This window comes from Platalea leucorodia (genome assembly GCF_965183815.1).
Source record: "Platalea leucorodia genome assembly, chromosome: 6".
NCBI classification, from domain to species: Eukaryota; Metazoa; Chordata; class Aves; order Pelecaniformes; family Threskiornithidae; genus Platalea; species Platalea leucorodia.
The window spans coordinates 61,336,577-61,618,373 of record NC_138828.1 but is presented as its reverse complement, the minus strand read 5'-3'; the positions used below and the strand labels follow the sequence as shown (position 1 = coordinate 61,618,373).

The 281,797-nt window shown below is 40.8% G+C and overlaps 3 protein-coding genes and 1 long non-coding RNA gene across 8 annotated transcripts; 2 read left to right on the top strand and 2 right to left on the bottom strand.

Annotated features, from left to right (window-relative positions):
• Positions 1-9,513: 9,513 nt before the first annotated feature.
• RELL1 (RELT like 1) lies at positions 9,514-33,619 on the bottom strand. 2 transcript variants are annotated; one of them, XR_014228508.1, is made up of 8 exons: positions 33,476-33,619; positions 22,642-22,884; positions 20,719-20,790; positions 19,347-19,404; positions 16,485-16,715; positions 15,643-15,830; positions 11,791-12,065; positions 9,514-11,230 (listed from the first exon to the last, which is right to left on the bottom strand). XR_014228508.1 is itself a non-coding variant. In XM_082315171.1 (7 exons), the coding sequence occupies exons 1-6, from the start codon at positions 33,561-33,563 to the stop codon at positions 15,650-15,652; spliced, it is 873 nt and encodes a 290-aa protein (XP_082171297.1). In that variant the 5' UTR covers positions 33,564-33,619; the 3' UTR covers positions 9,514-12,065; positions 15,643-15,649. The 2 variants fall into 2 exon arrangements, 1 of the variants encoding a protein (XP_082171297.1); XM_082315171.1 differs by having other exon boundaries at positions 9,514-12,065.
• Positions 33,620-61,017: 27,398 nt separating this feature from the next.
• PGM2 (phosphoglucomutase 2) lies at positions 61,018-81,247 on the top strand. 2 transcript variants are annotated; one of them, XM_082315166.1, is made up of 14 exons: positions 61,018-61,109; positions 65,905-66,072; positions 66,934-67,040; positions 67,388-67,472; positions 68,756-68,839; positions 70,275-70,468; positions 71,625-71,814; positions 72,534-72,631; positions 75,150-75,330; positions 75,444-75,537; positions 76,407-76,536; positions 79,107-79,296; positions 79,921-80,054; positions 80,857-81,247. In XM_082315166.1, the coding sequence occupies exons 1-14, from the start codon at positions 61,038-61,040 to the stop codon at positions 80,957-80,959; spliced, it is 1,830 nt and encodes a 609-aa protein (XP_082171292.1). In that variant the 5' UTR covers positions 61,018-61,037; the 3' UTR covers positions 80,960-81,247. The 2 variants fall into 2 exon arrangements, with proteins under 2 accessions (XP_082171292.1, XP_082171293.1); XM_082315167.1 differs by lacking the exon at positions 61,018-61,109 and adding an exon at positions 61,803-61,845.
• On the bottom strand, positions 71,707-92,288 carry LOC309592083. The gene is made up of 4 exons (XR_014228509.1): positions 92,079-92,288; positions 83,604-83,759; positions 82,053-82,185; positions 71,707-71,791 (listed from the first exon to the last, which is right to left on the bottom strand). It is a non-coding gene; the product is annotated as an uncharacterized lncRNA (long non-coding RNA).
• A 307-nt stretch (positions 92,289-92,595) lies between these two features.
• On the top strand, positions 92,596-210,237 carry TBC1D1 (TBC1 domain family member 1). Of its 3 annotated transcripts, XM_082315165.1 has the most exons (23): positions 92,596-92,754; positions 97,044-97,153; positions 100,376-100,891; positions 147,215-147,748; positions 150,823-150,912; positions 153,536-153,640; positions 154,274-154,406; positions 155,833-155,924; positions 158,178-158,288; positions 160,865-160,993; positions 163,121-163,207; positions 164,944-165,233; positions 166,925-167,083; positions 169,460-169,579; positions 170,753-170,892; positions 183,077-183,262; positions 187,782-187,943; positions 190,852-191,010; positions 197,850-198,094; positions 198,564-198,723; positions 202,943-203,112; positions 205,926-206,096; positions 208,192-210,237. In XM_082315165.1, exons 3-23 carry the CDS (start codon positions 100,475-100,477, stop codon positions 208,390-208,392), a joined length of 3,861 nt encoding a protein of 1,286 aa, XP_082171291.1. In that variant the 5' UTR covers positions 92,596-92,754; positions 97,044-97,153; positions 100,376-100,474; the 3' UTR covers positions 208,393-210,237. The 3 variants fall into 3 exon arrangements, with proteins under 3 accessions (XP_082171291.1, XP_082171289.1, XP_082171290.1); XM_082315163.1 differs by lacking the exons at positions 166,925-167,083; positions 169,460-169,579; XM_082315164.1 differs by lacking the exons at positions 92,596-92,754; positions 166,925-167,083; positions 169,460-169,579 and adding an exon at positions 93,423-93,523.
• Positions 210,238-281,797: the final 71,560 nt, after the last annotated feature.

Genomic DNA, 281,797 nt, shown 5'->3' with positions numbered 1-281,797 from the left:
TGCCAACAGTATATGCTGAATCCTGGTCTAACCATTAACACATAAGGATCAGAATATTAGGAGGTGGGTTTTAAGTAATGTGTAGATATTTAAATTATTTCTGTTTAAATGCAGATTCCCTCTTTTCCTCCAAATACTGCAAGCCCAAACCAAGATTTCAATTTCTCAAAACATTAATGATATCCTTAGAGGCAATTAAAAAAACCTAAAGTCTCAGCTTCAAGAGAACTATATTCAGCTACAGATGAAAGTCACCACATTGTATCTGTAAAATAAAAAAGCTTTATATGTTTTTAAAGTATTGTTGTACTGTTGATTACCACTTTTCTACTTTAATAGGCCCTTCTAAGCATTTTCATAAGTGCATACAAGTTTTATGTGCACGTTTGTGTATCAAAGATTACTATAAAACTGAATGACAGTGAAAGACTACTTGCACGTTGCCTATTACTAGTTATGGTTATGACAGGACATAGCATATGTCTGCTTTTATATTGTGAGGGCCCCGAGGGCATTGCCAGGCCTGACTGTCCCTGTCCACCCCCAGGGGCTCCCCCTGCCCTGTCCAGGGCCCACAACCCCATTTCAGCCCCTCAGGGCCATCAAACCCTGTCCCAGCTCCCCACTGCCCTGCTGCCCAGCCTGGCCATGGGCCCCACCAAGCTGGGCCTACCTGCAGGCTGACAGCCCAGCCCAGTCTCAGCCTGGCCCCAGGGAGGTGCCCGATGCCCAGAGCTGGGGTTGCCCCGGTGCCCCCCACCCTGCCCCACTCCCTGGCTGGGGTGGTAGGACAGGCCCTGGTGTCGAGGCCCAGCCCTGCTGTCCCCGGGGAGCCTCCGCTGCTCCCCACGTCCCAGCCTCAGGGAACCGCCAGCCCCGGCTGCACCATGACACGAACCATGAAAAATGATTCCACAGTTGTGGACCATTGGCTTTAAATCCTCTGCAAGAGACCAGCTGGGCCACAAACATCGCATTGCTTGTAGCCCAAGTTTTCATTGTCTTAAATGTAAGACAGGCAAAAACAGTGTAAAGCAAGTATGTTCACTGCATCAGAAATAACTGGTCAATGCTTCTCTTAACCAAAAAAAAAACCCAGTCAGGCATATGCATACCTCAAATCTGCAGGATATGGAAAGCTTCCATAAAATAAATGATGTATCACCAACACTCAGACTTCTCTTACCTGCCATCTAAAAGTGCCCTGTGCAGTTTTGGGTTTTTCTTGTTTGTTTGTTTGTTTTAAATACATATATATGGGTTTTATATTTATATACATGTTTATTTCCCTTCAGCTTTACCACGTCACAGCTGAGCATCAGGAATTCTTAACCATTTCTCAGACTGCAGTACACTTTTCACAATAAATGTGAAAGAGAATCAACAGCTTCAGAAATAATTTTTAAATACCAGACACAATTTCCTCCATAAAAATCAGCTTTTAAATAATTATGTGAGAACTAAATCTTATTCAGTTCCCTGAGATGTTGATGCAAAGAAACACAAACACTGCCAGCTTGAACAATCCATTTTGCTCAGACAATTGTGAGAGTAAAATTTAATATCTTGAGAAAACAGAGAAAGTCACAGGAAAAAATGTTACTGGAATCAAGAGTAAACTGCGTATTTTAAGCCTTCTCTCAAAAACTACACAGCTTTTAAGACACCTCTTCCTCTTTTCCCCAAACACCGTAACTTAGGTACCAATCAATTATGTTTCCTATATTCAGGCGGCTCACTTATGAAGTAGAGCTTAAATGCTCCCGTTTTCCTTTGATACAAAAGGAATTAATGAGGAGTTGGTTGGCCAATATCTATTGTCAATGTTTCTATATTTGATGTAATTCTATATAGGTGAGTGTGAAGACATATGTAGCAATAAAGAAGAGGCATCAGGATGGGAAACTATTACAAGAGCTAGTATTTCTATGAAAGATTTTGCATCTCGGAAGCTCATGTTTTACTCAGTATTCTCCAAAGCTAGCAACACAGCTTCAAGGGAAATTGTAATCTTTCCATACATAAGCAAAGAGACATTGAGTAAGCTTAGCACCTTCTCGTTTAGCAGTGGGCCACACTAGATGATGAAAAAGTTTTCAGATGACTGCAGAGATTCCAGATATGACAACAGGAGTGGAAGACAGCCCAGTCCACCCAACTCAAGGAAGTTAATGATTTCCTAGAGAAAACATTATGGGGGAAGTTAGTTTACAGAGCAACAGAAGAACCTGAAATTTGATACTGCAGAATTCTTCAGTTCAGCAAACAAAGCCCTAACAAGAAAGCAGGAACCTGGAAATAAATTCCACATGGATTTTTTTTTTTTTCTTTTAAAGAACAAAGGCAATCAGCTGGAAAATATTGCTATGGAGACTTCCCATTAAAAATTAAAATCCAGAAATAGAAAGCCTATTATTTCCTAAAAGAAACTTCAGATTTGATTGCTTTAAAGTAATCTAAAAAATTTTATCATCATTTAAATCATTAAACAGGAAACATTGACTTAAAAATAAAAAAATGAATCTTGACCTTACATTGTACTTGTACTTTCAATTTCCTAAATGTGATTTAATTTTCCAAAAGATTAATTCTTGCCAGTGTATCACATTTTGCTAAATGAGAATAGAATATCTCAACATTTATTAAGGCCTGTGTATATGGTATTTCATACATTTATTCAAATGCCTATATTACTACATTTTAATTACATTGAAACAATGAAGATTAATAGATTATTTATCTTGAGATACGTCTCCTTACATGTGGATGGAAATTGGAATCCATCTAAATTGTGCAAGAGCATCACTTCAAAATTAAACATATTAAAACTTCTTTAACATGATGAATACACAAGAAAGTAAATTTTTCAAAGTCATTCTACATTAAAAACTAATTTATTTTTAAAAGGAAGTTTTATCAACAGAATCATTTCAGACACTGTGTCCTTCCAGGTTTTAGAACACCTATATCATACAATGTTTCAGAGTAATTCTTAGAAGCAGATTAAGACTTTTTCATTGGTCTTTCCAACGCAAACTGCCCTTGGCAAAGACAATTTTTCTTACCATCATGAAATCAAAACAGAAACTCCTCACCTCCTTCCCTGACCAGGTTTGCCAAATTTCATGCATTCACATACACAGCTAGAGACCTCAGTCTCAGGACACCCTTCTCCATCAACTATTTCACTTGGCATCTCAGGGAGGTTTGTTTTTAAACTTTCCTTCATTTTGAACATTCACAATCATTTTCTAAACTTCAGATCAGGCAATCCTTGAACTGAACTAGTTGGATAAACAGAAAACAGGAAACACTGCCTGCACCTACAAACGATACTACTACTGACTGACCACTTCTGCAAACTCTGTCCCACCTGCTTTAGGAGTTTTTCCATTTCAAACAATGAGCTATTGAAATTTTGGAAGAAACTAACTGTGCATCCTGGATTCTATAAGAGATTGAAATAGATTATAACAATTTTATGCCTTAACAACGCAGTCATGACTTTTAAATTTTTATTGTTAAATGCAATTTTAATTTTTTTAACATGGTTTAATCCAACTTCACAACAGAACGTTATTAAACAGACTTACTCCCTCACTCCCCACCTCCTCCTCCTCTAGTCAGAGAAAACCAGTACTCCCTTGTACAACTTAATTCTGATAACAGGATTCTCTCAATGAAGCAGGAAAGACAACAGCTGTCTTGATTTTGTTTTTAATCCAATTGCTGAAGTACAGATCCCAAGCAGTCATCTCACAACCATCATGAACAAAACTATGGAGGTTACACCATTCCCTGCTCTGAATCTTGATGGAAATTATTATAGATTAAACAGGACTTAACAGGTTTTTGCTGTACTTCATAATTCAATTACTGTACATTACCAGTTGAAAAACATTTTCTTCTGTAGCAAAACAGAAAAAAACAAGTCTTTCAGGAAATACAGCATCCCAATATTATGTCAGGTTGCAGATGACTTAAGTACTAAATTGACCCCACAATAAAACCATGTCACATGAGGACTGCAATTTAATTTGTTTGCTCACTGAGCTCCCTTCTATTTACTCTGATCCAGAGAGCAGCCTGATTTTTATGAGGGTGCAGAAGCAGAAAGGAGCAAGGCAACACCCTCAGCTACTCACCTGAACCTCAAGCATGGCCAGATTTTCTATAATCTGTGATCACACATGCTATTCCTTGCTCTTAACACTTGGAACTGTACCAAGTGATAGCAAGTAACTTACCTAGACGTAGCCAAAAGGAAAGGAAGGTAAGTGACAAAGGCAAGATGACTACAGAACAAAATGAATGTATGAACAAAATTAAAATACTGTTTAAGTATTTTGAGGACAAACTTTAGGGATCTGGCCAAGAATGAATAAACTAGGTTGTTTCCATCTCATGTCTAAATGTTGGTATCTAAATAAAGCTTTACTTTCCTTTAGTTCCCATTTGAGAGCCTCTTCCAGAAGCAAGACGATACCAAATGAACTTAGGGACATTTCTCAGATTAGTTTTTTCATAGCATCTTCAGAAAAAAATAAGATCCATGCAAATTTTTGTATTTCCAATACAAGATGGGTTATATGAAGAGACTTTGCTGTGGCCAAAAGTGGTATGAGTTTCTCCACAACCTGTCTCCAGAACTGAGGAACTAATACAGATTTTCAACCCCACAAGTTTCAGTTTAGTAGATAAAAGCAACACAGGGGTTAATCTAACAAAAAGTATACAGCGTACCTTGTCAGAACAATGCCACTGTCTGATTTTGATTATTGTTAATTTTTAATGATTAATCTTCTGTTTAGGCAGACTTGCATACAAAACTCATCCAGTTAGCATCTGAAAAAAAAAAAAAACCTGTACTAAAGCTCCAACATTAATCAAAGTCAAGACAAATTATCAAAAGCCCTACAAAATAATACACATATTCCACCCTGACTGGGAATTACTTTTCCAGAGTCACGCATGAGCGTTAATTAGCAGCCGACGCACGCCGCTATTGTTTTGACATACGCCACACGGATGCTGTTCTTCCTCAGTGCTTTGATTAAAAATTTGGCTGAGGGAGAAGTTTACGTCGTTCCTGTTAACGACTGCACTGGGGCCTTCCAGGCCGCCGGCAGGGCGCGGGGCAGGGGCCCAGGGGCAGGGGCCCGGCCGCCGCGGCCTTGCCGCCGCCTTCCCGCCCACCTCACCCCCTCCTTCCCCGGGGCACGAGAGACCGGGACCCTCACCCCCGGGCCCCCAAAATGCTATTGCAGAGAAACATTGAGGCACCTCAGGCCAGAAGTTTTTTTGACTGCTCAATAAAAGCTTCAATAGCTCCCTCTGCTGCCAGCAAACATATATTTCAGCTGCTCTATGCAAAACTGCTCGCAGCTGACAGAAAACGGCACATCCCTGTTTCTCTTTCTCTTTGCATGTATGTATGTATGTGTATACACATACAGGTATGTAGAATCCTTGAAAAATAAGATTTGGGGAATACTGCGAGTATCTTAATTTAACACTCTCCCAAGACTGCTGCTTTTAAAGGATAATTATTTTTACTGTAAATCAAAATACTGAAGGCCAGTAGTTAAATACTCACTATTTTCATATGGTAATTTCAAAATACTATCTTATTCAATGCAAAAATCACACCATATTACCTGGGCATCTAGCTGGATATGTAGTGACACCCATGGAGCAATAGCTAGTTTTTTAGGACAGTAAGAGACATGAGTTTGTCTCAAACTGCTGCTGCTCTTACTACTATTTTTCAGTCTTCCCCCCCATCTTCCCAAGTGTTTCACGTTCCCGCTGCCGCCTCCTCTCTGTACCTGCCCCTCTGCCACCAGTGCCAGCAGGTATCAGCTAGGTTAGTTAGTTGTTCTGCTATTGCTGTTTTGCAACAGCAAAATGGCTGTTTTGCTGCCTGCTGACAGCTATGAACAGTTTACTGAAGCGACTGTGCTCTGCTCCCCATGACCACCCTTTCAAGGCCATCAGCACAACCGCGCAGTACAAGCACGAGTGCCTCCTGTCCACCACCGCTGCACACTTAACAACTCTGCAGTCCAGAAGAAACGAGACTGGAATGACTGACTGAAAATAGGCGAGGAAACAACAGCTAACAAGGGAAACGTGGAAAAAAAACCCAGAGGGTTCACGTATATAAAAGTGAGAAGTTACATTGATAGAAAAATACATTTGCCAATATATCCTCTTTTGTGGAAGACAGATAATGCTTTAGCTAAACTTGATGCCATTGCATCTCTACAACACTAGGGGTTGCACAGATAAAATTTAAGAGGAGCTATTTCAGTTAACATGTAATAGGCCTACTCTGCAAAGACTTCACACAGACCAAGACAAAGCAAGCCTGACTGCACGTCCAGAAACAAGATGGCCAAGCAGTACCCACCTACCAGGATCTGGACTAAGGCCCATCCATGTCACAGGTGACTTGATATCTCTTATCTAAACTTACTGGCAAAATATACCACCAACGCACTCATCCCCCCAGTCACAGATAATTCAGGGGTCACTTTAACAGCACGGACAGCTTTCACACCTTGCCAGTATGTCTCTTCACAGGCTTCCGCCATCTTCACGCTTCCAGCACTACAGGCCTGGCATCTCTCCTACCTTCTTTTCTCTGAGAGTCAGAGGAACAGACTCCTACTTTCTCAAACCACTCAGCTTCCTTTTCCCCATCTTGCTCCAGCCTTACATATCCTTTTACTAGTTTTGCCTCACCAGATGGTCTTAACCTACCAGGAACGCAGCTCCGGGGCTGACTGGCTTGCCTTGCAGCCCCGTGCAGCGGCAGGTCAGACATCAGCCAGCCCTGCCACGGGTGGTGCAGGGAGGAGAAGAAATGGTGCATCCAGAGCAAGAGATACAATCAAATTATGGCAAGAGTAAACAGAATAGTGGCACCTTAATGCACACTCCCTACAACTGGAGAGGAAAAAGACATTTAAAAAACTCAACATGGATAAAGAGAACAAGAAAAATGGAAATCGCATCCAGCGTCTGCCAGTACTTTGAGCCTAACTGCAAACTTTCCTCAAACAAAATTCCCTAATACAGGACTTCACCAAACACCAAGAAAAAAATTACATCTAAATCCATCTTTATCTGGCCAAGTCTTACATGTTGTTCATTAACATTAGATAGCCAAGGCTTAACCACTCTGCTTTCTTGTTTATCTATTAGCAGTAGTATTACACACTTAGGAAAAAGGAAAGAACAGGCCTGAAGTGCACAAAAATGCTAGTTTAATAGATACAAATTGATTTGCACTGCAAACTACATCCGGGGCACAGGTGGGAGTACTCAACATATATTAAACATCCAGGAAACTTAATTCCTTAGGAGAAAGTCTCATGTTCAGTAGGCACTTTCAGCATTACCAAACCAAAACAGACCATATGCCCTCCTCTCATCAGATGATCCCAGAAAAAGGCACTTTTTAGCCCACATCATTTTGTGTTAGTATGCAGTAAGTACAAGCTCAATTCATCTGTGGGGAAAAAAAAAAAACAAACAAAAAAACAAACCACAACCAAAAAACCAACCCAAACAAACTTACCTGACATCCTTTGCTCCTGTCTTTTCCTATCATGCTTTTAGTGCCCATCTCCCATCTGTGTCTTGCAGTTTGGCTCTGCTACCCAGCACCACAGCCAGCCCCATCTCTCCAGCAAGCTCAGGAGAGCCTCCGCTCCGAGCTGTACACACACACTTCAGGAATACTGGAGCCTGGGTTCATTTCTACAGAGAGTACATAGATGCAACATCTATCTACAGACTTGAAGTACACAGGAAAACACTTGTGCTTTAGCATTTTTGTTTTTAACAAGACCAGCTGGCTGAAATAACACTGTCTTTCCACAAGTGATACACAAAACACTTTTGAGTACAGGGATCACATAAGGTACCAATTTTGTCAAGGTTTCTGTACCTGTGAAAAACAGGGTGACAGTTCGGAAAGAAAATGGCACCGTACTTGGCAAACCAAGTACACTATGGCATGCTTTTCAACTGAGGTTGTTTATAAAAAGATTCAGAAATAAGAGACAATAAATGCTTTAATCCTTACCACATTTCAAAAATACACTGCATGTGTGCTCTGTGCACTTTACAAGTAAAATCAGACTTTATTAAAGATAGAAGTAGCTCCCTCATCTGTTTTGCTACAGTAGCATGAAGTAGGATCCTGAATTTTGGCATAATGCTCTACTAAAAAAAAATAAAGTGTCTGTATTGGGGAAAAATAACAGAATATTATCTATGTAAAAAAAAATTCCCTCTGGAAAAAATTCTTCACATTTCTTTTGAGGACTTCTCTATGTCAGTCCAGTTATAATAGAATCTCTCAAACTTTAATAGAGCAATCCTCTTGTATTTCAATATATGCACATATTATCTAATAAAAACTGTGTATTACACAAAATTATAATCTTCTATTCTTATCTTTTCTGGCATCAAAGTTTGATGATACAGTTACATTTGCATTTAGTCATAACTTCAATATAACCTGAAATTGTTACTGAAAGCATTTGAAAGTCAAGGAAAAAGGGGCAGGGGAGAAACATGCTAAGGGAACAAGTAGTAGTATAATATATTACTCTCACGTTATTTTGTTATGTAGAAGAAAAAAGGGACAAAAAAAATCCCTGAAAATGAGAATCAGAAAGTGTGTTCAATTTCCAGAATCTTCATGATCAGCAGTGTCTAGATTCTCTTTGAAAATTAAGGCCTAGAGGGGGTTTTGGTTTGTCTTTAATTCTTAATATAAACCACAGGTGTATATAAACCTCTAACATTCAAATACAGACCTCTAAACAGACCTTGTGTGATGCACCTAGGAACACTGAAATAAAGAGCAAAAAAACTGCAAACATGATAGTACACTGATAATTACATCTCAGCTACCCGCAACAACTTGCTTTGAGCCTCCATCACAGTACTCATACAGCAAAACTCATTTTTAATGCCATTTACAGATCATAGTCATCTGTGAGAATGCAATGTAACAAATTAAACATTGTAGTATCACAGAGGGACGCAGGCTGAGAGGAAGCAACTGCAAAGAGCTTCCTGTCATTTGTAATTTTTTGTTCCATACCTTATGAATACAATTGAGAATAAAGATAATGTGTATTTTTTTTTAAAAAAGCTCAAAGTAAAATACAATAAAAAGTTAAAAGTCTTGATACTTTAAAGGTAAAAGGTCTTTAATCAGATACCAGCTTGGGTTAAAGCATAGATTTTCTACTTCCCCATATAAAATATGGAACTAAAGTAATATTTGCAATTGTCCTTTCTCAAGAAAATAAAACTGCTCTGAAGCACATCACACAATAACCTAACCTTCTCACTCTCTCCATAAACAAAAGCTTAAGGTGTAAAGAGATTGCATTATACATTAAGACTGTGCAAGGGTTAAATTTCACACAATGGATGCAGGCTTAAGGAAGTCACAAGCAAGCTTAAGAATCAATATTTTTTATTTACTGCTTGGTAGTACAAAAGTTGTATATAAACTATTTTGTTAAAAATACATCTGATGCAAATTTAAGGAAGGCAGACTAATATGGTAATATCCATAACCCTACAAAATAGCAGAATGTAGTGTTAAATGCAATGAAACAGGCACAGTTTCTAAATCCTCATATTGAAGTAGCAATGCACAAATTAAATTCTTGCACATATCAGACCTTACAATACCTTACTTATGTAAGTATTTTATACAGTTAAACAATGTTTTATATATCCAACACGTTTTCATTTCTTTTATTCTACATATTTCCAATGGAATCAAAATAGAAACTACTTTTAAATTAAGTAAAAAAATACATATTTCCATTTAAACTTTCTTCCATCCTTTTGGCAAATTTACTTGCAGTACTAACCCATCATCATGTATCAAAACACAAAATTATCAAAATACACCCCCCCCCTTTTTTTTAAAAAAAAAAAAAAAAAAAAAGCTTTTGGAACAGTCTATAACTGTGTATCTCCTTTCTGAAAATTATTTGAAACTGCTTAGTTTTACCCAATACTCCCTTTTTCCAGTAACATTTTATACTCATAGCTCTCAGTTTCTTGGAAACTGAAAGCTAACTACAATAACCAATACTAATAAAATCCTTCTAGAAATATTAGCTCTTCATACAAATAATCAAGTGAAGCTTGAAGAAGAAAAAAAATTCAATAATATTAAATGTATGCCTGTAAGGTGAGCTTGGTGTTTATGTTACACTTAAATATCGAAAAGATTTCATAAGCCAGGTTTAAATTAATGGGAGCAGGGATGCTAAACACTCAAATTCCAGTCCTGGCCAAACAGTTATTTTGGGTTCTCAAGGATGGACAATTATCTCTAAAAATATCCATTTTAAAAGGAACAGTAAACCATTTATTCTTTTCAGAGCTTTGGTGAGAGGTGGGTTTTGGGTTTTTTTTTTTTGGGCAAATATAGCATCAGTGGAAAGTATATATTGATAGGTCCAGTCAGTATCACATGGATACAAGTAGAAGGAAGACCATCAGCAGCAGATACTTTCAGCAAGAGTGAAATAAACTTCATGACAAGATGTGGGGGTATCTAATACATAAGCAAGAAGATTAATTTTTATCTTTGCACACATTGATTGTTAACACTGCATCAACTGATGAACAAACCTGATTCTCAGATCTGAAGGAGAAACACAGTTTAGAGCACTTTGACTAAAAAGAATGAAAGTACTAATTTAAAACAAATCCATTTCAAAACAAACACTGATTTTCATTCAGTTCATAAAGCAGATTAAGTTACTTTATAGTTCTCAGAATATAGTGCAATCTCTACTAAAATGCGTTACGTTAGAGCTTATATTCTTAGGCACTCAGAACAAATGTTATTTTTCAGTTTCTATTACACGGCAAAGTTTGCTGAAGTATTGCAGAGATTTCCCTCCCAAAAACAAGTAACAGGACAAAGCAGAGATCATAAGCAGACAGAAAGAATTAACATCACAAAACCATCACTGGTATTTTTAGCAGTAAGTCACACTTAAAATATGAAGGGAGTGACACTGGCTTAAGATTTTGGTGCCAATGAAAACAGCTACCCTCAGTCCAGTAAAGCCACTCTGAAGGACTTTAGTATATACTCCATAAATTTTTAATGCCAAATATTCCATATCCTTATCTAATGGTTGAAATATGTTGCCTGAGCTTAATAAGGAACCTGTGGGTAAAAAACAAAAAAGAAAAGCAAAACTATTAGGCATTCTTCAAATACGAGTGAGTAGTTACAAGGAAATGGGAGAACAAGTGGCCTTGAGGAAAGTAACCTTCCCAAGAGCTCACCCAACTGCATAGAAAAAGATGCTCTTCAGCCTACGTTAAATAGTAAGGGGGAGGTAAGGGGGGAGAAGACAACAATTTAATTTAACATCTGCATATAGCTGAAGCACTCTGTACTGTGAAGTACCCTTCAGAGAGCCTGAGGGCTTATGTACTAAAGGCACACGTGCAGATTTTGGCTGACATAATTATTTCCTTGTATGTGTTGCTCGGCTACTAGCCATTAGATTAAAAGAATATTTTCATCTTCCAAAGGCTGGCTTTTACCTTCAGCAAACACCTATCAGTTCCGGAGGGGAAGAACAGAGGAGAAAAATCCAGATAGACCAGAGGGGTGAACACAGTTTATCCACAGGGTAATCATTTTACTCATAACATTGAGCTCATTAAAAATGCTTGTCTAAGTACAAAAAAATTAAGATTATTTGATAAGGCTTTTACCTTTCCTGTCCAAAAACTTAAAATGTATTTTTTCTTTCCAAGATGAAGCCCAACACTTGGTACGAGGTCCGCAAGTGCAACAGTATTTAAGTGTCGAAATCTTACTGATTTTACTCGTGAAAAACCATTAAGTGTTTAACCTTGCATGGATGCCACCACGGAACTTGTAAAATGCTACAGTGCCATAAATACATTTCCTTAAATAGTATGCATCTCTTGGGAGTTTTCAGTTTTCTCCAAAGTGCTAGTAGACAAGCTGCTTCTAAAAGTTCCACCTGCAAGAGAAAATAATTGTAAAATTAAGCCTAAATAGTGAAATTAGTTTTAGGAGAAACACACCAATTACAAAGTTAGCAGATGTTCTGAAATGGGAAAAAAAATGCCATAATCGCATGAAGTGTTTGCCGTGCATTGCAGGTTTAGCATGTGAAATCCTAAAGGAGAGGAACTAAAAAATTCAGCTGGTACTCATGAAAAGAATGGACAAACACATGGACAAACTGACAAACTGCATCCCAGTGCAAAGCACACACAACTTCAAAAAGGAGACTAGGAATGGAAGATGTTACATAGCTTCAGTGCACTAGAACCTTAAGTTTTTGTTTACCCAGTAGCTTACAATGGATGTGCAAGAGCTCAACTCAAAATTTTGACTTCAACTATCAGCTGTATATCTACTACTTTATGTGCCACTAAGCATACTTTAAATAAACTTAACTGATGAAATGAAGTCTGCTGAGAACATGGACCTTGGAGACCTGGAGAAGACATGCTGCAACTTCAAACGATGCAGCCAGCAAGACACTAGGACAAGCTGAAACACTGTAGAGGTCACTTCAAGAAAATACTAAGAACATGTTAGTTTAGGAGGGAAAAAAACCTCAAGAGTAGCAGTGAACACAAGCAACCAGCAATATTAGGTCGTTCAGGTACTGCCCAACTCAGGAATTCCATCTCATACAGGAACTCTCAGTAACAGCTGTTAAAGTCAGGCCACAAAGTACAAATCTACTGCCTCCAAATGCCAGAACAAACCTTTTCTGGCAGCAGTTAAACACACATTTGTGTCTGCCTTCTTCCTCTGCATCTGAAGATCTGAGCCAAATACTCCAAAACTGTATGCTTTTTATCCTAAATTTATTGGCTGGAGGCACAGCAGTCTTAAATGCTGCTTATCAGTTCAGTTTCAGTAGATTAAGCTGTAATAATTTATTACAAGTCTGAAATAAGTAATTGCAGTAAAGGTCTAACTACTACCTGTTTGTATGTCAACAGCTTTTAATGGCAGTGGACAAAACCTGAGCTAGAACCATGCTAGGGAACAGTATCATCATAGTCTTTCAAGCAAGATCTGTTTATTTTTTGTAGTGCACATCAAACAGGCCTGGCTAGTTTCCCAGATGATTTACAAAACAGTTCTGTTGGACTGGAAAGACCTTTACAAGAGATTCCACAGAGCCATTTCTCTGCTATTAGAACATTTGTTTTCAGAAAGGGCAATACTTTAATCCTGAGGGAGGTTCTACAATAAAAAGCTGCCGTAGATGGACACTTAATATTTTTATAGCTATACTATCATATCTCTCAAGAGAACCGCTTATTTTTAGATTAAAGTAGTAATGGTTTAAATTTACGGAACAACTTTTAGGTAACTATATGGAACAGCTTTCTTATTTTAGGAGAGGGAAGAACAAATTAGAAAGAAAACTGGACTAGAAAACATTTCTAGAGTGATTTCAAAATGTGAGTTTGTTTCTTTTTTCTTTTTTTTTTTTTTCCAAATCAAAGTGCACTGGAATTAACTTTATTTTCATATATGCCCTTTTTTTCCTATTTCTGATGTTTAAACAGAAGATAACTAGTCTGCCTTTAAGTCAAAAATTGTATTACAAACAGGCTGATCATGCTACCATTAGAGACATAGGAAAGAAAAAAAAAAGTCGCAGGAGTAACAAAACAATTAGCTGGGCATGAAAATGCCAATGCAGCCAGGGAAGGAAGAGGTTATCTCCTACTGCCATTAGCTAATATTGATTTTTGAGAAGGAAGAAAGGAAAAAGAAAATACATCAACAAAAAACCAAAACAAAACAAAAAAAAACCAAAACACAAAAAACAAACACGAGCACCAGGACATAGTTCTGAATCAGAAAATAAGAGTAAAGTTTGTCTCTCACTGACATCTGTAGATCCTTCACATATTTCAGAGCAGCAATGAGACAGCAGCCCAAATTTGCCACAGAACAAAAAGCAAAACAAAAAAAACCCCAACCATCCTTACAGTCTATCACCTACCTCCAAGGCAGGGCCAGCTGCACTGACACTGGCTTTGACAAGGATTTGTCCAGTCTGGTCTTACAAATGTCCAACAATAAAGATAAAACAGCTTATTCCAACTTCTTAACTTTTGAAACCTGAATTCCACCTCTTTGCAAATTAGCCTACTATTTACCTTCTTACCCACTGAGCAAAAAGAACTGTTTACTTCACTACTCTCCACGGCTTTTTAAACATTTGGAAGCATATGATATCTCCAAGTCTTTCTTCCTCTATGGCAATGGTTCAAAAAAATTGAGTATAATTTAATGATGAGACACAGAGTCCAAACAAATACACTCTCCTTAGTTCCACAGTCCTACCTGTGCTGCCACTAAAGGCTGGGAGGAAGTATCCCATTGCATACCAGCTCTCTACTTTGTCTTCCTTTCTAAACTGATGCAATTACAGAATGTTTTCTTAACGAATAAACAACAGATACGAAGAAAAGGCCACATCTTGTACATTGGCCTTTCAGAATTTAACCTCAAGACACTCAAGGGGTTTTGGGTCTTGTTACATTTTTAAACATACCTAATTTCCACTTGTGCATTTCCCTCTCACATTTGAAGTTACTGAGAGTTTGAAACTGGACTGAGCTGACACAACATGACTTTATCCTCACTCTCAGCATACAGAGAGTTTGGCACTGTGCACTTTGTTCACTTTCTTCAAATCCAGTGCCTTTATTTTGTCACCTAGAACCTCCTTCCTCCCCAAGGGTCAAGTTCTGTATTTTGAATCACATTTGTGTAAAATCACCTCTCCCCTTCAGATTATCAACCAGTGTGTTATCAGTTAGAAGCAAACCATATTAACTTACAGGGTTTTTTTTCCCAGCATTCTTAACTGTTAAAAAAAAAAAAGTAGTCAGGGGTACATTCCAAAACCATGCCGGACATGTTTTTGACATCCTTAATGGGGTACCTCAAGCAGTTCACTGAAGTTTTATGACAAGAAAACTCCAGCCTCCTGGCTTAGTAACCTACCATAGATCCCTGAGATACGAGCACTGTCATGTGTCTCCATTCTTATTAGCCAAAGCTCCACTGATCTATCAGAGAAGTATCTAGTAAGCAGTTACCTTATACAAGCACACAATACAGGGCAGCAAGCGTAAGGAAGAAGCACTGTCGTTACTCCAGTGATGGAGCTGCCAGCAGCATTTGTTTCTTTTGGGCAACAAGCACATTGCCACTAAATCTGAACCATCATTTATTGCCAAAAAATAATATGCAGATGCTTTGTGTCTTGCCGTGATGCCACCTCCACAAAGTAGTTTTTATTTCAACATCTACTCTAATTACAAAGTCTAAATTAACAATTCGGTAAGAATTGGTGGCTAATTTAGCCTCTACTGATTTATCATTAATTGAGTGATCAAATATAACTTTTGGAGACTTCTCTAGAAACTTTTGCATTGAAAGATGAGTTTTCACACAGAACTGATACATTTTCAACTTCATTTCTCTTTACTGATTACCGTCACTTATTTCACAAAAAACCACTTTCAATACGAGTTCCCAATATTTGATACCTGCAGTCTACTCTGAGCCTCTCCTCTCTGGCACGTCCTGTTTCACGGGCGCGGCAGGTGCTTCGCTGGCGTCCTGTTTCACCGGCGTGGCAGGCATATCACCATTGATACTCTCCACACCACTAACAGACATCAAGCTTTTCCGTTCTTTGGAATTTGATTTGTGCTCCACTTTTGTGACTCTAAATCTGAGGTAAGCACAAGAAAGATTCAGTTGTATTTCCCCAGAGATTGGTTAGATCACCCTCAGTACCCAGTGTATGGACAGGAACACGTTTTCAGGTCCCAAGACCCAGACCTAAGAGCAGACACCCACACAGACCCAGCTTCACTTCACAGCAATTGTCCTTCCTGTTACCTACATGTACTTTTAATACTCACTACTGCTGAATCACACTTTCTCAGGGAATTGTGCTTTCAAGCAGGATCCACAGATTGTGTAGTACTTCTTAGAACAGTAATTTTCTAAGACAACTACAACATAAGCTGGGAATTAAAAAGAACAAAGCAGAATGGAGTGGTTTCTATAGCTCACACTTGAGAAATATCAAATTCAGAAACAGAGGAATTTATTAGTGTAAAAATCTTGTTTCTTTTTAGCCAGTATCAATAGAGCAATAGCTTTGGATTTATACCCACAGTAAATCCCCATCTACTTGCAAAGTTTAAAAAAAAAACCCACATTTACTTCTTCCAGAAATAACTTCAGTCTAATAGAAACAGGGTTACAAAAAACCCATCACTGATGCTATAAACAGAGTAGAATCAACGGATATCTGATCCAACATGGTCCAGTGTAGCATCCCTAAGAAAAGTATACAATAAAATGACCTAAGTCTTACCTTCCCACAGAAAGGACTGTAACTTCTCCAAGACGGCTTCTTCTGTGCTCTTTAGATTTGTGAGCTGGCTTTATAAAGTGCCAACGTTTGTGGCTACAACGAGTACAAACATCCTTTTCTGCTACTCCTCCAACAGTATGGAAGTGATGGCCTTTGCAGCTGTGTTTAAACGGAACAGCACCAGGTGACAAAGGAGACCCTGGACTCGTTGGAGAGGTAGGAGATAAAGGGCTGTAGGAAAAAGTATAAAGGAAATTTAATGTTTACTATAAAATCCTGTTTCTTAAAAAGGAAAAAAAAGGATAAAATATAACCTTCAGTTATGTCTAGTGAATAGCTAGTTTTTCCAGGGACCGGTTATTTGTGAGGATGTCTGGTTTAAAGTTCCCGCCGATATCATATTTTTGCAGTTAAAATCACTTCATAAATTAGTTCAGCTGCAGTCATGTGGTTAAGATAACTAACACAAAGGGCAAGGAAATGGAAAAAAAAATCAGGCTAAAATAGAAGAGAACAGGTTACATGAACTTATACTGATGAAGACATCTGATTAGCTGATTAAATTCACACTTGAAGAACTACGGAAAATATTTCAGAATTGTTACAGTATCTCTAAGGACTCACAGAAGAAGAGCATAGTCCCAGAATATTGCAAAGAGGCAAAACTGTCTATCGTGAAGGGAAGAGAAATCAACAGATCATTCAGCTTAAGCTCTAGAAAAACATTTTTTAAAGTACCTCGAAAGAAAAAAAAAAAAAAAAAAAGGCAATACAACCACCAAAATGCATTTATTGAGAATATCTAATCAAATCAAATCTAATTTTCTTCTAAAACAGAAAAGCAGAAAGCATAGATAGAAACCAGATGATGTACTTTTTTGGACTTCAGCATCAATTTTGACACTATCTTGCAACACATTCTCCTAAAGCAAGCTAGAGCTCAGTGCATTAAAGGTGAAATTACTGTAGCGAAAGGGAGCACACCTTGTTTAAAAAAAAAAAAAATACCAGAAGGTTATATATCAGTAGCTTACTATGAAACTGGAAAGATATACTAAATGTGGTTATTCTGGTCCTGATGATATTCAGTGTTTTAAGTAGTTCCCTGGGTAATGGAATAGAAGAATAGATAAAGTACCCATACACTTTGGGTCACCCATAGTAACCATAGAGGACAAGATGAGAAGTTAAGATAATCAGAGAAGAGCATGTGCGTGAAAGACAGTCACACATACATAAATCTTATTAAAAATACTGGATGTACTGCAGTAAGGACAACACAAATTTCTGTGCTTTAGCAGAAAAACTTTACAAACCCAGATAAAAAAGCAACTAGCCAGATAATCTTTCTTCAAAAAAAGAAGGTGAAGATCACAAGCTGAACATGAATCATTATGATGTTGCTGCTTAAAAAGGACAAATTTTGCAGTGGAAATAACAGCAGTATAACCTGTGAACCTAAAGTTACATTACTCAGCATTAATCATGCCTCAGCTGATCATTCCATCCAGTTTTAGAAATGTTAGTATTTTTCTTGAAATAACAAACTGAGGATACTCCAAAACAGAACAGGAAGAACAAATTAAAGAAATAAAACCCACCATAAAAGACTGAAGTTACTTGAATGCTTATTTTCAAAACAGAAATATTGACAGGAGACTTTTAATGGTTTTCAAATAAATAAGAGAATGCTATTAACAGAAATAAAATGTGTTCAACATCCAAAGCAAAGAGAGGAAGTAATGGCTTTAAGTGGCAGAAGTGCAGATTTTACTTAGCCATTACTATTCCTATCATTAGGAAGCGTTTCATAGTGCACCGAACTTAAAGAAATACAGTTGATTTGCACTTGAGTTACTAAAGCTTTAGGACTATCTGTTGGAAATTATCTAAGAGCAAACAATCATTTTTCCCTTCCCCTTACTTTTTGTATTTTAATTCATCGCTGAAAGAATAGTCTAAAACTCCCAAAATAACATCACACATGCCTACACAAAACGATTGAGTTAAAATTCAAACAGATATTTCTGCTGCACCATAAAAGTTTTAAAATAATTTCTATACTTGAGGAGACCTCCCTTCATAAATTCAATTTTTTTTTCTTCAATAATCCAGCCTCTCACCACTAAAACAGGTGATAAACAGTTGCATACTCAACTCTGTTTTGCTAAAGCTATGCACTCCCACTTCTTTTATCAGTGACACAGTACTACTTGAACCTTCATCTTCTCTGCCTTGAATATGAACACAGGGCTACATATGAAGAGTATTTAGAGTAATACAGATACAGTCTAAAGGTACTTATGTACAGATATAAGTACTTTTACAAAAATGATGCATCTGCAACTCAAGGGCTGAACTACTTTCTCTACCTAACTCTATAAATAGGTGTGTAGTGAAAAAAAATTAGGAGGTAGGTCAACCAATGTATATTACCAGAATTATAAAGAAAAAAGTAAACCAGGAGGAGACATAGAAAAAGATGTCTATTTTAGGTTAGCATGCATACAAATTAAATGAGTACTGCTTCGGTTCTTTCAAGTCAGACTAGCTCTGGACTAAGCCAACTTGTAAGTAACTTCACCCTAAAGTAAACAAGTATTTGCAGCCTCTGTAAATCTTTAGCACAAAAACCAATAAATCCGTATCACACGCCTAGAACACATAACCAGAAAAGCCAGTTACTAACCCAGGGCATACATTAAAATTTAGTGACTCAGAGATACCACAAGGAAATCAAAGTATTATCCTCTTAGGTGGTAACTCAAGAATGTCTTAGTCTTAAAAATGCTCAGGAAATCCTTTGGAAGGGTACATTTTTAGTTGCCTCAGGAAACATGCATTAAAAAGATGAGTAGTTACCTTTCAGGTTCAACGACACTGCTATCTGCTACCATGGCCGTTAAAACATCAGCATTTGCTGCAATGAGAATAAATAGTACTCTTCAAAAGTGTATGGCTCTAACTTTAGAAAAAACAAACAGCAAAATTAAAGGTCCTCAAAGAAATTTCATCTAAAAGAAAGATGACTGCATTATGTATATCTCCAAAAAGGCATGAGGAAAATTATGCAAACAATGTTAATACAATTCTATGCAACTTTCTTAACATGACATTACAGTTCATATTGCACTCAAAGCTCTGCCCCAATACAAGCCATATAACGTAACCATCTGCACAAAACCCCCAAACAAGATCTCTGAAAATTTTAAAACATCCATTTGACCACAGGAGTATCATCACCTCACATGTATAAAGCAACTTCGATTAAAAACACTGGTTTAAGTGAGCCCTACAAAATGTAAATTAATTATCAACCAAGAACTACCAATTGCTCACACAGTCTAAAAAACACATGGGGTGCCTAATTCCAACCTTGAGGAAAAATACACAAGCTCAAAGGCCTAACAGTTATTAACCAAAAAAAAAAAAAAAAAAACCCAAAACATAAAAAAAACCCACCACACAAAAAACAACCACCCCCCCAAAAAACCACAAACCCAAAAATACAACTTTTCCAGGGGACTAGTCTTCATTCAGAAGTAACTCAAAGCCAGTTCAATGCTTAGGAGAACTTCGATTTATACAAATGTAAAATTAAAAGGCTAAAGGTTCTTGTACTGTAAAAACACGCACTCTCCTAAGTGTTTCTTCTACTGGGCAAATACATTCTGAACTAACCAAGCATTCCATGGACTGCTTAACTGTGATTTTATTTTTTCAGTCACATCATCTTCTTTATCCTTTACTTCACACACAGCACATGAAGATACCTGTCCAAAATTCAACGTTAGTGCTGGTCTACCCTATTGCCTCAGTTATGCACAAACCTTTCATCAGGCAGAGCTGCCAGAATCGTTTCAAGACAAAAAGTTTAATGTGGTCAAAACATAAGACTTCCACATGCTTTCAACACTGCCATTAAGAAAGCAACCTTGAGCTTTTACTTCACAAACAAAAGGATGAACCAAAAATGAAACACCCAAATAGTTAAAATACCAAGAAATGCATGAACCAAACTTATCGTACAAAATCATTTTCAGGTAAGCAAAAGACTTCCCTATTTTCTTTGAAGTTACTGCCTTCTGAAGGCAATCTCAAAGAGTTAAGCATGTACAAAATGGTTATTAAATGAAAACACATGAACATACCATCCTTCAGAATATCTGAAAAAACATACTTGTTATAGAACACCATCCCAAAGGCTCACAACTTCAATATCACAATACTATACCTTCATTTTTCATAATGTAGTTAACAATTTGTCCCACAGTGTCGCTATTCTCGTGCATAGTTTCATTCATTTCTGTGCAAGGAAATAAATATGTTGTCAATATCTTGGCCTTCTGAATCAAGAATTGAGTTATTTTAAAACAAAAGTAAAAACAAAAAAAAAAACCAAGCCAAACCAAAAACAAACACACACCAAAGAAGTTACATTAAAAAAAGACAAGATCTATTGTCACTGTGGAGGGAAAGCTTACATAAGGCTTTTTAGTCCTTATTCAGGAAAAAATACAAACACAAGTTTATGGAATTTACACATCAGCTCTAATACATTCATCTAAGACTTGAATAAACTCAGTATTTTCATAAGCATACGTCAAAATTCCTTCTCTAGCTAGTGAGGAGACAAACAAGAGAGCAGTATTTCTAATCCTAACAACAGGGAAGGAAAAAAAAACCCCAAGAAAAACATTAAACTGTCTCAAGTCACTATTTTAAAATAGTTATTATCAGCTTCTAGTTTAAGAGGGATTCAATTTAAGCTTTTCACCACATCTACAAGGACATAACATTTGATTTTTCTAATTTAAAAAAAATCTCACATAATTACAGGAGCAGGGGATTTAAGAAAGAAATCTCATGACCATACTTAATACTTTTGGAATCAATTGCACCCATTAACAATACTGGAAGCTTCTCCAGAATAACCTCAGAAGGCAGAGAAAGACTGGGGAGAGAAACAGAACAATGAAGAGGCACAGCTCTGCCCTTCCCTAACAATTGTTATGACTAGCTTTATTAAAAAAAGAAAGAAAAAAATCACACAATTGAGGCAAGTTTGATAGGCGAGACCCTAAATTTGTCTCTGAGTAGTAAATTACGGGCTTCCCCATCTCTGTAGCCATGCTTCATCTTCATCCTAATACTTGCAACTCTGCAATGCAACTGAGACACAGCTACTTCCCCAAACTAAGACCTAAAAGTTGCCCCCCTTTCGTTACCTTTCACCTTACTGTTACCACTCAGATGAACTAACAGACCAGACAGTCCCACTCAGTGCATACATGCCCCAGGCAGTAACTGCTTAAGAACATACTGACACATCATTGCTGCACCACACAGCTCTACCCTTACCAGAGAGCCGCTGTAATTTGCACTTATTATGCTTACTATGAACCTACTGACAATAATTAATTGGGAGAAGCGAAGAGGCCCGAAGTATTTACAAGTCACTTGGCCCTTGTATTTACTTAGTCAAATGCTATACTGGGTTACTATAGCCCTTCCCAAGTGATAACACTCTTTCTTGTTTTTTTTCAAGTAAGAGTAGATGAGCATAAGGAACCATAAAAACAAGAGCACAAACAAACAAACATTAGAACAAAAACAAAGGTATCTTTAAGAAAAAGTTATAAGCAGCACACATTACATAAAACAGAATGTAGACAGTCAGTCCAAAGGCTCAGTTTTATAATGAGAGGGGAGACGAGAATGACAGCACAACAGGAACAAATTAAGATTGCTAAACATAAAACTAAGATTTCAAGCTTTGAACAGCAGCTTTTTGTCACTCCTGAGATAGAATTATGTATAATACTACTTTGTTGCTAACAGCATGTAAAATGCAGAAACGCAATCTGGTAACTCCAGTTGTAGTGTATAGTTGCAAACAAATGTATACCGGATACTTTGATTCCTCTGTAAGCTCTTAATTAATGTCAGAGGACTTGCACGGGAAATTGGAACACTCCTCGTTTTGACTGGCAAAGACCAGAACCCAACAGACATACAATGGTAATAAAAATATTTTTCTTAATATTGTTTTCATGTCAAATATAGACAGAAAAATGACAGAAGTCTCACAATAAATTATTCCATAGTAGTTGCAATGTACAGAAATAGGAAGTTGTTTACTAGACTTGTTGATTACCTATTTTTTCATCAAGTTTTTCTTCTTCTACTTGTTCAGCCTCTGTTGTACAACGATACCCTTTTTTCTTAAGGACATGACAGATGAGGATCCCCAAGAGACCCATGATGAAGAACACAGGAACCAATGCAAAGGCAATATACTCTAGGTGTTCAGCCTTGCCATCATTGCCATCAGTTTTAGTTGCCAAAGTAGTTGTCTGTAAGCCATAGCTTGATAAAGCCTTGAGAAACTCTCCATTACCTACGTAAACGAATAAACACAGTTATTACTATACACTGTAAATCACTTCAAAGCATTTAGAAAACTACAAGCATGACCAAATCCCCACAGCGTCAGTGTGATGTACCTTCTGTCATGACTTGAACAGGCAACACATACTCTACTGCCGGAGAACTCACACCCGTAACAGTAGATATTCCCTCTTCATAAAACGATTACAAAATATCTAACACACAAAGAACCGCATGACATTTCTTCAATATAACAGTGAAGAACATACAATATTCTAGCCCGATAGGCTTGTAATCTCAACAAGAGGGCTCGCGTATTTCACAGAAGAATACCACCACCATTGCTCCTTGTTCCCATCAGTGAGGAAAATGCCATACCATCCCACCAGTCCTAAGTTCGTGCAAAACTGCTAACAAACCACGGATCCTTCCCTAATATGAGAGTAATTACAGGATTTAGTATTGGCCCTTGCAAAGAAAAAGTATCAGGTGTGAGAGAAATAACCTTTATTTTTTTCTTAACAGTGAAATTTCACAGCATGAAACAAAGAACATTTACCCTCTACTCATCAGCATAAGGTGGGCTCATTCTTCACTTGTTTAAGATTTGGAAACCATTTTGTATTTAAACTTGAAACAGAATGGGAAAGATGCTTTTCTTTTTGTTTGCAAAGAATTTAAGTTGCAGCATAAACACACATTAACTATACCCACAATTAGGCATTTTTGTTTCAATTAAGCTCTGAATGTAACAGATAGTATATATAACAGTATAGAATATTTACATTAGAACAGACCTCTAAAGTTCATTAGTCCAAACGCTGCTAAAAGCGGCTCTGGTTAGATCAGGTTGCTCAGATGCGCTCCATCTGAAGGATGGACATTCCACAGTATTTCTGGGCAACCTGTTCCAATATTTGCCCACTTTTATGGCCAACATACACAGATAAATTAAAATCTCAGTACCTTCTCATATATCAAATACAAAAGCATACAAGTTCAACTGTTCAGCTAAATCCAAAAATACACGTTTGTATACTCAAAATTCCTTCTGACCCTCTAGAGTTTATACACACTCCCCACCCCATATAATAAAGATTTAAATATTACTCTTCCAATGTGCAAGACTATTCCTGCATTCCTACCCTCTATTCTTCTCCTCTGCTTGTGCTGAAAACAATTTTTTGGAGTAGGAAAGAATGACAACAAAGAAGACCAAAAAGAAAAACATCTAGTACTATTTCAAGGTATTTTCCATCTACTTGTATTAAAATGGACAAGGCAATTCAGAATCATTCCATTAATCAAACTGGTTGACGGAGTGAAGACTCATCAGAAAAACCTTTACATGACAGTGACACTTTCACAACAGACATGTCTAGAACAATCAAATCCCTATCTTTAAAAAAAAAAATACTGGAAGCCTCCAGAAAATTGCCAAAAGACCGTTATTCCACAAACAACTCTACTACATTGGCTGTATAACTAAGTTGTATTTGAAAAATACCAGTAAGGTGACAGATAGCTAAGAAAAGATTTTTAAAACTCTAGTTAGGTATTTACCTTAGTCTCCTTTATATCAGAACACTAAACCTTTTATTTTTAAAGTACTTCTGAATTTTTCAGGACAGTTTTGAATTGTCAGTTCAGTAGTAAGTAATACACAAGACTTGCTCAAAGCAAAAAAACACTGGAACTTCTTTGAAATAATGATTGATAAAACACCAATTAGCAAAAAGAAAAAAGATGTTAAGCATTTCTCTAAACCGATTTTCTGGACAATAGTAGCAATGCAGAAAAACAGAAAGAAATGGAAAGAAATGGAAACAAACAACTGAATAGATCATGAGGCTAAATGTTAAAACAAAATCTCAGGATGTTTGCTTTGGACAAAGCCGGATGGTCTAGCTTGCTCCCAAAACCAAAAGAGAAAGCTATTCATTTTTAAGAGAGGCCAGCAATCCTATGGATAATCATATGCAGAATTTACTAGATAAGTAACCTTTAGAAGTTTTAACTTATGCCTGAGTAGGACAATTTAACAATGTATACAATTTAACACTTTAAGGCTACAATTTACACTACGAGGAAACAAAAGACGGGAAAGGGTAATGGACATAATCATATAACTGAGAATGTTGATCTTACATACAGTTTATTTGCTTTCTAAGAATTTACAATTGATGTTTTAATATACCAAAATAATTTTTTTTTGCTAACTCACCAGGTAGCAACAGCTACAAAGTCCCCCACTTAATCACACAAAGTAGCTCAATTTACTTCCCAGGCAGGAGAAAAGCCATCACACCAGGGAAGTATTATTTTGATGACAACATCATCTCAGAATCTAAGAAATGCAACTTAAACAGTATACATCACAAGCTCAGAAGGGTACTAATAAATAAGCACCCTTCACGTTCAAATATAAGACAAAAATAGGCAGATGCTTTGGATTTTGCTGCACATTATCCACTTCAAGAAGGAATGAGAAGGACCTACTACACTATTTCTAAGACATCAACAGCCACTTACTAGTCAAGCTAACAGGTAGAAGGGCCACAAAATGTATCTGACTCGACTTTTTTGGTTTTCTACCTCTCTTTGTGGCCAGAGTGGCATGCATTGCCCAAACAAATAACATCCCTTAATATTTTCTCCACAACTGTGGTAGGTAATTCCCACTTCAAACCTAGAGAGCAAGTGGGTCTTATTGCATGGCTAGAGGCCCAGGCTTCAGACTCTCCAAGTTGTGGTTCATTACCATTTCTCCAGATGCAAAGTGGCTTTAAGAGGTCCCTTCCCCTTCAGTCCTCTGCTACCCCACTGGCTGTGCTCCTGACAGACTGTGGCCCTGAAAACAGTTTTAAACTAAATTACCAAAATGACCAGTGTTTAAGAAAAAAATGCCTCAAGAAGTCTCAGTTTTTAAGCAGTCATTTTACTGAATCAGTGTAACCTCTGGTTTGGCAAACTGCTCTATCAAGACAATCAAGAGGCTGAGTAAGCTGAATTGCGGGAATAACCAAGGATAGATGAATACATCCAGAACAAGCTTTCCTAAAGTAATTGTAGTAACATGGAGGCATAGTCTCAGAGTATGCTCCAAAAATAAGGGCAGGGGGATTAATTACATGTAAAAAGTATATCATCCTACATAATTATTTTTAAATCATCAACTTGAAACCCCATCAGCTTGACACAGCCACTGAAAACATACATACAATTTAAAATACAAAGCTGATTCACAAAGCTGCATACTAAAGACAGGTATCTAAAGGTATCTAAAGACAACTGAAGAAAATTCTCCCATTAAAATTCAACAAGATATAAACAACTTTCCAAGGTATTTTGCTTATTACTAGTAAAACATTAAATCAATAATATTTCTATATAAATACATAATTTACACAAAGTCTATAAACTGCTTGATGCTATTCATTTTATGTTCAGAGATGTAGAAGTTCACCAAAAGCAAACCAAAAATATCTCAGAAAAAATTAATTAGCTGGATCAGATACTTGGTGCTGTGTAACCTTATAAGCGGAGCGAAGCACTCAGCTTTCATTATCCCTACGCATATCAAGATGTCTCCCCTCAAAAATCTCAGCAGTTACGACATAATGCAAAAACAAGGCTTGCCTAGCTAAGAAGCAATATATTTAATGTCCCAAGTCATAGCTACATCATTCATTGTACTAGTCCTCTTCCCCAGAGGCGTATTATGCTTATTAACAGACTGTTGATATTCTACTTCATTCTCATGATGTGTCATGTTGCTTCACAACGGCTTTTAATGACAAGTTCAGGCCACAGCAATCTTCCTTGGCTCAAGCCAATTCATACAGAAATTCATTTGCTTCAGTGTTTTGCTGTCCTGGCATTTTTATATACCTGTCATTGTATACCAGTCTATATATCAAAATTACTTGAAGATGTAAGCTAAATAAAAAGATTTATGAGCAATATTCAGCATGTTTAGTGATGCTTAAGTTGTAGATCACAGACTGCATTCATGCTACTAATTCACATCGCATGTATTCTCATTTGCTTAAAAATGAATATATGTTAGGTATTGAACTTGAATTGGCTGCCCTTACTTAATCCTTACCTAAAAAGTAAAATTTAAGGACAGTAAACCTCAAACAAGTCTGTTACACTGGTTCTAATCATTACTAGTCTGACACAAAGATAGTGTTCTTCCATCTTGCAATGGCTCAAGAAAATTTTATAGCCCCTTTAAGAAACAGAATATAGGAGGAAAAAAGTTAACATGTTAATGAAAAAAATATTTCATCCTTCATTAAATTGCAATTTTTACATGACCTAGACATATCTATTAACATTCTAGTTAAACACTGTATTCCCTCCATATTAATAAAATAATGTTTGACCACAAAAGTATTCCAAGACTACAATGTCTTGAAGGCTGTGATAAGAATGAAGCTGGAGCAGACCACATAAGCAAAGGTATTCCTCTGTAACAAACTTTATTTCCCCTTAAGGTTTTATAAACTCACAGAAAAGACAGATAGGATCACCTTAGAGAGGTCATCCCACTTCATCCCACTGTCAAAAAGCAGGATTAACTGTAGCTAAACAACTATCTGTGAAGCACGGCTAAAGATCCTGCAAAGGTAATAGCTTGCCCTCCACACCTATTTTCTTTCTCACTGCAAACGGGGGGGTCAGAACAATTCTTCCTTTAGTATCTACTACCACAATTTCAGATTCTGCTTGCACTGAGTTACAGAATTACTCTTTCCTTGGTTTTAGCTGCAGGTACTTGAAAAGACTTCATACTTGGCATGATCACTAGGACCTCTCAATATGAGGCCCAGTTATTTCAAAGCTTTGCCTTTAGTATTGATCTAAATAAACAATTCTCAAACTTTTCATAAAGCACATGAGAAATCTCTAGAAATATTTAATATTGCTTAAAGAACAACTCAGATTCTTGAAAAATAAATCCTTTTTGTAACAAAGACCAAACCTGTTTAGCTGTTATATAAGCAATATAAAACTCATCACTAAAATAATGCATTATATTTATTTTTCTAAATCTCCTATACTAAACTTGAACATAATCTACATCTAGCTTCAAGCACACTCCAGTTGTTTTTGTATTGTTTAATTTACAGAAAGTAGCCCATAAACAATGATGTAATCTTCTCTCTGCTCTAAAGAATCCTATTTGGTTACTCTGGATTTTCCCCATTACGCCCATGCCATTTATTTCTTATGGCATGCCTTTTAAAGAACTTTGTTTACATGTTATGAATTTGATTGTTCTACCTGCTAAAAATAAGTACATACATATTCACTCTCCTTCTCCATGAAGTTCAAGGAGTTACACAATCGTATTTCCTGCTTTCAGGCATAAAAATGAAATGTAGCTATCAATCTCACAGTATACAGAAACCAACTATTGTTGGCCTTAATGTTAATTAATATTTAAAGAAATAAAATACGATCAATGTACAACCTACTTAAGTACAAGACAAATGAAATATTCCGATATGGCATATGATTTGCTCAAACATCTCAGCTAAGCATAGCTGGAAAACATGTCTCAGAAGCAACATCAGCTTATGCATTTCTCCCCCTCCTCACCATTAATGTGCCAGTTCATCCATCTGTGGAAAAAGAGCAATCACTTAAGGTTCAAAATAATTTACACAGAATATGGTTTGCTTGGGCGGCTTTTTGGTTCTTTTTTGGTTGTGGGTTTTTGTTTTGTTTTTTAATTTTTCTTTCTTTCATACCTAGATCACTTCCAGTTCAATTCACCATGTGGGCCTACACCCTGTTTAAAGGGCATAATCAAAGGACTGCTTAAGCTGGCAATGCCACAAGGAGGAATGGCCAGGCAGATGCGACCTCAGTTCACCCTGCAAGGAGAAGGCACCTGATGATCACACCTAGTGCTTCAGCCTCTCCTGGCTCTAGGTGAGGTATACTTCCAACTGCATTAAACTGTAACAACGCTTCCTACCTCCAGGCCGGACATTTAAGGTGGACGGATGTGCGCCTTGATTAAAAGCACTCATTTTAAATACCATTTAAAGTAAAACTTTTTTTGATTTTAAATTACACACTTTTAAATTCAGGCATAAAAACAAAACAAAAAAAAAACCGCTTGTTAACTCAATTTCCTAAATACATGCTAAATACCTCACTCTTAAGAATTTAAGAAAACTAACTTTATTTTTAAAAACTTATTAAAGTAATGGAGTTTTAGTGAAATTAATTAAATACTAAAAATGGCCAGCTTATGTCCCTTGGCATTTCAGAAGTGGTGGATATTTTCTTAAAATAAAGGAGTTCTAAATCAGCTATTTACTTTCATTCAGTACATTCAACTTATTTAGATATAAAGCATTCTACTAGAGCTAAAGCAGAGGTTTCTTTTGTCGAAGTCTAATTGCATTTTTTAGATTCTTAATTCAAGTGCTTAGCAGTGAATTTGTTGAGAACTCTGACAGTAATTATGTACTGATTTAATACAGAGTTTTAGTTATTTTAATGATATAGTAAATTTAGCCAGAACAGTTTGCTGCGACTTCAAATTAAATATACTTCTTAAAAGTTATCTGATTTAAATAGTATTTACCTATTCTGGACTCTACAGTCAAATAGCCTTTGCATAACTAAGCAGATGAAATAACAAGCAATTTCAATCACAAGTCAAAATATATCACTGCCCAAAACAGACACACACAAAGATATTTAGGAAATGTTTGGGCTTCTCTGCCTTACTAGTAAGGTGGTAGCTACAGAAGAGACCAAGCAAACTAGAAAAGGCAGCAAAGAACAAGTTAAAAAAAAAAAGTTTATTTTCTGGAGGAAAAATCTCTTAAGTGAAGAAAACCTATTGCCTACTATTTGCTTGGTCTATTGTTCAAGGAAATTGTACTTTAGGGAATATGCATAAACTGAATAGCAAAGGAAAAACACCTATCATCGAAGAGGAACATTCAACGAGTTTGTGAATTCCGCTGAACTTCTAGCTTCCTTGTAGTAATCGGAACCTACAACCAGAAGTGAAATACGCAGGAAGTCTGATGAGAAAAAGGAAGCCACATGATGAAAGAACATACTGACAACTAGTAACAGTACTGCCAATTGCCTTAGAGGTTAAGCAAGGTTGTTCAAGGTTTGCTGTTAAGAACAGACCTCAAAACCTTCATTAGATTTGTCAAGAGCAGTATCTCAAAAAAGTGAGCCGAAGGATCAACCATGTTTCTTTAAAGCTCATTCTAACTGCGCCTACTTTGAGAACACTAACAGTAAGACACATGCAGCAAGTCTTGGGGATGACCTACCCGAACATAATACCTAACAGCATCCTTACTACCCAACACTGTATTCAAAACCATAAAACTGCAAGTCTTTCACAGTACCTCAAGCTGGCACCTGTAAGAATCCTTAAAGTAGAGACGGAGTCTTTGGCTCACTGAAGTCACTGCAAAAATCATGACTGTGGGCAAGTTTTGCAACAGGTCTGGAAAGATAGCTTTCCACTCTGAACTCCGAGCGGTAAGTCTCTGCCCTGATGAGTTATTTCCTAATCCCTATTTATTTCCGAATTGCATGCCCTATCAACACTTTCAGTAAGTTGTCTGCAAAAAGTTTTAGGCAGGCTTCCCTGAAAGCCTGGGCATGGCATGGTGATTCAGAGAGCAGGTACCTCCTATGTAAGGATACGTCCTATTAACAGCAAACAAACTATAGCTAAAAGCATTACTATATAATGCACGTAACCCTCAACAATTTTCAACCATTGCAATTTCTACACTCCCAAATAGAGCTTGTTAGGAACCAAAAAGGAAAACCAAACCTAATAAATCACCTTGTCAGTCACCCAGTCAGTCCAAACAATCACACCATGAAGGCATCTGACATTATTAAGAATTCAATGAGAAAAAACAATGAAGAGTATCTACAGCAGTTTTGTCCTGTTGAGAAAGGGAAAAATTGCAATATGAAGGGCAGTAACAGAGACTCAGTCCATTCCTTGTGTGTGACACAATATGCGGTTGATAATGCTGCAGAAACTATATATAGAGAGACAAAAAGCTCATGTTTCGCTGTTTACCAGTGTTAAAATTGCAGTGCTTATGGTCCAATTGCTTTGGTAACTACTTGAGCAGCACATAGCTCCTACCACAAAAAAACATACAAACAATGCTTTGCATTTGCATTTCTGTTGGAAAATTTTTCCTCAAATTTCAGTTTTCAAATAAAATATGCACTGCATGCAGCTACTACACACATTTAATAAAGTACACTTCATCAGTTTGGCTGTTTAAAAAAAAAAAAAATAAAGTCCTTCCTGGACACATCAGATATTTAAAAGTATTCCATATCACAGGTAAATTTACAAGTGCAAGCAGCATCTAGTGAGCAGCATTAAATCAACGCTACCAAACACATCATATCAATGCATTTATGCAAACTAACATCCACAGAAGTTTAGATGAGTCAACAATCAATTTCAACCAAAACCACTGTATCTCCTGTGTGAAGATACAGCAGATAAACTGGCAGAAAACATTTGGCAAACTCAGAGGAAGTAAAAAATGCTCTCATAGCTTTTGCATTTCCCGCTAGGCTTCCCAACTTCCAGCTTTTTTAAGTACAATCCTATTCATCTAGATATACCAGACTAAATTACTGCTATCATTATTAAATCCTACCAATGCCCATGGCATACTGACAGTCCTCCAGCATAACTGCCTTCAAGCTCAATAAAGCAATCCTGAGTATAAACACTTGTAAAAAGTCAGTACAAGCCTATGTATACACATCCTTTGCTTTACTAAAATACCTGTTTACACTCTCTTCAAGATACCAGTAGTAGGTAAACTGTATAGTAATCTTGCCATGTAGAAACATGCAGTAATATGCCAAAGTAACAACTATCAAAGAGCAAATTAATTTTTTATGTGTTAAAAAATATTTTACACTGAAGCAACTGGGGGGGGGGGGGGGGAAGAGATGGTCATGATCACAATGACAAAAAAAATCCACAATTCCTCTCCTCCTCTGACCTCTGCATACAAAACCTGAAAAAAATAAGAATTAGAGTCTTGGAGAGCACTACCTACTAGTCAACACAAATTTGAAATTCCAAATGCTTAAACTCTTTCAGTGAGCTCAATTAGCTGGGGAAAAAAGGTCTGATAATGCTAGTATCTTTAGCACCATTTTACTGGCTCCATTTGTGCCTGGTGGTACTTATTTCTTTCCGCTCTCCTGAAGGGAAGGATGGACTGGACAACAAGCCTCCCATTCCTCTTGCTTTCGGAAAACAAATAACACATGGTAGATATCTCAATCCTCTCCAACCCCGCTGGCCTGTGCTAAGTAATAATTACAGACGTACAAAAGTAAGTACAGAAAGACTAGAAGCATTTACTAATTTTATGCTAATAAGTATGCCCATGTTAACCATTTCCACTAAGTTTAAAGGTTACTCTCAAACAAGTTGGTACACTCTTACCAATGTCATACCACCCAATGGTAATCAAGCTGATCAAGCTGAAAATCACACCAGGTAAAAATGAGCATCAGCTTAAACACAAATGTTTGAGAAGCACAGACAACACACAAAAAAGCACTTCAGACTACACAGGCAATAAAATCAGTTTCACTTTGAGATTATTAGTACCATAACATTTGGGGCTAGATATAAACAAAGAGAATGTTATTTAAAACTAACTTCCTCCGGCCCGTACGCGCGCGAGTGTTCTTCAGAGACCTCAAGGGTTACAGTCAATTGCGCTTCCAAAGCCTGAACGCTAAGCCAAGTTCAATCTCACGACAAACAGATGGTGAAGTAGAAGAAATTCTTTGATGCATTTCTACCTTGTGAGACATCCGATTCCAGCTGAAAGTGAAATCAGCTACGGAGGACTTGCCAGACTCGAGTTTGTAGCGTTCAGCAGTGATTTTTATTTCTTTTTTTCCGCAAGACTAAATTAACAGTCCGGGGCGGGGGCTGTCGCGACATGAAGAACCGTTTTACCGCTGCAAGCACTGGCACGGGGAACACGGGCGGCCGCGCCTCCCCCAGCCCGCCGGAGCGGGACCCCGCACCCGGCACCCAGGAGCCCCCGCTCCCGCCCGGGCGCCCCCTCAGCGCCGCCGCCGCCGCGCTCGACCGGAACGGCCCGGCTGTCAGGCGGGACAGGCTTCGGCCCCTGCGACCGCCGAGCCTCCACCTCCTCCCTGCTCGCTCCCCCGCTCGCCCCGGGCTGCCCAGGGGCCACCTGGGAGGGGAGGTGGCCCCTCCCGCTGCTCCCCTGCGGGCCGCGGCGCGGGGACCAAACGCCAGGTACGCCCGAGTTACCCGCTTCGGCCCCGCGGCCGTGGGGGGCGGCTCCGGCGGGAGAAGCAGCGGGGTCAGCCGAGGCACTCGAGTGGCCGGAGAGGCCGGCGGGGCCCTGCGGCTCGCACCCCCCGCCGAGGTCACAGGCGGCGGCGGGAGCCCGCGCAGAGGCCCAGGGGCCGCCGCCGGGGAGCGAGGGGGTCCCGGCTTGGAAGTTCCCCTCCGACGGAGCCACCACCCGCAGAGAAGGACCGAGGCCGCAGCGACCCACCGAGAGCGGAGCGGTTGCTCAGCCAGGCAGCGGTCGGGCCCAGCGAGGGAGCAGTCGGCGGGATCCCGCCCGTCGCTGGCGGAGCCATACCCGGCGCCTCACCCGCGCTGCCTCCGCGTTGGCAGCCGCGCTGCCGCCGCCCGGCCCGGCCCGGCCCGGCCCAGCCCAGCCCACGGGCGGCGGGGCGCGCCCTGCCCGCACGGCGCCTGCGCGGAGCCGCCGGCCCGGGGCGGTGCCGCGCGGGGAGCCCCGCCCTCCGTGAGGCGGGCGGCGTCGGCCGTTGTCGGGGCCGCGGCACGGGAAAAGCGAGGCTGCGCCGCGGGGCACAGCTGCACGCAGGGCGCCGCGGCCGGGCTTTGAAGAAGGGGAAGGCCTTTCTGGCGTACCCCGTGAGGACTGCTCCGAGGCTGTCCTCCACCCTCAGAAGCAAGGTTACTATTGCAGCTCCTAGACATGGTTTTCTGAACCCCGCCAGCCCCCAGCCCCCTCAGCCCGGGAAGCGCAGCCCTGGGGTGCAGCAGGGACGCAAGATGGAGATGGGGCATTGTGTCCTAAAGGACCCGGGGCAGGCTGAGGTGACCCCTCGCCCTGCTTGCTTAGCGCTTGTGTGGCTCAGTGGCTCCTGAGCACCTGGGGTGCTGTGCCACCCTCTTGGGGTTGCCCGGGGCCTCTCACCCAGGCAGGTTTAGGTGTGCCTCCCTTGAGACCAATGGGTTTCAGCTGTGGCCAGAGAAGGCTCATCTGCCACTGCCACCCCGGTGGCCATGGTCACCATGCCAGGAGCATCCTTGCTGCCAGGGCACAGCATGGCGCAAGGGCCGAGGAGGTACGGCGGGGACAGTTGCTCTGCGCCAGGGGCTTCCCCCCACACCTGAGGGGAGCCTGTTTGTTATCAGAGCCGCATGGAAGCTACTTCGTGCAAGGGCAGGGCAGTGTGCTTCCCCCGAGGGGCCGCAGGGCCTTGTGGAAGTTGCCACCACTACTGCAGCATCTGCACCAGACCTCGCAAGTGTTCAGAAACTAAGTATGACCCTGCATTAGCTGTCCCTTAGCGCGTGGGGACATTGCTCACACTCGCCCTATTACCTCTTCCCGTCCACAAGGCCTCCAATTCATGCTTTATTCCTTAATTCTTCACAGCTAAACTCCAGCTTAGATTTACACTCTGGTAAACTAACGCCTGTGCTTAGACCTTGGCCCACCTTGTATTTCAGCATCTGCAACTGGACTTTTTTACTGACATGGCATGAAACTAAGTCATGGTCTTGTATCAAGGCAGAGGCAATTATAGCTTCCCTGTAGTCCCAAATATATTACTCTAAATTATTCTAATCTAAATAATTTATTTACTTGCTTTTACTCATTTTAAATACCCAAGCAAAAATCACCACTCATTTAAGAAACAATATTGCAATAATTAAAAAGGCAGATACATTCTTGAATGATTTTTTCATCTAGTACCAATGATGTGTGCAGAAATACCCTCATCAGCCACTGACTAGAGCTATCTGCAGCTAGATTCAGTACACCAGACTGCCAACTTCTTCTTTGGGACAATCAGCCCATCTGATATCTCCTCCCCCTGCCCCCCCCCATCTTCTCTTCTGGTAAAGAAAATATGCAGAAAATTATGTCTTCAAAAATAGTACGTCAATACCATTTGTGCACTTGAAAAAGATAAAGCACTCTGAAAACTGCAGCTCTGGAAATAACCAAAGTTTTAACTCTTTTCCTCTGTGCTTGACTGTCAGTGGTACAAACTGTAGCCACAATTTTTTATAAATTTTTTTTTCAGAGATACATGTATGAAACGATCGGGATGATTTAGTATCTGAGATAAACATGTTGACAAGCAAAAAGTAAAAAACCTGTCTTTTATCCTTTTGGGCACAAGGGAAAAGGCCTTTCCAGAGAATAAGCATTTTCCAAGTCTAGTGACAGAGCACTATTGATTGTTTAGATACTTGTTTACATTTCCATTTTTAGCATCTATTAGTACCATGATTTTACAATTCCTTTCACAATTCAAAGTCGAGTCCTGATAGAAGCAAATTCTGAACCACTTTAGCTGAGTTTGACTGCTATTTGCTCAGCAGCAGCATCCAAATAGAAAAGGCAGTACAGCAGTCCTGAGAATAGATGATGTAAGCTATCAGAAACAGTTACGACATAGATAATAAAAACAAAATGTTAAAGCCCAATTAAAAAAAAAACAAACCTAAAGCTGCAGAAGAGAGTACATAAGCAGAATAAGTAGGGATTGCTGATTTGGGGTTTTGGCCCATTTAACTTGTGTATCAAATCAAACGCTCAGCCTGAAGGAGTTCAGGAATTTAATGAATACAATGTTTATAATTGGAAATGCCTCTTCGCACTCAAGTAGATAACCAAGAGCATGAAATCTCAGATTTCGTCTTATTTGAAGAATTGGTGGGAGACTTACGTATCTATTAACAAAGAAAACTAACAAGGAATGAGCAGAACTGTCCTTTTCAACAGAAGAGGAAGTCAAGCAGCAGGAGACAGGGCTCTTTGCACTTATAAAAACAAGTCTTTCTTCCTCTCAGGTCTCCTACAGAAAGTACTGCTGCTTACCTGAGCTGCCTCTGCTCTGTCTCTTAAATTTTGATTTATTCTTTTTTTGAGGGTGTGGTTCTGTGTCAACTGCACTCAGTGTCACAAAGGAGACAGACTCAGGGAGACGAGGAATCCTCCTTTTCCCTTTGGTTAAGTGGAGCACTGTGGTCCCTGACTCACAGGCAACTGCAAAATTCAGCAGGATTTCTGAACCAAATCTGACTCCATGAAACAAGCTTTCCAGAGGTAGGCTTTATCTCAGAGTCTCCCTCTGACTTCATAAAGATTGTACTTTTTTTTTAAAAAAAAAAAAAAAAGAACAATTAGAGAACTAATTTGGGTTTACAACACAGCCCACAAGCCATGAATCGGCACAATTTCTTCCTGTCCTTCTTCACCAACTGGAACAAACACCCTTGAGCACAGGGGAACTCTTAACTCAGCTTTGCCACTAGAAGATCTGTGAAACCACCTGCCAGCTTTTACAGAGAATAATAAACCTCACCCAAAACACTATGAACTCTATAGTTTCCGTAACAGACTCAAAACTAAGTTGCAATAGGGTTTAATTGACCCAATCTATGTCAGTTTTTTTCTCAAGATTTCTAAAATGTATCTTCAGTTTGTTCCTATTACTAGAGAATGCAATGACTTAGGAAACATGTAAGCAGTTTTTCTAATGCAAACCAGTCAAGGAATTTTCTTCTTTAAGTAGTCTTTGGCTTTACCCACTACTAATTCTTGACACGTCATCTCAAAACCAAATTTAATTATCTTATTTTGTACTTAGTTTGTGCGTGCTCTTTGAAGAGTTTAGGGTTTGCCTCTTTTCATATGTATTACTACGGATTTCTGCATTTCCCTTGGAAGTCTTCACTACTGTTACTGGAAATCTGGAAAATATATATGCCTTATCTTGACCTTTATAACTAACAGGCCAGTAGGTTTTGCTTGGTATCTCTCTGTTATTTTATTTTGAATCACATACTAACTTACATATTATTCAGAGGATGTCCTATTAATTCATTTACCTAATTTTTCCTTTGTTGTTTCAACGATGACTTTCTTTACTGGAAGACTTTTTCTGGATTTAGTTTTTATTGGTAGGAATGCTTGAACAGGCCAGACAACCCATTGCTTTCACATCTGAAGCAACATGGTCTTACACTTCAAAACAAAGTGACACTGGAAATGTCACATCATCAAGCCCTTTTATATGACTTAACGAGATACTTTATTCTGAACTTGAAAAGCATTGAGCAGGACGCTAATTCTACAATTATATATATATGTATATATATATTAAAAAGTATGTATTAAAAAAATTCTATTACATGTATGCACAAATACCTCAGTGTAAAGCTGACCAGCGCTAGTGCTAGTAAAGATGAAACACATGAAATTCCCTTTGAAATTCAAATGGTACGTATTCCCACATCATTTAATTGCTCAGTTTTATTTATTACTGGAATCACAGCTAAGACACGGGCTTCTTTGTCTTCTAAGGGTTCTTTCTAAAAGCGTTCTTTGTATGTATTATCTATACATTCAAGGCAAGAACACTTCCAAAACATTTTAAAGCTGCTTCCAAATACCAGCAGTATTTAAAACACATATACATCAAAGAAGCACTCTTTGGTAGCAGAAACTCACCTGAGAGTGGTTTACTTTACAGATCAGAATGACCAAAATAACAACATAGAAGTGTTAAAAAGTATTAACTTCAGGAGCTGGGATGATGAGGAAGAAGCAAAATAATTTGATGAGTAAGACATTAGATACTTATAAAACTCAAGTTTAATTATTGGTTTTCTGACAGACTTTTTTTAATGTATTCATAAGCTCAATTCCTCATTCATAAAACAGCTATTACAAATCTCTATAGGGCTGAGACCACTTCTTAGTATGTGTGTCTACAATCTGAAGAGTAGGAAATCTTGTGTATTTGTTTATGGAAAATTATATATTAAAAAATAAAATTAAATACATGACCCAGACAGTATAACCTACCTTGGTGTACTGGTTTTTGCTGTCTGGTACTTAGCTGCCTACTGGCGTTAAATCACGACACTTGGAAACAATACCTCTAACTCAAAGCAGCTATATTCATCAAACCTTTAGTCAAGAAAAAGTTGTAAGGAACACTCCCAGCAAACTATTTAAGAGCTAAACACCTAATTATTACTTTCCACTTTGCCCAGTATGCAGCTGTTTCTGGTGATGAAAGTAAATGTATTTCTGAAAGGTATTGCCTTACACGGAAAAATAAATCTCTAAAGCCTAACAAAGCTGTAAAGAAAACACAGTTCTGCTCTAAAATTCTAAATTTTATACCTGAAAAATTGCACATTTTTACAATATTTTAGCTTGTCAGGTTGAGAAATTATCAGTAAAGAGACTAAGCTATAAGGGTAGTGTTTTTGTAGAAGCAATCTCTCTCTCCTGCTCCCTCTCTTTCTCTCCCCATCTCTTTCATGATACTGTCCCTCTAATGCAATTCTCAGTTAGGTGACAGGGCTTTCTTTGTAAGCAGGAATTCCGTTTCAGTTTTATTTGTACCTATCTAAGGTCAGGGTTGTGGCTGCCACCTTTCAAGGAAATAGTTTAACCACTAGATTTTTGGTTTGGTCAGGACTGTCTCCCCTTTGTTTGTGATGGGTCCCACTGAGAAGGATAAAATCTATTTCTTTGGACCAGAGAGAATAAAAAAAACGGGACTTGATTCTGGAGCCAAGTAGTTACGCTACTTGCCTGAGAAGAGAGTAAGATTATAGACGCTGTCCCAAGGGCAGGGCCAATACTTTACAATCATCTGCATGAGGATTGAAAAAAAACTATTGAAAACAAGAACTGGAGCCTAGCACATCCCTCCAGGATGCCAACCCTTAGCATTATAGCAATCGTGGTAGGGAATAAAGAGGGAAGTGGTGCAATTAGCTTTAATTCTTAAAACTGTTGTGGTTGCCATTACATCTTCTGAGACACCAGATCCTGTTGATACTTGGTAGGTGTTCCCTGAGAATGCCTGCTAGATCGAGCTCTCCTCAGGGAACTGAAGGAGAGGAATGTTGATGTTCTGGATTCTGATCGGGTTTAGGCGTGATTTGGTATTAGCTAGGTCCTAAGCATCAAAACAGATGTGCCTTCAATGCCCGGGAAACTTTAAAGGCTATGCTATGGCTCTGAGGAAGATCAGGTGCCTCCTAAGTTAATCAACAACTTGGGGCTTCAGTGGAATATAAGGACTTGCATGTTATTAGATCAGCTTCTTGGAAGATAGGGAAAAGAGAGGATCTTGACCAAGTACCAAAGCAGCTTCTGAGCCTGACAAGAGGACTGCAGGAAAACAACAAAGTCCATCCTACGCTGAAAGGAGTTGTGAAAGAAGACTCATGGTTTTGAATGTTGTGGAGAACCATATCATGAATATACAATGTATAGCCTGGCTTGCTTGGTGTGTGGTAGAGGCAGAAACTAAAGTAGCACAAAGCAGACCAACCACATCCCTATAGATGACAGCTTTTTCCTGGGTTTTGTGCTGGCACAGTTGTCAAGGAATTTTTCACAGAATAGTTAGTAAAAATCAGCATGTAAATACTATATTAAGGTTTTATATTGTAATGATTATTTTAAGTAAATTAAAAGTGAAGCAAAGGTCTACAGTAATGAAACCAAAATCCACTGATTTCCATTCCCCATTCATACATTATTATTAATTAATCTGATGGAGTTTTAATTTGTCACAGCTGGGCAAGTACTCATTGGGGAATTCAGCGATAGTACTGGTGGGTGGAAAACGAAGAAAGCCCGGTAGTATTGTGTGAAGTCACTAAGCATGAAAGAACTGGCTTCATTAATGGCCTTATCACAAACAGCACATTCACAACTCTGCATGTCTAAAGCTATATATCTACATACAAAAGGCAATTCAGAAGTATAAATATCCTATTAATATTTTGATTCATCTCTCATCCTTTTGGCAGCATCCATAAATGAAAGTAGCAAAGTAACTGAGGAAGGTCACTTTTGCATTTCAGCAGCCAGGGAAGCAGGCAGGGTGCACAGAGACACGTGCGGGGAGACCTGGAACCGCTGCTTGGTTCTGGCTGCGTTAAGGGGGGCAGAAAGTACTGCTGAGCAGAGTCCCTCCCCACCTGCTGCCTGGGGCAGACTTGCAGTATGTGTTGCATCGCAGATGTTCTCCAATTCCCAGAGCTAGTAAGAAGATCGGGGGTCGGTCTCTTCTCCCTAGTAAGAAGTGATAGAACGAGAGGAAACGGCCTCAAGCTGCGCCAGGGGAGGTTTAGGTTGGATATTAGGAAAAACTTCTGCACTGAGAGGGTGGTCAAGCATTGGAACAGGCTGCCCAGGGAAGTGGTTGAGTCTCCATCCCTGGAGGTATTTAAAGAACGGATAGATGTGGAGCTCGAGGACATGGTATAGATGGGCTTGGCAGTGTTAGGTTAACGGTTGGACTCGATGATCTTAAGGGTCTTTTCCAACCTTGACGATTCTATGATTCTATGATTCTATGATTCTATGATTCTAAGATCAGTGCAAATTGAAAAGCCTGGATTTTCTAATTAACCGAATTCTATTGATTTATTTTATCCAGCCAGTTCAAGGATATTTGTTATCCTCATCTTCTCTATTCCTGTTCCTATTAGGAAAACAGAATAACCGAAAGCTGGATTTCTTTCAAGTTAAATGATTTTTAATGTTCAAAACTTCAGATAAGATTTGAAGTAAGTCTCCCTAGCTTCTGAGATTTGATCATCAGAAACAAACTGCCTGTCCTGTAATATGATAGTACTAAATTTATTTGAAAAGGAGAGTAACCAAGTATTTTGTAAAGTATAAATATTAATCAAGTTTCCATATAATAGATAATTCAGGAGTGACTTTGCCCAAATACGACAGAGATTTGTTCTTCAGTAGAAATGGACTCCTTGGCTCTCCCCATTTTCTGTCTTTTTTATAGACCAATCCTGCTAAAGCAGTCCTCTGTCTCCAGAGCTGTTCCAATGAGAGACAGCAGTTCAGTCCCTATAAGAAATGATTAGTAATGGCAAATATGCTACCATGGACTCTTCAAAAAGTACCTTTGTAATGCATTTGCTCCCTTATGATTTCATAAAGTTTTTCTTTCTTTTTGTAAAATGTATAAAGAGCTAATGTGCAGTTTGGGGTTTTTTTTTCATACTGGTCTGACGTAACAGTAAAAAAAGTAGCCAAGTAGCAGTAATTTGTACAGATTATGCCACATATGGCTTTATTGTGGAACACACACAAAGAATAACCTGCTGAAGATTGTATTACTAACAAAAACCAGGCTATGAGAATACAATGCCCATAAATTAGTAAGGAGATACAGCATAAATAAATCTGTTTGGCATTCACGTCTCGAGATTTATGGTCCTGGCCTGTCAGCAACATTTATGCTTAGCTGTATGCTGCCTAGCTACTTTTGAGGATTTCTCAGTCCTCAGCTCAGAAGCTGCTTTCTCAGTTCTTAATCACTCATAAGTAATATTTTCCAGAGAATTTAGAATCTAATTCTAGGAATTATGAACTTAGTTTCCTGGAAGAAAAAAGGATGTAGACCTCCAAGAGACCTCTAGCAAAGGACTTAAGTGCTTCAGTTATTAGCTTAGAGGCTGACTTCCTCATAAAAAGCCCTGCTTTAATTTAAGCATGCTGGCTGTGCAGGTGGAATAGCACATTCCTTCAAAATAACACTGAGGCTGGAACTATTAAAGAAAAATGTAAGTCATGCTACTGTGGTAACAGTTCCTCATACATTTTCATAGGATGAAAATCTGGGAAGTGATCCGTTAGCCTGATGTGGTTAGACTTCCCATGTTAGTTGACCAAACTATTAGCTACCACATTTAATCTCCTTAAGCATGAATATATAATGTGGGTAAAAGCCCAGAGCCAAGTAAGTAGTAAAGTCTTAGTATGTAGAGGACAGCCTTTATTTCCTCCAAGATTTCAGAAGCACATTCTGCTTTATGCAAATACGACTCGCCAAGTATGCATGCAAAGAGTTCGGTTTAAAACTCAGTCAAGAACAGATCTGTTGAGATTAACTTCAAATCTTGTTAGACCTGTTTATTTCCACTGCTTTTTATATGAAACTCTTCAGATAAGAAGCCACACGCAGGCTGAAAAGCTGTAGGGAGAGGGAAGAGATTTGATCTGATTTGAATTCCAGTCGACTGTACTCACAACAGTATTTCTATTTACATGTATAATGCCTGGTAGGTGACCAATCATTTAGAGCCAGAGAACACTTAAAAGCAGTTGTACAGGAATGAAGTTAGTGAAATATAAAAGCTGGAATGCAGTAAGATAGACAGTAGACATGATTGTATGGATGCTTATTAAATGTAACATGCTAGGTATTATTTTGGTTCTTTTCTGGCAGAAAATGTTTGGGATTTTCTAAGTATGAGTATTGGGAATTTCTGCAGCTCCTTATCTTGCCTTCTCTAAGCCCAGCTGTGCAGTATTCTTCAGACCAAGGCAGCATCTTGCAGTAACTCTTTTTCTCAGGTAGAAGCAGAATAGTGTATTGCCAAGGACTGAAATGAGAAGGGCTAGTGAAATCCTAGCTGATTTCTGATGCACAAAATTTTCATTGTACTGACAAGACCTTGTTGGATCAACTAGCTGGGAACATGGATCTGAAGCACAGTTGATTCAGGAGTTGATTCAGTTTTGAAGACTAAGAGGGAATCAAGGGATGGATGGGGATAGAAGAGGCAGGTGGCTGAGAGTCTGGGGAAAGCTCAATGGAAGGAGCAGCTTCCTAGAGCTGGTCAGAAAATAATGTCCCCTGTCTGTGAGGACTTACGAGGTTTTGACAGATTTTTCTCTTTCATATCAGGACAAAGCTGAGATCTGAAGCGTGATTAAGTCAGAATATTTTTCGGTTTAACAGCTCATGAACAGTCAGTGTTTGTGACAGCTTTAAAAAGGTAAAATATGTAATTCTGAGAAGTCCAATTTTTTTCCCCAGAAATGTATTATATTTATAGACTAATCTTCTATTTCGATTGCTTTAAATTAATTAGAATTTCACTGGGGATAGAAAAAAGTGTAATCAGAAAACTAGTGCCAAAGGCCATCAGGAGTGCTGAGAGTCACTCTGGGGAGAAGGAGAAGGCTCAGCAAGCAAAATGGACTCTGGTGCTATGTTTTTTGCAGAGGATCTTGTGGCCCTAGGAGAGATCCTGATGCCTTTCAGTGAATGTCACAAACCTGGGTCTGCCCTGCTTAAACTAAGACCACTGTAGAGCTCACCTATCTTTAGTGCCATACTTTCAAAAAACGGAGTCGTTAACTTCAATACAAATTCTGCTTAAACAATAATTTTGTTATCAGAAGGCAGCGTGCTTTTTTTTAAAAGAAACAAGTAGGTTGTGTTCTCAAACAGCAGTAGATAAAGGAGCTGCTCATCTTCCATGTTTTCTGCAGAGCACGTGGTCTTGTTAATTGTCCTGGTTACTCTGCTGTGTCACCTACCCTTGCCACAGGATTTGAGATAAATATCTTTTACAGGATTTTAATAGGTGTGTGATAATTAAATTAATATGAAAATCATCTTGTAGCTGAATAGGTTTTTTGGTTAGGACATGCCCATTCATATCAAGTCTTAGCACGTTAAGTTTCTTTTGGCTAGAGTGATGGGGGGGAGGGCAGGGGTGAAGAGTAAGTTCATTAAAATACATGATTTCAGGTATTCCCAAACTGTTTATTAAATGCAGTCAAACTTGTTGAAGTATGATGACAGAGAAAACGTGCTACAAAAGGCGGGATCAGGTTCACATGTTTGCAGAGGGAGGAGACACTTTTTAATCAAAAAGCCCAGTGTGTCAGCCTTCCTTCCGGAGGTGGACAAGTTGTTTGATTTCCTTCTGCATCTGAAATGACTTAAATCCATAGGTCCTGCTTTGTTAATCAGAGCCTTAATCAAAGGGTTGTGGAAGCTGAGGTTGGCTGCTCCTTTTCTCAATTGTGGATGCTCTTCTCCTTCGTAGAACCAGCCAAATCTTCAGAGCAGCAGAAACTAGACAGCAGTATTTTGTGTCCAAGGATATAGAGTAATCGCCTTTTTTCCCTGTTACCTCAATGATTATTTGAAGATTTTTTTATACTTAAAATAGTGTCTAAGTCTCAAAACATTGCATAGTTTGATGATTTAACACACTGCTAGAATACATGGTTTCAGTATTCTGGGAGAATATAGCAAATGCAGGACTACTGGGAAAGAAGAAAAGAAACTCCTCCGTAGTTTATTATTCATTTTTCCTTACTAATAGTTTCAATGAAATGTTTAACTTTATGTTAAGTCAAATATTTCTTATAAAGAGTTTTTGCTTTTTATTTTCAGGAAAACCCCAGCTTTGGTATAAAGCAAACCAGTTTCTTCCTGCCAGAGTATTTTCTAATGGAAAGGGGGAGGCGGGAACTAAAGTGTACAAGCAAAATTGCTTTATAGCCAGCCTAGACTTGCAACGGCTAGAAGGCGCGTCCCCTAGGTGGTGGATAGGGGATCCCTCTCCGGAGGGTGCACCGGATAAAATTGAAGAAGGTGCCGCGAACCAACGCAGCCTAAGGGAAGGCCACCCTGACAGAAAAACCACTGGCCCTCCAAGTCATGGGGCCTGGGCAGGAGGCCAACTACCTCCTCCCAGAAAAAAAAAAAAAAAAGTTGCAGAAACGACGAGCATCAGAAATGGCGGGGATGGAGAAAATCGGTAACGAAGTGAGGAGGAGGAGATGGAGCTGGATCGGTCGTGTCCTGAGGGGGAAACTGACGGAAGACGGCGCTGTGGCCCTTGACTCCAGAGCACGCAGCAGTGGACCGATCGAAGTGGAAGAACGATGTTCGCACCTTGTGTGCCTTCTGGCACTGAGAGAATTCAGATCAGATCAGACTTGCAAAGCATTATCTCAGAATAGTGCAAATAATACTAGTCCATTACGAAGAGAACAGACTTATAAAGCATATTTTTTGTATGAATCACTATGCACACTAAACACTGATCTGCAATAATCATATCCTTAATTGTCATTATTGCAGGCACAATACTTAGAATCATAGAATCACAGAATCGTTAAGGTTGGAAAAGACCCTTAAGATCATCGAGTCCAACCGTTAACCTAACACTGCCAAGGCCACCACGAAACCATGTCCTCAAGCACCACGTCTACCCGTCCTTTAAATACCTCCAGGGATGGAGACTCAACCACTTCCCTGGGCAGCCTGTTCCAATGCCTGACTACCCTTTCAGTGAAGAAGTTTTTCCTAATATCCAACCTAAACTTCCCCCGGCGCAGCTTGAGGCCGTTTCCTCTCGTACTTAACCCAACCTTCCTCAGGAAAGTCATTGCCTAGAGTCATAGTACTGCCTAGATAGATATAATTATATATTATATCTCTCTATAATATCTGTATGATATATATCTCTCTCTATCAATCATATGTATAACATATATTATAGAGAAATATTATTGCCTAGAATTACATTAGGTAAAAATCCTAGATTCTTAAATCACTTCACAGGGAACATATAAGTAGTATATGGTACTAGAGATTTTTTTCTAAGGATTCATTTGACCTTTATTCAACCTCCTAAAGTAAACACCTAAATTATTCCATAGCATCCCTTAAGAGTGTTAAGTCAACAAAAGACCTCGTATCTCCAAATATTTGCTTCTGGTGATAGCACACTACAAAGAGTATCCATAATCAGGATTTCCACCTGATGTTTATAAAATGTAATCTTGTCTCAGCTACTGAGGTCCTATGGTAAAGGTAATAAGGTCCTGCTGAATATTTTCGCATTCCTTCAGTTCAAAATATTTTGACTGAAAAAAAGCAAAGGAATTTTTTTCCAATGGTGTTTGTCTATACAGCACACTAATAACAGAGTGCAAGCCAAATCAAAACAGTGCTGCTGTTTAAGGTCAGATCTTTCACTTAATTCTCCACGGCAAGAAACTCTGACAAGAGGAATTCTTTTTCCCCTTCAAAATATGAAATACCCTTTTTCAAAACAAAAATCAAACTCAAATAGTGGTGTAAGTTCTGCTGAGAGAAAATACCATCAGAGAGTAACAGTCTGTAAACTTGGTGTTAGTACTTTATGCTGCTTCCCTCTCAGCTCTTCCTCCGGCCTTTCTGCCAGACTGGTTGTCGCGGGTTGCAGGAGGGCTTGGATGCGGGAGGAGGACTTGGGCAGCTCAGAGTAACTGGAGCATCAGTCAGAGTCTAAGAGGTGCTAGTGAAGTTGGCGTTTGCCATAGATTCACATTTATGGTTAAAAGCAACACAGCTATTTACTCTGCCTCTCATGCAATTTGTAATTGAAAAGCAGCAGACATCTAGCAGAAGAGTAAACAATAGTTTGAATTGCATTTTGCTGTTAGGAGACAAATTATACAGATAAATTTTGCTGATTCTTGTGGGGCTACTGATACTATCAGAGCTGGAAAAAAAATAGATGTGATCAGAGTAACAGGAAGGGGAGCAAGAGCTGATTAATCAGCACACAGTCAGTGGTCATCATTGCTCAAGCTGATGTGGAAACAACACTACGGTGTTTGAGAGAACCCATGAGAATGGATGAGAGCAAAACTTGGGAGCGATCGAGTGAAATCAGGAGTTTTCTGAAGCAGGACATTCTGCTTCAGCAAAGGAGGGGAGATGCTGACTGCATGTTTGTCTCTTCATAAAACCGCTAACCAGTTTCGGCTGGGACTTTTGAAGGAGCCCAACAAAGCTCTGCCTCTTGCAGAGGCCATCTGACTGATGCACTTTCTAGTCACAGAGTCCACGGCTGCTTCCCAAGGTAGGCAGCACATAAATAAGTCTGGGTATCAAGATCAGTTCAGCTGAGCATTGCAGAGCAAGGAGCTCTGCACCTTAAAATAGGCACACAGATCTATTTTAGCAGCCGCAAATGTTACCAGCAGCAATATAGCCATGCCAAGAGCTTGTGGTTTAATCAGCTGAGGAAACGTTGGCACGGGATCCTTGCCTGTCACGCAGATAGCTGCTTGCTATTTCAAGTAGGGGATAGTAGTGTTTTCAGGTTAACTTAGAGCGGTGAATATAGTGGGGAGAGGGATTCCTTTTGCTCCTTTGTGCATTCTTGGGTTTTTCCCCCGCTGTTGTACAGATAAGTAAAGCTATATTGCTGACTGCTTCTGTGTTCAAAGGGCTGTAATACTTCCAGTGGATGAATAACAGAAACCCCTTCTATAGTAAATAATTCTGTGGAGAACTGCCCTATTGACACCTGGGATCTTGTTTCATTCAGTCCTTCTCTCTTTCTTCCAACCCTTTTTTCTATTTTCTGACTTTTGCAGATTTATATTAGTCTGTCTGGTCAGATGGCTATACCTGTAAATATTCTAAATAATATTCGGAAGAGGGATTTTTGTTTGCTTGCTTGTGCTATGGTCAATGCATCTTCCTTTCTTTGACAATTAACACTTCTCCATGTGTTTAACAGCGATGTTGATGTGGTATTTGGTGCCTCAGTGCTGGCTGACCTGCCGGCGACCTCCAAGCCATCACAGCAAGCCAGAAGGATCCTAAATAGCTCGTAAGTCTTACAGTAAACGTGAAATGGAAATCATGGCTCATTGTTTCTCTGGGGAACTTCTGTCAGCTAAAAATAACTCACTTCATTAGAATTCAGCTGGTAAGCTTTAGTTTTCTGGAAGTCTAGGCGACATAAGGCAAAATTTAGTCTCAAGTCACTTCTGAGTCCAGGGAGGAAAGAAGGCATTTTAAATTTTAAAGCCTCTCTTTTATCCACTGCCACCCTGCAAACTTAGTTAATTTTCATTGTAATTCTCACAGCACTTCAAATACATGTGCTTTGCTGTCTTCAATATTGGCATCAGGTTCACATCAGAATAAGCTTCTAAGCCACAAGAATCAGAGGTGCCGCATTAAATTAGCTTGTCTAGAGCCCCGATTAAAATTTTACTGTAATGAGTAAGCAACAAATGAAGATATTTCAGGTATGTTCAGAAGTGTGATGGCTGTCAGCTAACGTAAGATTGAATTCTGTCTTCAGTGTAAATTGTTGCCTTACTTAGAAGAGGGACCAATCAGAAAAATCTCCACCTTTATGTCAGAAAAATGTGATCCAAAAATGTTACACTGGTCCTTTTTTTCAGTATACAAAAGCATTAATGGGAGATGTGGGACAACTGATATTCTTCACATTATTCCATTATTTTTTATATAAGATGGTTTTTTGCTTTTGAGAATGGAGAGAGACAGGGTTTTTTCAGTGGTACAGAAAGTTAATCTGAGTAACTGCATTGGTTTTAAATTGTTTTAATTGTCAGTGGTTGCTAGCCTATTCTCTACAGCTATAAGATTAAAAAAAATGCTATTTTTTCATTAAATAGGTAGTAGTTTAAGGAACTCTCTTAAGTCCATGATAGAGTAGCACTTCCATAACCAAGTGCTCAGAATTAGATGAACATGTTTTCTGAAATATGGGGGGGAGGAGGCTTTACGATTTAAAAAAAGTTTTAGTAACTTCTGCCATTTTTTCCTAAAGATTGGCTCCCACAGACAAATGCCGCTTGTCCTATTTATATGTCTTCAGTGATGTTACTGACATTAAGACTGGTTATGGAAGGCTTTTTTAATAGCTGTGATGTTACAAGTTTTATGACATGAGAAATATGATAACCTGCAATATTGCACTAAAATTTAAAATTGCTCAGAAGTCCTGGATGTCAAAACTCTAATTACGACCTGGAGTACTGTAGATGAAACTTGTACGTAGTGATGACTCTTTATAATCTATCTGTCCAGGTTATTACAAAATTTTAGCTGTGCTGCACACTTACTATGCTGCTTTATGCTCCTTGTCTGTCCTGTCCTACAGGACCTTATGAAAAAGCACTACACCTTTGTACTCAGCCCTGGTTTACGCGATTATTTTTTACCTCCTCAGTACCATTATTGTCCTGTCTATAACCTGATGGTGTGTTATCTTTATTATTGGTAACAAGGTAGCACCTTCATATTACCACTGTACCAAAATGTCTTACTTGGGAAAGGGGAGAGGCAGGGTGCAGTCTGCTTTTTAAAATAAAATAACATTAAAAATGGAAAGAACTGAGGAAGCAATAATACAAGTAATTACAAGATGGTTTTGCTAAAACTGTGCCCTGAAGAATGCGCAGGTGTAAACATCTGCTTCTCGCTGAGTAGAACAGAGAAAGACGTCAGTGAAAAAGCCTCCTGAGATGCAATGAACAGAAATACATACATCAGATCCGCCAATATTTATGAGGGAGAGCTTTACCTCAGAATCAGGATCTGCTTTGAAGTGCTATATTTCACAGAGTAATTATTTTTTAAATGTATTCACTTTAAGAGGTAACAGGTAGCAAAATACATCAGAGGATATAGATCTGGCAAGAAAAGCGATGGGCTAGTCATGCTGTAGTTAGAACAGCTGCTGCTATCCAGCATGTAATTATGTTATTTTGTGAGGGGGGGAAGCTTTGCTTCTATGTGAATAAACAACATTTTCCCTTAAATACATTTCTACCCACAAGACGATTCCCAGCTGAGGCCCATAGGTGTTTAGCCAGACTGGATAGACTACGGGCCAAGGCTGCTCCAGCTGACTGTCTGCACAGCCTCAAGCAATCTGCACCTTGCACCCATGGTTAGAAGTGATGCCTACACATTCAGTAGCCCTTGCTGAATTTCTGTTCCTTAAGCTTCTAATTTTCCTGTGAAGCATGCAGATTTCTAGCATCCTTAGCAGGGAATTCCACAAATTTACATCTCACATGAAGAACCTTCATTGCCTACTTTTCATTTCATTCATTTCTACTTCATTGTCTACTTCATTGTCTGCTGCTGTCTGTTTAACGCGTCCTAGCTCTTGCACTGGAAAAGAGCATGGTGGAGGGGGACTGGGGCTCCGTGCGCAAGATCTCAGGGTGCGAGGTGGCAGCACCAGGAGCAGGGACAGGAATAAGCTTCTCTCCCACTTACAAGGTCTCCTCCTCTCCTGCTTGCCAAGCGGTGAAATCCATCTAAAAGTTTGGGTTTTTTTTTTTAATAAAAAGCGTCTTTCCCCATGACTTCGGGTGTTTTCTCAGCCCTTCAGAGCACTAGATCAGCTCATGGGATGGGTGGAAACCTTCAGCTCTGCACCTGGTGGCCAGACATCCTGCTGGCTTCCTGGGCAGCTTGCAGAGCGGGTCAGACACCGGGCAGAGGTGGGAGATGGAGGTGGGGGGACCCATGAGCACCCCGGGCTTGGGAGCACCCCCTTAACCCAGACAGAGAACACCCATATTCTAGAAGCATAGAAAGAAACATATTTTATTTCCTTGCAGTTTTTATTTCCCACTTTTGCCACAAATATTTATCAGATTTCCTGTTAAGACACCAAAGCTGACTCCTTTCTTTTGAATACTTAAATCGGAAAAAAACCATGTTTCATAAAATTGCAATATTTAACAAGAAAGCTGAGAAAATACTTTGAAGACAGATGTGTCTCGTTTAAAAGATTGCCAACCTAGTTTTGAAAGATATTGAAATACTCAAACTTTTACTGTTAGATTCCTGTGTATAAAACTTGTAGCACTGTTTAAATTTGCTGCAACGTATGCTAACAGTAGTAGAAGTTTCTCACACAATATAGGAAGGGGGGAAAAGGAAAACACCCGAAATTTGTGCCACGCATTTTGGGATGCGCTAAGAAAACTGCAGCTACTGCATGATTCAAAATTTGTAGCATGGGGAACTGAGTGACTTGTGTCTGTGTGTGTATTTCTCTGCTTTGTTTTTAGAGCATGAGCTGAATGCTGTGTTTAATCATTTCAACTAAGAATTTAGACTAGAGTATCCATTAAGTCTTCTTGCTGACAGTTTATCTGGTATGTGACTGAGCTCACAAGCTGCTGCTTCATGAAAAGAAAGATGTGAATGATTGTGCCAGCATGGCAAGCTTGCCTGCACTGATGATAGGAGTAGGTATGTATTTGCTGTATAGGGGACTTATTCTTCCAGTTTGCTTCATACTTACTAGTCTTTTCTCCTATAAGACAGATTATTGCCTTAAAGCAAGTCTTTAAATAGAAAAACATTATCTCATCTTATTGACACTGAATTGCTTGAGAGTTCTTTAATGGTGTTTTTGTCAGGAAGACTTTGTTCCAGCAAATATTTACATCTATAGAGGAAATTGTACAGCTTCCTCTACAATAACACTGTATTAAAATACACCAGCAGTTCGTACAATAAAGTAACAGTAGAATGCTGTAATAAAGGACAGGTTTCTGAACGTAGTGTTAAAACTTCATCATTCAATATAGTCCTTTCATCAGCTGGCACCCACAGAAACTTTGTTCTCTCTCTTCATCATCAGTGCAGAATAGCGATTCACCAAAGAGGGTTTGAATGGCAGTTGTAGCCTGTCTACATGGTCTCCAGATTTGGGGTCTTCCATGTCGACAGAGTGAACGTGCTGTAGAGCCACCAAGCCATCCTGGCATCTTTGCTGACCATAGACGTGGCAATAAATGCCTCCTCGAGTAGAGCTGTCTTGGGTTTTCTGGGGCTTGTTTATGGACAAATGGAAGCTTTAAGTTTGTGCCCGTAACTGTAAACTATATATTACTTAACTTGGTTTTTTATGTTACTTAATACTGTGATTCTATCTCTTCCCAACTAACAAACAGCCTTCTCACTTTAATAAAACTTTTCCCTTTTTTCAGAGTGGTACATCTGCTAAATGGAAAGTTAATGCTGCTTCAGACCAAGGCAGATATTCTAAGGATAAATCTGATGATTTTAACAGAACTAGGAGTGGAAAGATAGTCCTTCGGAATCGATAATAACGCCCCCTTTGCAGAGCTTGTACCGAAGGGTTTCTGCAGGGCTGGTTTTGTACCATATCATATTTTCCTAAGAAGTTTCAAACAAACTTCAGGCTTCCCAAGCAGCGTGACTCAGGCTGCTTCTTTTCCTGTTACCCATGTCTAGCTGCAAGTACGTCTTTTGTGTAAGGACTGCTTCCCTCCCTCAAGAGTAAAGCTTTTGTAAACGGCTTTTTTTTTTTTTTTTTGCCAGTCTTTTTAAGTTTTAGTTACAATATGATCCAAAGCACTACGCTATGAAGTATCAATTCCTAACATAGATCTAATTATATTTCAAACTCTGAATGGTGGTCACACATCCCTGAACAAGGCAGAAATGTCTCTTACTGGTATCAGACAATTGTGCTGGCGGAGGCAAATATTATGAATCACTTATAGCATATTTGCAAAGAGTTAATTACTGTTTGTGATCTTATGAAGCTGTTCTTGTTATATAAGAAAGAAACTAGAGTTTAAATCAGACATGTTCAAACCTTTTCAGTGCATTCCCATTCTAGGACATGGGGCAGAACTGCCAGACATTATGCTACTGCTTCTTTTGATCATGTGTCATTGCAATCTTTCCATGAAAAACAAGCAGACTATGTCTAGCCTATTGCCTGCAAAATAGGAACGAGCAGGAAGTAGCTTTGAGTCTGACTATTTGGCAAGTAAACCGAGAATAAAAATGAGCATAATTATGCTAATCAGAAGGCCAATCTCCAGACAATTTCTAAAGCAGCGAAGGCATCGAGCCAAATACCTAGTGAGATATTTGCATTTACCGAGCAAGCACATGACCCCACAAAAAATTATTAATACAGGAATGGTTACAGAAGCAAATTGTTCTCAGAGGTGGTGACATTAATTCCTTTCAACAGTTTGGTCACGGAAGGCAGAAAGCAAAACAAACCCCCTAGGCCCATAGTGAAGTTTCAGAGTCTTTCCTAAAGCGTATTGCTGTGATAATTTACTTAAGTTTTCTATATATTAACAATAGGACTTCAGAAAGTAGAATTTAGCGGAATACAACTTTAAGTTGAAGTTTTATGCAAAATGAGATAAGGGAAAGATGGTCGTTTTCCAAATGCATGGAGCTCTTGTTACGTTCTCACTATTTCTTTTCATCCCTTGGTAATGGAACATCACGGAAACAGGAATATCGTAGCAGCATGAGGAACAGTGCAGATATTTTTTATTCACTGACATTTGTTTTCTGCTGCACAATTCTAAAGGCAAGCAGAGGAAACTCCTGCCCCCAAATTCCAGGAAGACTAGCACTAAATTACCAAACAATTGCTATCTGGCAGAAACGTGGGGATTTTTGACAAGGCAGGACCCTGGGAGTGCCGTTCTGTCTCAGCCATTATAGCAATAGATCGTCTCTGTAATTATTTCTGCTATGACCGAGAGAGGGCATCCTTTTCCTATCAAATCATGGCATGAATACTGAAATAATAAAAGCTTTTGAAGAACCTAGATAGTTTTTTTAATTATTCTGTTACATTTTAACTAAAACTTTTTGAAATTTAAAAATGCAACTGTTCAAAAAGCAGACTGTAGTTCAGTCTCCAAGTTGTTTGATTTTAAGGCCATTTTAAGACCCGTTATACAAATTTCTCAGTATAGCCTTTCATTTAGCGCTTGTATGGTTTCAGTAAGATATGCTTTATCTCCTCTACCAAGAGTAAATAATCTGCATTAGTAAGTTTGCCTCTTTTAAATCAGTTACTTAATCGGAGATTTTTTTATTTAGAAAAAGCAAGGTAGGGCATTTAGTGTAACCTTCTTCTTAGAGCAGCTTTCTAGCATAAATGTGAAGCTACCAACTTTCCATATTTTAGATACTATTTCCTCCGTCAGTGGGACATCCGATAAATCTTGTGCATGTGAGCTCAGTTTTGCTGGCCGTGAAACAAATATTTCAACTTTGGTGGTGTGGAGCGTAGCTGTATATTATAAAAGAATACCGTGCCAGTTTTTTAAAAGCAACTGTCTTTCCCCTTTGCTATTGCCATCGTGCCTCTCAGTCAGGCATTTACAAGCCTGAGCATTCAATGGGAACTGCTGCAGGTTCAGCACTTCTGAGAAACAGCTTACTTAGAAGTCTAAAGTTGGATTTAGAAGCTTAACATTTTTGGGAAACTTGTCTATAATCCTCACAACTTATTGTTGTTAAGGCAAATATCCGTCCAGTATATTTATGCTGTGACCACTTTAGATTTTCTTACTTCTACTTTGGGTAACTAATACTGGTTAAGGAAACCTTTCCGTAACAGGGCGAGAGAACTGCCAGAATCACTCTCAACCCCATTTCTGTAACAGACAGCACTGTGTTGTCCAGATCAAGTTGTAGGCTTAGTAAGTCCACCTAGGTATCCAAAAATTTACCTAACGAGGGAAGAAAGTCTAATTACAGTTACAACAGAACTGAAGAACATACATAAAAATAGTGTGCCCCTCTCACTTCTTTCATAAAGGAATTGGGCCAAAATGATCTGTGCATATTACTCTCTAATTATGTGAAAACAAAACATTAAATACTTCATTTTTGTCACAGCACAATTTGAATCATTTGCATAAGGGGTGAGTTCAAGATCATGTATTTATTAGCCAGACTAATTTTATTTTTCACTTAAACTTGCATTTTTGGGCTTCAAAGGTGAAGCAACATCTGAGAGAAGGGCAGCAATCCAAAATATACTTGAAAAGAACTGGCATTAGCTCTAACTTTGTCCTTTCTGTTGAACAAACGTAAGTTAATTCATCCTTGAACCTGGAAACTGGGTGCTGTCTAGAACAAGACAGAAAAAGCACGTTTTAGTAGTTCAGCTGCCACAGGACCCGAGATCTGCCTGCCTGCCAGAGGTCAGGAGTTTATGCCAAATGGTGGAAATTCAACAAGACTTTCAGTTGTGAACAAGAGGCTTACAACAAACAATGGCGAAAAAATTTCCAAGAGGAAACATAAAATAACTGACACATCCTCGGGGTAGCTGGTAGGCCGCAGAAGTGGAGAACAAATACTAAAGTCCAAGCCAGGAATACAGTCCCCGCTACATCCTTCCTTCTCTTCCCCTGCTTCCCCCTGCCCTCTCATCGGGTTACAAGAACGGTCCTTTATTTAAGACAACATCCTCCTGTCAGTGCTATATGTGCTTTTTGAAATGTGCGACGTGCGCCACAGTTCGCCAGTCAATCTGTACCACGGAATCAAAGCTTTCTTCTCTTCTGCCTCCCACTGGTATTTCAAGCTAGTGATGAAGGTGAAAACTAATAAAAGACCTTGAAATTTTCAGACTGCACAAAGTAGTAGAGCTAAGACTTTTCTGCACTTTAAGCTCTGAGAACCTGCAGCTAACTTTAACTTGTCAGCAGTAATATCTTATAGTTAGTCCTCTTCTTTATTTCTGTAGGTGCCACAAATATCACGTGCTATGTCCCAGTTGGCAGTAAATGGAGAATGGTTATGCACTGAAAGCACACTGAAAATGGGGGAACTGGGTAAAAGACTTGAAATGTAACATCTGCATATGTAACAGGAAAACAGCACTGACTGTGATACTCACTTTCTCTTAGCATTTCACAGATTTTCTGCACAGCTGTATCACAGTAATGCAGAAGTCAGCAATGAAAAATTTCGGTTCCTTGCCAGAACATACATCCCACCTATCACAGAATCCCGGAATGGCTGAGGTTGGAAGGGGCCTCTGAAGGTCATCTGGTCCAACCCCCCTGCTCAAGCAGGGCCACCTACAGCCGGTTGCCCAAAATGGTGTCCAGACGGCTTTTGAATATCTCCGAGGAGGGAGACTCCACAACCTCCCTGGGCAACCTGTGCCAGTGCCCCGTCACCCTCACAGTGAGAAAGTGTTTCCTGACGTTCAGAGGGAACCTCCCGTGTTTCAGTTTGTGCCCATTGCCTCGGGTCCTGTCACTGGGCACCGCTGAAAAGAGCCTGGCTCCAGCCCCTTTGCACTTTCCCTTCAGGTATTTATACACTTTGATAAAATCCCCCTGTACAACCTGTAGTTGTAGATAACTGGATTTTTTGAAAATCCTTATTGATAACAGTTAACTGGTAATCTCTGCTGTTGTTCCAGCATGTGCCAAATACTCTGCTGTATCGAAAGTTTCCCTAGGAAATGTCTTTTTATGATGCCTATGAAATTTCTAATAGCACAGTTAAGGAATGGCCAGGTAGCCCATGACTTAAAGCTTCAGATTTTTGTTAGCTTTTTGGCAGATCTCATCAGCTTACACCAGCTTCCTTAATAAATGTGCCTTTTATTCTGTGACATGGCAAACTCATCTACTACTTGAAGAACCACGAGTAATATTTAATTACTTGTGCTAACAATTAGTGCTAAACTTATGTGATGCATTGGAAATACAAGACATTGCTGGCACTAATTTCCCATTGTTATCTGTATTTCAGGTGTTAACTGAAACATTGGATCCAAGAAATTGGTGTGTGGGCACTGACAAAAAGGGAGAAAATATGTCTGCATCTAACCATTAACCGCTTGTCTCATCTCTTAGGTTTGTGATACCCTTATTCCTGTGGCTGGCTGCGTGGGACAGCAAGGGCAAAGCCCTGCTCACACCTTGCTAAGCACCCACCAGAAGAAGACAAGACAACTGTCTCCTAGTGTCCCATGCTTGTTTCTCTTTTCTTCCTTATACCTTCTTCCCTATATTTTTTTCCTTGGATTTCCTTCCAGTGATGGCATGCTCTTCAGTGTGAAAGCTGGGCCGAAGAAACGCCTTACAAAGTGCAACAAATAGCCTTCCTTGCATCTTACAGCCAAATGACAACCAAAAAATATGTAACAGATATGTCAGATAAACCTCGTTCATCAGCCAGAAAAAATAGCATCTAATATATCATTTATCAAAGTCCCATGTTTATTGACAATTACAGAAATCACATGCTGTTTTGACTGGCGAATGATCTGGTTTGTGACCTTAGACGGAGCTGAAATTTAAACTTCTTTAAATTTCCTTCAGGATTTCTCTTTTGTTGTAGTTATATTGCTCTTAGAGAGCAAGCTGTAGTAGTAACATCTGCTGCACCAGCAAAAGACCTGTGGGCTTAAAAATTCTCCAAAAGGTAGGAAACTCATTCCTCGTCTTCTGACAGACAGATAAGACTGACTCTACAGACTACTTTGCTAAAAGAGAAAGCACTGTACCCAACACAGCAGTCGCTCCGTGAAGTACAGTTTGGATAGTATGGCATGATCCAAAGATGTCCTGTGTTGTGGCTGACTTGGGGCCAGGAGTGATTTTGGACTTTTACAGTCATTTTGTTGTTGTTTTTTTTTTTTCATTTCAGAGAGCAGGCGTGTTCACAGACTGCCGTGCTGTGAGAAGAAATGATACGTTATTTAATGACCACGCACATGGATTGGTTCTCTCAAAGGTGGACCAAGTCCTTAATAAAAACACCACAACATAAATTTCAAAACTTGCTAGAAAATATTGATCAGCACCATTGTGATCATGTTATTCATTTTTCTTCCTATCTACAGGTTAAATAAAGCAGTTTACTGCTGTGGCGTTACGGCTAAAGAAATAACACAGTTAACAAGCACATGCCCTTTGGTTCATATGTGGTGTGAAAAGCCTGCGCAGCTGCAACCACACCGAGCCTGAGTTACAACATTCGTTACTCATTTGAAGCTTTTGGCTCCGGTAAGTGTAAGTGAAGAGGGATGCTTTAAGTACCCTACAAAGTACCCCACTCTGAAATTCCAGCATTAATTTCAATTTAGTAAAGTTTCCACGTTTTGAAGAAGATTCAAGTAAAATCAAGTGCAGCATTTGAAGTTCCCAGAAAGAGTTCCCAGAAAGTCAGCAAATTTACTTGTTTTATTGGTCTTTTGGTTTTTGTTTTGCTAACTTCAGTTGGTTTAGGTAACAGCTGGAGAACAGAAAGGAAAAAGACTCCATCCTTCATGACTCAGTTTTATCTCGTTTTTGATCTGTGGTCAAAGATAACTTTTCTCCAACCCAGTATCTAGGGCTTCCCATGAAATACTGTTGGCTTTCTAATTCTTTCTTGGAAATTCACTTTCTGGAAGAGTCACTAGGAAGGATCTAATTGTTAGAGTATCTGGTATTTTGAAATTATTTCAATGTATTGATTGCATGAAGATGATGTTAATCACAGGAGCAACCGCAGGCAGCAGTTGGCTGGTCTTCCTTTTTCGGCCTCTTTTAGTCCCATTAGATCATGAAGTTTTTAGGACTGCAGCACTTTGCAAGTTGCGTGGTTCTGGCCACTCTGTTCAGAGCAGTCCCAAAAGGTAAGAGACTAGGGCTTTCGCACAGGTTTTCAGTGACGCAGCTCAGCCTATGCTATGTGATAGATCCTGATGACCATTTTCCTCCAGCTTGAAGAAAATCTCTTTGATTTATAGTCAACCTGAGGCACTCTGGAGAAAGAGGAGATGCTTCACGGACCTGTTCCTGTCTGCCACCGCTCCTTCAGCTGAGTCAGCGGTGATACTTTGTCAGAGTGCTTTGCAAAGTCAACGGCTTGGTGGCTGTATCGTTCTTCACTTACGCAAATACTGTTTTTTTTCTGTGGTCTCTTTTCTCCTGCCTTTGAGAAGCATGGCAGAAGTTCAGTGACATTTCCACAAGGGCGGCCCCTTCCTCGTTTGCCTCATCCTTTAAACATGGGACAAAGGGGGTGCTCAGATTGTTCCCACTGAAACACTGCTGGAAAGTGTCCGGGTAGCGGTATCCCTCACAGGAGTTCAGGTTCAGGACTTGGCAGCACTGGCAAGTTACTCTGCCTGCTCCAGGGTGTCTGCTCCTCCTCCTGTACACCACCTTGGCACTGACCTGGCATTGCTCAGCAGCCCCAGTACGCCCGCGATGCGTGCTCTGCGCGTACACCAGACCCAGGGAGTCTCCCCTGCCTTGGCCTGTACTGCAGAGTTGCGCAGGGAAATCCCAGCCATTCCCTGCAGCTCCCTCTGCAGTTCTGCGGCAGCTGGTCTGGCTCCGATTCAGACGGAGGCTGACGAAACGTAGGGAAAAGCTCCTGAGCAGCGAGTGCCTCGTCCCTGAAACTCCAGAGCGACCAGACCGCTGTTTCCCTTCGTACTCTGGGAGGCTGTTGCCGGGTATCTTGTCACGCAAGAAAGAGTTCGATGTTCTCCGGACTGTAACTCTGCCCAAAAAGTTGGAAGAAATCAAACTGGCCAAAGGGGCTTAACATGGCATCTTCAGGGGATTCCAGCCAAAACCCAGCTAAGTTATAGGAACTGTTTAGATGGAGCAACAGCTTGGCAACTCAGGCTTCTCTTGAAGACACTATGCTACAAGCTATAATAATTGTTCAATCAGTGCAGTAGTAACTAGTCTTTAATTCTGGCAAGAGGAACACAATCAATTTTCCTGAGTGAAATTCAGTTACCAATTTTTTTTTTAATTTATTTTGCAGCAGAGGGCAGATCTGCGTCCAGCCAGAGAGATGCAGGGGCCAGAGGAGCTCCGCTGAACGGTTGTTACCGAAGCACTGGAGGAGACAGATGATCCCAAAAGCAGCCAAACAACGTGGTTTTGTTTGCTTTCCTTGCTCTTTGGTTCATCTCAGAGTGTTTCCAAAAGAGTATCATCTTAGCTGTTGTATTTACTGATCAGTAGCGCAGGATATTCAGTAACATCTTTGCAAGGGATATATAGCATTTTTGTTGTTCACATGCATTCTGGTAACACACTAACGAGCTTTGAAAGGTTTCCAAATATCTGTACGAGTCATTATTTCTGTGAAAATTTACCCAATTAGTACTTATCATTCTAATCAGTCATACATGCCATTAATATGCGGTTTAGTGTATAAATGATAACACGTAGAAATAATAAGTTAGAGCTGGTAACAATGAGCAGCTCCAACTTGAAAGGGTGTAATATATAGAAAATTTATTCACAAATAAACAAAAAGCATTCGTCAACATGAATAACATTCACGATACTGAAGAAGCTCTTTTTAGGAACAGGATTTTTACCCCCCAATAGTGGGAGTGGAGTTAGCCAGCTTCTCGCAGCACTGACTGGGACGGATGCGGGTTCGCCTGGGTGATCCCCCGGACGGGGCTGTGCTGCGCCGCCCGGCGGCTGCCCGCTCGCTCTCCGTGAGCAGCAGCAGGGCGCCGTGACCGTCACTCCGTGAAGAACCTCCCGCGGTTGGCGGGTGGGCAATTAAAAGAGAAACAGAAGTCACACGGAGTTCTGAAGTTTGAGACTGAACGCTAAAAAAAACCAGTTACAGGTCAATTCACTGAAATAGCCCCCCTCGCCAGCCGCTTGGCTTGTGCGGAACTCCAGCTTGTTCTGGAGCATACAGGATGCAGCAAGGGAGGAGGAATTTTTCCAGGCTGTTTCCCTGTTTTCCTCCAGGTGAATGCAACTTGTTCCCGTTTTTATTACGGGCAGGACTGGCTGCACTGTTGTTAGGATGCCCAAGACTGGACACGGACGGAGACTTTCCTCGCCTCGCTGCCGGCGCCGCCCGCGGTGCTGCCCGCCGCCCTCCTGCCGCGGGAGCGCGCTCCTCCGCCGCCCCCGCACCCCCCGCGCGGGGCCGCGCCCGGCGCTCCCCCCGTGCCGAGCCCTCGCGTTCGCCCCGGGGGGGCCCCGCCGGACCCCCGGCACCACCAGGGCGCCGGCGGCCGCAGCCCCGCGCCGCCTCAGGGCGCGCAGGGCACGGGTAACGTTCAGCGCGCCGCAGGGCGACGCAGGCAGGCGGCCCATAAAATCGTTACGAACCCCGCTCTTCCCGAGACCCCCCCGCCGCTCCCAGGCCGCGGCCCCGGCGGGCGGGGCGGAGGTGGGGCGGCCCCGGCACGGCCCTGGCCCTGGCCCTGACCCCGGCCCCGACCCCGGCCCCGACCCCGGGCTGGGCCTGGGCAGGCGGGCGGGGCGGAGGCGGGGCGGAGGCGGGGCGGCCCGGCACGGCCCCGGCGGGCGGAGCGGAGCGGAGCGGCCGCGCTCCGGAAGGGGGAAGGAGCGGGACGGCGGCGGCGGCGGCGGCGGCGGCGGCATGTCAGGGCGGAGCTCCCCCGGGGACGCCGCGCTGCGCCGCGCGGCCGATCAGTGGCTGCTCTGGGATAAGGTGAGGGGCGGCGGGGGCGGCGGTCAGCGGGGCCCTGCGGGACTCTGCGGGGCGCCGGGGTCCTCCCTGCCCCGCGGGGGCTGCGGTGCCGGGCGGAAGGGGCCTCCGGGGCAGGCAGGGCCGCGGGCAGGGCCGCGGGCAGGGCCGCGGTGCGGGCGCGGGCTTGCGAGGCGCCAGGGCGGCGCGGGGCCGGTCCTGGCTGTTGCACCGCGGCGGCGCCCGGTGCCGTAACGGCGCTGGTCGGGTCCCTCCTCTCCCGAAGCCCCCCGAGCAAGCGGTGCCCGCCCGCCCCGCCGCAGGGGGGCTGCGCTTCCAGCCGCTGCGGCCCCCCCGCCCCGGGGCCGCCGGCAGCGGTGCTCCCTCACCCCGGCGGCGGTGCCCTGTCACAGCAGCCCCCTCCCTCCTTCAGAAACCTGCCGAGCTGGCCTCTGAGGATCTTCTCTTCTCAGCAATACTGAACTTCTCTTTTGAAAGGGCCTGGACTGCTCCTAACCTCTTCTGCTTGTAGGGGCAGATGATAGACTTAAATTATTAAAGGCAAGAATACGTTGCTGTGTTGCCTCTCAGTGTTATAAACCGCCAGGTACCTCCATATTTTTGTTTACTAAAATATTGTTCCCAAAAGACGTGCGCTTACTTCAAAACCCCTGGGAACTGCAGACTCCGTCCTCTTTTCCTGACGGTGCCGCCCAGCGCTTGGTGACCCTCACTGAAGAACATACCTCCCGAGTCTCCGGTACTCTCTGGGCTCGTGGCTTTTCCCCCTTTTCCTGCCAGTGCTTAGGAACGCTTTAGCATGCGTTATTTCCCTTCCTCTTAAGGTGCTTAAACATCTCAAGACTTATCCTTGGGTCTTCAGTTTTGGTCTTGACAGCACTATACGCAGAAGTAAACTCTTCTGTGTATTTCTGTGTTCCACGTGTCTAAAGAAATGTCCTGCCATAGTGGTGGTCTGGAAATGCTCGTGTAGTTGCTTGCTGCTGCAGTTCCCACTGAGATGCAGGCCCAGATTCGGTACATGTGGTTTGCATTTTTTTTGTCCCCATATGCGAAATTTGCTCATTTGGCTGTATTGGAACACGCTGGCCATGGCCCCCCTTCGGTCACTTTAATGACAGCCCTGGGCTCAGCATCATGCAATGCTCTCTAGGTTTTGTGCAATCTACATATTTTTTTGGTAAGGGGTCTTCTGCTTATTTAAAGATGATCAAAGAAAACATAGAATAATTCTTTTTTTAGTATTATTTCCAGGTTCTGAAGGACATCATTAGAAGTACCTCAAGTTTGTTGCGATTCTTCATTAAAGATCATTCGACTGGTTAACTGATCAGTTAGCCAGCTCTGGTTTTATTAATGATAATGCCGTGCCAAACCAGCCCTTCTTTCAGAAACGCTAGTGTATCACGTCAGATGACAATAAGCTTTTGTGTCGGGTTCCCCCCTCCCCCAGTTCAATTGATTTTGAGAAAACAGTCTGGTTTTAAAGGGCCTCTTATTTCCAGGACTTCCTTGACTAACGTTCGTTGTATTCCTATCTTCTGTGTAACCATTTAATTTTCAACTGGTTATTCCGATTATTTTGTGAGACCCTCTTGAAATCTAATGCAGCATCCCTGATAGCGACTTTACTTCTGAAAGGTTAGCGCTCTGTTAACAATTGCGTCTTTGACTCAGGAGTAATTGACCGGCGTGCAATGCCCATTGCCGATTGCTCAAAAACGATGAAGTATTTTCATTTCTCAGGGAGCTCTTACATGTTGGTATTGAGTAACAGAAGAATCCGATATAACCCTTGTCCATTTAGTCTGATATTAAAAAAAAAGAAAAGGTTCCTTTTTGATGTGTTGAGATGGGTTAATATTTAATGATGATAAGCTGCACTTGTCTTACAAAATACAAGTTTGCAAGAGCAAGCCCTTAGGGCTGAAGATGGTCCTGCCGACTTAACAGGAAGTTTTTACCTAGATGACAATTACTGAGCTCGTTACCAGACTATTTTCATCACCGTATTCATTACAGTAGTATCATGTTTTTCATTCTTTCTATTATCAGTCATAAAATTATGGATAGAAGGTAGCTTCTGGTTTTGTTAAAAATAAAACCTGTTTAGTCAGTAGCTGTCCCTCTGCTCTAAAACCCTGGGGGGACTCCTGCACTGATGAAACCTCTTTGGGGCCGTCCTGCAGCGTAGATTCAGGTAAGAAACTCAAGTGTTACCAGGGGATATTTAAGCAAATTGCACTACTGGATATTAACTCTGCATTGAAACCTCTCCCGCTGTATTCACAGAAATCAGTATTCTCATATTCACACCCAGTTTGATTTGAGAGTAGAAAAAGTGGAACCTGAGAGAACCAACGAGGAAGGAAAAAACCAGCACTTCACCCTTCAGATAGAATTAGGTCCTTCTTTAGTAGAGATGCTGCGAGGGTTTGGTTTTGGCTTTTTCTTCTGCTTAAAAAAAAAGTTTAGTTTTTTTCCTTAGCTGTATACAATGTCATCATAACATTCCTAAAATTGAAAGAAAATGGGAACAGTCATCTGTACAGTAAAAAAAAAAAATGCAGATTCTTAGGAGAATATAGCCATAAACAATTATAGCAGTAATTCTGGAAAAAATCCTTCTGCTGTATTAAACAGACTGAGGCCTGGCTTCTACCATTACTTTTTAGACTATGTGTTGGGGGGAGTGGGGCAGGGGGAAACAACCCAACCAACTGCACTCATGCAATCCAGTTTTCTCTAGCAAAAGACATCGACTGAAACTGCGAGACTCAGGCAGCCGCCTGGATAAGTACGATCACTTAGCCAGCCCTGAAAACTGGAGGATCCCTGTAGTTTCACAGTAGATACCAAACCTGGGAAATTCCTTTAATACACCACCAACAAACAAAAATCTCCTTGGGTGTGAGAGCTACGGTATGATCCTAGTGTGAAGCTGCCCTTGCGTATTGGCATTACAGCTTCTCCCCGGCATCTCTACAGGTGTGTGCAGCACCTGCCTGAAGAGACGCCCGTTTCAGTGGTACGAGACAACTCCTGTGCACAAAGCTCACGCAGGGGGAAACCAAGGTGACGGGGCACTGTACAAAGCCTGACGCAAAAGGCGGTGTTCAGGCTTCACCTACGAGACGTAGGTCTGACACTGCAGCAAAAAGTTCAGGTCAACTTTTAAACAGCCTGAACTCAGAATAGTTATGCTGACCTATATTATTCTGTAATAACATAGAATTATATTTTATAATTATAAGAACAAATATAATTACTCTATAGTAATACAGAATTATGTTGAGCCTCCTACAAGGAAATGTCAGTTACAACGTTCTTGGACTGGTAAACTGGTAATTCTTAAACTGGAAATCAGTAATTCAGGGGTACCTAATTGCTTACTGCACCCAGGAAACCTGATTTTTTTTTCTTTAATGAGTCCAGCTTATTCTGCATTATGTAGTTTACCCATTAGCACCAAAAGCTCTGCAGCTTTTTGGGTGTTGATTTAAACTGTGGTGTTTGGCCTGCAGCAGCAGGTGCACAGATCAATGCATTAGGGTATCCAGACCCCGGTCTCAGTTTGGTTTCAGAACGCTTACACCTTTGTATGCAAGCTCACTCACATGCCTACTACTGTGCCTGTGCTGCAGCGTTTTCTGGGGCTGCAGAAAACTTTTTTTTTTTTTTTTTTTTTTTTTTTGTCTAGGATGATATGCCTTCCCTTGCTGTAAGCGTACCTAGGTCATCCAAGAAATAGTCAAGTCTGTGAGTTTTATGAGGTCATATGGTTGACCAGAAATCAAAGCTGATGTCTATTTGGAAATTATAATCTTTGTACTCCAGTGCAAAGTGTGTGTAATCAGGCGGAGCCTGCCGCCTCTCCACGGAACCCTGTTGCCTGGTGGCTGGAGTGTGCCATCTGTCCTGTTGGCTCATCAGTTTTCAAGAAATCAAATATTAAACTTCACAAATCCCATGTTATTAAGATTGAGATGTTGGGGCATACAGGACTTCACTAGTTCCTGAGTTTGGAAACGAAGAGAGTGGATAACAAGGAAGAGTCAGTATAAGTAATACACCAAGAAAGGCAGTGAGACTTGGAAACCCCTCACTGTTGACAAGCAGTCTGACGTGGCCTTTCCGTCGCCACTCTGCACAGCCATTTTATTTAAGAATTCAGCTGTAGTTACTAAGCTTTCATCCTGAGGGTTGTGCTTATTTTTATAAGCATTACCTGCAAATATATTGCAAATTGTCATCTTCTGACCAGTCAGCTTAGTTTTGCTGCTGCCTCTGGTGTTAGCCAGTTTTGGGACAAGGTTACGATTTTATTTTTTTTTAAACTCTACTTATAGCACTATGGAAGTAACAAATATTTCTTAATCATCAGCTTAACTTACTTTCTTTTATGTTTAGAGTAGTTCTTGGGTTGTGATGACAAAAATTCTCTGAACTGTAAAGGTGCATTTTTCCTTTGGTTTTGTTTTGTTTTTAAACCAAAAAATACTGAAATAGACATCATGAAAATGTTTTCACTTCCCAAAATGTGATATATACACTGCTGTCAAGGCAGCATGTTCACTTAAGGAGATATATCTAAAATAAGTAATACTTGAGATTGTGCTGACTTGAAATTAGGAAGATGCAGCAGGAGTTCTGGTGTTCTTAAAGTGGTGTGCGATGTTTTGATACTGAAATAACCCAGTACAGAGAGAGGGAAAGAAAGTCAGTTCTGCTAAGAAGCTTAAGCTTAAAAACAAACAAACAAAACTTTTTCTAGAATATCTGAATTTTGTATCTACAGAATCCAAAAACTTCTGCAATAGTGAAGCAACTGGTTGCTGAAGGAAATGCCGGAGAACTGCAGAAATACTTTGGCTCGCGGATGGAGTTTGGCACAGCAGGGCTCAGAGCTGCCATGGGAGCAGGCATTTCCCACATGAATGACTTGACTATTATCCAGACAACCCAGGTACTGTCTTCAGCACTTGATCTCGCTTAACTGGTTGTATATAGGAACGTAAGAGCCTCATTTATGACAAGCGAATGGGTGTTCTATGGACGTACAAGTTTTTTACTATTCCTCCAGTTTTCAGGAGTCATTTAAACGATAATAATTAGCTGAGTGCTGATGTCTGAAAACAAGCAGAGAGACGCTATTAAGCCATTAAAATAAGTTATTTTCTATATTTGATTTGCAACTGCATTTATACCCAGCTACAGTTAAGCTCGAGTGGATCAGTTAGTCCTCATGTAACAACTACAAAAAACCCCAAAGGTAGCCAGCATTTGGCTAAGCTTTGTGTATGTTGGACATAAATTTACATAAATGCAGTGAAGCTATATATACATATATAGGTCCTAAAGTACATCTGTTTGGAGAGAGCTTAAAAAACCCCAAGACCTTAAATTACTGCAGCCTGAAGTGGTGGTGTATCACGTCCTAAACAGGTGTCATTATGAAGGGTGAGATTTCAGTTAAAAAACTGAAATATTGGCCAGTTGTTCTCCTCCTCATCTGAGACCTAACACAGCTAAATCATTTCTCAAAATCTGCCATTCAGACGAATCGTGTTAACTGTTTCTTTCTGGAGTGGGTTCTGATTTTTGGAAAAGTACTTAAATGCTGTCCAGCTTCACTCTCTTGATTTTGAAGGTTTCTGATATTTCTTGGTGTTTATTGGTCCTGGACAAACTGAATCCCAGTCCAGTTCAGTGAGATGTTAGGTGCACTCACCTTTGTAAGATGTCATCATCTTAGCAATCATCTTAATGCAATGATAAATGAAATACTAAGATTGGGTTAATGAGGTGGATTTGTTGTTGTCTTCAGGGATTTTGCAGATACCTTGAGAAGAATTTCAGTGACCTGAAAAAGAGAGGAGTTGTGATTGGTTTTGATGCTCGTGCCCATCTTTCCAGCGGAGGTAGTAGCAAAAGGTACTTCTCAGGTTTTAAGTATTTTGTAGATGTCTTGTGTGATCCATTATGGTTTTGTATCTGCTTCAACAGTATTTTCTCTTTCTGTAGAGTGAATTAAGGTGAGGGATTTATAGTATTTTTATATTCTGTTAATGTCAAAGCAGTTCTTAAGAGTTGTGCTTTGTCTGTTGGGAATAGGGGGGGAACACATTTAAATTGGGTCTGTATAATAACTTGAGGTTTATTTATGTGGGGTTTTGTTTGGTGTTTTTAAATTGGAGTATGAGGGGAGAAGCTGTGAATTCTAGGAAACTAATTGGTGGGAAAATGAATGTATTGCCTAGGCATCTTTTCTTCCTGTTTAGGTTTGCAAGACTTGCTGCTAATACCTTCATCAGTCAAGGAGTTCCAGTTTATCTGTTCTCCGATATAACACCGACTCCTTTTGTGGTAGGTTTCTCTATCATATCTTTTTATATACACACAAATTCTGTCAGATATCTTGCATTACTTACATTAAGGAAAACTAGACAAACCACTTTTAACTTTTTAAGTTCTACCTGCAGTTAGTCTTATGCTTATTTAGCCATATTTAGTTTACAACATCCACAGCAAGAGAAGGAAGAAGCTTAGTGGAATATCAGTGACAGTGGGATGTGTTTATTCGTTCCTGCTTTCAGGCAGATTTCTTGTAGAAGAAATCTCATCGTTTCTAGGTTGCTGTGGAGTCTGAAGTCTGAAACATACACACACGTTCAGTTTTGTGATTTTTTGGTTGGTTTGGTTGGTTGGTTTTTTAATTTTGTTTTCTTTTGGGGGTATTGAATCCAAAGTAGCCTGTTTAAATAGCAGGTTGTTGGAGTGCAGCAGTGTTATGCCAGGAGGGTTGTTGAATGTGTCCACATTTGGGACTTTGGATCACTAGGTGTCAGTGCTCTAGAACAATAAAGAAAAGCCCTACCTTTCCACTAAAAGCAAGTTTCTCCTGATGCCAGTTGCTCCAGTGAGTGCTGCAAACAGAACATAGTGGGATGAAGACTTTCTATGTAGCATTCTTGTACTGATACAAATTTTGGTAGATTTAGGGACAAATTCTTCATAGTGCAGCTAAAAGCAGTGTCGCAAGAACTGCAGTTGATTGCATTCACTATTAAATAAAAAGCCAGGAGTAAACTCGAGCTGGATCTGTGGTCACAAATAATGCTTTATTTTTAATTCACTCCATCTGTTTTGGACTCATTTATAAGAGCTCTCTCCAAAACAATTCTTTTCTGAACAACAATGGATTAGTTGCTCCACGGACTGCTCTCAAAAGATAGTAGGGATGAGACTGCTCCAGTTGTAATTCTCTACCCTACGCAGACTTCTGTCATTACCCTAACAGACTTTGCACCCCTAAAGACCTCGGGTATCTCAAGTCGTTCTACAGTAGGCAACACATGCATTCAGTTTCCTTCTATAAAAACACTACTCTAGAGATCCACAAAGCGTCTGAAGCAACACTGAGAATATATAAATGGGAAAATGCACAAGAAAAAGCGAGGGCTAAAGTTGTGCCACGTGGGGTCTAGTGGAGCAAGTACTACTTCGCTTCTGCTTTAAAGAGTCAGTCTGTAGGAATTGCATCCTGGCTTTCTTTTCGTTCAGCAGTATGGAAGTATTGCATATGCATGAGAGTAAATAATATATAATATTTTGCATATTCCACTTCAGATAACTTTCTGTTGTTACAGCCATACACAGTAACTCACCTGAAGCTTTGTGCTGGAATTATGGTTACGGCTTCCCACAATCCAAAACAAGATAATGGTTACAAGGTATTCCTATACAATCTATTTTCTGGCTTTTTTCAAACATTTTCTTCCATGTAGAGACACTTATACTATTGTGTATAGCTCCTATCATGTTATAGACCAAATTAATTGATAGTGTGATCTCTTCTAGACGTATGTATTTAAAGCTAGTAGCATGTTAGGCTAATAACATAAGATTTTAATCTTGGCTCTAAAAAGCAGGAGGATAAGTAATACCATTGCATACTTTGAAACACTTTAAAATATTAACTGACCTCTTTTCAAAAGCATTAATCATTTCTCCAATTCAGGATTTAAAAAGATCTCTTTAGTTTTACAAACCCAGAGAATTAAAAATATGTGAAACTTAATGAGTTGTTTGTACAAACGTTTTGAATAACTTCCATTAATTTCTTGTAGTATATTTTTCTTTTGCTAAAAGTGACACAGTGTATCAGTGTGACTTTTTTCTATGACAGAAATCTGCTTTCCACTGAAAAAAAACACAGCTGACCTGCCTGTCTGCCAGTCATCCCATAGCTGGACTAGTCATATACAGACTGTTTCCAAAATACAAAAAGGGAAGTTGGGAGATCTTTTTTGTCATCTTAATAGAAAAACAAGGCATTAGCAGGGATGATTTCTTGCTGTCTCTCCCTCCAGAACGTCATGTCTGTTTAAAATTGCTTTTTTAATATTTAATGTATTGATCTTGATAGCTTGTTTGGATGTTTTATCAATTACTTTTTAAATCAACTTCATCTTTTCTTAATATTTTGTTATTTGGGCTACATATGTATGTGGCCCAGATGCCGTTAGGTGTCTTTCCTTAAACTTGTGGTCTGTAAACCATTAGTAGAAGGAAGTGTGCAAAGAACTGTCAAAAAGTAAAACATAGTAAGTATACCTCTTCCTGGATGTGTAAACAGTCAACAAAAAGGAGAAGGCTACAAGTAGTGAACGTCTTGAAGCTTAGTTGAATTTGAGCTTGCTGTTGTGGCAACACTGCTGCTGTAGGAAGCTGCAAAGTTTTTGTGCCTTTCTCCTTAATTTTCTTGTGGTAAATGTGTTTTGCACACTTTTTTCCTCTTAACAATTCTTCTATATATAATAATTATACCTAAAAATCTGGAAGAAAGTATATGAAATAGCATGGGCAAGTTATCAATCCCAAGGCTGGCAGACAGGCTGATACTAGAATCTTCTCAATAAATGAACTGGGTCTTGTTTTGTGTTTCATTATGGATTTTGGTATCTTCTGATAAAATTAAACAGCTTTTTTACAGAACAAAAATGGGATGTGACAGGAAACACTGAGAATATGAACAGGGGAATATTCTGGATATACTTAAGCCTAATTTACTGTAATACTCTACCAAATGTAGTGCACTTTAGCCAACAAAAAAATGACAAAGCAATATTAATGACCAAATACTCACTTAGCTTATTTATTATTTAGGTTTACTGGGAAAACGGTGCTCAGATTATTTCCCCTCATGACAAAGGAATTTCTCAGGCTATTGAGGAGAACCAAGAGCCGTGGCCTCAGGCTTGGGATGACAAACTGATTGACAGCAGCCTGCTACTTCATGATCCATATGCCATGGTCAATAAGGAGTATTTCAAAGACATACAGAAACAGTGCTTCCACAGGTAACTGGTGTTAACTTCATTAAGAATATGTGATTTTCCATCTAGTACATCATTGGGGCAGTTGAAATTGATGGAAGTCAGGGCGGCCATGATCCTGCCATGATCCAGCTCTGTCTGTGCCTTCTTGTCATCTTTTGTGGTAGCACTGGCAGCTGTGTGGTGACGTAGTAAGCCAGTTCATAAAGCTGGTCTGGCAGAAGTCTAAGCCAGTAAAGTGAGCGATTAGTTTCGATTATGTCATCTCCCTGTATTCACGTGACCGCGCATCAGCCAAATGCCACAGCAAGACTGGGGCTATCTTGTGCAGCTGGGGTGAGCCGACACTGATGGTCCAACAGTCTTAAAATGGGCTTCTAAGAGAGGAGTTTAACCAGGCTGTTAAGCCAGGAAGAAGGAGGTCTTGCTCTGTCATTTTAGCCTTGCATGTGCTCCTGGTGGCCTTGGGCGCCTTGCATGGGCCTAATCCTGTCACTTGCTCAGTAAGAACTTTACTCAACAAAATCAAGTGGATGTTTCTCTTTGTGATTAACAAGTAGAATCGGTTTATGGATTAGATGAGCAGCAACCTGTTAGGTCTGCTTATTTACATCAAAATTTTAACCACCAGTAACCACGTTCTTACTCTCGCTAAAAACAAAGTCAGAATTACTAGAAAGTTGGGGTTATGTGAGAAATTATGCTGCTTTTTCAAAATAGGAGAGATGTCTCCTTAGGAGTTTGCATGCCTTCAGGTGCGTTCTACACTTTCAGTAATGTACTTCATAAAAATGAGTGTGCCCAAATGAGGCATGCTGCTGTCAGTTCACTGTGTTCACAGTCTTTGGACCTGGTTTAAATGCCACAGTTGGGGATGAAGAGTCTTATTAGTTAGTTGTATTTCTTTTCCACTCACCTCCTTTGGGGTGCATAGAGTGTACTATCTTTCTTATTCCAGTGATTTGCACGTACCAGGACATTGGATATCAAGAGTGACTCATATTGCTGAAAAATGAAGCTAAGCCAATTTTCAAGCCATTGCCTTTAAAATCCGACCTCCTTTAATTTATAACTTTAACAGTAATATAGAATACTGACACATATCTGTTTCCGAATGTAGTCAATTTTGTGCAGAATATTCTTCCATACCCAAGTTTACTGTTAATTTGTTTTATTTCAGGAATATAAACAAGGAAACAAACCTGAAATTTGTCCATACTTCTGTGCATGGTGTAGGTCATAAATTTGTGCAGCTGGCCTTCAAGGCATTTGACCTTAGCCCTCCTTTTGCTGTTCCGGAGCAGAAGGATCCTGATCCAGAATTTCCCACAGTGAAGTATCCAAATCCTGAAGAAGGCAAAGGTGTTCTGGTAAATAGATTTTTTTTTTTTTTTTTTTTTTAATAGTTGCAATGTCTTTCAAACAGTGTTTCCTTTCTGCCAGTAGTCATGGCTATAAATATTGACTGAAGGTCTATTTTGTTTCTATTTTCATAGCCTTACATTTAGAGAAGAGTAAGCTAGTATCCTTTCACTGAAATTTATAAGTCTTTTTGAACCAATCCAGTAATAACTAGCTTAAACTTTAAATTACTTTGTTCTGCGCTCTAACAGAATGGGCAGCATCTGCACATAGAACAAAGTGATACAGTTCCTTTTAAAAAATAAAATAATAATAAAATAATAATAAAAAGATCTTCAGTTGGTTTTGGAAAGTTTCTACAATTTACATCTGAAATACAAGGACTAAATTCTTCTGATACAACACAGGGAGGGGACAGGGGAAGCCTTGAGAGGTGGTTAGAATTTCTGCTACAAGTATTTCTGCTACACTTTGTTATTGAAGGATCCTGCTGCATCCAAGTAGCTTTCGACTCAGGCTGCAGAAGTGGAATGATGTAGGTGAAGTTAAATATCTCACCTGGGCTCTACTGCTGCCAGGCTTGAAGTTTATTTTTTGTAGAGACACATCATGATTTTGTGTGTTTGAGATTAAATAAATTGGGAAAATTATTTAAAACCCATAAAGAAAGTGAAAATATTGTTTGGGAGTATTAACACTCATCTGGTCTTGCTTACCACTTTTCCAGACATTGTCTTTTGCTTTGGCTGAAAAAGATGGGGCTAAAATCATTTTAGCAAATGATCCTGATGCTGATCGACTTGCAGTGGCAGAGAAACAAGAGAGGTACGGTAATAAAGAAATGCAAACCATTCACATTTTTCACTTAAAGGCTAGGCTCGTTTGGGGGATTCTTGCAACCTGTGTTGCAGAGGAAGATAGAATAGTCACAGTAGTTGTCTTTGGACTGAAACCACCTAGAAATGTGAGAGGACTGTATGAAGCAGACCACAGTGGGGGCAGTAAATAAAATAATGATTAATATTAGACACTGTACAGAAGCTTGAATAAATACTTGACACTTGCTGTACTTCAGGCACGCACAGAAGCGTGTGAATTGTTGTGACTGTGCTAGAGCTTTTTAAAGGTAGGTTTTCAGTTAGAAATTTTTCACAGAAGACTGATAAACATTCTTTCATACTGTATTTATTAAATAATAACTTGAATATTCAGGAGAACCTTTATAGTTCCCGGATAATCGCAGGAATAGGGAACACCCCTGTTCTTTCTTTCTTTCTTAAATACTGTTAGACCAGACATTTTACTAATTATTAGATGACTTGGGCCTCTATCGCTCAGTTCCCCAGTTCTATGCATAATGTTATGTACCTGCAGTTCACCTTAAGCTATGTCAGTGTTTGGTACTTCTCAGTACAGTCATTTGTACTCTCTCCTTTAAGGACCAGCTATGCATGCATTATTTATCTATGTATATCCTGTCAAAGAATGAGATCGCAAAAGGTAAACTTGCTCAAACAGGGGATTCTCATAGAGTTTTCATTTGTATGGAATGTGTAACCTATGGTTCTGACCCAATATTGTCATCCCCTTATTTCATGCCCCCTGATATCCTGTACTTCTACAATTGTTTGCATTCTGTATTGTGGTTATATCTGATTTATGAAAATAAGCTGAAGTACTGCACTTGGTACCATATCTATAAATAGTGGTGTTTCTCTTTTATCTGCTTTGATAAAGCAGAAACTAATCTGAGCAGTTAGAAACCATAAATCTTTAATAAAAGTAAACTTCAAGGTTTTCAGCTCAGAGAGGAGCAGAAGAAAAATCTGCTGCTGTGCCAGGAGCAAAAATAGTGTAAATGCATTCCCTGTGCGTGAGAGCCAGAAGAGGGATATAAAACCATGGCAACAGTCCTTGGTACCCAAGGGATGAGACGGGCACCTGCTAGAGGTCCTCAGGGATTGTGGATGACACAAGTATTTGAACCTAAATCAGTTATGCAAATTTCAAAAACCCAGTAAAAGGAGACAGTGCAAATATCCATTTTGCTTACCAGATAACCTCTTTTGATCTTATAGCAGCTTCAAAGGTGGTAGTGTTTTATTTGGGTTTTTTTTTTTTTTTTTAACTTGTTATCCTCACAGGCTGAACTAAGGAGGCTTCTCTGCCTTTAGAAGAAGAATGGGCTAATTGGCACTCTCTGCTGTATCTTTGACAGTGTTAGCTGCAATATCTTTATTTTAATGTTTCTGGCCTGTGCCAGCCTCAGTTGGCAATTCAGCATTGAGGAAAAAGCACAAAAAGTTTTAGTTTGTGCTAGTTACAATGGGTTAAAACAAGAATGCAAAATCACTCATGTTTTTTGTCTAAAAGAGCTATCAGAGACTTGAAGAGAGGGTGTTAGTTTATTGTATTCATCACCACTGAGAGCATGGTGCTCTCATTCTGCTACCTCTTTGCTAATTGTTTAGCCAGTCTCAGTTGTCTCCTAACTTTCAGTCCTGTGTCCTCCTCTCAGACTTCTGCTGTTCATACACTAATCGAATATTAATATAGGCTTCTACAGTATCTGTACTTCTTCTTTGACAGAAACTCCTGCTAGAGCACACTCTCTCAGCGCTCTTACACTAAGTTGTCGCTGTGCATTGCTTTGTGCCTGTTGGCATCAATAAATGCAGGAGACTGAGTCTGCTTCTCTTTCACAACAGGTACTGTTTCTGTAGGTCTTGGGTTTCATCCGTTTGGCAGTGTCTTTGTCCCCTTTTGTGACTGGGAATTTTTGGGCAATTTTGACATCTGTCTTTCCCTTTTTCCTTCACTTTTTCTTGTGCTAGCAACACATCAATGTTAATCTTTTTTTACCTGTTTGAGATTTTTTCCAATCTTCCTGAATGACCAATTGGTGTATTTGTGATTAAATAAAAGGTATTTGTCACTGAGTCAACTAAAGATACTGATCACTTGAGAACTGTATTTTATGTCTCTGTGCTTGTCTTAATCATTGATTTTATAGTTTGTCTCCTGAATGTTTTTGGTTTTGGTTTTTTTTTTTTTACTTAAAATATGCTGGTAATATCACTGTTTCATTTTTGGATAAACTCAAAAGCTGGTACGTATGGTGGAGGAGGAAGGTAACCACTTCAGAATTCTTTGGGGGAGGAACTTTTTTGTTTGTTCTTAATGAAGACATGGTATCTTGTTACTGTTACTTGGAACTCAGATGCAGTGGTTTTATTTGCTAGTATTCATGTATGGAAGAACCAGTAGATTTTTTTTTTTTCCCAGTATCCTTTGAATTCATAGACTTTCTTTTTTTTTTTTTTTTTTTTTCTTCCCCATCCAGTGGTGAATGGAAGGTGTTTTCTGGAAATGAGTTGGGAGCTCTTTTAGGCTGGTGGATTTTCACTTGCTGGAAAAATCACAATAGGGATACTTGTGCCATTAAAGATGTCTACATGTTATCCAGTACTGTTTCTTCCAAAATCCTGAGAGCGATTGCACTAAAGGAAGGTTTTCACTTTGAGGTAAACTGTCACCTGTTATTCCATGTTCTTTTATTTGCTTACCTACATAGCGTCATATCTTTGTAAAACATTGCTTTTATTTTTAATGCCTTTTTTTCTCCTCACTGCTGTAGGAAACACTGACAGGTTTCAAGTGGATGGGCAACCGTGCCAAACAGCTCATGGACCAGGGAAAAGCTGTTCTTTTTGCATTTGAGGAGGCTATAGGTAAGAAACAGAATATTATGTTCTAGTATCCTGTAAAATAGTGAAAGTAGGACTGTTGCAAAAAATGGCAATGTAAAGGTGCCCTGAACACAATGGGCAATCCAGTGAGTTACTGGCATCATCGATTTGGATGATTGATATTACTAGTTTTAATCCTTTGTATCTCTGCTTAGCACAGAGTATGATGATGTAAGCTAGGTGTATGTAACTTCAGCAGCATGGCTATGTAGACTTGGACTGCAAATTCTGCACAAGCTATTTAAAAAAAACCAAACACACACTTTTTTTCAGACTTCAAGTTGAGTATGTTTAGTTGACAGTTTTAAATGTGCTAAGTTTAAATGTGAATAAAATAAAGTAAAATCTCTCCCAAATTATACTTGTAAACTGGAAAGCCATGAATAAAAGCTATTAATTTGTGAAAAAGAAATTGTAAAGCTATAATGCTATTTCTTGATTATCTCAGTACCTGAAAACCTGAGAAAACGTGAGTAATTTCACTGATAATTATCAGTGTTACCATATGCTACCATGTAAGGGTAAACACATTTGAGACAAAGTGCTGTACTTGCATTGTTCCTGCAGTGTGGCATTTCTCTTTCATGAGACCTCCGAAAGTATTTGGGAGCATCTGGTACTGATATGACACAAATCTGTCTCTGTCTTAAAATTCCATTAAATACCTTGCTTATTAAAATTACTACTGGTTAGAAGATAAAATTTTCCACTTTTGGTTTAACTCTAAAACGTCTGTACTGTGGTAATGTGCATTTCTGCTTTAAAAGATGTTGGTTTGATTAACTCCCCCCCCCCCCCCATCTTATTTCCTCATTAAAATCTATCAAATACATATCATTTTCTTTGTTTAGGGTATATGTGCTGTCCTGCTGTTCTGGACAAAGATGGTGTCAGTGCCGCTGTTATAACTGCGGAGATGGCTAGCTTTTTGGCAACCAGGAATTTGTCTTTGTCTCAGCAGCTGAAAGCTGTCTATGATGAGTGAGTTAAGTTATAATTGTTTAATTTTCAATTTTTCTCCATTCCACATACCAGGGTTAATAGGGACTCAATAGCAACCTATAGTATATGAAGAAATAAAAATTGGGTTATTGTACTATTAACAATTCTGTGTTAATAGTAATCTTCTAGAAAGTGCTCCTGCCTCATGGGCATGAATATATTTATGACTTCGTTTTGTGTCGTTTTAAGGTATTTTAAAAATAATAATATTACCTTACTTACTACCTATTAGTTAATGAGATTTTTGAGGTATTTTTGTTTGCTTGTCTGAAAGGTTTCTCCTTTTGGGAAGTTCTACTCTTCAGTCCTTTTACAGAAGATTGGCCTGGTTTTTGGCCAGCAGCATTGCTGTGTTGTAGAGATCGTGGTGCCTCTTGCTGCTTAAATGTGCCAGGCGCACAAAAATGTTGATGGCAGAATGGGTCTAAGTAGCTCTGGCATATTTATGCTACTCACAGAAGCCAGCTTGCTTCTGTCCTGCTTGCAGGGCTACTTGTGATTAAACTAATTCTAGTTGGCTCTAAAGTTAGGCTTTTTATTATATTATTCTGTCTTTTTTTGATGGATAGTATATATTGGTTGTTCTTTCACCTCCTGAATACTGAGATTTGAGCTGATTATGCAGAAGTGCTGTGACTGTTTGACCATAACTATTGGCTGAGTATCCCTCTGAGTGCTTTTAATATGAGGCACTACTTTTCTTTTGTTCTTGTTTAATGTGTTCAAAGACCTACAGAAATCAATAGCAAAAATTACTATTGGATTTCATGGGGCAGGGAGTGTTTTTTGTGGGGGTTTTGGGTTGTTTGTTTTAAAGGAGGGAGCAGGACAGGCTGGCAGATAGTCTCCACCTCTTCATGTCTCATGGACACTAATAAAGGAGTGGTGGTACCTGCAAAGATGCTCATGGAAAACTCCAGCCTTGGTGCTTCTTGTTTTCCAATCCTCAGATCTCTCGTTTGCATGCAGCACTAGCCACGCTTGTTTCATCCATTGTTTAAGAATGAATCAAGTGGAAAGGACTTGCTAACACACTGCATAAATAAATTGTGGAATTTATCAGCTATTGTACATGGCAGAAGTAAACAGTAATATAAATGCATGGAAGAGGAATTAATGCCTAGAGCTGCAAAAATAGCATCTGATGTGCGAATTCCCTTAATTACTAGTAGCTGGAATTGTATATTCAAAGAATTATCCTTCTCTGGCTCATGCTTTTTTTTTTTTTTTTTTTTTAATACTTATTCAGTAAACACCTGCTTCAGGTTGCCCTCAGAAACAGAGTATTTAACTGAGTAGAACGTAGCTGTGCCACAGTGCCACCGTGTACATAGCCACTGAAGAGGACTCTCAAAGTCAGAGCTTATTTAGCATAAAAGCAGTCTGTAGATACACCTCAAAGTAAGATGTCACTGCATATAGTCACTGTTTGTGGAAAAGCTACAGATACAGGGAAGGACACAAATCTGCCTTATTAAATTGATGCTTGATAACTAGAACTGGGGGGTGTGTGTCTTGTTTTGGTTTGGGGGGTCATTTAGTGTGTGTTTGTTTTTTGTTTGCTTGTGGCTAGTACAGAGTTGCGGTTTTGTACTCCTTACTACTTTATTTTTTGTCAGATTTGTCTTGTGAGTTGCTGTTGAAGCAGAAGAAACCCTACTCTGTATTTTGGAGGTATAGAAGGGGGATCTGTTGTCAAAGAAATAAATGCAGGTCAGGAAAAGGACACAGTCCTAGCAGGCTCATCACTTCTTTCAAATATAGGATAGGTTTTGTAAATTCCCTTGCTGGTTCTCAAGACTGATTTAACAACTATTGACCTTCAAGATGTCCATTTTGGTATAAACATGACCCTATTTAAGGAACCTCTCAGGTTTCTAGCATGAACATCCTAGTACTCGTGAAAGATTCTGCCCTTCAGATTTTCCCTGGCATCAAGGGTACTCATCAAGTGTCGATCTTTAGTAAGAGCTCACTTAAACAAGCAGTCCAGGCTCGTATGCTTTTCAACAACGAGCTGTTTTGAGAAGTCAGTGTTAGCAGGTCATTTGTCTTTGATGCAGATTCTGCATCATATTACCTGGCAGCAAACAGATGAGGTAAAGAGAGGATGTTCAGAACAGTTTGGTTTAGTAGAAACACTTTAATGGGAGAGCAGCTTCTGAAGTGTGATTGGAAAAAACAGTCTGGAATGTGTATTACTCCAAAAAGGTCAGCTGGAATCCAGTCAAGGAAGCTACTTACAGGTAGTCTGTTCTCTTCCTATGGTGGGTAGATCTCTTCAAGGAAATAATGACATCTTTTTTTCTTCTGGTTTAGCAATAAATTTTCTTATTTTTAATCATAAAAAGGAAAAGGTGTCTGCACAGAAGTTTCTTTAAAGTATGTAAAATAGGACAATTAAGCTGTTGAAGCCTTTTTAAAATTGTAAGGGGGTGAACTGATGCTACAGTTGGGTGCCCATGAGTATAGATTCTTGCTTTATAGAATGGTGTACAACTCTAAGAAAAACATTGCTTCTTCAATTCATTCATATTGTGTCTTCACAGATATGGCTTCCATATTACCAAAGCTTCATATTTCATCTGCCATGATCCTAAAGTTATTCAACAGCTTTTTGACAACCTTAGAAATTTTGATGGAAAAAACACATACCCGAAATCTTGTGGTAGATTTAAAGTTTCTGGAATAAGGGATCTAACTACTGGGTACGACAGCAGCCAGCCAGATCAAAAGGCTGTAAGTATATTTTTAAAATTATATATAAATCATATAAGTATGTATATACACACATATAAAAAATTCTATGGAGAAACACTCTAAACATTATGTTACATCCTGAGTCTTAAAATAAGTTTTATTGGGGATGATTGTTTTGCCTTGGTGGGAGGAAATGAAGGTTGGGGGAGGGAGTTTGGTCTTGTGGTGGGTTTTTTTTTACAGTCTGTAAAAGGAGGTAGGAGAATCTTGCTGTCTTGCTACAGCAATCTTGCATTATCTTGTTGCAAGTGTAAGTTAACCTGTCTGCTGAGATGTGGCTTTGGGTTCTTTAATTTTCCACTATCCATGTTTCTTTTCCTCGTGGGAAATGCCATCACAGAGCAATTTCTATTTGCAGTAAAAATGTTGACTAGACTTGAAATGACCTACCTAGCAGTAATGTACTACTACCAGATTCTAGGCTGAGGGTAAGGCTGTCATTTGCCTGTTGTGGTCTCAAGACAACAATGATGAAGAAAACAGAACAAAGCTTAATTTTAACTGATCCTCTAGTTACATGGCATCAAGTCATGGGTTTTGTCTTGAATTCATTACATATTGTCACTTTCCAAGCTTCTAAAAAATTATTCTTACTATTTCTAGATACTTCCCACTAGTAAAAGTAGCCAAATGATAACATTCACTTTTGCTAATGGAGGAGTGGCCACAATGAGAACCAGTGGGACGGAACCAAAGATCAAATACTATTCTGAACTTTGTGCACCTCCTGGAAACAGGTATTGTAGCTTACAGCAGTAAATTCTTTGTAACAGGGGCTGTGTGGCTTTTTGATATTGTTTTGGTGGGGAAGGGGCTGTCCATAATCAAATAATATTACTACAGTCATCATTTAAGCAAATATTTTTGCATAAAGCTTCAATTCTGCAAAATTTGTTGATGCATTCTTGTTGTCACTGAAATTCCTTTGAACTTGGTTTCACATTCAGTAAAAACAGCATCACAAGAAAAACATTCTGCCTTAAATGATAGTAGATATATTCACTCTCTTTTTACATACATAGTGGCTTTAAACTTATATAACTATATATAAAGTGTTCTAATTTATTTTAAACCCTGTTTAGTAATTATATCCTTGACTGAGCCTTGGAAATCATATAGTCTTAAAGATAAGCAATTATTAACTTATGTAATGAAAATAATGCTTTTTCACAGATGAAAATTCATCTGAAAATACTATTACAAGTACAAAAGTTAATTTCTAATCACATACGTTTAGTAATAGAATATTTTCTGAACTGAAACTGGCTGTTCTGTTTTAGATTATATTGTGGGTTTATGTTTTACGTCTCTTAAAACTTATGGTTTAAGTTTTATACTCTTAAGTGTCTTCATGCACATCAGTTGGAAGTGAACATCAGTGCATTACCATAAGAAATCTAGTGTATATACTTTTAGCATTAATAGAACGTTTGTCTAAAACAATGCAACAGACTTAAAAATTCCTCAGACTGAAAATGTGCCTTTTAGCTTCTCCACTGTGACACTGTTTTCTGTATTTGTGTGGATTTTGTTTCTCAGTGATGTTGAGCAGCTGAAGAAGGAACTGGATGAATTGGTCAACGCTCTTGAAAAACATTTCTTTCAACCAGAAAAAAATAATCTGCAACGGAAGACTGAGTAAAATAGCAAGATTACTACCTTAATTGGTTTATTGCAGCATTAGAAGTGCATTATTTAAGATGTAAGGCTTTTTAGGACCAAACATCTGAGAACACAGACCAAAAAGACTTCTGCTTTTATTTTGGGTACTCTTGGATCTAGTGTCTTATTTTGGAAGGAAAGTACCTTTACCCTTAAAGGACCAAAAAATGACAATCAGTTGAACTAAAAGCTTTATGAACTAAAAGTTGACTGCCAATGTATTTCAATCAAAACTCATTTTAATTAAATATTATAAGTAATATCCTGATTTCTGAAATGCAGCCTGTTTTGTGGGGACTTTTATTTCTATTGTGTGTAATCTGATAATACTATGCAACTTTATCTAGGCTGAGATTTGCAAAGCAAGTTCTTCTGTTAACAAGAAGTACTGAAAGCCTGTGGTGAGACTTTGACAAAGTTGGGGCAAATGTTTCAGAAATAGTGATCTTTCTTGGGGATTTTGGCCCAAATAAACTAGAATGTCACAGTGAATTTGCTGGAGAGCTGTTTGCTGTGGGACCATACCTCATATGCCAGGTTAGAGATACTAAGTGTACTAAACTGCCTTTTAATACCATGAACATATTAAGATAATATATCTACATATAGCACCTTTCTGTTGCCTGATTGAACTAAGCATAATTATTTGACGCATACCCCAGTCTCAGAGTCTGTCATACTGTATGCTACCATGACTCGATGCATAAGTCTGCATGTCTAATTTAGAGCAGAAGTTTCCATTTTATTGCATGCTGTTGTCTGCACTTGCAGACCCCCAGAGGGTTATTTGGAGGTTACCAGTTGACTTTAGTACAAGGGTTTTATGCGTTTTCAGTATTCGTTTTGGTGTATCAGTGTAGCTCTAACAGCCCCAGTACTTCTTGGGTAAAGAAACCTCTTTGCCAGAATTACTTCTGGTATCCCATGGAGAATGACTAGTTGCCAGACGAAGCATAGATCAAGTTTAGCAAATTATTCATAAAGGGACGAACTTGGCATTCCATCCCCAGTAAATACTAGCTCACCTTATTAGCTAAGATGGTAAGCAAAGAACACTGGACGCCTGCTTTTACCTTACAGACTTCAGAGTTATCATCGGAGGACACAAGGAAAGGAGTAGTCCCTGCATTCTGTGGCTGTCACGACAGTTTTTCTTGGCTGTACAGACTCAAAGGCGGCATCTGAATCATTCATATTGAGGTCCATCTGTGTGGCATAGAAAATTAACTTCAAAATAAAGTAATAAGAAGGGTACTGAGGAAACAGAGTATGCTGTTAATCAAATCCTAGTCCTTTAGAGTAGAAAGCTAAAAAGATAGGTTAGTTTGTGCAGAAAGTGCTTGATCACACCCTCTACTTTTCTGTTTCCGTTTCTCTTATACTAAGCCAAAGATGAGACAAGTTTTTATTGATACATGTTTATTTGGTGCCTTGAATAATGCAGTCCATACCCCTAAATAGGACCCTAGGGGCTACTGAATGTAGTAATAACTGTAAAGGGAATCTCCATATTGACTTCAGTGCAATCAGCTTTGTCACATTGCATGAAATTTCTGCACATATCAACTCCTACTGTCCCTTCCTTCTGAAAATAAAAAGCTAAGGACAAAATAAAGGCTTAAAATATAGTATTTTAGACTTTTTTTCATGCATGTTAAGTGTGCTAAAACAATGCATTTGGCATGTTGTAAATCTGAACTGATTCTCAAAAGGAAGTAGAACTTCTTAAGACACTGACACTCACTGACATTAATTGATCACCAGTCCATCTCCACCTGACCTTGTGGCAGAAAAGTCTATTAATCTGGGTTTTTTTCCTCATTAAAGAAACTTTTTTGCTCATGAAATGTGAAGGCAACATTACCAGTCTTTTAAAATTTTGGGGTTTGTCATCTTATTTTTGTCCCTGGAAGTATGTTGAGGGTTCCAAGGCCAGCTTGTGCCTCATCATCTAGACCCGAGATCGGGAGGGATTTCAAGACCATCCATAAGAGGTGGGCATGAAAACAAGGATCTATTATTAAGGAATTAAAATGACAATGACAACTTTAGCTTTTGACATAGTCCACATCTGAAGTACTTATCAGTAGTAGATGTTCCCTTGTTCCATTTCCTCTGCTTCCTCAGTACCTGTGATACTGGGTCTCCAGCTGCCTGAGAACTGGAGTAATAGGGGTGTGGTACAAGTTTGTGGCACCAGAGTGTGTAATAGTGCTGACACATCACAGAAAAAATATGCACCTGGGTCTCTGAGGTTTCTGTGATAAGTTTCAATGTGGCAAGAACTGAGAAGAGAAATTAAGCAGGAACCTTACTCACTGCTCCCTAACCCTGCTATTGCAAAGGTTCCTCTTTTCTTCTTTCCATGCCGCTTAGCACAGGAGGTCCTGCTTTCCTTCATTTATGAAGAGGGAGCAGGGAGACGTAAAGAGAAGAAGGTAAGGGGGAAGAGTAAATTGAGAAAGCATGTGGAGATTGTGTACTCCTTACTGAAGTAGGAGAACAAAGCTGAAAGGGAACAGCTCCCATGTGCTACTGCTGTCTTTTACACATTGATTAAAAGAAAAGAGCAGGAGGATGAGAAGCAGAATGGAAGACTGGGGAACCTGATTCTCCTAACTTACCCTTAATTTGTTCACCCTGCCATTCCCAGTATGAGCCTTTCTATGTGGAACATCCTTGAAGGAGCGCTGTCTTTCGGGTGTGCGTGTTAACGGTTGGTGTAGGGTCTCATGTTCAGCTGCACCATCAGTTCTGGTAGAACAGGTGGAAGGATGAACCTTGCGGGGGAAATGGAATCTGGTTTGGTAACTGCAAATTATGACTTACATACATTCACAACCATAGCTACATACTTTTTATAAATGCAAAACTTTAAAGCTTTATTATTCTCCCAGAAGTCAAGTTCTTTATCCTTGTTATTATTTTGAATACAACTTGAAGATTGCCCAGTTGTGCAGCTGGGTATGGGGAAAAAAACCTCTTGGAAAGCTCAAGAAATTTCTCAGCATCATGATGAGAGGAATGCATGTGCCATTTGTATGCAGCTATGACTTGTTTCACCCTGCATGAAGATGTGATTGGTTCTGCAAGGAGTAGCACTTTTTATCTGGTGGCATTGGGCTTTTTGGCTTCTGGATAGTCATCTACTGCAACCTGGTATCAGTCTCTCACTACCGGCCTGGCACAGACACTACCGAATGTCTGCGCCTGTCTCTAGCCCAATGTCAGGCTGGGGGAAGGAGGGAGAGACAGAGGTGCATGGTCCCTAGAGCAGAGTAGGGGCCTTATTTCAAGGTACTGGCTACGTGAGAAGTGGAAGGGTGAATGTTGGGCCTATACCTGAATTTCACTCTTGGTGGAGTTGAACACGTGGCTTGTGACTTAACCATAGGCCACCCTTGCAAAACACGGTTTCCCGCACTGTATTGCGGCCTGAGCTTCAAAGCAAAGGGCTTTTCATAAGCTCCCAACCCAGACTGCTTGCTGCCTGGTTGGATGACATTGGTCAGTGCTTCTGAGACTGACTTGTTCGTGGTATCCAGCCTCTGTGTGATCACTGTGGACTGAGGGTCAAGATTAAGACAGGCCACCCAGCCACAGCACCTTTGCCAGAAGATAGAGCAGTAGGGGGGATGCCATGCTGGGGTGTGCGTCATCTTCCAGCATGCTAAAGACAAAAGCTGCTTGAAAGAAAAATGCTGAAGCAAGAGCAGTAGTACCCATATGATTAACATAAAACACGACCTCAGCAGCCTAAGTAGGCAGAGAACAAGTGGTGCTACAAACCTATGGCACGTGGAGCGGACTGTGCAGCCTCCAGCTGTGGCCCCAGTTGTATTTGACCTTAAACTGCAGCGCAGATGGATGCACTGCAGCTGGCCGGGCCAGCTGTGTTACTTGGCTGGTGAGGTCCCCAGGTGTCTGGGGTCCCAAGCTGGAGAGCACAGACAGAGGAACGGTTCTACAGGAGGCAGGCTGGGGCAGTGCCTTCCATTTGGGCACCGATGAGCCATACCCAGGGCAGGGGAAGCTTCATGGATCTGCACAAGCCTGAAGCCCTGGGCTTTGTTGAGGGAGGTGATTCTCCCCCTCTACTCTGCTCTGGTGAGACCCCACCTGGAGCACTGCATCCAGCTCTGGGGTCCCCAACACAAGACAGACATGGGCCCGTTGGAGCAGGTCCAGAGGAGGGCCATGAAAACGGTCAGAGGGCTGGAACACCTCTCCTATGAAGAAAGGCTGAGAGAGTTGGGGTTGCTCAGCCTGGACAAGAGAAGGCTCCAGGGAGACCTCATTGCGGCCTTTCAATATATCAAGGGGGCTTACAAGAAAGACAGGAAGATACTTTTTTACTAGGGCCTGTAGTGACAGGACATGCAGTAGCAGTTTTAAACTGAAAAAGGGTAGATTTAGATTGGACATAAGGAATAATTTTTTTATGATGAGGGTGGCGAGACACTGGAACAGGTTGCCCAGAGAAATTGTGGATGCCTCGTCCCTGCAAGTGTTCAAGGTCGGGTTGGATGGGGCTTTGAGCAACCTGATCTAGTGGAAGATGTCCCTGCCCATGGCAGAGGAGTTGGACTAGATGGTTTTTAAAAGGTCCCTTCCAACCCATTCCATGATTCTTTTTATTTTCATTTGTAGCACATTTCTTTTTTTACAGAATGTGGTAAAGGATGCTTTACTGAATTCATGGGGAAGGTCTGAAGATGACAGTAGGGTTACAGGTCCTGAATTTTTTTATTGTTTTCTGTATTTATCTGAACATCTCTACAGGCTTGAGAGGCATGTTTATTTTACATCTGCTTCTACACACCAAGCCTGGATCTGGATTTTGCTAATGTTTCCTCTCTCTAGGAAAGCCATTGTGTTCAGCCTTGGCCAGAGTCTGTCAAGGTGCTTCACTCTTGAGGGATGCTGAGGAAAACCAGATGGCCTGGTCCATCCCTCAGGTTCCTGTGACAGGCTGGGTTTCTGCTGAGCTGTTGCTGTCATTTGTGGATCATCTATATGCATTAATTACTACTTCTGTCCTGCCTGGAGATCTCCGAGGGACGTCATTTCTCCTAGGAGCAGGCAGTCCCTGGTAGTGCCAGGGTAGATGAGTGGCCGCCTGGCTCGTTCTGCTAACATGCTGATAGTAGGTCCATGATGATGTTGCTGCGTCTATTGTCACTGTCTTCACCGTTCTCCTTGTTTCCACCTTTAGAGGGAACCTCCTCATCCTTCTCTCATCTTCCACCTAACTGGTCCCCTAAACTGGTTGCCTCTACCACGTACTGGTACAGTGAGACAGTGATTTATTGTCATCAGGCTGAGAACCCCTTTTTTTAGGTTATACAGAAGGTCTTATGGAGCAGGTGAATATGGTATAAGGCAAGACAGAAGGGCCTTTATAGCCATTCCACAAAGGCCTACAAGAGATTGCATGCTGTACACTGAGTGGAAGCACTTGGAGAACTCTGCAAGCGTCTTTGAAGTCTGTCAGCGGGGCCAGCAATGAGCTGACGTGTACTGAGACATCCTTAAGATGGCTTCAGAGCATCCTCAGAAACAGTACAGATATGGTCAAGATGATGGCCGAATCTGTATCATTCTGTCTTCCCACGGACAAGGAATTTACTTGCTCCATTCCCTGCTCTGTTCGAAAGAGAAGTTCACAACCTCGGGTGGGGGGAACAAAAAAACCCACCACATTGGTTTATCAAGCTGATGATTGAACAGTTACAACAAACTACAGAATTATAAGATGAAACTTGTTGTTGCTAGAGTCTTTACTGACTTTGTCTTGCATCAGAGAAAGAGGATCTAGAACTGAAATAGAGAACTGAAACAACGGCAGGAGTAGTATTGCAAAGTGGAGAGAAGTTAGTATTGCGAGTTGGAATGGGTTCTGAGCTACAGCTTCTGGTCTAATTTCTCCACCAAAGTGTTGTGTAAGATAATGAAGCCAATTTAGAGATGATTAGTCCCAGGATGGACATTAAAAAAAAAAACCAAACAGACAAATGTAATTTGTGACTAATCAGCCTTGGACTGGGAGCACAGGCACTAATATTTTATCCAGAAATGGCAATTGCCATGACTAGAACAAAGAATACTTGCAGACCAGACTGAACCCAAGTGTAAGGCAATCCCTGGCTACTCCTAGAGAAAGACACATCCCTAAGTTACCAAAACCATGTAAAATGAGCCTGGTTTTTATAACAGATGAATACTCATAATTCCAATGAAAGTTGCAAACATTTGATTCTACAGGGAATCATGCCTATGGGGCTAGTGGGGAAACGCCTCTAGACTGAGGAGAAATTAGCATAGTACAAAAAATTCTGCCAAAAAATAAAAGCATAGTAATGCTTTAAGACTAGACTGATGGACTTCACTTTAAGTTTTTAGTTTCTTTCTTTACTAGTCATAACTTAAATCCACCCCTGAATTTTTTTTTTCTTCAGTAAACTTTATGAAATGGTTTGGCTGGAAGGAAATAAATACATCTCATCTTCCTTACAGGCTGTGAACTTAGTCCATAGCATATTATGAAAAATACAAGTACTGTACTTGAGTTGCAGATGGATTTATTTGAGACTTTTGCTATATAACAATAAATCATACAAGAATAACTGGAATTCACTATAAAAGAATATTTAATAAATAATCAATTATTTTCATATTGTACAAGTATGTGTTTACATCTGCAACTAATTCACCTACAAAGTTTCTATAAATGAAGTTTCTTGCTTACTGTTGCTTTTCAAAGTTCTAGTGGTTGTGGGGATTACTTTGACACACCAACAATAAGCAAACCTTATATCCTTGTTTAACAGTCACTGTGAATAGCAACGTTAAAATTACATTAAATTAACATTTGTTAGCTAAGCACCGGCATAAGTCTTTACAAGATTGGGGACTTCTAGGATTCCATGGCTGAAGGCACCTGGATGCCATATGTAAGTAAAATCTAAAAATTAATTGTAAATAAAAATAATGACCAGCAAAACTGTTCTCTGCCCATAAGTACAAAAGTAATCAAAGGTAATTAAACTGAGCTGAATTGCTTTCCTTCACAATATTTCACTGTACTGTGTAGGCACACAGATTCATCAAGGATAGTATTTCTGCTCAACTTCCAAGTGGAAGCCAACATTTCCCTTTTGTATAGCGATTGCCAGGTAACTGAAATAAGGTCATGCACCATCCAACACTGTGCATAATGGGATGAGCCTATTAAACTGCCCAATCATATCCTAACACCCACCTAAATAAAATGTAATATAAATGATGGCATAGCAACAGCAGCTTCCAAGCAAAAGCAAAAGCTTAAAATACTTGCACATCACCGGTAATCCTTTTCAAATGTATTTATGGGAATGAAGGTGAGGGAGGATTAATCATAACATCTGAAATGCGCAAAAACACAGAGGCAGCAGGCAGAATCTGTAACAGTAGCTCTTTCTTGACTCTTTCATCATGACCAGTGATAACAGAAAGCCTCTTGCCTATGAAGACAATCACTAACTAATGTCACTGGCATGCATTCCTACAGCGTATGAAATAAGCAAACGTGCTATAATAACAGTTATCATTCGAATTTTGTTTATGGAATGCCTGGAACTATATATAAATAGCATCTGGAGATACAATGTCATTGGCTGAGAACTTAGTACTTCATCCAGAGGTCACTTAAGTCAAAGGTAAGCAAAAGTTAGTATCATGCCCTTATTAAGGTACTAAACAGATTTATATGAAACAAATCAGAAATAAAGATTTGGACTATTTCATGTAATAATAGTGAATAGAAATTCATCGTTATGGGTAATCCAGAGGGAAAAGTACAGAGGCTTATAACGCAACTGAAGCACAATGTAGGTGCCCACATTCAAATTCATAATCCAAAATGTTACTGCTCAACTGCTGCCCATCTATGGAGCAACTTGAACTCTGAAAGCATCTTGGGTGGAAACTTAAAATTTCCCATTTGCCTTGTTGTACTGCAAAGGGTGAATCCACAGTCACAGCAGCCCCAAATTCTGCCCTCACCCATGGCCAGGCACATTCAGCCTCAATTTGTACTGATCTACAATCCTACCCCAACTGGGATCAAGTGAGTAGACGCTTCTCCTCCTTGGCCTACAAGAATGGCTTCATAGCCTATGTGTTCTCATAGCGTGCCCAATACAAGCCTGTATATTCAGGTTCTGTACAAAAGGCAGTGGTGGGGTTTTCTTTGCATTTTTTTAAAGTGTGACTGGACAAAGGGATAATGGTTAAACTGGTGTTCTTTTATAGATCATGTTTGCAGGATGCGGAAAGCCCAGGCTGATTTTCCTCCTCAGTCTGAAGAAGTTAATGGATGGTAGTGTGTTTTAGTTAACAGGCTACTGTAAACAAAAGCTAGCCTGTGAAGGAAAAAGGAAGAGAGATTTACTGTTTCAGAAAATCGAACATTATTAGGAAGGCTAGTGTTCAGGGCTTTCACCTGAATACAGGGATTCCAGTCCCTGGAACACATGGAAGTGTTTACTTTTTAGGGACTGGAATATATGACGCCCATTCTGGTTTTCTTCTTGTTTTCACAAATGAAACTTTTTTTCCCCCTATATAAGCAACAGTTCCATCACGAAGCAGAGAGAAGGAATGCTGTCCAATGTAGCCTGGAGGCTGATGATTAGGAAACTTTCATGGGATGCAGGCTGAAGACTCTCAAACTGAGTAGAAAAAAACCTGGTCTTCCTGCATCCTGGATAAACAGCCATAAAAGGCAGAGCAACCTTTTTGTTCTTCAAATAAAGCACCTAAATACCTATCTTCAGGGAAGTGTGGATGTTGTATCATGAGAATGGGGGACTACATCTTTCAGACCTGATATAGGTGCTAAAACCAGAGAGAGAAGGAGACTTTAGGCACAATCCCATCTTCTACATTTTCCTATCACCTTACGTAGCTCATGAGCTACATAACATTAAAATACCTTTCTACCGCAAGGACAGACCATAAAGAACAGTTGCTGCTTTACCACACGGCTATTCAAAAGCACTCTTTTGTGCCATGAGAGTTGTTTTTTTCCCTTGTTATCACCAGTCACACAAGTGTGTTCATATCTAAATGCTCTTTGTTTCATCTGATATATCTTTAAACTCTTTCTCGTGCATTGTTTCTAAACCCTCTCTGCAAACAATTTGATTTCTGTCATAGCAGCATTTTAAGTCTGTATTACCAGCACCGAAATGAATGGTCACTTAACATGTACACTGCTGAACATGGTGGAGTTTGCTCCAGAAGCCTACTGTGACCTGTGCGTTTCTGCACTCTATCTCATTAGTAGTAAGTTGTTCTTATTATGACATTTTCATCTGTTGTTGTGCTGGTGACAGACATCAGACTAATACCTTCTAAAACCATTGACAGATCTTGTATTTTTGTTACTTGGATTTTTAGCTTTAATAAAAAAGCAAAATATTCCAAAATAAAATTATCACAAAATGTTGCAAATGTTATACTAAAATTTCCTTTCTTTTTGAGGCACTCAGATACACTATTTTTACTACACCTTACCAATAAGCATTACAGAAGATTGGCTGGATTAAACAGATAATGAGTGACTGTTCCTGAATAGTTTTTCAAGGTGTTGAAGTCAAGTTATAAACACTTCAGCTTTGTTTTGTCTTCTATTAGCTGTAAGGAAATATTTTATGTCTACTTCAATTAAAAAAGGGGCAACCATTAAACCAATGTAAGTTAGTTCTTAACCAAGGCATTTCACTTTGCTTATAAAATATTTTATCAGAACATAAGTAATTTGACAAAAACTCTTCTAGGCAAAGAATTAAAACTTATGAGCCTGAGATAACACGAAAAATAATAGAGGGCCCCATGAATGAGTTCAAGCACAGTCAAATTTCTTTCCCAGCTATCAAAGAGGAAAAGGAAGGATTTATATTTGTGATGCTCTAGTATTGACTTCTCTTGTTCAGGGATCTTCTGAGCAGCACCTTCTGAAAGGCAACAGTGAGGCAGTAAAAAAAAGTCTTCCTAAGACCACTGGTTGGTAATTTTGGAATGCATGAGCCTTGGCTGAAGTGCTGGAGCTGTCTGGGTGGGGACTGCAGTTCACCGTCTGTCGTAACATGATTACGACATCTAGCAAAAGGACACACTTGTCTCAGATACTGAGGCCAGCGGGTGATAACTGGAGTAAGAGCGTTGTCCTTCGAGGATGGTTTAAAGATGTAAGTCAGGCACGGTCTGCAGAGAGGTGGCATTCCTACTCCCAAGGAATGCAAGGGATGTCATCGAAAACACAAGGCACTCATACCTATTCCCATGTCTGAAGGAGAAGCAGCAAACCATGAACTGAGTACAGATTGGGAACAAGTGCCCTGAGGGAACTGCTGCTTTCATACCTTGATTCACAGGTCAATGATCCCATAAAAGTATACCTAGCAAGCAAAAGCCATGTAGATGCAACCACCTTACACTTTGCAAGCAGGGGATGTGCTTACATACCAAAATGGGACTTGTTGTTCATTACCCGGGGCAACATTGTGCTTGCATTTGACAGCTTGCTTGACTGTTTCCCTCACAGCATAGCACACGTGCAGCAGCAGACCGAATTCCCTTGAGAAAGCTCTGATTCTACAAATGTGCACAGACTGAAAAGTGAGTAAATCAGTGGTCTTACTGCCAAAAAGACTTGGAATTAATTGAATGCAAAAGTGATCTGCAGAACGGGAATGTGGGGTGCCTTGATCATCTGGAAAGAGCACTTGCAGAGGAGTATAATTAAGTCTCCGGATCCTTTCATTCCTTATCCTCTCTGGCAACTAAAAGACCAACTAGTGCCAACTCTTACAGTGATTTTATATACACCTATATATATATATATATATATATGCATGTGTGGCTTCTCGCACATGGAAGAAGCGGGAGCTGGGCAGGAAGGTGATTCAGAGAAGAAGGTGAGCCGGGGGAAGGCTGCCCCGCGGGCAGGGCTGGGCCCAGACCCGAGTGGGGCTCGCCTGCTCCCAGCTTCCAGGTGCCGGGCGAGTTCCAGTTCTGTGAGCAAACTTCCCTGTGGAAATGGTTTCCCGCCTTACCTTCTGTGCTCGCAACTTCAGCCAGCCCCGCGGTCCTCCCGGGCTCACTCCGCCGAGGCGACGCTGACATGTTTTCTGCGGGAGATGAGAGGTTGTGACAGACACACGGGGCAGCGTCGCCGAAATCCTCCTCGAGACGAGCGAAACGGGCCGGGGAGGGGGCTCAGCTGCCCTCTGTCGCGACACGGGCGCCCGCCTGTCGCCGCCCGCCCGCCCGGCCGCCCGCCGCCGGCCGCCTCCGACGGGCGCCTGTGCCTCTCCGCCCCCGCCGGGCCGGGGACCCGCCGCCTGTTGCTATTTTCGCCGGCGCTGGCTGCGGCGGGAGGAGGGAGGCGGCGAGCGGCAGCCGCCGGGTGCGCGGCCCGGCCTCCCCCGCCTTCTCCCGCCGGGCCGCCGGCAGGTAGGGGCGGTGCGGACAGCCCGAGGCGGGGCGGCCCGCAACGGGAGGCGGCGAGCAGCCCCCTCGCCCGGCCCGCTGCGGCCCGGCCGGGGCGCCCGCGCTGCCGGTGCCCTGAGGCGCTGGTGTGGCTCCCCTCCCCCGGCCCGGCGTCCGTTAGCGGCTCCCTGCCCCTCTCCCCTCAGCGGGCGGTGGGCAGGCGGCGCCTGACAGCCGGTGGCCGCTGCCCGCCGAAGGCACTTCCTTGCAGCGAGCACATCCTGCGGCGGCGAGGCGGCGGTAAGCGGCGGCGGCGGCCGGTCAGCCCCTGGCCCCAGCGTCAGGCCTGGCGGGGGGCGGCCGCGGGCCGCGGCCGTGGGGGCCCCCGTGCCCCCGCTGCGGGCGGGCCCGGGGGAGCGGCGCTGGCGGGGCCGGGCTGCGTTTTTGGAGGGAGGGAAGGAGGAAGAGCGGTTTTTAGCTTTGAGGAAGTGAAAGGGTTGAGGCGAGAAATTAGGCACCCCGCCGCGGGGGGGGCTGCGGGCTGGCCCGTGCGCCGTGCCCGGGCTCGGAGGTGGCAGAAGCCCGCGGCCGGCCGAGAGGAGACGGCTGTGAGGCGGCCGGCGGGGCCGGCCCGGGGCCCCGCTCCGTGCCCGCGGCGTGGGGAGGGCGGCCGCGTCCTGCCGCCCTCCCGTCTGTCGCGGCAGGATCGCGCTGTCGGTCGTGACGGAGCCCCTGGTGAAGTCGCAGCACTCGCTCTGGGCGCAGCGGGGCGGCGGGAGCGGCGGGACGGGACGGGACGGGACGGCGCGGCCGGGCGGGAGCGGGGCGGCGGGGCGCCGGTGCCGCGCTTCTCAGCTGGCAGGGTCCTTGGCGAGCTGGCCTCTCGTCAGAATAACCAAAAGACCTGCTTGAATTTACTCTGAGATTGACCTGATGTGCCACGGTCTGCTTTTAGGTCTTTTCCTCACTCTTCCTGCACCTCCCTCACCCGTCAGTGCAAAGTCGCCCGGTGTAACTCCTCCCAGAACCTGCTCCTTCTTAGAGCAACGCAGCGACTCTTCCCGCAGGGGTAAAACTAACCTTGCCTGCAGCAGCACACTTGGAGTTTAAGCTTAAAATCCCCACGCATTGGCGCGGTATTTTTATGGCCCTTTAGATTCGCGTACTAAATTAACAAGGGAATGATCTCTTGAAACCGTGTTCATGAGAGGTATGAAACAAATGTAGTTATTTATAGTGCAGTTTGAAAAGATTGAGACCTTTATATGCTGTGTTGTATTTGGGAGAGAGGCTAATGTGGCAGATCTGCTGTAGGAACCTTTAGCGGTGCAGATGGTGGGATTTGTGCCTGCCGTTAAGCCCAGAGATTGAATGGAACATTGTGGGTCAAAGTTAGTAAAAATATACGTCTCTCAAATAGCAAATACCTCTGAGCTGATGAATACGTTTATACTTTTAACACTTGTAAGTGCCGAAATAGAAATTCGTCACAGCTTGTTCTATAGAAATGCTGAAAGTCATAGGTAATATGCAAAAGTAGAAATACTTGCAGGTGAGCAAAATGACAGGCTGGAAGGAATGTGAAACACATTCAGTGATACGTGGATGACTTGACACTTTTTTTCACTTTATAATTTGGTTAACTGGAAAGTTGGATGCAAGTATTTTGGCTGTGGCTGTGCAATTGAATAAAAAGGAATGGCATTCAGAATGTAATTTACCCAGCAAGCTTTCATTTACAAAGATTTTTTTAGTGCATTGTGGTGGTGGAACAGCCCAATATTTTGTTCAGGTCAGTATGAGGCTGACTTAGACCACCCCAATCATCAGCATATTAATTTCTGTGGACTCTATTAAGGAAATAGCAACAGGTGTCAAGGGCAGGAACAGTGAGCTATTTTCTTCATTTGATAGTTGATTATAAACTTGTATGTTTATAATCAAGAACATATTACCATTTTGCTGGATTCTCTTTTTTATTAATAGTCTATTTAATTTTTTAACCTATTTGAGAAATGATATAAATGCTGACTGGATTGGTAAATATTTTAGGTGTGATTATTACCACAAAACCAAGTGATTTGCTCAGAGTACATGGTGGAACATTATTCAGGGCCACGTCTGAAGCTGCTGATGACATTGAAAAGAATCTTTTAAAAGTCAGCATTTAATGCATGTGTATGAGAAAAGAATGGAAATGAAAAATAATTCCTGAGGCAAATTGACTTCTGGACTTGCACATGCTGTTGCCCACAGCAAGCCATAGCTCCAGAAGGAAACAGCAGATAATAAGTAGCTATGAGATAAAAAGAACATCCTTGCAACAGAAGGGTGCGTCGTGATTCCAAGTGCCAGTTTGAGTTAAATTAGAACTATTTGAAAACTGAGAGCAACCTGTGGTATGACATCTAAACGATCTTATTTAACTATAGAAAACAGGCCAAAAATGTTGTTTGAAGGCTCAAAAAAAAAGATACAGCTTGCAACTAGCTGCCCCATAGAACGATCTAATGGATGCTGTGTTGTGATACCAGAGAAGAGAGTAATTTCATGTATATGGATGGAAACATAAAAGGACCTCTTCTCAGCAGTGACCATATCGTGACATACCTCATACATATTCTCATTTGTGTTTTTCTGTATATCCTGCTAGGTGGATAGAGAAATCTGTCAGCATGAGTGAAGACAATGTAAATCTCAGTCAGGGATCAGACAGAGAGGGAGAGGAGTGGAATTTAGTTCTGGCTTGCGTTCCAGAGCTCTGGCTGCAGGCCAGGGCTCCGCATAATCCTTAAGTAGTATGATATTTCTGCTAAAATAATCAGCGGTGAAGTGCAGTCAGTACCAGTGCCTCTGGGTCCATTTGTCAGCAGGGTTCAGCACTAATGCTGTGCAGAGAAGAGCTGAACAAATTCGTGCTCTTTAAGACCAGCTGTTTTTCACAAGACCTTGCTGTATCATTGGAAGTTTTGCTTAGCTTCTTGGAGGGGAGAAAGAATACTGACTTAGAGAAAACTGCTCTCGTGTCAGCAGCCTGATGTGGAATAACTGCACAGTTGTCTCTCAGATGAACTGCAAAGGTGGAGGAAGTTGAGGTCTTTCTGTTCAACAACTCACAGGTCAAACCCGTCATTTAATCATTGACATGTGGAAGCTCTGACTGCTTTCTTGCTTGATGCATCTTCTAAACTTGTCAGTTCTGCTGTGGGTCCCAGCACTCCAGCTGCTACCAAACCAGGGGCAGAGCTGGAGGAGAGTGAAGGATTGCTTAGGTCAGTAGTTACCTATGTTCTGAACAAGAGTCTGAAACTTTGGGCCGCATGTCTGCATTGAATTTAGTCCAGCCCAGAAGAAACAATAGAAGAAGGATAACTCTTCACCACTGTTGTAGTTTCTGCTTTTGTTCTTATTTGTGTCTGTTCTTTCGGTTTAGAACAATCTCTCTCCCTTCTTCACCTTTTGTTCTGTATTAGTTTGAGGCCATCCCAAATCCACCTGGTTTTCCCCCAGCTGCCAAAACCTGATTTCCAGTGCCCCATCCACCCAGGTTAATAACACAGTCTCTTCTCTGTACCCCACAACATTCTCCCTCCTAACCTCAAAGCTGACCTGGCCCCATCTAACCAAATGGCACCCACAGCCAGGACCTTTTCCTCATGATAAAGTCTTTGCTCTCTTGAGAGAAGGTGGGTTTTGAGGAATGCTGTCCTGTGTGATGCACAGCTGCTTAGACATGTACCTTCATGCAGGGACAACCTGGGGTCCAGAATGGCAGAAGTACTAATTTTTGTAGCTGTCCCCTTCGTGCTGTCCTGCCATCACCCTGGCTTCTCTCTGAAGGCATCCCTTGTAGTTTCTGGTGACATAACAAGATGAGAATACAACTTAATTTGGGAGAACAAGAGCCTGATATATATATTTTTTAAAACACAGTAATCAGATTTTGCTAGAACAGGACTATCAGCGTAGTGTTGCATACTTTCTAAGCCAGCTCCCCGCTTGTGAGAAGTGGCTGGGTTGATCACAGTGAAAGAGAAGCTGAGGACAAAAAGCACATGTATGTTCCCATGTGTATCTTTCACATTAGTGAGTCAGTCTGTTGTCTCCTAGTATAGCAGGTGGGCTTAGATTTATTAGTGTGGTTTGTGTAAATATCGTATGTGTTACAGTTTGCCTGGCTGTTTTTATGCTGATGGAGCAAATACAGCTAAATCAAAGCAGGTTAAACAGTGGCAACATTAAGATACAGTTTGGAGAATATTAACATTTCTCAGACAGCAGCAAAGCTGTTAGCTGAGGAGCACCACTCATGCTCTTCTCAGCTCTGAGTGCAAGGGCAATGGAGATCCTTCAGAAGATGCTGATGGAGGGGAGAAAGACGAGCTGTCCCAGTTATGTCTGTGGGCACTGGGAGAACAAACGGAGGCATTCAGCCTGTGTGCGACGCAAATCCTGGCAGTCGTCTCCCAGCCCAGAGTAATGGAGCTGAATGGCACTTAGAGCTGTCAAGGGAAGATCAGAGTTTAGGTGGAAGGAAACAAGTGGGCGGCTTTATTTTTATACCATTTCTATTCTCTCTTGGATTAAAGGTGAAATAAGCATTTGCTTTGAAGAAGCTGTTTGTGAGTTAATCAGTCAGACACTTGGGAGGAAGAGGAAGCTTGTTCAAGCCTACTGAACTAATATGGATGGTAAACAGGTAAGGCGCCTGCAGAGCCAAGTTTTAGAGGGGATGAACTGAGCAGTAGCAATCAGAGATGGGTGAAGGTGCCAAAATTCTGAGTGATGGAGTCAGGGCAGACGTGGAGGGGCTCAAGAGCACCAGACACTCTTTGGCCATAATGGGTGCTTAATTTTATGGCTGGGAACAGGCCTGTTGAGATGAACAGAACTATTTTTAGCTCTAAATTAAGCATGTACATAAATACTTGATGGTCTTGAAGTAAAACATAGTCCTTGGTGTAAACTTAAAGGACGTTAACGCCAGCAGCATGAAATTGGTGTAATTTCTGGTGGGATCTGCATGTAAATTAAGATAAAGATGACAGGAGGAGGAAACAGAAAGAATGGCTGGAAAAGGGAGCTGAAACATGCAGAACGGTAACATACAGAAGGGTACGGGTTAGATAAGGAGACCTTCTGATGCTGCTCAATTTGTGCTCTGAGAAACTGCACTTTAGCCCCTCTTAACATTAGGGAAAAAACTAGCATTCTGACTTCTAGTTAACTGTTTTGATTTAGTATTAACTGTTTTTCTTTAGAAATAACAAATGCAGACATTGGAGTATTTATGCTGTTGACTTTGCAAGGTGTTTATTTTGTTAAAAAGAGACGAATGCCAAAAAGCTTTGCATTTATATTAAATACATTCCAGCAGTACAGTGTTTGTTGAAGTATGGCAGAGTATCAACCTGTTTTTTTAAATACTGTTCAGTCCTTAGAGTTAGCATGCAAAATAATGTATTATTTGTGATATTTATTCGTATTTGAGGCTGCAGTGCCTTGTAGGTCTGGGGTAAAAGAGCATGGTAGATGGTGGTAATCCAAATGAAACTTATCTTCCTTGAAAAGTTGATTTAAATGAGGATGACTTTGTTGTATTTTTACATGCATTTTATTTAATTGCATTTTTTTAAAAAGACTTCTGAGAAAACACAATTGAGGAATAGGGTTACAAAAAGTACGTGGCAAATAGGTCACCATCTGTGCGGTAGCTCAGTTCTGTTTTCAACTAAGAATGGAGTTTTCTTAGGCTTTCTTATCCTGAGACTATTATGTATGCCACTAAATGACAAGAACACTAAAAACTAAAAACTCGATTTTTTTTATGTGTTTCGGACTACACACCATTGGAGTTATGAATGAATCCAATCTTCCCTGCAGTTGCTGAACTATTTTTCATTGTTACAGTTAAGGAGAAAAAATTTGTAATAGTTTGTCAAAGAAGAAAAGACCATTTTGATTCCTGACATGCAAAACTATAATGATAATTGTGTTTAGCAGTCTGTGTTGATAAGGTGTAAAAATGCTTCCTGAAGCTGCTATCCCATAGGATGCAATGCATTTATATTCATCTGAGAGACGCTTGTTTTCTTGCTTGTTTGTGAAACAAAAAAAAAAATTGAAAAATAGTTGTAGTATAATTAAAATGAGGCATACAAGTTCGGGATTTTCATGGCCCTTTTTCCCAGACCTCCCACACACAGACACACACACATGCACAAGTTGTTTATAAAAAGGCTTTTTAAAAAATTGTTCTACACATCTAGAATGCTACTTATGATGATTTCTTCAAATAGTGTCTTTAAAACCTGCACTATTGGATTCTCTTGCTTGAGTTCATTTGTCAAAAGATACAAAAGTTCCAAAAAAGTAAATGTACCCAAACATGTGGTTTCTGTGTTTTTACAGTTTGCCAGTTACTGCAGAAACGTTTTTCCTCACTTGGACATTTGCAAATTCGTTGCATTTTAAACACTTGTTTAGTTCAAAATGAATTTCCATCTTGAAAATTTTTTTAAAAGTTTTTTTTTAATCCTAAAATTTCCTTTCATTTTCAGCAAGGCGAAGCACTGCTAGAAACTCAGTTTGAAAATATTTTTACAAGGACAAATAAAGGACAAAGTTTAATGAAAACTCATGAGAAAAATACTGCTATTTTTGATCATGTTTGTAGATGAACAAAGACAAGAAATACTTTTGCCACAGTAAATAGATGCCATTTATTAAATACTTGTTCAAATATAATTAAAAATGTTTTGAAAGGAGTTCTTGGGACTGCTCATGTTGTTTTTAATAGGTCTTTTCATGGGAAACTCTCAGAAGGTTGAGGGTAAACTAGTGTCATGGTATTTTGACATAGGCAATTATAGGCCTGTCAGCTTCTCATCAGTCTCGCACAAAATAATGTAACAGCTGAAACCAGGTTCAATTAATGAGAAGTTAAAACATGGTAGTATAACAAATGCCACTCTGTGTGTTTTCATAGACTATATTTTGCAAAATGAAATTGATAGATAAATGCAATTACTGGATTTTGTTACTGAAACTACTAAGATGTAATAACAGTAGTGGTAGTAGATGCTGGGTATAACAGAGTTATAACAAGGTTGTATGTATGTAACTTGGTTCCATTCGATATTTGAAGAAATGAAAATGATACAATATGAACGTGGCAAACATTAAGTATTCCTGGCTGGCTGACAGGCCTTAAAATGCAATCATGAACTGTGAACCATCATCTGTTTTTTAGTGGGATGCTGTAAGGATTGTTGCTCATCTCTGCTACCTGACAGGTTTATCAGTGATCAGTCTGTTGACTGCTGCTAGCTTTTTCAGATGACAGCGATGTCTGGGGTGTTATTTAATCAAAAAGTCTGGTTAGTAACAGCCCATGATCACTTGGCAGACTATGCCCAGGAAACAACTCCATGTTAGTAGCCAAATTCAAAATCATCCACCTATGAACAAGAAAGATGACCTTTTTTTTTTCCTTTTTTTTTCTTTTCAAATGTGAAGGTGTCTCAGCAAGCACTGACTTCAACTGTCGTGAAGGTCAGAATAGCTCAGCTGAGTTCTTTCTGTGATAATAGGATTGAAATAGGCTGGTGTGATCCACATGCGCCTGCCCATGAAACAGACACAGGGTAGAAAGAATGTGCATTTTTTAGTTTAGTTACTCATTACATGATTTAGCAAGGGCTGTAAAGCAACTTTTAAATCAGGACTGACTTTTTTCCAAGTACTATTATGTTTGTTGGACCTGAAATAGTAAGGTTCAATATAGGGGAGATGTGCTAGATCGGTCATGGTAGATGATCAGTATGTCTCTTCTGATGTTAATCTATTAAATATTTGCGTTACTGACAGTTCATTTTTAACAGAGTTCCAGCACCTACATAACTATTTATTTTCCTTTCAGAACTCTTATGCTCCTTAATTAAAGGAACCATCCAGATATCGTCATTCCATGGAACTGCAATATTGGTGAATTAGTCCTGGTTCCCTAAAGGACTGTAAAATGGAGCCGATAACATTCAAAGTTAAAAAGCATCAAACACCTAGTGATTTCTCAGCAAGTTTCAGCCTCCAGCTCATTGGTTCTCTGCCAGTGCATTCCCTGACCACCATGTCAATGCTGCCTTGGATTGTGGCAGAGATCCGGATGCTCAGTACAAAGCCTTCCAAAGAAGAACCTAGTGTCAGCCAAATCCGACTTTATGTTTCACCAGCGAGTTTGCGATGTGAACCAGACACAGGAAAAATCCAGCAGTGGGATCCTTTGATTTGTTCAAGTTTGTTTGAATACAAGCCGCAGCATGTCCACAAACTGATTCACAACAGCCAAGATCCAAGCTACTTTGCTTGTCTGGTAAAGGATGGAGCAGCAAATCAGCGAAGTATCTGCTATGTATTTAAAGCTGATGATCAGACAAAAGTAAGTAAAAAGAAAAATAACAAAAGCAAGCAACCCTGGAATTGTTTTTGTGCTGTTTGAAACCTTTCACTACAGTGTAAGATCTTAAGGTTGTATTTACAATTAGAAACTGGATCTCACTAAAACTTACCAACAAGTGTCACTTTACTTGACGTTAATGGTTCAGTTGAATTTGAACTGCTCAGTATGTGAAGTGAAAGGTGTGTAAATCTCCTACAGGATCAGAGCCTGAATTTCATCAGCTTAAAAAACACTTTAGTTTGGTATATGGGCTGAAATCTTGGCCCTCAAGTCAGTGAGAGTTTTTCTGTTGATGTCACTAGGGCTAGGATTTCACCCTTGAGTCACTGTGAACTTTATCTAATCCTACAGTCAGACCTCTCAAATTTCTATTTTCCTGAGCTGAGACCTCTATGACTGTGAAATAGAGATACCTCCTTTCTCAGAAAGAGAGGGGGTAGGGTGGAGCTATATGTAGCATACCTCCAACCACAGGACACTGTGGAAACCTCTTCCTAGCTGTATAACCCACAGAGCCTGGCAAGTGGTGTCAGAGAATGGGAGAGAGCCACAGCACAGTGTTGCGACTCGGTGACATGCAGGCTTGCTGCTGCGTGGCATGAGACAGGAGCTGGGTGTGTGTGTCTCACACTGTGGGTGAGATTTGCCTCAGTATGCATTTCCTAGGAGCAAGTTGTGTCCTTGCTGAAAAGGTGGAAGCATTAAAAATAGTCTATCTCTCCTTTTGTTTGAGCGTAATGTGAGGCAATAACTCTTGTGAACGAGTAAAGTGGGTAGGATTTGGCACAAAGCTATTGTGATCGACTAGGGACAAAACAGTGACATATCCTTCACCTCTCAAGTGTAGACTCTAGTTATAATGTTGGAAAACAGCATCTTGCTACATGCTGCTTGCTTGACTCAAAGGAGATGTCCTGCTGAAGCACCTTGGAGGTATTATGTGAATATACACTGCACATGGGATTTATGCCAACCTTCCCAATAGCAAAACATTGTACAGTTCCAAGTCTGTGGTCTCAAGCTTGGAGCTCAAAACATATGGAAACAGCTTTAGTTAAATCCCCCCAGATAAAAAGGCAGTTCCAGTAAATTAGAAGGCAAATATATTGTAAATCATAAGCATTGAAGTGAGAAATCCTGTCAAGTTAAAATGTAGAATACAAAAATTAGGTATGTAGGGGAGCAGAAATAAGGAATAGATGTTTCAGAACTTGGCATTGAATAGAAGTTGGTAAATGCATTTTGCAGTTTGCTTATCCACTTATTTTTGCTTGTGATTTTACAGGATTATGGTGAGTACACAGCACTCATCACCTCCAGTACATTTTCTTTTGCATTTTCTTTTGCAACAAAAGATGGAAGTACTTTTTCCTCACATTTGATCAAATTCCTAGACATGTTTGAAATTAAAGAGAACAAAATAAGTCTCTAGTTAAATTTGCAGCTGTGTCTACATGTTTTTGGAGACAACACCCAGTATGTTTGGATGCCTATTTTAACTAGTTAGCCCCACATTCACACAGCTATCTGCCCTTTCAAAAACTACCCTCCACCTGGTCTCTTAACTTGCCTTGATTGCAAGGGTTGTTTCTCTTGACTTTTTCCGCAGGCTGGGTTCCTAATTAGGAGGTAGACATCTAATGAGCATTTGTGGACCTATGTTTTAACAAAAGGATAATGAAAATGACAAGTGTTCTTATCTTCTAAAGTGAAGTCCTGCCTGTTTTACTAAATTCAGTGTAATTTCTGATTAATCTATCTTTTAAGTAAGTCCCATATGCTTTATAGGGTGTTGTTACACTGCCCTGAATGTTGTCATATAATGCCTTTTAGCTAATTGGTGTTTGTGTATTTATCAAGAGGAGTGAACTGATGTTACCTGTTTTGCAGATACCCAACTTGAAAGCATAGGAGTGTACTGTATACCTTTGCTACTGTGCTGGTTTTGGCTGGGATAATTTTCTTCATCGTAGCTAGTATGGGGCTATGTTTTGGATTTGTGCTGGAAACAGTGTTGATAATACAGGCATGTTTTCATTGCTGCTGAGCAGTGCTTACACAGAGTCAAGGCCTTTTCTGCTCCTCACACCACCCCACCAGCGAGGAGGCTGGGGGTGCACAAGAAGGTGGGAGGGGACAGAGCTGGGACAGCTGACCCCAACTGACCAAAGGGATATCCCACACCATATGACATCATGCTCAGCATGTAAAGCTGGGGGAAGAAGAAGGAAGGGGGGGACATTGGGCATGATGGCGTTTGTCTTCCCAAGTAACCGTTACGTGTGATGGAGCCCTGCTTTCCTGGGGATGGCTGAACACCTGCCTGCCCATGGGAAGTAGTGAATGAATTCCTTGCTTTGCTTTGCTTGCGCACGCAGCTTTTGCTTTACCTATTAAACTGTCTTTATCTCAACCCACGAGTTTTCTCACTTTTTCTCATCTGATTGTCTCCCCCATCCCACCAGGGAGGAGTGAGCGAGCGGCTGTGTGGTGCTTAGTTGCTCGCTGGGGTTAAACCATGACAGCTACAAACTGAGGGAGCGGTTTGTTAAAAGCAAGTGAGTTTGGATGAAGAATTTAGCAGTATGTTGCTGCAGCTTATGTTCAACTTCAGAAGAAACAAATTTTAGAAATTGGACCTTTGCAGCCTGTGTGACTCAGCAGATTCCTGTGCTGGCACTCTTGTTCCTGAGGTCTCTTTTTTTCTATTTGCTTCAGCTCTGTGAGAGAGACACAGCAGTCCAAATAGGTTTAGTCACAGAGTTTACATGTTCATAACAACTCTTTACCCAGCAATCTTGGACATCCAAACTTTTGTGATAATTGCACTTCATCTATTTTTATTTGAAAAAATACCAACCGGTTACTAATTATAGTAATATTGTAAACTGCAGGAGCCACAGTTCTTTGTATCTGCGTAGATAAAACTGTAGTAGGGCTATATTTGACAGAGAGTTCTCAGACTGGGTCAGGTCTGACTGAGGATTTAAAGTAGAAGGTACTGTGTGGCTTTGCAAATAAGTTCTGAGTATATCCCCACCTTAGGATAAGTAGAATAAGAGGGCCGAAGGATGTCTGTGGGAGAAGTAGACTAGGAAGATCAGTATGTTAAGTGAAAGCAGGTGAGTAGAAGACTAAACAGTGAAGGCCTTTGAAGAGGAGAACAAGAAACTTGAACTTCATACAGACAGGAATAGCACTGGAGGTAGAGAAAACCAGGAACGGTCAGGCTTTTAGCATCAGCATTGCACATAGACTGCAGTCCACTAACTGTAGTTGTACTCCTTTGTACAAATGGGGTGAGAAGATAGACTTGATTAGTATTGATTAGTGAGGGATTATCGTACAGTTTAATACAAAAGCATTTTGTTAATGGGAGATGATTTTGCTCTGGGTAATATTTATCTAAAATCTAGAATTGATGGGGGGGTGGGAACGCATGCAATGTTTTTCCTGGATATGAATACAGGGCTGTTAGGTTCATTGTTGCTCCATTACCAACGTATCCATTTTAGAGAAGAAATCAGAAGACAGGTAATTAATACTAAATAATGTCAAGATTCTTTGCAAGGAATTCTTTGTTCTGCTCTTCTTTAGAAGTGAAAGAAAAGCCAGTGCCCTATTGTGGTCTTCACTCTGTAGGATCTTGTATAATTATTTCCATTGCATCATCATGGCAGTATAAGGCTCACTTTCCCTGCTGGTATAGCAGTAAGTAGGGAATGATGGGAGAAGCTTTCCTGGCAAACTGCTCCTTGGCACATTACTTGAAAACAAGCACGTGCATATAGAGATCATTCCACTCCACTTAGTACTAAAAGGACGGGTTTACACTGCCTGGGGAGAGCTTCTCTTATGGATTAGAGTTCCCTTTCTAAGCAGATCTGTCAGATACACGATCTGGAGCCTGCCTTCCTTCTTCATGTATAACCTCGCAAAGCTTCCACTAGTTACAGACAGTGGAGTTTCTTACCCCTTCACCCTCATTCTGTGGAGGTTCTGATGGTGCCTCGTGACTGAGTAATTTCTGCCTGAGGCTGGGGCTGAAGCATTAATGCATATTCTTTGTAGGTGCTCAGGAATGGAGCTGGATTCAATTATATTGCCTGCAAGGACCTTATGAAGACTACTGATAGGTCATAGATGGGGATTATGCATACTGTGTTGAGTAATGGTGGTGGAAGCTGAGAAAAAATTAACTCTCCAGTAAATCTGTGCTTGCAGGATAGTACCTTCACATAAGAACACAGTCTTGTTGAACAGCTTGGCCAGAGTGCTTGGGTACTGCAGGAGTGCGATGGCTTAAATGAAAACATACATGCTACCAGCCTACGTATCTTCCCAGCAGCCTCTGGTCTGACACTTGCTTATGTTCTACAGAAATGTGATGCTATTAACGTCGTTGTTGTTGAAAACTATATACATTACAAATTATTGGCATTTTTGTCCTACACTTGAGATGTGGTAGTTCAAAAGTGTTTGGAACTGTAGGTGAGATGTGCTGTTTTCTTCATGAGCTCATTCTCCACAAACACAGCACCGCTCTCCTTCTGTAGGACACCTTGCTTTAGCGCATCGTTCGCTCCAAGGAATGAAAGAGATAGATAATGAGAAGCTAATGGCATACTGTCACAGGATATCCCTCTCCAGCAGATACAAAGTAGCCAGAACGTTACAGAGGAAGAGTAATTTCTGTTCTTATTTTCAGTTTGGAAAAGTAATTCCACGTGCTGCTATGTTGATCTTTCTTTGGTGTATCAAATTATTTGTTTTACTTAGGTATGTTTAATCTTATTTGATGGATGTTTTGGCTGGCAAATGGAATACTGGTCACTAGTTTATCTGATAATGCCCTGGGGTAGTTTAGATCTAAGGCAAGTTAAGGTTGTACTGTCCTTTATTATACTTTTATATTTATTGTAAATAAAGAATAACAGTTCTAAACTTAATGGTTTCACAGAAGTCTAAGTCAAAGAGGGCATTCAGTACCTCAGCCTTTTCCATGTCCTGTGCTCTGTTCAGCAGCAGGCCCACATTTTCCCTAGTCTTCCTTTTGTCACCTGTGTAGCTATAGAAGCTCTTCTTGTTGCCTCTGACATCCCTTGCCAGATTCAGCTCCAGGTGGACTTTGGCTTTCCTGACCATGTCTCTGCATGCTTGGACAGTGTCTATATATTCCTCTCAGGTTACCTGTCCCTGCTTCCACCCTCTGTATTCTCCCTCTTTATGTTTGAGTTTTGCCAGGAGCTCCTTGTTCATCCATGCAGGCATTTTTACCTGACTTCTTGGTCATTTGGATGGACTGCTCTTGAGCTTGAAGCAGGTGATCTTTGAATAACAACCAGCTTTCTTGGACCCTCTTCCCTCCAGAATTCCATGGTGCTTTTTCAGGTAGATCCCTGAAGAGGCCAAAATCTGCTCTTCTGAAGTCCAGGGTTGTGATCTTGCTTTTTGCCCTGCTTCTCAGGATCCTGAACTCCACCATCTCATGGTCACGGCAGCCAAGGTTGCCTTTGACCTTCATATCCCCAGCAAGCTCTTCCATGTTGGTAGGTATGAGGTCCAGCAGAACACCTCTCCTCATCACCTTCTCTGTCACTTGGGTCGTCAAGTTGTCATTGATGCTCTCTGGGAACTTGCTGGATTGATTATGCCCGGCTGTGTTGTTCCTCCAGTAGATACTTGTCTGGCTGAAGTCCCCCATCAGGACCAGGGTCTGCGAATGTGAGGCTACTTCTAGCTGTGTGTAGAGTGCCTTATCCACCTGTTCTTCCTGGTCACAGGGTAAAATAAATTCCTGTATGCAGAGTAGAAGTCAGCAGACAGCACTGTCACCTTTTTTTAGTGAAACAGATGCCCAGAATATTTGAAAGTTTCTCCTTTTTTCTTTCTGTAATATGAACTGGAGGTTTAGAGGATTTGAGGGAGAGCCTAGAAAGTTGAGGCTGATGTATTGTAAGGAGAAATATTTCTGTGGCATGATCAATGACCGATGCAGAACTAGAGTATGAAGAAATGTAAAAAGTTCAGTTCAGATTTTGAAAGGATAAGTTTAGTTCTTTTTTTTTTTTTTCCCAAGAGTCTGGACATAAGTTGTCATAACAGCCTGTAATATATGCTTGTGTTTACCAGAGCTGTTACTGCTATAACGGCAAAACACTGGATAGAACTGTTCTTTTCTATTTTATAGAGAAATATTGCTCGTGATTTAAGCAGGACTACAGCTGCAAAAGATATGCTCAAGTCTCTTTGCCTCTTCTAAATCTTTGTTCTGTAGTGTCATAAATCAGGGGCAGCTTTTGGCCCAGGAACTGGGCTTCTGGCAGCTGCAGGCATGTTGCCATGAGAGTTGCAGTGCCCACATGGTTGCAGCGGACTGGGAAACCTGTTCGAGACCTGAGCCTGCTCATTGACTTTGATTGTCCCGAATCTGCCCTGTAGCAGACACAGATAAACCCCATCTCCTTACACTGAGGCACTTTTCAAAAATGTAGCACTTGCCCTGTTGTTGAGCTGTTTGGTTACAACAGTGCTGTCTCCGTTTGTCAGAGGTCTTCATTTTTTTGGTCCACCAATTGCTTTAATTGCTTTAATGTTTTTAAACAACCTTCACCTACTTTCATGAGTTACAGTAGCTTATGCACTTAAGCAGATCATGCTGTATTACCTGGAATGCAGTACTCTGTTACATGTTGTTTGTGATCTGATTATGTGCTGGAGAAGCTGGTTTCAGATAATCAACACTTCGCTCTCTGTGAGGCTGCACAGAGCTGATGTTGTGAGTGAACTTCACATTATTCATCTATAAAAGGAATGGCAGAGGCCCAGTGAACTCCAAAGCAGTTGTTGCGAGGCTTAGGTTCGTGACTGAGGATTCTTACACAACTTGTTTTTGCATTAGACTCTAAGATATGGCCTCACTAAGTCTATCAGTTTTAATAGCACCACTTCCCTTTCTTAAAACAATTCAGGCAAGATAATTTTAAAGATAGAAGTGATATTTTTCTACTGTATTTTGCTGCTTGATGAGTTTAGGGAGATTAGACTTCTGCAAAAAGCATAAAACACTTAAGAAAAATGAGGTAACTGGACTTATTTAGGTGCAACTGAGAGCTTAATTTGGCTGTTTTCTGCCTCCTATTCATATGCGCCTTTGGGTTTTTTTGATGGAATCTACATAATTGCAAACTGCTAGCACTGCTTTTTGGTTTAGGAAGTCTCTCCTGTCTCCCAAATGCCAACTGGAGAAATTATGTAAAAAACAGAAGGGAAAAAATGCAACAGAACAAATGAAAAATCAAATACGTATTTGTGCACATACATAGTCTGGTATATAAAGTAGGTCAAAGTTTAGCTGTGTAAATCTTAATAGAGTATCCTGTGTAATGCAAACAGCCAGCTGTGCTTCGGACGCTCTCACAATTAATCAGGCTTTATGCTTATCCTGAGCCTAGAGCATAACTGTGACTACACCAGCTCTATCCTGGGATCTGTTCAAAGAGTTCATGTACGCGAACTCTTCTTTCAGGGGGCTTTAATGGCCAATGACCCTGTCCCTAGCAGCATTAGCCCAAGCCTTTATGGGGCTCTTGTCAGACCCGAGAGTGACTTTGTGACATCCTGGCTCAGCCAAGTGCTCCTGTGTTCACCATCATTTTATAAGAAATATTGTGTGATTTCCCTCAACCTCGTGTGTGATTGCCACACGGAGGAAGTCATTTGTGCAATACCAGTGCCATTTCCTGACTTAAAGTCAGAGATAATGTCTTACCAAGGAAGATGAAATTAATCACATGGTTTGTAAAAAGAGAGGCCTATTCCCGCTCTTATAGCAGCAGCAACATGAATTATATTTTCTTGTGATTTCTTCAATCTCCTAAATCATACAGAAATTTCTGCTACAGAATGGCTAATAAGAACTCTTACTGTGACTTCAACAGTATAGTATTCTGTATCAGATGACATTGTTAGCCTGTTTTTCAACTTAAATAATATTGAAAGGTGTGTGTCACTTGTGCTGTCATGTGCAGCAGGAAACCTGATGTTGTTTCTTTGTATGGTGACATAGATGCTAAAAGTAGGGCTATGAGGATGGAAGTGCACCCGGAGACTTGCAGGCTTACTTGGCCTCTGTAGACAGAGCCACCTAGACAAAGTGTCACAGACTTTGAAGTCTGTCCTGCTAGCATTCTGTGAGAAGAAATCACTGCGTCCCTGCCCAGTGAGTCCAAAGATGGAGTAGCCTTACTCTAGGAAGACATAAACAGCATGGGAACAATCTGCGTGCTGGTAAATATCTTCTTACAGTTTTGTGTCTGCTGCTGTTACAGTGATGGGAATGGATGGCTTTTAGTACATTTCCACGATTTACACCTGATTGTCTTAAAATTACTAGTGAACCTGCCCCTGAGGGGTTGAATGTGTTGTGAAATACTGTCATGTGGCAATTTCTTCATTTTTGTGGCTTCAACCTCATTCTGGCACTAACTTTCTGGTACTCATCCTGTGCTTTATTTATTTCATTTTCTCAGCTGGAGCAATTTCTTTCTGCTTTGCTAAGCCATACCCTCACCAAGAAATAAGTTAACCCTCTGTGACCAACTTCCTAAACTTTGTAAGAGTTTGGTGATGCTTTAGTCTTCAAATTTGATTGAAAAGCTTCAAGATAACTTAGTGTGGAAGATGAATGTGAAAATTTGAGAATTTCTTGAATCCACACAGTTCTCAAAGTACAATGTAGGTCTTCAGTTGAGAGGCTATATTTATCCACGCGTTACCCCAGCACTTAACATGTTAACTTCCCCAGCTTCACAAGTGGTAACAATAACAAAACAGGTAACAGCAAAGTTATTCAGCTCACCTTACTGTAGTGTAGTAAAGCCTGCCTTCTGCAAAGGTGTTGGATGCAGTATGCACAAAGTAAGTGAATGGGTCTCATCACCTTGCAGCCTAGTCAGACCTAGACAGCTTCAAACCAACTCACAGCCAGCAGAAAATTCTGGGCAAATAAAAAAATAAAAAAGTATGAGTCATGCCTGTGGAAAAGTTCTAAGTGAGAAAGAGAATGAGTCTAGAAACCCAGGTTGCATATACAGAATTAAGAGTTCAGAAAATATTGTTTGATTTATAGCAACATTGAATATTTGCCACGAAGGATGAGGAGAAGGCTGAGGTACTTAATGCCTTCTTTGCCTCAGTCTTTAATAGTCAGACTGGTCATCCTCGGGGTTTTCAGGCCCCTGAGCTGGGAGATGGAGACAGGATGCAGAGTGAAGTCCCACTTGTCGAAGAGGTGGCAGTCACTGACCTGCTCCTCCACCTCAAGGCTCACAAGTCCATGGGGCCAGATGGGATCCACCCGAGGATACTGAGGGAGCTGGCAGAGGAGCTTGCCAAGCCACTCTCCATCATTTATCAGCAGTCCTGGTCAACCAGGGAGGTCCCAGATGACTGGAAGCTAGCAAATGTGATGCCCCTCTACAAGAAGAGTTGGAAGGAGGATCTGGGGAACTACAGGCCTGTCAGCCTGACCTCAGTGCCAGGGAAGGTCATGGAGCAGATCATCTTGAGTGCCATTACATGGCACATGCGGGACAACTGGGGGATCAGGCCCAGCCAGCATGGGTTTATGAAAGGGAGGTCCTGCTTCGCTAGCCTGGTCTCCTTCTATGACAAGGTGACCCGCTTAGTGGATGAGGGAAAGGCTGTGGATGTTGTCTGCCTGGACTTTAGTAAGGCCTTTGACACTGTCTCCCACAGCATTCTCCTGGAGAAGCTGGCTGCACGTGGCTTGGATGGGTGCACTCTGCGCTGGGTTAAAAACTGGCTGGACAGCCGAGCCCAGAGAGTGGTGGTGAATGGAGTCAAATCCAGTTGGTGGCCAGCCACGAGTGGTGTTCCCCAGGGCTCAGTGTTGGGGCCGGTCCTGTTCAATATCTTCATTGATGATCTGGATGAGGGGACTGAGTGCACCCTCAGTAAGTTTGCAGATGACACCAAGTTGGGTGGAAGTGTTGATCTGCTGGAGGGTAGGATGGCCCTAGAGAGGGATCTGGACAGGCTGGATCGTTGGGCTGGGGCCAACTGTATGAGGTTCAACAAGGCCAAGTGCCGGGTCCTGCACTTGGGTCACAACAACCCCCTGCAACGCTACAGGCTGGGGGAGGAGTGGCTGGAGAGCTGCCTGGTGGAAAAGGACCTGGGGGTGTTGGTTGACAGCCGCCTGAACATGAGCCAGCAGTGTACCCAGGTGGCCAAGAGGGCCAATGGCATCCTGGCTTGTATCAGGAATAGTGTGGCCAGCAGCACCAGGGAGGTGATAGTGCCCCTGTACTCGGCACTGGTGAGGCCACACCTCAAGTACTGTGTTCAGTTTTGGGCCCCTCACTACAAGAAGGACATTGAGGTGCTGGAGTGTGTCCAAAGAAGGGCAACGAAGTTGGTGAAGGGCCTAGAGCACAAGTCTTATGAGGAGTGGCTGAGGGAGCTGGGGTTGTTTAGTCTGGAGAAGAGGAGGCTGAGGGGAGACCTTATTGCTCTCTACAACTGCCTGAAAGGAGGCTGTAGCGAGGTAGGGATTGGTCTCTTCTCCCAAGTAACAAGGGATAGGACGAGAGGGAACGGCCTCAAGCTGCGCCAGGGGAAGTTTAGGTTGGATATTAGGAAAAACTTCTTCACTGCAAGGGTAGTCAGGCACTGGAACAGGCTGCCTAGGGAAGTGGTTGAGTCTCCATCCCTGGAGGTATTTAAAAGACGGGTAGATGTGGTGCTTGGAGACATGGTTTAGTGGTGGATTTGGCAGTGCTAGGTTAATGGTTGGACTCAATGATCTTAAGGGTCTTTTCCAACCTTAAGAATTCTATGATTCTGTCGTTAGGCTGAATGTACAATACTGTAAAGAGGAATAATTAATAAAGGAACTGTAATGTATTTCCTGCAGTTACCCACTGCTGTGGCTTGCTGAAATTAATTTAAGACTAGAGGACATTTGGAAGAATGCTGCCTTATTGACCTCCAAACACGAGTCAGAAAGTCTAATTTAGATTCAGTAGATGGTTTTTATTTTTCATTTAATTAATTAATGATCTTAAGGCATATAAAGTATGCACAGTTGTGATGTTTTTAAATTAATTTTGTGGGTACGTGGTGCAGTGATAGTTGTATGCAATTTAAAGCCAGAAAGTGTATTTTAGGGGGGGAAAAAACCTGCTTTGAAAAAGAACAGTTTTTGTAAAAAAATCTGTCTTACCTAATACAGCGTTAGTTTTCATGGCACACAGTACAATAACATATTGAGGACAATGTAATTTAGTTAGTGAAAGAGAACATTCAAAGTGTGCACAATCTGTTTTTAAACATGTGGGAAGATAGCTTTTGTCAAATATATGAATAAATAAAGGCCATATCTGTCATGTAGGTTAGTACAATCTCTCCAGACAGACTCAAGAGTGGTTCTGGCATGAATCAGATTGTAGGACTGGGTGCTACATCAGTGATCTTTCCTCAAGATTAGTAAAAACAAGACTTTTCTATTTTCTCTACTTCATACATTTCTCTGAAAAGCTTGGGCTTTAGCTCACTTGGAGCTACTTAAACATGGACACTCATGTTCATGCAATTGTATTTTCTTTCTTTCAGATTCTAGAATTTGTCCATTAGGGCCATTTAAGCCATCCACATTAAAATATGAAGATGCCAACTCATAAATTATGATACTGAGTAAATCACCTTCCTGAAATTGCTCCTTATTTTTCTGTGCAATCAGCTTCTCATTTAGAGTTTTGCCTGCATTGGGCTGACATTTATGATGTGCCCTCAAGGTCATCAGATGTGGGCTCTTTGGCTGTAGCGGAGCAGAAAACCAAAGCAGTGGAGGCATATATAACCACTGTATTTACTTTAGCAGCACAATCTCCCATCCTGTATGTCAAAGTGAATAACGGTAACAAATCACTGTTGTAAAATCAGTGCTTTCCCTTGCCTGGTGTAGACACAGTTGTTCTATATTTCTGTTTTTTTACCCTCTCTGTGGACATCAAGTTATGGGAAGTGCTGTGGGAAATATTTTCCTAAAGAATGATTTGTGTGGCTGGACAAATACAGGCTTAAATGGATATGTGTGTCTGCCCTAAAGGTTGATCATCGAGGATCTGATACAAGGATTGAGCGGATAATGCCAGTTTATACTTGGTTTGTCCTTTGTATGAAACTACCGGTTGATGTGGCCTTCTCCTTTCTTTCCCACCCTCCCCCCACTCTTCCCAGAGCGACAGTGATTGAGATCTATTGCTGGTCATAAAAACAGCTTCGCTGCTGGTGATTCCTCTTGCACTGGGTTAAGTTTGATCCTTCTACATAACTGATTGAATGCTTTTCATTTGCAAGCTTCTTTATTTCAGCCTTTAAAAAAACCCCACAAAACTAGTGTCATGTATGCACAATGTGCTTAAAAATTGTATTCTTAGTAATCGTGATGTACTGTGGCTTGTTGAGTTGTTTTGTTGCTTGTATGCTCTACTTCTAATCATAACGTAATGAACTTCCACATGAAGACAGAATAAAAGATGAAATTCATAACTCTTAATTTGAGATTTCTGGAGGCCACATTCAGCATAAAGGTGAAAAATAGAGCTTGCAGCTAATATCTGGTGATGTATTTTACATCTAAACCTGTGACTAAATGAAATGGAGGTGTTTCTTTGAGAGTCTAAAAAGCCAGTTGCACGTAAATCTTACTTCCAAGTCTTTGATGCTGAAAACCTGTATGCACTTTAAGTTCAGGCTAGTTCCACTGAAGACAACAGAAATACTGGCAATAATGACATTGAACGTGCTCGTAGATACTTGCTTGGTTAGCACCTAAAATACCTAATATATTATTCTTCTTGGTTTTGTCTTTTTTCCCAATTTTCCAAGTTTTTTTCCAATGACAGATACGTTGTTCATGTAGGAAAAAATGGTTTCCAATTTCTGTAGTTAATTCATTTAGAAAGGTTTTTCATGAAACAGAAGCACTTTTAAAACCAGATAAAAAGAAAAATTGTAACTATAATGCATTAGCATATTCAGAATGATTAACATAGTTGATTCAACACCACTATTAGGAAAATAGTTTTAAATAAATAGGAAAATAGGGTTTAAATAGGATTTAAACAGGAAAATGGGGTTTCTTTCTTTGATTAAAAATGCAAATGAAAGTATTGCATATGTCTAGGAAGCAGTAATGTACTAAAGTCTTAAGAAGAGCAAAGCTCCATTCATCACTTTTGATTCTCTGCTGACTACTAAAACCCCGTTCTAACGTGTATCAAATATTGTTGGTCCCTGCAGAGATCTCTAATTGAAGCTGAACTCAGAGGCATTTCTAGAAGTTATGTTAAGACATTAGGGCCACTTTAGTTTGACCTCCAGTCCTGCAGCAATGGGGTACTTTCATTTTCCTGGTTTAAATGCATATTTCAAAATGGCACAATAGTGGGTAATGATCTCTTGGAACAAGGCACTTTGATTCCCAAAGCAGGACCGGGATTTAGGAGAGGAAGCTGTTGCTTCTGCGGAGTATTTCTGCTTCCAGGGAGCATTGTACAGCATTTCTGACAGTAACATTTTCATACGCAGTCAGGCCCTTAGAAAGTTTCTCTAATTGCAGGAAGTGAACTTCATTGTTTGTAAAAGGGATCCGTCCCCAGACTGCATAACTCCTGTGTTCCCCCACTCCCTCCACAACAGTTTGCAGATTCACCATGGTTTAAGATGAGGTGTTTAAGTGCCACTTAGTGGCTGTCCAGAGCAAATGTAAGATACTGCAACAGCTGTGACAGTTTTCACCTCTACTGCTGTTGCTTTCCACCACCAGGGGAATTCCTCGCCTTATCTTAGAGATACTGAAGGCTTAATCTAAGACTGATTGAAATCAATCAAAAGACCCTGGTGGGCTTTCGATAAGAATTTCAGTACCATAATTCCCATTTTACTTCTTTCTCCAAATTGTCCTTTTAAATACTAGTGTTCTGGAGTTTATTCTTGGGTATTGAAATTCACAAAACAAGACACGTGCTTAACTGGGGTTAGTGTTTGGCATCAGCTGATGTTCTGGGATGTCTAAGTACCCCTCAGCAGAATATCTGATAGATGTGAAAACATTAGCTCTCAGTCATGTTCTGAGCTTGATATAATATGCTTGTATCTGCATTAGAACGAAAGTTTCTCTTCTATAAACTTTAAGGACTTCAGAATATTCTTTGCATATGTTATTAACTCCGTAAATAAACTAGTTACATCCAGAGGACAATAAACCTCAGACTGCATGCGTTGTTGTGCAGGCTTCCTTTTTGCTGGATGGAGGTTTTCAGTGGGCACTCTGCAGGTAGGTTGTGTACTGCAGAAGGCATGCTTCAAGTTTTTCTTTAAAATGAAGTCTTTTTCTTTTTTCCCCTCTGTTTCAGTTTTTGTGTTTTAATAGACTATCTATATACAATCAAGGACTGGAAAAGTCAGAAAAGTTCCCAGGAACCTCAAACAAACAAAACATAGGTTTCTGATTTATAGGTACATTTCTTGTCAAAGTTACAGAATACAAATTGTCAAGGTCTCAGGATAAATCCCTTCACACAACTTGAGATAGCACACTTCCAGTAAGGCATATAAAAACTACATATGTGACAAATTTTCCTTGCCTGGATAACCCTCAGTGACCTGACTTTTACACACACACACATGCACAGGCATGTCGGTCTGTTCTAGAAGTCTTGATACCAGCTTGAGACAGCTCAGCTGTGCCTGAATGAATCCTCAGGTAGTCTCAACTGGAGTTCAGTCCCAACTGCATTGTGAGTGAAATCAAAGCATGTGTATGGGGATGATATTACGGATCTACAATGAGAGAATGTAATATTTGATTATTTTTTTTTTTAAGCTCTTGCTGTTTGGCTGTATATTACCGCTTTTTGCTTGTTAGAAACAATGGAAAATTAATGGGAAAATGAATTAAAGCTGGCCTACATTCTACTCATGAATTATGACTGAAACCAACAGGAGACTTGAGAATTTATTACATCCTGGGGTAAAACACCCTGCTCAGCTAACTTCTGAGGTTCACTTATTTATTTGGGTCTTTGTGTCTATGAACACATTCAAATATGTGAACTCAAACTCACAAGTTGCAGTGGTATCTGAACTTACCAGATCGTCTGAGTCAAGAGTTCAGCTGTCCAGCTCATCCATCCAGCCGTCTGCAGGTTTCTCCTAGAATGCCAGTATTCCCTGTTGGTATGAAAATACCCAGGAGGGAGGAAATGGCAGAGTTGGCCCTTGATTATTTTTCTGTAACTTTATTTATTGATTGATTGATTTCAGTAGTGTACCACAAGTCAAATATTTTGGCTGTTATTCCTGAAAAGATGTACGCATTTCCCAAATTTTACCTACTTTGAGAGTCTTGCATGAAATGACGCAGCTATCTAGCATTCTCAGTGATAAGACATGGTTAAAGAAACCTGTAGTGAGCAAAATGTATTCGGTCTGCGTGGACCGGTGGTTGTGGGATAGCTGACTCAGCGCGCGAAGGCTTCCATTGTTCTGGCAGAGGAGCGGAAGCGCAGTCAGCACATGTGGCCGAAATGTGCAGTGGTGTCTTACAGTAATATATCCTGAGCCCTTTGAAGCGATGCAGCTTTATCAAAACCACAAAAGAGCCATAAGGACAAATCCTATTGCTATATTTTAAAAGTCTCTGTATTATGTGTTACATTTCACAACTGTTTTCCAGCGTGCTTTTAGGAGTCAAACGGAATTGCCTTAAAATAACTAAATATGAAGTGTTATTTGTAGTGAAACCGGGAGCTGCAAACTTCTGAATGGAAAGCTAACTGAACTGTGGGGAAAGTGGTTTTGGTTTTTTTTTTTCAGATCGGTAGAGACAGTCTTTGAATCTTGGTTTTAAAGATGGTTTATTGCCATTTTGTGGCTTTTGTGGTAATTGAAAGACAGTATGACTTAGCCAAAAATATATAAAATCACAGGAGCAAAAGAGTGCACGTCATTGCCAAAGATACACTCGATGGGTTAATAAACCCTGAGAAAAGGGTAGGAAGGGGAGAGATAAGAAACAGTAAGTTAAAAGTGTGTGCAAGGGAACATTGCTGATAAAATTTTCCACTTTCAAGACAGCTGAGAAGGAATATAATCAACAGCACAACATGGCAAAATAAAAATCGCAGATAATTTAATAAAAAGGCAGATTTGTATGCACCGTACAAAATCACCATACATGCAAGTTATCATATTACTAGGTTGCAATGGTGTTCTCAATTCCACATTACACAGGAAATATCTAGGAAAGGACTGTGCTGCAGCTTGTAATCAAATGAAAGGCTGGTGATGAGAAGCGATGCAGAGCGAGGGCCGGGCGGATCGCTGAGTGCACGCACCTCTTAATCAGCTGCAAGGGGCTGCTGAGTTCTCTGCAGGCTGCTGCAGTTCTCCCACCGGTGTTTCATCCAAGAGCACCGGAGCAGGGAGGCTTATGAGATGAGGGCAACATGGCAGAAATTAAAATTTCTTCAGCTTGATTTTGGAAAAGAACAGGACAATATGGTATTTGTTTCCTCTTTTTGTTATCTACGTTTAAGATGTGTAAGGATAGCAACTTGTTCTGTGATTTTAGTGGAGGCAGGACTGGATCCTTCTCAGATGAATAGCTTTTACACCCACGTGTTCATCGTATGTAAATTGCAATATAGCCCCATTGACTGTAGGTAAGTTCTGGACTCTATACCTGCTGAGAGAGAAACCTGAACTGATAGTTTTTGTTGTTAAGATCTTTCCAGCAAAACCAAGAATATTACGGGTTGGGGGTGGAATGGTTAACGCTTGAAGTTTTATTCTAACTGTTGCTTTTTTTCAGTTTACTGAAATGGATGTTGCTTTAGAGTATCTGAACTACAGTAAGAATCTGTGTACTGTCTGTGGGGATTGCGGCTGAATTAAGTTATGAGAAATCAATGTGCTTTTTACATATATCAATGCTGTTAGAAATATATTTATTCAGTAAGTTGTGGAGAACTGAGAAGACTGGCTGCTTTTCATGGCTGTCCATACTGTGGAACTCAATAGACTTTCCTAGTCTCCTACTGTTGGAACTGAAGTACACAAAATAATATGTGTAGGGTGGTGGGACTATTTTTGTGTTTACGGTTAACTAGGCTATAACTCCATAAAATTATGCATAAAAAATTGCTTATTTTATATTATTCATTACTAGAGTGTTCTAATAGGATAAAGTGAATATGGACATCTTAACTAACATGAAGTCCCATGTAATGGAAATAGGCATTCATAGTATATGTATCTCCCATAGCACATGGGGAATCGATAAATTTTATAATTATGTTTTGATTTTAGCCAGTCAAGTGAGAGTTGTCATTTTCTGTTCATAGTCTGGTTTTCCTCAACACATTCTAGACTTTTTTTACTACGTAACTTATCCGTTATTGGAAGTAGAAGTGCTTCGTATTTAAATTTTTTTTCCAGTTTGAGGTAGTGCTTCTCCACAAAGGAAATGAGACATATTTTCAAATGAAGTGTCTTTCTTCCTATCTGAATAACTTGGGTTAACCATATAAGTTTCAAGATCAAGGAACACTTTAAGTACAACCTTTAATTAATTGCATTTCAGAAAATACGTCTTAAACTTCGAGAGGTTTTTTTCCTCCTGAGACCTTTCAGTGCTTGCCGCAAGAAAGCAACGGGACGGTGAAGGAAAAGGGTGCAAAGTCCTTCCATGGCTGTGTATCTAGTGCCAGTGGACGTTAATCCCCATTTAATTGTCACATTCTTCACGTCCCATTGTCAGGGGGATTTTTAAAATAAGCAGTCTTGCATCATTAATATTTTGTGGTTTATCCAGTTGTGTCAGAGTGTGCGTGCAGGTGTGTGTCATTCCTGTGGCAGCTGCTGCTCTCTCCTCCAGAGCCACCTCAGCAGCCTGGAGAGCTCAGCTACTTGTCCCTCAGCTTGGTGACACTGAGAAGACCAAGAAATATTGCCCTGCAGGGAGAAAAACGGCAGGTTTCCAACTGTTTCAGCCACAGTCAAGACCTAGTTTATGATCTCAAGGGCTCGACCTGTGTCTTTGTCACTGCACACTGGGAGCATCCCCATTTGTTTTGAGCTCTGTAATCTGCTTCTGCATTTCGGCAGTTCGCTCTGCTTGTGCTCCACTCTTCCTGCTCCAGTTTCACAGCTGCCAGAAAACCCTCCGTCGCAAACCAGAATAAACGCATGGAACCCCTGATGTCTCTGTGTGGCAGTTCCCCACTATGCACTGAGTTTCCCCCGTTGCTCATTTGCCACATTGTCCTTGTGGGTTTTTTTGCATCCAACGATTCAGATCGAAGTGATCTTTTCACAAGTCTGCCTGGACTTACCTGCAGATACAGGCTGTGGTTTTTTGCTCATTTATAGAGATGTGATCGGTTGGTCACAACTGGATCACTCAGCAGCGCGCATTTGTTCTTGGTCAAATGCAGACATATGATCATGCTTGAGCAGAATTAGTCAGAACCCATGGCAAAGTTCCCGACAGCTTTAAGCTTTTTTTTTTGCTGTCTGTGGGAAGACAAAAAAATACTCAATCCAGCATAAAGCTTGCCAATCCAAAGTTTACTCATCAGTGTTTTTGGAAGTGTTTGAAGTGGCAGGATGATTTCAGTCCAGATGAGCGTTTTGTGTCAGATGACCTTAATGTTTATGAATGGGCACTAGGACCCTAAAGCTAGATTGTGTTTACAGTTACACTGATTATCTATAGCCTTGGTTACCTCTCTTTCTGTCTCTGTAATGTTGCTTTCCCTCTGTACCTGGCTTCTGTGGGTACCTTTGGCATGCATCATGTTTGTTTGTCAGATACTGTACATCTAAAAGTATCCTCTTGTCAGCTTCTCCTCCTGTAGCCAGCTTCAGGTGTTGAAGGTAAAGCTACTTTTCTCTGGTTTTAGATTCTCTGTAACATTCATCCTCATGCAAAGAGAGGTCCTTTACGGAATGATGGGTTCTGCATTCCGTGAGAAGTATTTTCTCCAGTCCCTTGTCTGATTAAGGACTTCACCAAAATCTTTCTACTCTGAACTTTCTGAATCAAACGCTAAGAGATGATCTGTTCCATTCAAGATATCTGACTGGTCAGCTCAGCATCTGCTGTCACCCAAAACTGCCTTACAACAGGGCATAAGAAAACAATCAATTTTCTCTAGATAGACCTTTTCCAAGGAAAAAAGAATGTCTGAACACTTCTTTGTCCAAAATAGACCCACAGGGAAGAATCTTAAGATAATGGTAGCAACTAGGAAAGCTACTTCAACCTCATCATGCATTTTATCATCTGATACTCTGTTGACCTCACTCTAGTTGATCTAACCTTGCCTGCAGGACAGCGCTTGCCCAAGGAGGACTACATTCCACTGTCTGCTGAGCACCATGGCCCTTGGCCTCTCTGCTTCTCTCCCACATGGTGTAGGATCACCTTTCCCTTCACAGATCCCTCCTTCCCTCAGTCCTCTTGCTGAGATCCAGGATCCCAAATGAGCCTCAGCACGTGGTAACCCTCTTATGCTCTGACACTGTGTTGCAGAGAGGATGGATACTGCTGGTAGGGAAGAAGACAGATAACCCATCACCAACACTGCTTTTCATTCCTGAGCGGGAAATGCTAATGTCACTTGAATCAAAGCATTTTAGCAGTTACAAATTTTGTGGCTGAAAAGACCATCATATAAAAGCTAAAACCTACAGGAGAGGTTGGAAAGGGCTCCACTGCTGAGTCAGTGCCCAGCGCTCTGGTGAGGAATTGTTCTCTTCTGTCTGCCACACGGGAAGTGGATTGCACGTCATCTGTGGGCACCGGCCCAGTGTCCTGCGTTTTTCGTATTTGCTGCTGGTTAGCAGATAGCCAAAACACTTCAGTCCGCACTTTTAACTCACTAACAGTACAAAGAAGATTACCCAAAACATTGTCATTTTTGTTTCCACTGAGTATCTGGAAACCACCAAGAAAGTCACCCCATTTTCTTTGGTGAGAGCTGGATTTCATCTGATGTGAACATGCAGCTCGGGGCACTGAGCTCCTATGCACTTTGCGCTAAGGGGACAGCCACTGCCATTTAGTGGTTAGCTGGCAGGTCTTGCTGTTGTCTCTCATCAGGGGGCTGATGCAGATCTGGTTTGGTAAGGTAGTTTGGTTTTGTGAGTTTGCTTATAATTTAGCCAAAAGAAGTAAAAAAGCTCACTCTCTTCTTCACCACAGTATCTTTTCAGAAGCCAGCTAGTCAGGCTTGATCGAGTCTTTGGACAGGATGAAATCCAGAGGATTTCGTTACTCTTTTCCTTCAGTGGATCCAGATGAAGCATTTGTCTCATCTTGCATCATATGAAGGTGCCATAAATGTGTGGGGCTTCCTTAAATAGACACCTTTAGTTTGGTATCTTTTAATACAGCTGTATCTAAGAGTCAAAACATTATTACATTTTGAATTCACATGACAAACAATACTCTCACAGTAGTTACTTCTTTCTTTTTCCTCATGTAAAGGAGAAACTGTCTAGCCTCCTACTTGGAATGGGAAGAGATGAGACAAGGCTCAAGGAAATCCTAATGAACATTGAAAACTAAGTAATAAAGAATAAAAATTGTGGGTGTTTTTAAACAAAGGCCAGATAACGGATACTGGTAATTACTGGCAGGTGTAGTCTTTTCTTGCATTTTTTCAACTGAATTTATGAAGACCTTCTGTGTACAGGGAAAGAAGAGAGAAATGAAACTTGTAACAGTGAATGTGGGCAGAGGGGATAATTCATGAGAAGAATAGCTGCCAAAACATGTTTAAGTACAGTTCAGAGGAAAAATTTTCAAAAGGGAATGGGCTCTGCTGTAAAACCACCACCAGACTTAACACAAAAGCAACAGGAGAGGCCAGTTCTCAGGTAATACAGTTTTGGCTATGCCCTTAATGCAACTTCTGGTGAGACTTCATTCAATGGTGACGTATTGTGAAGACTCAAAAATATTTACAGCCATTAAACCTAAAGAAAGCTGAAATCAGAGGAGAATGAGTCAGAAAATACTCCTCTCTTGAGTTAAAAGCTTGACTGTAGCCTCCTTAATATTTCCTTATATCTCACATCTCTCTCCTTATCTCCAAATGGTTTCTTTTAATAGAGAGCTTTGTTGGAGGAGAAATGATGGGGGTATTTGTGTATGTGTAAATTTATGAAGGACATCTGTAAAACTGAAAGATCATCTTTCTGACGATGTAAGCTTAAAGTTGTGGCTTTGAAGTATTTTAGTTGCTACTATTTTAAAAACAGCCACAAATATCTTGCTAATATTTTCCATGATAACATGGAACGGTTCATAGGAATGAGGGGTTTGTTTTGTTTTTTAAAAGATCATACATTTAGATAAGGTGGTGTCAAATGCTACTTACTGTTTATGCAATACAGATGTCATTCCCTGGCCCTGAATTTTTCCATTTACCCAAAATGGATATATAGTATTTTTGGAGAGACAGTTATTTGCACAAGCCAAACTTAAAATAGAAAAATACAGAGGTTCTGTTTTTAGAAGGTTGAACATCCTGAAAAATGAATGCAGTTATTGTTCCTACTACATTGCTAAATCTATCTTTTTTTGGAAGGTGAGCAACACAGCGACCTTTTCATTTACACCAAAGAATTTCATGCATTACCAAACATTTTTATATCTGAACACTTAAGCCTAGCTGCCAGCTGTTTCCCAAATACCAATGAGTGTGCCCACTCCTTCTTCTTTCAAGGCTGGCAGATATCATCTCCATTTAACAGATGAACTAAAGCAGAGCGAGCGGTGAAGTAGCATGCCTGAAAGTCACGTTAACAGCAGAAGTTGGAATTCATTCGCTGGTACTGTGTCTCCTAATTCAGTGTCTTCACCACAAGACCACTCTTCCTCTCAGTCCTATAGAAGCATGTAGAAGGTTTCAGAGTGCATTTAAAGTCATACAAACACCACTATAACAATTGCATGCAACAGGTTTAGAAGCTAAATGGTGTGAAGTAACACACTGGGGATGGCTCTTTGAGCCAGTTGCAGTCAGGGCGAGAAGCCAGATCTCCTGACTGACATCAGCGTTTAATGCGGACTCAGAGGAGATGTGTGTATTGTTAGTTTAAAACTGTGGAAGGGTGCCAGTCAGGAAGGGGGAGCTGGAAAAAATCCCAAGCAGGCAGGATCTCCTCAGAGAAAGGGAAGAAATAATTATTTAGGAATAATATTGTTCAGTCAGTGTTAAAGAAATGCAACTCTAATGCTACCACCAAATAGTGGATATAGTGTCAACTATAAGCAGCACATAATGAGGAACATTCTGTCTTGCTCTTGCCCTCAGTTGCTCTATGAAATAAAAGCAGACCCAATTCCATACTTCCAATGATAATACTTCTAGTGTTCTTGTAAGGTACTAAGTTTGAAGTCCCGAGAACAGGTGTCATTTATTCATGTATGTGCTCTGTACATCATGAACAGCAGCAGCAGTGAAAATTTCTTCCCTCTATCATGCCAATAAACCTTTAGAGACCACCACCAGAGTGAGTGTCCGTCATATTTAGTCATTTATTGGGCTTATGGCTAAGAACATCCATGCAATCAAACTGCCCATGGCCACTACTGTAACAACAGGATGAGCCGTTGGCCATCCTTGTGAATCACCTCTACTTTAACCTGTAGAACTATTAGAAAATGGATCTCTATTCTCCTCCTATGAAAATATGCAGTGTATTTGTTAGGGTTTTAATTCCAGAAACTGTAGCGTAGGTTCTAAGTTGATTAAAAACCAGGTCCAGGCAGGCTTCAGGCTCTCCAACCATGAGAAGGTCACCGTAAGCAAGTTGCATGCTGGTTTATTAGCTCATATTGGTTAGTATTTTGTGGCTCCCTGGCAAATGTTGCTCAGGAAAAGGATTTCAAATTCCCACATCAAATTTCTTCTCCTGATTATCTGTGTGTCTTTGAGCAAGCCAACGGAACTGGTCAAGACTTAATTTTACAGATGGGTAAACTAATGTTTAGCTAGGGAGTGCTAACATCCAGTGGCAGCAGATTTACCCAGTCCCACCACCACCAGCTCAGCTGGGCCATGGTGCTGCCAGGCCGGGCCAGCACTGGGTATGCACTGCCATGCGCCAGCTCACACATCCACCGCAGTCAGATACCTCCGTTCTCGGACTATCAGTGATGCGTTGGCTGTGACAGAGACATCACGCTTCACTGGCGCAATCCTTTGTTTCGTGCCGCCTTTTCTGTGTAGGTGTTACCGTTCTGCGTCAGCATTCTGGTTTGCTGTTCCTCAGGAGGACGTGGGTGGAAGTGTCATGCTTAGGTACTGCGGATGCCGCAGGTACGACCCTAGAAGATCTGCTTTTGTGTTGTCCCCTCGGCCCACCATGGCCCATTATCACGCATACAGCTAGCGCGACGGCACTCGCCAGCGCGGTGTCAGGAGGTGGTACAGCTCTCTCGGCGGCTGCCTCGTTTGCTTTGTGTGAACCAAACCCAGGGCTGCAGGATCAGGCAGTCTGGGGCAGGGGCCAAACCGGCCCCTTCTCTGCCTCAGCGAGCTGTGAAGTTGGCTCTGCTTCTCCCCAGCCCGTGTGCGTGGGTGTCACTCCTGTGCTCCAGTGGGCATTTAATAACTTAGATGAGTGGGACAGCGTCGGCTCTAAACCCGGAGATTATTCCTTCAGCCCTGAGCGTGCAAGTGCAAGCATGTGCTGGATGCTTTCCCAGTGGGGTGACCATCTTGGTGAGAGTGTCTTTGGGCAAGGCGAAGAGCTGAATTTCGCATTTCGACATCTAACTTTGAGCAGCTGAATTTTATCGGGAAGAAGTGCAGAACAGATGCCTATGCTTTCCTGTTAAGGTTTTGCAAATCTAGTTCTTCGCTTTGTTTCTATGAAGTGATGGAAAATAAAGGGCTTTTGGTTTTGGGCCCAGTGGGTTATTTCCTGTGAAATCCAACACTTTTTTTCATAGTTCTGTGCCCTTCCTCCAAACTGAGGCAAATGAGTTGTTTTCAGGCAGCCCTAGGGCCACTGAGTAGGGGTGTGTGTCCATAGGCGGTCCGGCCGGAGTGACAACAGGAATGAACACTTTTCCTGTCGGGGTGGCAGGTGACATCCCTTGACCTGCTGGAAGCATGCATACTATTGACTGGTGCTGTACTGGTTTTTTAATTCTCTTCTTCGACAGCCTATTTCTGGAATTAGAGCTGCTAGTGTGTGATGTCAAATGCCATTAGCTAACGTGAACGGCAAGCCTGACTAGAAGTGTAACATTTCACAGTGGTTTCAAACAGATGATTTTCCGCTTAACCGTTTAATGTTAAGCATGACTTCGATGCCAGCATCTTCCCAGAAAGTTACATGGACCGCGTGGGATTTTTTTTTTTAATAGGTGCGAATCCTGTCTTTTGCGCTGAATTGCGTCAGAGGGGAACGCGGTGAGGCAGCAGGCGGCCGCCTGCGTTTTCGGGCGAGCTGCCGGAGGGCGAGCCCGCTGCCTTCCCGCCTTCCCGGGGACGGGCGGCCGCAGCCCGGCGCGGGGCGCCCCGGCGGAGGCGGAGCGCGGCGGAGGCGGGACGCGGCCCCGGCCCCGGCCCCGGCCCCCGGCCCGGCCCTTCCTTTCCCTTCCTTTCCCTTCCCTTCCCGCCCCGCGGCCCCGCAGCAGCAGCCGGCGCCGCCGCGGGGAGCCTCCCCAGCGCGCCGAGCTCACGGTCCCGCCGGCCGGCGCCCGGAGGCGGCCGCGGGGAGACGCTGGGAGGCCGGGCGGGCTGGCCCCCCTCCCGGCGCATGAGGCGGCGGCGGCCGGGAGGCAGCGGGGAGAGGCGGAGAGGAGCGGCGGGAGCCGGGGATCGCCGCCGGCCGCCGCGCCGGAGCTCGTAGGATGTCACCATTGTTCAGCTGGGTGGCTAAGGTAGGCGGCGCCGCGCCCGCCGTCCTCCGCTCTCGGGAAATAAAGTCCAGCCTAAGAGTTTGCAGATGTTCGCGTTGCGTTTCAAGGCAAGTCAGCCGTCTCTGGGAAGGGAGCAGAGCCCTGCTGTGGTGTTCAGCCAGGGAAAAGGAGAAGCGCTCAAAGTGAACAGTAAAGGCAAACTGATACAACTCGTGGCTTGGGCTGAGGGGTTAAAAATGAAGCTGCAGTTCTGGCCGGCTGCTCTACCTTGCTGCGGATCTATGGAACGGGAGTGCTGCAATTAGAACTGCACAGAAGGTGTGGTCTCACCGCCTGCTCAATTCTGTCGCTTCTTGTGTGCTCTGGAGAGTGTGTAACAGCACTCCCGCTGTTTGTTTTGGACTTTTTTCCTGGTTTTTGTCATACTCTGAATTTATGAAAAGCAGTAAGTTAGCTTTTAATGGGAGACTTACTCGCTTAAGTATGACAATATGTGTGTCGTGCTGGCTTCTACATCTGCTTGTCTAGGGCTTCAGTAGGATTTTCCACTGTAACTGTGAAACTACATATGAATGCAAAGCAGTAGAGATGGTTAAAGAAATCTAGAATGTAGTTTTTAGCTGATGTTTCCCAAGAAAGTTTTTTTTTCGAAGAAACAGTCATTCTGAATTTAAAATGAGCTGTATATGGTATTCTGTCTTGAGGCACAGTAGAAAGCATAGAAGAGGACAAGCGGGTGAAACAGCTGTATGACAGGCAAGAATTGGGGGTTCCTTGGAGGAATTTTCTGGGAAAAAAAAGACTTTATCTTGAAGTTTAACGGGCAGCTTAGCCTACTAGGCAGACCACATAAAACCTAGTTCTTCCTTCTGTTTTGCCAGGTGTAAATGGTCAGTTGCTTAATCACTGTTACGCATCCCTCTCCCTGAATATGTAACAGATGAAGCACCTGCCCGGGGAAGTGCTTGATGTGCGACTGTGTTACCTTCATTCAGATTCTCAGATGTGCTCTATTCTGTCTTAAAAGGACCCTGCTTGATTGTAGCCATGCCCTGAAAAATAGAAATGTGTACTTTCCTCTTCCCTCTTGGCTTTTTTTCCTCTGTTTAAAGAGCTACCAGGTGGAGCGCTTGTTAAAGTAGTTCCTTCTCCTGTCATCACTGTGGCTCTGTCTCGTGGGTGACATAAGGCCTGATTTGCCATGTTATCCAAGGGAATGATACCGGCTGATTTCCATGCTGACTTCTACAAACGTGCCACTCTCCTATACAGGTGGCTGCTGTCAAAAATGAGTGATGCTGTTGAGTAAATACTTCAGGGATGCCACCAAGGGGTGGCCCATTTCCCCCCCTCGTTGTTCACTTGTCAGCTGAACAAAGCAGCTAGTCAGAGAGGAGTTAGTCTTGGAGGAGGTACAAGGCAGAACTTGTAGCACACACACTTGGCCGCGTTTTTAGAGAGAGGAATAGAAGCTCTTGCAGAAACACACTTCTAACTCTGCTTTCAGGAGTGCTTTCTGGGCGTTCAGAACTAATTATTGCAATGCTGGTTCCTCGCAAGTGTATAGTTTTATTCTTTTAATGGTCGTTAATCATCAGTGCTAATTTGGGAGGGAGACCAAAGCAGTGTATTTAGGAATACAAAATGAGGCTTGTTAATGGAGAAAGCTTTCCTGCCTGCCAAAATCTGATCAGTAAAAATGTAGGAACTACTGCTGTAGGCTTTCAACACAAATGCAAGCCTTTCCAGTTTTTATAAGATGGTGGCCTGTTCCAGAACAGGGAACGACTGCAGGACGTGGGGGGGAAGGAAACTGCCCTCCTCAAAACGAAGCTGTCCCCCTGCACCTATTACTCAAAAATGAGTTACCCCCACATCCAGTAACATGAGTGCGTAGTGTCACCATGCAAGTCCCCAGGCCCGCAGATACTTACAAGTGAAGTAATTTACTCCCATATGCTATAAAACTGCTGGTCCCTAGTGTTTGTATAAACATTACCTTTTAATATGTCTTCATTACAGGTTTTTACGTGCTGTTTTACCCAGCTTGTCTCCTACCTAGACGCAGGCTCCTCGGGGATGAGTTCTGTGGTGCTGCCAGGCCAGGTCGTGGGGCCCGTTCTGGGCTGGAGGATAAAGCCCTGCTTGAGTCTTACATGCGTTGGTGTTGCCCACATTGGCCCTATGGATGCTGGCTAAACCACTTGAATGATGACTAGGTGGATAATGAATTCTTAAGTACTGACTTGTTTTAGTCTCCTAAAATTATTTAAATAAAAAAGAATAGTTATACCTGTTTTTCCTGCACGGTTTTATACAAAGTCAGACAACTGACTTCAGGGAAACCTTTGACTAAGCACCTTAAAACGTAATTTGAAAGCGTAAACTAACTTTGCACTGTTGTGGGTAGCCAATACAGTCACTTTTGTAGATACACAGAGATATTTTAATCTACATTCAGTTTAGTTCACTGCAATAACTGTTACTGAAAGTAAAGAAATCATTTTGGAGTAGAAAAACATCAAAGCTTTCAGTCTGCAAATAAAAAAGAAAAGCAGATTTCTACTGATTTATGTTGTATTTGCACAGCATTAATTCATTCCTAGGAGATAATAGTACAGTGATAGTTGTTAAGAGTAATTTTATTTCTGTTTCCATCATATTTAATACAGCTTTAGTTTAAGTAAAAAAACAAGTTTAGTGTTAGTTATCTACAACTGACTTCATTTTATAATGCAGCATATATTCAGAAGCAGCTTGACAGAAACCAGAGTTAAAGAATTGACTGCTGAAGAAATAGAAAGTAAGAAACAGATCTTAGTCTAGTAAATTGTATAAATAGAAAATTTTAGTAAATGTGTCCTCAGATTCTCAGCTAGTTAAACAATTTATACATAGTGTGTCTTTCTAGTTACAAAAAAAGAGTAACGTATATAATATAAAAGCTGTGTTTAGCTTCAGCTTATTCTGTCTAAATGATCATAAACCAACAAGGAACCAGTAAAGAAAACAGCTAAGGTAAAATGCAAAGCAAGGTTGCGTTATTTAAATCAAGGTTTCTTCTATAATGATGTCGCTGCTATGGATCAATCAACCCTGGTCAGCTGCCTCCGGCCTGCAGGATAGAGGTGGGAAGGGGATGCGCCCAGTTCCCTCCTGAGGGGAACTGAGAGCAGCAGGGTTTCTTGCTGCAGCCCGAGGAACCTCCGAGAATGGGCCACCAGCACTGGCAGAAAAGGATGGCTTTCCAGTGTAGCTGTCCCCAGCTGGCTTGGCTAATCTTGGACCTTGGACTGAGAAGCTGATCGTTTAGATTTCCTCTGCTCTGAAGATCAGATTTTAGGGTATATTCACAATAGATGCTCTGAAATTCCCAATAGCAAAGCAAGAAGTAGGTTCATTTTTCTTTTCCAAGGACTGCTGAGTCAGAATTGCCTGTGAGCTTTCTTCAGTTTGGGAAGCTGTCAAGGCATCAAAAAGGAAAGTTTCTACACTATTCAGTGCAGCAAGGCTTGGTTCCTTGGCTTGTGCTGTGAAACATGACTGAAGTAGTAATTATAATATTGGAAATGCCACTTATTTTTCTTGGAATCCTAGTATAACTTATATGCTGTGTTCAAATTGATCTTGCTGATGTTTTGCCGTTATTTCTACTATTTTCTAAATAATAGAGTGCCTAGTAGACCTCTGGGGGAGAATGTGTGGGAGTAACAACCTACTTCTTAGTTTAGGTCAGAAGCTACAAATGAAATTAATTTGCCTTCTGGAAGACAATGAGAAGGAATGAGAGACTGAAAACCGGGAAGCCCAGGAAATCCCCCTTCCTTTTTTTTTCTTTTTTTAAGAGTGTTCTGAAGAGGCAATCTTGGTTTTTTTCCTGGTCTGTTTTAGGGTATATCACACTCATTTATGAGGATGTTTTGTTCCAGCTGTACTGATGTGCCTCTTTCCTTTATTCCCCATGGCTTCCAGCAAAGTTGAGCACCTCTGGGTGTCTTTAATCCCTCAGTGAATGACTTATGTTTTAGCCAAATCAATCGGGATTTGGTATCTTAAGAAGCCCGTATAACCAGGCATTTTAACACTGGCTAAAGCCCAATAAACCTTTGAAGTTTATTAAGCCTGTCCCACTTTTCAGTCCATCTTCCTTCTAAGATGGTAAATTATTTGAGGAGGTGAATAAACGGTGGTGGTATCTTATGGTGTACAACCCTTGCTTGTGCTAGTGCTTTTACCCCCAATAACCCTTTTATAAATGAATTTGGATACTTGGATATTGCATCAAAAATCAGAGAGTTAATAGAGAACTAGTGTCAGGGAAGAACTGAGCATCATTGGGGATGGAAGGCTCAGATGCCACAGCTTCACTTGTAGACGAATCTCCTTGAAGCCACTGAGACGGCGGGTAGGGCTGGAGGGACAGACCCTCGCTTGTCTCTCAGGCCGAATGCCGGCAGCGCAGCAACGAGAAAGTGCCGATTTCTGCCAGAGCTGGGTTTTGGTGCTCGAGTTCGCACAATGCCCCTGTCCGAGAACACTAGGTTGCTGCTCAGTGTGTTTCTCCAGGTCAGTTTTTATTCGGGGGAAAAATGTTGTTACCAACTGACAGCCTTCAGATAAGTGCAGATTATCGCAAAATGCCGAGCAGTTGAAACACAGTTTTCTGTATGCCAGTCACTCTCCACCTTCCCCCGCAGGGGTCTGGCCGATGACCGAGGAATATGCGCTCAGCATTTGAAATGAAGTCAGTCCTGTGGTGAAACCCTGTGTTACTCAGCAGTTATGTTTCCTTTGGAGCTGTTCGCTTTTATTCTTCGTCCTTCCATTTCTTCTTCTGCGCACCAGGTCTGAATTGCACCCGCTCTGCTTAGACGTCTCCGATTCGATGGGAGAGGGCCGGAATACAGTCTGGCTCACATGGCTTTTATGTGGCTGGGCAGATGTGGTAGGGCAGCGTCCTCTGCATTTGTAAGGTACATTACAGGTGCTTAGTAAGGAGTAGGGCTTTCCACAGTGAAATTCCTGGCCATGTAGACTGCAGCTTACCAAGGTTTTTCTCTTGAATCTTTTATGCCTTTCTGAATTACTTTCTTATGAGTATCTACTTTTGGGTTCCTGTTGACCTTCAGATTTAACAACAAGCCAAGGCGGATGAGGTAGCTGAGCTTGCTGTTTTGTACAGGTCCTGCCCTCTGCAATTCAAACCAGAACTTTTAGGCTCCAGTCAAAAACTGTTTGCTTTCCTTTGCTGAAAAGCTCTCTGGAAATTGGTGCTATTAGCTGTCTTCATGTGGTTAACACATTTTGGGCCAAACCAATAGCAAAAATATGAGTAAATCCTGCAGGATCGGGGAAAACTCCAGGTTCCATCAGAGATGCATGGTACAACTAAGGGTTTGTTTGGGTTTTTGCCATATATATATATATATATGTATATGGGGCACCGCAGTTTAACTTTATTTGCTTTACCTTTGGTGATCTAAAATACTGTTTCACATCATAGCCTGCTTTTTTGGAAGGCTACTGTAATGAAACAGTCTTTTATGTGCACTAGAGGTGTTTCTGAGAACACAAAAGCAGCAGTTTGGCTCTGGGTTCCCCAGGTAGAAATATCTTTAAAGGAAAAGTCCGGCAAAGTACCTCTTTCTTCAGAGATCAGCTCACAGAGCTGCAAGACAATTCCAGTTTGTGATTTCCCTTCATCCTGAATATAGAAGCTGCAACATTTCTGAGAAACCTCTGCTTTAAGGGGATGTTGGAACATTTTTACTGTGCCAAGTAATAAATACTTAAGATTTTAAAATGGTTTAAAAGACTTCTTAAAGTGGAAGGAGCTGAGGTTGTGTATAGTGTACAGAGGTTGACTAGTGACTTAGCCAGTAAATCTTCAATAGAAACACTGTCAATTGAATTACAGCTTGGCTATAATTTTTTTTTTTAATTAGAAGCCTTTACAGCTTAACTGTTCAAGCTGAAATACTCGTGGATGGCAATGACTGAGGAAAAAAAAAGTCTCAGCCTCTGTTTTGTTAGTAGTTTACATATCAGTAAAGATATACAAAATATGTGAAGAGATGTGCCCAAATAGGAGCTTGCTTACTAATTTGTCTGGGGAGGTAAGGCAGTAGAGCTGGGAAGAGCAGCTGGAACTCGGAGAGCAGAAGCTGAGGCAAGGAATGACATTAACCACTGTGTATTGGTTTTATCACTGAGTTATTTGTACTGAGTTGTATCTGAATTGTTTTCAGTTATTCTCGCTTTTTAACCAAGTTACAATAACAAATCCTGAGATGAATTAATGCATAAATATAAAATTTTAATAGGAGAAATTTAAAGTAAAATCTTTCTGAAAAGCATGATTTGCTTACTGAGAAGCAAGAGGGAGGTTCAGGCACCTTTACCTTGTCGAGGTGGACTAGAGCATAACAGCTGGGTTTCTGCTACCTCTTTTCTCTCCTGTTTGCAAGTTCCCGAAAGGCCAAGCCACTATTCCCTGATCAGCTGGTCAGGTGTGTGAAAGCTGCAGTTATTAGCCCGGATGCAATCACTTGTAGGTTGCATCTACATTAGTAAGTAGCATACAGCAACAGATTGTGCAAGGGAAGCTGCTGGTGCTGAGGACAGGTTGTGTACCTGGTTCAGGGAAGTGGGTTTTACTTTGGTTCACAGCCCTAATTTGGTGCTGTGAACCAAATGCCTGTTTGCAGTGAAATGCATCACAAAATGAAAGTTTAATTCTATTTAAATCAATGTCAGTTCAGGCACTTTGAGACAGCTCCACAATACAGTCCGTTGCACAAGAAGTGGATCGGGAGCATCTGCTCTCAAACACATTCCTGGTCCAAATTAAAATAGTGAAGTAGTCACACCTATATAATACTTGAGAATCCAGTTAGAGAAGCTGGACAGACAGCATATGCATGGCTTTGCCGTAGATGGCCCTGATGCAAGAAATGGGGGCCCATCAGAGAATTTTTGTTTTGTTGGGATGTTGACCTTTTGGCTACTGGTTTGTGAGAATTTCAGGCCTGACAAGGTTGTCTGGAGTTTCTGTGAGCTAGACTTCTGTCTGTCACTAACGGAAGCACTGTAAAGAGAAAGTAAAAACATGTATTGCCTTCCATTCTCAGGGCAGTGTGCATGTCACATTTAAAAAAACAAAACAAAAATTCATCTTGGCTGAAATATCTGGAAGCTTCTTCCCAACTCCAAAGTTGCTGTGTGTGAATGTTTTTCTTTGTGCCTTTACAGCATCATCACTGTAATCAAAAACAGATGTTTTTTCCAGAGGGAACCTTTGATATGCAGTAACCAAACAGGATTTTCAGGTACAGATATCCTGTGAAATTGCTGGTTTGGGGAGAAGAGTCTACTTGCGCATAGTTATGCAGGGACACTCCCAGCTACTGAAAATGGCAAAGCTGAGCTCAACTAAACAGCCCCTTTCTTTTTCAATCAAACATTTTGGGGTTTTTATGTGTTTATTTCAAGGAGCTCTGTAACCAAATATCTTACTTTTATTAGATCTTAACAGTTGCCTCTCTACATTTACTGGACCATTGGTCTGCTGCTGTAGTACCAATGAGGTGAGCTCACTGAAGCTGTTGTCATGGAAATTTGGATGGTTAACACTAAATGTTTCATGCTGGTTTTGTTTCTTTGGACCTTTTTATAGCTTCCAATCTCCTCAAATGCAAGCCATGGAAAAGGAGATTTGTAGAAGTGCTTTGGAGTTTTAGACGATTATGTACAAGAGGCCTGTCTTTAAAACTCTGGTGGTAGCTACCCAGAACCTAAACCAAAAATAGGTGCTGGAATTTCAGATTTTGGATAAGTCCTGCTGGAATATGACCTGTAGGATTTAGCATTCTGTGGAAGCGATTGACATTTCCATTTGACACACAGTCATTGGAGGCTGACTTTTGTAGACTTAAGAAAAATGTTCTTTTATATGCGAACACAGTTCATGGAGCTGATGCTATGTTTTGTTTATAAAGTGCAGAATCATATACAAAATTATTTATTGTAGGTTGTTACAATTCAGGCAGCATTTTTTCTCTGCTGTTTCTAAAGATTCAGTAATGCTTTCATGTATGTTCAAAAAATGACACAAAAAGGCCCAGTCCACTTGTATATTAGGTGTGGCTGAAATAGCGACAGTCGCTAGTGCTGACGTAATTTGGGGGGGGAAGAAGTTGGCATTAAAAGGAGTCTTTCCTTGAAATCTTGTTTCCCTTCCCTTCTTACTCTTTTCCTTCAGCTAGTCTGTTAGTGTGTCCCGTAGAGCATCATCCTTGTATCCCCCTCCAGCTTCTCGTGGAGATCTTGTAAGTCTGTGACCTCTATACTTTAGAAATGTTGAATATTCACCACTCCCTTTTGGGTTTCCTCAGCGAGTAAGTGTTTAAATATAAAATACTGCGGAAATATTGTGGAGGTCAGAATTTGGTCAGTCTGAAAGGGGTGTGACAGTGTGAACTGTCCAGCTTGGCTGCAATTCAGTGTTTGGTAGTTGTCTGTGTGATTTACCATTTTCTAAAGAAACCCAGCCTTAACTTGTGGAGGGAGAGTGGAAGAACAAAAAGGAATAACGGAAAATTTACTGTTAGAAGAGACTGGGTAGGCTTAAAATATCAATTCCATAACCCTGAAAAGAGAACAGATTCTGAATTTTCATGTGTGTATTGTTATAATTTGCAGCTGAATAAAGTACGATATGGATCAAATTTGATATTCATTAGAGTGGTAATACAAATAAATGATAGGAGCTCCAGAAAAGCTCATGATCATGGACCAACATGTATTATTGAAAGTCTTTATATACACTCTTACTGGTGTCTTTTTTTGTTGATTACAGTTCTTCATATATTGCACTATCATGCAGATGCTTTGTTTGGAAGGGCACTGAGGCTAGATCTATTTGGTGATTTCTAATTTTTTGTTTCCCATTGGTACAGCTAGCTTGTTTTGACTGTAGTGATGGAAGAGCATCATTACTATTTTAGCAAATAGCTTGAGAATCTTGAGAATATCTTCCATTTTCAATCGGTCTGGCACTGTGTCTTTTCCATGCTGTGATTTTTTTTTTTTGTTTTTTTCCTGCATTGCTTTCTTACATAGGGAACTTCATTAATTTGAGTCTCAGTCTCAAAATTCTTCTTATTCCTGAATTTCTTCTCTTGTTGTCCATCAGTTGCATCATTAGTATTTCCAAACTCCTGTCAGGCATCACATAGGACTTGGATACTGGTTGCTGTTATTGTGGCATTTATTTAAATAAACCAGATGATGCAGGTAAATGATCTGACTGCAGCTTTAGAGAGTTGTTGATAATACTGTAGTATAGCTAATGGGATAGGAACAGAAGGATGAATTTCAGCTTTTGCCATTTAGTTACTAGGGTTTTCCTGGATGAGCACTGCTTCTGAGCTCAGTTAGCAGTGCCTGCATGGGCCAGGTAATAGCACTGAACTGAGATGCTCAAAATAAAGCTGTTGGCACAGGCTGCAGATCTAGAGATCTGCCATTGTAGGTCTGTAGTGAATTTGGTACAGGACATAAACATGAGAATTTTTGTCAGCAGGGAGAACCATCATAGCATTTTCATAATCTGGAGGCACTGCTAAAACTTCTCTTCTGGCGGCTGCTTCGTAGGTAACTCTGGGGTGGCACCTTGGCTTCGCTCTGGGGTGGCTTTCAGGAGGGATCCCATGGCTCCATTTGTCTTGATGGCCCTTTTATCTATGTTTTGACAACTCTTCTCCATTTAGGACTGAATGTGCAGCTTTATCTAAAAGGACAGTGACATCTTGGGTTTTGTGTTGTGACATGCAGGTTCAGTATTGACTGTCAACACAAGGAGCATGCTTGGCTGCCCTGTAGCAGTTAAAGTGAGGAGAGATCAGCCAATGAAGATGCCAACATTTAAATGAAGAAATGAGATCTGGTTAAGATGACCAAAAGCGTGAACAAGTGAAGTAGTGCTGTGTAGGATGGTATTGCAGGACTGCCAAACATAGGATAGTTAGTCTATAACCCTGCTCTGCAGCTGATGGATTTCTACCATCCATGATGGCATTTGCAGTGAAACGCTGTCTTGCAGGCAGTCTGTAAGTGAACAGCACATTTTCCTCTTCACTTTTCTAGCATGCTTATGTAGTTAGTGCAGACATACTCTGTCTCTTACAGTGACTTTCAGAGGCACCAAACATAAAGATTTATGGAATAACCACTCTACAAAAGTATCTTTATCCAAGCTCTTTCTTTTTTTCTTTCAGGATTTTTGTCAGATCTGGAACTGAGAGGAAGAATAGAATGCAGAAAAGTTGAACTTTTCACCTACTGTAAAATTTTAAGACAGCTTTATCTTTTAACAGGAGGGAAGCAGGGTCTAATTCATCTATCATCAGCAGGAATTGAAAGGACTGACTTTTTAGGAGAATGATCCTTTTTAGAGGAAAAATTGGCAAACTTCCCTAATGTGATCTGACTATATCTTAATGGAGGGGGTCTTGAGTAAACACCTTGATCTTCCCTTTGCTCCCAAAAGCATTGCATTAATAGGTTCCAGTAAATGCAAAATATCCTTAGGAAAGCAATGTGTTTTGGACTCTCCTTGATAACAACTATTTTCAGGAGAGTTAAAGCATGACCTTTCCTATTGTAGCTAAATTTCTTCACAAAAAGCTGACTGGTTCTCAATCAAATTACATGATAAATGTTTTAGTGTAAATAGTCCTTAGTGAATCATAGGAGGTCAGTAAGCTTTCTGTGACTCATTTGTTTCAAAATACAGTCTAATTCTTTAGGCTAACAATTTCCGTATATGCTTCTTATGTAATAAGGGTCTTGCTAGAAGTTGAGGGCTATTTAGGTGTACTCTTTGTATTGTTCTTCCTTCTCTTCCATTACATCGAATGCACTGTACGTTAGGAATGCCTGGTAAAAATCAGTAGCATTAAACTTCAAATTTATTAAACTTTAAATTAACCTTTGTCAGTACTATAAAATGTGTAGATAATCCTAAGGCAGCCATTCATGTAGGAATCAAAGGCGAGCAAACACCTGGTGTTCAAAGAAAGTTAATTTTCATAAATAAATACATTGTTATTTTCAGTGGTTTACAATGTATTTTAGAAAAAAAATTAATACAGACAACTAGTATGAACCACAGGTGTGGATTTCAAAGAAGTATGTAGTTAACTGGCAAATTGAATAATCCCATTAGACCTTCTGATGAGAAGCCATCACTAGAAGGCATATCTTACAAAGAATGGACCATAATCCAAAAAGCCCCTAGACACGAGTAACCATTTATTTTACATCTGAAAAGGAATAAAGCTGGTGAACTAAATTCTAACTGCTTTTCTTAAGTGGAAGTCAGGGTGGTTTTCATGGGGTGTTTAACCATTACTTTCCCATCCTGTTCTTCTGTGAGTTGACCTGAGACAGCTGAAATGTCCTGCTACATGACAAAGCAGCAAACGTGCTCATCTAGGAGCAAATCAGTTCACTGGCATTTTATACCACTCAGGCAGAATGCTGGAAAAAGCTGATCAGCTTCTGCACTCCGGTTCCCTTGGGGCCTTTATAATTTTAATGTTTGAGCAAGATTCTTCCCATGAAAAGCGTCATCCATCTGTCCACTCCTCTCCCCCCAGCAGTTCTAGGGAGAAGGACTGTGGGGTTGTCCCTTCCTTCAGGAAGTCTTATTGTGCTGTCAGAGTAAGAGAGATGGTGTTTTACGCTATTGCAGGCAGAGCTAATTTATACATCGTGTCAATCAAAAGCATTCATACGATGATTTCCCCCCTGTGAAAAATCTTCAGAATAAATCGGGGGGGGGGGTCGTGGCTTAACCCCAGTGAGCAACTAAGCACCACACAGCCACTCGCTCACTCCTCCCCGGTGGGATGGGGGAGAGAATCAGATGAGTAAAAGTGAGAAAACTCGTGGGTTGAGATAAAGACAGTTTAATAGGTAAAGCAAAAGCCGCGTGCGCAAGCAAAGCAAAGCAAGGAATTCATTCACTACTTCCCATGGGCAGGCAGGTGTTCAGCCATCCTCAGGAAAGCAGGGCTCCATCATGCGTAACCGTTACTTGGGAACACAAACGCCATCACTCCAAACGTCCCCCCTCTTCCTTCTTCTTCCCCCAGCTTATATACTGAGCATGACACCGTATAGCCCTTTGGCCAGTCTGGGTCAGCTGTCCTGGCTGTGCTCCTTCCCAGCTTCTTATGCACCTGGCAGAGCATGGGAAGCTGAAAAGTCCTTGACTGGTGTAAACTCTGCTCAGCAAGATCCAAAACATCAGTGTGTTATCAACATTATTCTCATCCTAAATCCAAAACATAGCACTCTACCAGCTACTAAGAAGAAAACTAACTCTATCCCAGCTGAAACCAGGACAGGGGGCTTTTGGCACATGTTTGGATCAGCTGTCTAAGAAGGTTGTATCGGAAATAACTTCAGTTGTAACAAGGACACGCACCACAACTGGAGCTTTCCTCCCTTCTTGTTTGGAGTTGGATATTGCTAAAAACGACAGAACAATTTGAGGCTTTATATCATTTGAAAAGAAATTATATTTACTTCTGTCTGTTTAGCTAGCTGCTGTTTTGCCAGTTGTACCAATTTTGGTAACTGTGAAAGAAATCAGAGAAAAGGAGACCGGGAGAGAGCCTGTCACCTATTGTACAATTGGAATTTAGTTTGATAAATATCTTTTTTTCCCCAAAATGCCCTTAGTAACTCATTTCCTGTTTTAAATCCCATTATTGCCTTTCGGTAAAAAACACCCAAAAAACCCCACAACAAACAATTTCCCTACCCCAAGAAAAAAAACCTTGTCCTGAAAGCTTTCAAAGACCATTGCTGTCTTTTTTCCATTTATAACTACCTAAGAATAGGATTCCTCCTGTTTCCCACCCCTGGCCTCCAACTCGGCCCCAGGCCGATCTCAACCCTGTGAAAGGAGCTGCTTGCAATCTGTGCCCCCCCCCCCCCAAAATAAAGGATTAAATCTCTGTTGATAATGAATGAGCACAGATGTTTCTAGCTATTACTTTACAGTAATTATTGCCTACTTGTTTGATAGTCACCTTGTAAAATGTGAGCCAGGAATCCTGCAGGTATGACCCGCAACCACTGTTGTCTTCAAGTGCTGTTTTCATTTGTGAAATTGTGTGAAAACAAAACTTTGAAACAAAAGATGGAGAAGATAACACTATGTAGATGCTAATATGCTTTTGAAATATCTGTTGACTTGCTTTATTTCACATTTGTTGCTTAAGTTTATGGTACTGAATGGAGGAAGTACTGATGAAGCAGTATGAGATGAAAAGAAATGGTTTGTATTGCTAGGACAGAAGGGGGCTAGGGAAAAATGAATTAATGAACACCATATGATAAGCCCTCCAGGTATAGAGCAGGATACACTAATAGGCTTCCCAAAAGTAGATTTTGTAGGAATACCCCCTTCAGAGCCAGTCAGGTGCCACTGCATTCAGAGCTGCACTAAAAGCCCACGGAGGCCTTCCGTCAGCTGTAGTTTGGTTTTGGATCATGCATTTTCATGGGGAGGGGTTCCAAAAGTAAGCAGCAATCTGGGACATGGCGGTTTATTTACGGAGAGTAGCCAGGTTTTGTTGTATTTTGGGCTTCAAGTAAGGTGTGTTTTAAGAGCATGTGAAAGAAAACCTTCAAGTGTATCAGCAACATGATGCATCTCTCTTGGGGAAGAAGCACCACCACAAAATAGTGCAGTCCAACTTCACTAGAACACCGAGTACAATTATGTTCTATTTCTGAGCTTGTTTACAATAATCTATAAACAGATTCTGCAAATATTGTTTTTTCAGAAAGGAAAGAAAACCTTTTTGTGCCTCTCTTAAGTTGCATGGAGTGCTCTGCAACTCACGTGACTTTGCAAAGAGCGCAACCTTTTCCATCTAGCTGAGGAGTCATGAGGAAGGTTCTCGAGCTGAGATTTGTCTGTAGTATTAAAAGGAATGTGATACTCTGAAAGTGGCATACAGTACTCGTGGCATCAGTCTGCATTACTTAGCAATCTTCTGGAGGTAGCACTCAACGCACGTGGGAAGCCTAGTCACCTTTATGGCTTTATGATAACATGTAAACTGTAGGAGTATGTGTTGGCTACGTGGAGCTCTGCTATCGGTGCTTACTGTGTCAAAGCCATCTCAGAGGACACTAGTGTCACTCATGCACCATGCTCCAAGTCAAAAAGAACTGGATTTAAAGAGATGGCTCTCTTCTGCCCCACACAGAATATCCTTTGAATTTTAGTGCACTCTTGTTCATCAGCTTCTTACATACATCCCTGCAAAATTTGAGTCTTGGCCCCGTCACTCTCACTTATCCCGTTCTCTGTATAATGCCCATCCAAACCTAACTAAGCAAACCACACCCACCAGTAGACATGTGTACGATTGCTTTTCCTTTCATAGGTCCGTGGCAATACTATTCAGCCATTGAGCTTGCCCTTATCAAGGCTGAAACGACATCTCTGTCTTGCCTTTGCAGCTCTGGTTTCACAGTCCTTCCCAAGCAGCACACCTGCACCATGCTCCAAGTCAAAAAGAACTGGATTTAAAGATTTAACTGTGGTTAGCCCCGGTGGCTGCTAGCCTGGTTGCCCCTCCCAGGCCTGTGGTTTTGTTCTGACTCGTTCTGCTTTCTCAGAAGATATCCACAAGTTCTCTGGTTAAATGAGACACCTAGTGCCTTTTAGATACTGTAGAAATGAGCTAGACCAACAAGCGCAGATGGTGAAGCTGCTGAGAGTGGCACAGTTCATAGTGGTTTTATGTGCAGTGAGGATACAGCAGCAAAGTTTTGGATCATATGTGTTGAGGCATGAAGTCATAGAGCAAAGTTGAGCTGTCTCTCCATGCACCCACCGATCTTAAGTACTTAAGAGAGCCAGTGGTAAGAGTCTCACTTTGGCTGTACCTGTGGTGCATTCGTTATGCGCGGAAAAACAGAGCAAACTGATGGGAGCTTGCAAATGGTCATCATCCAGGGACTGGAGGAACTATAGACTTTCTACTTCTCTTTCTGAATTAAATCTTGGTTTGAAAGTGGCTTTGTGGGAGGAATAAAAGTCAACAAATAGCAAAGGAAGAAAGCTAATAATTAAAGTACTCCATAGTACTGTTGATTAGGAGTCAAGGGGTGAAAATTTGGAAAACGAGAATTGAAGCTGATGACTGGAAAAAGTCAGCGAGGTGTAGGAGGCTGTAGAGCAGTCTCCAAGCAAGATAATAGAAGAAAAAACCCTGTGAAGACACTTGAGATAAGACCTGAATATAAAAGGTCTTTCACTGAAATGAAAATTAACTTGAAAAGTTTGTTACTCTTTTCTACCTTGAATTTCTACTAATGCTGAGGAATAAGGAAATTCTGTCACTTTTAAAACTAAAAACTGTGGGTTTGTGCTAGAAGTTTTTAGTTCGTTCTTTGGTTAAACGAGTGGGCAAGACTTCTCACAAAAGAATCTCAGCTGATTGTGTCTTGCCCTTCTTTTTCTGGCAGCTCTAAGTTTCCTGTTGGGAAGAGGAAGTTGTGGGGTCCCCATCGCTGGGGTTCCCTGGAACCCAGCTGGATGTGACCCCCAGCGTCTCATCTCAGTTTGAAGTTGGATCTAACTTGAAAGTTTACCTTGCTTTATGTGGGGGGGCTGCACTGTCAGAGATCGCTTCCAAATTAAATTATTCTGTGATTCTGAAAGGAGAAATTGTGCAGTATCTTGATTTAAAAAAAAAAAAAATCCCACTGAAATCTATAAATTAAAATGCTTTAGATCTAAAAATGCCAAATTTTAAATCCATTGAGTAGAGAAATCTGTTCAAAAAAGTTAGTTGAGCACTGGTGTGGGTTTAAGGAATGATAAGGATGGGAAGTGTTGATCTCTGTTTTATTACTGCACAGCTGTTTTGCTAGAAGTGTGCTGAAAACAGACCAACTGCTTTTTAGTGCATATCAAACTACCAAAATAAAGATTTTATGCAGTCTTTTAAAAATGCAAATAAATAACTTTGCCGTATCATCTTTTTTTATATGTTGTGTATGTCTCAAAACTAATTTTCCTTTCTTCTGTTCTACTACTTTTAAAAGTTTTCCATGATTATAAATACCTTATGAGTGACAAAAATATTGCTGTCTCCCCTGATAGAACTAGATGGCTTCTCCCAAGATACATAGCTGCCGACCCTATTTTTCCTGTAGCAGCACTCTCTAGTAAAATAGAGAAGGAAAGGTATTAAGAGCAAACAGTATGTTAGACTTCTTGACATATTTTTTTGAGCCTGCTATGGTCAGAAGAAAAGGTAAGTAAAAACACTTAAAAATAATTCAGATGTCCTCTCATGCTTAAGTAGGCAGGCAAAGCTCACTTAATCAAAGCATGTAGTTGTTTCAAGAGCTTTGTGAAAGATTTTTAAGGCTCTATTCTAGCCAGGGTGGTGTGAAACCTTCTGAGGTTCAACTCAAGATTTTACCCTAATGGTTTCCAGCCTCCAAGAAATTATGGAGTCTATTGTATAAGACCAGTTCCTGACAACACAGGTTTGTCTTATATTAAACAAAACGACCTACTCCCTTGAAATAGTGAAGCCTGTGCTGGAGCCCTTTACTGACCTGAAGGCTTACGAAGGGACTGGTAGGTATAAACTGGTAGGTTTATACTGCAGGTATAAACACTGCATAGCATCTAAAATCATAAATCATTCCGCTTTTTTTTTTCTTTTCTCCTAGTCCTGGCCAGTTGATGTGTTAACAGTTCTTCTGTGGTATGCTTTGCTTTCCTCCCTGCTGTGTATTGAAGAAACAGGGAATCCTTTTTTAGTCTGGTCTTGTTTACCAAAAAGGCAGCTGTTGCATTCAGCTGTTACTGGGCTTTTTTAATTAAAATAGTTTCTCACTCTTTCTCAAATCCACTGACAGACTAAGGACATTGACATCTTATTGCATGTTTGTATGTAAACTAACAGGGTGACTGCTGGTTGCATGGAGAAAAAATGCAACTGCAGTTTCTCTTTCTGTGGAGGGAAACAGCTGTTCCTTGTTCTTCAGATGCAGCAAACGTGCATGCTTAAGAATTATTGCCTTCTCTCATGATTTGGTGCATGGTGTAGAAGCTGTAGCTGTTTGTCCAGTGACAGACTACTGTGCATTAAGAAGTTCTAGGTGTTGGTTCGTGTTTTACTTGATTACCCAAGAGCCAAGTCACAAGAATACTCAGCATTTCAGTTCCCTGCTTTGTCTCTGCAAAATAAACATTCTCATCATAGCAGAAATAACATGGTGTACTTAAAAAAAAAAAATAAAAAAAAAAACAAAACACCACAAAAAACCCAACAACCAAAACTCAAACACTGTCCAGTGTTAGTTTTAACAGTTATAGATACATCATCTTTTTCTATATCTAATTCAGACACTCTAAATGCAAAAACTTTTCCTAATACATTTCAGTTGTGTCTTCTGTTCACCAGTCCTGTTTGGCCCAGAGTGAGTGATGAGAAGGTAATGGTCTGTGTTTGGTAAAGTTTCATCATTGCTTACACTGTTGTTATATACTTAGTTTGGTGGTTTTAGGGAAATAATTTTAGGTCATCAGTGTTGTTGTTTGGATTACAGAAGTGATCTTTATCCACTAATTACATATTTATACTGAGAAACAAGTCAGAAAACACTTAAGAATAGAAGTATGCTAGAAAAGAGAATTTGTGCAGCAGGAAGAAATCATACATGCGTGCAACAGTCCTCCCCCACTGTCTTAGCAAGTTCAGATTAGTAGACACCATTACTTATAGGTTTGTATAGGAGATGTTGGTATCTAAGTCACCAAGCTGAGATAGGATGGCACCTCTGGAGGTCATCTAGTTCAGCCCCCTGCTCAAAGCAGGGTCACCTAGAGTAGGTTGCTCAGGGCTGTGTCCAGTCAGAGTTTGCATGTCTAGAAGGATGGAGACTCTGCAACCTCTCTGGGCAACTTGTGCCAGCATGTGGCCACCCTTACAATAAAAAAGACTTTTTCTTACATATAGAAAGAACCCCACAATCCTTAAAAAACTCCAAGCAACATTAACTTAATTCAGGAGCAACTTAATCCTTGCTGCTTTTTGATACAAATTGAAGAGCCATAAAACCTGATTCAGTTTGCATCTTAATTAATTGCTGGAGGTTTGCAAGAGATGTGGTTACTGTTCGCCCAGTGGCATGCTGCTTAATCTGGAAAAATTCCAGCTGTGGTTAATAAATGTTTGCCAGGATAGAGCCTACATTGTTTATTTTAATAATGTGAAATAATTATATATATATTTATATATTTATTTACATTTCACAGATTATTTTTTTTCTTTCTCTCTCTCTCTCTCTTTCTTTTTTTTTTTTTTTTTTAAAACTAAGGGTTACTTGATCTTCATGTACTCAGCATCCAGGGTCAGAGGACACACAGGAGTGTGTGGTTTCTTTGTTTCTAAATACTTGCATAAAAGGCCTGGCACGGTACAGGTAGATGAAAAGAGCACAAATCTTAATCAGGCCAAGAACAGTTCCAGGGAAATATATATTTTGTTTTTTTTCTCATTCGTCATGGCATCTTGTCTTTACTAATGAAAAGAGATTAATGTTTAACATACATAAGGGTCATGGGAAAGTGAGGTGGTGATTTGCTGCTTCTGCTAGAGCAATACTGCTTCAATTGCCTAATCAGAAGTAATAAAATTATATTAACAGGCTGTGAGTTTTTTTAGGTTAATAGGCAGGAACAGAGGAGTCTGTGTTTTTCAGTAAGTGTAGCACGGAAGCCAGCTGTTACTTATAAATGACATAATTCAAGCTTTAGCATGTGTGAAAATAAATAAATAAACACTCTCCTTGGTTTTCATCAACGGGCTCACTACATCTCCCCAAACATGAAGTTTATTAACTATTGCAAAGTCATTCTGTGTGATGTGGTGTCTTTCTCTGACTACTGTCTATATGTAAAGTCCAGGCACTGCTGAATAGCAATTTTGTCAACGTCCAAGGTGTTTGATAACAAAAAACACTGAAGAAATCAAATTCAGTAACTGCCCATCTGTGATGGGTCCCTAATGTCTTGTCTGGACTTCTGCTCAGCTGTAACCCTTGCAGCACCTGCACTGCTGGAAACTCTCCTCACAGTCGTCAGCATGGGTGGTGCTGGGGGAGCTTAACCCTGACTGAGATGGTGGCACAGGTGGCCTGGGTGAGGGCTGACGTTCCTGCCTTTGACCATGTGAGCGTTTTCCAGCAAATACTTCATTCCTTTGCTGTCACCTCCGCAGCATCAGGAAAAGTGAAGATGGGATCACAGGTCTCTGTGTGTATTCTTGGCAAGTCAGAAGTAAAATGGCCTATGGCTGGTGAGTCCAGACACTCCCACAAGAATAAAAAGTGTTTATTAGAAAATGATAAAGCAGTTGCAGGTTGAAATATGGGTAGAATAGTCTTATGTTTCACTGTCGTCCTGATATGCAATGCAGCTAAAAATTGGTTCTTTGAAGGAGTATTAGGTAAATAAAACTGAGGTGGACCTTGAGCTCACTGTGGAGCAAATGAGTATCGTTTGAGGTAATAAAGATTCGTTATACCCTGAGGTTCTTCTTGTATATGATTAAAACGTTAGGCATGACGCTGCCCAAGCCCAAGGCTTTCCAACTGGTTTGTGCATGGCATAGCTGAGAACAGGCTTCTGAAGTCATGACCCTGCTTTCCTTACCTCTCCCCCATTGTCTTTGCTGGGTGACTAGCTGGTGATGCACGCCTTGCCCTCAGGGGTGAAGTAATGCTTCCTGAGTTGTTTTATTTATTTATTTTGTAATCTATTACTTGTTGTCTTAAATCCACTAGCTATATGTGTGTGTGTATATCTGTCTATCTATCTATCTATCTATATCTGTGTTTCCTTGTTTATAAAAAGAATCCTGCTGAGGTCTTTATGAGCACCCAGAATATAACCATTCAATTTTCACTGTTCAACCTTCTTTTTTCCCCCTCTAAGTCCTTTGCTGTTTCCTGCATTGGTTTATCTAGAATATTGCATTATGCTTAAGCCATTAGATAACCATAGAAATGTCTGAAAAAGGCAGAGGATGTGTCTCCAAAGCATTGCTTAGGTTTAGGGATGCCCTTTCTCACAGGGGAGATGGCTTTTCTAGGCTGCCATTTTAGTCTGCTGCTCCCAGACTTCCTTCTGTACTATCCGCAACCAAATACTTGTAATTAAGTAAGCTCCAATCGATGCTTGACAGAGGAAATTTGTTTTGTCAGGAAACTGGCACACTTAGCATGGATTTTTCTCAAAGTAATTTGGGAGAATTAAAAAGTTGGCAGAATTACCTGTTGTAATCATAGACGGTGGCCCCGCATTTGTCGTCGTGGCAGCAGCACATGCTGCAGAAGAAACTTAATCTCCCAGGCCAGTCAAAGCAGTGGGAAGTAATCAGGCATCGGCCTCGCAGCAACTTAGTCTGCTGGGTCTAGCATATGCATGTTCCTACCTTAGAACCATATCAGAAACTGTGACCCTTTACTGTTACCTACAATATATCAGATGGCAGTTTGGGTTTTGTTTATAATTAAGACAGACTGCTCTCTCATACATATGCCCTGCAAGTGATACTGTATATGGAAGCAATATTATTTGAGAACGTCATCTAGGATGCTGGAATAAAAATGAATATCTAAAATAATGAATGTGTTTCTTTAAAAAAACACAGCTACTTACACTTCAAGAAAACCCCAAATACCAAACTGCCATAACAACATAGTAAGCTATTATGAAGCTGAAAGCAAATTTGCTTCAATTAGTGTACTCATTAGTGTATGTGACATGAATGCTTGAGTAAAAGAAGGGAGTGAAAAATAACAGAGATTAAATAGCTTTCCCAATTAATTAGTCTGTGGCTTCTCTTATGCCTTCTGAAGTATTTTTATCTTTCATTTTGAGTTTGAATTTGTCACATTATACTGGTTCCTTCGGGTGCGAAAGTTTTACTGAAAACACACAGCATTACAAGAGACGAAGCTCTTCTGACAACGTGTTGATGATGGTCAACTCCTGGCAGGGAGACAAATGAGCAATGCATCTAGTCAGTGTTTAACTTTTATAACATGTCGATTGGACAAATACAAGATCAATTCAACTGGTCTTTCAGAAAACAGAACCAAATTAATCACTCCAGAAAAATGCAGGGAGCACCTCTTAGTGTTGCAACTTGTTTGTCGTAAAGCACTAGATGCTAATGTTGTGTATTTTTTTTCCCCTCCTATAGGTGCCTGAGATTATAAGCTCCATTCGACAAGCTGGAAAAATTGCTCGTCAAGAAGAGTTTCAGAATAATCTCTCAGATGTTGAAGACCCTTTTGCCAAAAAGTTTGAGGTGCTGTTCTGTGGACGAGTGACAGTAGCACATAAAAATGCACCTCCAGCACTCATAGATGAATGCATAGAGAAATTTAATCATGCAAGTTGTACAAAAAAATCAGATTTCAACTCGTCGTCCCAACAACATGAAACTGCCAATAACTTCGGAGGCTTCTCTTTCAGCAACAAGTTTCGGTCTGTCTTCCAGCCCTTGGTCAGTGAAGAGGAGGAGAAAAGGCCAATTAGGAAATCCTTTTCTCAGCCTGGGCTTCGTTCCTTTGCTTTTAAGAAGGATTTGCAAGAGGGAAGCCATAGGAGCAACAGCTTTGTCAGGTCTTTTGAAGAAGATGCAATTTCTCTGAACCTTAAAAGTCAGCTTATCTATGGACACAGTGTTGTGCAGCCAACAGACATTGCAGAAAACCGAACGATGTTGTTTACGGTAAAGCAAGATTTGCAGCTATTGGTGACGTTTTCACATGTCAGAATTTGAAGTGGCAAACAACGCAGATGTTCTGACAGATTACTCCAGATTACTCTGGCAGTTACTCCTTTAATAACTTAATTGCAATTACCAGAACTTAACTCCTGTACTTCTCTAGAAAGTATTACCAGTCAGTGTAAATTGTTTTACGTAGTCAAAATTAGTTTATATTAAGTAGTTGAAAACAGCAGTACCTGAAACATTGGGTTTCTAAAGACAGCTTTTAGAAAGCTACAGCAAGTTAGTTTTACAATTGCAAAATGATATGTACAGTTAGACTAACTAGTGACAGAAGAAATAAATTTCCAGGTGAATGAGTTACCTGTAACTAGAGCAGAAGGACTAAAGCATGATTGTGGGCTAGTAGACTTCATGTCCCATGATAAGTAGCATAATTCGTGAAGGTGTTCTTGCTGCCAACATGTCTGTGTAATGGTGGAGTAGTGTAGTAACGTCCTAGGCTACTCCACACCTGCCTCCACTCCCATCCTGCTTCTGTGTGGTAGCAATGCCCTTGTCTTGATAGGCTAGCAGCAAAAGTATTTTTCAAGACCTGAGAAACAAGTAAGGAATGTGTTATTTGCTCCTCTTATATTCCTCATGATAGATAAGTAATAGAACGTATTTTGTGTATCTTGTATCTTATGAACATAATGCAAATCTGGAGCTGACGTTGCGATGGCTGGCTATCATAAGGTCATCTTGGATCTGTCAGCTGCCGTTGGGGCTGGGAGTTTTTAAGGGCAGTATCAGAGTGGAGTGGGTGCAGTTACAGCAGGTTTTTTGGAGGGGGGAAAGAGAAGTGCTGCTTTAAGAAGGATTGCCAAAGTGCTATGTCTGTAAAAAGTAACACACAGAAGGACATGTAGTTAGCTATACCTGTTTTAAAGCTCATGTTTAGTCGTGGCAGGCTGGCATTAGAGAGAGAAGTGGAAGAAGGTGGAGAGAAATTTTGTGCTCCAGTAAAAACAATTCCATGTTTCCCTTCTTCCCCTGAGCACGTATTTCACACAGAAAATATAGACGCCCTTTATATTAATGCCTAATTTTTAAACAAATCCTGACTCCATTCATGGCACATATTTTAGAGATAGGGAGATTATAGATGTACTGCTTAGGTCCAGACCCTTTTACTCCAGTGAATGCGTTTTTAATTTATATTAAATAGATGCAACAGTTCTCAAAGACACATGCAGCTTCAGCCTAAATGTAACATCAGTCACCTGCTAACAGGCTCATTTCCAAATTGTGGGCTCTGCTGATACAGCTTTCTATCTTGGGTTGCTTTTTGCCTGGGAAAATACTGTTTAGTATGCATAGTTGTATTCTTTTGCCATTCAGCCAGTCTAAATTCAGCTGAATATAAGGAAGTGAAGTAACTGTGGTTTGTGCCTCCAGTATCCAGAAGTCAGCGCCTTATGGCAGAGCTGTTTGTTGGTTAGCCCTCCCCCATGTTCAGCAGGTTCTAAGTAATGGTATGTGTACAGCGTGCACAGGATTTCACCTTTGCTCATCTGTCTGTGGCTACATATGAAATGCTTAGAAGTAACTTATATGCAGAGGAAAAAAATTGTTTGTATTTTCTCGGTTGCAGTTCTTACCTGGATTTTCCCCAGGACTGCAGCAGAGGTTGGTGTTTGAGGTGTGAATAATGTTCCAATGAGTTATCTGCTGACTCCTGGCCTGCTTCAGACAGTTCTGATTTTGGTATCTCTTCCTGAAGAACTGCTTTCCTAGCCAATTTCTTAGGATTTTAGTGTTTATTTTTAGGCTTTTCTCCTGGCTGTGTTTTGGAGGGGGATGTATTGGGTTTTTTTTCCCCTTGTTCAGTTGGCTTCAAATGATCCGTGCTGCCCTGGGACCAAGTATGGAAGGAGTATGTGGGGCTGAGCTCAGAAGGAGCCTCTCGCTGCAGGGGGGGGAAGGGAGCAGGAGGAGGCTGCTGAGTAGGTGTTACCTATAGAATAACCCCATGAACACATGCAGGGGCAGCCCCAGGGACAGTGCAAGGAAACCAGCAGGGAGTTGGCGAAAATAGTTGTGACTGGTTGAAGTGAAAGAAGAGGTGGGAGGTGAATGCACAGGACCATTTTTAGACACACAGAGGTGGCACATCTCACTTGATGCATTTACACACAGGATTCCCCCCTTCCCCCTTCCATAAGAAATTACAGGTATATTGGTTCTGCTGATCTTCTATGTGCATCTTTTGGAATTTGGTAGTGGCTGAAGCTTCAGCAGGTTTGTCTAAGTCATGCCCATGAATGGATCCAGACTCCACCCATCTTCCCTAAAATCTGATATCAGACTTGTCCTTAGCAGATTTTCTGATGTGCTAGAAACTATGAGGAATTTAAATTTTATCTGTTAAAATGTTACAAAGATGTTGCCAGAAGCTGAAAAATTTAAAACAATAGTTTCACCTTAAAAATGCCCTTTGCCCATCAAAAGTTAGCATCAGCTTTTGGAACACTGCTGTACAAATGGCCTACAGATTAAATTAAGGTAGAAAATATACTCCAGTCAGCTATTTTTTATAGTTTGAGTTAAAGCCTTTAAATTAAATGCTATGTGTGTCTTAAATAAATAAATAAAACCCTAAAAAATGATTAGGTGGAGTACAGGTAGTGGCACACACTTGGATTTAAATTTTAGGACAATTTAATTAAGTAGCTTTTGGGAATGTGGTATGTGCCAAACCTGCAGAAAATAAAAAGAGGGAGTGTGAGTATATTTTCTCAGTGCAAATAAGTTACTTGTGGTATAATATTACTCTCATCTAATTAAACACTATTCTCAGTCTCTTGTCTCAAATGTGAAACTAAATCTCAGTTCAGTAGTGTGCAGAGCTCTGAATGCCAAATCAATGTTGTTTCAGTATTCTCTCTTTCTCTGGTAATAATACACTAATTGGTCTAAGTATACAGGTAGGAAAAAATTGAGGTTTATGTCCAGGAAATATTTTTATAGCGAGACAAAAGAAAGTGTAATGTTACTTGTTATCATCTTGCTATTTATTTTGCTCTTTTTAGATTGGCCAGTCTGAAGTTTACCTTATCAGTCCTGACACAAAAAAAGTAGCAATTGAAAAAAGCTTTAAAGAAATATCCTTTTGTTCTCAGGTAAGATTGCAGTGTATTCTTTCTCTCTTTTTTTGTTTAAATATTTTCCACTTGTGAATGCTCATATACTCCTCTCTCCTAGCATTTCAAATGGATTCTCACCCCAGCGGTTTCAGTAATTGCTATTGACAAGTTGCTAGTTAATCAGTAATTTTGTAAAACCGTCATTCTTTTTTCATGCTTTGCATTGTAATTTCTGAGATAAAGGCTCACTTCCCTATGCAGTGGATGAATAATACGAGCTAGAAGGAACACCCCGGTCAGCTCCGGTTTGAGATTTCAGCGGGTGTGATTCACAGTTGTGCAAATCTGGGATTCTCTGAGCCATATTTTTCAAGAAGTAATAATGAAAGGAGATACAGCATATGTAAGAGTTCCCTGAAAAATACTTCAAAAATATATTTTTTTCAAGAGTATAAATTGCATGTGTGTAAAAGAAGAGAACCCTCTGTTATGCAGAGGTAGTGTGTGTGATGCACTGAGGGCAAGCATATTTCAAAGCCTCCTCGTTCACTGTAAATCCCTGTTCCTTATCCCACAGAGTTTGCTTCCCTGTTCTTCTCTCATTTTTGTGGTTCTGAGTTTGATTTTGCACAGATTATGCGAGGGTGCAGTTTATCTAATGACTTTTTCAAAACATCACCACTTGAAAGGAGATGCAGCTTACACGTGTGAAGAAGCAGTAATGGCATTGCGTAGGTTACACAGGCGTGACTCACAGTCAGCTACTGCAGCATCCCAGCAGTGTGAGGGCAGAATAGTCACCATCACATCAAGGCAGTGGGACAGCTTGGGCAATTACAGCACTCCTGTGTGGGCAGCTGCACTAACTGACGATGGTCCTGTGTACAGGAGCAGAAGACTCTCCTTTGAGAGGTGCTCAAGTATCAACCTGCAGACTGAAACAACTGTTCATAAAGACATTGCATAGACCAGTTGTTTTTGTTAACTAACCAGTTTCATGATGCAGAGATTTGTCTTTCACTAGCTATTTTCTGTCCTGCAGGGCATTATTTGTATTTAGTTTGTCTTTGTACCAGATTTGCTTCAGTTTAAGTGAATGGGGAAATTGAATTTGATTCATTAAACTAGGATAGAGTCCTTAGAGAACACTTAATTCCTTTAAAGTGTGTTATAGGTTATTTTAGTTTAAAACTCTGAGAAATTAATCTGAACTATATATAAATAAACTGACATTTATTGAGGAATGGTTGTTCTTGCTAGTTTAACTAAAAATTCACCTTGAATTAAACCAATGCAATGTTTGTTTGTACTGTGGGGCTTGGGTGGGAATAAGGCCTGGTATACTAGGATCTGATTTTTGCCACTCTTTCTTGCACTAGGAACTATTTTGCACTTGGCTTACTTGCATAGTGCAGGTCTGCTCAGTGCATCACAGGCTCTGGTCTTAATGATATTGGGGAAAAACTTCTTTTTTTTGCAGTAGGTTTGATTACCCATTTTTAAATATAAGGAATATGATTTACTGCTATTTGCTTCTAGCTTTTTTGGATTTGGTGGGGTTTCTTCCATAAATTACTTTGGTTTTTAATTTAATGAGGCTAGCTTTCATCACTAAACATACAGGTACCTATTCTGAAAATTTCAGAGTAAACGTAAGTAGTTTGCATGCTGTCAGATCAAGAGCTTTTGATCACAGAAAAATCTTTATCCCTATGTTCCCTTAGGCTGTCTCCTTAGGCAGGAGCACAAAGGTAGACTGGCCAATCATTTACTGTGATTCATCATTATGATTTTTGATACAACAGTTTATTGCCTCTCTTTACCCAACTTTAATATTGTTGTGCCATGACAGCTAGAAAGTAGTAAAATGGTGCTGATTGTAATTGAATTTCTATAGACAGGCTCTACCACTGTGCCTGTAATTCATCATCATAAGTTTGGGGTTTTTTTACCAAGAATAGTGCACTGAGGAGATGTGCACAGGGATCACCTAACTCTACTCATCTGAAAGTCTTTTCATAAAAGAAAAAAATTCCTAGCAATTAAAAAACCTTCTTAGCATTTTACCAGGATGTACTGTTTATCTACTGTTGCAAGTAGATTGTGCCTGAATTTGCATGCCTTTTAGGAGAAATAAATGCTTCCATGAGTGATCTTTAAGTAATATATTTAACCATTTTCATTTTTTAACTAGCCAAGCTTTTTGTTAGATGAAAAAAAAAATTGTTTACCTATTTTTCACTATTGCTTTGATTTGTTCTTACAAATGTAAAACAATTGCTGACCGCTTAAACAAAAGAGAAGAAAAACAGAGCAAGCTTTTTTCCTCCTGCTATTTCCAAGATTGAGTAAAATGCATCTTGAATAGTATTTCTTCATCCCTGTAAGTGTTTTCCAATGGATCTATTATAATTCAGTCATTTAAAAAAAAAAACAAAAACAAACTCTGACTTAAGTGAAATTTAAAAGATTCATGAAGTAATAGGTTCTATAACAGAATAGATTTTTAAGGGCCAGATGACTTTAATGTAGCTGAGCAGAGATATGTGACCTATCTGTAATGCTGTTGGGCCTTTTATGCTTTTGTTGCTGGAAAAAATACAAGTACAAAACATTGAAAGTAAATATGACTGCTTCATTACTGTTGTTTTTGTGCTAGGGAATTAGACATGTGGATCACTTTGGGTTCATCTGCAGAGAGTCTTCAGAAAATGGAGGCTTCCACTTCGTTTGCTACGTGTTTCAGTGTACAGATGAAGCACTGGTAAGTGAAAGAAAAGAAGAACCTAAGAGAATATTAGGCCCTGAAAGTCTTCTGTTGCTCCATGCACTGTATTTTACTGAATGTCTTCAAATCCTGCTCCACTCAGAAATATAATTATTTCAAAAATGTAACTAACAGAGCAGTCTTCAAGGAACTTCTAATTTGTTTTGAAAGCAGAAGTTTAAATCCCCTTTAAAATCCAAGAAAACGTCCTTTCATTGCACAAATTAAGTTAGACTGTATGCCTCTTTTTTGGAAGAGGGTTTTTTCATAGTGTACCTGTTAAGAAAATCAGGACTACACTACTGTGCTCTAGGTCAGACCAGTGCGTCACAACTGCAGTAAGCTTTTTTATCACAGACGAGAAAAGATTTCTAGATAGAGGTAGTATCTTTTATTAGACCACAGTAATAAAATTGGGTGGCCTGGAAGAGAGATGACTTCACGATGAGTTTTGTCTTGTTCACGTGTTTGTGCACAGAAAGGGCACGGGAACAGCTTTTCTTTTTAATCATAAACACATTCCCAAACAAGTGGTGGTATCATTCTAAAAGACTGCTGTGTTTGTGTTAAGGAAAACAGAAGCTCAGTGGAGGAGTGAAATTCTGCTCTTTTGCACTCTGTTCTTTTCAGGTTGATGAAATCATGATGACATTGAAACAGGCTTTCACTGTAGCTGCTGTGCAACAAACTTCCAAGGCACAGCCCCAGCTCTGTGAAGGATGTCCTATGCAAAGCTTGCATAAACTCTGTGAAAAGATAGAAGGTGAGGTTTAAAGAACTTTCTGGTCGAATATTTTTTCTAACAGTTTTACTGGGGGACAAACTTGCATGTAAAACTCTAAGGGAATGAATGCTTAAAAAGAGCTTGGGACTTGGGACGGAGTGTTGATAGCCAGTCTTTTTATTTAGAGGACTGCAATGTAAAGTTATCTGTAAGGTAATAAGAATTCTCTAACAAAAGTTAAGCTCCTTTTTTGTATTTTAGTTGATTTTTTGAAAACTAATTAAGAATCTAAATATTACTGAATTGCAGCTAGCTTGGCTCTATTAGCCATATAAACACAGAGGATGGTAGATAAGGAACTTCTCAAGAATATATGCCGCAATAGCTATGACCCGCTGTCCTATTGAATCCACCTAGATACTGGCATTACACTACCACTAAACATGAACCGAACAGTGAGCTTTTAGTATGCGTTTGTGGTGTTAATCTATGCTCCTTCATGAAAATGCAGCAGTTAGAATTGTTGTTGCCCAGAAAACAAGTTCAAGACAAAAAAAAAACTCTTTGCATTTCAGCAAATTTCACAGTTAGGTTTTGTTCATTTAAGCAATGTCTGGGGTGAATAAAGGGCAGCAGCAGCTTGTCAGATCATGTGACAGTAGCTTGTTGGACTAAAACCTATCTAGTATTAATTTGATGAAACTGGACAACTTCCAAAACTACTTTTCACTCTATTTTGGTCTTCAACCAGCTATGATTTTTGAGAAATTTCTTTAAGGCAAATGATTCTTAATGCCTTTAATCATGCCATCTGGTTAATCATATTGTCTGCTCCTGAAGGAGAAATGCCATTATCAGAAACTGAAGTACAAAGTACTGTTAATGGTTTGCTGTTTTTCCACAGAAAATAGGGGAAAGGAATTTAATCCAGGATGAGAGCAGAAAAAAATAATCTGAATAAGAGGGTAGTCTGCTTTAGACTGTCAGTAAATGTTTTCAGCAAGAGGCAAGGCAAGAACTTCACTAACATGCAACAAATTTACTCTTTTTCAGAAGACGCCAAGGCATACAAATTGCAGAAAATCATGGAAATTGTATTTATACCACAAGCAAAATCCAAGCAGTACTGCATGAAACACCAACAAAGCAGTCTGCTAAAATGCAGTAGATTGTGGGTTTATTTTATCTTGTGTGATAATGGAATCTTCAGCTAAGAGTATAATCCTGGTCTGTGCTCAGTAAATCTCCTCATTGCAGAGTTCGTGTCCCTCAATTTAAAGACATGAGTTCAGTAGTAGCTTTAAATTAACCTAGAGTTCTTTCTAATGCCCTGTTATGGAATCAATGCAACGGGTCAGCTCAAGTAACTGGCGAGCTTTGGCTTAAATTGTGTGCATATTTATGTGATTGATTAATTCTGATAAATTTGACCCTGTGATGTGTTCTGTTTTGTTCCTCTTGGTAGGGTTACACCCTTCTAAAACTAAACTAGAACTACAAAAGCATCTAACAACACTAAATAACCAGGAGCAGGCCTCTGTTTTTGAAGAGGTTAAGGTAAGCTCTTTGTTTCCTACAAGATTTTAAAGCAATTGATGTTTTTTACCAACATCAGTGTGGAGCACCAGTTATTTTCATTTTTTTGTGAATTATTCATTATCTTTATTTAATAGACTGTTAATCATCCTGTGCTTTAATTTCAATATCATTATTTTTCTAGAGCTGCTAAAAACTTGTCTTTTGATGAAAATGGATTCTTTTACTCTTTTCCCCTAATACTACTTGTTTTCCATTAAAATGTTGACTTCTCACTGAGTAAAACTGCACACATTTTTTTGTGGGTGAAGGCAGTAACTTGTACTTCGAGAACATTCAGCTGTTACTTTGACCAAAACAAATTATTGTAACATTCCCAGATCAGAACATTTCCTGCCTAAAATTTATCCTAGACCTTAATACCTGTCAAACTAACTAAAAAAGTTTAGCTTTCTATCTTCTGAATGAAATCCATTTTTAGCACAGAGGAAAGCATAGCTGGATTTAAGACAGATGATGAACATTGTAGGAAATATCATTGGGCTTGGCACACTATTGAAGATTAGGAAATTTCAGACTTTTTTAAAAGTAATGTTTCCTTCCTCTCTTGAGTCATTTCAGTCTCTTTGTGTGTTTCCATGTGGCAGTTTATCATCCAGTACCAAATTTGGAAGTTACTCTGTGGGAGCGATTCCATGAGCTAAGTAATTTCTTAGCATACAGCAGCTAGCTGGCACTGTTGCCTTTTAGTATTCTGCACACATTTTAACGGTCTCAAGCTTCTAGTAGTCACAGGAAACTGTTAATTGCTTCTGGTGAGAGTCTGCAGATGATTAACTTGGTAAAACCAAGGGTAAAGTCTGTCTCTCCTGCCTGTCTTTTTCAGCAGAATTTTGAGTTGGACTGCCTGAAATTTTACTTGTCATATTCTTACAGCTTGTCCTGGTTTCAGCTGGGATAGAGTTAATTTTCTTCCTAGTAGCTGGTATAGTGCTCTGTTTTGGATTTAGGATGAGAATAATGTTGGTAACGCACTGATGTTTAATTGTTGCTAAGTAGTGCTTACACTGGTCAAGGACTTTGCAGCTTCCCATGCTCTGCTCGGTGCACGAGAAGCTGGGAGGGGGCACAGCCAGGACAGCTGACCCAGCCTGGCCACAGGGCTATGCCATACCGTATGACGTCATGCTCAGTATATAAGCTGGGGGGAGTTGGCCAGGGGGCAGCAATCGCTGCTTGGGGATGGGATGGGCATCGGTCAGCAGGTGATGAGCAACTGTCTAGTGTATCACTTGGTTTGTATTTTATTATTGTATTATTATTATTGTTATTGTTATTGTTACTACTATTACTATTACTACTATAACTATTACTACTATTACTATTACTACTACTCTATTTCATTTTACTTCAATTATTAAACTGTTCTTATCTCAACCCACGAGTTTTCTGACTTTCACCCTTCCAATTCTCTCCCCCATCCCACTGGGGTGGGGGGAGTGAGCGAGCGGCTGCGTGGTGCTTAGTTGCTGGCTGCAGTTAAACCACGACACAGCTTCATATGTAGTAACCATGATTTGTGTTTTTAGATAACTGTCTTTCTAAGGATATTTTTATTAATCTGATGTGCTACCCTGGCATTAGCTAATTCATACTGTATCCTCTGCATTACATCAATAAGCTTAAAACACTATATGCTTTTGAAAAGCTAGGTTTCTGGAATTGAATTCTATAATTTGTTTTAAAAACATTTTCTCTTAAAATAATTCAGATCTAAATAGAATGCAGCAGAGAAAAATATGTTCACCTTGTGAACTGATTTTTAAAATACCTGTTATTTCCCAAAAATGAAATGTCCAATGAGAAGGATTTCTAGGAGAACAGCTTGTGCATCGTAACTGCAAGACAGTACTTCCCGTGTGCTTCCTGTACAGACTCAGAACTACAGTGTTTTGGTTTTCTTTACATCATAAGCAAATTGGCAAAAATATTTTTTAAAGTCTTTATTTGCTTATGGCAATTTGATACCTCTGCAGTTGCCCTTTATCTTTCATGTAAATTCTGTCGTGTATGAAGTGAGGCCAGATGTTTCTGTGGCTGCGTTGCTGCTTTGTGTGGGACACTGGTGTCCTCTGGTGGACTGGAGTGGTAGCATTAACCAAGTTAAACTTGTTCTTACACTAACGACGTATTGACAGTGACAAAATGAAAAGAGTAAATATTTTCTGTTACACAAATGTATAATTACTGTGCTTGTGATGTTTTCAATTAAAGAAATTAAGACCAAGAAATGATCAAAAAGAGAATGAGCTGGTTATCTCTGTTTTGAGAAACATGTATGAAGAAAAACAGAAGGACCATGTTCATGTTGGAGAAGCAAAACAGGTAAGTAATCATTCAGTTTTAGTTCATGTAAGGAGGAGCCAGGAAAAAAATCTTCCATTCCATTTTTATATCTTTCCAAAGGCAAATTTCCCTCACTGGCATTTCAGAACTTAAAACTCTAAGCAGTGGTGAACACTGGTTTTGCTTACGATTCATAGGCTGTTGTCACGCACCAAAACAGACACGTGTCAGATTTAGAGGTACCCAGTACAGTCTGATTTCAGGCCTAGGAGAAAGAGAGGCAAACAAGGTAGACCACTAATTTGGTTGGGTTTTTTTTCTTCTCGCTACAATGAAAATTCATGGTATGTGAGAAAATATGTAATGAATATTTAATTGCTCTCAGCTTATCTTTGGCGTTTGCCATCCCTCTGTCTGTCTGTGTGAGTCAGTGTCCTGACAATACATTGGGTTTGATCCTTGATAAAGAGTATTACATTTACTCGATAGCTGGAAGGTTTCTTGTGTGCAAACCACCATTTGAAGAGGCCTCAAGGAGGAGTAGCTGAGGAGGATTGCTGCAGAAAGAGCAGCAGAGACCATCATCCATTTCCAAAGAGCTGAGCTACCTTTCATTCTGTATCAGATTGCATCAGTGCTGTTTAACTGGCTATTTATACAGCACAGTTAAGATTTTTTTAAAAAAGATTAATGATTTTGGATGCCTTGGTTTGTGACTAACTCACTTGAGACACCTTGAGGAGGTCTGTATTTAAAAGAGGATCAGCACCCATTCTCTGGAAACTTTCAGTTCCAATTATTTGACCCTTTTAAAAATCTTGGCTGTGCCACCACTGCTGGCCAGTAACTATGATGACTGTTGTTGACCATTTGTGATATAAACTAGCAAATGAATATATGGAGAGTAATTAGACCCCTGAAGAAACAGAGGAAGTAGCAGTAAGTCTTCATTTGCTATTTGTTCACTTTGTTCATCTCTTCTCCTTTTATGGCTTACTGGCTAATTATTGACCTCCCTGAGAAAGCAGGAAGAAAACTTCGCATATTTCATTCTCTGATTTCTTGGCTTGGGCATCTCACCAGAAATATGTTTTTAAGAAAAACACATTGTAGTTATGGCATGACAGGAAGAAACATTGCCTGAGGTACTCTATCATCATACCTGAAATACTTTTATTTGGTCTAATGCCAATTGATTATCAAATAGTTGTCAGTCACAAATGGCTTGGAAATAGGGATATACAAAGCAAGATAATATCTTAATATGCCTTCAGTGTGATTTGAAAATTCCTAAGGCCTGCTGCAGTCTGTTTGCTCAATTCCTGGAACCAAAATTGGTTAATCTGACAGTTGCAAAGATGCCAATGCTCTAAGAACAGAGTTGACTTGCCCTCAGTCCATCATTTGTCTTAGCGTTTTATATTTACTCTGATAATTTATCTCCAGAGCTGTGTAATAGCAGATACCTTTGAACGTGTACTCTGGCAGTGTTATTTGTCTCAGCAATCATTAACCCGTGACATCCTGATGTCCCTGTTCCCTTCTTTTCTGCACAGGTATTCACTTTTGTGCTTTTCATCACTTTTTTTTTTAATATTTAAATCAGGGGAGGAAAAAAAATGAAACGTGATACTAGTACATGGATCTTATTTCTCAAAAATTACCTTCAAAATAAGTGTCATTTCATAAGAACATAACAGCAGGCAGCATCTGATTTGCCCTTTGAGGATGAGTGAAGGTAAAAAGAAAATACAGAAGTTTGTAACTTTGTCGTGCTGGAAATAGGATGCTTTAAAATTATATCTGGACAGGACTATTTGGTGACGGTGATGATGTGCTATTCAGCTGCCCATGTACTAATAGTTACATAAATCAAGTATTCAGATCTCTGAAATTAGGGTCAGGTAGAAAGGGCTAGAGTGCCTGGCAGCCTCAAGATGAACCCCCAAAAATAACACTGAAAACTGTGCTCTGGTTTCTACTGCAAGTGTTAGGTTTGGATGGTAATATTTGCATCGTAGTGTCATTTTTGTACTCAATACACTAGTCTTCGCAAGCACTAAAAATGGACTGAAATATTTATTTAAAAAGCAAAACTCTCAATAGACTGTTAGGTTTAAGGTGGAAGTGTTTCTGCTGGTGAAATATGTAGAAGAGTTCAATTGTTATACATCTTCCTGGCCCTTAGAAAGCCCCATTTTAATATAATGGAGACACTTGAGAGCTCTTGTTAATTATGAGCTTCATCAATTTGGATTAATTTCTTGGCTGAAGAAAAGTAAATCCACCAGAAATACACTTAAACATTTAAAATTTGTACAATTGTACTTTGGCATTAAAGCAAATTTGTCAACACAGCCATAAATCTCTATCAAAATGACAATTCTTCTGAAGCATGCTACTACACTCAACACATTTCCTTTAAGAGATTTCCTGGTCTTATGGTAGGATAGTTTGTTAAACTTCAGTATAAGTATCAGTAGACAAAAAGGCATGAAAAGCCAAGGACAGCAGGAGAAAGTATTGATTCAGGTTACAGAAGTCTTCAGACTGTTCACTGAGATTCTGCTCCATGCTGTTGAGTATTTCACATTTATGTTTTTAAACACTTGCAGACTTCACAACCCGCTGCTGAGAATGCTGTAAATGAGGTGCCCAGCAGTGCTCCGAGATTCAGATTAGATATGTTAAAGATCAAAGCGAAAAGATCTCTGACAGAATCATTTGAAAGTATTTTATCACGTGTAAGTATCTTCATGTTTATTGCCTCTGAACATAATTTCATTGTTTTATTTATTTGAATGATAGAAAAGTCATATTTGTTTTCCTTCCAGGATGTAGCCAAGTGGTTATTAAAGGCACAGTGACAAAAATATTTGAGTGTACGTGTTAGAAGGAGACAAAACAAAGCAGGGCTTTGGTAGAGAGAATACCAAGTCCTGGAAGAAGTGAACTAATTGCTAGATAAGAAATTGTGTATATAGGCATTTCAAAATATTAATATGAAGTTGAGCATGAGAACTTATGAGAAGCAACCATTGTTTTATTTCTCTTTCAGATTTAGACAATGTAAAAAATAATTATAATGGTTCGCTTCACTTTATGTAGAAGGAAATGATTAGGGAACGGACTAAGCATTCCTAATGAGACAGTATTTATTAGTGACACAGAACTGATGAATAGTGGGCCATCTGAACTTTTAAGTGCTAGAGATTATTTGAAGGCAAGGAGTGTAAAGAACTTCAGAAGGCACTAAGAATATGAAGGCATTTATGCAATATCACATCAGGTAAAATTCTTTGTAAGCAGTGTCTGGCAATACCTATTAGTGGGAAAAACTTGAGCTCCTATGTGATAGTGATCCCCAAGAAAACATGTTGGGAAGATGTTTATCATGAACAGATGGCTGAAAATATGTGCTGAAAGTATATATGAGCGGTTAAGAAAACAAATCAGATGTCAAGTTTAAGCACCACTTAAACGTACAGAGTGTCTTTGCATACAAATATTCTTTATTTTGCACCTCATAGAAAAAGTCTGAGGAAAATAATAGACTTGGAAAGACTTCTGCTTGACAAAGGATTAAAAAAATCAGACCTCTTTTTTTTTTTGTAAAAAAAAAAAAAAAAGAGGTGTGACAGAATGCCAAACTACAAATATTAAGGAACAAAAATTGGGCATTCTTTCTCATCAGCAAACAGTTAAATTGAGGCAAGATCTAGTACAGTTCATTGGCTCATAGACATGCAAATTGTAGTGACAAAACTAAGCTTTCAAAGCTTATTTCAGACATCGTATCTAGCCTGTTCCCATGAAACAAATAATGGCAAAAGCATGTTCTTCCTGTTATAATTATGCAGATGGAGAGAATTTTTAGTTGAATGTCTCCCCTCATTACTTCCCAGCCAGCATTTCTAGAGTTCACCCCCATAAAATTATGCTGTGGGTGTGTTCGGGATGTGAAACATAATGTTAGTGTTGTTACCCTAACTATAGTAGTTACTGTTCTAATTTTTGCCAGTTTGTCCTGACTGGCATAAGCTGTCTTCACGTAAGCACAGCTGTATATTGGTTGCATTTTCACTGTCATGGCTGTTTTGATGGAAATTCTTGATTTTGACCAGATCTGAGGCAAAACATTTTGTCTGAGCTTCAAGGAGAGAATAGTCACTATTGTGAATAATGATAACATTTTATATTTTACCTGGAAAAGCAGTTCAAAGAGAACATAAGCCTTAACTTCAGAACATTAAAAAATGATACCATTTAAGGTTAGGAAGATACAAGTTCTATAGTTTTGTTAGCACATAAGAATCCATCAGTAGGTTTCTTGGTATTTCTCTTGGTTACATAAAAACATTAGTCGAACAAATTATACAAAAATATTGTTGAACAAATTATACAAAAATAATTATGCTTTCTGATTTGTAGGCATTGAAATGATAATACCAGAAATTATGTTTTGCTGTGTATTACATTTATATGGTTTTAAGTCCTTTGTAATAGACGGCCTTTTCATTTCTTTCTGTCTTCTTAAGAAGTATCTAGTGTGAAAATTTCCTGTTTGGAATACAAAAGGTACTTTAACAGCAGTTATAGTACCTGCATGCAGTATGTGATTATGTACACATCATGGAAAGCGTAACACTGCCCATGAGAATTCCTTAATTCCACAGGATCCTTTAAAATGTCACTGACTGTCCTGAATGAAGCCTGTTTCTCACTGGGGCAAAGGCTATTCTTAGGCATTTCAGGAAATTAAATTTGATACTGTCTTTGAAAATTACAGATTCTGACTATGCTACACAAATCTCTTTTTAGGATGCCCCATATATTACTATCTTAACTGCTGGCGTGCTTTATCTCTACAGGGCAGTAAAGCCAGAGGTCCGCTGGACAGTTCTGGCACTCTGGATTTGGACAGCTCCACATCCAGTACCTTAAGCAGCACAAGTAAAGTAAGTAAAGCCTGGGGTGAATGTACATGTTTAGAAACTTCAGCTAATATTCCCTGAAGCAACTAGTCAGATGTGAAATGCAGTTACCAACTGCTTTATATATCTGTTCTGTTCTAATATCTTGCATTTTGTTTTGATTACTTTTTGGGAGTAGACAAGCTAACTGATTGTGTGTGAAAAGAAATAAACCTCAGAACAGCTAAACAGTGTGATAAAAACAGTATCACCGAGTAGGGGGGGTAGATATGTCCTTTTCTGCCTACCTGTAAGAGTCCTGCTGCTGCTTGCTGATCCGTAGGGTGTGTCTATTCCTATACTGAGTCCCTCTGAGGGTGATGGGGCTGCATTCATTGCAGGCAGCCTCTTGGATCAGCCACTGCCTGTCCTTTTTTTTTTTTTTTTTTTTCCTTTTTTCCCAGCTTTTAACAATATTTTAAGTTTTTTACAATTTGCAAGTTGGTTACCCAAATCATTTTTCACATATGTAGCATGTCAGAATGTGTGTAAGTCCTCTGAGGGACAACTTGAACAAAGTAATTTCCTAGTTTACTCTGGTAACAGAGATTCAGGCTAAGAAACAGCAGTCACATGTCAATACAATGGTGACAAGAAAGATGCTGTTACCTGTAGAGTTTCACTGGAGATTTCCATACTTTTTGACAAGATGGGACTCATAGTAATCCCTGTGTTTCTGTTCTCCAGAAGTTTCAAGTTGCTTTCAGGCTTTTCATTCTGTTCCCCATGCTATAAAAAAGAGCAGTGCAATTGGGGCTCCATTTGAATTAGAAATGCCTTGTACTGTATATAAACATATATTTTGTGTGTATGTATATTTTGGTGTGAGTCTATATATGTGAAACAAAATACTATATGTCATCATCTGAATCTTGCAACAGTGTGCAGCGAAACAAACACAATAATTACCATGCTGCTGATGCTAATCTGGTTGGTCAGCCCTGAAAGTATATACCGTGAATGCACCATTGCATTCATAAGAAACATAAAACTAAAACAAGAAGTGGAGTAATTTCCTCCTTTGTGTGGTTAGAAAGCTTTTAGTCTGAATAAAACAATATAAACAAACAGCATAGAAGAAGCCAGTCTTCTTCCCTGAAGGCAGCCTAGCACTCTGCAGACTTGGATACAGCTATTGATTCTGCTCTAGTGCCTAGTCACCTATGGCCTCCAGACTTCAGGTAATCAAGAGTCTGCTCTTTCCGCTTATGTTTTTGAAAGAATGGCTGGCTCTGCAGGAAACACATGAGGTGGGGAATGAAGGAAAATGCCTGGTTTTGGACTGAAACAGGCATCTGGTCATAGGATTAAAGTCTTTTGTGTGACTCTTCAGGTAGACAAGAGGAATATTATCTTGTTAGATGGGGTGCTAAATATCCAGGCCTCTGAAATGCCAGCCTTTTCATTGCTGTCACTGTTACCCAGACCTGACCCATCTGTTCTGTTCTGATCCCATTTCTTCTGACTTGTACTCAACATACTGTAAAATACAATTACTCTCAGAATTAGTTTTTCTCTGTAAAATGGAGACTGTGATTTGTTGACCTAAATGATTAATAACGAAGACATAAAATATCAAAGATTCTTTCTTTGAGCTATCATGACAAAAACGTGTAAGTTTGAAGCAAGCCTCTGTGAGATGTGAATAATGACATGGAACTGCAACCTCAAAGACTGATTTTAAACCCACATATTGATAACCTTATTTTTTGCACTGCTAGGAACCACCGTTGTGTGAAAAGGAGAAGGACAGACTTCCTATGCTTCCTACAGAAAATGCTGTCAAGACCAGTGGATCAGTGGGTGATCTCTCCAGCGACGCAGACGATCCTCCTGTTGAGCAGTCTGTTACGTTACCTCAGCAAAGCTTTAGGAGGCGAGCAAACACACTGAGTCATTTGCCAACAGAAAGCCAGGAATCTCTGGTACCTGTTGAAACATCACCGTCTGTTCCCCAGAGGAAACTTATGAGGTATCACTCAGTGAGCACAGAGACTCCTCACAAAAGAAAGTAAGACTTATTAAAAGCAGGCTATGATTTCATTTGTTGAGGGCATATTTGGGGATGATAATTGCATACCAGGTATGTCCTCTTAATGGATAAGAAATGTATCGCAGCAGTGTGTCACTCTTTGGAGTTTTGTAGGTATCCTGTTTAAAAACACTTTTAGCCCTGCATGCTCCACAGGGACGAGAAAACATGAGATAGGTCACAAAACTAAGTGTAGGATTGCTCCTAAGGGATTCAATTATATTTTTGCAAGCAATATTCAGTAATTTTTGTTGTTTTGATCTGCGAGCAGTATAAATGCTACTTCTTGTCTGTTTATGGAGAAAAATCTGCTAGCATTGTGGTGCTGAAAACCTTGCTAGTTGGTGAATTCATGTGTGACTTTAGAAAAAACCGACATAAATTGCCTAATCATTGATAGGGGTGAGGCTCCTGTCTAGCTTTTCAATGAGCCTATGTCAATTTTACTCGCAAAAACAAGCTACTGCTTGCTTTCATGCTAATATTCTTCAAGCTATCCTCCTTCAAAAGCCTGCCTCTACATCTCTAAAGTCTCCTCTTAACTTTATGGCAGTTTTTTTCCCTCCCTTTATCTGGCTTTTTCCAATTACTATGGAAACATTTCTGTCTGTAGGCTTCTGTTTTACTGCCAAAACTGCTCGTTTACACAAGTTAGACAGTAGGAAATCTGTATGCATTCCAGCTCATTTTTCCCTGCAGGAGGCAGGGCAGTAAATGAACATGCCTGAAATAGGTGATGACAGTGAAAAAAGAGAATTATAATATTTGAAAGGAAACATAGCCTGGGTTGCCTTTTTGTCCCTTCTTTGAACCTCTTTAATTCTAAAATACTAGAATGTTTTTGTAGTGCAGTTTACGACTTGTGTTGTTGGTCTGTTATCTTCATGAGAGTTGCCCGATGCTTGTAGCTGCTTGTTCAGTCAGTTCCTGTCTTACTACAGGAATGCAGCTAGAAATTCAGTAACTTTTTAATTTCCTTGGTTATTTCTGTTTGGGTTTGGTAATGTAAATTTTAGTAAGATGTGCATGTGCCCGCTCCTTCATATAACTCAAACCAAAAAGAAATCACTGTTGCTTCCCTTCCATAGCAAATGTACAGAACCAGGCGAAATGGAAAATTTAGAAGAAAAGTATACTTAAAGTTCTCAAAAATCACTGGAATGGTGGGCTTTTAACAAGTCTTGTACATTTTATGAGTGGTTTTGAACAGCTTACCTCAATTCATAAATTGTTTCCAAAGTGTAAATAAATTCAGTTCATCATGTAGCATTTTACTTCTCATCCGTTAGAACTCTTGATCATATGCCTGGCTTTATCATAGAAACCAAGGGGAAGCACATATGAGGGAGACGAAAAGGGTGTGTCATTGACAGTTCTGTGGGAATTTAAATTTAGTCATACATTGAAATGCCTTGCTGAAGTCTGTAAATGTGTATTTGGGACTTTGCTGATTGGGTTAAAGTGTTCAGCCTCTTAAAGTTACTGCATTAACTGTGAAAAACATAGGAAATGGCCCATTTGTATATGTCAGGTCCCTTTCAAAGATTAGAGAAGGGATTTCACCTTTTTTTTTCTCTCTCCCCCCCCCCCCCGCCCCTTTCCTCTCTTACTGTGTTTTGTTCTTTGTGCTACCTCAACTCCATCACTCTGGTTGGAATCCCACTATACAGTTTGAACACATCTGTCGGCGAATTTAAAAGTTCTTCTGGTCAACCTGCACGTTCTCCTACTCTAGCTCGTCTTAATCCCTCGGCCTCTTCGCCCAACTTTTTAAAATATCTAAGGCATAATTCAAGTGGAGAACAAAGTGGGCATTGTGCACAAAAGAGGTGAGCTAGCACTTGTACATAGTTTGGGGTAGGGTTTGTTTTACCATGTCATAAATATGAAGCTCTATAGTGTAAATATTTAAAATAATTTAATATAGACCAAAAGTGGTAGATTTTTATGGGAGAGGGAACTCTTTAACTGCTCCGCTACTGAATGTAGAGCTGCTACTTATATATTTTTTGTTTTAATAAATAAAATTCTTTCAGACACATGGACACATGACTTTCTTTAGAGCCAGTTGCTCCAGAGCAACGTGTTGTTATGCAGCAGACAGCAGCACTACTTAAATTGTGTGAGGGATAAGTTGCCAAGAACCTGTAATCCAGCTCACTCTGTCCCTCCTGAATCATTCAGTTCTGTTCTGCTTTGTTCATGGTAACACAGAAGCATATTAATATCCTTTTGTGCCTGACATTAAGGGCAAATTGGCTAAGTTAACTAAATGGGGCAAGAAATAGCAGGACTGTGGAACGCCGATACAAAAAAACCCCACAACCAACCAAAAACCACAATCAAAAAAAAAACCCCACACCCACCCACTCTCCCCAAAACCAAGAACAAACAAACAAACAAAAAACCCCAACCCACCAGCTCATGTATTTGTCTTGGTTACTTTGAGCAATATCAAATGATACTTTTCTGTGCCTCCTTTCTTAGAACAAAAATACATACAGGGAACATTGAGAAAAGGACATTAACTCATCATTTCCCTGAGAACCTGAAACAAGTAGCTCCCTAAAAATCTTAACCGTGAAACACCCTTTGAGCTAAAACTGCTTATTTTAGCTCAAAAGGCTAATGAGACCAAATGTCCTTGGAAGCACTGTCAACAGTCACTGGCCATTGGCAAGCAATTTTTATTGCTGTTGCTGCTTATTGTTTGGTTTTGTTCTCTTGAGTGAAGGTTTCCTGTTTCCCCAAGGTGCTAATTCTTCTGATCCTGAGAAAATACTAAACTGAGAACCTTGTTTCACCAGTTTCTTCAGTTGTATTTGCTGAGTACTAACTAGTGTCTCTCTTAATTTAGCTTCACCTCAGAAGTATGGTATAGCTCGGGAGGAAATGTGAGTCTACAGTGTCCTCTCTACTCTTCATTTTAATAAGACTTACTTGAATCCTGAAGGTTAAATTCTGAAAAGCAGATTTTTCCAAGTAGATTTGGTAATGATTCTGCATGCACAGTAGCAACTTCTCCTTCCCTTTCCGTGTCATTTAAGGGTATACCATATTGAAGCTCTAAGCAACAAGACTGAAAAAGGAAATTGATAGGGATATCAAATGGGTTAATGAGTTTAAATCAATAAAGTCAAACGGCCCAAGTTGATTGTATTCTGTAAGTGAAATTACCACATAACTGTGATGGATTTACAATGCAACTGTAAGTGACACCTGTTTGCAGGGCACGCCATACTACAGCCTTATCTTCTTCTGGCTCAGTACCAGCTACTAAAGAACAGCTTTATTTCATACTCATGATTATTACCCAAGAGTATGCCCCCATTCCATTCACATTTTCAGGAGACAGTGCTGAATGCCATCCAAATGTATCATTGTGGTTTATCAGAAGCAGTTCTTTCTTAAACTTAGTTTTTCAGGAGTAAATTCTCCTACTCACATGCTTTTGTGTACTCTGCTGAGAAAAGGTCTTCTAGTATGATCAGCCAAGTAATTTTTTATGTTTTCATTCCATGCAGAAACTTCTTGTTTTCTGAGTTGTTCTGACTTCCTTCTATTAACCTTCTTCTGAGTATGTTGGGGGCTTGTTATTTTAAAAGAAGGCAGAATTATGTTGGCCAGAAGACTGTTGACGAAATTTGATTAGTGCTTCTGTCTGTTGCATAAGTAGACCCACAGTCCTAAATGATGCATCAGAAGGCTCAGCTTTTAACTTACAAGTTCCAAGCTTATCTGAATACAACCCTGTTAATGCTTTACAAAATGTTTTTTGCCAAAGTCTTATTTTTCATTTGCTAGCACAATGATTATCAGTGTCAGCTTTTCCTAACCTTTTCCTCCAAACTTAGTCAATCGTTGAAACTGATATTTAAGTAAACGTGCAATGATAAAGTTGGCGTCAGTTCTTACTAGATTAAAGGAATTTTCTTGACGCATGCACTTAAAATCTTGGGATATAGCAAAGAATAATAACTTCGTAGTACATTTATTTATATTGGAACCTTGTAGTTTGTCCAAACAAATGTGTATTTCAAAGTAGCACTTTGTTAGCAGTTACAGTTTTGACTTTGGTTTCCTTGATACTCAGGCCTTCAGGATTTAGCTGCTTTTTGTTTGAAACTTAGCAGTATGTATTATTTTTATTCTGTGCATTTATACTTCTTTGTTCTAAACTGTACTTTTCCCAACTGCACTCTCAGCATCTCCTATCGTACTGCCTTAAGGAAAAAGCTTCATTCTTCCTCTTCTGTGCCAAATTTCTTAAAATTTCTGGCTCCTGTAGATGAAAATAACACCTCTGACTTTAGGAGCACAACAAGGTAGGGCTCTTTCTTAAAGCCTGAAGGTAAAACTTTTCAAAGGTTTCTTTGCCTGAAATATTTCAAATGCTTCTCACACTTGCGAAACCTGATTTGTGCAACAGTTCACTTGCATGTATTCTGCATGTGATTGCAGAAAAGGATGGAGCTATCCCAGACTCCTCTCCCTTTAAGATTGCAGAACTTAGCCACTTTGATATTGTAATGGTCATGCAACTTCCATCGATATACTTCTGTGATTATTCCTGCCAAAGGACTATATTAGCAGTTTTCAGATAAGAGAATATACATGGTTCATCCTAAGCAATGTCAGTGTCCTCAAACTGGAAGGAGAGGGTGGCCTGTAAAATGCTCCTCCCAGTTGCTGCCAGCGCTATTGAAGTTCATTTATCCCTTTCAGCTTCAGCAAAGACTCATGCAACCATTTAGCCAATGGCTGGAATAAAGCAATGACTAGTTTAAAGATGTAACGGGTAAAAGTTATTAGTGGGATTTTTAATAGGAAAACAGCATTGCTGTTCGCTATTTCATTTAATATTCTGAATAAAAACCACCGTATGTAGTTTGTGGATTACATCAAAGGAGTAACATCCAAGGTCCCTGGACGCTGTTCCCAAGTTTGTTGCTTATTTTAGATGGTGACTTGTGAACACAAAGGTTAAAAGTTTTGCTCCAAGTCTGTGTTGTGAAGGAATATATTGCATATCCAGTTCACAGAAGGTTGGAAGTTCAGTTAGTGTTTATAAAACTCCTTGATGTGTCCTCATAAAAGGCATCAGCAGTTCTTTTTGTCTCCTAAGAATAATTGCTAGATTTTGCGGATGTCATTTAAATAGCAAAATGGTAAAGATACATTATGGTGTATGTGTCTTTAATGTGTTTAATACACTGCTGCAAAGAAAGCTGAAAATAAATTAAAACTGGAGAAAGCAGATTGCACAGAACTGCCAGTCCCTTTTGGTGAACCTGAGCAATGTTTGCAGCCTTGTATAAGCCTGCTGCCACAAAGCAAGCTTCACCTACCTAACACTGAGAGCTTGACCCAGCATGTGCGCAGCACACTGCACTTCTTAGTTGATGGTTCGTGTTGCTGTATTCACTGAAGACTGTGTCACTGTTACTAGCAGATTCAGGGAACCTACTCACAAGCCGTTCTGTGTTCCGCCATTTTAGCGACTATGAATCCAAACACAGCCAGCAGGCCATTGGTGCGGACAGCCCTGTAAGGACTCGACGGCATTCATGGAGGCAACAGATATTCCTGCGAGTAGCAACCCCTCAGAAAGCATGTGATTCTCCCAGCCGATATGATGGTAAGTCTGTGTTTATTTGCTCCCATGAATGTTGTTAGTGGATGTAGTCTGTGAAGTGTGGATCATTTTGTCTACCAAGCAGACATATTTGCCCAATGCTCTGTTTGTACTGTCTCTGCAGTTTCCCACCGACTTTTTGGTCATGCCAAGCTCATCAGCTGTTGAGTCTTTATTTTTCAGCTTCCTATGTAACATAGTTCCAACTGTGTCAAATTAACTAACTGGAGAAGAAATTATTTTTATGTGTACTATCTTAATGAGTTCTGGGAAAAAAATGTATCACCAAAGAAAGAAAAGGCGATGCTTCCGTTTCATCTTTCCATGCTGGAGTATAGAATTATGGACTAGAAAAATCCAGGCCTAGCAGAAGGAATTAAATTTCTTTTATGACCTCAGTTGGGTTTTGTAGCATGTATTTCATACCAGGCTGAATTTGACCTCGTGTATACTGCTCCAGTCTGTGATACAGTCATTTGCCAGTTGAGCCATAGTTATCTACTGTTCTCATATTTATTTCCTGAAATTCTGTAGAGCTAAAGAACCACAGACTAGAAAAAAATCACTGCACATGAGCATCCGGCTGCATCATTTTATGCATCTCGCTTTATGTGAGCCAGATAGTACAGCACATGCTGAGGCCAAGAATGCCTCAGAGAAGCTTGTGTCTGTAGATAATGGTCTCTGGCTCACTAAAGTTTGAATTTCACAGCTTGAGCTCTGCAAGTTCTACCTTCTGACTGATCTCTAAAGTCATCATATAAGAAATAAGAAAAAGTATAAGGGAACAGGAGGGAACAGTACATTATAGTAAATGTAGTAAAAAGTAACCATCTTAATGTCACTGAGACGTTTTTCTTGCATCTTAAAGAGAGACCTTGATTAACCGGACACAGCACATAACCAAACCGTTTCTGTCATTAATGCATTGCTTGCAACGTATTTTGACTGACAATGGGGTAAGCTGTATATGGGCATAGATGCCTCTCAAATTTAGTGCGCTTCAAAACGGAGTGATCTCAAGAGCGTGTTGTATAAACACACATGTGAAATGTTCTCCTATACTTCAAGGCAGATGAAGGAGCTGTTCAACCTTAGCTGTTCTGTGAAGCTACTGTTTTCGCAGGTTTGATGAATCTTTTTATGACTGGAAATAGTCTTACTTAGTTTTGAAAGCCACAAAACCTTCCCATATTAAATAGGAAAAGAAACTTCAAATTGTCTATCCAAGTATTTCCTCTGAAACATAATAGCTACAAGATACAATCTTAACAACCTACAGCTGGATAAGCAGAATAGTTGGAGATACAAGTGTGGCCAAAATGGAAAACAGGAAGTGCTATTAATAGGAGGAGCAATTTAAAATATCTGGCCTTTTTCTTCACTTTTGTTTTCTTTTTCTGTTTTTGTTCCAATGTACATATTCAATTTATGAACAGAGCAAGAAAACTCAGAGTTGGGGGGGGGGATTATTTATAACAAGTATTGGGTTTTTCCATTTGGGTTTTCATGCGTCTCCTGGAACATTTCTGGCAGTTGTATTGGGTTTGCATGGCAAGGTTTTGGTAGTGGGGGGAGCTACAGGAGTGGCTTCTGTGAGAAGCTGCTAGAAGCTTCCCTTATGTCCAATAGAACCAATGCCAGCCGGCTCCAAGACGGACCCGCCGCTGGTCAAGGCCGAGCCAGTCAGCAATGGTGGTAGCGTCTCTGGGATCACATATTTAAGAATGGGGAAGAAGAACCTGCGCATTTTGCAGCAGGAGAGAGGAGTGAGAATATGTGAGAGGAACAACTCTGCAGACACCAAGGTCACTGAAGAAGGAGGTGAGGAGGTGCTCCAGGCACCAGAGCAGAGATTCCCCTGCAGCCTGTGGTGAAGACCATGGTGAGGCAGGCTGTCCCCCTGCAGCCCATGGAGGTCTATGGTGGAGCAGATGTCCACCTGCAGCCCATGGAGGACCCCATGCGGGAGCAGGTGGATGCCCTAAGGAGGCTGTGACCCTGTGGGAGGCCCCTGCTGGAGCAGGCTCCTGGCAGGATCTGTCAACCCATGGAGAGAGGAGCCCACGCTGGAGCAGGTTTGCTGGCAGGACTTGGGACCCCGCAGGGGACCCACGCTGGAGCAGTCTGTTCCTGAAGGACTGCACCCCATTGAAGGGACCCATGCTGGAGCAGTTTGTGAAGAACTGCAGCCCATGGGAAGGACCCACGTTGGAGAAGTTCATGAAGGACCCCATGCTGGAGCAGGAGTAGAGTGTGAGGAGTCCTCCCCCTGAGGAGGAAGGAGCAGCAGAAACAATGTGTGATGAACTGACCACAACCCCCATTCCCCATCCCCCCGCACTGCTGTGGGGGAGGAGGTGGAGAACTTGGGAGTAAAGTTAAGCGCAGAAAGAAGGGAGGGGTGGGGGGAAGGTGTTTTAAGAAGTAGTTTTTATTTTCTCGTTACCTTAGTTGGATTGGTAGTAAATTAAACTAATTTCCCCAAGTTGAGTCTGTTTTGCCCGTGACAGTAATTGGTGAATGATCTCCCTGTCCTTATCTGGACCCATGAGCTTTTCATTATATTTTCTCTCCCCTGTCCAGCTGAGGAGGGGGGTGATAGAGCAGCTTTGGTGGGCACCTGGCATCCAGCCAGGGTCAACCCACCACAACAGTAAAGGATACTCACTCATGATCTGGTCTTTGTAGCCTTAAGAGAGCTGCTGTACAGATGATCTTACATTGGACTCACCATCACAGTTAACTTAGTAACCTCTGTAGTTCAAAGTAAATGTAACTTGCTACCATTCATCATCTTGTTCCTCTTTCTTTAATATTCTCTGAAGGAGAAGCAGCACATGCAATGGGATTTATGGGTTTGATAAGTTACCTGTACTTGTTTTTTTATTTTTTTAAAAGTCTTTCTCGCTCTTTTTAGACCGATTTCCTTTGGAAACAGAATTTATGCAAACAGCTGATGTATCACCAAAAGATCAATTTCAGCCAAACTGGACAGAGGGCAAAGAAGGTTTTAAAGATAACATGTTTTGTCATGTTCTGCAAAAGTAAGCATGAGGAGAGGGAAGCAAGGGAACATTAATGAGTTTCTCTTCATAGACTGTGACTCCACTGACCAATTTCTCCGTTCAGTAGCCCACACACCACTTCAGGAGAGCTGTAAGAAAAAAGGCTAGGGATTTTTTAAAAGTTGGTAAGTCAGCCAACCAAGAGACCCAGATCTCTGTGAGTCAGAGATAATAAAGTTTTTCAAGTTTAGCATAGGCTGGTTTACTAAAGTTTGTATTAAACATAAAATCCACCAGTATGCCTGAACTACGTGTTGCTTTGACCACGTGTGGGCAGGCACTGTCAACAAAATGAAACCGCTCTGTGGCTGTAGCTTCTTTGGGTTGTAATCAGTAAATATGCATGTGTAAGATGTCACAAGAAATAGACACAACTTTAAGCTTTATACATACAGAAAGATTTAGATCCTGACATTTGCAATTCCGTTTGTATAGGCAAGTGGTGAGCTGAATCTCAAGATGTATCACGTTCATCGCCACTCTGTGTGGTTAACACAGCAGGATATGAAGGTGTATTTACTAAAAGTTTTCAAAAAAGAAAGAAAGAAAGAAAGAAAGAAAACCCAGACGACTGGTACATAGCTTTTCCAGAAAGTTTGAGCTTAATCTTATGAGGTTCTGAACTTGAGAGATGTCTAGTGTCCTGAGTTCCCACATGAAGCTGACAGCTCTTTGAGTCCCTCTGTCTTGAACTTCTGGATCCTTTACTTCTTTAGGAGGTGCTCATAAGTAGTTTGAGCTAAAACTTCATTTCCTGTAGCTCAGCTAGAGAGAAACGACGGCTGGCTCTGCTTTGGTGGTTGCAGCATGTATTACCAGACAGAGAGCACACTGTTTGTTTTGCAGACACCATTATTTAAAAGAAGGGTTTTATTATACATGGAGGGTGTTTATTTCTTACTAGTTCAGGAGTAAAATGAAAAACAGTCCTAAATCAGTAGAGTTTAAAAAAATATTGCAAATAGATACACTAGAAAGCCATTTTTTCCTGCCGGTTGAGATTCCTGCCTTAGCTGATGACTGGACTCAAGGCAGCCACGCTCAGGCAAGTGAGGGCTCTGAGACAACAGAAAGACTGCAGTACAGGACACCATTACTTTTGGTTGTTATGGGAACAATGTCCCATGTGCAGGCCCTCTTCCAGCCACCTACTGCTTGTGGGTGCTGCCACTTTCCCTTTTCCCCACTATTTTCGCCTGCTTCTATACATAACTTTACAATGAAGCACACTGGAGAAGCATTATGGAATTTGCTGCCTGGCAGGACACCCAGGCTCTGGGGAGCCTGAAGATGAGGCTGATCTCCAGTCTGGAGATCTAGAAAGGATTTTCTGCATAGGTGAAATGATCTGTAGAGATTTTTATTGCTTTCCAGCTGGTAGCTGGAGGTTTGCAGGGTTGACTTATGCTAGTTCTATTGTAGCAAGCTACAGTTCAAATGTCCAACCTCATCTCCTGCTGTTTGCCGCTTCCCATCCCTAGAGGTATTTAAAGAACGGATAGATGTGGTGCTCGAGGACATGGTATAGATGGACTTGGCAGTGATGGGTTAACGGTTGGACTCAATGATCTTAAGGGTCTTTTCCAACCTTGACGATTCTATGATTCTATGATTCCCAAGGAACGGTTGTGCTGCTGTGGGTGGTGTGGAGCACTGGGGGGCAGCGTTTCTCTCACCACCACCTTGAGACACACTCAGTGTCTTGTCCTCTGATATTTTTCTTTTTTTTTTATTTGTGGGCTGGAATGAGTGTTGTATCCTGCAGAGTGGAGAGATGGAAAAAGAGGAGCACAGGTCACTTACAAAATGGATCACACTTTGATCTGTTACAGTACTGTATTTCTTTTGAAAGAAGGTTTTCGTTAATCTCTTTTTCTAAAGCTTTTTTGGCCTGTTTTCTATATATGAGTACACAAAATTCATACTGGCTCTCCCACTCACTGTCTTCAACATTTTAAGTAATAAAAGTGTTTCTTCAGTTCTTTGATTTTTACCTTTATACCTACATGCCCACCCTACTTGCAGCCAGATCTTCATACTTCTGTAGAGTCTCTAACAAGAGCCCCATTCTGTGGCTATGCAAATGGTTTAGGACTTCTGTCTTCACTGGTAAAAAGGTGAAAGGAACAATTTGATGATCATTTTAAATCAGCCAAAGTGTGGGGTCACTCAAAAGAGGTGATTAGTTTTCAGTTGCAACAGTTTTCTAGTCCCACTCGCGGTATTACACAAGCACTTGGGCAGGCATAGGGAGGCAAGCAGGGACACGTGTCTGGAAGCCAAGGGTGGGTGCTCTTACCCTGCTCAGGAGCAGGACACATATCAGTGCAGAGTGATCATGAAACTTCACCTTGTGCTGCAGTGCAGCAGGATATTTGCATAGTTTTATTCAGCATCTACAAATCTCTGTGCAGTGGACTATTTTCACTACAATTTTCACATATTGACTGTTCAGAATTGGTCATAGTGGGAGAACTGTTTTGCAGATTGTTAGAAACTCCCAGCAGAGTAAAGTTAAGTACTAGATTTAAAGAGGGTGTGAATAGTTTTCTGAAGTAAATGGTGGGAAAGTGATGGTGCTTGTTGTGAGCTTTCTTGCTGTGGGAGTGCTGTTGGCAGTAGACAGCAAGATTTTTATAACAGCTGTGTCAGTTTTAGGTTGGAGAATGGGTGATTTGTTTTAAGGTGAGCAGTGGGATGGAGTTACATGTTGAACAGTGAAAGAAATTGCAGTTTGGAGGAATGAGATGCTTGGTATTGCTTAGCAGTACTCAGAAAATAGATTCAGATAAAAAACCGGAACTTTAGACAGAACAACTACATAGTATTTTACAACTTGACTTGCAGAAAAAAATTCTTTTAGAAAGTACAAGTATCTCTGTACAGGAAAAAAAAACTTGATTCGTTCATTAAAATGAATTGGGTTTCAGTCTCTGGCAGACAGAGGTAGCAAACTGTTAAATCTTAAGTGCTGAAGAAAAGTTTGGATTTGAAGAACTGTTATTCTTAAAACCAGTTTTAGTTAGCACCTACCTATCTGTTTATGTGCTTTGTGGCGAGGGTTATATCTCTTCCATTATTTAAGCAAAAATATTTTTTAAATAATTTTGTAGTAGTATTGCAAATACTGTAAACTGTTACTTTAGCATTCTATACTTAAAATGTTCATGTGGTGTAAATTATTTGTAATGTGTCCTCCAATACTGTTTTAATGGGTGGTTTTTTTGCAACAAAATTATTATTAATTAACTAATGACTAGTTTTGTAAATGCTGTAATAAAGCCAGCTGATTAGAGTTGATTACCCAGTTCTGTCCCTCTCAGAGCACGTATATGCTCATAATCTTGATTTGCAGCATAGGAGCTTGGCTATATGGATTAAGTACCCCATATACTGTGTGACGGCGTCTGTGCCCGTTGAAATATTAGGGCATTTATTTCTCAGGGCTTGATAATATTAGTAAATGGGGTGAATTTGGAGGTAGTGATTACTTTTTAAGAAGCTCTTGGCTTTAAAAGAAAAATCAAACTCCAAAGCATCTCTCAGAGCTGATTTTAATCAACTGTATTGAAATACACAATTTTTCAAGAATTCCTCATTCAGCCATTGCCTTAAGTTGTATGTCAGACTAGAAGAACTTGTTGCTTCTTGTGATTCCATATCTGAAGCTTTCTGGTAACAGACGACTCCTGGTCACGTCACCACGTTTGGTTATGAAGTCAAATATTCCAGACATTTGTGTAAACTAATAGGAATATTATATCCTTGGGTACAGAAGTTTCCAGTTCCTCTTTAATTTTGTATCATGTATGAAAGAAGGTGTTGCACTACCTGAATCAAAGATCTGAAGAGAACTAAGGATGTTATGAAAGTCCTTTCTTTTAGGCAATTTAATGTTACATGACACTGAAAATTCTCTTGTTTTTTTGCTAAGCTGAATTTTGTAATGTTTAAAATGCAACAAAGAAAAATAGGGCAATGCAGAAAATAAAATGCTTAATGGAATTCTTCCATCCACATTCTCACCATATCTTGCCTGACTTCTTAACCCTGGAGAGCAGATGTGACTGGTAAACACTGCATTTAGAGAGGCATGTGTAAACAACTCCATGGTGAGGACGGTGGTAATGCATTATATTTGAGCCTCCTCTCTAGTAGCTTCCTATAAAAATAAAACAAGTCCTTCTTTTCTACATGAAGTGTTGCGGTTACTAGTCAAAGATGAATCCTGTTATCTTGGTTTTGGTATTTGGGGTTGGTTAGACTAAGTTCTTCTGAAAGAATGTTTTTAAAATTTAGGCTTTTAGGTGGGTTTGTCACTTCTATCGTTTTTTGCTTTGTGTGTGTGGTTTCTCTTAGTGGGCTTCCTTTTTTTCTTCTTGTTTTTGGAAAGCCTTGTTTAATACTGAGATTGATTGAATAAGAAACTATTGATCAATTAATTTTTTTCTAGTCAATTACAAATGAAATTTCCTAAAAAATAAGGTTTAAGGCGACATTTTAATAACTCAATGTTGGAATATTTTAATGTCCTCCCACAGGTCCCAGCAAATTCTCGATATTCATTGTAGCTTCTTCTGGAGCTAGTGAAATTTCCTGTTTATATCACTACCAGTCAAATACCGTCTATTTTAATTACTATTGCAGTCAATCACCACCTTTTAATGTACAAACTTTCTCTAGTGTGGTCCCTGGTAGCAGTATACTGTGATGCTTTCTTCACAATCTTTTGTACTTTGTTTTGTGTGTCATCTTCACACATGAGGGTTTTGTGTAATGCATTTGTTGATTCTTTTGGAGTGTAGCGATACTCTGCATCTTAGGATTGAAGCACTGCCATGTGAAGCCAAAGAGCTGAGTATTAATGAATGGATCTGCTGTACAAATTCCATCTCGGTCCATTGTTCCTATTGGCCTTTTCCTTTCTTGGGTAGTATAAGTGGTGGGAGCATCAGAGCAGTGCTTGTGAGGTACGTATGGATGCACTAGTACATTTGTGCAACATTTCCATCTGCTTCATGAGTAGTTTCATCTGCAGTTCGTTACCTTGCACAAGTTCTCATAGGCACTGGAAGTACACCGTTTCTCAAGGAATACTTAGTTTGGACCCACAGACTTGTAGAAGTGCATTGTGCCGAAGAGTAATTCTAAAGGGTAGTCAAGGTATGAACTTCAAATGGAAAATAACCTGTGTGTTGATAAAGTATAATAATAGTTATCAAGTCAACTTGCCCAGTCCTGAACTTTAAAGAGTAGAAGTGTGGTAGGCTTGTAGAAGTACCATGTGTGGAGGTAGAATTTTATGTGGAAGCTTGTGGGAAGGGAGCAACATATTTGAAAGGAGTACAGGTCAAATGTGGAACAGGAGTCAACAAAAGCTGATGAGGTTGGCAGATGAACAGGGAAGCAGTCTTTCAGTGTGTGCTGAAGTGTTCAGATCCTGCTTAAGTGCACTTGCTAATCTCATAAAGGTTTTGAAGGCTGCGCATTACTTGGATTTTAACACACGGCAGTTTGATTCGGTGGAACATGAGCTCCTAGTTATGTACAGTTCAATTGCTCTGCTATTTATCTTTGCTTTCTCTGCTATCCTCCAGATCGGTTCTGCATAATAATGAAATACTCAGTTTCTTGTTACAGTATTTCTGCTCTTGTCTGTTCTGGAGCTGGGAGCTGAGTGGCATGTCTGTCCATCACCTTGTTGCATATTCATGGACATGGGTTAGTGCTGACTTACCAAATGTCTGGTTTTTCACTTCGCTTTGAGGGATTGCCTGCACATTCCACCTCCCCCGCCTCCTTTACCAGCCAAACAGCTGATGCAACTCTGTAAACTTTAGACAAGCCACCTGAGCAGTTAAACAGGTTCATTTTGGTTTCTATACCTCCTGCTACTTGCCAGCATGGAGATGGGAGGGAAGGCAGGTTGTGAATGTGTTGCACTTTATCAGAGTAGACTTTAGACTTTCTGTTAAGTGTCCGCAAGTGATAAGAAGAAAGGAAGGATAGAAAAGGAGCTGCCATTTGGAAGGCAAAATCAAGCCTAGGACTCTTCCACAGAAGAATTAGAGGTGGGGTTGATAATACTAATTGTTCAACCTATAGAATTTTGTAACCTTTCTGTTTTCTTTTATAGCCTTAAGCATTGTCAGTTAAATTTCTATTAGTGAATACTGATCTTATCAGATTAGTCAGTAATAGACAAGAAATTTTCAGCCTAAATGGAAGCAGGACCATGGACTTGAGTAATTAGTGCTTTGCAGCGGTTCAAGTGTTGCCACAGTAAGTTTGGTCACTGGAGGACGAGAAGTGAGTAACATCTCTAATAAATAAGGTGATATTTTGTTAAGTTGGTACTTGAAGATCAATCCACAAAATTTACACTGAGAAAGTAGAATGTGCATGTTAAAAACAGGAAGATTTTAGGTCTTGGATATGTTCATTCATGCTTTAGGAATGCAATGTGTGTAATCCATTTCCTTGCATATGTTTTGGCAGCCTGGTTTTTTTGCAAGTGGGTAACCATAAACTGTCTCTGTAGGTAGTCTGATATTTTCTAACACATACATGCATATATACATGCATAAAACCGGAATACATATCTGGCTCTAAGGGAGATCCATAAACCACTGAGAGGATGTGTAGGGTGAGAAGAGATTTGTTTCCCCCAAGATGTACATGCATTCTATATTGGATGCTATAAGAATGCAATAAGTGAATAGACTACAGATGGCGTGCAGTGGATAAGGGTGTACTTATCTGGATCACTTTCACTTTTTGTGTTAATGTTTGGTGACCATTTTTGTTAATTCCTCTTTCTTATGGAAATGTTATTTGTGCATGTAATGCAGCCTTAAGAGAAAATGAAAAACTTCCCTTCAAGATGGTATTTTTATTTTTTTATGATTTTATTTTATTCAAGCAAATTAAGGCAGTTCTACCAGCATTATCCTTAAGAGCATTTCCCTTATAATGTTCTTTAGTATGCACTAAGAAAAATCAGCATGAAAGCTATTATGTGTACAGAACATTGTTTACAGTATAGTGTGTGCATCAAAACCAATAATCAAAATAATTTTGCTTTAATTGTCAATGCAAGTTGAGGATTATCAAGTGTGTGTTCCTTCTCTACCTGATGACATTTACCTAAACCTCTTTTATAATTGCAGATCTTAGCCCATGGAAGTCTTTCCATTTACTTGTAAAGAAAAAAAATCAAATTAATGTTTCCCAGTTTCTTTTAAGGTTTATACTACTTTTTTTTCATTGTATTGATATTTTTCATAACCAGCTGTATTTTTGAGTGCTTCTGTCAGTGTTTCCTACTTCTCTTTGCAACAAATGGTGATTATCATTAAAGTGTGAAATTTGTCCTTTGCCTAATTCACATTCTCGTGAAGTTCATTGTTCTGTGAAATCCTGTGGATACCGAAAGTGTGGGTATCCACACTTATATCCAGAGTGCAAGTTGTAAAGGTTTAATTTGTGCTGCTAGCTGAAAATGTTGCATTTATTTTTATATGTATATTTTAGCCCTTGAATTTAACTGTGGTAACAAACAAATAAATGTATACGGAAACAGGTGGTTTTGGACCCACCCTATTTGTCTCTGACTCTTTGAGATGAAAAGATTGACAGTGGCAAAACTTAGAAAAGCAGAAGCCAACAGCTGTGAACATTTCCATTCTTATTTAGTCATCTGAGCTTAGTTGTGCGAGTGCCTTTGAACAAACAAGAAAAGAATAGCTGCATATGAACCGTGTGAGTCAATATAAGGAAGCTTTCGGAGCAGATTCTGAAGGGGTGAAAACCTTGCTATTTTGTTAGTCTGTAGGGATGAGATAATGTGTGTGTGTGTGTGTGTTTAATTCAAAATCTTTATCACTGTGCTAGCCAATGATAAAGAAATGGACCACTGAGCTACCACGCAGAATAATAGTTTCAGGAGCGTCCCTTCTCCAGTAGCTGTTTGAAATAGCATGCACAGATGTACTTGTCCTTGGCTGAAGAGTCCGGGGAACGGTTTTTGTTGCACTGATTTTAAAATATTTTCTTGCATGCATAACTGGTCAGCTTGTCCTCAGGGAGACGTTCCACAGCCATTCAGTTTGGCTGAAGGAGAAGTGCTGTTGCGATGGCTTTGCGCTTGGGATTTGGTAGGAAGAGATGGGTGGCTTTGACCATTCATTTTAAAGGTGGTGAATTGAGTAATTTTTTTTCTAGATACAGGTTATATCAAAGACTATTGAGCCTTCAGAGAAGCTGTATAAAATGATAAAATTAAGTGAAACTGCAGCAGGCATTAAGAAAACGAAGTATAAGAACTTATGCTTCTTATGTTGAGAACTTGATTAAAAACAATGTTGTTTACCCTTTCTCTAAACAGAAAAGATTTTTCCATTTGCCTGAGATTTATTTGATGTTCATTTCCTTTTGTAGTGTTTTCAGTCTTCTTAGAATTACCTTGCATGCTTGACAAAAAGATACCTTTTGTGGTAGACCAGCAGAAGCCAAAAGAAAAAGTGCAGAAGGTTATGACATGGTTAAAATTAGAAGTGAGAGCAAACATGTCATAGGTGCCTGTCTCCCTTTCTGGCTGTTTACTTTAAGAACTGGTAATCATCCCATTGTATGGCCTTAGGTGGTGTTGTGTTTGTGCAGCTAAGGGTGTGTGTTTTTTTTGTTAAACACAGTTTAGAGATTATTCTTTAAATTATGTGGGTGCTATATTTGATTTGATCTGCTATTTGAGTCACGCCAGGTTTCAGCTCTGGGTTGTATTTTTGCAATTTCTCAAACTTGCCTTTTCCTTTTTCTGTCTTTGTAAAGCTGTAATTAGCATGGTCTTGGTGTATGGTACAATGCTTTTATCAGGTTATAGGAAAAAAATGTTCCAGGCTTTGGCCCATATGATTCTTGTTCAGAAGCAGCTTGTAAATCTGCTTGAAACTGTCATTTGGGAAACCTTGCTTGGTATTGCTACCTCCTATATATGTATGTATATGTGTGTGTGTATGTAGATATGTATGTATATATATATGCAATCTTTGAAAATGTGTCCCTTCGTTCACCTACTTATGAAATCTTAAGTAGTTCACAACAGCTTCTCTCTTTTAAAGATTACTCTGAATTGGGAGAACTTCCACCGAGATCCCCATTGGAACCAGTGTGTGAAGATGGCCCCTTTGGGCCAGTGAAAGAAGAAAGGAAACGGACACCCCGTGAGCTTCGCGAGTTGTGGAAGAAAGCCATTATTCAGCAGATACTGCTCCTCAGAATGGAGAAGGAAAACCAGAAGTTACAAGGTTGGTGAAGTTCTTGGTTACACCCTACTGCAATACTAGTTCACTTTTTGGTTTGCTCTGTGGCGTTGGCTGTGGATTGGACCAAGCCTTAATGAAACATTTTAGCAACATACAGGTAAATCCATTTAGCAACATCTTCCTCAGCTCTCATTAGTGTAGGTCACAATTTACACTTTTTTTTTTTTAATCACTTCACCTTATTATTTGTTTACTTGATCTTAATGGGTATTCTTTTAGTTTTACCATGGCTGGGTTTTTTAGTCTGGTGTCTAGAAGCTCTGACAAGGAATTCAGCACAATCACTATCATGAACTGACTTCTTTTCTACATTCGTATTCATAGGTCATTGTCTAAGTATTGGTCATTGCAATGTTCTGTTTAACCAGTCTTGAAGTTGAATTGAAGTTCTTAAGGAGCTGGTTGTGGACTTCTATGGGTGCCTGCCTGTGTACATACACTGTGCAAGCAAGGTTTGTATGGAGCAGTAGTGACTTAGATCAGTCAGAAAGGTGATGAGAAGGAGCTTGAGGAACTGGAATTTGCAGTTGTTCTTAACCAATATTTTTCTGTGGCTGAATGGATAGCTGCAACAAATCTGTCGTGGTGGCAATTTTTACACATAAAATGCAGTTGATTAAAAATACACATTTTATTGTAGCAGCTGTATACAGAATTACAAGTGTTTGCCCTTGAGAACTGCTCCTTTGAAGATATGAATGATGAGGACAGAAGTGTTTATCTGACTGATTTTAGATGTTCAGGCAGGGAGTAGGCACCTGGATCCTCAAGGGGTGAGGTACCTGGCATGAAAATGGCAATTCTTCTTTGCCTTTGTGTAAACTTGAGGAAGGATTGTCTTACAGGAAGAACAACTGTGTAGCGAAAGGGCCCAAGCGTGTGGAAAGGTCAAGATACCAAACATGAAGTCCTTCTTTAAACTTGGGCTGCTGGCTGGAAGGAGAAAGCACCTCTCTCAGACATTGGACATTGTAGGCTATTTGCTCCTAGTAGTATAGCTCTCCTATTTCAACCCTGATATCTGAAGGACACCTGATACCTGCATTTCCTAAGAACCCCACAGGTGACAGGCATGTTCCCAGCATATGTGCTTGCTAATCCAGTAAAATAAAATACGGCAATGGATACCAAATATACAACGCCCTTGGCTAAGGGGCCAAGACCATCTGGAGAAAGAGGTACCGAGAGCAATGATTTTTACAATCCCTTCAGCTTAGAGCAGTGCTGTCATAAATGAGCTCCTATCAAGTTGTTCTGTAACTTGGAATTTTTATGGGACCTAGCATTTAGAAATAAATTTTCTCTGTTTCGTGTATTTATACTCCTGATTTTTTTTTTAAATTATGTTGTATTCAAGTTATCTGAACCTACAGCCTGCAGTCAAGTTTTTGGCAACTGCAGGACATTAATATCCATAAAAATTTTAACAAGTTTAATCAGCTGTTCCCATTTTGTCTGCCCAAAAGAAACAATTGCAAAACTGTCACAAATTCACTAAGATGAACATGTCTGAAGGTAGTTAGTGAATGAATGAGGCGGGCGTTGGAATGACTGAAGACCCAGGCTGTGCAGTATGGACTGTGGAGTAAGGAAGTTGTCGTAGGTAGCTGCTGCATGAAGAGCTCAGATGGTGAGTCAGTACTTGAAAAAACAGGTGACCATGCTCCAGTGAGCACAGCTCTGTAACGTAAAGCCACATGTTCTGATACTTTTGTCTCTGTGAAGTAAAAATAAATATTTTACATGCAGTAATAATTCTCAGAGTACTACTGTTCAATACTGAACAAAAAATTAAAATTAAATGTACAGCATGTTGCATCTTTACTGATAATGCTTAAGTGTGATATTGGGAATTGGGTAGTGTCAGTAGCTAAGATAAGCTTCTTGATAAAGGCATATTCTCTCCTCAGTCCTTGCATGTCACTCCGACAGTCACATTTTTGCATGTGGCATAAGATGACTGAATAAAGCAGAGAAGTCTGAAAAGACTGAAAAGTTGCCAAGCACCAGAAGACACTTGTTTGCAAGAGGTGGAATATTGAATGATTTCTCTGAGTTTGTTTTCATATAAGCTGAAACTTAAATGCCATTTTTAAGTTATCCTCATACAATACTGCCCGTGTTGGTTATTTTTTTTTTTTTTTAATATTCTAATACATAAATATGTTGTATTTGACCTGAAGAAAATGTGAAGAAGTTGACAGTTAGATACACAGAGTCACTTTCAGTGTGGACACACAGCTACAATAAAGCTGTCAATGCTTGTAATTACATGGTTCTATGGTTAAACACTGAATATAATCTACAGGGAAAAATCAAAAGCCACAAGAAACCAGGAATAAAAAAAAACCTAAGGAGTAAAATTAAGCTACAGCTGTCTATATCAGGATGGGTAAAGTGTGTGTCAGTACACTTGCAGCCAAAGTCATGTTTTAAAATTAAATATACTACTTTGAAGTGAAAAGTCAAAAACTAAATTAGAAAATGTTAAAAGTAAATACTGTGAGGTCCAGATCTTGCAGACACTTAGGTGTCATCATAACTCACATGCATAACCTCACTGAATGAAATCATTCACATGTGAAAACAACTACAGGATAAGGAGGTAAGGTGGACACGTTCCAAACATAAGCACTTCTTTTCTTTTTCCATTTTCAAAATCTGGAATCTTGTTTTAGCCAGTGGGAGTACAGGACAAGCTAACACTTTGCAGCTTTCAGAATTTGATAATCTAAAAAACCTTGATTGCAGATACAGATCTCAGAACAAGATGAGCTTAGTGCATTGGCATTTTAGTGTCATTATGGGCCATGTAAATTTCAGGCTACTTTTAACTGTTTAGTAAATTTATATAAACAAGTTGAACATAGAAACAATGGCGAGTTAAACTAACAAAAGGTAAGATCCTTTTAACATAGATTGTCTCAAGACTGTCACGCATAGGAGTATGATCTTGTGTGTTCATACTGTGAAATCATCAAATGTAGCAGTAGGCTTATGATGTATGGCAGAATGTCATCAAAGTGAGTGTATCTTGTTAGCATTACAGTAATGCATCATCACAACAATGAAGTACTGTGAATACATCATGGCAACTTAATTAAAAATCATGGTCACTTCATGAAACACTTTCATAAACATGTTCCAAATAGTGTTATTTGTAATTTGCTCAATGGGTGTTATTGAGGAGAAGTATTTTTTAATTTTTGTTTAATACTATAGAACCTTTTCAGTCCTTTATGCCTTTTGAACCTGTGCTCTGCTCATTTTTGCAAGTAGAGAGCTGCTGGTCGTATCCCAGGACTCTTGTCCTGGAATTAGGTGTGTTGAGTCCTCAGCCACATTACAGCCCAGTTAAAAAAACTGAAATACCCATTTTCTTCAATTCTCCATAGACTTACCAGAGACGACGTCACTCCTTAGTGCTTTCTTTGTACCTTCGTCTTGGTTTCCTTATAGCCTTTTCTTTCAGTATTTCATGCCTTTTAGGAATAGATGTCTGACACCTTTCTGATCTGCACTGCACCTTTTTTCTCCATCTGAGCTGAAAGACCACATCTGGTTTTTCAGTCTCGTGACCTGCACAAATTCATCCACTGTCCCAAAAGGTGTTTTAGTATTTAGTTGATGTGAATGCAATTAATAAACCCTTTTTTCCAGGTACATTCTAGTACTAAAAAGCCCCCGTCGAAACAAAACTTAAAAGCTTTGCCGGGAGTCCCTTTGAAATTCTCACTCCACTTCTAAATTTTGGAATTAACACTCAGCTACAGAATTCATTTTCATTTTTGCCATGGTTTTTTGATGCTTTCCCAGCTATTGATTTTTTTTTTAATCCCTTGTAGATAACACATGAAGATACAGTGCAGTATTCTTATAAATTGTAATCTGAGAAAATCACCAATACTGCAGTGCATCTCTGCTCCAGGAGCTCTGATGATCTAAAATGTCTTATTTAAGACTGACTTATGCATTAACCCTTGTTCTGATTTCTTCAGAGAAGACTTTAAGAGAGCCTCATGTATATATACTGTTTATAGTCCTGTTTGTGTTCAGGGTTCTGAAATTTTCTGTACTATTATGGAGCTGTATGCATAAGAAATAGATGAATATATTGGTTCTGTATTTTTATTTGGTGTAGGTCTTCTGCACTAATTCTTTTTAAGAGCTGGGAAACTGAAAAATCCTGTTAGGAAAATCTTGCATTTATTTCATTAGTCATTATCTCTCATGTTTCTTCTGATTTAAGAGCTGACGAGCTGTAAGGAACTTAATTTAACAGGCCAAACACAGCTAATATTGCGTATAATATCTTAAAAAAAAAAACCAAACCAAACCAAAACAACAACAAAAAACCCAAACACCCCACAATCACAAAAATTTAGACATGTAATGTTTCAGAATTAATAGGGTTTAATTTTAGGTGGATTACATGATGAAGTTCTAAGGTAAATTAATAGTAAACAGTATTAACTGATACATTCATGATATCACTTCCTAGCTTCAGAAAACAATTTGCAGAACAGACGTCTGAAACTTGACTATGAAGAAATCACACCATGCTTAAAAGATGTAACTTTGATTTGGGAAAAAATGTTGAGTACACCTGGAAGGTCAAAGATTAAATTTGATGTGGAAAAAATACACTCTGCTGTTGGGCAAGGTAAGCACAGTTTGTTATTTTGAGTTGTTGAAATGCATGTAAATTGTATTAGAAAAGGAGTAGGGTGACCTCTTAGCCACTCCTTATAACCAGATTCTCACTAGAGCTGTTACTCAGGTTGCTGACTGAACAAGTAAGAATGTTCAGAATCTTTGTGGTTATGTGTGTGCGAGTAACAGTCCCTTTCAGCTGTAGCTGCAATTGTATTACTGGGGTTACAGTACTCGGTATTCATTTTTGAATGACATTTGTCCTTACAGCAGACTCATACAGTACCTCAATGAATTACAATTGTTGCAATCTGATTTTATAAATTAAAAGTTATAATTAAAGAAAAAAGCCTGGATAATGCCAAAGAAATGACTGTGTAAATAACTGAAGAAACTGTCTGCACTATTATCTGGAAATTCTCTGTTCCAGCCCGGGTAGTGTGTGTGTATGCAAACAGTATACAGGGATATCTCTGTAGAACTGCCTTTTTTCTGAGTTCAACAACGCATTGTACCTGCAAACACCACTTACAGCCTTCCGCACAACGGCAGGGCTGAGCAACCAGCCCCTCTCTCCACTGCGTCAAAAATAATATAACCTAAGGATGTTTTTTAAATGTTCTAAGAAACTGGGTTATTACTCAATGTTACTTGTGGCATGGTTGGACCCAAAGCCTTATGCTGAGTGCTGTATGTAGCTGATGGTGAAGATGGCTACTCCAAGGAGCTTTTTATAGTTCTATACAAAGCTTTCCAGTGTGTAAAGGAAGCGTCAAGAATTCTCCACTAGCAAAGTTTAATATTTTAAATATTGCACCTGCCTGTATGCAATTATTCAAGCAAGTTAAACCAAATTGTCCGTTTAAGATGACTAGGTAAGTCCAGATTTCTAACAATAGCAAATACCCAAAGCACAAATCTCTGCAGATTAAGGAGAGCTCATTATCACAGGTTTCTTTCCATTCGTGTAGGTAAAGGGCTCTGTCCAGTCAATATTTAAGCATGAGAAAAACTTGGTTTCTGTTGATAGTCCAGTGATGCTGGCCTGTGTTAGAGTTCAAAATAAAACTTAAAAAACTTGGAGTGATGGAAAAGAAGTAAATAAATAAATAAAACCCTGCTTAGTGGATTGCTAATAAGCACATACAAGTTGCCAGTAGATGGGGAAATTATCCCTAGCTCTTGATGCTATTATTATGCTCTGCTCTCTAGAGCCCAGTTGTGTCATAGTTCTTAGTGTGAAGTGATGTCAAATTTCACACATACACAGAAATGCAAAATGCATTTAAATTGAGTTAGCAAGTTCTAATTTAGACTAAAACCATTGAAAATAACTTGAGTAAGCAAAGCAAACAGGTAAGAAATGCAGGTTTCAGTAAGCATGGAGCTTAGATTAGGATAACAAAAATATATTGTTGACCTATAATGTACACTGTAGTAGATGTTTAAATATAGTGCATCTTTCATTTAGGAAGTAGTAAACTAAATACTTTATTTTACATGTATGATGCAGCATACAGAGATAAACTTAATATCGGACTACTTCCTTAAAGGGAATTTTAATTCATTTGTAATTTTGCAGCTGTAAATGTGCACTATTAAGCCAGTTCTACCTGATGTGACACATTCAACCTCACTGAAGCTAATGGGATTTTAGATGTGTATCTGAAGAGAACCTGTCTCGTTCAGTGTCTGAAACAGCACTTTCTCTCACTGTTTCATGTTGGAGACTTTTTGATAATTGGTTTAAGTTCCCTAAAGTAATTTACAGAAACATTCTCTAAATACACTTGTGATGTGGATTCAAATATTATACGTTTCTACTCGCATTTCATTTTCAAGCAATTGCCTCTGGATTATGATAGTGTAGTAAAAATAAGTATTGCAGAGATAAATTCATATCCTTTTGTGCTTATATGACAGAAGGCAGTGATATGTTTTGTTATTTTTCCGTTTAAGTTGTATGCTTGAGTTAATTTTGATTTCTCCTATTGTTGTTGTCATCTATATGTTACATATGTATCAAAAGAAAAAAACAGTCCAAAAAACCTTAAGCCATAAATTACTTCAAACTAATATCTGGCTCCAGTACATCATGGATTAGACAGAATACTTTCCCAAAGAACAGTGTATTGATTTCTTGTGTATATGATTTAATAGTGTCAGTCTTGTGCTGAATAAAGTATGCACGTAACAATAACCTTTCTGTTACTTTCAGTGCTTTGCATATAAATACAACTGAAGGCTACCATTACCTATGTGAAATAGTTCAGTAGCATCATCCCTTTTTATAGAGAAAGAAATTCAAGCTTTAAAACATTTTTGCATGTACCATTCATTCAGCAAACCAGTAGCAAAACTAGAAATACAATACTTGCTTTCTGATTATCTGCCTTCTGTTGTAGTCTCTAGATCACATCTCATTTGTAGTTGTTTATACTTTTGGTACGTGTGCATCCTGCCTTCCTAAAACTTACTCCTAACAACAGTATCAGTGCTACATTAGTGAAAAATGTTAAGTAGTTCTATTGCAGTGCTTTATTGTGTACTTTACATGGAAAAATGGGAGATAAACATAAAACTTTTCAGAGACAAGTACTGCGATTTTTGCTCCCTCTTCTAGTACTTCTCAGACTTGATGTAAGCAGTAACCTTAGACTTAGGCAGCTCACCCTGTTTCTACCTTAAATCTCTCCTGTTAAGATGCTGATCTCTTTTATTGGTTGAGGAAGTGTAAGCACTGTAGTTTGATCTGCTTTTACGGTCTGCTGGAGATAGCACGTATGGATCTAGCAGATAGGGATCTGCTTGCATATCTAGCAGATATGGATCTTCCGTTCCTCAATCCTGTTAGCTCAACTATAGCTGAACCCTCAGTATGAGTACAAATTACTGTTTTAATGACTTTCTTCACTCAGGAGTACCACGTCACCACCGTGGGGAGATCTGGAAGTTTCTAGCAGAGCAGTACCATCTCAAACATCAGTTTCCAAGTAAACAGCAACCAAAGGACACACCTTATAAAGAACTCCTAAAACAACTAACTTCCCAGCAACATGCAATACTTATTGACCTAGGTAAGTACAGTAGTGGTCTGAAATTAAAATAAGGGTTTTGTGATCTCTGGAAGAGAATTAAATAAAAGAAGATAACACACAAAAAGCCTCTCACTATTTAATAATAGGTTGTTGGTAAGAACTGCTTTTAATCTGGTATAAGGGGGAACTATTACTTGACACTATTAGGAAAATGCAAAATCTGCATTTCAAGCACAGAGATCCTTTGCAACATGTGGTAATAAGAGGTCGCTAGATGTAACTGTAATGTATCTGTATTTCAGATATTGACAGTGAGCTCCACCGGCCCATGGAATACAAATTGTCAAGAAAGGAAGTCATTATTTAAGTACAGATTTGAATCATGTGCTATTCATTCCTGATATCCAGTGTTTGCTGTCTCTGTTAAACACTTTTACTTGAAATGATGCAGAAGTTTTGCTTTTTGCTTTTTTTTCTTTTTTTAATGGGTAGTTGATAGCAGTTGGTATTTTTACTCGTATTAAAACAATTATGAAAGAAGCTCTTTTTAATAATTTTTTTAAAAGGCTCTTTTTAAGGCAGGTTATTCACACTGCCTAATTTTAAGCAGTAGCTGGCTCCTGATTTAGGGACAGTGAATTGGTCTGTGGAGGCACATATACTATAGTACATTGAATTTAGTAGGGAGGGATTAGGAACAAAGGCTCTTAAATTTGAAGTGACTGGTAGGTGGGCTTCAGGCAGGCTTTTGGTCTTCTTGAATAGAGTTTTCCATTTTCCCTCACATTTATTGTTCAAAGCTGAAAAAGTTTTTTCTAGTATTAGAAGGAAACATGAGAAAGGAAATCTAAATGGAATTAAATGATTGTTTTATGGTAGGAGCAGAAGAGGCTGCTCCAGATAATTGTGAAAGAGCAGTCTTCATATACCTCAAAACAATTATGCCATTCTTAACCATTCCTTTTACTTCTCCTGGTCCTCTTCCTTTATCACTTTTAGTTCCCTTGTGTGAGATTGTCTTTCGTTGGTTGACTCTTGCCACTGCTAGACTAAGACGATAACAAAACCCAGGCACATTTAATAAGACCAAAAGTCAGTATGCTTTGTAAGGGGTGGATCAGTATTAAACATTGTTACTGTCTCTGGTTGCTGCTGCTGCCAGATGGTTTTGTTAAGGTCTGTGTCAGTACCAGCGACCTCTCCATCTCAGAAACTCCCGCAAGTCAGCCAGTTGTTTCATAGACCTCACAGAGGTCCTTTTTGGCATCCTCTCTGTCTTCCCTCATGAAGGCTGTTCCCTTTTCTCTCCAGTCCTGCCCCCAAGCAGCGCATGGCTGCTCCTCAGCTGGGTTAAGTATTCTGTGGAATCTGTTGCAGTCATTAAAGCCTTTCTAACATGACAGTAATTATTCAAATGTATGTGATCATTGAGTCAGATGTTCACATGTCTAACCTTTACCCTTGCAAAAGTATTTGTGTTTGAATGTAAGCCATCTGATGCAAGTTTATAACACCTCACTGGTATATGGCTGAACTGTAAGTTTTTACAGATAATCTATGATTATCCTCATGAATATGCAGTTGTGGATATTTTTTAAGATATTGTTTTCTCCTCTCTTCAATATTTTAATTCAGTTTATTGTCTGAGAAACCAGGACCTGGTGTTTTTCCAAGAGGATCCCAGCTCTTGTGTGTGGGATAATCCCACACTGAACTCAGTGTTCATTATGCTCTTTCCTAATAAAGGAAAAAATTAATAATGTCTTCCAGAGCATGATAGAACTTACAACAGGCTTGTGTTGTGGGGTTTGTGGTTTGGGTCTGAGGAGTTGTGTGGCGCAGTTTAAGAGGTCTATAATCACTAAGTTTGATTAAATGAATTTACCGTGGAAAACTCCATCAGGGGAAGTTATGCACTGCAAGTAACCAAATGTCGTGTGATAGAATGATAAAAATCTATGGGAAAATCTGTACTTGGTTTGATCTGAATGATTAATACTTATTATATTATTTTCACTTACATCTTTTCTGTAAAGAAGTAGTATAGAGTTGTCCCATCATACTTCTCTTTATAACTACTCAAACAGTATTTGAGTATTTTTCATTGCAAATGAAAGTCTATACTCCCTTTATTCCTGATGGAAGAATTGCCTGATGAGGGATCACCTATACCCAGAGCTGTCCAGGGGCACCTATTTCTTAATAGCTCAATGTGCAGACTATCTTCCACAGATGCTGAACTGTGAGAAGATTTGTCAAGTTTAAATGGTGACCTAAGCTGTATATGGTAAATATTTTCTCCGTTTTTGCAACACTTGGCAAAGTGAGTCAAAATATCAAGGCAGTGCATAGAAAACAAGAATCTGGCAGAACAGCCATGTTTCTGCGGAAACTGGCATGAGCTGAGGTGGGGAGGGTGATGGTGGATGCCACCTTCACTTTCCCCTACTTGACTGGCCTGCCAGGTTTCGACTTGGCACTGGGGAAAGTAACACTCCAAGGAGCCTGAATGCCAGCTGGGAATAGGCAGTTGCAATGTAGGTAAATTGTTTCCCTCCAGAATTTGTCACACCAATTCTAGAAATTCGCCTGGATCGCACAGTGCCAGAAGCAGTCTTTTGTTTTTGAGAGAGACATTTATGTGCAACCAGCGATTATTCACTAGCAAGTACCTATCTGTCAAGCCAGCATACCTGGTATTGATACACCTGGCAATGAAGGTTGGGATTCTGTCACACTGAAGTGCCTCAGCAAGGGGTGGATAGTTTTGTGCTGGGTTTGAACACCTTCAGCAGAGGGGAGAGGGGTGGGACAATTCCTGGACAGCAGGGAGCACAGTCTGAGTTTGGTTGGCTCACACAGCAGATTGGGGCTTGCTAGCTCAGCAAGCTGTTCATATTTTCTGCCTGGTTTGGCACACAAGTACTTTCTCATCTTAGCCGTGTGCTCTGCTTGTAGGAACAAATGACTGCATGTGTTGGCAAATTGGTAACTTCATGGTGGTTTTCATGCAAAGTGTTGTTTTTGCCAGGGAGCTATTTGCTAGGCCGTTAGCTGAGGGAAGGATTGGGCCCTATTATTTCAGTAAGATGAAACTAGGAAGCTGAAGACTTCCTAGTTTCATAATGATTCACATGGAAATAGGGTAGTACTGCACAGTAACAGACAGCATAACTGGACAGGCAGCTAGAAGGAATTTGCATGTTCTGACTTGCGTTCCTTCAGGCTATCAGAAGTGTTTTCTCTTAAATCTTTAAGAATCCTTCTGAAAGTATGCACTTCTCCCTTGAGAGAAAAACCTATGTTCTTGCAACATGTGGGTATAATATTTAAAAAAGCTTTCCCAAATTAAGCTAAAGAGATCTTGCTAACACAGTATGCGCCAAAGCCGTAATAGTATTGCTTGCACTTAGTTGAATCAATGCATCTTCAGCTGTAAATAGTGCTTCCTGAGAGTGGGGACAGCAGTGTGCATCTGGATGCAGAGGTAAGGTACAGCAGCCGCTTTCCTGGCCCAGTTTACGTGTCACAGTGCTGTTTCATTATGTGGACAAGAACAAGGCCACAATTCCCTGAAGGCTTTTTTTATGTATTTCCTTTTGTGGCCCCACCTATACAACCACTGCAGCACTGGGGATTTCAGGTCCTGAACACCAAAGTCATGTTCAGTAAATGATTTCTTCTCTCAATAAGGTAGGGTAAACTGACTTCCAGATACTATCAGTGTAGGAAACCACTGTACTCATCACTGAGTGTTTGCTGAACACAGTAGAAAATTGTGTTTTATTACATTGCAAAAATAAAGCAGTAGGTACTTACTTTCTCATTCTGGCACTCTTGAGGTATCACAATTCATTTTGAGTCTCTTTTCAGCAGGGCCAGGGGTTGTTTGCTCCTAAGTAAAAGCTAAAATTCCTAGTTAAGTCATCACCAGGGCACTCAAACAAATCAGCTTGTGAGTTTAGCAGTTCTGCTCCTCCTCCATTTACTGTTTTTTAGAACTTCTTTGCATTTTTATTCTTGCTTAGCTTGTAACTTTTCTTCACGACTTACATGAAAGGAGCCTTGCTGCATGAGTGAGGCAGTACAGGTCTGCCTTTAGACCGTGCTGTAATAACTTGTCATTCAGGCAGAGGATTCCTTTGAAAAGGAACACAAGCTCCTTCTCATTTGGAAGCTAGAAATATTTCTTCTGTAATGTTCAGCTCTGTGACAGCCTGGCCAGGGGAGACCTGCTCAGGAACTGAATGCCAGTATCCCATGATGCAGCAGCTACCAGATGGTAGAAGGACTCTGCCCCAGGCTTTGTCTTCTTGAAACAGGAGCTCTGATATTATCTGGCAGCACAGCAGCATTCCAGGAGCTAAAGGGTGGGGTGGTATTTAACAAGTGGGCAACTGAAAAACAAGCTCCACTTAATACTAGAACAAAAGAAGTATTCAAATTTCTTCTCCGTGTAGGTATTTCACAGGGGAAATCTGATCAGGGGGAGGGGTTTTTTTTTCCTAGAAATGAAAATATTCCCTTTTGGAAAAGTTTTGGAATAAAATATGTAAAAGTGAAGCCTTTAATGTCTCTCTTCACAGAATCACAGAGTGGTTGAGGTTGGAAGGGAGCTCTTGAGATCATCTAGTCTAACCCCCCTGCTCAAAGCAGGGTCACCTAAAGCAGGTTGCCCAGGACCTGCTCAGGTTTTGAATATGTCCATAGATGGAGACTCCGCAACCTCTCTGGGCAGCCTGTGCTGGTGTCTAGCCACCCTTAACAATAAAAAAGATTTTTTCTTATATTAGCTGGAATTTCCTGTATTTCAGTTTGTGCCCACTGCCTCTTGTCCTGTTAGTGGGCACTACTGAGAATAGCCTGCCTCCCTCTTCTTCATCCCCTCCCATGAGGTATTTATACACACTGATGAGATCACCCCTGAGCCTTCTAATCTCCAGGCTGAATGGTCCCAGCTCTCTCAGCCTTTCCCCATTTGAGGGATGCTCCAGTCCCTTCATCGTCCTCACTGCCCTTCACTGGACTCTCTCCAGTAAGTTCATATCTTTCTTGTACTGGGGAGCCCAGCACTAGGGACCGGACTCCAGGTGTGGCCTCACCTGTGCTGAGTAGAGGGGAAGGATTACCTCCCTTGACCTGCTGGCAATATTCCTCCTAATGCAGCCCAGGATACCATTAGCCTTCTTTGCTTCAAGGGCACATTGCTGGCTCGTGTTCAACTTAGCAACCACAAGGACCCCCAGATCCTTTTCTGCAAAGCTGCTTTCCAGCTGGGTGGCCCCCAGCATGTACTGGTGCCTGGGGTTGTTCCTCCCCAGGTGCAGGATTTTGCACTTTCCTTTGGTTGAACTTCATGAAGTTCCTGTCAGCCCATTTCTCCAGCCTGTTGAGGACTCTTTGGATGGCAGCACAGCCCTCTGGTGTATCTGCCACTCCTCCCAGTTTTGTATCATCTGCTAACTTGCTGAAGGTAGGCTCTGCCCCATTGTCCAGGTCATTAGTGACCCTCCCTAATTAGGGATCAGCTAGAACAAAGGCTACAAGCACCCTGTCATCAAGGGCTGCTGACAAGGGTTGCTTAGAAGCTGCCAGAGCTACCTTTACCACAGCTTCAGCCTTACCTCCCAGCAGCGGGACCCTCAGGTTCCCAGGAGTCCCCTGGCGATCCTGGACAAAGTATCCAGATGCTCAAGAGCTCAAAGAAGCAAAGCCCAGGAACTGCTGCACAAAGTGCTGTGTCTGCTGGCTGCTTCTGTTAGCTATGCTATATGTATATAGCATATATCATAGCACATATGATATGCTAGACACAGCTACACAATTCTTGATATTGTAAGGGCTGTAGAAAAAAAAAGACGAATTGAGTTTTTACTCACTGAGTAAATATTGTGGGTCAAACTGATTGTGTAAGTTACGTAGTTGGATTGGTTTGGTTTAAGGACATGCGGGTCCCAGCTCTGTATGAATGTTACAGGTAAGCCATTCTGGGGTGGAATTCATCATCTTGTTCTAGAACTGAAGGACTGAAAATGGCTCAGTTGTGCTCCTACTGCTCTACAGTTAGTATAGTTTACCTTAGGCTGGGATTTAAAGAGATGTGGGGAATAGATCCAAAGCCCATTGCTACCAAGAGAAAGTTTTGGTCTGACAACCAGCTCCCACTTCCCAAGCACTTGCCTCTTGTGCTGGTGCTCATGGGATGCCTCCTGGAGCTGACACAGCTGAGCAACAGGGCAGAACAACTAACCCTGTGTAAAAGGGGACTTTTCTGCCAGGTTAGTGAACTGGATCAGCTCATGGAAGAATCGGAGCTTCATCCTGCAGGAATGGAGGAAGGACCCATAAGATTGGGAGGGAACAAGGCAAGGAGGGGGGCGACAAGAGACACATTTGCTGGAAAAAAAGACGAGAGAAAAGGAAGGGGCCCCAATCCAGAGCGCTCAGATGTTCTAAATCTGTGCCTGGATCCTAATAGTTTTCTAAAAGCTAACACTTTTTAATCAAGAAAAGAGGACTGGGTGACTCGTTGAGCCACTGAATCGAGTCTCCCACTGTTACAGGCAACCATCCCCTATAAGCCTTTTAACAAACTGATCAAGGGCCAGTCTTAAGAACCAGTTACTCAGCTGTTCCAAACAAGAGACTGTCCCCATCCCCCTGACAATTTCTAAATTAATTTTGCAAACTACTGTAACAAAACAGTAGTAGCATATGAGTCAATTGTTTTATGTTGTTAACTTTCTTATGGTTGACTCAGAATCTACCTTTCAAAAGAATCTACCTTTTTGAAAGACTGTTTAATTTGATAACATGGCACGGGTTTTTTTGTTTGTTTATTTTTTAGTTTAAGTCGCTAACTTCAGCTATTTTCACAGGGCGGACCTTTCCAACACATCCATACTTCTCAGCCCAGCTGGGAGCTGGGCAGCTGTCACTCTACAATATTTTGAAGGCCTATTCACTTCTGGACCAGGAAGTAGGATATTGCCAGGGCCTTAGTTTTGTAGCAGGAGTTTTACTACTTCATATGAGTGAAGAAGATGCTTTTAAAATGCTAAAGTTTCTCATGTTTGACATGGGCCTGAGAAAACAATATCGTCCTGACATGACAATTTTACAGGTATGATTTCAATTCTTATAATCAACAGGTATGATTTCAATTCTTATAATCAACATTAAATCACAGTAATGCGCTATAGATAGCATTGTCAAAATCTGGACTTGAACTTAAATTCAGTTCTCAAAAATGGGGAAGGATAATCTGGGAAAATAATACGTCGTCTTAAATGCACTTGTTTCGAATAAGAAGACTACCAGGGAAACTATGAAAACCGTAAATAAGAAGAATTCTGTTACATGTTGTATGAGGTTCAAATGACCCTGCAAATGAACCTGTCGTAGGCTCAGAGGTGACCCATCCTGGGTCTTTTAGGTGGCTTCTGAGTATTTCTTTTCTTCACACAATTCCGTCCAAACATCAATTGACAAATATCTTTCACTGTTTCTAATAAGGGTGTGAAGCATGGACTTTGCTACTATGAGTGTTAAAACATGTTTATCTTTAGGCTCTTTGTTCTTATTCCATGCAGATCCAGATGTATCAACTCTCTCGACTTCTTCATGACTACCATCGAGATCTCTATAACCACCTAGAGGAACATGAGATTGGTCCCAGCCTCTATGCTGCTCCCTGGTTTCTCACCATGTTTGCCTCCCAGTTTCCCCTCGGATTTGTAGCCAGAGTGTTTGGTAATTCTTCATAAAACTTCTATCTGTTCTTTTTGAAGTCTTATATTTGGAATCCTGATACTAGGAACAGCACTATTATCCAACCTGTTTCAGACACCCAGGAGAAATATTTTACTTACTATTGATGAAGTAACATTGAAGAAGAACAACAACAGAGGTCATCTTATGGGGCATGTAGTATTTACAGTGAAACGGGAAGAGAGAGGAGGAAAGCATATGACAGTCCCAAACTGTCCATACATTGTTATCTTTTTCCACCCTGTAACCACTTGTAGAGAGGATGTAAAAATTTGATGCCATGAAGGCGTGGTGTTATGACTATGGCACTTCAATTAGTTAGTTTCAAGCTGAAAAGAGATGTAACAAAGGCATCATCTGAGAAATATATCCATTTACTCCATTATCATCGTGTCCAACAGTGTCAGTAGAAAATTATTTTGAGGGTTATGTTTTTAAAATACGCAGAGATGGCCTTTGCAGTTTAATCATGGATTTCCTCTGCAGAAGCATAGGGCTTTTAAACTAGTATTTCTTATCCTTACAATTTTAGCCTGACTGATAATCTCACTTTCCAAAAATGTTTGGAAGAATATGGGGGTTTAGGCTCTAAAGTCACTTCTGTTACCTGTTTTTAGAACATATAGAAGTAAAGTTATATTTCTTAATTAAATTGCAATTAAGAATTTACCTTGATGCTATCTTATGGATGTATATTTCATAGATTTATTGTTTGGTATTTGAGAAGATGCTTTATCTCCTTTTCAGTTTGTTGGTGTTTTTTTTTTTCATTATGTGGTACTGGATCGTCCATGATGAGCAGGGTGGATTTGGAGCTTCCCCCCCGATTCCTCTCTTCTAATGAGAAGCTATTTTCATTTTCCTTAGTCAGTCTCACTTAAGAGATGTAATGAAGCAATTATTTATTAGGATATTAATATTGACAGTTGACAGAACCAAAATGAATTCTGTCCTGTTTCTGCTTAAGGACATGCCAAAAGTAGTGCTAGAAGAAGTCACAGTGAAAAGGATGGTGTATAGCTAAGTAGAACTACATGTCCTGTGATTAGCATCTTAACTCCAGGAAAAACAGCATTTTTTTTTTCTTTCCAGGAACAGTTCAAAGTAGGCTAATATACATTGACAAGTATCTAACTGACAGTAATAATCTGTAGGAATTAAATGAAGTGCTGTATGCAAGTATCACGTACTGAGTTTATAATCAGTTCATCTTTCAATTATTCTTAATCATTCATAGTATTGTACATAATAAGAAGAGTCTTTGAATTGGACAATTGACTGCAGTGAGGGTATTAAAGTGCCTTATGTATCCAGTATATTTGGATTTCTGCCTTAATACATGGATTAGTATTTTATCTGTCACTGGAGGATTGTAGGGCTTTAGAAAGCAAAGATTTTACATTAGAATAGAAGGCATAGATACATGATCTTCACAGGACTGATTTTAGGTGAAGAACAGAAAAGCATGTGTGACTGAAACTGTCATCTCTTAAAAATCTCTGATGTTTTTTAGAGAGAAAGTCCAGCATGACCAACACTTGCAGTTTTTAATGTTTCAAAGTATTTAGTAATTTCCCCTAAAACAGTGTTTAGTGGAACTATAAGTCAAGAACATTGGACATTCTTTTACATTAGAAAGTAAAATCTCATCTTCACCCGTGCTGAAGACTCTGAAACACAACTATAAACCTAAAAAAGGCTAGAGCTGTCACTTTGCTAGTGGCTGTCATTAGCAGCCTGGCAAGTTAGGATCCAAGCAGTTCTGACCCATGTGTTCACACACTTTTGCAGAACATACGTACATTTTCATTGCTCACGTATTAGAACCCTTGGGATGAAAGAATGTTGCCGTTTAATGTTGAAGTAACTCATCTATGGGTTACTAAGACTGTAAGATTGCACTGCCGTTTTCTAACATGGTGTCTCTGAACCCTTGATATTTGAAGCCCCACTGCTATCTAATAATATAATTGTTGCAGACCACTTCCTTTAGGTTTCCATAGAGCGTACTTTTTGCAAGCATCTTACAAGCAATATGTAAAAGAAGTGGGCTAGAAAGAGGTTAACCCAAAGACTGTTTTATGAGTCAAATAGCAAAACAACTTTTAACTTTTTAGTTATCTGTCTGAACTTTCAACACTTCTCCTGAGCAGGATCTAATGAAAGTACAGCATTAACAAAGATGTGTTCTTAAATACCCCTATTTACTTATTAATGGAGCAGACTTGGTAGAATAGTGCTTATTTTGTTTCAAGATTGTAGATAAAACTTGATTTTTTTTAATCCTGTAGACTGCCAGTCATGCTGACATTAATTTGGGTACCTTCACTGTACTGTCGTTGGCTGGCAGCCCACTTAACGGGAAGCGTGGGGAGTGGATAACAAACAGGTCTTTGTTAAGTACTTGCTATTTTAAATGAGAGAGGGATTTCAGCCGTATATTACCAGCTCAGCTCATACAAATATTCATTAACAATTTATAGGTCATCTTGAGTTAATCTACGTGTCTTTATGGGGTAGGTGCTGAATCATAAATATGCATAATTTTCAGCTCTGTTTTTTTCACTTTGTGTTTCCTAGCTGTTCTTCAGCATTCCCTGTCCTAATACAGAGCTTTCCCTACAAAGCATTTTCCCATAGTTTTCAGTTTCAATAGAGACTTGAGGCAGATGCTTGCTCTGTTACCACTTTCAATCATTCCTGCCTTTGGATTTCACATTGAATCAGAGTTGAAAAATTTTACACCACCTTTAGGACAAATGGCGGCAAAGTGCAAGATTTATGGTTAGTTATTACTTGTGCTTTTCTTTCTCAGAGGGAAAGAGAGAGAAGTGAAATGAGTTATGGCTTCAACATTACAGGCAAAAGAACGCAAGGGGGAATTTCATTCTGATACAAATTTGGAAAGAGGGGTTGCCTTTACTAAGAAAGGCAGTTAGACAGTATTTTCATATATCGTTTACTACATCAGAGATACCGGCGTTTGCTAGTAGCTTTTTCCCTTACTGCGTGGTGGGGTTTTTTTTGTTTTTTTTTTATTCTTCTTTCTTTTTTTTATAGATACTATTTATTTGGTGTCATTGCGCTACCTCATAAGTGATTATGACTTCATTCACAGCTTCAAATACAAAGAACAAGAGAGAAGCCCTTTAAAAATAAAAACGTATTTAGGAAATATGGAATAAAACCACAGTATCTTCTCTTCCACCTCCATCAGTATTGTTACATATATTAGATGCTTTTGCCTGTAGCGAGTCCCTCAATAAAACCAGGAGCAGATTGGGAGTTACAGTAGCAGGAAAGTCAAATGCAGGCTAATGCTGTTTATGCTGTAGACAGATAGGTTTGTGAAGATGGGTTTCTTGTCTGATGCTTTCATTGCAGTCTTCTGTTTCTTTCCTCTGTAAAGACATAGGCAATTTGTAAAGGAAAAGAAAAGAAAGGAAGTTGCATTGAAAGGTCACTATATACTGTGGTTTCAGTGTGCTTGAATGTTTGCCATGTGTTGTCATTGCGGGACCACCTGCAATATTAATGCTTAAGCTGTATTACTAAGATTTCAGGGTACTTATTAATGTAGTTATTAGAATATTAACATAAGTGGTTGAGACACATACTAAAAATAAGCACATGCACATGAAACTTGAGGCTGCTGGAAAGTGCGCCTTTAGCCTCGTGCTCGATGTTGTATTAACTGAGATTTTGTAGCTTTCTCTACCAGATGAGAAAAGAACAGAACTTCAGATCTTCAGTTATGTCTTCAGGTGTAGTTTTTGCCTGTTGTATTAGGATTTTTAAATGGCATTGGGATTAGAATTCTATTCAAATTCAGATTCCCATGAACATCTTGAAAGAAAAAAGCCCACAAAACTTATATGCGCAAAAAGTGGCAACATTGACAAACTTGACTACCTGGTTTATTATGTACTTAGCTTAAACTTGAATTGGATTTTTTTTGATGAAAACTCACTAAACGAATAATTGATTGTTTTAGTCAAGCGTGCTATTCACAGTAATAATCTTGATCCTACAAAACTTCTAAGCTGTAGCTACAGTATCAAAAGCACATGTCTGGAACAGTATATCTGGCCTCCAGATCACTCCTATGAGAAGCTGTTGTCCTTGGACATTTTACTGTTTTAATATTCTTGTCAAAAGATGTGCTTGCTTGATGTACTCTGTTTTTTCTTTGTTTTCACAGATATGCTCTTTCTTCAAGGATCAGAGGCTATATTTAAAGTGGCTTTAAGTCTTTTAGGAAGCCACAAGCCCTTGATTCTGCAGCATGAGAACCTAGAAACTATTGTTGATTTTATTAAAAGCACTCTCCCCAACTTGGGTTTGGTACAGATGGAAAAGACCATTAGTCAGGTAAGAAATAATCTGAACATATGAGTGGTATGCAAAGGAATGCTCTTTTTAACAAGTTCTTGACAGGAAAACCACAACAATGTATTGTGTTACTTCAAGCTGAGAATTCTGTTATTGTAGTTCTGAAGATGTTGGAAGCATCTGACTTGTATAGCACCTCTGTATTCATACATCTGCATGTTGGTTATGGTCACTTTATGAAGCCTTTAATGAAAATGAGTTTACTTTTTTTCTTTTCCGAAGTGTGCAACACTTCGTTACTGGCAGCAATATTACAGCCCATATGCAGTGTATTCCACAATAAAAGCAGCAAGGTGGGCTAAAAGCCTTCTGAGTTTTCCTGTCTCCAAAGAATCTTGCTCTCCCAGTCTCATTTCAGAAGCAAAAATTGACTTACAAGAGCCTCGCAAATGTTGACCTTACTTAATGAAATTAGAAGCCTCCCTACGTTGACTTTGTCTACACAGGCTTTTATGGTGGTGGTTCAGTATGTTACAACAGTGCCTTTGTATTTCTGCCAGGAGTACGTGGGGCAGCACAGTCTCTTGCAGTGAGCAGTGACTTTAGACAGCAAAAACTGGGAATCCTTGATATACTTTTTTTAAATGGCAGACAAGGAAACTGGTGCAGTATTGGTAAGCTAGCAGAAGGCTCCAGATGATACCTATGGAATTTGAAAAAATCACAAATTATTGCAGTTCAGGCTTGCCTGTTTAGAAGCCCTAACTATTACACTTGACATCTAATTTGCAGCAGGCAAATAGAAGATGGGTTTTAGCCTGTTTTTCTGAAGGCCTTTTGTGGTCCAAAACATGGGGGGTGTACTGTGCAGAACTGCAAATGGCTGCCACTCACCCAGGGCTGCAGGTGATCTGCAAAGCTTGTGGCTTGATAAAGAAAGCAGGCAGCAGCGCAGTACACTGCAGGATGCTTGTGAGGGGCTCCCTTCTGATCCCTGGCAGCAAAACTTCCAGGGGACATGCGCTCGAATTAGGATCAGAAAAATTGCTTCTGGTGCTTACTATCAAAAGAAGGAGGGGAGAACTAGAAGCCTGTGCGAGGGGAAGGAAAGCAAACGATTTCTAGGGGGCAAAGGGCTTCATATGTTATCTGTCAGGCTGAAAGCCTGGAGTGCACAGCGCTGCAGAGACTTGCAGTGCTTAGGCGACCTGCAGAAAACCATTGGGTTTGAGCAGAAGGAGGGAGAGATACTCTGTTTAGGCAGCTCTGACTGCTCTAAACTTAAAGTGGGCAGGTAGACGTGAGTTGAAGGGAGAGCAGTTCCCCCACTTTGATCAGGGCTGCCTTTGAAGAGAGCAGCTGTTTGACCCGCCCTGCAGTCCATACACAGCTCCTGGACTAATCCCCATCCTCCTCACACCCTCTGCAGCATGGCCTTTGGTTTACATGCCCTAACGTGCCTTCAGTTAGCTAGTTTTCAAGTCAAGCTTTTGATTTGCCTCATGTTTCCCCCCCTTTCAGATTTGATACTCTAGGTATGACAGCAGGGATTTCCCTCCCTTCTCAAGAGCACAGAGGCTAGAAGTGGCAGAGGCCATGAGAGGAACTAGCATTCTCCCCTGCTGAATTGCACTGTTTGTTTTATTGAAATTTCAAGTGTGTGTTCTCCAGAGATGCTCAGATCTACAGAAAATTAAAGCTCTGTATGTGTAACCAAACTCAAATTAAAACTGTATTTCAGCCTTCTGTACTTAGATGCTCAGCATGTGTGTTTCTGCTGCTATACAACTATGAGAGAATTTTTAATAGCATATATAACAGGTGTCAGAAACATTTCATAAACTGATGTTTAACTATAACCAACAGTTAAAGTTTTGTAGACAAAGCAGATAAATAAAATAGGAAATAATTCTTGTTATTTCAACAGGTATTTAAGATAGGATTTGATATTTGACTCATTTCCGAAAGGAATAAAGTCCAAGAGGTTTAAAAATAAAGAATAACCCTTGAACTTCTATTCTTGGGCTATTTTCCAGGTGTATTTTTAAATCAACTTTTGTTTCTACTATGTTCTGTGATTGGCATACTTGTCCTTTTAATTTACCGCCTTCTTCACTGCTTTCAGAGGAGATAACGAGCTCAGGGACATTAAAGACATATTTCCTGAATAATTTGAAGGCAGGTGTTTGCCAAAACTTGGAAAAAGGAAAATACAATAGCAGTTTTTTCCTTTGGGTCACTCTGTGCATCTCAATTTATTTATCTGGTTTTACAATAAAAGGTTTTCTTAATATTCATGTAAAAGACTGAGCACTCATTTCCATTAAGTGTATTAGTGTAAGGATAGCTTATTTCATTTTCTTTCAGTCTGTAGTAGTACCATAGAATCATAAATAAATCTAGCAATGTTTACTATTTTTCATTTAAAGGTTTCATTCTACTTAGCCTTACAATTGTATGTGTGGCACATGGACTTGGACCACACTTTTCTAAAGTGACGTCTAATTCCGAGTATGTCTAGGAGGGTTTATGCCAAACTGAGATGTATTACTTGAAATCTAAAAAGGGGAATACCCTACAAAGTCTACACTTCTTGAAAACTTTAGTGTAAGTTATTTTGCTGAAGTCAGGCAGCAAATCAGTAGCAAAGTTTTAAAGTAGATCCAATGCCAATGTATTGCACTTTACTGCCTCAATCTTGCAATTTCCAGAGTAGAAAATGTGAATGCCAAAAATTAAGTCCTTTTTTGTATGCAAAAAATATCTGAGTCTAGATCCATAGATTTTAAAGCATTGAATCAGCTATGTTTTTGATCTGCACAGCACCTAACCATTTTTTTTATATACAACAGGTGTTTGAAATGGATATTGCCAAGCAGTTGCAAGCATATGAAGTTGAATACCACGTGCTTCAGGATGAACTTATAGATTCATCTTTAAATGACAATCAGAGACTGGATAAATTAGAAAAGGCAAACAGTAGCTTGCGCAAACAAAACTTTGATCTCCTGGAAGAGCTGCAGGTACAATTTATATTTCAGATTTAATTAACATTCTAATTTATCCACCTTTTCAGAAGAGACCATCCTACACCAAGGCACAGGAGAGACTGGTGTTTGGTCTAGTGACTTTAAAGCATAGCCACTTGCAATTTTGTTTAGTTTAGCCTTTAAAGTTTAAATGCAGAAGAAATTCTGAGAGGGGGGTGGATAGAGCATATGCTTGCAATTAGTGAAAAGTTGATTCATCACACTGTCTCGTCTCTTGTAATTAAAATCATAGCTGTAGAAGATGACTAAAAATGCACGAAGTGCTTTCTCAACTTCATTTTTACGCTTTCAGTCACTGCTTTATTACAGCAGGGATACTAGTCTATCACAAATGGGAAAGCTAATGCCAGTGTCACAATTCAGAGATACATCAGATATGGGATACATTGTCTATAAAGAGATACTCTTTCTTAAAAGATTTTTTTTTTTTTTAAACAGTTATCCAGATGTTTAGACAATATGTGAAATAATAATTTCTAATATGTGCTCAGTGCCTGTTCAGTCTGCAGCTTTTTCAGAGGCAGTACTTCTGGTCTCTGTAGGGATTATTCTTTGCTTAACTGTTCAAGAAGTCAGCTTTCTGGCTGCTTTATAACAGGACATTTGTTACAAAACTTTTGACCATGGATTTAGTTTGATGGAGAAAGGGACTTCAAGGGTAAGAATCAGACATTTCAAGCCTCTTGATTATTGTTAGAGACATAGACTTTGTAAGATAATAGGTGAGGGCTTCCCCTGAGTTCAGGTTTCTCAGCCATTGGTCCTGTATCATGACTAAAGCTAGCCAACCGTGCAGACTTAGATTGCCTCTCCTAACAAAAATTTGCTTAAGCTGTAAATTCCGATCCTGTGGTATCTGAACCTGTTTCAGGTTCTAAGATGAGCCTTAGAGAAGTCAGAAGAAAAGATACTCCTCTGCAAGAGATTTTCATAAAACTTCAGGCATATGGGCAAGGAAATTGAATGTAGCATGGGGGAGGATTTCTGGGATGAGATTCAAGATGTGATGTCCTGTAGCTACCTGCATCAGGGGATCTTCCACCTCCTCCTGCCCCTAAAGACTTTGCAGCCCTAATCATTTTTTTACAAAGCTCATCTCCACCTGAGTGCTGGCAAGTCAGCACTTAACATTATAGTGGGGAACTTAACTGCCTGTAGTGTTGGAGCAATCCCTTTGTCTTGGAGGTGGGCTTCATCATTGCTGATGGGAGGAAAATGCATCACCAAACAATGTGGGTCATGGTTTGTCAATATTTTGCCCCCAAAGGCTGAACTTTTTAGCCCACCATAATTACATGAATGGCAGTGAGCTCATCAGAAAGGCAAAGACTTCCCTGAAAGCCAAGACCATCCAGTGCTCTTGTCTCCGTATGTTATCCACTGCTGAAACTTCCGAACAGATCTCTGCTTTTGTCAAAGTACCTCAGCTACAGATCTCACGTGATGAGTTTGAATGATCTAATACTTTGTTTCAACATGAAGTAGAATGCCCATATGTGCAGCCTTTTGAAGGACAATGCTTGGAATTTTTCAAGATGTGTTGTCCATTTGCTAAATCCCCTCCCCCTTTGCCTCCAAATCTGGCATTTGTTGCACTCAGTGTCGAGATGAAATGAGGATGCAGCTAACAGGCTGGATTGTCTTTGCTTTGCTAAGCATATGGAATTCAACAAATATGGCTGGCCAAAAATGTCTCCCAACTGACCCATACAGAGGTTTATCTTAACCTGCAGTTCTGTAGTGTATAATTTGCAGACTTGGTAACTTTCTAATTTCATTACTTTGCATTATATTCTGAGTTCAATTGTGAACTAATCAAAGCAATCAAGATGAGAGAGGGAAGTTTCTTGTTATAGGCAAAACCATAGTTGTAGTCTAAAGTACACAGATCTAATAACATTCACACTTGCGTTTACCTTTGCAATTTTTCATCATTTAGAGAGTATCTTATATGTATTAATGTATCGCAAAAAATAATTTAAAGATGGTTTCAGTTACTAATGATTTTCCTTTTTTTTTTCTCCTTTCCCTCCTTCCGCCCCCTCCTCCTTTCTTCTTACTTTGAAAGGTGGCTAATGGAAAGATCCAAAACCTTGAAGCTACAGTAGAGCTTTTGTTGACCAATGAAGGCAAATTAAAGCAGTCCATTCTCACTCTTGAGCAGGAGCGAGCAGCTTTGCTGAAAGCAGTGGAAGAGATGCGGAAAAAGATTGTTGATACAGATGGGAAGCCTCCACTTACTAGACAAGAACATGTGGGTGCTGACTGACATTCGCAGTTGTAATGGAGCAGAGAAGCTGAGCAAGAAACAAAGGGAGGAACTGGGTCTTTTTGTCATGATCCATGGGGATTTGACATTGTCACCTTCATTGTACATGCCTTACTGTAGCAAAGCAAGATACGAGCAGGGTGGCTTCCCGTATCAGCGAAGCTAGTTTCTCGGGGAGAAGGCTCTTTCTTCTTAGTATGTAGAAATACTATGAACAGTAAGATGCCACATAATAACAAGCAGAAGAAACTTAATAGTGCGTGCAGTCATACACAGTACACTGTAAAGATGTCATGGATTCTTCCTTAAGTGCTTCTAAACCTAAGTGCTTTGTGTTCACCACATATTTTGTTTGTGCATAGATCACCACCGTGTTAAATAGCACATCCTTTAGAAGGTCCTTTGAAGAAATATGGCAGTGTAAAACCTTTGAATGGATAACTGCCCCATTGCAGCTATGCGGTGGTAACATTTACAGAGAGTTTTGTGATTGGACTCAAGATATTTTTGACAGTGTAATTCCCCTACAGCTTGACTGTGTTCTGTTAATTATGTTGTTTATGCTTTAAAAAACTGCTTCCTGATGCTTGTCAATCCATTGGACTCCAGAGAGCTGGTCTTCATCATATGTAACTATGCATAATTGGGGGGTTGCCATCTGTTTTTATAAGTGCGTTGTTTTAGTATGTTTTTTGTTTAACAACCATTAATTTAGTGCATTGTTAGTTGGCATTACCTGATAAACATACTGTATATAGTAACTGCATTATGCTTAACAAAATACACTGACATTGGTTTGTTGAAGTCTGTGACTCTTGCAACATCATCCAAGGATTTATATTCAGATTCTTCAAGTTTCATCTTATTTATTTCTGATCTGCTGTGTGATGTAAGACATCTCTTTTCTGGGAAACTAATGCCCAGTGTCCTGGTTTTTTCCCTTTATTTGGTACTCTGTGCCCACCCATGCTCTGGTCTTCTTTAAGACTTTTTCTGGAGTAGCGGAGGCATTTCAAGAGCTTCATGTTGTGCCAGATATGCTTAAACTGTTTTATAAAGGGTATGGCAGTTTGCATTAGGACACCATTCTTTTTACAATGCATCTTTTGAGTAAAATTACACATGTGAAAAAAAAAAAAATCTCACTTTCCTTAATACCATGAAAGTAGTTTTCAGGCCAGTTAGAGCGCCACTGCTACAAGTGCAATAATATCCATGGATATCCAGTTGTTTGGGTTTGCTTCAGAATTAGGAATAGTGCCATAGTTTTGTTCAGTCCCCAGGCACAGAGTTAATAGGCATCAGTGTTTTGTTATGGTGGAGATTCCCCCAGGAGATGTGATTTTTATTTTATTTTTTTCTTAAATTGATGTTTTTATTTTTAAAATTTCAAAGCACACAGTTTTTTCTCTGACTGGCAATGTAGAAAAGGTTTTGTTTTACTTTTTGCTTTTCTCATGCAAATCCCCCTGACACATTGTGGTTGTAGTTTAATAGGAGAGCTGTAACGTTCATCTACTGTGCAGAACAAATACCTCTATGTAGATCAAAAAGAAAAAGAGAATTTACTCTTCAATTTCTAGAAGCTTTGTTTGACTCTGGTGTCTTAAATATGTCTGGTTCTTGCAAATCCACTCCTGTATTCACTTAGTATTGAAATTCCAGATAAATCAGTTATTATTAATCCATTTACCTCTTAGCCTTGTTTTTTTTTATTTGGAAATCCATATTGAAGCTCGTGCTTCGTGTTTAAAATCTTGTCATAATGGACCTCATACTGTTAGAGCACTCAGTAATGTTGCATTTTTACAGCATAGTGCCATAATTCATACACTGACTTTTTAATGAGAGCAATAAAAATAATAATAATAACCTATGCCTATATCTATGTTTGTACATTTTTTGACATTTAAAAACAAAAACAGTTGGTGGGGTCACAGTTCAGAACTGTGTAAGATGAGACTTTCCCTGAAAGTACAATACCAGCTACAGTGGTTATTAATGAAAACTCTTAGCCCTCAGACTCTTCTAAACATGCTAAGGATCCAGTTGTGATCTTGGGACCTGCATCTGCATATGTTGACTGAGGTGAAGTCCATTCCACGTGGCCCAGGGAGGCATTCCTTTTTGTGATGTTTTGCTTCTCTGCCAGCATAAGTGGAGGACTACTTCTAGTCCAAAGCCTTTTATTGAGAATGTGTGTAATTCCAGAAGTGCACTTAGATGAGAACTAAAGTCACTGTTCTCAGAATGCACAAATGTGGTAAATAGATAACGAACAACTTTTTGCTTTGGTGACTATATAGATGTAACTGTTTCATTGTACCAGGGAGTTGTATTTTCTGTGTGTACAAATGAGTTTTCTATTTGTGCCTATGCAAATTAATATGATTTTATTAAATATGTAAATGCCTGGCAAAATGAGGGATCGTGCCATCCACTGGTCCAGGGTCTGAACATGAATGAAATAGTTGATTTAAGTCTTTCTGCTGCTTACACTGAAGCAGATATATGGTATGTTTCTTCAGTATGTCTTTCCCCATCCTGTGCTGATTTTTGTCACCAGGCCTCTCCAGTTCAAGGGGCCAAAGTGGAAGAGTGTGGAGGAAGGTAGTATCACTTACCCATTTCCCAACTTTGGAAAAGCTTGGGGATTTTCCTTTCAGAGGTATGAGAAAGAAGTAATAGAGCCTAGAGCTAGTCCCAGATACTTGCCTCCTTCTCCAACGACACTCTGTAGCTGAGCACCCTTCAGGATGTGTAAAATTAGATCACATATTGTCTTCTACTGTTCTAAAAAAAAGTCTGCAAATCCATACACTGGCCCTTAGCAGGGATCCTGAATGAACCACTCCTGGAAAATCCAAGTTGAAATAATCAACATTTTCTCCATCTCACCTCTACAGATAAAAATCCCCAGGAGTGATGCTTAGTTTTTGAAGAAAAGAAAAAACAGTGATGACAGACGGAAGGAAGGTGTTCACTTACATGCACAACCTAGGCTCCCAGAGGTGCGTGACAAAGGCAGCAAAGCGTGCGGTGTAAGTGTGCTAGTGAATGACATTGATGCAGTAGTCCAGAGAGAGGTTAGCCTGATATGTGGAAAGAACTAACGTTGGCATGTGCAACAAGAAAAAGGCAGCTCTTCTAACACCATAGCAGTGAACAGCACTGCATAGCTGGAGGACCTGCTGTGGTGTGCTGTGGTCACCCCATTCTGGGTTTTTTTTTTTCCAACTAGTGCAAGTGGTAGTTTGTGGTAGGTACTTGTGACTCCCTGTGCTTCTGGCAGTTTGATATACTTTCATATTTTGCCCTGTTGTCTGTTTCCAGAGATCATTAGTTAATGCAGAATCTGAGAATGATGATACAGTGCCTATCGTGGGAAGGTCAAAGCACTTTCATAAAGGCACATATTACAGGTCTTCCCTTGTTCAGCATGAGAATTGAGTCACAAAGAAGTTCAATGACGTGCACCAAATATTTCAGGTTCTCACTGCTTGCTGGCACTGGAATCCAGATCTTCTAAGTCATGGTCAAACTGTCTTGCTGGTTGTCTGAAAGATTGTTCCAGAAGGACTGTAACATGTAGTCAGTAGTCATGCAATGCTCTGCTGAAACAATGTAAAATGGGAAGCGCAGTCACTGGAACCTTGTCCTTTCCTGACAGCTATACCTCCCTCCCAACAGTAACTCTCAGTCCTACTAAAACACATTGTCCCCTTACCAGGTACCTCCTCTGCAGGTACCTAGCACCCTCCAGCTCTTGCTTGATATGCTGGAGTAGGTGCACTGCCAACAGTCCTGAGTAGCAAGGATTGTAGTATAGCATCACCAGTCAAGCAATATTCTTGGATTTTTTTTCAAATAGTAATCTTTGATAAGAGTTGCCGTTACTTAGGACAAAGTCATGAAACTGCAACTAGTAGGACTCTGAATGAAGGACAGTAATCTACGCAGAGCAAAGAGGACAATGTAGCTAGTGCTTTTTCTGCTTTGGGATCTTCGTCTACCATTCAGTGGAGCAAGGAGCTGAATCCAGTTTCTTTGACTTCAAGTCCACCATGCTAGCTGCTGCAATTCCACCATAATAAAACAGCCTGGTATGTCAACATGGCAGAGCACACCACCACTTCTTAGCCAAGTCAGCTGGGATAGTGTCAGTGCCATTGGTGCAGTCCCCTCTCTCCTGGGGGTTTGGCTGCTTAATTAGATAATGCAACTTAGATAATGCAGACATCTAGCTGTGAGGCACTTCTGGCCTCCAGTGGCTTTTGACCTCAATGCTTGCTTCCCTTGCAGCCATTCAACAAAAAGCTGGAAGAAGCTGTGTGCTTCCCACCCTGCCACCATCTCTTAGGAGCTGCATTTAAGCTGAGGCTTTTGTGCTTGGTCCCTGCCTGAGCTGTGTTGCAGCCACACTTGCACCTGGCCATGTACCCTTGTTGATCCTGACCTACGGACTTGGCTTCCTCGCTTGGCCTCAGGCCTGCCTCACCACCACAGCGTTGTCTGGTGACCTGGACTGTTGACCTGCTTTGCTTGTCCTTTTTGGGTACTGTGGGACAGCCCCCTTGTCAGTAAGTTCCCCCCTTGCCTGCCTGCCTGTCACCCTCATCTCCTAGCTCACTTTTCCCTTCAGAGCAACACCTGCCCTTGCTGCTCCCCGACAGACAGCCCCATCGCACAGCTCAAGATACATGTCTACATTGCTTCTGCTTCCAGTGCTGGGCTGGTCAGAGCTTGTTTAGGTGTCTCTGCATGCCACTGCTCTTCATTGAGCAAGCAAGCCAGTTCTCTTCGAGGTTGCTTAGGGACCTCTAACATAATGGTCTCACTGTGTAAAAGGGCCCTTACTAGTCCCCCATCTATTTCAAAATACTGTGATCACGTTCTTTTCCACTTCAAACAGTGCACCATATTTGCATATTATGTTGATGACACCAGAAAAGCGTCTAAAACAAAAAGAATACATTTTGACTACAGCTGGATGAATTCCATGATTGCTTGAGGCACCTTAGATCATTGCACGGTATTTATACTGTGTCACGCCCTGTGATGTGAAGTAATTTTTCTTTGACAGAGCTTTACTAGAACAGGTACGTGGGAGGGAGAAGAACGCTGGCAGCTGAGCTAACCATGGGGAGTGCAACTCAGGCATTGCCTTCGGAAGGCACATGTGTGGCTTACACCCACTAAGTTTTACATAACCTAAATTAGGGTGGATCACTGGGTAGTCATTTGCTCATGCAGCTGCCAGAAAGTGTTCCTTTCATCTAAACAAACCTGAGGCTGCAAGAATTCAGTGCCTCAAAGTAGGCCTTTTCAGCATAACCCAAAGCAAATCAGTAAGTACTTCATTATAGAGAAGACTCTACTCACTCCTTTGGATAAATAGATTTTTTCTTCTGTCTAATTGTATCATATATTTCCATGGTGTTAGAAAAGCTTTGGGGCTATAGATGTTAAAAGATGATTAAACTCTTCTTACAGAGAGAACAGAGATTATTAAAACAGGGGTTCTGGAGAAGCTTGTAGTAGCTCCCCGTCCCCGACTTTTCTCATGCAACATTTCAGAACCCCAAAGAGTTCTTAGGAAATTTTCCTGGCATTTCTAAAGTGTTATATTTCACAAGTAGAAATTGCTGCTACAGAAAGAGATGGAAGCAGGAGTCTGCTTTTGGTTAAGAGTAAAATGACTAACAAAGATGTTCTGACAACAGTCATATTGGTCCTAGGCTCAACTGGATGCCAACTTCTTTCTGTCGCTGTCTAGCACGCTTGTGTAGTACCTTTCCTTTTGTTAACATTTCACACTATACTGCTTGTCTACAAAGGAGATAGATATAAGTGCATTTTTGATTTTCTGGCTAAAAGCAGAATATGATAATTACCTTTTGTATCGGTGGTGTTCTGTTACTAATGAGACAGCGAGTTTCCATTTCTCACTAGTTATTTGCAAGTCAGTCTTATCAAGATGATCCTCAGGAAAAAAAGTCTTCTTGCTAGAACTTGATTCACCCTACTTCTCTTGAAAGTGGGGTCTTTTTGACTGTTTAACTAGCATTTAAGAAGTTTCCAAGTTCTGTTTTCTCAGGGTTTTTTTTCATAACCTGTTATAGGATGAACAAATACTTACAAGACTCCTATATAGAGTCTTTTTCCATGTTTCCAACATCTGATGCTTAGGATGCTGTTGGCGCTGTAGATAGTGAAATGTCTTGCAATGTCAAAGATTTGGAATTGCCAAGGCAACAGTTGACTCAAAGAGCTTGTTTCTTCCATGTATTAGTTAAGATGAGCTGAGTAGCTTGAAGTCGGCCACTGATTGGGACTTTGAGCTCATGAAGCCATAGATTCTTGATGGGATTAGTGGTACATGTTATTTGCAGTTTTCTCTTAGGGCATATCACAAAATATCTGATCCCAAAACAAACTAAAAACCTGAAATGCAGTTGCTGTTTAGTATTTAATGGCCTGCTACACCAGTTGTGTCTAGTATTTTTTGGTAAGGAATCTCAAATGGTGGTTTCAGTGGTTAGAGGCTGAGGTAACAGGCAGATACAGAGGAGCAGTGAACCTTGCAATTGGCAAAGTAGCAATATAATTAACAGTATGTAAGTAAGGAATAATTATAGAGCCTTTGGAGTTCATTCTATATAGTAAACTTGTCAAGAAAGTTGTTAATAAACATTATGCTCATTTTGAGAGAAGAAAAAGCTAAGATGCTTATTAAAAATAGAAAGAGATGGACTGTCAAGAAAGGAATATGTAGGGCCAGCCATGATAAAGCCATGATGTTTTCAAGACCTGCAGCAGGATGTCTAACATACCATAAAGAGGTATGAGTGCAAATACCCACTGAACTGAGAGGCAATACAAATCTGAGTGTAGTGAAATAATGTGGATAAGCCTCAGAAAACCTTCAGGGTTTTTTTGCAGTTCCTGATGGAGTTCATAGAGGCAGGCCTCAGTGCAAGCAAGGTTTCTCTGATGAAGAAAATGTGCTGTTCTTTTCAAACAGTGGAGAAAGAAAGTCAAATAAGATCTGGTCACATAACCTAGTCATCTGGTCAGGAAAGGTTGCTTCCTACCAGAATGGAAAGTAAGGGAAGACTTTTTAATATAGAAATATCCTCCAACAGCCTCTGGCACATCTCTGGAATGCGCTGATGTCTTCATGGTGCTCAGAACAAGCTTCAGTTTCAATAGTACCTAGAAACAACAATCAAATAACAATTTAAGTAGCAACTTCCAGCTATGGACGCTTTTACAATATGTAACCTTGCTGGGACTGAAATGAAGACAGTCCATGATGCTGGTCTATTATCGTAAGGCCCCTGCTTGAAACTTTTCTTGGTGATACCTGCCACCTACCTTACCTTTAACAAGAAAAAGGTATTTATTCACAAAATATTGATTTTATTGTTTGACTGTAGAATTTGTGACCTTAACTTCATCGTTTGGCATTAAGCTGCTAAACTACAACAGAGTAGAAAGATTGCTTTAATGCACTGACTTTGCAGGAAGACAATAAAAAGGATGGTGAGCCAGAACGTATGTAGGTGTTTTACCCTACCTGTACAGAAATTGTATCTGCAGAAACTGCGGGTGGCTCACTCGGCTCCTGCAAGATTTAATGGGATCGTGTAATGGAGTCATATATAACTACTGACTTTAATGTTACTGTATGCTAGTTTAGGTGTGCTGGCTAGTGTGAAAGGTGCCATAGCAAGCCATTAACCATACTCTGGTAACTGCCAAGCTCTGTATGGGGTAGGAAAAATAAGTCTGTGTTAGCCTAAATCAAACATGCATAAACAGCATGTTCTATCCTCTGAACATCTTCAGGCATCCAAAATTATTAGCATTTATTTAAAAAAAAAAAAAGGCACCATTTCAGATTCACTCATAATTTGTTCCAAGCATCTCAGTTCCAGAAAGGAGTACTATTTTAACTGGGGCAGATGTTTACGAGACGTTACTAAATAGACTCATAGAGTCATTAAGGTTGGAAGAAACCCTTAAGATCATTGAGTCCAACTATTAACCTAGCACTGCCAAGGCCACCACTAAACCATGTCCTCATCTACCCGTCTTCTAAATACCTCCAGAGATGGGGATTCAACCACTTCCCTGGGCAGCCTGTTCCAATGCCTGACTACCCTTTCAGTGAAGAAATTTTTCCTAATATCCAACCTAAACCTCCCCTGGTGCAGCTTGAGGCCATTTCCTCTTGTCCTATCACTTGTTACTAGGGAAAAGAGACCAACCCCCACCTCGCTACAACCTCCTTTCAGGTAGTTGTACAGAGCAATAAGGTCTCCCCTCAGCCTCCTTTTCTCCAGACTAAACAACCCCAGCTCCGTCAGCTGCTCCTCATAAGACTTGTGCTCTAGACCCTTCACCAACTTCGTTGCCCTTCTTTGGACACACTCCAGCACCTCGATGTCCTTCTTGTAGTGAAGGGCCCAAAACTGAACACAGTACTCGAGGTGCGGCCTCACCAGTGCCGAGTACAGGGGCACTATCACCTCCCTGGTGCTGCTGGCCACACTATTCCTGATACAAGCCAGGATGCCATTGGCCCTCTTGGCCACCTGGGTACACTGCTGGCTCATGTTCAGGCAGCTGTCAACCAACACCCCCAGGTCCTTTTCCACCAGGCAGCTCTCCAGCCACTCCTCCCCACGCCTGTAGCGTTGCATGGGGTTGTTGTGACCCAAGTGCAGGACCCGGCACTTGGCCTTGTTGAATCTCATACAGTTGGCCTCAGCCCAATGATCCAGCCTGTCCAGGTCCCTCTGTAGGGCCTTCCTACCCTCCAGCAGATCAACACTTCCACCCAACTTGGTGTCATCTGCAAACTTACTGAGGGTGCACTCAATCCCCTCATCCAGATCATCAATGAAGATATTGAACAGGACCGGCCCCAACACTGGGCCTTGGGGAACACCACTCGTGACCGGCCACCAGCTGGATTTGACTCCATTCATCACCACTCTCTGGGCTTGGCCGTCCAGCCAGTTTTTAACCCAGCGCAGAGTGCACCCATCCAAGCCACGTGCAGCCAGCTTCTCCAGGAGAATGCTGTGGGAGACAGTGTCAAAGGCTTTACTGAAGTCCAAGTAGACAACATCCACAGCCTTCCCCTCATCCACTAAGCGGGTCACCTTGTCATAGAAGGAGACCAGGCTAGTGAAGCAGGACCTCCCTTTCATAAACCCATGCTGGCTGGGCCTGTTCCCCCAGTTGTCCTGCACGTGCCGCATAATGGCACTCAAGATGATCTGCTCCATGACCTTCCCCACCACCAAGGTCAGGCTGACAGGCCTGTAGTTCCCCAGATCCTCCTTCTGACCCTTCTTGTAGATGGGTGTCACATTTGCTAACTTCCAGTCATCTGGGACCTCCCCTGGTTGACCAGGACTGCTGATAAATGATGGAGAGTGGCTTGGCAAGCTCCTCTGCCAGCTCCCTCAGTATCCTCGGGTGGATAAGTTCAGATTAAGGCAACAATTGCTTAAAATTGTGGACAAATTGAGGAATATATATTTGGATATTTGAGGGGATCTGTGCTAATTATTATTTGCTGAGTGTGTGTCCCAAGTACAGTAAGTTCTTGTTTCCTCTTTTCTAAAACTTCATGCTTCAACAAAGGATAAAATCTTCCGAGGTCAGCTTTTGCTTAAAAAAGAAGTAGGAAGTTCTATGATTAAAGGAACATGAGTGTATGTGAAGGAAGGAGGAAATGAGAGTTTCAGAAGTGAAGAGCTGACAGCAGGGATTTACCCAAACCCTTTGTATGACCTCCAGAGAGATCCCACCAAACAACATGCAACATCTCACTGCTGTGGCCTACAAATTTCAGGAATTTTTAGTCACTGCAGTGTGATCTCAGAGGAAAGGTTATAGTATACTTTCCCTCGAAAGCCTCTTCTGTATTCCTCTCCCACCAGGTACTCTATTTTGCAACATAAAGATGGGACATGCATGTAACACAGACACAAGGCAAAATACCTGCAAGCTCTGTTGTCTGTCACTTAGCCACTATGTCATGATAAACCAACCAGTCATGAGGAAAAACTTACATCACTGGGGACTAAGGTACTTGCTTCAGCTTGTGGGGTCCGCAAGAGTCAACTGCTCTACTACTCCAATCCTGTGCATTTTGGTGAAGCGTATCTTCTGGAAAACCAGCAGGCTATGATCCAGCAGGCGTCAAGAGATGATGACTCTTCCACTTTCCATGACGGTTTGATCTAGGAGAGAAGGTCAAACAAGAATGAAAGGCTGAAATCTCTATAGAGCCAACAGACTTCTTTTTTTGATCCAGCAGATCAACCATTGGAATAATAAGTTCTTAAAAGATTTTATGTTTTCTCCCGCATTGCCTTCATTACCAAGTATGGTCTCTGCCCAGCAGTTGCTGGTACTGCCAGCCCTCTCACCTGTACTAAGGAAACCAAGGGCATGGGCAGTCTGAAAGCTTTTATGCCTGTCAGGATCTTGCTTTTTCAATCAGCGACTGAAGGATATATGTTAGCCTATGTCCCATTTCCGATGCATGGTTTCAAATCCAGTTCCTCCCTTCATTTCATGATCTTTGGCTACTTTCTCGAGGCACGTCTCCACATTTCTTTAGAGGTAGATTTAAAAAAAGCTGTCTGTGGTCTGAGATATACTGAACCTACCAAATGGAGTAGTTCATTTCACCCAGAATCCACACCTTATTGCTCTGCTTCCCAGCCAAGTTTATTAGTTTGGGCTCAGTGTGGTCCTGATGGCAGTTACGTGATTCCCAGTTTGTAATTAGCCTGTGCTCAGGAAGCTTGGAGTACAGATGGAGCTCACTCACATCAGCCTACACCATTCCATGAAGACATACTTTCAGTGTTATCAGGTCAACTTCAAGGCTTCCTTTTGACTAAGGTACAATGAGCATGCAAGCACTGTGAAGCATTTTCCCAGCCCTTGACCATTTATGTTGTGGGCTTCTGTACCACCTTCCATTTTCCTGAATTGTTGGAAGACAGGCACAGAAACTGTATGTGGTGCTCCATTGGTGGTCTTCTCCATGCCCCTGGTTAGTCCTTCATTTCCATGTTTGTAGATGATGTTGGATCTTCTTGTCCCAGCACACCCTGGAATGCATGTTAAATTAGCAATGACCATGGTTCCTAAGGCCTTTTCAGTCATGGCCATTTTCCATCATCCAGATGTTTGTTTTGTAGCTATGGCACAGATTATTCATTCCCAATTGTGTAACTTTTCACTGCATTAAAACATTTTATCTCCTTAGGGCTACATACCACTATAACAATCAAGACCACTCAGAAGCCTTCCTAAGCTCCTATCTTTTAAAGATCATCTGTGGGTAAAAACATCTATAACTGCATTTCTCATCTCCCTGTGGAAGTCTACAAGATTCACTGAAGTTTCCAGCCAGGAAGTATATACATCATGATCACCCTGCTTCCCCTGGTTCCAGCCCCCACTGCTAGTGGGTGGGCAAGGCGCTGGGCTGAGATCGGATCATTAATTGAACTTTTTAAAGGTAGGAGCAACTTTTAAATGTGAGCAACTTTTAAATGTAAGCAACTCAAGAGTTGCCAGCTGTGTTCATTTACCAAGCCCCTGGACATTCAGCATATACTAAGGTTCTCACTGGCTACCAAACTGGCCTAATTTGGAGGCAAAAAAGCAGTTACTAGTCACACTGGAGATCAGATGGCACCGTGAAAAGATGTGCTGCATATTCCACAAAAAAAGGCTCATTTCCTTGCCTTAATTCATTTGGCCATTTGTCCTAACTATGCTCTGACTGTAATGAAAGAGAGAGCTTTTTCCTTCTCTCTCCGACCGTCTTTTGCAAAAGGATTGTAAAACTTCAGGCAATTAGCCTGGCTATGTAGCCATTGCTGTTACTGGAGGAGGTTTAAAAATTAAACAGCTGTCATACCCAGACCCATCACAAAAATCAGGCTGATTATAATGTAGGCTTACACTGGGCAGATGGTAACTATCTTCTTAATTACAAGTTTTAAAGTCTTTCTGTCTCTCAGGTCTAGCATGTTCTGTCTATGTAAGGGAAGAAACACCAACATCATGAAGTATTACCCTGCTGCATCTTATTAGGAAGGGAAGAAAGTTGATTTTAAAAAGAAAACCCACAAAACTTTTGGCAAAGATTTAAACTACTTTTTTTGTTGTTGTTGTTTCATTTTACTTTTCTTTTAGTACCTGATATTAAAGGACCCAAATTTATCCCCAAGGGGGAATTTAATCATCAATTCCAACAGGAACAGGATGGTTCCCTTATTATTCCTACCTCAGATAACAAACTGCCTCTGGGGGAGGGGTTCCTTTGTTGTTGCTGGTTTATTTTTTTAATGTGTTTATTACCCTTGGAGTTTAAGACCTAAGCCTATAATCTCCAAAGCAAAGCAGCGATTGTGACCCTAAGCGAAGGAGGTGCTGTAATGCTGTTGTTCAGTATTATGCAAGCTGCTGAGGGCTGTGCTGTGCAGAATGCTTCCGTCTCCTCCAGACATCGACTTCTACAAGATGTAGTTTTTCTAAATGATACCAGGTGTTGTACAGAAAAACCAGGAGAGCAGAGGAGCTGAAGCAAGTTCTTAGTATGGCTTTTCACACGTGTGCACGTTGCTCTGGGCAGGCACCTTCTACAGGTGAAAATGTGGCCCTGATCATGGGTGGATTTAAAACCGTTCATTGGCCTTGATTTTTCTATCAAACTTTCTACTTTGGCATTTGTGTGCTGTGTAAAGTTAGTGTCCCCGGAGGATGCTATGTTTTCCTAACAGTTAACTTTTGCCTAAATCAGAGGTTTTTAGGCCACAGGGGATTGATGAGCTAGCCATGTATAGAACTGGTTTCAGCTACAATGCTGAAGTAAATGTGGCAATCAGGAGAAAAAGCATGGAAGGACAAGGGTGACATAGATGAGACCAAACAGCTTCAAGAGGGTTGCTATACATCCTGCCTGCTCCTAGTGCTGTGCCTCACTGTGGAGGCCCCACTGAAACGCTGGCTGTTGTGGAAAGCTGTGCAGGGGAAGCAACTGGTGGGACGTGTTAGAGAAACCCGATAAACAAACCCAGCACCAGAGAGAAGCCGTAGAAAGGGCAGGGTGGAGGCACAGGAAGCGAAAGCCCTGTAACCAGCAGTCCTGCCCTGCTGCCGCCAGCCGACTAATCGTCGGCATCTGCCCTGCACACATGGGAGTGCTGCACAGCCTTCGGCACCAGAGACATCAAACCGCCTGCACACAAGGGGATGAACATGTGAAAGACAGCTGGTGGGGCCCAATGAAGTTTCCAGAAGAAGCCACATGGCTTAGTCTGCCTCAAGATTTCTATTTACACCAACCTGAGAGATGAGGATTTGGGTTTGCTTTGTATTGATTAAATTCAGGCTCTAATTTTTACATAATTTGTACATAGAGAGTAACTGCATTTTTGTTATCTCTTTTCCAGATATAGATTTAGCTGCTTTGCCGGAGTGAACATCAAACAATCTTTCCTTCTGAAAAGTTTAGGGAATTAAAACTTATCTAGAGAATTTTGTACTGGTTTCCTGTATTTAGCATAGTTTTAATATTACCGATCTACAGGATGACTCAAAGACTCTTTTACTCTTCAATTAAAGCAGTCAGGTAACTTTAGGCATTGATTTTCAAAATGAATATTTAATTGACTTCCTAATTCTGCATTTGTGCAAGAGTCACAAAGCGTGCATTTCTGCATTAAGGAATTCACGTCAGCGGTGAAGCAAATTCTCCACTAGATGGTAATGTTGTTTCAGATGGTTTGTGTTGAAAGGAGCTTCTCTGCCAACAGCTCCAAAAAGAAGTGGAATCCATGAGATTTTTCCAAGAAGTGATCTTTGGATGATTTGGGAAAGAAAAAAGTTTCTATTTATCAGAAAATCATTTTTGGTTTGAAAAGGTTTTGATGAAACTTTGTATGTGCTGTAATTATTAGGATCATGGAAGTCTTAGTTCATGAAACAACTTTGAAAATGTCTAAAACCAATGAATTAGTTGACAGAGAATGCAGATGGCAAGCAGAATGATCTCTGCTTTATGCTCTTATCTGATACCCATCATTGTTGCTGAGGGACTCAAAATCCTTCAGTTGTTTCTAGCCACAGTTTTGCTGGGAAGTAGAAGCGCTCTTCTCCTGCTTTTACGGCAATGGAGACAGAGAAGCAAAAGACTATTTCTGCAACAGTACTAGAAAGCCTCACTAGCTCCATCAGTGCAATCCTTGGGGTAAAATAGCAGCTGTGCTCCACTTCACCTGCCTCCTGCGGCTTGGTATGGCCATCAGGCACAGTATGAACCGCGGTGTACATGCCATGCAGGCTCTGGGCAGGCCCAGCAGCCAGTCACGCCTGTACTCGCAGGTCGCTACCAGCTCTGTGCAGAGCTGGTGTGCAGTGCTGGTGGTGCTGGGCAGTCATACTGGAGAGCATCCCTGCCGTGCGGCTTCTCATAGTATTAGTCCACTGCGGCAAAAATCAGATCAGGGAACAAGCACCTTACTATTCAGAGTGAATGTGGGCTGCAGAGTTGGGACCGAAGGGTGGCCTTTATCACAGAAACAGAATTTACCTTTATTTGCATTCAGCAAAACACAACCACTATGAAATGAAAAAAGGCCAACATGCCCCACAAGGAGAAATAAGTTCTTTTATGTGCTACAAGCAAACAGCTGCAGGCCGGCTCCTAAGCAGTATCTGAGGCCAGTGCAGCTCTAGAAAATGTTTTAATAAGTCTTTAAACAGCATGTAGCATTAAAGCTAAACATGGTTTCCACCTTAGATCTTGACCTAAGGTTTCCAGCTTCTGTACTAAGATTTAGCATGAAATTCAGTGGGATCTTACATTAAATTTTACCTTAGTATGCTGACAGATCTAAACCACGGTATTGCAAACACTGACCAAAAATTAGCTTGGCTTGTTTCTTAGAGGTGATCCACTGATGTTACAAATTAAAAGCAGAACTATGCTGTTTGCAAACAATAACGTGCTCTCCACTAGCACTGGCTGAGAACATCATCACTTAACTTGCCTCAAGTAAGAGAGTCCCTGTCAACACTGGATCCTCTGATCACATGAGACTCAGTTACATATACGTTCAAATTCATCTGTGCTAGTTTTATTTTTAGTAATAAAGCAAAGTTTAAAAAAAGACTTTTCACCTTTCACTTGCAACAAGAAAGATACCACCAGGAAAAACTCAATAGAGTTCAATAGAGGTTCGATTTAAAGTAACGATTCCTGATTTTTGTAGTTCTGCAATGGGATTCCATTAGTTGTTGTTAAATGACTATTCAAGCCTTGGCTACAGAGGGATGGTTATGACTATAGATACAGTTATGGAAAGGAACAATTTGGATTGAGGGGGGCAAATATAATGTTTCTGCTTCAAGTTTGCATTGGTTTCCTTATTCTGTACTCCTTGCACACTTCAGCCCAATGCAAACACGGATAACTGTCATTTTTGCTTTAAATCAGAGAAACGGAGGTTTATCCTGCTCTCAAGAGAGGTGAGATGAATCTCAGACTCAGGGAAGTCTTTGCAGACCCTTCTGAGGGCACTTGCCCATTGCCAGTTGCTGCACCCCTGCCTTATCTAGAGAGGCAACATTTACAATGAGAGGTTATAGTTTTAATCAGAGCTAACACATGTGATGATGACCTTTTGGGCTCAGATTGTGTTCAGCTGTCCAGACAGGAAGCTGCAAAATCAGAACTGAATGAAGGTTAGACACACTTGCTATTACCAGATGCACACTGCATTGGTTACCCTGGATGCTTTTGCTGACCTGCCCACCAAAGACACCTTCTCGTGGCTGTATCTATTTCAATCCCCAATTGACCAGCAAGCATGCCAGCCAGAAGAACCTTAGTTAAAAAAGACAAACCTGTTGTTAATTCTAAAGATGCTGAATGGTGCTGTCTCAGCCAAAACTGCCACTGGTTTCCACTAGAGTATGGTCTCAGAAAGGAGTAAGTGCAGGACTGAAGGTTAAAGACCAGCTTTATCTGAGAAGAAGGATGAGTTCATCCTGGTTATCCAGTCTTCTGTTACCACACTAAGACCTGGAGACCGCAGCATATATCATGATTTTAGCACAGTCATCTGTCACAAAGAGCTGCTCTGATACTTAACAATACAATTAAGGTTAACATTATGTTATTATGACCATCGTGAGCACCTAGCTATGTGGAGAGTTAGTTTCTTCATGTTGCAGATCATCTGAACACAGACAGAGAGCAGCCTTTCTGACGCTCTTTGCGGAACAAACTTTTTTAGAAAAACCGCTGGGCAGCCCATCGTCTACCCACAAAACAAATTTCTGTCCATACTCAGTGACAGCCCGGTAAGCCGCGAGGCCCACTCAAAGTTACACAACGCAAGTGGCTGCCAGCCTGGCTGTCGGCAGAGCAACCTCAATGTGCTTTTCACAGAGAAAACATTCAAGAGACCTGGAAAACCTCTTTTTCTTTCTCTTTTTTCTTTTTCCTTGCTCTTGTTCCTAATTTGCACCTGCTAGTTCTGAGACCTCAGAACGTGTCAGATGTCCTCACCAGGTTGTCAGATTGGCCTCCCAGAGGTCAGGACAGTACTTGACCCCACAATTTTGTTCTGAGCCAGGTTTGGGGGCAGAGCCTGTTTCACATCGCTGGCAAGTGGCACTGCTGTGGGGTCACCGGTGAGTTTGTAGGTACCCGCAGTGCCTCCCTAGGTAACTCGCCATTGCCCAGGCCGCATAGCCAGCTAAGAAAAGAGTGGATGCATAGGAGTTGTGTTAGAGCTGATTTTTACTGGAGAATTAATTCATGACTTAATCAGTCCAGTGAACAGAAAAAATCTGTGTTGGTAATACTTTTCTTTTTATTGAGAAAATGATCTGAACAATGTAGGTGTTTTTGTTTAAGTTGAAATGTATCAGATGTTCGTGTTGTATTGCACTTTTATTATTCTCATAATCTCACAATATTATGAAATCTAATTTAATACTGCATGTTGTAATTTGGCAGTCTAAAAAAATCTTATACAGAAAAAATGTCACTGTTTTCACTTATCATCCCAAATTAAAATCCTAACAATTTTACAGCTCTCTGTTAGAAAAGAGCCAGTTAGAAAGCATTATTCCATTTCTCTGCTTCTCTATAGAGCTTTTCATCTTCAGATTTCAAGTGCTTTAGAGAGGGCATCCCATTTTCTCCCTCTTTATAAGCACAGCAGTGGAAACATAATGAGTGTAAATGGCCCTGTTTGGGCTCACCCTGCTCTGCAAAAGCAGAGGCATGAGTGAGATGGATGTTGGAGAACCCTTAGCCCCTCTCCACCACTCTAACCCCTACACAGCCGGGCCTTCCCTGGGTGTAAACTCCTTGTCAGTGCAGAGCACAGTGGCACTCAGCCAGGAGAGAGAAGCTGAACTGTAGTAGCAGGAAGCATTGAAAGATATTACTGGGTTCGGGGTGGTTATGCTAAGACATATGAATAAGCAGCAATCTGCATGCAACCAAAGTCCTTAAAAAATACTTTTTGCTTTTGACTCTACGTTAGATGTCTAAACTCTATGGTCTAAATGGAGCACGGTTAAACATGCATCTTAACCTTTAGAAAGCTGAAATATTTAGCTGTTCTTCCAAGAGTGAGCCCTCAAATTAAATGACCCCAGATCTATATTGCTGCTAGATCTGCACTGCAGTCTTCACTTATTTATAGCAAAAAGTTATTAACTTCCTTTGTCCAAATTAATGTATTTCTAAAAAAAAAAAAAAAAAACAACCCCAAGGACCCTGAGGCTAATGCTTTTTGCCATGGAACAAAAGAAATACATGCAGCACCAGTGAGCGGAGAGAGGCAGGGCAGGGCGCCCCTGGCCAGCAAACACCCCACGCCCGGTGCGGGGGCCGCTGCGCCCTGCCGGGATGTGTGAGGAGGGCAGGGCCAGGGCGAGGGGTGGCGGGAGCCCGGCTTCGCCGAGCAGCGCCAGGCAGAATTCCCCAGCTTCACCTTTGGTGGAAGCCGGGGTGGCAGACCCAAAGGAGAGTAAGGCTGTTAATGCCAGACAGGGGCCTTGGGAAAAGCAGCAACATGTGAGAGCTGCTGGGCACCACTGAGAGGTGACTTAAATTGATTTAAACCCTTCAGTCTCTTAAATTATTCACCTGTGTCGCTGCCTGTGTGTCCTGGAGGGACACCACCTTGGAGCACAGCACACACAGGCTGAACAGGTGACAGGATTCGCCCTGTCCATAACTTTCTGTGCAGAGCAAAGTGCATGGTGGGGTGGAGCAGAAAACACCTCTGGATAAGGCAAACCACTAGGGCTGAACTTGCTCTGCTGAGGACACGTGTGGTGAGATCCGGGGCCGCGTCTGTACAAGGGACCATGCAGAGTCCAGGGAGAGGATGGCACAAACAAAATTTCTTGGGCTGTTGATGGGATTGGAAAAGGAACCGTGGCCTAACATAACCTTGTGGCTTGGCTTCCCACAGGCTAACCGCCTGTTTCTGGAGCACTTCACAGCTGGAGCAGAGCTCTGTGCTCCTGCTCTGCGCTGCTATCCATACATAAACCAGCATGGGGGTGTCTGCTTGAGCTCCCGTCGTTAGCGTGTGAGACAGATAGACAGACACATCCCGAGCCTCCACAGGTCACTGGATCAGCATGGCTGGAGAGCTGCAAGCTGCACCCCAGTGCAACCCATTTCTACAAAAGATGCTGAAAAACTGCTCCCAAAGTTCCTGTGCCCAGTGCATCCTTGCTTCACCTGATTTGAGCCTCTTCAGCAAGCTGACCCCTCTGCACTAGGTAAAAGATGAAGAAGAACTGAATACCTCACCTGTAGCATCTGTGTGCTATGAAACGTGAGCAGAACTGAGGGAAGAAGGCTTGTGCAGGTAAAAGGTGGGCTAATGAAGCAGGACAGCACTACTGAAACTGGTATAGGTGGTTGGGGCAAACCTCCTGCAGAAGATCTGGAAGTGGCTAAACCGTGTATGTGATGTGCTGCGACTTGACTTTTTGATGTCATCAGATACCAGTCAATAAGGCCATGAGTAAATACCAATGCCGATTAGGAAAATAAATGCGTAAATTTCATGTCCAGAAATTTTAAGTAAAAAGATGCTTGTGATGGAACAGGTACTCTCTCTCTGATCTTTTTAAACCTAATATCCAGAGCAGGCAGGAAGCATTAGAGCAAAAGCAGGATTTCCTCCTAGTAAATTCAGTTTCCCTCTTTTAGTTTAATTACGTTGTACTGAATGATGTCATTCTTTTTTTAAGTTACAGACTGAGAAGTTAAATAAAAGAAAGAACAAGCAGAAAAAAACAAAAAAGAGAGAAAGAAAAGCAAAAGCACATGCAATTGCATTGTCTTTGGCATGTGAAAAAGTGCAGCCAGAAGTGGCTCGTGGATAGACTGTGTCTTAGGGCTGTGTACAACTTGTACCAGCGCCTGAGCTGTCCTTGCTGCACTCCCTCAGAGCAGCTGGTGCACAATGAGTCTGGATTACTTTCCATGCATACTTGTTTGTACCTACTAATGAAAATGAAGCCTAAAATATTGTGTTTCTTCAGCTATGTCTTCTTAATTTAGCTATTGCCAACCACCTGATCCCACTGTGGATTTCACCTCACTCTAGTTGTCTGATTGCACTGCACTCCAATTTTCTCTTTTTTTTTTTCTCTGCAGAGCTTTCTGTTCATCTAGATAAATCTTATTTGCTGATGATCTTTCTCTAATATTTTACTTGCAGGATCTAGAAAGTTTTTGCAAATTAAGTAGAAAGGGGTTTTTTTTGCTCCAGTCTCACCTTTATGTTTAGAGCAGTGACCAACATAGCCTTTAAAATTACTCTTCCAGAGAGTTTTTTTCTACAAATGCTGGCTTGTGCAAGGTACCATGGGGAGAGGGGCTAAGGGAACAGGGGACTGAAGCAGAAAAGGCTCAATTCTTAGGGAAAGCACTACGCAGGACACCCCAAGCCAGCTGTTGAAGGTGCAGTAGGGCAGGCTGAAGTTTGGGGAGGTTTGCGCTGTGAATCAGGCCACTGTGACCCACCGGCAGGTGTGGCTGGTGTTTATGGAAGCAGCGCCTTCTCTATTGGGAGCACCAGCAGTATGCAAATGCGGAAAAATTGGCAGGAAGGCTGTGCTGGGGGCAAAGCCAAGAAATCACATCCGCCCCGGAGCTGCGCGCCATGGGCCAAGCGTCAGAAATTGTCCCGGAGGGTCAGGCAGCCCCAGCAGCTCTGCATTGCTTCATGCGATAGGCAGTCACTTGGCAACAGCCTGCATCCCACTCACAACGGCAGCGCGTTCTCCGTGTCCGCGTGTCCGCAGCCTTTGAGGGGAGGGAGGCTGCGGCAGGTACTGAAATCGGACTGTAAAGGTCACCGTGTAGCTTCCTGAATATGTCATAGAAACCAGGCTGGCAAAGGGCACACGCACAGCAGCAGAAGACCTTGAACCCTTGTGCAAATTTACCAAGGGATATGGAAACGCAAACACGGGGGAGCCCAGTGAGAGCTGTGGTGGTTACAGCTGCCTCTGAATAGCAGTTTTTAACTAGAGTTGGTCATGAATTTTGCAACCAAATGCTTTTCGTCAGATCAGACTCGAGAGTTTTTCACTAGGATATGTACATATTGAGCAAATCTTTTTCCCTTTCCTTTTTTTTTTCTTTTCTCTTTTCTCCTTCTTCCTTTTTCTTTTAAGACAGAGATAGAAAGAGGAGTGCTTGTAAGGGTAAAACAAGCTATTTGGTCATAACATCCCATTAGTCCCTTTCCCGCAAGCAGCCAGCAGTGGTGTGATTAGAGCCCTCCTCTGGGAGGAGGAAAGAGCCCAAGTCTGGCTACACCCCCTGCCAGCTCCAGGCCAAAGGAACAACACTCACTGTTTTCCCTCCCGAGTGTTTTCTCTGTTGGGGAATGATAAGGAATGTGTTTTTCAGTGGTTTCTGTGAAAGCTCCTATGCTTGTTATAGAAAATTGTTCATGTTACAGAAATAATAGTTTCTTTTTTTTATTAATGGTTTCCCTCACCTCGGGGCAGGTTGAACAACTGGCTGGCTTGGTAGCCCAGGGAGAAGGGCGCTCAGTACTGAATGCCTCAGACCAGGCTCTTGGCTGGTGGGGCATCTCTTGATTTTTGCAAAGTCTTTCAAAAGGTCTTGGGCTCCTTCCCACTCAGGATAGGAAAGACTTCGAAATTTTGCAGTTTTGTGGGGTGAGGAAACTATTTATGAGGAAACTATTTTCCACCAGACGCTATTCCTCAGAAAATATGTTAGGAAGCAGCCAAGGAAACTGGGAGAACAGCTAAGTCTTCATGTGTCAAGCTTACATCTAGTGGGGTGAAGGAATGGTTTACTTCACTTCAGGGCTTTTAATGCTATGCCTGCCTTACTGTGTGAGTTTATAATAGAGAGAAAGTTCCCTGAAGAATTATCATCAGCCAAAAACTGTGATTCCAAAAATTGAGCTGAAGGATATTTCTCTTTGAGACTGGGTTGGGAATCACTGGGACCTTGAGCTTGGAACAGAAGGAGATAGACAGCCTAACTCTCTGTATGCAACTCTGAGGTAAGCTAACTGTACATCTTACAGAAACATGTTTTAATGATGGTATGTTTAAAGGCAAAAATGTTTGCATGAACAAATATTTGTGTCACTGCTACTCTGTTGCAGCTGATTTATTGGCAAAGCTTCTTGAGGCAGGAACTGCAAATAAGTCATGAGTGAAGTCACGGGCAATTAAAGATGAGTGAATATTAGAATAACTAGGAGCTGTATTTGGAGACAACATTGAGGAATTTGTGTTCTTATTCATGCATGTTAAGAACTTTGTGAAGTGTTTTGATACATCAGTACTCTGGAGATACCATCTTTTTCATTGGTGTTTTGGTAGTTCCAGTCTCAGCTGAACCCAGAGGTGGGAAGTTTAGCAAAAATGTTCTTTAAGATTTTTCACTTCTCTGCTTTCAATATCCAGAATAATTTTTACTTCAGTTTAGCTTGAGTTGACTGTTACTTTTACTTAGATGAGTTTACACTTTTTGAAAAGGTAGGCAGTAAAAGTTTGTTTATGACACCATTAATTAATTAATAATTCAGTGTGTGCATTATTTATTTTGTACATTACAATCGTCTCTTTGGCTTAGATGTTCCCCATTTGTTGGCCGATGCTTGTCTCTGAAAATGGGTTTCTAAATGTCAGTAATTCCAAATCCGTCTTGTTCCAATAGCCTGCATGATAAAAGATTGTATTTTGGTTAGGTGGATAATTTATTCCTGGACTGATAAGCACTAGGCATGGTGCAATCACTCTGCAAGGTTCTTGACATGAAAGCCCTGTGTGTGCTCTATGTAGTTTCTTTTGATTGTTTGGTTAGCTCATCCCAACATTACTAGCTAACTTTATGCCAATATGGGATACAAAATATTTCTCTAGCTTCTCCTCTGAGAGCAATTTCTGCTGTAGGTTGCTAGGAGGGAAACTCGGTCCCTCCATAAGGGACAGGGACTTCTATTTTCCACATCCTTTTCATAAAGCATGTGTGAAGATACAGCTCCTTGTGTCTGTTCCCCTCTTGGGTCTTTTCCTCTCCTCCGTATAACTTCAAGTCAACCTTGTGGTCCCTGCTGCTTTGTCACAACAAGATTTATGTAAAGGCAGTGGGGGAAGCTGGTGGCTAAGGGGAAGGGAAAATGAGTGGCTGAGAAAAAGAAATGTTTCTGGTGGTGTGGAACAAAGTGAGAAATGGGCATAGCCTGCAGTCAGGGAGAGGAGAGAAGGGAGGAGAGCAGAGTGAGGTCACTGTTGTGGCAGGGTAAGAAAAAGCTGAAATGTGTCTTCATCCCAATGATTGCCTTGGACATCAACAGCCATCAGCAGTGTGGTAGTAAAATAAGTAAAGTAAGTTTCTGTGAAAGCAAAAAATAAAATTGTTCTTTTATTAACAGCATACATTACAGTTGCCATATATTACAACCAGATAACAGTTAAGTATCCAGTTTATTGTTAATGCACAGTTAAGCATCGCCCTTCCGAGAACACATGTAAACCTTCTGTTTAAAAGATCTCCATTTTCCAGTGTGATTCACAGAGACTTATCTATGTAAAGACATACTGGAGCGAGTCTCCTGCTAATATTTCTTATCTAGGAGACACTTAGGGCCTCTGAGATGATCCTTAACTCATCTTTGTCTTAGAGTGCTGTTTGATGTCTTTCCAAGCCAGATGTATCTTCTTTAACACAAACCTTTATGGTCTTCCTTTTTTCTGTGTTCCCTGTAGGCTCCACTCCAGGGCTTGCCTGCTAGCTCTGATATCTGATTTCCTCAGACAGTGCCTAATCCGTTTCCACTTTCTTTAATAGTAGCTTTGATACATCTCTCTCGTACTATACTGTGCTCTCATTTGTTATCCATCCAACCATCCATTAATGTCTAAAACTTGGAGGGATAGCAATATTTAGAAGTATTCTTATCAGTTCTTTTGTGGTCCCCAGTGTCTCTGACCTGTTCAGTAAAATTCCCTTTACGTGTCTGTTCAGAATTGAAGTTCATTTCCACACCACTTTGAAACAGTAAAAGCTACTGGTTCTTCTCCCGTCCCAGTACAATTATCTCCTTTTATTTCATAGGACTAACTCATGAGTTTTCCAGCCTGAATTACTCTACTTTTGCAGTCCGTGTGTTTTGCTACATTATTCAGTATCCTTTTTATCTTCACTGCCTTTATCAGCTTCCTGCTTTGTAAATTTGCCTGTTTCAGTTTCTTCCCATTGTCAGTCTTTGCAGTCACATGCTGTCACATCTGCTCAATGATTCGGATATCATCTGTGAAATCTAGGTCTTCCAGGATTTTGACTGATGTTCACCATATCCCTGTCAATGGTATTCCTCAGTCAATAAATGGAAGAAGTAGCAAGAGTGTTCAAAAACCTGCTTATCTCACAGTAGTCTCTGTTTTGAATGACTGCAAAAAAGCTGCTTTCTCAATTGCAGCATAAAAAAATTCTGGGCTATTAACAAACTTTTAAATGGCCCAACTCCCCACAGATCAGGTGTGTTCTCAAGGTTTATAAAATGTATGTGTTGATTTGAGGATGCTCTGTACAGTAGATGGCCCTAACACAATCTTACCATCCTATTACTCTTTCTGTATTCTGAGTTTGACGTAATTTCAAAATTAGGAATCCATTGATTGTCTCAGATTGTCCAGAAATACTCTTGACAAGAGCATGCATGATATAGAAATAAGCTTTCTTGTCCAGGCATTTAATCAAGATACTTTCTTCCACTCCTGGGAGACATTTTTTGTCTTGTCCGATTTATGCCAAAAAGTTAATTTGTGGCAGCAGTAGAGGTTGCATGTCCTGTGTTTAACAGCTCAGCCAGATTCATCTGTTCCGTAGACTGCATTTTCATTATGCAGGGCTGAAATGGCTTTCCACAATGCAGCATGTTTTTAAAACCCAGACCAGGAGGCAAGAAAATGAGTAGATTTACATATTGGAACACAGAGCTGTTGATTTTTTGAAGTCTTCTAGTTCTGGATATTTTTTTTAATGTGTAAATGTTTAACATGATCTATGAGGAACATTTTGGCCCTCAAAGCCTCTCATCCTGCCAAAGCTTCTTGTCGTGCAGATATGACTTTCCTTGTCTTCAGCTGAAGGGGACAGAAGATGGGAATGCTCAGCAGCTGGCAGGAGTGAGCTCTTAGTTATTAGAGAAGCTGAAAGTCTTGCAGTGCTCCTTGCCAGGGAGCCAGTACCTGCTGCTGTAATGACAGCTTCTGGGGCAATGCTGGTTGGCACAGATCGTATACCTTGTTGAAATTTCTTTGTAATGTTGTGTAAAAGGATGCCTTCTCATGTTCCAGTGTCATACAGTTATGCTAACGTCCTTATATCCCATCCATTCGCTAATACACCTCCCCACTGTCCTTATTTTTGCTCTTTACTCTTGGGGCAATTTCAGGCAAAATCACTTTGAGTATTTTCCACTGACAAACTGGACACATAGGCATTTTCAGGGACATTGGCAGAGTTAATCTATGCCAGTAACTTCTGTGACTACTCTTATTTGTGTGAAGCCTGAAAGTTTTAAGTGTATGGTTTTTCTTCATTAAGTGCTCCTCTCAGGACCTGGTTGCACACCTGGTCATGGTCTGAACCCACATAAGAAACTCTTGCTGGGGGACCCACTGCATTCGCCTCCCTGAGCCGTGTCTCAGCATGGGTAAGGGCAGCCAGCTCTTTTCTGCACAAACACCCAGGCAGGCGTTTCTCAGAAATGCAGGACTGCCTTTACAGAGGTGACCACAGGGGACCATCGCATGTGAAGATTAGATTTCACATGAGATACTGCCACAGCGTTCAGCTCAAGCGCAGCTTGCTTTGCAGAGAGACTTCCAGCCTGGGATGTCTGCAGCCAGATCACAGCTCCTCCCTCGCCTTGCGTAAGGGAAAGGGAGGACATTTGCGCTGGGTGGGGGATCTGGCATAACGTCAAAGGAGGAGGGCGAGGATTCGGGTCAGGTGTGGGAGCAGAGAAGGCAGCCAGAGAGGCTTCTCCAGGGCATGAGAAAGGCAAGGAGTGGAGGGACAGGAGAGCCTGGCCTGCCCTGAGACGAATGCAGGGTGGAGCTGGAGTATATCTTTATTCCAACAACTATTTCCATCCTGAACAGCCTGAGGTAGCTCTGGTGAAGAGATAATACTTGGCTTTTTATCTGTGCACTGTGAGAAAATACATGGAAACTCACCGCTGGATCCAACTATCGTCTCAATATTTTTATTTAACGGAGGTGGATTGACCCGCTGCAGAGAAAATAAGGGGATGCTACACAGGAAAAAGGCTCTGCTCACTGTTTATGTTTAGTTAGGAAATATATCAAAATGGATTTCAATTATTGGTAAAAATGGACTCCCCTGATGTGAAGTAAGATGGATGAATTTTCACCTTATTTTTCTAAGTGGTCAGGTCTTGAACTTCTCCTGAGGAGTTTCTCCCTCAGGAATCTCCCAGGAAGAGTCTCCTCCCATGGGATGCAGTGTGGCCAGGCTGTTAGGACCTTGTAGGAGATTGCCTTCCCCAGTACCAAGCTCTGCAGATCCCTGACTGGTTTGTTCCTCAGCTTCATGTTTGGTTTGGAGGCAAACCAAGACCTGCTAAAGCGGAGGGCTGGCGGTGATCTCTGTGTTGCTGTCTCCACACCGGTGTCAGCACCTGATGGATGTGTACGTGCCGGGGTGTCCTGCTTCACTGCCTACAAGGGCGGGTGAATGAGTCTTAAAAGCGCTAAGCACTGACCTAAGCCTGCATCTGCTGACGTCAGCGGGGATTTTCGTGTTGACTTAGAGACTGGATTTTCTGACAATGCCACGTTTGTGTTTACTTTGCCGGCTTCCGTGAAATAGAGTGTGTGCCTGTCAGAGGGCTGACCAGCGGCCTTCCTCCAGCTTACCTTGACCTCGTGCTGCGGGGAGGCCGGAGGAAGACTCCCCCGCTTACGGATGAGCCAGGTGGGAGGCAGGGTGGGGTGGGAAGCCGGGATCGTTTTTGACATGATGAACCAGATTATCTGGATGCATTTCAGCAGGACATACCCATGCAGGTTGCTGCTCAATGCCGAGGCGAGTGCCTGGAGCCATGCAGTTTATCATTCAGTTTCTGACCCAGGGTCAGACTCCTTCAGTGAACTAATCCCTCTCAAGCACACCCCTGCCTGATTTATTTGAACATCAGAGTGGGTGAGCTCGGTGAAGGAAGGTACTGTTACAGCATCATCGCATTTTCGTTGGGTGGATCCGGTTTGCTTTATTCACGTGCCTTTTTCTGCCATTGTAATGATATTGTTTGTTTTGGAGGGGGTTGTTTTCTTAATCTTTGTCATCTCCCAGAAAACGATACAGCTTTTATTTCTGTTATGATTGTTTCAAAATTGAACTTAAAACATGGGACTAGATTCTTACTTGTTTTATCCAGGAAACCTTTCTACTGAACCTAAAATCACAGTCCTGGTGTTAAGTGAATGGCAAAGAAAACAGGATCAAGCTCAGGTTTCCATTTCTACACATATTTGAAAAGTCAAATCCTATTTCCGCAGAAACCAGTGACTAAACTTGCCCGTGGTCTTCAAAATGGCAGAGACTGAAAATATCAGTCAAATATATACCAAATATATAGAATTTGATGTTAAAAGTTAGCAGTTAGTCAGTGTTCTCATGAAGTATACTTTGATAAACTCCAGCCTGCCCTTTTGTGCCAACCTGGAGACTGAAGGCCTGAGGAACCTCCTCCATAGCTGTACTTCAGCAGTAATCCCAAGGAGCATGTTTTCCTTTATTCAGACTATTAGTTTTCTATCAGAGTACCTACCTTTTTAGAGATTAGCCTTCTTTTATGCTAGACGCTGTATAAACACAGCGCTTGATCTTCTGCCATTCAGTGACAGACAGACAGCAATGGCAAGACCATCTGATATTTCCTTTTGTAAGTAAGTAAAGTGATATGTTTCTTCTTGGGTTAAGTTAATCACGTTTCATTATTCATACCCTCTGACCTGTCATGGAATGGCTTCTTATCACAGAGCAGGAAAATGCCTGATTTTTTTCACAGGTTTTAAGGTCAAAAGGGACCATGTTGACACCTTCTGCAAAATACAGACCACAGAATTTCTCCCACTGATTTCTGTATGAAGTCCCGTAATCTCGAGAGGAAAAAACAAAATAGTTTCAGAGAGGCATTTGGTCTTAATATAAAGAATTCAGGTGGTGGACAATCCATCACAGCCCTCACTGATGTCCTCCAGTTGTTAATCAACTTCCCAGTTAAAATTTTGTACCTCATTTCCGGTAGCAATTTTTCTGGCTTCAATCTTGCATCACTGGATCTTATTGCTAGATTCAGTAGCTACTACTGTGAAAAACGTTCTCTCTCTGCAGAGATGGGGTTGCCCATATTATCTTTGATAATCTCAACTGACAACTCCTCGTGTTTATCAGACTTCAAAAGGATGTTAAGGTTTTTGGGGGGGGGGTCCTTTCCAATACCCTTTTAAACAGAAAACTACTGTCTTTTGTTGCTTGGCAAACATAAATAAGATTATTTGGGGCCTCTCCGGTTATCCTCTTTAGAGAATTTTCATACTGAAGATCCTCCTTAAGGCAGCTAATTCCTATATGTGGAAGCTTAAATAATAGCTCTCCCTATTTATAGCTATGTTAAGTTTTCCATTTATATCCATCTTGGTCTTGTGTGTAAGCCTCTGCCATGCCTGCCATTTCTGAGCAATGAGCACACTGGGAATTCATGTGACTGTGCACTGAGAGAGGAATGCTAGCACCTCTCCCACTACCTTCCAGGTTTTGTATGGGCAAAGGAAAAGAGTTAATGATACCACTAGGAATAAAGACAAGAAAAGATAAATAAAACAAAGAAACAAACAAACAAACAATTCTTCAGCTAAACAGCAATGTTTATTTTGAAATTCTGATCCTGATTTAACATTTAGCAAATGTTTATGCAAATTGCTTTATATAATAATGACGGTTGGGATGCAAGCCATGAGCTGACACATGTCAACTAGAAAAAAAAACCTCAGTAACATGCTTTGTTATAGACATAGAAGTCTCAGTTCAGCTGCTTCTGTAAAGTTGTCTAGTACTGCCTGAGAATACTGTAGGGTACCCACCTCTTCCCCAGCTGTAGATTTCTCATATATTCATATCTCATGACAGATGTCCTGTGTGTCATAGCTGTGAGCTGCATGTGGGTGTCTCATGTACCCTGAGACCCCTTAAATGGCACTACATGCCCAGATGTGGACAAGGAGGCAAGCCATGCATTTGTTTGCTATTGAATTTAAAAGATGTACAGGTTACAAATTACTATCTTGTTTGGTTTTCTTTCATCCAACAAGTCTGAGTTGCTTGCCGCATCCCTACAGAGCCACTATCATGGCTTTCTGAAGTATGTATGGTTTACAGTGTGTGATTATTTGCAAACTATTATATCATCAGTGAGTTGAATTGTGTAACTGGTTACAGCAAAGCTGCCTTTAAGTAAATTACCATTTCTTCTGAAGAAAAGACTGTGAAGAAAAGCCTGTGAAGAAAAGCCTGTAAAGAAAATGGAAAATCCATTTCCATTTTAGCTATAAGGGAGCATAGTATAAAATTAAGTGACAGCACATATGAAAAAAAGCTGCATAGAAGGAGTCACTGAAGACCAGGCTGGCTCTCTGAGCAGATATGAATTAGACGTGACTTTCTTCATCTTAGTGTCTCCGGTCGTGGTAAGGTACTGTGTAATAGAGATGATGAATTGATAAATGTTAATTTATAAAATCATATGCCTGATAAAAGTTATGTGGCATTGGACAGGGCATGAAGTGAGAAGCTCTTCATGTGCATACATGAGCTGGCATGAAGAGTGGATTCAAGGGGTTTGGAGGCTACTGTGTAATCCATGAGCATTTTGTGAGAGAGAAGAAAACGGAGAAAAAATGAGACACTCTTGACCCACTAATCATATGTCCATTCTTGGCATTTCAACTACACTTACATTTTGTCCTAGAATCTCTTATAGAGATTGTTACGGCTGTAGTCAAGGACAAACTGACCCTTCAGAAAATGTACCTGATCGCCCAGCTGCTGCCTGTGGTGTTTAGGCATGCCAGCTCAAGCCCAGGAGGCATACATATTCCTGAGCCCAGGAATTCCTGTGCCCAGGAACTGAGAGCTCCAGAGTTTGGATCTAACATCAACTGAATTTCTGAAGACCTTGAATTTCAATCAGGAATAGCAATAACAGAGCTCTAAGGACTGCGGAAACAAATAGGGCCAGTTTGCCCAGGGCTTCAAGCCTACCTGTAGAAATTACATCATTGGTTTAGACAGAGTGCTGAAGAACCTGCCAATGTCTTGATATCTGATTAACATCAAAGTAAGATAGGAGGAGACATCTTCAGTTTCTGCTGTATCTGAAACAGCCACCCCTATGCCAGAGGCTTTGAGTTTTTAATTTGCTGCCCTATCAATACCCAGAAGGGTGGGACTGGGAAAGGTTTTCCTCAGATAGAGCATCAGGAGATATGGCTGAGCTTGTTCTTGGAGAAGCCCTGCAAGGCAGGCATAAAGAAGATTCCTTTGCAAGTCAAATGTGTGATATATCACCACTCCAAATGATAAAGGAAAGGCTTTCAGAAATATGTGTAGAATAAATGGTGGGGATGAAACAAAACAGTCTTTACAAACCTGGAGCTAAGCCTGGAAGGGAGGGGACCCATAGCTCTTACCCATTGAGCTAGCAATGCCCAACTGAATCTTTCTACACCCTGACAATTCCCCTCCACCAACATCCACAAACTGACCCCTTTCTCTCTTGGTCTCAACCCAGTCAAACCAGCTCATGGTCTTCCTAGTTCGAACCTCATCACAAACTCTTCCTTCCCTTCAGTTCAGTCCACGCTTGTTCAGCCCATATGGTACAGTCACAAGCAACATTACTCACTTACTTACTGATCCAGTCAAAAGTCAGAAAAAAATATTTATTTACAAGATGCATCAGTGTAGCTATTCACTTCAGAAAAAAAAACACGTCAGAATGATAGGGCTCTGGGGGAAAATATCGGAATACCAACATTATTTTCAACAAAAATCTCAAATTCTCAAAGGCAGTACATGCCCGCACAATGCAACATTAGCATCAGCTGCCTGGTCTATTATCAACATTTTGGTCAGTCATCCCTAGGGTAGGCTACTGGACAACTGAAAATAAACTGACTAAGGACCAAATCTGAGAAATACATGCCTACTGCTAATATCTTATCTACCATGAAATTTTTTATGCAGGCAAACATATCATTGTTTACCTACAGGTCATTTAAGGATATGACAGCAAAGAATTGCATTAAGAAGAAAGACTAGGTTTCATCTGGAGTTACGAAAAATTTCTGCATTACCACAAATCAGTCAGGAGTTTGTCTACACACTTACTTGATTTAGGCTGAGATTCATAGCGCTGATAGCTGACATATTTGTTCATTACTGGTTTTCTTACAGGAAGGCTGAAATAGGAAAATTTAAGAAGGTCATTAGAGACAAGAAGTGGGTAGGGCTGATGTTTTACTTTAAAAAAAAAGGAACAAGAAATGGAGTCATTTAACTTCCTGGAATATTGCATATAGTAATCCAGAACATGGTGATTTCAATTATGGGGATATATTATAAGAAAATCTGCCACAAGTCAATAAAAGATCAAATTAATTACTAAATTGAGATCAAATAGTGTCTACATCACTTTGCCACTAGAGATTTTGAAAATGTATAGATCAATTTATGGAGTGTATATCAGGAAAGTTTTCATTTTACATTGTAAACAAGATGGGTCACAGCACTTGCCTGAATGACTTCTTTTCCAAATGGCTACCTATTTTTTAGGAGAGAATTTTATGTAGAAATGAGAGATGGAGAGCTCACAGCGTCTAAAGCCCTTCCACGATTGATTGCTGTTACAGCTTAGAAGTTAATTTCTAGCCTGTATTTGCTCCACTACAACTCACAGACTTTGAACTTTATCTTACTTTTGCCATATTGAACTCAATTTCATTTTTGAAATACAGAGTACTCTCCTTGGGACAGCTAGAAGGTCACAGTGGCCTAGTGGCAGCTCGATATGCAGGGTTGCAGGAGGCCTCTGGTCTTTTTCAGCTCTGCCATCGGCTGCTGACTGGTTCACTCAAATAACCCCTCTATGACTTGTTTAAGGATATAAATCTCAGTGAAATGCAACCAAGGAGAGTGTTTAAATAAAACACCACTACCCCTGCCAATTTTTTTTCATCTAAGTAGATTGACACATTGAGTAAATTCCTTTAAAACACATACTCCTAAGATAAGCACATAAATACAGCTGCTTTCTGTGATCCTGGGTATACAGGACCTTGCACTGGCAGGTTTTTTTCCCAGCTCACCAAGGGCCCCAGGGACCAAAGGGCTGGTATCCCATCCTCTTCCTTGCTCACCTGGGGAGCTCTGGTATCCCCCAGGCTGCCAGGCTTCACGGTTTTCCCAGCCAGACATGCTCCAGCCCCCGGGGACCCCAGTGCCCCCCAGTGTCAGCAAGGAACTGCTCTGCAGCAGTAATAGGTGTAGCGTCATTGGACAAATGGCCTCTTAATTGATTGGCAATCTTGCTGGATGAAGTTGAATTACAAAGATATGCCAGCAACATCTTGCCCAGGCTCTTATTTCTCCATCTTGCTCAATTAAAATAATATTATACCAATAATATCTGATTCTCGCAGTACTCAGACTGCAGGAGAGTAGTGTGCAATGAAGCTGCTTAAAGAAAGTTGATTTAAAAAGTTGAAATCAACTATTTGAAAATCATGACTATATAGTAAAACCCATTTTTGAGAGTGCTATTCACGTAGCTAGCTTTGGGATGTTTGAGGGTTTTATTTTATTTCATTTAGAAAATAAAGCCCATTAACTCTGGCTTCCTTTACCGTATGGCACCTGTGCTGGTTTTGGCTGGGACAAAGTTAATTTTCTTCATGGTAGCTGGTATGGGGCTATGTTTTGGATTTGTGCTGGAAACAGTGTTGATTGATAACACAGGAGTGTTTTAGTTACTGCTGAGCAGTGCTTACACAGAGTCAAGGCCTTTTCTGCTTCTCACCCCACCCCACCAGCGAGGAGGCTGGGGGTGCACAAGGAGTTGGGAGGGGACACCGCTGGGACAGCTGACCCCAACTGGCCAAAGGGATATCCCACACCATATGACGTCATGCTCAGCATATAAAACATGGGGAGAGGCTGGCGGCGGGGCGACTGCTCAGGGACTGGCTGGGCATTGGTTGGTTGGTGGTGAAGAATTGTTTTAATTTGCATCACTTGTCTTGGGTTTTATTTTTCTCTCTCTTTGTTATTTCCCCCACCCCCTCTCTTTTCCTTACAAGTTATTGCTATTGTTATTGTTATTATAATTACTAAACTGTCTTTACCTCAACGCACGAGTTTTCTCACTTTTATTCTTCCGATTCTCTCCCCCACCCCACCAGGGGGGTAGTGAGTGAGCAGCTGTGTGGTGCTTAGCTGCCGGCTGGGGTTAAACCACAACAGCACCACACCTTGGATTTTTCTCAGTGAGAAAAGCCACTGTTAAGAACAGCCAAGAAGACCAGAGCCGTTGTTGTCTTTTGAAGGCCACTGAAGTTGGCCCTGCTTTGAGCAGAGGGTTGGACCAGATGACGTCCAGAGGTCCCTTCTGACCGAAACAATTGAATAAGGACTGCTTGCTGCAGTGAGATGGGTAGCCTTACTACCTGCGAGCAGAAAACTTCAGGGCTTTGGTAACCATGTAGCTCTGTAATGTGGCCGTGCCATTGCTAGAGACAGGCTGTCAGTTTTGTCTTGAGTTTGCATGGCCTTGGGACTGAGCCGTGTCAGGCTTGCTCTCTGCTGTACCTGCCTGCAGCTTTGTTTTACTTAGTTTGGCTTTAACAGCAATTTTTCTGACTGACCAGGTGTGGACAGCTAATTTGTTTTATTTCTGTGTGGCATGGTATAATCTCAGCTTTGTATAGGTAGCGGTAATAAGCAGTTATTCTATGTAGAATGAGATATTTACAACTCTGATACAATGATGGAGAGAAATACAGATCTGGTACAATATTAGAGGCCCTGAGAATCAGAGAAACAGGGTGCGGTGTAGAGGAGGACAGGTATGGGACAATAAGGGACAGGCTACAGGCCTGGCACTGGAGACCCCATGACTATAAGCAATTTACCTGTGGTCAGTCAAATAAATGCAGATCTGGAGCTGCACTAAGCTGGATTTAGGGATAACAAAGAGAACAAAGAAACAGTATCTCACATATGTAGAGGGCATCATATATATTAAATTCTGATGTAATATGACAGTGTAGACCAAGGAAGAACAAGAAAGGTGTATGTTAGCAAACATAAAATGACCCCAGGTGGATCCTAAAGGGAGGAAGAAGAAACCAGTTGCATCAATACAATCTTCCTCCCAAAGAGGGATGTCAGAGGCTGACGGCTTACGGTGTTACCCTCTCCAGCAGCCCAAAGCTGCTGACTTCGGGACCCAAAGGAGCAGTGAAAGGGTGATCATTATGCTGAGAAAAAGGATAGATACTAAGAACTGCGTGCATTACAATTTTCCTTGTACTATTACTATCATTGAGACTTTTTCTAAAAGCATTATTATTCTATTTCTGTAATAATTAGATCTAGACTAATAACGATTCTAGAATTAGACTGCTAAATTTTCCATTATACTAATAAATTTTTTGATTTACTTATATATAAGGTGTGCTTCCTCTTTGCCCATGAACAATACTTTCAGTGTAAGAACAGACTCACCAGTTCACCTACTTATTAATTGCTTAAGGCCTTCAAAGGAATTCCTGAATCGCTGAAGATTTCCTTACTGCATAGTGTCAGCAAAAGGCTTATGAATCACTTAAAAGCTTCAAAATCTTAAAAAAAAAAAAAATGTATATACCTGTTAGATCTTGTGCTTGCTTCTTCTGATTACAGTGAACTCCACCATGAGTAAGAAATCCAGAAAATTAATTTTTTTTTGTTTTGCTTTCAGTCTTTATTTATTTGGTAAATACTTCTATTCCTGAATAGAAATCGATTAAACACAGCAAAAGCAAGGCATTGCAAATCCTCTGTCCACGTCTACCACAGGTGAATTCAAACCTCCAGAGGAGCATTAATTACCCTTATTTGCTGTTGAAGTGGGGGTGGGGATCAGGACAGCTCTGTGCAAGTGCTGTCAGTCCATAAAGTGGCCCCTAAGAGCCAGATCAGACTTTGGGATGGGAAACAGAAGCACAGAGAGGTGGCCCAAAGTAACACACAGTAAGATAGCAGCAGCGCTTGACAGCCACGCAGAGGGTATGTACTCCAGGGCCTAACGCCCTTTCCGCTGGATGACAACGCATCCCTCCCGAACCAAAGCTAACGCTTCATCTGGGCCTGCTACATCTCTCTGGGTCGTGCAGGCCATCCTTCCCAGCCCCCTCTCCGCGTTCCCCTGCACCCCAGCACCTGAGACTTTCCCTCCTCGTGGCTTTCTCTGTTGTCAGTGCTGAACTTGCTTGGGCAACATAGCACCAGGGAGGTTATTTCTTCCCTTATGGAGTCACTTGACAGCACAAAATAAGCTCCAAATGAATACAGAGCCCTTCTGCAGGCACTACACAAAATCCCTGCTGGTAGTTACCTCTCAGTAACTGCGGCATGTATCTCAGCATCTCTCGGCTCAGAATGCCACCAGAAGGATGCTCTTCTGGCAGTATTGTATCGAGGGTTTCATTTTATATTATTTGTGTTATTCTGTAATACTTCTACATACGCAGAATTGTGAACATCATTGCATTCACAGCGACAGCGCTGACAGGACTCCTGCTCTGAGGAGTCTGGGACATCGGGAGGATGTGACAACAGCACTTGTGACATCTGGCCACAGATAGGAATAAATGCATAATTATAACATTGCTTTCGCTTTGTGATGGATGGGGGGGGGGGGGGGGGTTGGTTGGCTTCAGTGAGGTTTGCTATCACATTAATATAATGAGATTAAACAATGGTAAAAGGCCATTAAGGCTGGAAGATCAGAACTCCAAAACTTTGCTTAGGAGATGCCTAATAAGTTAGCAAAAGGCCTAAAGGTCTTTAATTCAGCCCCTTTGGCATACCTCCTGTGATAACACTTTCACTACCTGACCACATGCTACTTTTTCAAGAAGCTTTCTGCTTCATTCAAAGCACAGCTGATTCTTTTCAACATTGATATTGCATGGTATTAGTGGGGGAGAGGGCTGCGACAGGCAGGCTGTGCGGGAGGATGTCATCGGGCATATAGGCAAGGGGTGCTTCTTTCGGTGTACAAGTGACAGAGGTGAGTCCTTGAAATCCAAACATCTCCAGAAACAGAAAGAATGAAGGTTTGTCTTTTATAGTACTTGTTAATATATAAAATAAGATTAATGATAAATGAGTTTTAGGCCCATAAGGCTCAAGAGAGGTGAATTTTTAAATTGGCAGACAAGCATTCATTTTCCTAGATTCAAATTCGTGTAATTAGCTATTGCTGGAACTCAGCATTCATTCTCCCTCTTGACTATAAACAAATAAATCAATCCAAATCTTGTTCTGGCCTTCATTGATGTCTTTGGGCCTGATTTTGGTTTAGTAAACAAAGGGACCTACAAAACCCAACCCTTTTTGCACAAAAGTCATAAGAAAACGCAGCTAGCTAAAAGGAGCATCCAAGTGCAGGCAAGCTGAGATACCTCAAGTTATCTTACTTCCAGTTGTGAAATCCCTGCATAACCAGTCCAGGTTTTTCATAATTAGGTATTATGAAGTTCTTTGTGTAATGATAGAGAAACATTACGTGAAGCAACCGCTTGTTATGGTTATTTGCTTTCTGGAATTTTGTTTCGGGGAGAGGTTGACCAGGTTAGCAGCAAAAAAAAGCAACCTACTACATTTGATTTATAGCACCTGACTCTGCAGATGTGGGAGACTTGGAGGCAGTCACCTGTAGCTTCATTACCTAGCAGCGTAAAGTAGCTAGACTTTGTGAATTACAGAAAAAGACCAGTTTTCAAAACAGCCTTTTCAATTTTTTTGGGAGGGATGAAACGTAAGAAGTTGAGAAGGCCTGTACACAACTGCACAAGGGCTACATGAGTTGCACTGATTATGTGTCCTTGGAGAGGCCAAGAAAACAGGAAAGGGAGCCAGCCAAGAGGCATATTTAAGAGAAGGTTCACAAACTTCCCTCTTACCTTTGGGATTGTTTCCAAACTCTAAAGCTAAGAAAGAAAAACCTGGACTTGGCAAAATAAATAATCTGCACTGTACAATACGTGATGTCTCAGGATGATTTGTGACATTTAGTAATACCGTATGTCATGAACAGCACTGAGGGAATAATCCACAGAAATACAGCTGGTTGAAAATTGTTTCCAAGACCATTTCTAAATGAACAATTAAATCACAATTTTGCCCATTTTATAAGCACTGTAACAGAAACAAACTGTTTTCCGTTCACAAAAGAGCTATCGCAAAGGGGAAATCTTCTCAAAAATATTCTTACTGGAAATTACTTGGCAAAGATCATTTTGATATTTTTCATAATTTGTTATTTTAATTTTGAGATGGTTGTGAATAGAAGAAATCAATCCTATGATACTGTTCTTTATCAGTAATTAAACTTAGAGTGGTCGTGCTGTCACAAATATGCAAGAAAAGCAAGTTTAGTATTTTACTTCCTCCAAATGGCCATATATAGATGGTACTTACAATTCATTTCTCACAGATAACCTGATTGTATGCAGTTTAAACTTGATCTGCAAGGAAAGGAAAGGCACGTACATGAATCAAGAGAGTTCAGGTATATTTAAATTTTTTTCTGCTCAGCGCTAGTCATGTGTGTGGGACATTATCCATAAACAGTAACAGGGAAAAATTGGCTTTTATCACATATTCTCCACTGTTTGCAATTTTTTAGAGACCTAGTGGAAAAAAGGTTTTTCTCTGTATTGGAAATTTCCTTTGCCAAAGAGTTACTTTTAAAAATTATCTCTTTAACCATCTCAAGAGGTTTATAATGTCTAGCAAAAGTAAAATTAATATTTATTGACTGTAAATCTATAGCGCTCTCATGCATGCTTTTATTGGTGACACTTGCCAGGAGAAAATGTTCTCTGTGATACCTGAGCCATGCATAGCCTTTTAAGTAACTGTAGTTAATGTCATACCATGAAAGGTGACGTAATTAAAAGCATTTATGGACTATGGTTAAAGGAGAAATGGACTTCTGCAATGTTATTTTTCTCACTAGAATGAAAGAGGAAGCAGAAATTTGCTTCCAATGAAGATTTTATGTCTTCATAATAGGCTTGCGTTACAGCGCATTTCAGCCAAGTTTGAGGGATTGTTACTGTGTGGGAAGGACAATGTCCGCAGTGAACTGAGGAACTACCTGCTGGTTTCTGGTACTTTTCATGCCATCATTTACTTTCTACCAGAGGTTACATGCTTGCTGCTACTATGCACTATTTTTGCCATCATTTATGCAGTCTGATAAACATGCCAGCAGAGCAATTGCAATAAACTCTGCTAATTCTTGCCTTTGAACCTGTAAGTTCATTGTGGATAATGCCCATATACATTCCAGCATTATCTCAGACCTAAATTTTCATGAATTTTCATCCTACCTCTCAGCAATGCTATCACTGCTACAAACCAAACAGTGTCTTCTGCATGTGTATGCTTCCCGGGGACTGCAGTAGAAAATATGCAGGAGAAAAAATGGCCCAGAGCCTAGGCAGGGAATCTCGTGAGTCTGTGTTTGTGCAAAAGAGATGCCTGGTCTACCACGGGAGCTCTTAAACACTACCAAAATAAAATGCAGTGCAGCAAGTGAAAGCTGCAGCGCATGAAATCAGAATAAGATTTATTTGACAAGTATCCTCTGGTTTCCTGTTACATGTTTTCCCATTCTAATGCAGATTACAATCTTTATGAATGTAGATATTCATGCATGGCTTTCATAGAACTATAATATCATCATTTGACCACATAGACGTCTACCTGGCCAAGGGGAAAACAATGTAATCCCCAAAATCCCATCTTCAGCTGTATTCTCACCAGATCACCATTGCACACATTTGCATTGACTTAAACCTGGATTCTCCTCTCCCCAGACCGCTTTCTTTCTAGTGTGCTCCAAGGGCCAGCACTGGGACTTCCCCGCTGCTACATGGGTGCTTTCTAGGGCACACGTCCAAATGCAGTAAAGGTGTCCTTCTCTGCTGTGTGCATTGGCCCCACCACCCTGTGTCTGCTGATGAAAGACATTTCATGGACAGTAGGGATGCCAAGAGGTCAGCCTTTCAAGAAACTACATTCACTTCCATTGCTGCCAGCAAAGTTAAATAGAGAAATTAATGCTTAACATGATGGTAGAATGGTGATAGACCATGGTCCACATGCTGTCCTGGCTCAGTGGAGTAATGAACTGCTCCACAGTTGGAGATGTGTATGTACATATATGTGTATGGCAGAACAACATTTTGCACACAAAACTAGGATTTTCCCAACCTTATTTTAATCAGCCTCCCTACTCCAACTATAAAATTTTCTAGTGTATTTGAAGAAATGAAAATCTCCTCTCCAGGTTGTACCCTGCAAAGTGTCCAGCTGAGAAGAATCCTGCCATGGTGTGTCCAGAAAAGCAGCACCTCAGGGGAGCTCTGAGGAGGCAAGCTTCGTGCCCTTTGCTTTGCGAAAAAATATTTAGAGCCCACTTCTGATGATACCACTGCAATTTTTGCCTTGTAACTAAAGGCTTTGCAAAGGCTTTACACTTCCATTTTGAAATAAAATATTTAAATACCAGTTCCTCCTGTGCTTATCTGGCAAGATCTGAACTCTTGCAAACACAGGGGAGGACTCCAGGACAGTGGAGCATTTCCTCTTAGCACATTGCGTGCCAGGCACTATGTCAGAAGGGTATTTTGGCAATATCTGTAGGGTTGATGAAGAAAGACTTGTGCCTACCTCTTTGTATGTGCTCAGGGGAGACCCAGCCACCACCATCACTGTAATATGGAGTTCCCAGGAAAAACAGGAGGAAGTGTTTTAACCCCAGCCAGCAGCTAAGCACCACACAGCTGCTCGCTCGCTTCCCCCTGGTGGGATGGGGGAGAGAACCAAGAGAGTAAAAGTGAGAAAGCTCATGAGTTGAGATAAAGACAGTTTAATAGGTAAAGCAAAAGCTGCGTGAGCAAGCAAAGCAAAACAAGGCATTCATTCACTACTTCCCATGGGCAGGCAGGTGTTCAGCCATCCCCAGGAAAGCAGAGCTCCCACGTGTAACAGTTACTCGGGAAGACAAACGCCATCATACCCAATGTCCCCCCCTTCCTTCTTCTTCCCCAAGCTTTACATGCTGAGCATGATGTCATATGGTGTGGGATAGCCCTTTGGTCAGCTGGGGTCAGCTGTCCCAGCCGTGTCCCTTCCCACCTTCTTGTGCACCCCCAGCCTCCTCGCTGGTGGGGTGGGGTGAGGAGCAGAAAAGGCCTTGACTCTGTGTTCTCGTTACTGCTCAGCAGCAATGAAAACATGCCTGTATTATCAACACTGTTTCCAGCACAAATCCAAAACATAGCCCCATACTAGCTACTATGAAGAAAGTTAACTCTATCCCAGCCAAAACCAGCACAAATATTAATTTGGCTTATGGTGGCTCTTTACCATTGAAGTGAGAGGAGAGGCACAGGAGAGCCTTTGCTGTATGCCGTTGAACTAATAAATAGTAATAACAGCCTCTGGGAGGGCCATGCCCAAGTCTTTTTCACAGATGCCCTGAGGTGTCCCCGTATCTTCTTGGCATAACTTTTACCCTCTGGAATTTCCCTGCCTCTCCCATTTCGGGGCCCCTCCTCACGGTGCTGGCTGCAGCCTCCTTCCCCTCCCAGGCAGCCCTGGGCTCCAGCATGGGTGCCTTGGCAAGGCACTGCTCCCACCCCGCTGCTCCCCGCCCCTGCCCGCGGCAGGCGCTTGCCCGGGGATGCAGTGCCTGACTTGTGTACCTGAGGTGTAAAAGGGACAGGAGATCCACATAAAAAATGCTCACAAAAGTCTTTTATCAGAACCTTATACAGAAGGTTGCTTAAAAAAATCCTAAGATTTCTCAAATGAATGTGCATTTTCCCCCTCAGAGTATCTTGATTCGTACCTGAAAGTCTATGTTAAAAATATTCTACAAACATTACCTCATAATAGTTTCAGCTTTAGTGTAGAGTTTATGTTATAGTAGAATAAACACCTGAGCAAATGCATCACCTGGCTCTAAGAAAAGGAAAAAAAAGTGGTGTTTTTCTCTCTTGCGATGTTTTTCCTCCAGGGTATATTTTTTCTCCTAGTACCTAATCAAAAAGGCTTCTTAAGACTTTGGTGTTAAGTTATGGCTCCCCCATCAGAGAATTGTTAGGCAGAAAACAACAAAAGTGTTTTCTTTCCCTCCTAACCATTTTTTTTTTCCCCAAGCAAACCATAGTTTGGCTGGCTACATGATTTGTGTGTCAAAAGGAGGCGTTTGCAAGGTCCATAGGGGCCACGGCTTAGTGGGATGGGTTGTTGTGGTGGCCTCGCTTCTGCAACCTAGACAGCGCCATGAAAGCTGGAGGAACCGTGCCACAGCCTTGCCATGGGCTTCTCAGAGGAGTCTGCCAGGCCACATCATCCCACCTCCCAGCTAACTTAGACATACTGTGTCCAGTCTTGCCTTACACAAGCCCACAATATTTCCAGCACTATAACTTGCTGCAGTACTCAGTGGGAGTCTTAATTTAACTCTCAGAAGTGAAGAATACTTGTGCTTTCAAGCCAGTGATATTCAGGCATGTCTCCAGAAATATAACGTTCTTCTTAAGAAGGATATTCTCTAATATTGGGCTTTGAGATTTGCACAATGATAGCAGTATAGCCCAAGTGAACAATTAAAATTTGGCAGACTACTTTTCACTTCCTATTTAGAATAACAAGAACTACGTCAGAGATTTATTTTATTAACATTTCATTATCTGTAGTGATCAAAGGACTATGTCTAAAAAATTAGCATTTTAGGAGAAGGTCTTTGATAGCCAGCAATGAAATTCTCATACTTAGCCTGAAATCATTCCCATTTGCATTCTTTATTGGCTTATAATTTCTGAAGTCTCATTAATGAAATCAAACAGATAGTAACTACACCTAAAGCTTCATCCTAACACAAAATAGAGACTCCACATAATTAGGGTAACAGCTATTATTTTACTTCTTTGCTCCGCCCCTCCTGTAATTAGTATGATTCGTAGTTCAAGAGGGAAAGAGTCACAGACTTTTCACAAGATATTGCTTTAATCTCACCTTATGCTTCGTAGGTGCCTTCTGAGCAAACTAGGTTCTGACTCTCCCTTCATTGGCAGTCTACTGATTAATGGCTTGATTATGTGGATCATGTCCAGGAAAAAAAATTGGTCACTTCAGCTAGAGTTTTGCCTGCTAAAGAACTTAAATAGTGTTTTAGAATTCAAAGAGCATGACTTGTACAGCAGACACTTTTCCAATATGTACAGTGCCACTGGGCACAGTGCTTGAGGGAACATGACTATTTATTGACAGTCAGTATCCTGCAGAAGTCAGGGAGCACAAAGGGTAAGGAAAGATTATTGTAGTAAGAGTTGGCTTGGGCTGTTTTCCAACACTGAGACTACGCTGTATAGAACATCCTTTTATAAATATGACCTTTATAATACATTGCATTAGCCTACTAATGCTACAAGGAATGCTTTATTTGGGTTTATGCAGTTTTAACAAAGTCTGGTAAGGAAGTATCCATCATTTATTACTTCTGATGGAAAATTTCAACAAATCAAAATTTTAATAGAAAAATGTCTGCAGAAAATGGTAAGTATTTCACAAAAAAAAAGGTGTAAAAAAGTGCAAAGTTCATAGCTTTTGGGGGAGGAGTGAACATTTTGCCTTTGGAATTACAGATCATCTTGCATCTGGGAATGATAATGTATTTCCTTCCAGTCCTCGCTTCTTCTGTGATCCTGGCTTCCTCTGTGTAAACACACCTCATTGCACCTGCAGGGATTGCGCTGCCGCCTCACCCAGCAGCCAGTCAGGCCGTCGCTTCCTGCAGCAGGGAGCCTGCTTCCCGTCACCCATGGAAATGCAGCAGGAACTGAGCGCTGAGCTCATAGGACGCCATGCCGGGAGTAGGTGATCCACTCTCTTCTGTCCTCTTTGTCCTTCAAGCTGCAGCAAAGCTTCACCCATGACTGTTGGAAGAATTTATGCTGCCTGGTACACACACGGCTCACCGAAACCCGGGGCTGCTCCCTTGCCAGGGACCATCAGACTACACTTGCAGTCTGGGGGAAGTGATGGCCCCCTCAACGGTGCCTGAAGATGCTCACTGGAAGAGAGGAGTCTCCCCATCCCCAGGAGCAAGGTACTGCCCATCCTCATGTGTTTGCCTCAGCCATTTCAAAACTGGAAAGGTCACCATTTCATCATATAGTTAATGATCTCTTGTCCTCCCCAGTGTTCAGTCAAAGTAACTGGTTTACAAAGAAGCTGAGAACTAAAGATGGCGATAACAGAGCACTTAGACTGAGCAGCAGTTGCCTGGGATGTGACAACAGGTGATCACCTTGATGGGTCTAACAGGGTCCTGTTTGCTGTCTAATCAGTAATTAGCTGGCCAATGTGATTAGGGTGTGTGGTATTAGAAACTAATGATACTGTTTCCTCTTCCTGGATTTTGGAGCAGGGAGATGAGAAGCAGAATGACTGTGAATGCTTTATTGTGCTAAACTGTGTAAACTTGGCTGCATGTTTGTGGAGGTTTTGCTGCATGGGTGTATCAGAAATGGATTCTGTACATTCACCGCACAACTGAAAGACTGTGCAACAGTACCTGTTGGAGATTCGAGAGTCCCACAGCAGTAGTCACAAGGAAAGAAATGTGCCCACAGCCTCAATCATGTATGAGAAACAGATGGAAAGATTTAAAAACCTGACAGCGAAGTCAAAATTCCAAAATATTGTGGCAACCTAAGCAAAACACTTTTCAGAAATCAAATTTTCAAAGCAGTTTATAGAAAGCCTGAAAGCTGACAATCACTCAATGATTTGCAGGAACTTAATAGTATCAGAGTAGACCATTTCTTACAATTTGTACATGCTTGCACTGGCAGAAGTGGCTGTATTTCTCTTCTGATCTTACTAAATTATAATGTGGAAAGCAATATTTAAAATAAATTTCAAGCAATATTCAAATAAATTTAATGATTGACAAATTGCTCATGAGCAGAAAGAAAGCAAAATAGTCCCGCCGTCACCTGATGCAATAGTGGTTTGGAAGACAGTAGCTGATACTGAAGTAGCAACAATAGTGGTTTTAGATTTAGATTAACTGCAAACACCTTCTGCAAGCATTCTGGAGGTTCTCTGCAACACACTGAGACCCTGAAGTCTTAACAGAAACAATATACCTGCATGTCAGCTACCTACAATAGTACATAGAATATGGAAAGAGAGCAAAAGGTGTCTAGGAAAACATATCTGAATCTGACTGTGTTGGATTGTACCTGTCTCAGGCACGTTTTGTCTGTGAGTGATACCATACACGAGATGACAGGGGTTTGTCTCATGCACTGAAATTTTTACAAGTTATATATCTGCCCTGTGCAGTTTCACGGAAATGCTATGAATAGTGGGTACTTACTGCAATGTTACGGACAAGTTTGAACCTTCTTGGCCACAGCTGTGCAGTCACTTCTGCTAAGGAACAATTGCCTTAGCACTTAATCAAACCCTCCGTTGCTTATGACCAATATAAGACTAGTGTGTGATACCAGACATGGTGTGACAGAATTGTCCCTTGAACTGCGAAACTGGCTTGTAGCATTAACAGAAGTGTTGAGTATTGTAGTTTATGATAAAGATGCCTGAATTTTTCTTGAGGCTTTGAAAGCAGTAGCATTTGAGGGTGTTTGACTTGCAATTCCAGACTAAGAGGGAAAATTATAGCTGAGGAACTATTTTGGATGCTTCATGAAAAGTTTAAGGAATGCAGACTTCCCATTATATCCAAGTTGTAGGTAAAGATGTGCATTGGCAATGAGAAAGCTGAGAAGTGCTTCACTGCTCAGGAAGTATTAGCTACTGCAAAGGGTGTATCACTAGTCCTCACAAACCTGTTTCAAAGAGGACTTCAAGTTTAATAACAATAATTTTTGAATAGTCACAACATTTCCACACAGAATTCCCAAAATTAGTTAGGGAGATGAATCATCAAGATTGTACTGTTTTAACTCAAACCTTTAAAGTCTGTTGTCAAAACCATCATTATCTTAGCATCTGAGAGTGCTGTGAGTGATGCTATCACACCAAGTAGATACTCACCATCATTTAGAAGCTTATTGATCCACTTCTCCGAGCATATAAAATCAGGCTACTGAAGATGCAGTGCAAATAGCACAGTTCACACATCATAAGGCAGGAGGACTGTGATTCCACTGGTCTCCAGTACAAAATAGCAAATTTCATCAATTTTGGAGTCATGAGAGACCATTTGGTCCAAGCGTTTGTTAGGCTAACTCATCAAACCCTTTGTTGTCCTGGCTGAGGGCGTGTACCCTGACCAGTGCTATCTATCTGTGCTGCTGTGAGCTGCTGGCCCTGGTAAGCAGCCGTATCCCTCTGGCAGTGGCTGTTAATGCAAGTCTGAAGAGCAGCATGTACAGTGACTGGCAAGAAACTGCGAGAGTAAATCATCATCTGCTGGTTAAGCCCACTACAGTCAGTAGCTATGCAAGGACGATATGTATTAACTGAAGTGCAGCACCTCTTCCAGCCTTTGTAGAAAATCCTTCTGATGAAACAGAAAAGCCTTTTATGTCACCAGCTCACCAAATAGCCATCTCATTCAAACCATCAGCACTGCTCTCATAAATTCCTGCATTATTTTCCATGCTTAAAGAGAACATGTGTTGACTGGCAGCAGCTGAGACATGCTAAAAGCCATCCAAGAAGCATGAAAAGTAGCATCAGACTGTGTGAGCCTGCAATAATCCACTAATCTTTTTGAACACATTCTTTTATTTAGGCAGACTTTGGTTATTAGATTTGAGACATATTTCACATATTAAAAAACTGATCATTATTGTGTAGCTGGCTAATCCTCAGTTTGAGGAAGGATTGATTTTTGCACTCATATAGAAAGGCTGTCAACATAAGCACTAAAGCTCTTTGTTTCTAAGTGTATAATATACTTTGTTTTAACAGCATTATCAGATACTTGATACAAATGATAGGTAGATTTATATAGAGGGGAAAATGTATATACTGTGAGCACAAAACAGCATCACAGCCAATGATCGAAGTAGAAATGGGTTTGGTTCTCTGTGAAACATTCACTCTTGTGCTTGAAGTAAGATGACAGGTCTGTTCTAGTAGGCGTTTAAGCATTTCTGTAAAGGCAAACGTAGAATCATAGACTCATAGAATCATTTAGGTCGGTAAACACCCTTAAGATCATCGAGTCCAACCGTTAACCTATCACTGCCAGGTTCACCCCTAAACCATGTCCCTAAGCACCACATCTGCATAACTTAATAAAGTCAGGAATAAAACTACAGGAGAAATTTTAATTTAGACCTATTTTGATGCATTTATGCCTAAACAATAAAATGAAAAAATGTTAAAATCAGAAGTAAGGATGTATTTTTAATGGAAGTATTCACAGAACGGCCTACTTTTGCCCAACTATGTAGTATTTTCCTTAAAATATTTTTCACTAACTTGAAAAAACAATGCCCACTAGATCTCACAGATGTAATCAACATTTTTTACAGGTTTCCAGGAAAGCAGGTTATAATGAGGTCACCGAAAGTTAGTTATTAACAATGACTTTTTGGTGAGCATCTCTTAACTAGGTCTTTATTTTTCTTTTTAAGTTCTCAGAATGCCGTTTCAAGTCACTGAAAGACTTTCAATTTCCAGTAACAGACCTGAACTCATTACCAGGGCACAACGATGCTTCAGCCCAGACCACACGGTAGGATCCCATTCCTTTCCCAATGTTCCTTTTTCAGCTACGAATGAATGCTGCAAGTCCAGGAGGTAAGAGTTTCCCATCTGAAAAGGGATCTGGGAGAGATTTTGAGGGGCCCATTCCACATCAGTTGTTTCAGAAATATGTTTCTGCAGCATCTGAAGATCAGGCCTTTTTAATCTGCCTATTTAAATATGCACTTAAATATTTAATTCTAAGTTGTACAGCTTCATTCTTGCTAACTGGATGCACAGAAATCACTCATAAATTCAAATGATGCTAGTTTAAAAATGTGCACACATCTTTACATTTTGTGACAAGCTTCTTGTGGCCTTGGCTGCAGGCCTTATAGAAAACTAAAATAACTCTAAATAAGTTATTATCTAGGTAATGAGCTTGAATAACATTTTTACTGCTTCATTGATGTAACCATTTTATAATCAGATTTGCTTTGCTCTTGCACACCATACATTAAAATAGGCACCTCTTCAGCTTTTGAATGAATGCGATCGTGAATGCAGTCCAATTAGTAGGATATTATAACTCTTTTTCTCAGTAAATCAGATCTAGATAAGAACCAAGGCAAACCCTGAGACTTGCTGTACTGTCCAGATGATGAGATTTCACTACAGGGCACTTAAATGGGTGTTCTTTGTCCTGAAAGCGATGTGAATTTTCCTGCTAAAATGCAGTTCTCATGGTGATAACAGTACACAAAAACCTCTGTGCGGCTGATCAGCACAAAGTTTATACCACACTTAGACCGTATTTTAAAACTTCATGAAGGACTTATGTGCAGATCTGGGGTTCTGCTTTGCTCTACAACGATTTCACCCAGTGGGAATGTTAATTTGCACACATTACCCTTATATCAAATCTCTCTCCAGGCTTTACTAGCTTGAGTGCAATACTGCGTGAATGTAGCTAAGCTGCCTTCAGACATGAGTTGGTTGATAGACAGCCAGTGCAAAAATTGTTGCCTTTTGGTGCCTTGTAGGTTGTTCTCATGCATATTTTTCCATACTGGCCCTTGTATGTTTTTATTACAGTCTATGCCCACTAATACTGTATTTAGCCCTTTACTCCAGGAGATTCTTATCAATGTATTATATATGAATCAGAATTATTAATCAGTAACTTGTCCTGCATCAGTACACACCAGCATTTGTAAATGTAAAAATGCAAATTCTTTTATTCACTCCAGATGGGAGATGGATTATAAGGGTAATAAGAACCAAGCAGAGCGGCAGAAATGAAAAGCTGGGCTAGTGTTTCGTCATTTATTTAAGCAAAATTGGTCAGTGTTTTATACTGATTCAAGCAGAGAGGTGAGACCATGTGAAAGTTGATGACAAAAAGTGGAAACCTCTCTTCATCCAATTACTGCGTGGGTAAGGGCTAGCACAAGTTTCTCATGAATTGACTGTCTTCAGAGGTATAAAACTAACTTAATCTCACCCCTTTAGTCCCAGGCTTGTGTGACAGTTAAGATGCCATCAATATCAAATATGGTGTTGTGGGTAGTTGCTCGCTGGAAGCCATACTGATCTATCTTTTGTATCCCCTGCAAAGTGGGTTCCTGAACTGGACTCCAGAGATACAATCACAGCGTGAAAGACGCCAGTCCCTGGTCAGCCAGCCCAACGGGAGCTGCTGGGCAGAGGCGGCAAGGCACCATTACTCCTTCTGTCAGGAGGGAAACAGTTTCTCACCAACATTTTTGTGACTCTGATACAGAGTGCCTGAAGACCTAGAATCACCGATTCTAGTTGCAAGAAGGTGTTGTCCATAAGAATGATTAGTTTGTTGTTTGTTGTTTTATTGCAATCTATTAGTGCAACACAGAGCGCCCTACAGGCACAAATTACAGTCCTTGCTGTGGTCATAAAACATTGCAATCAAAATTTCAAAAGATATTGGGCAGGTATCCAGCGTTAGATCCACCTTTCTTTAGGAAGAGTCTCTCTCTACCAATTTGCCCTACCCCAATTCACCGTGAGCTAAGCTCTCCCCACCCTGAATAACAGCACTAATTAAGAAAGTTTTTAGCTAATTACATTTCATACTGCCGCTTAGGTTGACCTAATTTGTGCTTGGCAGGCTCTGTAAGAAAAGTTAGTCAGTGAAGAATAAGACACTGTGTTGCAGTAAACAACTCAATGCAGGCAATATCTGGGCAATCTAAAATAGGCATTTGTATCTCTTCAAAGGTGAAAACACAAAATGGTGTTTCTTTGTTGTTAATTTTATAGGCACTTTCTAGGGCAAAATTAAATGGTGTATTTGTTGTAGCACAAATATGGCCTGAGATGCGTGCAGAAAACCGGTGAATCATTTCCTGTTTGCTGCATTGTCGCTTCACAGCTTTTCCCCAGCAAGGGGAATGATGTTGCCCAAAACAACCCACAAAGCACATCTGGGCACCAAGTTTCATTTGATCTCCCGGATCCCTCTTGACCGTGGCGGGCTGTACACAGCGGTGCGTGCGGCGTGCTGCGTGCTGGTGCAGGCACAGTGGCTGGGGAGGGGAGTGGAAGGAGCTGGGCAGGGATCGATGCTCCACCCAGCCTTGCCCTCTCCTGCAAACCTGCAAAGCGGGAGATGGCACTGACTCGATGATGCAAACAACTTGATGAAGCCCACTCTCTCTTTGCTGCTACTGATAATAAATCATTAGGGGGAAGAGGGAGCATTAAGCTTCTTTCCTCGCTCACCTGGCATGTGGATCCCTATTGCAGTCCAACGTGGGGATCTTTGGCACTTCTTACACCCACACAAAGTGCTACTGAAATCGAGCCAGGAATGACGCAATTGCATTAGCAGGGTCTAAGTCTGAACAAGAGTCATGACGTGTGGCTGCACTATGTCACATGAAGGAATAAAAGTATCATGCTCGGAGTAGCTCACTGCTCAAAGCTCAGTGGAAAATACATAGTCACAGAAACATTGGTCATTGTGAAGGTCATTGACTCCAACCTTTCTCTGGAAGTGGGACTGCCACCAATGGAGCTTGATCAGATTGGCTGTGACTTTGGTCGAGTCCTGGAAACATCCAAGGACTGAGCCTCCACAGCCTGCCTAGGCGACCTCTTCCAGTGCTGCACTACCCTCCGAGTGAAAATGTATTGTGTAATGTCCAACCTGAACCTCCAGTTTGTGGCTATAGGCGCATGTTATATCATCTGCCACGTCTGAGAGGAGTTTGGTTTTCTCACCTGCTTCTGACATGTCAAAATCCTCACTAAAGTCAATATATTCCAGCACTCTCCTCCCACTAGCATAGGCAGTCATTTCATCACAGACTGCAGTCAGGTTTGTCAAGGAGGATTTGCTCTTGGTTTATCTTTCCGTCCATACGTGATTAGAAATGATTTCCAGGAGGACGTGCTCCATGATCTTTCCAGGGACTGAGGTGAGCCTGACTTGTCTACAGTTCCTCCTCCCAGGTCCTCCTTCTTGCCTTGCTTAAAGATGGACGTAAACATTAGCCTTTTTCTAGTAAGAAGCAGAGATCCCAGTCCCCCAGTTCACCATGGTTTTCAGCTCAGCAGTTGTTTAGTAACTTTTCTAAAAGCCTCTCACATGGACCATGTTTTATACATGCTCTACAGACTCCCATCACTTCAAAATCATTCCTGATGCTATTCAAGAGACCAGTTTTCCCTTGTAGAGCATATCATCCATGTCTTTTATTTCCTTCATTTGGACACGGCTGCCTGGTTGGAACATGAGAAGACAGCAATTGACAGGGGGGATAGTTATGCAGACAGAAAATTAACGTAGGCTGATGATAAGCACTGGCTATCTTCTTTTCACTGAATAAAGCTTGAAATTTTCAGCCTTTAAGATATGTTTTAAAACTTGGCTATTTGTTCCTTTTATTTTGCTATAAGAGCTCTGCACTTTTTCTTCTTTTGGGGGGAATATAGACTGTTTAGTGCTTTTGCAACCAACTTGCCATAATGTAATTTACACTTCTTTTTTGGGTACTAGCAACAGAGTTTTATGATAGGAACATTTTCTAAATTACAGCAAATGAACTTAATGGCTATTATGCTTTACTCAAGTTGAATTCTCCCTCCCAAAATATAGAGTTTACTTAATAGAATTTAATTAATGTTTTGGACATGCAGAATGCATACATACATTATATAGTTGAGTGTAAAAAACCAGGAAACACTCCTTATATGGCTTCACATTGTCATTCATACATCACATAATAATAAGCATGCTAAATAACAGTTGGCATATAGGAATTTGCATCACGGAAGGATTTTTTTTTATATAACAAGTGTTTCCTTAGTCTCTTAAGTCCCAAATGTGGTTCTTAAATTTTCTACTTGCTGTACATTTGATGAAAATCTTAGTCAAATGGTCGCTTCCTTCCTATATTCCTTCTATCCCTTCTGATATCAGAAATCCATATCTGAAATGACAACATTAAAAAATGAAATTGCAGAAGCCAACAAGGGTGATCAATCATATTTACCTAGGTTGTTTTAGTAAATAGACTTCCCTCTGACAAATCAACCATGAAATCAGTTAATGGAATTAAATTAATTGTACGTGGAAAGTCTGCTCTGTGCTTTGTATATGACCTTGGCTTTTGCCTAGTGAATCACTTTGGTAACGTGGATGCATAGGTTCGGGGGGGGGGGGGGGGTGCTATGCCAGTCACCAGAAATTAACTGTGAGCTTTCCACTGTTCATCCTTCAGAGCCAGTTTAATCCAATTTTGTAATGTTCTCTCTGATCTCCCAGCGAGCTGTCCTGCCCTATGCACGCTATTTTTCCAAGTCACAATATCATGAGATGATAGCAGAAGCAAAGCTGCGTGTCAAACATAATATGAGGAGAGCAAAATATTTCTGCAGTGCTGTAGAAGTCACACATGCAGTATGTGTTGCACGGACATACACGGATTAGGTATGTGGAACTTACTGGAACTGAAATGTTCTCCGGGTTTATCCCCATTCAGCATCTCTACCACATATACAACCAACAGCTTGTGCTCTGACCTAATAGTTACAGCTCACCAGAAGTAAAACCAGTAATTGTACAAGAAAAAAAAGAGAAGCCAGAGAGGGAGAACAGTGAATAGGAATTTCTGATAGTCAGTACTGGCTGTGTGAGAGGGAAAGAGAGCATGAGCAAGACAGAGCCTCTCAAAGTCTGAACGTACTAGCCCAGTTTTTCAATGAAGCATAGCTCATTGGCTGCACCCATGCGTCAACCCTACTCTTCCCTGTAATTCTGTCAGCTGTAATAAAAGGAGAAATGAAATATTTCTCTAACCCCAGCTACTGTGTTCAGACAGCTCTTGTTAGGTTTCTACCCTGATGGCTTCTTGATGGGTTCACAATTTTCCTTTTTCTTTTCCCTAAAGGAATAATGCCCTATTGTTATCCTGCTCCTGAACCAAGATGATGTCAGGTGAGTGCACAGTGTTCCCCATGCCAGAAGTCCTCCTTCCCTGCATTATGTAGGGTTCATTGTCAAGTCACAGACAATTACTTTATCTGATACTTGTCAACATGCAGTCAGACAGGAATTCTTTACCTCCAAAACTGCCTACTCGGCACCATCCTCTGCTGACTTTGCCCTCCTTTCAGGCTGTCTGGAGGGAATAAATGGGGTGGAAAGGAGACAACAAGCTTGGTTTCAAGCCGTTGCTCTCAGGGCTGAGCTGGGAAGCTCTCTGGAGGGATATCTTGTACAGCTGGAGCTCTGGACTCCCTCAGAGCAACTCCAAGATCCCAGCACCAAGCAAGGCAGGTAGCCAGAGAAAAGGTACTTGAGAGCCTTTGTATTTCCTTAGCAGCAGTGGAAGGAGTAAAGCCCCCTGTGTAACCCCCCAGGCAGTAGCCAGGGTACAGCTAGCAGCTTGCAGGACATGCTCCACAGCCCGTTTCAGGCAGCCACTCTGGCAGCGCTGTGACAAGTCCATCACCCGTGTCACCAGTCAGCCCCAGGCAACAGCAGAAAGGCCAAAGTCCAGAATTTGTATCCCCCCCAAAATGTGAATATCCATTGTACGAAACATTCTAGGTCATCCCTACATCTGTGCAAACAAATGGGAAAAACTTGGTGCTTTGCTTTTTTATTCTCATTCTTGCATTATTTTTCTATCACCTAAAACAAAGTCAGCTGATTCATGTTAATTCCATCTTAGATAAAATAAACTTACAGGTAATGCCCTGCCTTCTGTATAGCAGCATGTGAATTAGCTAGGCATCCGATGCTGACCTGACACATCCATAACAGTGGTATGAAGTCAGTGGATCTATTTGCAGAGTGGTATATTACTCAATTTAAGGACAGAAGGGCAGGGAAGGAGGCCATGCAAAATCTGACTCATTTACCTATAAATCAGCTTATGGTCAGGAAGATATTTATTTACTGATATTTGGCCACAATCAGTAAGAGAAGCAACAAGAACAAGTGATTACAAGACTGCTGTAGTCTCAGGAAACGTTAAGGCTTGATGTTGACACTTTGCCACACAGGAACGAGCAAATTTGTTTTCAACAGCTTTTACTCCAAGTGATTAGATGAGGTGAGACAGGTTTGTTACTAGTAAACCATTTATCTCGCTTTTCAAAAACAGTACACAACATCTATGTAACATAACTGATCAGACACACCCTATGGGAGATACACCCTTTCTACCCTTGTAAGCCAGCAAAATCTACATTTTCATCTCAGACCAATAGCATGAAGCACGCTGGATGCTCAGAGGCAGGATCTCACCACATGTAAACCAAAGTAGCTCTTCTCAAGGCAGTGGAGTAGTGCCAGCCGTGCCATTTCAGATCAGATCTACAAACCTCCATACATGTGTCTGTCTGCCTATAGGAGCAACCTGAAGTTATCTTCTTATAGAAGTAGGCCTTCAAAACACGTGTAGAAAACACTGTGCAAAAAATTTGCCCTTGTCAAGAATCATGAATCCAGGGGTCTTTACACTAAGAGCAACTTTTAGTCACTCCTCTTGCTTAACAGAGGCCAGAAAGTGTCATCAGCATTTCCTCAATTAAGTGCAATGCATTGTACCTGAACCTGGGTTTGCTTATCTAGATTTCAGATATCTACACTAATATCTACAATTACCATTAGAATGTCAACAAGCAGGTACAAATAGAAGAACCATGAAACATAGACTATGCTCTCTGTAAAACAGCATCTCATCCAAAAAATTGCCTTGTAGGCACTCTAAACCTTTTAAAACATGAAATAATATTATTTTATTGAAATTTAAATTAGTTTAGCACATTGACCTGCCCTTCCAATCAAATATAACCAACAGACACATAGTTCAAAAGAGCTGTCCTTCTTATTTGTTAATAATTAGGGGTTTCCCAGAACAGTGGCACAGTTTGTTGGAGACTCTCCACCTCTGCGCTCCTTGAGTATGGATCTGGAGGAAGGGAGAAGTAAGCCTGGTATTACTTCTCCACGAGTAAAATCCCTTTTCTGAGGGGAGAGTGGTACTGTGTCTCCCAGAAGGGACATGGCCCATGGGATAGCACATTAGGGAAGAGTTCAGCCCCACCTCTGCACCTAGTTTAATGCTGGAGTTGCATCCACCAACTCATAACCATTCTTCAGAGGATGAGATGCTCATCTGCTATAAGCCACCAGGGTTTGCCGATCTAGCATCACAAAGCAAACTGTGGTGACAAACATTGATTAAGGATCTGGATGGCATTGTGCTTAACGTCTAAAAACTTTGAACGGAGACAAGCATATGTGCCTACATGCATCTTAGTACCCAGACATTGTTTAAATAGTATCCCCTCAAAACAAGCAAAATAAAACAAGGCTGAAATTTTTGGGTTTAGCTATTATGCTTTCTGATCTGTCTTTAGTTTGGTTTCTGTTGTCATTGGTCTTTTAACAACTCAGGTAACCAGCAGAGGTAAGCAACACAGTATTGTGATGGTTTGGTATTGATATTAGCTTGATATTAGGAATATTGTGCATATATCTTTTTCAGATGCGGGCCTTGATTTCTTTGCTGCCCCTGGTTTACTGCAGACCATCAAGGACTGGCACTTCCCAAAGCGCTGTCATCGCAAGAAAACGTGTCTGCCTCTTCCTCCAGGTTCTGTCACGTATCTGATATTTGGAAAGGTCTATGATAGAAGGAGGAAGTGATGGAAACTGGATTATTTTGTTTTCACTACTCTGACATAACTCGTAATCAGGATTTTTGTCAGTCCCCCTTGCCAAAACTTAACCATGTACTTTAAGTTTCAAAAGTATATATTATGTAACAAACCACCATGGTTTATTGGGCACATATGTACTGTGATACACCACGCAGGCCATATATCATTTACCTGGCAGACCATACAGACTAGAACGTTAATCCTGCTAAGTGGTTGATGCAACTTGTGTGAGGTTGATGGCTGCGCATGGGCACAAAACCTCAGTTCTCCCACTCGAGCGGTGCACGGGAAAGCTCCCGCCCTGAGACGGAGGGTCGGGGCAGCACGGACCTTCCCGCCTGCACCTCCCCGCTCAGGCTTTGACCCCGCCGGGCAGCGGTGAAACACAGTGCAGTGCGGCCTGCCACTTCTTGTAAATCTCAGAGATTTATACTCACAAGGGATGCAAAAGCAAGCATAAGTCATAAAGAGGCGAAATACCAGTAGCTTTACAGGGTGAACTGAACTTTCTTCAAAACAATAGTGACTAAAAGGCTGTAAAGTAATGACTGATAGAGCTGTGTTGCCTTTTTACAGCCAGGAGGCTGATAACAGTCCTTAAAATAATTCTCAAGAAGTGAACTTCGGTCAGTAGGGGAAAACCTTCAATAAGATCCTATAAAATCAAGTCTTTTATTGGTTTAAAGTTTTACGATCATGTGAAATAAAAACCTGAAGTCAGCGGCAGATTTATAGTTAGAAAGTACTCTACATAAATACTATGACCTTTCTTTGTGGTGGATAAATCAGACAGCCACCTTCATGAGGACTATGATGACAAAGTATGAAGACAGCTTAGCTTCTCGCAGCAAATCTTAGAAGCACACAGCTCTTAAGAAATCCATGTTTGTGAGATGAAGGCATTTTGAATATTTTCATAATCCGTACACGAGAAAGAGAACACACAGTAAGAATGTCGTGCCAGGGCTGCTCAGGGTACGAATCTCATTTCAGTGCTCCCTTTTGGGACCAGTCCAATACTGGTACGCTCTCCACCTCCCACTGCGGCATGCAAGAGCAGGAGAAGCAGCTCTGGGTTGGGGCTTGGCAAGCTGGTGAAGGACAAAAGGCGCACCATCACCCGCGCAAGCAGCTCTGCCAAAAAGCTAGAATATGACCAGAGATAAGTAGGGTAAACGAAGAGAACACCATTAGACCTGGTTAGAGCATATGATCCTTAATTACTATTTCCAGAGCACTTTGATGTCCTTAGGCAGAGAGTATATGAAGTTCAAAATGAGTAGTTAATAAGTGAGATTTTCAAAAGCATTTAAATAGTGAGGGAGTTCCAGAGACCGCTAAGTTACATAGGTAGCTTTGAAAATTCCCCCTCAAGATAATAAATGTATGTCCCACTATTTGTTAAAAAGCCTTTCTCCTCCAGTGGCGCAGAATTACTTGCATGCATTTTGTAGTCATGTTTTTGTTCTCTGATTAACTGAAAGCATAGCCTCAGTGTATCTCTATGTATATTGTGCAATAGCAGATCTGGAATTTGCATTTTTTAGATTACCAGACAATTAAAAAGAATAGAGATTGCACAGATATGCACCACCCTTCATTACAGGCAGTGACATTCTCTCCCACCCAGTCCTGCCCAACCAAGACAATATTGCACATACGCCTCCAGACAATGAGTCTACCACACCTTTTGCCTCTAATTAAAATTATTAAGTTGAGAAGGAAAGAAATGCATTTCAGTCTGTGCTTGTTAGCCAAATGTCTTGATAAAACTGAACATGTTCTGCTGCTGCCCGCCATCTGTTCTTATAAATACTTCTTAAAAACACCGAACAGGAAAATAGATTTGTCATCACTGACTTTCACCATTTTACACCGACTCTGCCCTCAGGTTTTTCTTTATTCAGACTAATAAACATCCATAGAATAGGACAAATATTTCTCCTATTAAAACAATTTTGCATTTGACACGTTTCTGTAGAAAAAATTCAAACCTAATGCGTGTAGAAAGCTGACTACCCAGAGCAATGAGGATGTCTTTACTGAGGACAGTATTTTAATGGGGCAATCTTGCTTTTCCCCTCTTGACCCATTCCTTACATGTTTTCAGTCCTTTCACTGTTAGATAAATCATCAAGGAAGCACTGTGACTCCCTGTCTTTGAGGAAGAGGTAACTTTTCATGGCGCTGCAGCCTCTGAGGCATCAAAACAGCACGCATTTTCTCAGCTTCCCTTTGCTGCTGGGAATTCAAACACCTGCAAGAAAATATGCTGTTTCCATTAATGAGTTTAAAAAAAAACATCCAGACTTAACCATAGCATCCAGTCCTGTCATGATTGCCAGTATATTGCACCTGATACAATGAAGAAATCCCAGCTGACGCAATATAGCAGCCCAGCCGTCGATAAATACGGGTTGACAAGAATGCCGGTGCTGTTTTTCATGCAGACTCCATGCGCTGAATTTTAGGTCCAGTCATCATCCCCAGGCTTACAGTGGGCTATTTTAACTAATTTGCCATTGGTGCTTTCCTTAGAAGCTTCACCTCAGATACAACATTATAGTCAATGGTGTTTGTAAGACAAAGGAAAATGGACTTTTCCTGAGGCCAGTGCTCATCTCTAGAGCAATTGTTCTGCACTGCTTGAAAAACAGGTATATATCCTACTGCATGCAGGACCAAATGTGAGCTCTCTTTCCATAGATAGCAGCAATTAATTCTTATTTTTTCTAGCTACTCTCCTTTCTTCTCACAGAAATTCCTCCCAGCCAAGACTCGGTTCCCAATAGACAAGTGGGAATTAGGCCAGGTATTTATAAAATTCAGCTTCACAAGAGGGGTGAATAAACGGTACCAGATATCAACATTATCCCATCACAAGAAGGTCAGAAGTGGCTCACACAGGTGCAGGTAGTAAGTTCCTTCAGGCTTGACTTCAGGCAGAACAGAGGCATTTTTTGGTGAGATAAAGGCTGAGTGTGAAGATTTTCAGAATACCAGGACTGTTTAAGAAAAAGCTGCTCAGCTGATATTAAATCAGTTGTGGGGGTGTTGGTACTAATCCTGGCAAAGACCCGTAGCATTCCAGGTCATGTGAGGCCAGGGCTGCTTGGTAAGGAGCAGTTGCACCTCCTCCTCTAGCCAGTGCAAATCTCTCCTCACTGCCAGAAGGGACAAGAAGAACAAGAACAGGACAGAAAAATCTCTAATACCAACTACAAGAAGTATGTGATTGTTTTGAACTGCAGAAGTACAAGGAGGTCAAAAGGAACAGCAGCATCATGTCTTGAAATGATAACAAGCATATCTAAATGGGTTCTAGCATAGAGCATGGACAAAAAAGTGCCTTTTCCAGTCTTCTACGAGTTAAACTCCACCATCTGCAAATTCTCCCTAGAAATTCCTTAGGAGTTGGCTTTTCTCTGCAATTTCTGGTACCATCCATTTCAGGTTAAACTGGAAATATTGTGAAAGAGGCTCCTGACTCGCTAACATCCCAGGCTCTCTCAGGCTCTCCCTCATATTCAAATCCACAAGCTTCTCAGGAAGTACAGATATATAAGAGACTGAGGATGTTATCTTGTAAGACTGAGGACATTAGACTGGCTTCAAAAGTCAGAAACTAACTTTACATCATTGCCAAGGCTGTTTCTATGCCAGCTGAGGTGAGAACAAAGAAGAAAGGTGAGGATGAAAAGAAGCACTTGTTTGCAACTGGGATTTGTTTCTGATTTTTCTCCACACGTTGAAGTTTTGGGGTTTTCTTCCCTCCCTTGTTTTCAGTTGCATGTAAATTACATAGTAAAGTCAATATTTTAAGCTATTCAAAGCTTTCTGAAGGCGATGGGAAGGAATTACACTAACTGCAAATATGCACTGGGTTAATCCGTGGGTTAATATGATCTTTTTGGAAATGCAAGTGCACGAGATGTTCCAAATACAACTTCATACACTGCAGTTATTTCACACTATACCTTGTTATTGCAGCATATGGGCCTCTCAGATGTTGTTTAGAGATCACAGTTTCCCCCCTAAAAATCTCAATAAGTACACAGAGAACTTTGTTTCAGAATTCTGGGGGAAAAAAAAAAAAAACAAACAAACAAAAAAAAACACATTAAAAAAAAAACCAAAACACCCCTCATGTTATCAAATCTCTGAAGTTCTGGACTTCTCCCAGATTTGCATCCTAGAACCACAAAGCAAGAAGCTGACCATGCAGAAAAAGCGCATAGAAAGACACTGACGCCTGTCTTCCCTTCACCTGCCTGAAACAGGTAGTACTTTCTGACATTAATTTCTATTTTAGAGTGGAATTCATAATTCTTTTATACATATGCATACACGAGCACAAGGATCCATATAAATATACAAAAATGTGTATGCAGATATGTATATGTGTGTATACCTATATCGGTACATAGGAGTTGGAATCAAATAAAATATAAACAGTACCTTTTGGGCCCAAAAATCTCCCCATCATTGTCAATGGCATCTGGAAAATATCTTCGAGATACACCGGTGCCTTCCAGCACATCTATATAAGCTTCTAACAGAACTTTAAAAAACTTGGATAGGCATGAGCAGAACAAGAATTACTCTGATCCATGTTTATTATTAGGACCATAAATTGTCAGTTGGGCTCACAGAAATTTTTCTATTTCAGATTTTCCACAGGTTATGAGGCCATTCTTTCCTCAACATCCATCAGACTACGACAGAAGGAAAACTAGTGTTAAAAGAAGCTTTTTCTTTGGTTGTTTTTGTGTTTTGTTTTTTTTTTTTATTTCTCACTTTTCTTTCTTTCTCTTCTCATCCTGCTTTGTTATTCTGCAGCTTCTCAAAGCTTCCACAACTTTGGAAGAATTACTGTGGGAACAGGAGGAGTTGTGAGTAATGACAGAGTAACTTCTGTTAACTTAATTTTCCTTTCTGCCACTTAGATTTATACAAACCTGAGAAGGTTTAGAAAAGTTACAGATGAATGAAAGAAAAATATGCATTTGCTTGTTGTGACAGGGAAGGAAAAGCTTAACCTGCCTGCAATTACCTTCTTGTGCTTAATGGAAAAAGAAGAAATGAAAAGAGGAAAAGAAGAAAATTTAAAACTAGTATTTTGCGTTTGCACAATTTTTCACAAGTTGAAAAAGAAGTCAAATAAATACCCCAAATGGTTCCTTTTTCAGTCTTACAAAAAAATTCAAAAAAACATTTTTAATCCATTTCTAGCTGGAGGCGTGGTTCCAGCTTCCATACAAGCAATCATGTAACTCTTCCCTGAACTTCTGCACAATTTTAGAAACTTTTCATCCTTATTGCCTCTGAACATCCAGCTTTTTTTTTTTTTAAATGAGCATCATTAAACACATGTGATTCATGAGTGATGATGGCTTAGCTTGGGACAATGGTGGTGGTTTCCACTCCTACCTTTGTGTCCTGGCTTTCTCTTGGCAGTTCTTCCTCTTGCTCCAGGGGTAGCTCAGCAGCACATGAAGCTCCTTCACCACTCAAGTTTGGAGGAAACCAGGATCCATTTCAATTTCCCTTAATACACCTGCCTCTAATTTATGGCAGCTCAGCAATTGCTCCTGAGCAGCCACAGCACTTCTGCAGTAGAGGCAAGAGACTGAGAGAAGAGCAGGGCAGATTTTCTGGCTGAAATCAAGGGCACAGGCTAGGTGCATTAGCACATGCCACGTGTTGCATTAAGGAAATTTGAGGAGTAATGTACTCAGTAAAAACAAAATAGAGCTTGGCAGCAATCTAAATATTTGGGGGGTGAGAGAGGGGGGAAAAGAAGGTGCTACAGCGCATTAAGAGTAGTCAGATCACCATTCAGATCTGGAAGAAAATGCTTAGGAGGAGGCCCCAGGGAGATACAAAATGAACCCTTGACAATATATTCAGAATTTGCCACTGTTTTTAATAAAGCCTGGGTAAAAGAGCACACATTACTGCCTTAACAGGTACGCCGGCCCTTCAGCTCAAGGTATACTATTTTTGAAATGGCAGGGGTCAGTACACAGAAAAGGCATTTGGGGATGTTTCACCACAACTTTCAATACAAATGACTTGAAATTGATCCTCTGTCTTAAAGATCATGCTCACAAAAGTTCACCTTGTCCTGTAGCAAAGTATAAAACAAAGACAGTGTCCCCTGGCTTTGTGACTTAAAAAATGAAGTGAAAGAAATAAGATTGCTCAGCTGGTCTTCTAGATTTAAAGAATTAAATCCTGTATTTACATGTAGGCCTAAAAGAATTAAACAAATGCAGAAGAAGGGAACATTCTTTGGAGATGTGGCCGATTATTTTTCTAACCCGATGTGTCAGCAGCAGCCTAGATGCTACCCTTAGAAAGAATGTGGCATTACAACACGTATCTTTGTACATCCTGTTCCTTTTTTAAGAGTCTTTGTTTTCTCAAACTGATATTTGAATTTTATTCAGCACCCGACATATCTCCCAAGAAGACAACTGTGTGTTAGTACAGGAAGCTGCACGGGTGACAGTTTAGTTTAGAAAAGAAGAGCAGAAGAACCCGTGCAAATACCACATTAAAAAATGATTCTCTGAAATAAAGCAGGCACAGCTTTCCTCTTATTGCCAAAAAGGTATTTGCCTATCCTATATTTTATTTTCATTTTCCTGAGATAGTTTTCCCAGGAGGTTCTCCAGGTCAGCAAGCAAATGTGCTTAGCCAATCGTGTGGGGCTCCTAAGAATGTTTGGCAACAGGCTTCTGGTTCATCAGCACAAGTTTAAGCGGTCGGGGAGGGGGAATGAGAGTAAAAGAGGATAGCAGGTTCTGTTGTCAGACCTTGTACCAGGGCATCACCGTCTCTAACAGCAGGGCTGATGTCTCTAGGGAACCACACAGGTCCAAGAAACAGCTCAAAGCACCACAAAGGCTAATTTAACATTATGAATGCATTCAGCACGGTACGTCAGGCAAGAGCATTTGTAATTGTGTGTTATATTAATATGGGGTTGGGTTTCTTTCTTTGAGGAGTTATAAACTTCTGGCTCAAGAAGAAAAATGCAGTGTTAGAGACTGCATCTTTCAGTGCTGAGTCACCTCAGACAGAGAGTCTGAAGAAAAGATTGCTGTCGAGTGCTTGTGTATATTGTTACTTAGACCCGGTCTTGCAAACGCCTTAAGTACAGAGCAGCCACTGGATACCACAAGAAGCAAACCAATGCTGCATGCCCTATAATCTTGTCTTTAATCCACTGTTGATAAATCCTGCAGAAAACTATTAAAGCAAACATTAGCAAGTTAACCCATGTAAGAGAGAGGAAGAGACAAACAGGCAGAAGCACTTTGCATTATTGATGGATTTGCTGTCATGAGGACTGTATTGTCTTGCTTTTACCACCAGTTTGCAACTCTCAGTCATGCATATGCAAGGGCTTTTTGGCCTTGTCATTTTTACATTCCTGGAAATCTCTGATTCTTTCTGATTTTCACTTTGTTTTTTATATCATACCAAACACATCGTATTCTCCAAAGTATTAGAAAGTGGCGATAAAAATCATTTGGGAGTGAGCATTGGCAGACTCACCTGGCACAGAAACTGGCTTTTAACCTTGCAGCGAAAGGGAGGAGAGGATCTGGTTGAGCACTCTGCAAGAGGCAAGGCGCTGCCGAGACATGGGACAGCTGGAAAACTCTACGGTAGCAGAGATGTGAGATATGCCAGCTTCTGTTTGGGGCTTCACAGTGTGTGTTTGGCAGGAGTGATGAAGTCCACTATCTTGTTAGGCTCCCACTCTCAAATTCTTCCTCTCACGAGCAGCTCCACTATCTTTAAGGGAAAGATTTGCTGCTACTCTCACCAAGCCCCAGCCCCTCATTAAACAGAGGCACATTCCCTGAGATTTTCTTCTGGCTTCCAGCTTCTTCTAAGGGATAAAGCTTAGGAGACAACAAGGAGAAGCCCATGCAGTCACCTTTCCGCTACTCTGATCACGGGGATGGATAATCATGAATTACTTTAAATGGGAAGTTTAATGGAAAAGGACTAAATTAGTTTAATGCAAAGGGAGTTTTAGCTCAAACATAGCAGTGTGTAAACGCCTGAGCTGCCAGGTTCAGTAGCAGCCAAACTGCTGCAGGTCTCCCCAGCCCAGGAGCACGAAGCGGAGGCACCCTAACGTGGCTGGTCCTGGTTGGTACAGTCAGCCCTCAACAGACCTAAGCTGCCCCTGCATAGCACCGCCTTCGTGTCCACAAAGAGCAGATATGAGTTTATTGGGGCTCATTAGCTCAGGCTCAGTCAAGACCTTTCTGGACCTGTTCCGGCCCTACAGGCAGCCAGCTCAGGCACTCCTGAAGCCACCGTCCATCTACCAAATGAACAGGCAACCCATTCAGAGGCAATGGATCTGACTGGTCCTGTTTACACCACATCTGATGAGGAATCTCTGCATGGATCACAGCAGGACAACATCCAGCACATCTTTTGCATCTTTACTCAGTAGGAGAAACTCCTTTTCCATATTGCAGCCTGTGTGTTCCCTCTGTAATCTTTATAGAGGGAACTACACACACAGCTGGTGTACAGCTGCCACCTACAAAGGACCCATATCTCAGTGCAAACAAAGCAGTAAATGGTTTAGCTGTATAAAGTGACAACATAATAAACAGATTCTCTTCTCCTGTACATTCATTCCTGAGTATCTGCTTATATTTGGAAACATTTGTGGTGTTGAGGATGATTTATAATTGTTCAACACTACCTGCTTTAAAGCATCTACTTCTTTCAATAAAAAATAGTAGCTGGCCACTCTCCGTATGATTCTTTACTCAGGCGATGTTGCAGATTTAAATAGGAATTGGGGAAACTGCAAGGAAACGGAGACCATAGATGAAAATTCAGTGGGATATGATACAATTAGCTCACCACAGTGCCGAATCCAGCACAGACTTACAGGGTTGCCCCCCAGACCAACAGCAGGATGCTGGGCTAGCTGCCGAAGCGCAGGGTGTGGGGAGGGGCAGGCACCTCTGAATGGCAATGCTGAGCAGGGGGCTGTGCCAGTGCAAAACCCTGGCAATGGGGCACCTAATTCCCGCCATCAGCTGCCTAAGGTAGGGCGGTGCCAGGCTGTCATCAGGGGTGCACGGTGAAAGGACAATGGCAGTTACCACAAGTTGCAGCAGAAGAAATTCTGACTAGATACAAGGACAACAATGTTCACAGTAAGGCTAATCGAACACTGGAAGATGTTGCCCAGAAAGGTTGTGGAGTCTCAATTCTTGCAGATGTTCAAAGCTCAGCTTGACATGACCCTGAGCAACTTGTTGTATTTGACCATGCTTTGAGCCAGAGGTTGGATTGGATGACACCCAGCAGTCTCTTCTGACCTATATTATCCTGTGTTTCTGTGAACCCCTCTCCAGATTCTGGGATGCTCACAGAAAAATGCAGTTAGGAACATTAATTTATTTGGAACCCATCTACAACAAGTCTCTGCTGAAGAAAAGTCCTGTAACCATTTCCTCGAAAAGGAAAGAGCAAAGATTGCTGTTTCTTTTAAAACTCAGGACAGTGGTGATGCCAATACTCAAGTCCTGTATGACATCCTGCTGGCTAAAGCACTTGCCCAAGAAATAGCTATCCTTAGTGCCATCCTAAACGCGAGTGGGTTATGTATATTGCAGCCACGGAGAAATAAGGATTCTGAAGAAAGGCTGAGGGACATGAGGGAGCCCAGGCCTGTGGTGAAAGGTTAATGTCTTCTAAGAAAGGAATCTTCACATCTGGTGCTGGACTGTCTTTTGCATGGGCTCCAATGAAGAAACAGGCATGGAGCTGCGGATATGCTAATCTTTATTCCCTTCCCAAATCTGCTGTAGTCCCCAGGCTGCAGTCACACTGCCCCTGGTTGCTCCCTTCCTGGCCCTTTGAGTCATGTATAATTCATTCTGCCAAGACCCAGCTTCAACAACAAGCTCTGAGTTTCTTCTCCTCCCACAGCTGGCCTGCTTATTAGGCTGCTCTCTTGGGAAACGTACGCTTGAGCTTCTCCAGGCTGAGGAAGAGCTAATGTTGAGGTTTCCCTGGGCAGGCACCCTAACCACTGCACCATTAACTAAAAAAAAAAAAACCCGACACGGTAGTGCCATCCGCATTACCTCCTCCATCATAACCGAGGCATGTTTTCAAAGAGCTTGGCCCCTGCTGAGCTCTGCAGGCAGCTGAACGCCGTCCGTGGGCGTTAGGTGTGCTCTGGGAACAGGCGGTGGGTCAAGTCCCGAGGGAGTGGGGCCGGGAGCTGCCAGCTTCCCGCATCCCGCCCTTCCCGGCATGCAGTGCTTCTGGCCAAGCAGCGAAGCAGAGCTGGAGGTGCCCAGGGCACGCCAGGACCTCCCTTGTGAGCGCAGGCAGCCTCGAGCTTTGGGACCAGCTGCACGGAGTCTTCTTGGATTGCTGCTTTGGAGTCAGGCGCCCGCCCGACATGCCTTTCTGAACCTCAAGCTGTGTAACGTACCCAATTCACACACCTACAGCTTCTTTGGGCTTTCATGCTCACATCCAGTGCTCTGCTTGAAACACGTTTTGGGCATCGTGCCGCTGTCTCAAACTCTCTATACCCCATTTCTTCTCTCTCCTGCTAAACCCTCTCTCCTACTGTCCTTTCTGTCCTGCCATGGTGCCTTTCTGCCCAGGCTATCCATGCACTTTTTTCAGTGGGCATTTTCTCTCCATATGTTCCCCCCAGCAGAGCTGATGGACATGTGCAGGGCAGGACTGGTACTTCCCAGACACACTCTGGTTGTGCGAACAGAGGCAGTCCTGGCACCCCAATTGCTAAAGTAGCCAAAGAGATCCACAGACTGCTTCAGAGGGACGCCAAGGATAGATCCCCCAAACAGACAGAAATAGCCTCAGGTCTAGGCTGAGCAAAACCCTAACCTCCTCTAGCTCCACCAGCTTCTGAGCCCAGACTTTCTCTACCAGCTTAGCCTTTGCCTTCTGCCATACACACCATGTGCTATCACTTCTTTTTTACTGTCTCCAGACTTGTTCCAATAGAGCAGTACTGCAATCCCATGACAAGACTAGCATGGACCAAAAGTGCCACCTAAGTTGTTTATGGCCATGTTTAAGTATTGAAATTTGATTTTTGCTTTTGTTCTTTAGAGATGAAAATAATGCTTTTCAAATAACTCTTCTGTCAAAAGTGTACTAAGTCATCTACTTGCAGACTAAGTTTCTTGCTTTTTTGCTTTGGAAGGTGCATGTGGGTTGGGAGTAGAGCATTGGTCTTCCAATATCCCCCATACAAGTTTCTTTTGTTCTGCTCACTTAGAAATCCTTCCATCCTTGAACACTTGGATTACAGCAAAGTAGGAAATGAGTCAGGATCTTAGTCTAGGAAATTACCTAATCACCTGGTCACAGAGCATGATGTCTGCCTACTTCTTCAATTACTTTGCCTGCCACTCTTGACAAAACTGATATGGCTTTGGAAATATTTTAACTTTAAAGAAATCAAATTTCAGAAATCAGCTGTAGTCTCTTCTCACACCCAGACTCCTGCTTCACAGTTTCCTCCTTCAATGTTCCACTTTCAAAAATATCCTGAATCTCCACGTGCTTCTCCTGTTCTTTCTTATTGATGAACACTTCATGGTACAAAAAGTACCATGAATAGTTCTCTCTTACTATTGAAGGCCAGGAGATGACAATCTACTATACTCTACCCTGTGAGACTCCAACTAGAAGTTACAAGGGCAGAGTAAAAACTGATTTTTCCTCCTTTGAAATGGCACAGTATACATTAAGGAGAAGTGGCACAATTCAAAGAAATTGCGGGATGAAACAGAAGGGCTGGAACACCCAGACAATGGCAGAAACCATACAATACAGGTACCGGAGAGGGTGACACAGGGACATCAAGATAGTGTTACGCAGAGACAACACAGCACGAACAACACTGGCACATGGCCAGAGATAACAAGCCTACTTATCCCACTACTGAGCAAGTCAAGTTTTTCTGAAGCACGCTCTTCTCTTCAGAGCTCAGCGATCTGGCTGGATTTACCATTTTGGGCTTAACGCCAGCAATGCCAGACATGAGTGTGCCTGCTCTGCAGTCCTGCTGCTGGGAAAGCAACAGAGGGGACCTGAGGTGGCTCTGCACATAGTCAGCTGGAGTCCAGCACTGCTCCTTGAGGTAAAGGCTTTATTATTACCAGCGTGAAAACAAAAGGAGGGAGGGGGGAGGCAGGACTGGGAGGAGGAGGGGGAAGGAAGGAGAGATGAGCAGGACTGCCCCATTTAAAGCCAGTGAGCTCGGTTTAGCTGTGCTGCTTAATTTCTTCCTGACTCGGCAACACAGCTGCAGTGAAACTGCTACCAGACCGGAGCTGGCCCTGCAAGCAGTGGCGCTGCGCCTGGCTGACATTCCTCCTAAACCAGTAAGTGCGGCTGGTCCCCAGCTGGGGCTGCCATCCAGTAGAATAGTCCCCCAAAAACCAGCAGGTAAGACTGTTAACTGGCCTGGCAATTTATGTTGCACAATTGGTGGTATAAGCATCTAGCAATGTCAAGGTCAACTATCTATGGGACCCTTTTAAAAACCTCAAAAAACACAGGTTCGAGTGCCTTCCTATAAACCCAGGAATTTATATTATGTTTTCTGGGTGCTTATAATGGGTGCTATTCTCCACTCATTGGACTTTCTCTGGCTGTCATACAGCACACAGACACATTGGTGTAATGTGTGTGTTGGTACTCGTACCTGGCCTTGATTGCTGGCGGATTAGCAGGGGGCTCCCCTCTTGGCTTCACAAGGGATCTGGCCTCCTCTTTTCCTTGGCACAGTGTGGTCTCCCCATCCCTCCAGTGTCGGGCCACAGGGCCTAGCCTTGAAAAGTGCCCCTGAGACTGCAGGTGCCTGCAAACCTTCCTGCAACACAACCCATCCCACAGGCATAATTTGAGAAACACCCCTGCGCAAGCTTGGTCTCAGTCTTAATTGTGCTACATGGTAAAGCATCTTCCTGCCTCAAAAAAACTCCACTCAAGTGGCCTGAACACCACAGAGGTTTGGAGGAACTACAGTTCTCTTCTCAAAGGACAATTGTCCTGTTTCTCTGCTGATACAGCCTATGGGTCCTTAAACTGCACACAAAGGAGGAGACTGGGCAAGCCAGCACGGAGAATGCCACAGAAGAGAGGCTATCTGATTAAAGAGCCACTAAAATGGCTCATGCGCTACTAAAATACTCATAGCTTCTTAGAACAAATGGCAAAGGACAGACTAAGATGGAAGAATATCTTTTTTACTGTAACATGCTTAGCAAAATCCATTGGAAGAACATTTGCTTGAATTCCAGCCCTAGGATACCATTAAGTCTCTGCTGTGCCTACCACTTACTTTTGAAACTAATTTATGTCAAAATACACTAATATTCTCCCTTTAATGCTGAAGCATTTTCTATTGAAGCCAATGGAAGCTTTTCCAATACTTTATAAAATACCTTCTGAAAAAACCCACACCTAGCTATTATAGCTACTTAATAAGTAACAACAGTATATGGTTTTATAACTATATTTTATATAGTTATAGAGTAATAACCAGATACTTATATAGTGTGGCTAACTATAACATAGTTAAATAGCTGTTATAGCTCATTTTAGCAGGAAAAGGAATATTAAAATTTTACTGGAATGATTTAACATTTGCTAGTGAATTTGCTAGAAGGCTTTAAGTGCACTGCCTGTCTCCTCTCCTAGCTATGCTCAGAAATCAAGTGCAGGCTAAGAAACTTTGGCTGAATAACATGGAGGTTAACACATAGGACTGAACCGATTTGCAAATCTGGCCTGTCTTGGGCAGGAAGCAAGGAGCCAAAGATGTTTTGTTAATCCCATAACTGTTTCAACGCTGAGGTCCATTTCTCCGTGCTGTACAAGCACTGAATAGATCTCCAGAGCACATTCAGTTCAGCCCCTCCGCTGGAGCAGAATCATCCATGTGTGGCAGATGTTGGTCTAATCAGTTCTTACAAACCTGCAGTGAAGGAGATTTGCAACATAGCCTGTCTGGTGCTTAGCCACTAGATTTTTATTTTTTTTTTTCCATATATAATTTAAATCTTCTTTTCTGCAAATTAGATTCCTGTTTTATATCCTTCCCAGTGGGCATGTTAAACATTTAGTTACTCACTGATTTCTTTAAAAAAACATTTAAGTAGTACCAATGTTTCTCCACAATGTCCTATGCTGATTTACACTAGCCGAGCAGCTGGTCTACAGTTTTAAAAGGGTTGTTCTGCCAGCACCAGGCACTTCAGGGGACTGATGGTGGAAAATCAAGATTTATGTTTTTATGTTCAAGTGTTTCATGATCCTAACGCACTTAGTTTGATAGTGACAGTAAGTCATTGTGAGTTTACAACTCTGATGGTGACCTGTAGAAACCAGCTGTTTGACGGATTGTGCCCACCAACGATAGACGGCAAGGCAAGTTTCGCACTCTCAGAAAAGCACTGGGTCATTTTCTCCTCATGCTCTCTGTTTTGCTCCCTCTAATACAGTTAAATGCCCCTTAAAAATGAGGGAGGGAGGAAGAGAACTAGAACTTTGTTTTCTCCTAAACCTTTCAGCAGAAGGTTGTTGAAGTTTTTCAGCATCACACAACAGGATTTTTAATTCCAGCCAAGATGCCAACTGAGAGATTTTGCTTTCAAGAATGGTCTACTCTGTTTCTTACAGATGCCTGATGCATTTATTTTATGTGAATGGTCCTTCTGTAGAAAATTCTTGCAACTGTTCCTGGTTTGGCATAGAAAGTGACTGCTCTAGTCTATGAGACAATGAAAAAGAAAAAAAACCCACAGTCATATCAGCTTGGAAATCAATGCTCCTAGGAATTTTGTTCACAGAGAAAACAACACAGCAGCAACTGATACCGTCTTCTTAATGGCTTGGAGATTTATCTTTAACTCATTACCTGAAATAACTCAGGACTAGATGGCCTAGATACACGACTGAAAGTTGTGTGACCCAGATTAGACTGCACCACACCTCTTGGCTATTGGCAGGATTTGGCCCATACGGCATGTAATGGTAATGTCTCTGGACCTCATAGGGAAGGGGAAGATGGGAAAAGCTATGGGAAGAGTGGAAATACAAATAAACAGAAAATAGCATCAGTATAAGATCCTTTTGATATACTAAGAATTTCAAAGGACAAAACAAACTGTGCTGCTCTCTTCTGGCCTGGCACGGCTTGTCCTGAGAAGAATAAGCCTCTCTGCCTTTCCAGGCGCTGGTATGTGGGACTGCTTTTGAGGCAACAGCAACAAAGGGGTAAGTGCAAGGAGTAATTTGTAAGAGAGCAGTTTTATAAACTTTAACAGGGAGCTTGCCACTGGTTGCAGCATGAGAGATGATAGCATGAAACTGGTCGACAAAGAAGCCGACAAGGGAAGAGTGCAAAGAAGTGAGGTCTAAGAAGCTGGTCCCTGGGTCGGTGCTAACCTAGGAGGGTTAAAGGGGGGGAGGATTTCTCTTGGGCTATTTGGGCAGATAGTTTGCCCTAGGAATCAAAGAGTGAGCAGAAGAATCAATATAATCGGTGTACTTGCTAAGTACTATAGGGAAAAGGGCAGGGATATTTTGCTTAGGGATAGACCTGAAACAACCTATCGAAGATTTTAAAGTAAACAACTGATTTTTCTCTGAACCAGATGTGCCAGCAGGGGACTGGAAATTGTCCCTAAAATCAGGGTGACCTTCTATGAACATTCAGTGCTTCTTCATGTGGCAACACTGTTCCTCAGACCACGATCAGGGTTATAGCAAGCACTCAGGGTGTCAGCGCAACACGGAAGCTCAAAGAGAAGTGTTGAAGAGGTAGATCAAGAGCAAAGAAGGCTTTGAGGGAATTCACAGCCTGGGAGCAATGGAAGAACCAAATAATAAAGCAAAGGATAAGGGCAGTGCTGAAGGAGACTTAAACAAGAGGAAGGGAACTGTTCTTGATGAATATCAGGTTGATAACCAGGGACTTTGTTAAAAGTGTTCAGCCAGAGTAGAAGGCCTCATCAGGAGGGAAGGGAAGCAGAGGGAAGCCTAATTAATGAGATGATAGATCGAGTCTGAGGATGAAAATACAAGTCACTGAGAGTGAGAGTGGGAGAAGAGGGGAGCCAGAAGGCAAGGCAGGGGCGTGCTAAGGCTGGGTGGTATCAGGTGTGATGTACATCACAGCAACATGCAGTAGGAAGAAAAGTCAGAGGGAGGATATGATATGAACTGACAAAGGAGGGAGAAGAGGGCAGCTAGAGGGAGAGGAACCCTCAGTTTTCATTCAACTTCCCTCCTGTCTAGAGGCTGTCACAGGAATTTACCCTCTGTGTTTCAAGTATTTGTGGCTAAGTTTGTGATATTTCTTCACAAATAACTTTGGTAAACACTCCCTAACATTACTCTCTGTGCTGCCATTGCTGAGGACCTTCACAACATGAAGTAGAGTGGTAAAAGCCATCTACTTGCCATGCATGCAGGGTGGAGGCACCAAGAAGTGTTGTTATTGAGTGGACAAAGCACAGACAGTGTGGGAGCTGCTGAAAATTAGTCATATTTTAGTAGTGTAGCTATGCTATTTTTCCTGATATTAAATGCCCTCTGACATGCCAAATTTACCATGGACTATAAACAAAAGTTTGTGGCCAATTCCTGAACTGACACAGAAAAGAAGAATTTTAAAATGCAAGCTCATAAATTTTGTCATTATAATTATGTAAATTACATTCCTGGTCTCATAGATGCCCCCTTTCCCTGCGCCAGGCCCCCAGCTTCCACGTCTCCTGACGCAGAGCCCCATGACTCTCCCAGGCTCCAGTTCCCTGTGGTCAGCCAGGATGACCTCACGGTCCTGACTCATCTTCAGTTCTTCTGCCTCCAGGAGCAGAGTGGTGTCCATCACCAAACAGCCTTGCTAAAGCAGAGCCTGATCTACTTAGAACAAAGGCAAGGCAGAGAAAATGGACCCACAACAAAAGAGCTGTCTAGTACGAGTTTGTCTGTGTGCCTCCCACTACGGCTAACTGTGATGGCTGCTTCTCTGGACTCCAGAGCCTCTCCCAGCATCGTCCTGTGCCCAGTGGCAGCTTCTGTCAGCTCAGTGCTCCCTTTTGGGAACAACTTCTTAACTGCTTGCTGATCTCTGGATTTTCAAGCATCTAAACCAGCAAAGTAGAGCCTGAAGGTTTTCACTGAACAGAATATGGGATGCTCAAAGGGATCGGCTTTTCAGTGCCTGCCAGGATATCATTGTCTGGAAAGTCATTGTACAGACTGATGTGTTTTGTTCTTCCCACAGTCCCACTTAATTAGAGCAATGCTGGCTAGCCAGGAAGGATTATCCTACCCCTCTAGAAGTCAAAGAGATATTAGCTTAATTTCCAAGGGTACATTTACATTGCAGAGAACATGATGCAGAGATCCCCAAGCTAGCACTGAGCTAATCTGGCAAGTCCATACAGCACAGCAAAGTACCGTGCAGATATGCCAAGTGGGACTGAGAGGCAGAATAATCATGTTCAGCTGGCACAGCACTCAGGGCTATATTGCTTTTGGTTCAGTGCTGGCTTGCATGGAGCCTCTGCAGTGTTTCCCAGCTCTTCAAGCTGTAGGAGTAAATTGTACCGCACCAGCTTAGATGTCTTTGTGCACACCCTAAGTTGCTGATCAGATTCTTAGATTATTACATGGCAACTCCACTCTATCACAACCTCCCTCATTTAATCAGTGAAAAAAAGTCCTTTAGTATGACCCATTTTACCTTCATTTTGATATGCTTCTGGTGTGAGACACTTACAATCTCTTAACCTCCACTTCCATGCATTGATTTTTTAAGCCTATCCTTGAGAAAGTCATATAACACAAGTCCTCAGATGTCTGCACTTATCCTGATCCCTTCCTTCCCTCCAATATATCCCAAAGCCTTTGCGAGAAAGAGCTACCAAAAACAACAACAACAACAACAAAAAGATATTTTACTCTAATAAAATTATGATCTGGTACTAGATATGATATGATTAACAGTTTTGGCATCAACCTAGATTAGTTACCCTAAATTCAAGAAACCATTCCTTCTAGCAGGTCCTAGCAGAGCAAGGAACAGGCAGCATGAGAAAATTTGCCATCTTGCGAAGTTTTTGTAGCACTGACTCTGTGTTCTTGAAAAGCAGCCAGCACTCCATCCCATCCACTTGTAAATGTTCTGCAGTTATTCTCTTAATAACTTAAGGTTGATGGATGAGTGTAAGGTTGGGCAGCTTTGTTCGATAGCCTAGGGGAGAGAGAGGGAGGGAAAGAAACAAGTATCAGCAAATAGATTGTGCAACAGACAAATAAAAAGAATTACACAATACATTCTATATTTTAAATAAGCCTTCTGGAATGTTGTCATTGCCACCAATTGATGTTGCTTAGAAGAATTCACCAGCTAATGCTGGCACA

Bases quoted from the DNA above. Each gene is read 5' to 3' on its own strand.
- TBC1D1 (XM_082315165.1), top strand. From the start codon at position 100,475: ATGGAGCCGATAACATTCAAAGTTAAAAAGCATCAAACACCTAGTGAT. The intron at 153,641-154,273 runs GTAAGTGAAAGA...TGTTCTTTTCAG, and splicing joins AGTGTACAGATGAAGCACTG to GTTGATGAAATCATGATGAC. The intron at 187,944-190,851 runs GTAAGCACAGTT...TTCTTCACTCAG, and splicing joins ACACTCTGCTGTTGGGCAAG to GAGTACCACGTCACCACCGT.
- PGM2 (XM_082315166.1), top strand. From the start codon at position 61,038: ATGTCAGGGCGGAGCTCCCCCGGGGACGCCGCGCTGCGCCGCGCGGCC. The intron at 67,041-67,387 runs GTACTTCTCAGG...CTTCCTGTTTAG, and splicing joins AGCGGAGGTAGTAGCAAAAG to GTTTGCAAGACTTGCTGCTA. The intron at 79,297-79,920 runs GTAAGTATATTT...TACTATTTCTAG, and splicing joins GCCAGCCAGATCAAAAGGCT to ATACTTCCCACTAGTAAAAG.
- RELL1 (XM_082315171.1), bottom strand. From the start codon at position 33,563: ATGGCTCCGCCAGCGACGGGCGGGATCCCGCCGACTGCTCCCTCGCTG. The intron at 20,791-22,641 runs GTAATCAACAAG...TTCCTTGCACAG, and splicing joins AAAACTTGATGAAAAAATAG to AAATGAATGAAACTATGCAC. The intron at 19,405-20,718 runs GTATAGTATTGT...TTCTCATTGCAG, and splicing joins CTACATTATGAAAAATGAAG to CAAATGCTGATGTTTTAACG.